Source organism: Plasmodium knowlesi (assembly GCF_000006355.2).
Source record: "Plasmodium knowlesi strain H genome assembly, chromosome: 14".
In the NCBI taxonomy this organism is placed as follows: domain Eukaryota; phylum Apicomplexa; class Aconoidasida; order Haemosporida; family Plasmodiidae; genus Plasmodium; species Plasmodium knowlesi.
In genome coordinates this window covers 1,423,599-1,705,884 of record NC_011915.2, presented here as the reverse complement: position 1 = coordinate 1,705,884, position 282,286 = coordinate 1,423,599, and the positions used below count along the sequence as shown (strand labels likewise).

The 282,286-nt window shown below is 36.1% G+C and overlaps 73 protein-coding genes and 2 non-coding genes across 75 annotated transcripts; 36 read left to right on the top strand and 39 right to left on the bottom strand.

The window, feature by feature from the left end:
* Positions 1–592: 592 nt before the first annotated feature.
* PKNH_1439500 (conserved Plasmodium protein, unknown function) lies at positions 593–9,504 on the bottom strand (the record flags this gene model as incomplete). The annotated part of the gene is made up of 5 exons (XM_039113665.1): positions 593–637; positions 776–879; positions 990–1,341; positions 1,488–8,979; positions 9,173–9,504. 5 exons carry the CDS (start codon positions 9,502–9,504, stop codon positions 593–595), a joined length of 8,325 nt encoding a protein of 2,774 aa, XP_038970035.1.
* Positions 9,505–10,617: 1,113 nt separating this feature from the next.
* On the top strand, positions 10,618–17,388 carry PKNH_1439400 (conserved Plasmodium protein, unknown function; the record flags this gene model as incomplete). The annotated part of the gene is made up of 2 exons (XM_002262236.1): positions 10,618–12,484; positions 12,584–17,388. 2 exons carry the CDS (start codon positions 10,618–10,620, stop codon positions 17,386–17,388), a joined length of 6,672 nt encoding a protein of 2,223 aa, XP_002262272.1.
* Positions 17,389–17,979: 591 nt separating this feature from the next.
* Positions 17,980–19,821, bottom strand: PKNH_1439300 (pre-mRNA-processing factor 17, putative; the record flags this gene model as incomplete). Its single annotated transcript, XM_002262235.1, has 1 exon — positions 17,980–19,821. One exon carries the CDS (start codon positions 19,819–19,821, stop codon positions 17,980–17,982), a length of 1,842 nt encoding a protein of 613 aa, XP_002262271.1.
* A 2,826-nt stretch (positions 19,822–22,647) lies between these two features.
* PKNH_1439200 (zinc finger protein, putative) lies at positions 22,648–24,144 on the top strand (the record flags this gene model as incomplete). The annotated part of the gene is made up of 1 exon (XM_002262234.1): positions 22,648–24,144. The coding sequence occupies one exon, from the start codon at positions 22,648–22,650 to the stop codon at positions 24,142–24,144; it is 1,497 nt and encodes a 498-aa protein (XP_002262270.1).
* Positions 24,145–25,625: 1,481 nt separating this feature from the next.
* PKNH_1439100 (ribulose-phosphate 3-epimerase, putative) lies at positions 25,626–26,309 on the bottom strand (the record flags this gene model as incomplete). Its single annotated transcript, XM_002262233.1, has 1 exon — positions 25,626–26,309. One exon carries the CDS (start codon positions 26,307–26,309, stop codon positions 25,626–25,628), a length of 684 nt encoding a protein of 227 aa, XP_002262269.1.
* A 1,850-nt stretch (positions 26,310–28,159) lies between these two features.
* Positions 28,160–28,321, bottom strand: PKNH_1439000 (conserved Plasmodium protein, unknown function; the record flags this gene model as incomplete). Its single annotated transcript, XM_039113664.1, has 1 exon — positions 28,160–28,321. One exon carries the CDS (start codon positions 28,319–28,321, stop codon positions 28,160–28,162), a length of 162 nt encoding a protein of 53 aa, XP_038970034.1.
* A 2,043-nt stretch (positions 28,322–30,364) lies between these two features.
* PKNH_1438900 (raf kinase inhibitor, putative) lies at positions 30,365–30,940 on the top strand (the record flags this gene model as incomplete). The annotated part of the gene is made up of 1 exon (XM_002262232.1): positions 30,365–30,940. One exon carries the CDS (start codon positions 30,365–30,367, stop codon positions 30,938–30,940), a length of 576 nt encoding a protein of 191 aa, XP_002262268.1.
* A 1,973-nt stretch (positions 30,941–32,913) lies between these two features.
* On the top strand, positions 32,914–38,910 carry PKNH_1438800 (aminophospholipid-transporting P-ATPase, putative; the record flags this gene model as incomplete). The annotated part of the gene is made up of 4 exons (XM_002262231.1): positions 32,914–32,963; positions 33,970–38,317; positions 38,487–38,561; positions 38,818–38,910. 4 exons carry the CDS (start codon positions 32,914–32,916, stop codon positions 38,908–38,910), a joined length of 4,566 nt encoding a protein of 1,521 aa, XP_002262267.1.
* Positions 38,911–40,034: 1,124 nt separating this feature from the next.
* Positions 40,035–45,791, bottom strand: PKNH_1438700 (clathrin heavy chain, putative; the record flags this gene model as incomplete). Its single annotated transcript, XM_002262230.1, has 1 exon — positions 40,035–45,791. The coding sequence occupies one exon, from the start codon at positions 45,789–45,791 to the stop codon at positions 40,035–40,037; it is 5,757 nt and encodes a 1,918-aa protein (XP_002262266.1).
* A 2,849-nt stretch (positions 45,792–48,640) lies between these two features.
* PKNH_1438600 (formin 2, putative) lies at positions 48,641–56,911 on the bottom strand (the record flags this gene model as incomplete). The annotated part of the gene is made up of 1 exon (XM_002262229.1): positions 48,641–56,911. The coding sequence occupies one exon, from the start codon at positions 56,909–56,911 to the stop codon at positions 48,641–48,643; it is 8,271 nt and encodes a 2,756-aa protein (XP_002262265.1).
* Positions 56,912–61,643: 4,732 nt separating this feature from the next.
* On the top strand, positions 61,644–63,965 carry PKNH_1438500 (WD repeat-containing protein, putative; the record flags this gene model as incomplete). The annotated part of the gene is made up of 1 exon (XM_002262228.1): positions 61,644–63,965. One exon carries the CDS (start codon positions 61,644–61,646, stop codon positions 63,963–63,965), a length of 2,322 nt encoding a protein of 773 aa, XP_002262264.1.
* A 1,284-nt stretch (positions 63,966–65,249) lies between these two features.
* Positions 65,250–67,677, top strand: PKNH_1438400 (secreted ookinete protein, putative; the record flags this gene model as incomplete). Its single annotated transcript, XM_039113663.1, has 8 exons — positions 65,250–65,424; positions 65,590–65,815; positions 65,959–66,001; positions 66,102–66,158; positions 66,485–66,533; positions 66,797–66,856; positions 67,000–67,068; positions 67,304–67,677. The coding sequence occupies 8 exons, from the start codon at positions 65,250–65,252 to the stop codon at positions 67,675–67,677; spliced, it is 1,053 nt and encodes a 350-aa protein (XP_038970033.1).
* A 561-nt stretch (positions 67,678–68,238) lies between these two features.
* Positions 68,239–69,834, top strand: PKNH_1438300 (conserved Plasmodium protein, unknown function; the record flags this gene model as incomplete). The annotated part of the gene is made up of 1 exon (XM_002262226.1): positions 68,239–69,834. The coding sequence occupies one exon, from the start codon at positions 68,239–68,241 to the stop codon at positions 69,832–69,834; it is 1,596 nt and encodes a 531-aa protein (XP_002262262.1).
* A 1,569-nt stretch (positions 69,835–71,403) lies between these two features.
* PKNH_1438200 (arginine--tRNA ligase, putative) lies at positions 71,404–74,349 on the top strand (the record flags this gene model as incomplete). The annotated part of the gene is made up of 7 exons (XM_002262225.1): positions 71,404–71,524; positions 71,727–72,887; positions 73,168–73,287; positions 73,387–73,476; positions 73,589–73,691; positions 73,902–74,028; positions 74,305–74,349. 7 exons carry the CDS (start codon positions 71,404–71,406, stop codon positions 74,347–74,349), a joined length of 1,767 nt encoding a protein of 588 aa, XP_002262261.1.
* Positions 74,350–77,009: 2,660 nt separating this feature from the next.
* On the top strand, positions 77,010–80,844 carry PKNH_1438100 (uncharacterized protein; the record flags this gene model as incomplete). The annotated part of the gene is made up of 5 exons (XM_002262224.2): positions 77,010–77,655; positions 77,798–80,053; positions 80,280–80,431; positions 80,617–80,695; positions 80,828–80,844. 5 exons carry the CDS (start codon positions 77,010–77,012, stop codon positions 80,842–80,844), a joined length of 3,150 nt encoding a protein of 1,049 aa, XP_002262260.2.
* Positions 80,845–83,670: 2,826 nt separating this feature from the next.
* On the top strand, positions 83,671–86,411 carry PKNH_1438000 (transporter, putative; the record flags this gene model as incomplete). The annotated part of the gene is made up of 10 exons (XM_039113661.1): positions 83,671–84,360; positions 84,532–84,604; positions 84,771–84,896; positions 85,034–85,071; positions 85,227–85,288; positions 85,423–85,556; positions 85,679–85,720; positions 85,876–85,986; positions 86,124–86,194; positions 86,319–86,411. The coding sequence occupies 10 exons, from the start codon at positions 83,671–83,673 to the stop codon at positions 86,409–86,411; spliced, it is 1,440 nt and encodes a 479-aa protein (XP_038970032.1).
* Positions 86,412–87,712: 1,301 nt separating this feature from the next.
* PKNH_1437900 (AP-2 complex subunit mu, putative) lies at positions 87,713–89,533 on the bottom strand (the record flags this gene model as incomplete). The annotated part of the gene is made up of 1 exon (XM_002262222.1): positions 87,713–89,533. The coding sequence occupies one exon, from the start codon at positions 89,531–89,533 to the stop codon at positions 87,713–87,715; it is 1,821 nt and encodes a 606-aa protein (XP_002262258.1).
* A 3,009-nt stretch (positions 89,534–92,542) lies between these two features.
* PKNH_1437800 (conserved Plasmodium protein, unknown function) lies at positions 92,543–99,315 on the top strand (the record flags this gene model as incomplete). Its single annotated transcript, XM_002262221.1, has 3 exons — positions 92,543–98,865; positions 99,016–99,103; positions 99,268–99,315. 3 exons carry the CDS (start codon positions 92,543–92,545, stop codon positions 99,313–99,315), a joined length of 6,459 nt encoding a protein of 2,152 aa, XP_002262257.1.
* A 737-nt stretch (positions 99,316–100,052) lies between these two features.
* On the bottom strand, positions 100,053–102,143 carry PKNH_1437700 (conserved Plasmodium protein, unknown function; the record flags this gene model as incomplete). Its single annotated transcript, XM_039113660.1, has 5 exons — positions 100,053–100,122; positions 100,237–100,312; positions 100,519–100,800; positions 100,947–101,129; positions 101,255–102,143. 5 exons carry the CDS (start codon positions 102,141–102,143, stop codon positions 100,053–100,055), a joined length of 1,500 nt encoding a protein of 499 aa, XP_038970031.1.
* Positions 102,144–104,087: 1,944 nt separating this feature from the next.
* Positions 104,088–105,110, bottom strand: PKNH_1437600 (thrombospondin-related apical membrane protein; the record flags this gene model as incomplete). The annotated part of the gene is made up of 1 exon (XM_002262219.1): positions 104,088–105,110. One exon carries the CDS (start codon positions 105,108–105,110, stop codon positions 104,088–104,090), a length of 1,023 nt encoding a protein of 340 aa, XP_002262255.1.
* A 2,152-nt stretch (positions 105,111–107,262) lies between these two features.
* Positions 107,263–108,891, bottom strand: PKNH_1437500 (PPPDE peptidase domain-containing protein, putative; the record flags this gene model as incomplete). Its single annotated transcript, XM_002262218.1, has 3 exons — positions 107,263–108,374; positions 108,542–108,633; positions 108,842–108,891. 3 exons carry the CDS (start codon positions 108,889–108,891, stop codon positions 107,263–107,265), a joined length of 1,254 nt encoding a protein of 417 aa, XP_002262254.1.
* A 1,866-nt stretch (positions 108,892–110,757) lies between these two features.
* Positions 110,758–111,012, top strand: PKNH_1437400 (diphthamide biosynthesis protein 3, putative; the record flags this gene model as incomplete). Its single annotated transcript, XM_002262217.1, has 1 exon — positions 110,758–111,012. The coding sequence occupies one exon, from the start codon at positions 110,758–110,760 to the stop codon at positions 111,010–111,012; it is 255 nt and encodes an 84-aa protein (XP_002262253.1).
* Positions 111,013–111,942: 930 nt separating this feature from the next.
* On the top strand, positions 111,943–113,400 carry PKNH_1437300 (conserved Plasmodium protein, unknown function; the record flags this gene model as incomplete). The annotated part of the gene is made up of 1 exon (XM_002262216.1): positions 111,943–113,400. One exon carries the CDS (start codon positions 111,943–111,945, stop codon positions 113,398–113,400), a length of 1,458 nt encoding a protein of 485 aa, XP_002262252.1.
* A 478-nt stretch (positions 113,401–113,878) lies between these two features.
* PKNH_1437200 (anaphase-promoting complex subunit 10, putative) lies at positions 113,879–114,877 on the bottom strand (the record flags this gene model as incomplete). The annotated part of the gene is made up of 1 exon (XM_002262215.1): positions 113,879–114,877. The coding sequence occupies one exon, from the start codon at positions 114,875–114,877 to the stop codon at positions 113,879–113,881; it is 999 nt and encodes a 332-aa protein (XP_002262251.1).
* Positions 114,878–116,977: 2,100 nt separating this feature from the next.
* PKNH_1437100 (conserved Plasmodium protein, unknown function) lies at positions 116,978–117,634 on the bottom strand (the record flags this gene model as incomplete). The annotated part of the gene is made up of 1 exon (XM_002262214.1): positions 116,978–117,634. The coding sequence occupies one exon, from the start codon at positions 117,632–117,634 to the stop codon at positions 116,978–116,980; it is 657 nt and encodes a 218-aa protein (XP_002262250.1).
* Positions 117,635–122,100: 4,466 nt separating this feature from the next.
* Positions 122,101–124,872, top strand: PKNH_1437000 (conserved protein, unknown function; the record flags this gene model as incomplete). Its single annotated transcript, XM_002262213.1, has 1 exon — positions 122,101–124,872. The coding sequence occupies one exon, from the start codon at positions 122,101–122,103 to the stop codon at positions 124,870–124,872; it is 2,772 nt and encodes a 923-aa protein (XP_002262249.1).
* A 561-nt stretch (positions 124,873–125,433) lies between these two features.
* PKNH_1436900 (GTP-binding protein EngA, putative) lies at positions 125,434–127,929 on the bottom strand (the record flags this gene model as incomplete). Its single annotated transcript, XM_002262212.1, has 1 exon — positions 125,434–127,929. One exon carries the CDS (start codon positions 127,927–127,929, stop codon positions 125,434–125,436), a length of 2,496 nt encoding a protein of 831 aa, XP_002262248.1.
* A 1,403-nt stretch (positions 127,930–129,332) lies between these two features.
* PKNH_1436800 (multiple RNA-binding domain-containing protein 1, putative) lies at positions 129,333–132,482 on the bottom strand (the record flags this gene model as incomplete). Its single annotated transcript, XM_002262211.1, has 1 exon — positions 129,333–132,482. One exon carries the CDS (start codon positions 132,480–132,482, stop codon positions 129,333–129,335), a length of 3,150 nt encoding a protein of 1,049 aa, XP_002262247.1.
* A 1,584-nt stretch (positions 132,483–134,066) lies between these two features.
* On the top strand, positions 134,067–136,169 carry PKNH_1436700 (meiotic recombination protein SPO11, putative; the record flags this gene model as incomplete). The annotated part of the gene is made up of 8 exons (XM_039113659.1): positions 134,067–134,421; positions 134,567–134,598; positions 134,888–135,056; positions 135,198–135,284; positions 135,421–135,471; positions 135,610–135,742; positions 135,885–135,944; positions 136,067–136,169. 8 exons carry the CDS (start codon positions 134,067–134,069, stop codon positions 136,167–136,169), a joined length of 990 nt encoding a protein of 329 aa, XP_038970030.1.
* A 915-nt stretch (positions 136,170–137,084) lies between these two features.
* PKNH_1436600 (conserved protein, unknown function) lies at positions 137,085–137,504 on the top strand (the record flags this gene model as incomplete). The annotated part of the gene is made up of 1 exon (XM_002262209.1): positions 137,085–137,504. One exon carries the CDS (start codon positions 137,085–137,087, stop codon positions 137,502–137,504), a length of 420 nt encoding a protein of 139 aa, XP_002262245.1.
* A 1,219-nt stretch (positions 137,505–138,723) lies between these two features.
* Positions 138,724–141,948, bottom strand: PKNH_1436500 (DNA-binding chaperone, putative; the record flags this gene model as incomplete). The annotated part of the gene is made up of 1 exon (XM_002262208.1): positions 138,724–141,948. One exon carries the CDS (start codon positions 141,946–141,948, stop codon positions 138,724–138,726), a length of 3,225 nt encoding a protein of 1,074 aa, XP_002262244.1.
* A 3,628-nt stretch (positions 141,949–145,576) lies between these two features.
* Positions 145,577–145,648, bottom strand: PKNH_1436400. The gene has a single exon. It is a non-coding gene; the product is annotated as a tRNA-Pro (tRNA).
* Positions 145,649–146,702: 1,054 nt separating this feature from the next.
* On the bottom strand, positions 146,703–150,011 carry PKNH_1436300 (perforin-like protein 2; the record flags this gene model as incomplete). The annotated part of the gene is made up of 1 exon (XM_002262207.1): positions 146,703–150,011. One exon carries the CDS (start codon positions 150,009–150,011, stop codon positions 146,703–146,705), a length of 3,309 nt encoding a protein of 1,102 aa, XP_002262243.1.
* A 2,559-nt stretch (positions 150,012–152,570) lies between these two features.
* On the top strand, positions 152,571–153,128 carry PKNH_1436200 (cell traversal protein for ookinetes and sporozoites; the record flags this gene model as incomplete). Its single annotated transcript, XM_002262206.1, has 1 exon — positions 152,571–153,128. The coding sequence occupies one exon, from the start codon at positions 152,571–152,573 to the stop codon at positions 153,126–153,128; it is 558 nt and encodes a 185-aa protein (XP_002262242.1).
* A 1,709-nt stretch (positions 153,129–154,837) lies between these two features.
* On the top strand, positions 154,838–155,584 carry PKNH_1436100 (male development gene 1, putative; the record flags this gene model as incomplete). The annotated part of the gene is made up of 1 exon (XM_002262205.1): positions 154,838–155,584. The coding sequence occupies one exon, from the start codon at positions 154,838–154,840 to the stop codon at positions 155,582–155,584; it is 747 nt and encodes a 248-aa protein (XP_002262241.1).
* A 1,314-nt stretch (positions 155,585–156,898) lies between these two features.
* PKNH_1436000 (conserved Plasmodium protein, unknown function) lies at positions 156,899–159,085 on the bottom strand (the record flags this gene model as incomplete). The annotated part of the gene is made up of 1 exon (XM_002262204.1): positions 156,899–159,085. One exon carries the CDS (start codon positions 159,083–159,085, stop codon positions 156,899–156,901), a length of 2,187 nt encoding a protein of 728 aa, XP_002262240.1.
* Positions 159,086–161,310: 2,225 nt separating this feature from the next.
* On the top strand, positions 161,311–161,724 carry PKNH_1435900 (signal recognition particle subunit SRP19, putative; the record flags this gene model as incomplete). Its single annotated transcript, XM_002262203.1, has 1 exon — positions 161,311–161,724. One exon carries the CDS (start codon positions 161,311–161,313, stop codon positions 161,722–161,724), a length of 414 nt encoding a protein of 137 aa, XP_002262239.1.
* Positions 161,725–163,657: 1,933 nt separating this feature from the next.
* PKNH_1435800 (Plasmodium exported protein (PHIST), unknown function) lies at positions 163,658–165,988 on the bottom strand (the record flags this gene model as incomplete). Its single annotated transcript, XM_002262202.1, has 2 exons — positions 163,658–164,941; positions 165,797–165,988. The coding sequence occupies 2 exons, from the start codon at positions 165,986–165,988 to the stop codon at positions 163,658–163,660; spliced, it is 1,476 nt and encodes a 491-aa protein (XP_002262238.1).
* Positions 165,989–167,826: 1,838 nt separating this feature from the next.
* On the bottom strand, positions 167,827–169,612 carry PKNH_1435700 (glycerol-3-phosphate dehydrogenase [NAD(+)], putative; the record flags this gene model as incomplete). Its single annotated transcript, XM_002262201.1, has 5 exons — positions 167,827–167,991; positions 168,117–168,419; positions 168,571–168,702; positions 168,871–169,329; positions 169,568–169,612. 5 exons carry the CDS (start codon positions 169,610–169,612, stop codon positions 167,827–167,829), a joined length of 1,104 nt encoding a protein of 367 aa, XP_002262237.1.
* Positions 169,613–170,548: 936 nt separating this feature from the next.
* On the bottom strand, positions 170,549–171,442 carry PKNH_1435600 (conserved protein, unknown function; the record flags this gene model as incomplete). Its single annotated transcript, XM_002262200.1, has 1 exon — positions 170,549–171,442. The coding sequence occupies one exon, from the start codon at positions 171,440–171,442 to the stop codon at positions 170,549–170,551; it is 894 nt and encodes a 297-aa protein (XP_002262236.1).
* Positions 171,443–172,239: 797 nt separating this feature from the next.
* PKNH_1435500 (serine--tRNA ligase, putative) lies at positions 172,240–173,904 on the bottom strand (the record flags this gene model as incomplete). Its single annotated transcript, XM_002262199.1, has 1 exon — positions 172,240–173,904. The coding sequence occupies one exon, from the start codon at positions 173,902–173,904 to the stop codon at positions 172,240–172,242; it is 1,665 nt and encodes a 554-aa protein (XP_002262235.1).
* Positions 173,905–175,287: 1,383 nt separating this feature from the next.
* On the bottom strand, positions 175,288–177,075 carry PKNH_1435400 (serpentine receptor, putative; the record flags this gene model as incomplete). Its single annotated transcript, XM_002262198.1, has 1 exon — positions 175,288–177,075. One exon carries the CDS (start codon positions 177,073–177,075, stop codon positions 175,288–175,290), a length of 1,788 nt encoding a protein of 595 aa, XP_002262234.1.
* A 1,950-nt stretch (positions 177,076–179,025) lies between these two features.
* PKNH_1435300 (radial spoke head protein 9, putative) lies at positions 179,026–180,129 on the bottom strand (the record flags this gene model as incomplete). Its single annotated transcript, XM_002262197.1, has 1 exon — positions 179,026–180,129. The coding sequence occupies one exon, from the start codon at positions 180,127–180,129 to the stop codon at positions 179,026–179,028; it is 1,104 nt and encodes a 367-aa protein (XP_002262233.1).
* An 829-nt stretch (positions 180,130–180,958) lies between these two features.
* Positions 180,959–184,711, top strand: PKNH_1435200 (conserved Plasmodium protein, unknown function; the record flags this gene model as incomplete). The annotated part of the gene is made up of 1 exon (XM_002262196.1): positions 180,959–184,711. The coding sequence occupies one exon, from the start codon at positions 180,959–180,961 to the stop codon at positions 184,709–184,711; it is 3,753 nt and encodes a 1,250-aa protein (XP_002262232.1).
* A 533-nt stretch (positions 184,712–185,244) lies between these two features.
* Positions 185,245–185,700, bottom strand: PKNH_1435100 (conserved protein, unknown function; the record flags this gene model as incomplete). Its single annotated transcript, XM_002262195.1, has 1 exon — positions 185,245–185,700. One exon carries the CDS (start codon positions 185,698–185,700, stop codon positions 185,245–185,247), a length of 456 nt encoding a protein of 151 aa, XP_002262231.1.
* A 661-nt stretch (positions 185,701–186,361) lies between these two features.
* On the top strand, positions 186,362–187,434 carry PKNH_1435000 (conserved Plasmodium protein, unknown function; the record flags this gene model as incomplete). The annotated part of the gene is made up of 3 exons (XM_039113658.1): positions 186,362–186,415; positions 186,643–186,741; positions 187,381–187,434. The coding sequence occupies 3 exons, from the start codon at positions 186,362–186,364 to the stop codon at positions 187,432–187,434; spliced, it is 207 nt and encodes a 68-aa protein (XP_038970029.1).
* A 1,203-nt stretch (positions 187,435–188,637) lies between these two features.
* PKNH_1434900 (conserved Plasmodium protein, unknown function) lies at positions 188,638–190,560 on the top strand (the record flags this gene model as incomplete). The annotated part of the gene is made up of 1 exon (XM_002262194.1): positions 188,638–190,560. One exon carries the CDS (start codon positions 188,638–188,640, stop codon positions 190,558–190,560), a length of 1,923 nt encoding a protein of 640 aa, XP_002262230.1.
* A 1,562-nt stretch (positions 190,561–192,122) lies between these two features.
* PKNH_1434800 (10 kDa chaperonin, putative) lies at positions 192,123–192,806 on the top strand (the record flags this gene model as incomplete). Its single annotated transcript, XM_002262193.1, has 3 exons — positions 192,123–192,125; positions 192,368–192,499; positions 192,630–192,806. 3 exons carry the CDS (start codon positions 192,123–192,125, stop codon positions 192,804–192,806), a joined length of 312 nt encoding a protein of 103 aa, XP_002262229.1.
* A 608-nt stretch (positions 192,807–193,414) lies between these two features.
* On the bottom strand, positions 193,415–194,245 carry PKNH_1434700 (peptidyl-prolyl cis-trans isomerase, putative; the record flags this gene model as incomplete). Its single annotated transcript, XM_002262192.1, has 1 exon — positions 193,415–194,245. The coding sequence occupies one exon, from the start codon at positions 194,243–194,245 to the stop codon at positions 193,415–193,417; it is 831 nt and encodes a 276-aa protein (XP_002262228.1).
* Positions 194,246–195,178: 933 nt separating this feature from the next.
* Positions 195,179–198,050, bottom strand: PKNH_1434600 (SUN domain-containing protein, putative; the record flags this gene model as incomplete). Its single annotated transcript, XM_002262191.1, has 2 exons — positions 195,179–195,275; positions 195,526–198,050. The coding sequence occupies 2 exons, from the start codon at positions 198,048–198,050 to the stop codon at positions 195,179–195,181; spliced, it is 2,622 nt and encodes an 873-aa protein (XP_002262227.1).
* A 1,495-nt stretch (positions 198,051–199,545) lies between these two features.
* PKNH_1434500 (thioredoxin peroxidase 2, putative) lies at positions 199,546–200,196 on the bottom strand (the record flags this gene model as incomplete). The annotated part of the gene is made up of 1 exon (XM_002262190.1): positions 199,546–200,196. One exon carries the CDS (start codon positions 200,194–200,196, stop codon positions 199,546–199,548), a length of 651 nt encoding a protein of 216 aa, XP_002262226.1.
* Positions 200,197–201,482: 1,286 nt separating this feature from the next.
* PKNH_1434400 (uncharacterized protein) lies at positions 201,483–202,941 on the bottom strand (the record flags this gene model as incomplete). Its single annotated transcript, XM_002262189.1, has 5 exons — positions 201,483–201,566; positions 201,722–201,880; positions 201,988–202,191; positions 202,359–202,472; positions 202,765–202,941. The coding sequence occupies 5 exons, from the start codon at positions 202,939–202,941 to the stop codon at positions 201,483–201,485; spliced, it is 738 nt and encodes a 245-aa protein (XP_002262225.1).
* Positions 202,942–204,714: 1,773 nt separating this feature from the next.
* On the bottom strand, positions 204,715–205,357 carry PKNH_1434300 (conserved Plasmodium protein, unknown function; the record flags this gene model as incomplete). Its single annotated transcript, XM_039113657.1, has 3 exons — positions 204,715–204,864; positions 205,030–205,080; positions 205,229–205,357. 3 exons carry the CDS (start codon positions 205,355–205,357, stop codon positions 204,715–204,717), a joined length of 330 nt encoding a protein of 109 aa, XP_038970028.1.
* Positions 205,358–206,518: 1,161 nt separating this feature from the next.
* On the bottom strand, positions 206,519–206,983 carry PKNH_1434200 (uncharacterized protein; the record flags this gene model as incomplete). Its single annotated transcript, XM_002262187.1, has 1 exon — positions 206,519–206,983. The coding sequence occupies one exon, from the start codon at positions 206,981–206,983 to the stop codon at positions 206,519–206,521; it is 465 nt and encodes a 154-aa protein (XP_002262223.1).
* Positions 206,984–208,236: 1,253 nt separating this feature from the next.
* PKNH_1434100 (adrenodoxin-type ferredoxin, putative) lies at positions 208,237–209,329 on the top strand (the record flags this gene model as incomplete). Its single annotated transcript, XM_039113656.1, has 5 exons — positions 208,237–208,246; positions 208,424–208,541; positions 208,696–208,799; positions 208,933–209,062; positions 209,215–209,329. 5 exons carry the CDS (start codon positions 208,237–208,239, stop codon positions 209,327–209,329), a joined length of 477 nt encoding a protein of 158 aa, XP_038970027.1.
* A 363-nt stretch (positions 209,330–209,692) lies between these two features.
* On the bottom strand, positions 209,693–211,108 carry PKNH_1434000 (conserved Plasmodium protein, unknown function; the record flags this gene model as incomplete). Its single annotated transcript, XM_002262185.1, has 6 exons — positions 209,693–209,723; positions 209,921–209,958; positions 210,087–210,176; positions 210,383–210,405; positions 210,574–210,729; positions 210,883–211,108. 6 exons carry the CDS (start codon positions 211,106–211,108, stop codon positions 209,693–209,695), a joined length of 564 nt encoding a protein of 187 aa, XP_002262221.1.
* A 1,500-nt stretch (positions 211,109–212,608) lies between these two features.
* On the top strand, positions 212,609–213,154 carry PKNH_1433900 (ER membrane protein complex subunit 6, putative; the record flags this gene model as incomplete). The annotated part of the gene is made up of 2 exons (XM_039113655.1): positions 212,609–212,935; positions 213,104–213,154. 2 exons carry the CDS (start codon positions 212,609–212,611, stop codon positions 213,152–213,154), a joined length of 378 nt encoding a protein of 125 aa, XP_038970026.1.
* Positions 213,155–213,322: 168 nt separating this feature from the next.
* Positions 213,323–215,080, top strand: PKNH_1433800 (geranylgeranyl transferase type-2 subunit beta, putative; the record flags this gene model as incomplete). The annotated part of the gene is made up of 2 exons (XM_002262184.2): positions 213,323–214,398; positions 214,576–215,080. The coding sequence occupies 2 exons, from the start codon at positions 213,323–213,325 to the stop codon at positions 215,078–215,080; spliced, it is 1,581 nt and encodes a 526-aa protein (XP_002262220.2).
* Positions 215,081–215,855: 775 nt separating this feature from the next.
* Positions 215,856–216,746, top strand: PKNH_1433700 (histone-lysine N-methyltransferase, putative; the record flags this gene model as incomplete). Its single annotated transcript, XM_002262183.1, has 2 exons — positions 215,856–216,341; positions 216,576–216,746. 2 exons carry the CDS (start codon positions 215,856–215,858, stop codon positions 216,744–216,746), a joined length of 657 nt encoding a protein of 218 aa, XP_002262219.1.
* Positions 216,747–217,318: 572 nt separating this feature from the next.
* Positions 217,319–221,670, bottom strand: PKNH_1433600 (GPI ethanolamine phosphate transferase 3, putative; the record flags this gene model as incomplete). The annotated part of the gene is made up of 4 exons (XM_002262182.1): positions 217,319–217,429; positions 217,664–217,736; positions 217,908–218,996; positions 219,143–221,670. The coding sequence occupies 4 exons, from the start codon at positions 221,668–221,670 to the stop codon at positions 217,319–217,321; spliced, it is 3,801 nt and encodes a 1,266-aa protein (XP_002262218.1).
* Positions 221,671–223,025: 1,355 nt separating this feature from the next.
* PKNH_1433500 (conserved protein, unknown function) lies at positions 223,026–223,794 on the top strand (the record flags this gene model as incomplete). The annotated part of the gene is made up of 2 exons (XM_002262181.1): positions 223,026–223,270; positions 223,605–223,794. The coding sequence occupies 2 exons, from the start codon at positions 223,026–223,028 to the stop codon at positions 223,792–223,794; spliced, it is 435 nt and encodes a 144-aa protein (XP_002262217.1).
* A 1,739-nt stretch (positions 223,795–225,533) lies between these two features.
* On the top strand, positions 225,534–231,744 carry PKNH_1433400 (conserved Plasmodium protein, unknown function; the record flags this gene model as incomplete). Its single annotated transcript, XM_039113654.1, has 2 exons — positions 225,534–231,418; positions 231,660–231,744. The coding sequence occupies 2 exons, from the start codon at positions 225,534–225,536 to the stop codon at positions 231,742–231,744; spliced, it is 5,970 nt and encodes a 1,989-aa protein (XP_038970025.1).
* Positions 231,745–234,344: 2,600 nt separating this feature from the next.
* PKNH_1433300 (proline--tRNA ligase, putative) lies at positions 234,345–236,492 on the top strand (the record flags this gene model as incomplete). Its single annotated transcript, XM_002262179.1, has 1 exon — positions 234,345–236,492. One exon carries the CDS (start codon positions 234,345–234,347, stop codon positions 236,490–236,492), a length of 2,148 nt encoding a protein of 715 aa, XP_002262215.1.
* A 1,452-nt stretch (positions 236,493–237,944) lies between these two features.
* PKNH_1433200 (DNA-directed RNA polymerases I, II, and III subunit RPABC3, putative) lies at positions 237,945–238,669 on the top strand (the record flags this gene model as incomplete). The annotated part of the gene is made up of 3 exons (XM_002262178.1): positions 237,945–238,103; positions 238,284–238,429; positions 238,543–238,669. The coding sequence occupies 3 exons, from the start codon at positions 237,945–237,947 to the stop codon at positions 238,667–238,669; spliced, it is 432 nt and encodes a 143-aa protein (XP_002262214.1).
* A 1,303-nt stretch (positions 238,670–239,972) lies between these two features.
* Positions 239,973–240,254, bottom strand: PKNH_1433100 (dynein light chain 1, putative; the record flags this gene model as incomplete). The annotated part of the gene is made up of 1 exon (XM_002262177.1): positions 239,973–240,254. One exon carries the CDS (start codon positions 240,252–240,254, stop codon positions 239,973–239,975), a length of 282 nt encoding a protein of 93 aa, XP_002262213.1.
* Positions 240,255–242,038: 1,784 nt separating this feature from the next.
* Positions 242,039–244,462, bottom strand: PKNH_1433000 (integral membrane protein GPR180, putative; the record flags this gene model as incomplete). Its single annotated transcript, XM_002262176.1, has 2 exons — positions 242,039–242,473; positions 242,942–244,462. 2 exons carry the CDS (start codon positions 244,460–244,462, stop codon positions 242,039–242,041), a joined length of 1,956 nt encoding a protein of 651 aa, XP_002262212.1.
* Positions 244,463–247,098: 2,636 nt separating this feature from the next.
* PKNH_1432900 (uncharacterized protein) lies at positions 247,099–248,853 on the top strand (the record flags this gene model as incomplete). The annotated part of the gene is made up of 1 exon (XM_002262175.1): positions 247,099–248,853. The coding sequence occupies one exon, from the start codon at positions 247,099–247,101 to the stop codon at positions 248,851–248,853; it is 1,755 nt and encodes a 584-aa protein (XP_002262211.1).
* An 851-nt stretch (positions 248,854–249,704) lies between these two features.
* On the top strand, positions 249,705–250,214 carry PKNH_1432800 (conserved Plasmodium protein, unknown function; the record flags this gene model as incomplete). Its single annotated transcript, XM_002262174.1, has 2 exons — positions 249,705–249,862; positions 250,016–250,214. 2 exons carry the CDS (start codon positions 249,705–249,707, stop codon positions 250,212–250,214), a joined length of 357 nt encoding a protein of 118 aa, XP_002262210.1.
* A 2,046-nt stretch (positions 250,215–252,260) lies between these two features.
* On the bottom strand, positions 252,261–254,905 carry PKNH_1432700 (KIR protein; the record flags this gene model as incomplete). Its single annotated transcript, XM_002262173.1, has 4 exons — positions 252,261–252,569; positions 252,835–253,653; positions 253,854–254,606; positions 254,891–254,905. 4 exons carry the CDS (start codon positions 254,903–254,905, stop codon positions 252,261–252,263), a joined length of 1,896 nt encoding a protein of 631 aa, XP_002262209.1.
* A 2,199-nt stretch (positions 254,906–257,104) lies between these two features.
* Positions 257,105–257,956, bottom strand: PKNH_1432600 (SICAvar, type I (fragment); the record flags this gene model as incomplete). Its single annotated transcript, XM_002262172.2, has 1 exon — positions 257,105–257,956. A coding segment is annotated over one exon (852 nt), but the record flags the coding sequence as incomplete, so codon positions are not given.
* Positions 257,957–260,281: 2,325 nt separating this feature from the next.
* PKNH_1432500 (mediator of RNA polymerase II transcription subunit 18, putative) lies at positions 260,282–261,154 on the bottom strand (the record flags this gene model as incomplete). The annotated part of the gene is made up of 1 exon (XM_002262171.1): positions 260,282–261,154. One exon carries the CDS (start codon positions 261,152–261,154, stop codon positions 260,282–260,284), a length of 873 nt encoding a protein of 290 aa, XP_002262207.1.
* A 1,280-nt stretch (positions 261,155–262,434) lies between these two features.
* PKNH_1432400 lies at positions 262,435–262,603 on the top strand. The gene has a single exon (XR_005506410.1). It is a non-coding gene; the product is annotated as a U1 spliceosomal RNA (small nuclear RNA).
* A 4,479-nt stretch (positions 262,604–267,082) lies between these two features.
* PKNH_1432300 (bromodomain protein 2, putative) lies at positions 267,083–270,334 on the top strand (the record flags this gene model as incomplete). Its single annotated transcript, XM_002262170.1, has 1 exon — positions 267,083–270,334. One exon carries the CDS (start codon positions 267,083–267,085, stop codon positions 270,332–270,334), a length of 3,252 nt encoding a protein of 1,083 aa, XP_002262206.1.
* Positions 270,335–272,809: 2,475 nt separating this feature from the next.
* PKNH_1432200 (succinate dehydrogenase [ubiquinone] iron-sulfur subunit, mitochondrial, putative) lies at positions 272,810–273,760 on the bottom strand (the record flags this gene model as incomplete). Its single annotated transcript, XM_002262169.1, has 1 exon — positions 272,810–273,760. The coding sequence occupies one exon, from the start codon at positions 273,758–273,760 to the stop codon at positions 272,810–272,812; it is 951 nt and encodes a 316-aa protein (XP_002262205.1).
* A 4,030-nt stretch (positions 273,761–277,790) lies between these two features.
* On the top strand, positions 277,791–281,642 carry PKNH_1432100 (eukaryotic translation initiation factor 3 subunit A, putative; the record flags this gene model as incomplete). Its single annotated transcript, XM_002262168.1, has 1 exon — positions 277,791–281,642. The coding sequence occupies one exon, from the start codon at positions 277,791–277,793 to the stop codon at positions 281,640–281,642; it is 3,852 nt and encodes a 1,283-aa protein (XP_002262204.1).
* Between the last annotated feature and the right edge of the window lie 644 nt (positions 281,643–282,286).

Sequence of the window (282,286 nt, the reverse complement as noted above, 5' to 3'; positions counted from 1 at the left end):
TCGACTTCCCTTTACGCGGAATGGAGGGGAAAAAATATGCCCAAGTCCGATTGCACAGAAAGGAAAATAAATCAAGCGAACAAGCGAAAAAAGGAGGAGCAACTGCTCAGTTCATCTCCGTCGCTTCAAATCGTTAACGCCAAGTAACTACGGAAATAAGGCTCGCCCCTTCATGCAATGTGAGTTGCGCCAAATGGTAAGGATTGCCAATCCATGAAAACGAAAAAATGAAAAAATAAAACAACGTATGATATATTTTAAACTTTTCACAGAGCATTAAAAAGTGTGACACAAATTAGGAACGGAAAAAATTACAAATCAGTGAAAGGACTGCGTTTTTTACCTTTTCGATTATGCATAATCTCATCACTTAAGAAAAATGAAAAAATTAATAAAGAACAGAAACAACTTTTAATTCTAAGAGAAACAATTTAAAACATGTTTAACCTAAAAAGATTGAAACATGAGTTCTTCGGAACGGTTTCCCCCAAACAGGTGAAACGTTATTCAAACTTGTGAAAAATAAAAAAAAAATTCCAAATTTGTTTAACCCGTTTAGACCTTCACTTGCGGGTAATTAAGCCGGAAGGCGTCAATTAACACTGTCCGAGTCGCTTGAATTTTTTATTAGGAAATGCTGAATGGGGAAAAGAAAAAGAAGTTTTATTGTCGTATTTTTTAACAACCACCTCGCGCATTTAAAAGATTTTTGTGCACACGTTTTGAGTAGGTAAATACACGGATACAGGAAGTTATGCATTTTTTTTTTTTTTACGTTTATGTAGGGATCATCCGTTGACTTAATCCATTTGTTGGACTCCCTTTTAGCGTTAGCTAATATGGCTTCTCGTATTTTCTCAGGAAATTGCATTACATCACCTAGAGGAAAAAAAAAAAGGGGTAGGTGGAAAAGAGAGCGATTCCCTCAAAGTGTGCAGCAGTGTAAGTGTATATGTTATGTGCCACACATCCACATGAAAAAAAATTACCTGAGGGGGTGACGAAATCCATCTTTTTGACAACAGGGGGAATTTCGTACTCTCCCATTGCAGCATTCATAATTGATAAGCTGTTTCTATTGTAACTGCAAGTAATTTTCTTTATGTTAAAGTAGGATGGTTTGAAATATTTAAACATGTAGAGGGATGGATTCAGAAGTTTTATATTATCATAAATTTCTGGTTCCTCGTAGATGATTTTTTTTTCCTTTTTTTGTTCCATTTCTCTTCTTCCGTAGTAGGAGTAAGGTAAATTCGTTTCCTTCTTTTTCTCTTTTTTATCATCACTGCTGATAATTTCGACTGCGCTGAATCCGTACAAGCAGAGGTTGTTCATTAGGACCTGCGGGATAGGGCAGCCACATGTGCAACACGCGTTCGTGTGAAAGGGTATGTACACACAGGAATGCTCGCTCATGGATGTGCATGTCGAGGGAATGGCTCAACAGAGAAAACGCGCAACAGCGTAACTGCACTCAGGGAACGTACCAAAATTTCATCCAAGTCGCAGCACACATCCATAGCTTCAACAGAATCCCACAGAGGGTCATGAACGGGGGAGGGGTTGGCAATGAATATTATTTTCCCCCTCGTGAAGGCGGCATCGACACCGTTATTTTCACTTCCTGGATGGGGGCTTGGTAAATTGTTCATCTTAGGTTTAATCCTGAATTTGTTAAAAACGTTAAAAGTATGGCTGACTACAGGGGTAGAAGTTTCTTCTCTTTTTTGGATAAGCGCAAATTGTCCCCACATGTACACGGAATGTTTAGTGTTCCCAGGCTTGGCAATGAGACAGACAAAATTATCTGAACATGCAATTTTGATTACGCTAATGTTTGGCGAAAGGAATCTCAAGGGGTAGATTGATATTTCATCGAGGTTCCTTAACTTATTTTTATTTAACCCTAAGATGCATTTGTAATTATTCCCCCAAATATATAAAGAACTTCTATCGCTCCTTAGACATACATTGTAGCTGTCATTACAAAGAATTGAGTGACACTGAGATATTAAGAACGCGGGTTCGTACACATTTTCGTGGAAATATTTCAAGTTGATAAAAAAAAAATTGCCACTCATGTACAGATCACCCTTTCTACAAATGTACGCACTATGATAAGATGCGCAGCTAATATTCTTAATTTTAATTTTGTTATTTAAAAAATGTTTTATTACTTTAGGATATCTTACTATACTTCTTTCATATTTTTGCCCACACTGCCCAAATAGGTTACATCCCCAGGAGTATACATTTCCATTTTCTGAAAGAGCTAATGTATGTTCAGACCCACAACAAATGTTTGCAATTTTATTTGTTTCACTTACCACTTTGGTGAATTCCACTATTTTCTCATTTTCCCCCTTACTATTTTTTTTATCTATTATTTGGTAATCTACAATGTCCTGCATGGACTCCCCCCCATGGGTGTTCGAAAAAAGGTTTTTATCAATTGTGAATTTACGTTTGTGCTCGAAAATTAAATGTTGAATATTTTTATTATATTTGTTGCATAGACTGTGTTCTGTGTATTTTTTCTCATTCTTCTTCTTCTTCTCTGATGGTGAAGCGCTGTTTTTTCCCCCTTGTATAGGTCTACAATTCCCATTCAGGTGAGAAGAGGCGTTTTGGTTTTCTTCTGGAGGGGGTTCCACACTGCTGAATGTACTTTCCCTTTTCGTGGTATCCCATGTTGAGCTATATTTTCTTCGACTATAATCTGAGGGGTCCATCATATCCTTCCTCCTTGCCAAGGGAAGCAGCAAGGATTTCCTTTCTCTGTGTTTACCTTCTGGCTGAATTGGGTTTGAGCACGTTGTGGAGAAGGGCTTTGTCTGACCGTTCACATGGCAATTTGCTAAGTTATCCACTGTGCTACTCGCCATGCTGCCTGCCACACTATTATGCATGTTCTCCACTGCACGGGGAGATTCCCTCGTGTGGTCTCCCGTGTGGTAGATGAAATTTTTCTCAAACAAGTTGTAATAGCCAAGCTGTCCGTAGTCATTTGAACCCAAGCTGTACACAAACTTGGCGTAGTAGTTTTTCCGATTCCCATAAGTGTTACTCTTCCGCATGGTGGTGGTAAACCCGTCTTGGCTATCACCAATAGGCTCACTGATAACACTTTGGCTGATGAGAAGAATGGTGTGTGATCCCCCAACGAATATTTGTATAGACCCAAAAACGGGAATATTAAAAATGGTATTCTCACTATTATTAGTGCATTTCTGAAACATTTGTTTCATGTGAATTATTTTTAGAATGCTGTTAATTTTGTATGCCCATGGAAGAGTATAATGATAGGAGACATTTTTATACATTTTTAAATTAAACACAATATTAAACTGATGATTTTTCTTTTGAAATTTCTTAAAATAAAAAAAGTACCATTGTTTTAGTAAAATGTGATAAGTCAAAAGTTTCAGGGCTTTTTTCTCCTTCAAGATATAATATTTGTAAAATGGAAAATTATTTTTTTGTAAAAAGTAATACTTGTTCTTGTCATACTCACTGCTATATATGTTAAACTGCACTTGTGAGAAGATGGTTTTTAATTTATAAAAATTTTTCCACCATCTCTGAATTAAAATTATACTTTTCTTCATTTTCGTATACCTCATTCTTTCTATACATGTATGTACGTAAGCCTGTGTGAAGTATATGGCTTCCATCAACATGGTGAATTGCTTCTTCACCACGTACGCCTTGTAGTTACTCTGGATTTTAATAACAGCTTCTGGAATTTTAAACTGACTCTGAATGATATTTCTACTGTATATATTTTTTATCAAGTAATGATAATTCACCTTAGTGAGGACATTAGAGTAGGACAAGTACTTTCTCTTAATTGATAAGAAGCAAATTTTTAAAAAGAGCTTTTTCTGGAAATTTGTAAGACACATGTATCTTCTAAAGTAGGACTGAATTAAAAGGGCAGATTTGTTAGGTATAATTATTTCATTTAAATTTTTTACAATTTTTACCTGAACGAGATATGTTCTTATGGCACTGTTAATATTTTCTATAGCCTTTTTTTGAAATCGTTCCCTTTTTAACTCTCTATATTTTCTTTGCTGCATTATTTTTCTATACCAGGATTGTATGTACACACTGGCTGCATGACGAATTAGCTTTTTCTCATTCTTCATGAAATTTTCCTTGCACAACTCCAGCGTCTCCTTCGTTTCGTCAAAGTTTTTATTTTTTACAATGTAACTATAAAATATTATAAATGATACGAATAAGTTTTTCCTTCTCTCCATTGTTTTCACCCTTTCGAGAAACAGGAATCGCCTCATGTAGTTTTGAATGACAATAATTTTGTCTCTAAGGAAGAATTTTATTTTCCTATTTTTGTACGATAAGTAGCAATTCTCAATTTTCCTCACGTAAGGAACTATCGATTTTACATACTTGGCTCTCAAATTTTCTAAAATAAAGTAAACATATTTACTTAACAAAATAAAATTACGGAAATAAAGCGTATTTTTTGATATGTTAAAATTGTACAAAATTATTTTGCATAAATCTTTTTTCTCCTGAAGGTTTAGGCAGTTTAAGTAGTAGAAATTTTCTGCGTTTTTCCTTGGGTTTTTTTTCTTCTTGGATACATGGCTCTGTTGGCTATTCCCTTCATCAGATGATCTGCCTCCACTGATCAGGTTCCCCTTAGTGCTTGTACTTGAGCTGTGAGCGTCATATCCACTTGGTTTTGAAGAAGCACTTCCACTTGCATTGGTAGCTACATTCCTCCTTGGATTAGTAACCACATTCAAATTTGAGCTGTGAGTTGTGTGTCTATCCGTATTAGACTCGTCATTTCCATTAGAACCTTCCTCAATACTTCCATCATCACTTGCATCTTCCTGAACGATATCACGCACATTAGTATGAGCTTCCATGTGTTCGTCTTTTTTCCCCAGATCAGCGATCGCCGCACCAGTGAGAGAGCTCTTTTCCCTCTTCTTCTTACACCTGAGCTCATAATAATTGACGAGCTTAATCAAATCCCCATCCCTGCTGACGTGGATGCAGAATAGCAAATATTTCTTAATAAAGTCCAGGCAGGTCAAACTGTGATACAGATACTTAAACTGGTAGTTAAAAATTCGTTTCAAATTTAACATGTCTATAACAGATTTTATATGTTCCTTGTTTATTTTTTTTTTCAGTTCAGAAAAATCGGTGATTTCTTCCCTTGACATGGTAGCTGATGTGAGAAAATATTTTCTTCTTGACCTTGTTATGCCGCTAAAAAATGCCTTATTTGAAGATGGAGAAAAAAGTACATCCTCCCTGAATATATTACTTCCGTGCCTACTATTGCTACTTCTACTGCTACTGCTGCGAGATTTTCTCCCACCATAATAAACATCCAAGCCTCTGTCATTTCCTCTGGCATATTTGGTCATGTACTTAGGCACTAGGAATGTATCTTGTCTTGTTTTTTCCTTCTCATTTAAGAGGAGCACGAAGAATTTCTCATATGTATTCTTTATAATATTGGAAAAAAAGCAAATTTCGTCGTATAAAAAGTTGCTCCTAGAATTCTTCAGCGGAAACGAATTTTCAAAGAATAATTTTCTTAAAAATTCCATTTTACTCTTTTCTATAATTTGTATGGTGTCATTTAGTGCACAAAAATCTTCAATATTATCTAGAATCATGTTATTGCATCGGTACGTAACCGTTTCATCGTTGTAATGTACAATACAAAATTTTCTTTTCCTCCTTCTTTCTGCCACATTGCCTCCACCTGCATGCCAGTCCTTCTTATCGCCTTTGGCGATGCCTTCCATCAGCTTTAGTAGCATTCTCTCTGCATACTCTTCATCAGCCAATTCTATTTCGCTCTTTCTCCGTTCATCCTTCTTGTAATGGATGATTCCCACGGAGTGGTCATCACGACTGTTCCTGCCACTACATTCCAGATTATCATTGCTATTGGCGCTATATCCTTGATTAAACATTCTTCTGGAATGAACCCCCTCAGTAAGACGCCTCATTACACGTGAAATTTCTGCACAGTATAGATACATCATTTTGTAATGCTCTGCTTTTATGAAGACGGATGGCCTTATGCCCTTTACCTCTTGGCAATTTTCCATGGTGTGTAAAAATTTGTATGTATATTTTTCTAGCAATTTTAAGATAGGATCCTTTCCAAATTGAGAAATGTAGCAACTCATCATACTACCTCTGCAGATATGATCACTCAATCCTTTGTACATATCCACAGTGTTTCCTATGGCAGACTCGTAATTATCGTTTTTTTCCCTCGACTCATTTAATTCTTTTATTGTATGCACGAGATAGCTATCCATGTTGAACATAGAAATTTTCAAATAATAATGGTGCAGGATTTCGTTATATATGTTGTTAATAAGGTGGGCCAAGTTGTTGTATTTTTTCTTTTCACACTCCTTTATGTTTTGTCCATGTATGTTTGCCCTCAGGCCAGTATTGCTATACACATACAAGGAGTGGACAACGGTACCATTAAAGAAGTAAGATCTAAGGTACTCATTAATTTGTTTTATTATCCTAATTTTTAATCTGAAAAAAATAGTGGAACATAAATTTTTGAGCCTTATCTGATTACTTAAAATTTTCATCATCACCTCTAAATCTACACCTAGTAAGAAAGCTATATATTCCTCCATTATATGTCCTTCGAATACTATGAAATAATTGAATTCATTTCTCTCATCATTTCTCTCACCATTTCTCTCACCATTTCTTTCACCATTTCTTCTCCTCGTATATTTGTACATGTGTTTCTCGTGTCTATTGGATTCATCACCTTTTTCCCCTTCGCTCCTTTCTCCACTGTCGTCCTTAAGAATTCTTAAATGATTTTTATTGCTCAAGTTCATATGCACGTTCCGATCGAAAGGATCGTATATGTTTCCACTTTTTAATCTGCGCACTCTGGTCGCCTTTCCTTCATCTCGCTCATTCTGCAAAATCTCCCTAATGCAACTTATGCTTACGTCTTCATTCGTAAATGAACTAAAATCGCTGCTCATGTATTTCTCATTTGTAAAATTTAAAAAACTTGAAGAACTCTGATTTGAATAATCCGATGAGGCCTTTGTCCCTCCTTTGTACATTGCTTTTGACTTCACTAATTTTTTATAGTCCTGTACATTAATCAGCTGCAGTTGCAGGAAATTTAGTGTTTTTTCCTCATTTTTATGCAGACATTTCCTTATGGTAATATATATATTGATAAAAATTAGTGCAAAATTTAACTTAATCATTGAAAGGATCTCTGTTTCTGTGAAGCCTAATTCTAGAAAATAATCAAACGTTCTGCTTATGTCGGTTTCCTTTACTTCTATGTCAGCAGGAGCCTCTACATAATTCTTATATATTTTTCTTATATCAAGTGGGTGTAATTTTAAGTGCTTATAGTATTTATTCGAGCTATCCAACAGTGTGGTTTCAAGAAGGAAAAAGAATATGTAGGGTATATTAAAAATTTCGTTTTGATTTCCTCTTCCCTTTGAGCGTCTCTCTTCTTGTTGCTCTGCACTGTCTGTCCCGTCCTCCATGTCTACAACGTTGCTATCAGATTCGTTATTCAGACTAGCAGGTAATTCTCCCCCACTTTGTGTTTTTTTTTTTTTTTTTTTTTTTTTCTTCCTGTGCTCATATTTCTTGGAAGTTTCTTGTTCTCCTCTCCCAGCTTTGCTTCCCTCATCCCCGCTAGATTTCCGGTGATCTATTTTGTGACGGTCATTCTGAATATCTGCATGGGAACTTTTATCGCCCCCCTTTTTGCCTGGCTTATCTCCCAAATTCAGGCGCTGTAGGAAGCTCCCTATTTTCGTGCAGATATTTGTCACATTACTTTGATCATTTAAGAAACATGGAAGGACATTGAAATATAGTAGTCTGTTTTTGTTACTGAAATGAATGACAAAGTTATAGCATTTGTAATTAAAAAATAAGTTAAGAACATTCATAACATTTTTGTACGCATGATATAATTCTTTGTTTTTTCCCTTCTTTATTATATGTTTGAATACATAAGTACTTACTACATTCTGATTACTGTTCTTTTCTCCACATATGAAAATTAATTTGTTCCCATATTTTGATGAGCTAAGATGTGCATCTTTCGAATCAACCAGATTTTTATATCTTCTCAAGTGGGTAGACCTGTTGAATACGTTTCTTCGTTTGTAGGCGCTCCTGTTGTTTAGGTAGCTTTGTCCCGAATTGGAAGGGACAGCGCTGTCCCGGTCAAGGCCATCGCTCTTGGTTCCCCCAATGAAGCCCTTACCAGTACCGCTAACCGTATCATTTACAATATAATTCGTAGTTCCTTTTACCGTTGCTCTAGGTTTGCCCCGGACAGAGCCTCCAAGTGAATAACTAATTGAGCGACCTACAGAACTCCTGAGGGAGTCACTAGCAGAACTGTCTATAGAAGAGCCCCGTGGGTCGGTCCTAATGTTGAACACCTCATTAAAATTCATTCTAAAATTGCCTAAAATATCCTTGTGCACTTGCGCCATTTCATCGTTGCTTTTGATATATAATTCCTGCTTCAATTCCGTTAAGTTTTTCTTCCTCCTCTTGAACTTGTCAAATTGGAAGATGTTCTTTCTCCCTAGATCCATTCTTTTTTGCCACAAGTAGCTGAACACATTTTTATCATCCTCCCTGTAATTGCTATCAGAAGAATCATGCGAATTTTCGTGCGACTCAAATTCGGATTCACCTTTTACCAATTTCTTCTGTAAGGCATAATTAATGAACCAACTAAATATATAATTATTTCTGTTCTTTCTTTTGAACACCAGTTTGTAAAAGGCGTCCACGCATTCGTGAGGGTTTATAATAATCAGCATGTTGTTAAATATACTCAAATAAATATTTTCCTTGTATCTCTTAATAATCAAATCGCAGATATCTGAATTTACCCTGTACACGTAGTAAATGTCTTGTAGATTTTCCATGTTGTAACTGCGGGGGGAAAAGAAGAAGAAGAAGAAGGCATTGATGTGTATATATGTGCATGCTTTGTTGCGTAGTGAACAAAACGTGTTTTCTGCCTTCTTCTGCGTACAGAATCACATGTTTTTCCCCTCAATGGAGAATGAAGATATGTTGATTAGTGGTAGACACCTATAAGTGATATTTTTCCTAGCCAGATTACCTCATGATGTTCCCATTTTGGATAGCAAAATTGTCGTTTTCTTTTTTAAGGAAGTAGTCATACTTGTTTGGCAAGATTAGTTCGTCATTTTTTATAGCAAAATATGGTTTCCTCATTTTCGTTTTCCGTTTAATTAAATAATCTCCATTGAAGTTCAAGTCTTTCAAGTTACATAATTTATCCCTTCCCTTCGATTTTGAGTAAACACTCTCATTCCATTTTACGTTAGAAAAGTTCGTTATATTTACATCGTTCCTGTGCCTATCAGGGATTTCGTCTTTCCTTTCATTTTCCTGATTGAAAGTGGCTACTTTTCGGCTGACTCTCGACATAACTGTTCAAGGTCGCCATGTAGTACACACCATGTGGGATGGTGCGTGCATCCAGGTGTTTAGTTGAGCTCACCCGTGTACTAACGCTTACGGTATGAGTGAGTAACCATTTGGAAAAGGGGGGGAAACACATTCCTTCGAAAATAGGTAGCAGTTTTATGAGCTCAGTGTAACAGAAAAAATGCCCTTACGCATTGTATTCATACAGACGCACACGTGAATTTTTTTTGTCCGATTTGCGGAAAATACAAAAGGAAGAAATGTGTACATATGCAAACACGCACATGTGTACAAAAAATATATATATATATTTTTACATATATATGTATGTGTACATATTTTCACCGTGCCTGGGACTGTTCTCAAGAAAATATCACTAAAATGGGTAACGCGTTTAAAATGAAAAACACCGAGCGGTACCTGGAAAAAAAGGAAAAGGAATCCTGCACATGATCTCAACTCCCGCCCACTGAGGCCAAAAATTCGGTCGTGAAATTCCAAGTGCTCAAAAAAAAAAAAAAAAAAAATGGAAACAAAAATTATTTCTTACGCGAACAAAATTGCCATATGTTTAAAATAACATGCTCGAAGAGATAACGAACTGGGAAGGAAAAACCTGCGCAAAATTTGCACACTGCGAAAAAGCCATCCAACAAAAAGAGAAAAAAAAAATTAAAGGAACAGATCAAATAAATTGATCCCATATCAGCAATTTCTCCGTAACAGTAACTACAGATAGACAGTTTCTTTTTTTAAGCTTTTCATGTACCTGCTTCGCAAAGCCTAACAAAGCATACAACGATCTAAACTGACGAAATGGAAATTTAGCCGATTAAAGGGTACACCGAATTCGTGAGAAAGTAAAACCATAAAATGGACAAAAAGAAAAGCAAGCTATGCGAACATTTCTAATGGAAAACCAAAGCACACTGAGAAACATGCCGATGAGAACAAAGAAACTGATGCTACGCGAATATACCAAACTACCAGACAAAACGCAGCCTAATAGATAACTGGATACAGAAAAAAGAAAAAAGAAAAAAGAAAAAAAGAAGAAGAAAAAAAAAAAAAAAAAAAACGTCCTATATGATGGGAAAGAAAACCCTCAGTAATATGGGTGTCCTCAAGAAGAAACAGAAACTGGATGAGGAGTTGCTCGAAATAATTATTTATAACATATTATCGCTAATCATTGTCAATGGCGAATTAAGTAAAACCTCCGCAAAAAATAGAATAATTGATTCAATCATTGTAAAAAATGTTGATTACATTATGAACAAGTGTTTTTTCCTCTCCTTAGGGAACATTCAAAAATTGCTTTTCGTGATTGACTTGATATTGAACGATGAAGTTGTGTACTACGAATTTGGCAAAGTCCGCCAAAGGGAAAATGCGGGAACTGCGAAAAATGTGGAAATTTTGAAAATTGAAGAAGCTCCTATCTGCAAAAGTAGCACAGTTGGCGCACATGGTGTGGGCACCATGGGGAGTCGTATCTCACGTGTGCCTGTAAATGATGGCGGGAAAGACAAAGCCGATTTAGGTAGAATGCAAAAGTGTGCAAGGAAAGAGCTGCGGTTAAATAGAACAGACGCTAGACGCTTTACCGATAGGTATAGTCTGAACAATTATATTAAGGACATTTTCCTGTACATAGAAGAAAAAAACATTTACCTTAGTTTATTTCATTTTAATTATATATTTAAAAATAGCGCAGATTATCAACAATTTTTTCTGCGAAGATATCAAAGTTACACGTTCGAGACGTTCTCCAGGGATATTATGAAGTTAGCAGACGGAGGAAATAGGTCCAGACGGCGAGGAGGGAAACTCACCTTGAAGCGTACTCACAAAAGTTGCGATTCCACAAACAAACGCATGAACATGGGGATAGGCAGAAGCGTGCGTGGAAACGAAAAAGGGATCGCTAATTTGTTATATATTAAAAAAAAAAAATACACAAATTTGTACGATGCTGTAATAAAATATCACAAGGAAAATTTCAATTTAATGGGAAAAGGGGATAATGGGGGCGCAGCATCATCATCATCATCATCATCCTTCTCTTCTTCTTCATTCACTTCGTTCTCCGCCTCTTCCGTACGGGACCACACAAGTAGTGTGCCAATAACAAGTAACGGTACAACCGCCATGCGTGGTGTAAAATGGACTAAAGGAGGAACAGTCATACCGGGCATGCCTAAAAAAGAAAACAATGCAAATGCTCAAAATAGTAACAATTATAAAAGCGGAAATGAGGAGGAGGGGGAAAATAAGGAATACGTTCTATATGACATTATAAGTAGAGAAAAAATAAAAAGGTTATATAAATATAAAAAGCACAAATGCAAACTGATTGAGAACAATAATTTCGTAACAAAATCATCATACATCCCCATTAATTTGTTTCCTAATAATAATTTACATGTAAATAATATAAAGTTTCAAACCCTATCATCAAGCATACGTGTAAAGATGCACTTAGTCATTTTATTCACCAACTTGATCCTAATTTTCGATTTGCTTAATTCCTCCTTGTACCCATGGGTGTACAAATTTATTTCTTTTCTTCTAAATGTACTAAACAATTTTAATTGTAAATTTTACGACTACCTGGATAATTCATCACTACTCTCCCATTTTAATAAAGAAAAATTGTTCATACTTAATAAGACTACATGGGATCACAATTTTGTAACAAAGGTTAGAGATGATGTCAATCGGGTTAGCATCTCAAGTAGTGCAAATAGCCTACCTGCAAAGGGATCCTCCATTTTAAAAAAACTTGTGCAAAAAAATGCCAAGAAGGACAACAGAATTAATCTAAATTTCCCATATACCAATTGTGGTTATATTGAAATCTACGATAGTGATAAAAATGAAAATGCGAAGAAACTTTATTTCCACCACTTCGTTTCTGTTCAAATTTTGAAATACTATTCCATTTTGTCCCTATACGAGATTGAGAACTTATATAAAGGTTATATCTTGCACTATTTTTGTTACGTAAAGCTTGTGGAGCATTGTCCTTGTGTGTAGTAACATAGTATAATTTTCCCCCACCACCACCTCCCTTCAGGCATATTATCTTGCCTGCTCGGAGATATATACAACAGGACGATCACCACTATTTGCATGTTCGAAAGGGAAGGAAGCCACTACTCCGTTTCACCCCCAAGTAGGAACAACATGCACTTTAAAAATAACTACTTAAAAAACAACAACATCGATTTGTATACCTTAATTGGGGAGTTTATCAAACTAAGATGCAACAATAAAAGTGAAGAAGTAGTTATAAATGCCCTGAGGTATCTTTATCTCTTCGTTCTATTTAATTATATTACAATTTGGGGGGATTTTTCGATCGCTTATAATTTTTTTGCGGGAAGAGACCAAGCCGATCCTTGTGCCCAGGGGGAGGAAGACAATGTGAATAATTACTCCAATAGGAAAAACGTCAATGCGGATAACTCCTGTGACGGAAAGGACACTCATAATATGTATGACTTCCGAGAGACCGTTTTTGATAGGAAAAAACTGGAGGATCCACAACGTAGCGATGTGGCCGACCTCATCAACCAAATTAACTTATTCGCAAGAGAGAATCAGGTAAGGCTAGAACTGCAAGAATTTTGCAAAAGCATCCAAGTGTCAGAGGGGGTAAGAACGAATTCACATTTCTGTGGGAGTCTAATTACATTGCCCTTTTATGTAAACGTGGGCGTCTGTCAGATGATAGGCCACGTTAGAAAAATGGAAAAATTGAATGGGGTCAGCAGTGATGAAAAGGGGTTCGCTGATAGGTTCGCTAGTTGTAATGAAGAAAACCCCCAAGATGAATACCCACCCAAGGGGGAAAAAAGGAGGCAAAAAAGGATCATCGCCATCAGGCACAAGTGCAAAAAGATAATACAAAAAAGGATAACAAAATTGTTAAGTAGATATTCCCCTTTGGTGTTCCATTTCACTCGATATGCCCCCCTTTTTGCAAGCACCTTGGCTGACATACTAAAAAAGAATAACTATTTTTTGTACCAAAATGATAGTTACCGATTTTCTGTATGTGTTAATTACCTTTACATGCTTTACGAAGAAGTGAATGAAAGTATCATTGTAGATTTTTATGAGAAAATTATCCTAGTTATAAAAAATGGGTTCTACACACATATTAGTAAAATAATCATAATATATATTTTTTCGTTTTTTTTAAAGAAAGAATTAATTTTGAATTTGTGCGAAAGGGACATTAATCAGTTCTTTCCTTCTTTTTCCGACTCGAAAGATTTAGCAATTATCAAGTATTATTTTGTTCTGAAATTTGTGCAGTATAGGCCTATACCTATTAAGTTGGAAGAGGTACACAAAAAATTGTATACCTATCACCACTATGCAGTCGTAGGAGACACTACTAATAATGGAAATCCCTGTTGTAGTGAATTTCCCCCCTGGAAGGACCACTCCTTAGGAATGATACCCTCACAAAAATATCCATTCTGCAAGTACACACATGAAGTAATAACTGATAGCGCCACATGTGGAGGAGAACAAAGTAGTAGCCATAGAAGGAATCTTCACCCCATTGTACAATCACCATATTGTAAAGAAGAAATTAGGCAAAACTCACTTTTAGAGGAAAGGTCCAGTTTGGTATACACCAATGAGTGGAAACGTGATTGCAACACGTGCGGGAAAAAATTGCAAAAGACGAGGTTGCGTTTGATGTTTGACTCCAGAGAAAGTATTTCACAGTTGGGTGTGGTTAGTAGAAAAGAAGAAGAAGAAGAAAAGAACGCTAATGGGAGAAGTGTGCAATCACATATAAATGCTCTTTACCGTAAAAGAGCAAATGTGGAACACGCCAAAGGAGCCAAATCGATTGACAAACTTTCTGAAGTGTGCGTGAAACATAGCATGTGTAGTGAAAACACATTGGAGGAAGACCACTCCGGATATCCTTTTCCGGAAAAGAACAATTTGATCTATGAGAAAAAAATATATTTTCTTATATTCGCGTACCATCTCTTAAAGTGCAATAGTCAATCTAGGCAATTGGCGCAAAGGCTGAAGGTGGAACTGCTCCATATGTTAGTATCCAACATGAACTCAATTCACATAATCTATTTTATGTTACATTATTTGCATGAGAAAAAAGATTTGCAATTATTCTGCGCTATCCAAAATGGCGTGTTAAAATGCTTAATGAAAATGAAGCCAAGTTATAAGCTCATCAATTTTTTGGCATTCTTTTTTTACCTAGTAAAAATCAAATATACAAATGTTAAGGCCATTATGAAGATGCTCAGCCAAGTGTTCAAAAAATATGAATTCAATTTGAAGGTTTATATGGTCATGTTTAAAATTATAAAAGTACTTTTACAACGTCATGAAATTTCGGACAGCTACCCATTTATTCTTTCCATTTTGAGGCATATCAAAGAAAGCGATTATGTGTATTTACACACCACGTGTATGTACTACATAAATATAATTCAAAATAAAATTTCCTTCCTAGAGTGCACTAAATTCGGAAAAAAACGTCCACATTATAGGAGCGATCTGACCGAGGCAGATGCCAACTCTCTGGGTGACGATCCAGAAAGGACCCAAAGGATCAGCAGCATAAACGTAAAATATGAAAAAAAAAATGACACATCGAATTTTATTAAATTAAAAATTCACAAATTAGACAGAAGAAAATTACTATCTCTTAAGGATAACGGATCGACAATTTTTTACGCCCAACGTGGTGCAACAAGTCCCGACATGGTACCTGACGGCACACTTTCATTCCCCTCCGACCATTACTATAATAGCAACGATTTTAGCTCAGACTCTTTTTACAGCATCTACAGGGACGACTCGTATAGCTTAAAAAATTATTGCACCTACATTGCTACTACGGAGCAGTGCATTTACTTTCCCTTCATTTTGAGGTACTCTCTCGGTGTAGAAACAACCGGGGGAAGAGACACACACCCTGGGAAGAGAAGTCACATTGGACCCAAGAATGTTATCAGAGTAGCACCCAGTAACATACTCCACAAAACCGAACGTGGCAGAAAGCAAAAAAAGAACAGCAAACGGGACACACCACGTGGAGACCCACTTTGGAACCCAAACGAAACACTATTCTGCCTAAATGTCTGCTTCGTGCACAAGGGGGATTTCGTGAACATACATAACGTGTACATTCCGTACATACAACTAAGTCACGAGTGTCCCATTAGCAAGTATCGCTGCTCAGGAAAAGAGAAAGATAACGAAGGGGTAGAGATGGATAATCGTTATGAATATACATGGGAAGAAGATGCATTGTTCAGAAGGCTACCCCGAAGAAGAAAAATTTTGTCACTGAAAAAAAAAAACTTTTCTATCGTCCGCTATAGCTGTGCACTGTACAAGGGAAAGGTAAGGTACGCGATCAGGGTGCTAATTAGAGGGTTAAAACGGGGAAGGGGATCCATGCACGAGGAACCTTCCATGTGCAAGTCGAAGGGGCACTACCCAAACGATGCAATAACCAAACCAGAAAGTCGAAAGAAGAAACACATTGCAGATAACCAAACGCATGGAACCCATTTTGCAGACCTAAAAAGAGATGTAATAAAAAAGGAAGCATATAAAATAAATTGCATGATAAAAGGAAATCCATTTTTAAAGAGAGAAAAGTGTCATGTGGGGGGGATAGATGGAAAAGTTAACCAAAGCAGAAACGAGACAGTAGAAAAAACGACCAGTTCATACAAATTGTTAATTAAAATAGGAGTGAAATTACTAATTAAGAGCAAGTTCTATGCATATATCGTATACATAAATAGGGAAAAAAAAACTTTCAAAAGATTTCTAGGAAAATATAATTTAAATTTTGCGGATTTCTTCCAACCATTTAGAGCCAACATTCAATTCTGGAAAAATATTTTTGAAGATGTGTGGAATGGGAAAATTGGGAAAATGTATAAGTCGTCGAAATATTTGAACATGACATCGGATAAAGTTCTCCAAATTATTAAGAAAAAGTTACACCCATTTGTGGTCCAAGGAAATGTTAATGTAAAAAATTGGAACGTCTATAATTTTCGCCATTATAAAATGCACGTAGGCAGAAACTACTGTCTGAATGAAAAATATTATTATGCATATGGGAGTAAAAACAGGAAAATTAATAACCCCATTTTTGATGAATTTTACATTGATAACTATCCTCTCGGTTCGAGTGAAACCGATGGGACGACTAGCACGACAACGAGTCGAATGAAAGCATATAATCTTAGGGCCAATGGAAAAACCAAAAAAAAGGAGACACATTACCTCAGATACAAACCTAATTTTATGAATACACTTTTGAATGATATTTTACGTCATTCTCTCCATGACAACCATGTGGATGTAGCAAATCTGAACAAATGCGATAAAGGAAGCGCAAAAGTGAATCGTGCCAAAAATAGGACTATCCTAAAAAGGAACAATAATGAGCGTACTACATTTTCTACTCTACGCGTAAGACGTATATTTCATCTGAATATTAATCGGATGATTAGGGGAAAGGGAAAGTGCACGAAAAGAATTAACCAAACGGATGGGGACAGCGCGGTGCGCAAAATAATTAAAAAAGGGAACCCTCAGCATGATGGCCATTCGAAATATAAAATAAATCCTTACTTCTCGGGGGAAGAACAGGGGAAAAAATGTAGGACCAGGCCTAGGACTAGGACAAACCACGACCTGATTAAAAAATTCGTGGGAATTTTTCTACCACCAAAGCATCACCTACTCATGGTCTTTCACATCCACGAGTGGTCCACCGCGGTTCAGATACGTACTGATAACTTAAACGCCCTCAACTATTTGAACTCCTTTTTCGATGAATGTACGGCTGCATTCTGAAAAAAAAAAAAAAAAAAAAAAGAAAGACGCAATGAACGCGTGGATCCGTGCACACATATATAACCACTTTAAACTGTGCACCCTTTGCCCTAACGCTACTTCTTCAAAGCGAAACAGTGAAACACTCCAGACTCCCCCCCCCATTTCCATTTTCCATTTTCCCTTTCTACAGATTTCGAGTAACACATAAGGATTAGTCTTTTTTCAGTTTTTTTTGCAAAAGTTAGATGGAACAACGCGCACATTTCTCCGGTGGACAATTGTAAACCATTATTCCCTCCCCACTTGGTCTTTCTTTGCAATTTTGTACATTTTAAGATTTTTCAAAAGAAAATGTCCCACTTTTTTCAAAAGAATAGCACAAAAGGGCTTAATTCATGTGGAGGAAAAATAAAAGCGAATGGTGCTTACGTAAACACAAAATCAGAAAATGGAAAAACGTAAATGTTGAACAAAAAAAAAAAAAAAAAAAAAAATGAGTTATGTTGAGATGTAATAACCTTAAAAAGGATTGGCTACTTCAAATGGGAGGTTAAAAAAAAAGGGGGGAAAAATATATATATATATATATTTTGTACCCTATAATTCCGTTCATTCCCACAACTTAATTGTGGAGTCCCAGCTAGCGGTTGCCAACATAGAGGTATTAAACGGGTGCCATGCACAATCTATGCAGACATTTTTATGCGCTTTCATATTTTTAAAATTTGACATTTTTTTCCAATTCCAAATGAACAGGCCTCCATTACTATCCCCACTAATAACGTACTTCCCGTCATTGCTACACGATACGTTAATTGCATAACCAATGTTGTGGTGGCCCTTAAAAGTTTTCTTCGAAAATAGTCGAAATTTTCCGGTCGCTTCATAAACAGTAATTACATTGTTCATGGATTGACATAAAAAAAAGTTGTTACTTGGGTGCACCGAAACGGCTGTTATTGAAAACATAGATGCATCTGATATATACTTGACAACGACAGGAAGGCCATACTCCCAAATAAAAATTTTTTTATCATCTGATGTACTTATCAATTTCTTATTATTTTCACATAGGGTAATAGTATTTATGGCTTGTAAATGTTCATTGTATTCTAATTCAATATTGCCTGTTCGGAAATCTATATGGCAAATTTTGTTATTGGCACCGCCAACCAAGAATGTGTTTGGATCATCATGATTTAAACATAAACAGTATGGAGTCTTTTTTTGATTATACACTCCTTTTATTTTCCCATATTCTGTATCCCAATAAATTACATTATTGTCATAACTACAGCTTAGGAAATTCGATCCATCATTATCAAAAAGTACATCTTTAATCCCTTTAAAGTGCCCTTTGTATGTCCTTACGCAATTTTTTGATTTATACACTCCCCATAATTTTAACGTATGATCTAATGAGGCAGAGAGAATATAATTTCCATATTTGGGAAAAAAACGAATCTTCTGAACCCCCAGTTTGTGTCCTTTATATGTGTGAATTTCTTTCTTTGGAGGAAAATTTTCTTCTATCATGAAATCTCTTTCTTTATATTCTGCTGGCAATTCGAACCAGGACTTATGATAATATTCATTTGATTCTTCATTTATATGTAATGTGGAGACTACCTTGTCATTATATAGGGTACTTTTCTCGTTTATCACATTTTTTTTAATTGCGTCCTCTAAATTACAAGATTCTAACTTCATAATTGCGTTTTTCTTTACTGACCTTTTAGAATCGGTTTTCTCATTATTGGCCTGTTCATTATTTATTTGGGGATCTGCCTTTGTTTCTGCGTCGTTTTCGAGTGTCTCTCCCTTTTCAGTCTTTTCCCCATGTTTGCTATTCGATGTGGTCTTATCTTCCCAAGGGCCTTTATACCTTTCCAAAGCGCCATCATCCTGCTTTTCATTTTTGACTTTTTTCTTCTTACACCTCTGATCATATGACGACTGCCCATCATTTAAGAGTTCATAATCCCTACTCCTTGCTACTATATAATTTTGGTAATTCTTCTTGTAGTAACTTTTCAGGGCTGGGTTTTCCGTTACTCCGGTTAAGTTAAACTGATTATATTGATAATCAAACATGTTTTTATTCACATTGGTTGATTCTATACACCCATTGTAATGATTCTTCGATGCATTTTTTAAAAAATTGTAATTTCCATTTATGCTGGGTCCCTGTTGAGGCTTATTTAGGACACTCAGAAAAGTTGGGTCGTTGAACATTATTTTCTTTTCCATATTTTTAAACTTCTCTTTGTAGTTTTTTATTTCCAAGTCGTATGTGTCAATGTCGGGGGCACAGTTCATTAGACTAACTGGAGTCACACTTACTATTTGACCCTTTTTTTCTTCCCCTTGGTCCTTTTGCATCCCTGCGGCGACTTCAAGGTCGTCTCCCTCCACGTCTTCACTATCTTCATACTCCTTCAACAGGTCCATATTGCTCGTTCATTCGTTCTGTAAGCATGTGCTAGCCCTCAGGCATACATAAGCGTATACATTTATGCATTCACAAAAGCGAGACCCCCAATTTCGCTACAACCTTTGTGCGCGAATTCTGCACGCCCGGTGAACTGAACAAATATGCAAGCCAAATAATGGTGATGCCTTTCACATGTTCCCGCCGTGCCCCTCTTTACAAAAAAGTAATTATAACCAGTTGAACATTCTTCTGATGCTTTAAAAAATAACCTTAATGCGTCCTTCAAAACGAACCCACGCCGATAGGCAATTTTATTACTTTAAAAGCGCTGGGCGAGATGAGTTGGCTGCCTTTATATACGCACGTAAAAGTATGCATAGGCAGGCATATATTTACATATGTACGAGTACCTATGAAGAGGAAGCAATGCTAGCTTCTCTATTTGTTTCCCCTCTCCCCCATTTGGTAAAAAATTTGAGTAAATTGATAGATCTAATTGGGGGAAAGCAAATTCATGGTTTACTCATAATGCTGTTTTTTTTTTTTTTTTTTTTTTTTTTTCCAATTTATTTTGCGAAAAAAAACGGGGCTCGCCGCAAAAAAAAAAAATGACAACGCCAATTTTTTGTACCTCATCTGATGAATAATTGCGAATTTTAGGTGGAAAAAAAAATTGGCAATTTATAAATATAAACAACAAAGCTGCAACGTGGATATAATCCTGAAAAGCATCGTGGGTTGTGATGTACCCATATGATTTGTGTCCATCTGTTTAAAGTTCAATTATCAGTGTATGCAGAGAAATGGCTTGTGTTATTCTTTCGTACATAGGCAGCAATACCTTATATCATTCGCCGGGGAACGTAAATACTTTTCCCATACACGCATGCACAACATTGTCAGAACAATAAATTAAAGAAAAAACGATTAATTTTTTCTACTTCAACTCGAAGTTGTATTTTACCGAGTGAGAGAGATTGTGTTATGTTCCCTTTTTAGTGGCTCATTTTTTCTATCATTTTGGAAGTTCCCGCTCCTGTAGTGTAGTGTGTAAAGTACGCGACGAACACAAATGAAAAAAATTTTCCTATGGGGCCATTTATTTTTAAGAACTGAAAGTAGCCTGTAAGCATTATCACCCTTCAGAAAAATTAACACACATATATTCATACATATCATATATATATTCAAAAGAATGGAAAATAACGAAGTACCCCACTTTTATTGCGGAAAAAGGGAAAACCTTCAAATTGATTTAGCGAAACTTCGCATCGTTTTTAATAAACTACGACAAAAGAACGCAGCTGAAGGAGGAAACATATAATTGCACAACGTCACTTGGTTTTTCAAAACAAAGCACGCAATTTGAAGAACGAGAAAAATGCTCACACATTTTGGTATTCAATTAAATTTAAGGCGAATAAGGTAGCGATTTATGGTTTAAGCCTATTTTTTTTCCTTTTTTGGTCATTTGAGCTAATTAAGCTTAAAGTATAAATCATTATATATTTTTCCCTGTTATAGAATAAAACCAAAGTGAGCAAATTGTGCTTGTGCAAAATATAATGGAAAAGTTACAAATCTGCGTGTGCAGCATGGTTTAAAAAAATGAATAAAAAAATAAAGAGCACTGGTTCAAATTTTCTGGATGTCATAAAATTGAGCCTTAAGCGTATCCCTGCCCCCCCCTTGGCTACCACGTGTAATATTGACATGTACTCCCGTGGACATTAATATATCGAAAAATATACACCGGTGTACGCGTTTTTTTTTTTTTCGGCCCTAATGTAGAGGAGCCATTCTGTCCTTTTTTAACAAAAAGAGGAATGTTCCTTCCACAAAAAATTATTTCGTTATGTTATTTTTTCAATTAATAACTAACCGCTCACACCTTTTACAACGAACATAAGAAATAGCTATTTCTGAATGGTTGGAAAAAAAAAAAAAAAAAAAAAAATCATAATAATAATTTTGGCTTGTTAGCTGTTTTGTAATATAACTCCGTTTTTATCAGGTCATAGACACACGTACGGAATAATTTTTTTTTTTTTTTTTAAAATGTGGTCATGGCTATAACTTTTTTTTTTTTGCAAACGCAAAATGTTGTAACTTTGAATGAAAAAAAAAAAAAAAAATTAACTCAAAATGTATGCTAACGGAATAAACATCGAAAATGCATGCTTTGTAAGAAAATTTGGAAATTTCGATCACACCATTTTTATGTTCTATTTTCCTATTTTTCCAAAGACATATTAAACTTGAAAAAAGGCAAAATTAACGAAATATACCGTTTAAAAGGTATTGCATAATTAAACCTAACAGCCTGAAACTTTTTAGTGTTAAAAAAAAAAAAAAAAAAAAAAAAAAAAACCTTTTTTCCTTATGGATAAAAAAAAAAAAAAAAAAAAAAAAAAAATACACACTAGAGAATAACGTACTGTTCTCCAAAGTTACGACATACGTCAGAAATAATGAAAGAATTGCTTACTCCCTTTTGTAGAAGTTCTCTCTGACGGTTTCGAACGTGTGTGTGCGTATGTGAGGATGGTAACTGTTGAAACAATCCCTTCCCCGTTCGCTTCCGTGGGTTACATGTTTATACGTATGTATGAGTGTGCATATCATACGTATGCGTGCATCTACATGCATTTACGCAACTTTTTCTGCTCTTTACCAAACTAATGCGTGCATTTTGCCTTAATTTGTCATCTAGCGAAACAACCCTGTAAAGGAAAAAAAAAAAAAAAAAAAAAAACAAGCGAAAAAGGGAAAAAATGAACTTAGTGACACCCGAGGAAAAATGCACATTTTCCAACAAAAATATTGAGCTAAGTTGTCATAGAATGAGCGAAGAAAAATACAACAACGCTCTTGATATATTCTTAAACCAGAAAGATACGATCTACGACTCCATGCTTCATTTGAAACAAGAGAACGAAGAAAAAATGGACTCTGCAATGAATAGCGATATCTACAGGACATTGTCCAATTACGCAGATTACTCAACCAAAAAGGTAAAATATGTTGTAAATAAAAGATTTTCAGAATTGGAAAATATCGAAGAAAATGTACAAGATATGGACTACTCCGTGTTCAAATACTTCAGGACCTTACCTCCAAAATATAGTGACGAGAATGACATAAGAAATAACATCATTTTTAATAATAACAATATATATATATACGCGGAAAATAAAAATGGAACGTTAAATGAGCAGGCTTGCATTTCCATTTCACCGGATAATAATATCATTTACTGTTCTACCAAGGGCAGAAGGTACACCATAGGGGGACACGCAGGAATACAAAAGCATATAAATAAAGAATACAACTTTTTTGAAGACACTAATATGATATCCCCACATGATAGCATTAAGACATGTGCTTTCGATGCCATTGATAGTTCTGATATTTCTAGCTCCTTCACCAAAATGAATTTAATAAAAACGAACGATGTTCTAGATGATTTCAATGGAAATAAAAATAACGCGGGAAATATATTTAATGAACATATCATTATGAATTCTTGTGACTCCAGTAACCTCAACACAACCAAGTGCTTATCAAAAAATGAGTCCGTTCAGAAATTGTTTAAATATTACAAAAAGTGTTCTCAAGATTTGGACCATGAACAAAGAGTATGTAAACCCTGTGCACATGTGTACAATGGGAATAAGTGTCTCAACGGAGATGAATGTGCCTTTTGTCACCACCCAGACCATGTCTTAATATCCGCCAAAAAGTGGAAGAAGCTCGTAAAAAACAACATGGAAAAGTTGAATATACTTTTGCACGTCCTGCGCAACCCCGATGATGTAAACGCTCAGCTGATGAATGAAATGCTGAAGCTCAATACTAAAAATTTCAAAAAGAGCAGGAAAATGAGCAACAGCAATAAGGGTATGGGGAACGCCAACGGCGTCACCCCCGGAACTAGCAGCTACGGATTCAGCAACTATAGCGCCACCAACTATGGAAATAATGGGAACCTTGCCAGTAGCGGTCTCAACGGCGTTGGCGGAATTAGCACTGTTAACAACCTCAACAACCTTGGCGGGATTAGCACTGTTAGCGGGCTTATCTCCCTTAACAATGTTAACGCCCAAAGCAACATCAGTACTGCAAACAGCGGAAATGGCAACAACAGAAGAAATAAATTCGGTAAAAATAAGCCATTCTACCTTCCCCCTCAAAATGCAGAACAAATGCCGAGATTCACTCATAGCCATTTCGAACCAAATGAAGAGACAGACATGTATAATAGCAAATTTAACGTAAGAAATTATCAGGGAAACATAGAAAAGAATTTTATCTTCCTTCCACATCATAGTGATATGTGATTGTGGTGCAGGAGAACCGTGAATGGGAGAGTAGAACCCAATGCATAGGACAAAAGGGAGAAATGAATGAAACGCCCGTATGTACACGCCGTACAGGCGGATCGACAACTGAGAAGGAATAGTAAAAACGTGCTCCATTCTATTCGTGTAGAATAGAGGCAGATTTCATTTTCTTGTAAAAAAGGGTAAGCAAATGGCTGCACCTTTTTTGAGCAGCTATGAAGAACTGGCTAATTGATAAATGTACTCATTGCATGCCGAGTGCGTAAAAACCATGGGGATAATATCGCACAGGTTAATTTTAATTGAGCCTTTCCTAAAAAAAAAAAATTTCAAAGGTGTATGCAAATATGTACAAGGAGGACACGCATAGTGCTTGTAGGGTGCACGTCAGTGTACTAGCACATGCACCTGGTTTATGTTTTTCCCCCCTTCTATCACCGCGCGTATGCACATGGGTGTTTATATGAACGCACAACCGTTCGTCCATGGGATGGGCGGCCACTCATGCGTGCATCTGTGAATACGTGCGTCTAGGTAAGTGGGCCTCAGCCCAATACCCAGACGTGTTAAAATGCATGATTTGAAGTAGTATCCCATTTTTACGTAGTGTTACTTATTTTAATAGTAATTCTTTTTTATGCAGTTCATTGATGAAAAGAAAAAAAAAAAAAAAAAAAAAAAGACGCGAAAAAGCAAAGGCTGTTGTGAATATTGTATTTTTCCCTTCCCTAGTTTATTTCGTCGTTGCGCTTTAAATTTATGTTTATGTGTAATTTTAATTTTAAGTTTTATCATTTTTCTTTTCGACTTTTATGTTAAGCTTTGTTTCAAGCTACTCCGTTGATCTTCAACGGGGTGTGTGCGTCAATTCCCAATTCTTAGTCTCTTCTATTTTTTAACGCCTCGGTGGGCGCTAATACAATACACATCGCTTATTATATACTTAGACATCTCCATTTCACCATTGTAATTGTTGAGCATATCCTTTTTTTTTTCTTTTTTTTTTTTTTTTTCAACATGACCGCGTCACGATTTTACCCTTATTACGACATTATTTTCGATACCATATATGTTGAATGCGCGGTTTACCTTTTACATTTGAATGTTCAAATTTATTTCCCTCCAAATTGTATAGCTCTAAATATACACCTACGCAAAGGAGAATAAAACATAGGAGCTCGCCGAGCACTTATTTCATGAGGCTTTGCCGAAAAATGAAGCAATGTAAGAGAAGTTGGTTCGCATTAGGGATATCGCAAATGGATGTTGGGCAAAGGACGCATAAAATGTAGAACGGAAAAAACGGAGAAGGGAGTAACCAGAAAGTGGGCCCCTAGATGATTGGCCAACTTCACCCTCAAGTTATCATTTTGCCTCTCCTAAAAAAAAAAAAAAAAAAAAAAAAAAAAACGGCTGGGCAACTAAACAAGGGAGTAATATCCCGATTAATTGTTCCCGTTCTGGGCTGAGTAAAAGCATTATTTTTGTAAATGTTTGCGCACAGATTCCCTCATCGTATCGATAACAAACTTTGGGTTATCCGCCTTAAAAATACTCGTTCCTGCAACGATAACGTTTGCCCCGTGGGATGCAGATATCTCTGTCGTTTCTATATTCAATCCTCCGTCTACTTGAATATTTAAATCTGTGTATTTTTTTCGAAGAAATGCAACCTTGCTCATCATGTCATGCATAAATGACTGTCCTCCGAAGCCTGGTTCTACCGTCATCACCAAAACGGTGTTTATCAAATTGGTGTCTAGAAGGGGAACAATTTTTTCTACATTTGTCTTTGGCTTAATGGAAACTCCGCACCATTGATTGTTGTTCCGTATTTGTTGTGCTAGTTTTACACACTTGTCTGTATCTTCATTTAGGGCTTCAAAATGGAAGGTCAATTGATCCGAAGTTTTTAGCAAATCCACGTACTTCTCGGGATTTTCCACCATCAAGTGGACATCAAAAAAAATATCCTTTGTGTATTTTTTTAAATCGTTAATGACAGGTGGGCCGAATGAAAGATTGGGGACAAAATGCATGTCCATTACGTCCAGGTGTATCCATTCTGCCCCCAGTTCTTCCATTCGCTGAGTTTCTTCCGCTAGTTTGCTTATGTTCGATGCGAGCACCGAAGGGGCGATTATGGCTTTGAGGGAGCTCATCTTTGTGTATTCCCTTGGGTCAGGTGCTCAAATGTGTCCTTACCGTGTTTGACAGGTATACCTTGGTATTCCCAATGAGATATATTGTTTTACCCCAAAATTGCACCCCTTTGAGACAATTTCTCTGAACTGAAGCGGCTATTTTTAAATTAGGGAGGATAAAGCAGAATGAGATACACAACTGGGCACCTGGAAAAATGGCACTTGCACCATTTGAAGCATTCCAAACGTTGGCAACGGTGGGGGAATATCTCAGCCACCTTTTTCACATTAAAAGGATGACTTTCTCTAAGTGTGTATTTTTTCTGGGATGATTTTCTCCGCAGGTGAATTTTTTTAGAGATGAATTTCTGTCCAGGTAAATTTCCTGCTTTACGGAGGGGAAAATTTAAATAAAAAAACGTTCACGTAATTTGTCCATTCGTATGGGGAACTCAAAGTTATAAGGGGCCCCCCGCGCCTCCAAAAACGTAAGTACATCCAAATAGAAGAAGGGTGCTTGGAGATCACGTATGAATGACTCAACATACAAGCACTCATAAAGCGAAGTTAAAAAAAAAAAAAAAAAATGGTACAAGGAAAAGAAGCTATAAATATAAATCTGCAGAATAACAGAATGCGCTCCTTCTGCACACTTAACATTATTGCCTCACCTTCTTAAATAACTCAAACTTCCTTTAAACAAATATGTTTGGTTTCGAAGAAGGCAAAGGGTAACTGGATTAGGTTGCCCCCCAAACAATTTTGACATCCTCATGTGAGGAGTGTCTGCAGGAGTTGGGGGCCTTAAAACTCGTGGTTGAAAATTACGACGTATAGATATACGCAACGTCACATCCACATAGGAATATATATAAAAGTAGGATCCAAATTGGGAAGAAAAAAAATCTCCGCTTAACTGTAGATATGGCAATTCTGTGTAATATATCCCAAACGAATTTCTTTTTTCCCCCCCAGAATCCTGTTAATGTGATGCCGTGAAGTTAAGGGATACAAAGAAAATCCTTCAACTTTTACAATTTTGTAACAAATGCCAAGCATTTTGTTCTCAATTTTAATGTGCCTTTTCTTTCCCCCCCTAAATTTATACGCATATCATTTTGTTCATTTACAAATTGAAGCGATTCTGTGCATGTACATTCTTCATCTTTTTTTTTTTTCTTTTTTCTTTTTTCTTTTTTTTTTTTTTTTTTTTTTTTGTACTTGAATTATGTCACCTTTGGGTAACTCATATTTATATGCTCTTACTGTTAATTCAATGATTTGGTTACTGGATTTAAAGATGTTTGTGGGGGGAAAAACATTATTCGCCTCGAAATGTTGCTCCTCGTGGTATGCGCTAGAACTATGCGAAATGGCTAATGGTTACAAAGCCTAAAAAAAAAGAAAATCGAGGCATTTATTTTATGTGCATTGCCTAATTTTCCACGTTGCAAATTTCCTGTTCAACTATTTTTTTTTTTTTTTTTTTTTATGACAAGACGTTTATATCCGAATGTACAAATTTGTTTAGCCACTTCCTGTCGAATGAAAATATGAGCAGAGATACCTAATCTGATTTTTGTAATTTGTGAAATAATGTCCATTGTATCCGTGGATATATCGTCATACTTTTTAGCGCGCTAATTTATTAACGTCTTTTTTTTTTTACACCCCCGAAACAATATTAAGGACCCTCTTTTAAAAGTGCATTTTTCTTAAATCATGTTATCGTAAGAAATTCCATTCACGCAGAAAAAAAAAAAAAAAATTCAAAAGAGTTATTCTTTTTGCAATTCTCGCGCAGCAAAGTCCAAATATGTCGATAGAATTAAAAATGCTCAATTAGACAGCCGGGCCACATGGTGTGGTCAAAAAACTCCTAGGAAAAATAATATAAAAAAAAAAATAAAAATCACGAAGCACACAATAAAGATGAACAAAATTTGTATTATGTATAGGCGCACATTTAAGCATTCTTCATTCTCCTCCTTGGACGGCTTACTAACTAGGGCTTCCAAATCATCATTCATTTTGGGATATGGCGAAACATATGGATTGTGTATATACGTGTACTTGTGGCGTCTGCTTGGTTCGTGGTTCCCTCCGCTCTACTGCCTACCCGCTTTTTTTTTTTTTTTTGTATGTCTACTTTTTCGGATTTTTCTAATATTTCCAATATCTGTAATTCCTGTAGCTCCACGTAAAATACACTTAAAAGACACACATTTCACGTGTGGCTTAAATGAATTCCACATTTATAAATATTAACTAACTGGGGGAAAGTAAATTTTAAAATGGGTAGCTGTCCTTCAAGTATTAATTTTTTTCCACGTACATGTTAGGACGATTACATGTGCACATGTTTTTTTTTCTTCTTGTGAAGGATTATCGGGGGAGGAGAGAAATAAAACTAAATTAAACTTACAAATCAAGTAAGAATAATAAACGAAATTGCACAATTAGTTATTTGTATAACTGCTTTCTAAAAGAAAAAATATGTTTTGTATTTCTTGAATATTCATAAATTATATGTGTGTATATGTACGTATGTGCTTTAAAAAGGGAATGAAATTATTTTCTGTTTTAAAAGGATTACAGGTTGTAAGGGGACAAAATATTATAGCTTCTGTGCGCCCTTAAGCAATAGGTTCCAGGTTAGAATCGGCCATCATATGGGATAGCTAAGCGTTACGAAGAAAGATGCCATTCGGCAAGTGAGAAATAGACAACTGTCTCCTATTATACATGTATAGAAGTGTGAGTGTGCATTATAACTCTAGCGATAAGTGTACACCTTTAGAAAACTGCTACTCCTCAAGAGCAACCAAAAAAGGGGGTTGACGTGAGGAAAGATTTTCACAAAAAAGGAGGGCCATATATGTGCATATATACTTACACATGTATATGTTTGCACTTAGACAAGCGAACGTCTGTCGATGCAGGTGACTATTTCACGCTTCTACATATATTCACGCGCACGAACAGGTATTACACCAAATATATGTGTACTTCTAGCATAAGTCAAATGTACCATCAGCAATAAACTTGACGGAAGTTGAAGAGAAAAATTGTAAATAAAAAATTATAACTTGAAAAAAAAAATTAACAATATATAACGCATGCAAAAATATAATGAAGGGAAAAAAAAAAAAAAAAAAAAAAAAAAAAAAAAAAAAATAGCTTTTTTCTATATGGTGAGTTAGTCACAAGAATGTGAAAAAAAATGACTACTCAGAAGAAACGTTTTTATGCGTGTGTGGGTGAATAATAATGCCATGTTAAAGAACACACAAATTGGTGCTTAAGAAACGTCTACAGGTGGGAATAAGAAAATTAAGATTGTTGCAATCTGCTTATTACGTTTTGTATAAACTCATGTAGCAACATATATAGCGATATGCAAATTTATTTAAAGGGCATTTTTATGTACTGCTGATACACCGCCGTTTTTTGGAGGGGTTCATACACGTGTCCTTTTAAGCTCCATAAAAACTTGAGCAGTAGAACGATAAAAAAATAAAATGAATAAATAGGTGTTACGTGCACACAACGGAGTTCATCCGCCGATGTCTTGCCGCTAGGTCTTTTTATTTTTTTTTTTTTTCCCATCATGTCTGAATAACAACAAATGTTATGGGAAAAAATGAAATAAGAATAAAGTCAAAATTTCCCTTATCCTTTTCTTGCGTAATTTTTACACACAGCACAGGTTTTGTAAATAAAAAAAATGTGTATATATGTGTGTATTTATATATGAGCGCACATCACGCTCTTTTGAACTTTTACAATTCGTGATGCAAAGTGATATACTTTAACCCCCTTCGCAGACGCACACACAGCACAGTGGCCTAATAATTAGAGGCACTTAGCCATTTTGCAATTCCATGCGCATTTGTGAATGTGTATCACATAATCGCCCAGCAGTGGTGAGTACACCAAGGCAGGAGTGGAAAAGGGCGTTCCCCCCCCAGACACATAAACATACACACGTACGTACATACGTGTCCAAGGTTCTGCACGTATTTATAAGATAAAAGAAAGCACACAAAGGACGATACCGGCGAGAAGCGAAGATGGGAATGCCGCCCACCATAGAGGAACTGAAAAGGGAAAAAATTATCCCTCATGTCTTTCCGGACGAAAATGTAAACTTGACTGTAGACATGTACATAAGTTTTAAATCAGGAAAGGAAGTAAATCATGGGAATATATTAGATTTGGCTGGGACAGGAAGTGTTCCTAGGAATATAAAATTTTCAGAAGCACCCCCAGATGATTATTGCTATATTTTGTTCATGATCGATCCTGATTTCCCTTCTAGAAGAAGACCCGATGGAAGAGATTATGTTCATTGGGCTGTGTCCGGGATCAAATCCAAGGAGCTAATAAAGGGGACGGATAAAAACTGTATTACCTTATTGCCCTATGTAGGTCCTTCCATTAAGAAAGGAACCGGGTTGCACAGAATTTCTTTTATTCTTTCGTTAATGAAGGAAGAAAACAAGGGCAACATTAACGGGGTGCCTCTTTACCGAGGCGAAAATTACATTACCAGAGTTAAGTTTAACAACTTCCAGACTGCTTATAACGTTATACAAATGAATGAAATGAAAATTGTGGGTTTTAACTGGTGCCAGATAGAGGCATAACGGGTGCTACGTGGAGGTATCACTAGTGTCCTTCAACCGTCTCTACATCTTTTCGCCATCAGCCATATGTACACCACGTGCGTGTCTACGAACTTAAATTTAGCCCTTCATTCTGGTGGTAAAAGGTGAACATGTAAATTTTTCTTTTTTTTCTTTTTTTTAATATTAAGCGTATGATGCACATTTACACTAATTTTGCTTTTCCCCCCGCATGTGCAGCTGCTGAGTAACATGCTTCTTCTTGTTGTTGTTATTGTTGCCTTTGTTATAGTTGCCGTTGTTGTTACTATCTCTCTCTTTTTCCCTCAAAATTGTTGCATTTTTACAGAATTGTTTTCTCCACTGCGGTTGTGTGAGCATACATATAACAGTAAGTGTGCACCCCAAACTCCAGCTCCCCTTTTAATAACAACTAAAGTTTAGAGCTATGTAAGTATTATTTTTTTTGGACTCACAATTTATAATTCGTGGGAATGACATGCTCCCAGTTCTTCATTTTTACGTCCCGCAGTTGTGGGCTTTAGAAAATGGCGAATGCACACCCCCTTGGAGAATTTTTACAGACGCATATTTGTGTACATTTTGCTTCAAAGGGGTGAAGTTAAACGGAGAAACAACTAAAAGGGGGTTATTACGCAGGTATGCACAGTGTGTCCGCTTATTTAGTGCGGTTGTAACACAGTTCAAAGGTGTACGTGTCACCCTGTTTGTGATGGCGGTGGGATTATTTAAGATGCTTCATTTTATTCAGTTTCTTACGGGTACAGTCACTCTCACCAAGCCTTCTACACCCCACAGGGGTATTAACATGTCATTTAATTATTTTTTTTTAATTTCAAAAGAAAAAGAAAGTTCTTATCCTACGCTACCATTACGATAGTTACCTTTTTCACGTAGGCTTTTACCTTGCCCGATGTTTTCCTTCCTACAACATTTGATGTAGTGTATTTTTTTTTTTTTTTTTTTTTTTCAGCATTAATCGTTCGTGTAATTTTCTTATTACCAGTAAGGAGCACATATTTTGGGGATTCTCTTCCAAGTGTTTAATATACATATAAAAAAGTGGTGACAATATATTGGAAGATTTTTTCAGTTCACCCACTTATGGAAGAAATAGGTTATCTTTTTTGAATATGCTTATGTATAAACCCCCCATCACCCATTTTTTTTCATTTTGCACGGACGGAAGTTTAATACTCGACTGAAAAAAGATGAATGGTTAATTTCTGGAAAGTAAGCTGTCTAAGCTTAATTGAGCAATACATATGGAATTTGCTTGAACGCGTTTTTTTTTTTCTTTCTTTTTTTTTTTTTTTTCTGTTTTTATTTTTCTGTTTTTACTTTTTCTTTTTTTCTTTTTCATTTTTTTCATTTTTTCACCCTGTTTTTCATCTTCCAATTGCCCCAATCTCGTTTCTTTTTTTTTTCCAATTGAATACATTGCGAAATCGCCTTATTCCATGCACTTGTTGGAATTTCTCATGCACTCGCTTATTTGAACACACGTAAATTACACGCGCGAACATATGCATACGCTTAAACGCAGCATTATATATTTTTTCTTTTTGTACTTTTGTTTTCACCCGTACGTAGTATATACGTAAACACAGAACATAAGTGTACAGGATGTGATAACCTCACGCCTGCAGCAGTATGTACGCATAAATGAAACACATTTTCATCTTTAAGCATTTTTCCTACCCATTTCTGAAGTTTCGTTAATTTTTACTATTTACTAACACTTCACAGTTGAGATCATTTTACAGTAATTAAGTATTAAATCATACTTTTCGGCCGATTTAGGAAATATATATATATATTTTTATCACCACGCCCAATTCTGTACTTTTTATATAAATTAAAAAAAAAAAAAAAAAGTTAAAAATGCCTTGCCACTTTCACCTTTTGTATATAATATATGCTAAAACTTGATTAACTAAACCGTGAAGAGAAGAAGAAACGAAGAAGCAATAATGTCCTTACTTTATAAGAAAACCCTGGATTTATTAAAAGGAAATAACAAGTAAGATGCATACACAGCGTATGTACCACTATGACACATACAAATATATGTCTGAATACATTCTTATATCTATTGGGTGATGTATACTTCTTCCCCGCCTTGCCCATGCACGCAAGTAACGCATATATCTGCGTATTTATGTAGAACTCCTTGAGGGCCACATGTGAAAAAAACATCTGTTATAGTGAGATTTTTTTCGTGTGTATGCGCATAGAGGTGTACCATGCATGTGTGGTCTCTCCTGTGCCTGTCTCTGTGTTCCATTGTGGGTGCATCTGTGGTCGACAGGAGCAGCACGGATTGCAGTAAGCACTATCGTGGTGACTCTAATGAATACCTGCAGATGAAGGTGAGGTGCATACACATGTAGGTATCCATGCAAGCGATTTCAATCGGTTGGCGTTTTTCTCCAATCGTTTCGCAAAATGAACAAAAATTTCTCGCCCATGATTGGTTAAGAAGGAAGCGGGAAAAACTAAAATAGGATAAACAAAGGGCCTGAATATTTTACATCATCCTAACTAATAAAACGTCGATAAGCAGATATGTAGAGAGCGGCCAGTGGGAGATTTCCCCTTGTGCAGAAAATTTACATATGTTAGGACTCCCTATTTTTTGTGCCACGTGAAATGATTTACTACACAAAGAGTGGCATTAAAATTGGATCCCTCTTGTGCTAACTTGTGCATATGTGCTTGGGAGCTTTTTGCTAACTTTCATCAGAACCAATGAAGCGATTTCGCAACGTTATATGTACAACTGTGTGTGCGCATATGCGTTTGTATAAGGATGGAGAAAAAATTTCCCTTTAAGATTCCAAACATTTGCGTATTTTATTAGTATATTTATATTACCTCGATCGTGTGTTGTGGCGCAACGTGCGGATAAACTCGCACCTGAATTGCTGGGGGGGGGATATTTCACATTTGAACGCAACCTCATTTGTACCATATTTGCACCAAAATTCGTGTACTTATTTTGCACTATATTTTTCACCACCTCGCAGTGACGCCAACGGAATACGAATAAACATAAACAGCCAGAATAAGAGAGGACACAACAACTCTGTGATCACGTCCAAGTATACCATCTGGAACTTCATTTTCCTGAACGCATATGAGCAATTTCACAAGATATCGAACATTTACTTTTTGATCATCGGGATTCTGCAGTTAGTACCAGAGTTCACTGCAACGAATAGATTACCGACTATTTTATTTCCACTAACCATTGTACTAGTGGCGAATGCAATCAAAGATGCATATGAAGATTGGAATAGACACAAGACGGACAAAATTGAGAACAATCGAATGTGCTACGTTGTGGCAGATACGGAGATCAATGAGGAAGAAGAGAGCACATCCTTTTTTAAAAGTATATTTAGAAAGATAAGGAAATTTTTAATCCGCAAAAAAAAAATATGTAGTATGGATAACTCCTTTGATGAAGAAATATACGTTGACGAAATTACGGACGTGGATACTTTTATGAGCAGTTTTGAAGGCAATTTAGGACACGTCGAAGGTACTGTTAAAAAAAGGTGGAAGGATGTAAATGCAGGAGATATAATTCTCTGTAGAAGGTCTGAATTTTTCTGTGCTGACATTTTACTACTAAGTACAAGTGACAAAAATGGAATTGCATTTGTAGAAACATCTAGCTTGGATGGAGAAACCAACTTAAAAGTTAAAGAAGCGAACGGATTCGTATTCAATATTCTTACCTCAGACAGAAGTGAAGCAATTGATAAGGTAAAAAATTTGAAGGGATTTATAATCAGTGAAAAACCTAATAAAGATTTGACGACCATGTATGGTACAATATATTTCGAAAAGGATGAAACAACGGATCTAAAATTTAATGACGACTTGTCAGAAATCTTAAAAGGAACAACAGAGTTGGTAGAATATAGACGTAGGAGAGTATCAAGTGCAGATTTTAGTAGAAATAGTAGCAGCATTGGAAATACACAGGAGGAGTGGATAGGTGAACTAAATGATTACAATGAAGACAAACATGTAAGAATTCCATTTGATGAAAAACACTTCGTTTTAAGGGGTTGTAAGTTAAAAAATACGGACTGGGTTATTGGCATAGTTATATACATTGGGAAGGAGACGAAAATACAAATGAATTCTACTAAACCGATTATTAAGACGAGTAAATTAGAAATATTAACGAATAAACTAACCATCATCGTTTGGCTGATTCAGATGATTATTTGTTTTATATCAGCTTACTACAATGCAGTAATTGTAAGCATGTCCAAAAAAAGTAAATTTAAGTACTTGCCTTTTAATTTAGAAGAATCCAAGAAGCCTTTTATCGTCGGAGTTATTTCCTTCTTCTCCTGGGTTGTCATCACAGCGAATTTTATTCCCATCAGTTTGATTGTCACCATGAGTTTTGTAAAAGTTGTTCAGGCGTATTTCATTTCCTGTGACAAAAATATGATACATAAAGTTGTGGCCGATATTCCCACCTTTGGCATGCAGAAGGAAACTGCAAGTTTGCGAGATGAAAATTCAGTGGAGTTGGACATCAAGGAATGGGGAGGAAAACTCCAAGCAGATAGCACTCACACCGACAAGTCGAAAATTAATTTGGCGCCACAAGAAAACACTGAAAGCAGCGAAGCAACAAATGGGAAGTTTCACACTGGCGGTAAAAAGAACAACAACGCCAGCCAAACCAACGGAAATAGTAGCTCCAATGATAATGCCACCGTGAATGCTACCTCGGATGAACCGAAAAAAACGCTCACTAGAGTTATCACGTTTAAGGACGTAAAGGAAAAAAACTACATATATTTCAATGCCGTACCTAGAACATCCAGCCTCATAGAAGAGCTAGGACAAATCGAATATATTTTCTCCGACAAAACTGGAACGCTAACATGCAATGTGATGGAGTTCAGAAAATGTGCCATTAACGGGATTTCCTATGGAAATGGTCTGACTGAAATTAAGAAGCACATTTTAAAAAAAAGAAATATGGCCATTCCAGAAGAACCTGTACTAAAATCAACGGAGAGAACGCCAAATGTAAATATAGTAGATGAGGATTTGGTAAAGCATCTGCACGATGTGACACATTTTAACCATGCAGCTGTGATAGGTTTCTTCGTACATTTGGCCATTAATCATTCAGTGATATGTGATTATGGAAAGGAGCCCACGACGACTTACTCGTCCAGTAGCCCAGATGAGGAAGCCCTAGTATATGCTGCAAAGCACTTTGGAATCACCTTCTTGTACAGAAGGGATGGTAAGTACGGAATTAGCATATTCGGCACGGTTTACGAAATTGAAACGTTGGCAATTGTTGAATTTACAAGCAAGAGGAAAATGAGTAGCGTTATTTGTAGAATACCCGTTAGAGCTACACACACAGATGGAGCTGGAAGTAATGGTGCTTATGGTGAAGTAGGTAGGGGCAAAGGCGGAACGGGCACTACCAGAGGCACTAATGATCAGGCAAGCGGAAAAGACCCAAAGGTAGAGGAACACTCTGCATTAGTTAGAAACGAAATGATCACCTCCTCCCCATTGAAGAATAATCCTCTGGATGAAAACATCGCTCATGGAGGTAAGAAATTAAAAAAGGGAAATAAACAAAATCAAAAAGATGAGATAATAACTTGTAAAAATTGCAAGGAGTCCAAAATTATGCTTTTCTGCAAAGGAGCTGGAAGTGTGATTTTAAATAAATTAGCAAACAAGACAGAAATAGATGACATCACGATTGAACATATGGAAACGTACGCTGACGAAGGGTTAAGAACACTATGTATCGCACAAAGGGAATTAACAGAAGAAGAATTCGCAGAATGGTATAGACTGTACAAAGAAGCCACTGTAAGTCTAAAAGACAGAGAAGAAAATTTAGAAAACGTAGCAGAATTTATTGAAAATAATTTAACCTTGCAAGGAGTAACCGGTATAGAGGATAAATTACAAGAAGGGGTCAGTTCTACTATAGAAGATCTAAGACTAGCAGGTATTCACATATGGATGCTAACTGGAGATAAAATAGAGACTGCAATGAACATTGGAATTGCTGCAAATTTAATTGATAATTATTCGGAGCAGTTTATCTACACTGCAGATTTAATATCTTGTGAAGAAGCACTGATGAATAAAATTGACGAGGACATTATCAATATTGAGAAAACGTTAAATTTACCTCACTACGATTTTAATGCCAAATTTAATGATAAGAACCCTGGTTTTTTGAGGAGATGTTTTACTGTAAAGGAAGAAAGTAACTTATCGTTAAGTCCGGATAATTACAAAAAGATAATTAGCTCATTTAACCATGTGCTAGTGGTAGACGGAGGGTTGCTAGACACTTTGTTGAGCAAAAAATTTGAAAGGAAATTTTTTTACCTGGCAGATAAATGCTCCTCTGTGATATGTGGACGAGTGAGTCCCTACCAAAAAGGAGCAATTGTTTCTTCAGCCAATAGATTGTTGAAAAAAATTACTTTAGCTATAGGCGATGGAGCTAACGATCGTAACATGATCAACACAGCTAACATAGGAGTTGGAATTAGAGGGCAAGAAGGGGTGCAGGCATTTAACTCCTCAGATTATGGTATCAGTCAATTTAGGTTCTTAAAAAATTTGTTACTAGTGCATGGTAGATTGTCCTACGCCAGAATAAGCAAATTGGTGGTATACATGTTTTACAAAAATATTGTTTTAATTTTCCCTTTGTTCATGTTCGGATCGATTTCTTTATATTCTGGGCAAAAAATATACTACGAATTTTTACTGCACCTTTATAATATTGTGTTTACGTCTATTCCGGTTGTAGCCCATGCCATATTAGACAAGGACGTAAGCTTAAAGACAGCATTAGTAACCCCGAGCTTGTACAAATTAGGAATCTATCATTACTATTTTAACATTAGTACATTTGTGTCTTGGGTTATTAACAGTCTTTTTCATGGTCTAGTTGTTTTTTTATTACCGTTATACTTTTTATCCTATTATAATATTCCTAGTGCTGATGGGACACCTTTCGATATGTGGACAGTTGGAAGTGTCACTTATTTTCTCACCGTTTTAGTTGTCAATTTCAAAGTGCTTCTCGAGACCTACTGCTTGAATGTCCTCCCGCTGACAGCTGTGTTTATGAGCATTTTGTCTTTCGTCATTCTTGTGTCGTCCTGCTCCTTCATGTGCTTTGGCACTAATAACTTCTTAGGTACAGCTGTCATTTTAGCAAAGTCGTTACGATTTTGGCTAGTTGTTTTGTTAGGCTTATTTACCACCCTGTCCAGGGACTTCATTTTTAAGGTTTTCAAGAGGAACTTCAACCCTGAAGTGTACCACTTCTTGCTCGACCAGGTAGCGCTAACAGAGAATGTGAACAGATGGGAGATCAACCGGGAGATAGAATAGGACAGTCGAGCTAACAGGAAGAGATGAGAAAACGAGTTACACCCCACCCCACCCCCTTTACCTCAACATGCAATCCACACATTCGTTCATTCTTCTTTTACCGTGTGTATTTCAGGAGGACAAACCGAAGGGAAAAAACAACGTTATAAATCCGCTAAGTTCTGATACCCATAAGAAGGATGAAGAAATTGTACGCACTAAAATGGGAAGCCTTAAAGGGGAGGAAAAAACAGGCCTCCTGATTTATAGGCACCTCCCTTTTGAGCAATAATTGCATTTAACGTGGTTACGCCGTTGCAACATTTTTTTGGCGGGTGCACTGTCCACGTTACTGCGTTTGGCGAGGACTCTCACACCAATTCTAAAGAGCCTATGCGAAAGTACATATAGTTCTCCATTTTGTTTCATGTTTTTCTCCATTTTCCTTCTTTTCCCCCCCCTCGTAGAAAATCGAAAAGTGCAAATCCCTCGGATATGCATTCAGCGAAGTAGACCCCGCGTGCGTGAAGTTGATTAGAAAGCAGGACAAAATGATTTAAAAATTACCCCTTCCGTGTTCGTACTGTTTCCAGCTTATTTGTGATTAAATTCAATTGAAAAACTTTGGAGTTCCTTATCTGTGTACACACGTATATATGTATATGCTCGTGTGTGGAAAGGTGCGTAACTGTGCAAGGAGGCATATGTGGTCCCACCATTTTTTATGCAGCCCACTCGTTTCTGCGGGGACACGCCCATGCGCAATAATGCATGTAGCTTTTTTTTTATGTTTTTGTGCTGACATAACGGTGTTCTAACTGGTGCACGCTTACGCTGGCACTCACAAAAATTTATTACCGAAGTAGTAGCACCAGTCCACTCAATTTTTGTCTACACCTTGTGCGCATATGTGATATTTTATGTGTGCCTTTCCCTTACCGCTTATTCCATGTCAAAATTTGAATTTGTTATTAATGTCAACTCTTTTGAATAAAATTTTAATAACCGCTGTTTTTGCAAAGTTGATTACCCTTTCGTTACATTTTGGAAAAGGCGCTAAGGTGGACCCCACAAAAAATTTCACCTTCTTGCAGTTAACAATATAACGTGGGGTGGAGGAAGAAATCCGCTCCACATGCTTTGGTTTAGTAAGGTACTTTTTTTCAAGTTAGCTTATAACAAAAAAGTGATCCCTTTGAGAAGTTTAATAATATAAGAAAGGAAGCGACATGAAAAAAAGAAAAAAAAAAAAAAAGAAAAATTTGAGCGCTCACCGAAACAGGGTGCTCAAGGTGGCCTTATATATTCATTCCGCCTAGGATAAGAAATCATAAGAATGCACACATATATTGCCATGTAAAAATATCCAAGTTATCCTTTTTTTCCCCGTGCATCTTAACCGTTTTGGGGGGAATCTCTCCATTTGTCTGGTCTACGTAATGTTTGGAATGCATATGGTAGTGGTTGTAAAGAGGCGCGGATGGGCACAAATGTTGTTGCGCCTGAATTAGCACGATGGTTGATTTAAAATGAGAAAAAAAAAATTAAGTGATTGTTGATGTGAAAGGTGTTCATAAAAGTGGGGTGGCGACCTCGCTGTAGAATACCCTTGACGGTAATGTGGCACGTACTTCCTAACATCACGCCGCTACATCTGCGCAAAAATTTACGGGGAAGCGCTCTCTCAAAAGTGCGAATTGTTGTTAAACATGTCATATTTGTCATATTTGTCGTACTGGGAACTGCTGGACATGTAGGTATTCTGAGGAGGCATGATGGACAAGTGGTTATTCAGCGAGTAGTTGAATTGCCCAGGCATGGAGTTGGCCGCAAAATCGTTCGGCGCAGATTTATTCATCTTCTTCTCCTTCTGCATGTCTTCGATTTGTTTCTTCATCACATCTATCTGATTGGTATAATCGCTGATAACTTGAATGAAGTATAACATGGCTTGGTCCTTATATCCACTCATCCAGACAATTTCTAATATATAGTCCGGCTTGAGTATATCATAACAAACGATGAGGCACGCGCACAAGGCTTCTTTATTTTTAATTTCGATGAAAAAGTTTATTAAATCTTCAACGTAGGAATTATTCTTGGACACTCTTGCAATTTCGATTGCGTCCTTATACTGTTCCTCTTTTTTCGAAAGATTAATAGCTTCTTTATATTTTTTATTTTTCTTATAAAGCAGAGCTGCAATTCTTCTCATTTCTGGAAGTTTGTGATTTTCCAATTTATTGATTAAATTGGTTTGGTTAAAATTATCATATTCATCAATTGAGTTCCTCAAACTTATGTAATCATCATTTTGTAAATAAATTTCGTTTAGCGTTTCATTTACAGCAGTTATATTTTGACCTTGTATATCTTCCAGATATTTTTGTATGAGAGGTAAATTGTTCGATTTCTTTAAGGTTTGTACTAATCTATTGTTATCAATTTTGTTTTCCAATATTTTTAACAAATTATATAAATTTAATGGGTGCTCTTCTATATAGAAATCAATTACTTTGTGTATGATATCGCTGTTGGTGACTTTATGAATGACCTGCATGAAGGTGTCCGGTGTGTAGGCTGTAGGAGAATGCTTTATAATGGTATCTACCGCTAAGTTGTATTCATCGTATGATATGTACAAATAAACAGCCTCTTTTAATAGGTATTCATTTTGGCAAACATCAATTAATTTTCTTGTGTTCATTTTATTTGAATAATTTCTTATGTACTCCATTAATTTCTCCGGTTTGTACTTGGCATAGAGGATACCTAACTCAGTGTAAATTCCTACGTGTGCTCTTTCATTGTTTAGTCCATTTTCCAGTAAACTCATTAACTCGTTTATGTATTTTTTTTTTTCATAAATCTTGATAATTTCGTCCAGGTGATCCGCATGCATAATTAATTGGAGCCCTGCCGTGTGTGCATGCTTCAACTGCTTGTACTTAACACAAATAAAGTTTACTTCTTTCCACGTTTTCAGACTCTTCGCCTTCTTCGCTGCTTCTATGGCTAGCGAGTATTCCTTGAGCTTCAAATAACAGAAGGTTAGCTTCTGATTGTTCGGTATGTTACTGTACAATATTTTGGCTACTTCATACTCTTGTTCTTTAAATAATCTATCCCCTATTAGTTGCAAGTTTGCTGAATTGGTACAGCCAATAAATTTAGTCATTTCGGTTGTTTTCTTCAATTTCGCATAGGCATATAGTAGTTCCGAATCTACCAACACGTCCTTTAGCAAATTTTGATCCCTCAGTGTGTTCAGATACGTAATTAAATGCTCGTAAAAATTATTCTCCTTGCACTTTGTTATAACTTCTTTGTACGCTTCTGGGTTGTTCGATTTTACGAAACTGTCAATAGCGTCAATAATTTTGTTTATTTTTAGTTGCGCTTTTCCTAGAATGAACCACACATCATTGTTATTGCACTTTTGTGCGTACTCAATAGCTCTGTTTAGGTCATCCTCGTAGAGTTTCGCATCTAGGAGAAATTCCTGCGCGTCGTGGGAATCAGACTCACCGAGCGAGCCGCTCACATCGTTACTGCCGCTGAACAAATTGTCCGCTCGATCTTGATAGCCGTAGCTTCCTCCCTCTCCCAACTGCTTTACATAATCATCACTATCGTTGTACACAGAAGAACTCGCTCCGGAAAATTCACATGGATAGGCGCTTTTATGATTCACATGTAGGATTTTATCTAACAACACGGAGATGGCTAACTTGTAGTAATTGAACTTTTTATAAATAACAAATGCTTCTTCCCTCAGCTTATATTGATATGCAACGGATGCAATTTGCGGAGCAGAAAAGTTATCAAGTCGGTTTATATACTCCATGACTTTCTTTGAATCCGATTTAATGGCAGTCAAAATTAGTAAGTTTTGCAAATTCTTATTATCACTAAATTCGCTGTTATGTAAAACGATTTTTTCTAACAACTCAATTAATTCACTGCTTAGTTTTTTCTCAATAAAGGCTTTAACCGTTACGGTAATTTCTTCTGCGTTGTTAGATTCGATCAGGGTCGAACCAATGACCTGATCAATTACGTTCTTTCTGTACTTGTTAGATTCGTCCAAAACCTTTATCCACAATTCCATGGATTGTCTAGATACTAAATATTTGGCTTGCAGTTTGAATAAGCCATTTTTGCTAGTTATATGGATTAACTCCTCGTCGCACTCTCCGTTGGATTTTTCGTACACAGTATAGGCTAAATGCGGGTCCAGATCTTCACAATATTTTCCTATCAATTTTTTATCATAGAAATTGTTATTCTTCAGAAAATTCTCTGGATCCTTATTTAAGTCTATGTATATTTTGGCCAAAGCGTTATGTAGTTCAATATTTTCATATCCCTCATTGGATCTGCTTTCCAGCCATGGTAATAATAATTTTAGCCTATTCCTCTTTTCTGCTATTTCGATTAGATTTCCTATATTGGAAATATTTTTTATATTGTTCAACAGATTTAGGAGGAAGTCTTCCGATGCGTCCAAGTCCAGGAGTACACCGATCACCTTGTGAGCATTATTTGGATTAACCTTAATCACATACACTTCTATATATTTTAATAAGCTATTTTTATATAAATATTCGGCCAGTTCTTCAATATAATTATGTATATCACATACGTATATCAGTGGACGGGGGTCGGATAATTTACAGTCCTTTAAGAAGTTTTTAATTTGTTCTGGATTGTACATTGCATTTTTGTCTTTACAAATTCTGTCTAACTCTTGGATGTTGTTTATCTTGACACACGCCTCAATATATTTAAACATGATAAAATGAACATCTTCGATTTTCAGGTTGGATGAATTTTCTGCGTTGCTGTACTGTGATCCGATGTCAGATGCCAAGAGGATGGACGACGCATCATCGTTCATGTTTCCATAGGATAGGTGGTCCGTCGATTTGCTAGTTAAGTTCGGTAAGTGAGTCAGGATAGAACTAACGAAGTAGAAAATTCCTTCGTAGTTCTTGTTTTCCTCAAATTTGTTGATAATTTTCTTAATACCTATTTTGTTATAATACTGGACGCAAATCGAAATGACGACCTCCATATTTATTTTATTCCCCTTCATGAAATCAAACAGTATATCTTGGCACACAGAGTCGCTTAACGTAGAAAAGTACTTCTTAATCCAGTCGATGGAAATAGCTCTATTGGGGAGAGAATCCTCCATGTTGTGATTCATATTTGTGTTCTTTTGAAAGCAAGATGATTTGGTGATGACCCTTTTTATGTCATTCAAATTGGTGTAGTTTTCCAAGGCCCTCTGATATAACCCTTTCTCTTCACACAAATAGGCTATTCTGTTTTTATCATAGTAGGTAAAAATATCCATTTGGAATAGAGTTTCTGCTACTTGTACATTATTGTAAAGATTAAATTCAAACAATTTGGTTTGTAAATTTTTATGTTCCGGTTTATTGTCTTTGAGAAAATCTAACAGTATGGAGGTGGCTTCTTGTAACTTCTTCTTACTCAGCAGATAATCAATAATATTGTTGATATCAAATGGGATGTTATTTTCACAGAGAAATTTTACATACTGCACAGCCACTTCGTTGTTGCTACCTTTTCCCTGTCTGCTATCGTTTGTACTATTACTGCTATCGTTGAAGAAATCCATCGCTTCGTTCTTCGAGGAGCCACTTATATCAGTCATGGTGGAACTTCCGTCTTTCTCGTTACTGTACTGAGATTCGTAATTCACAATAACAATGAATATGCTGACAAAGTCGAAGGAGAAGTTCTTAAAATTATTCAAATAGCTTAGGACATTATTAAACATGTTCAAAAGACAGTAGGTGGAAATTATTTTATTGTGCGCTCCACAGCGCAGGTAAATATTCAACGCTAATCGCAAATCTAATACTTTGACTAAATCTCCCAATTCTTCTGAACATGTTAACTTGTCATCCTTTATCCATTTTTCCAGGTACTCCTTTTTTTTTTGCAAAACGACAGGTTTCACCAACTCGACCGATTCGTATGTGTTCAATTTGTCATATTCGAGGAGCACTGAAAAGTACAGAAGAAGAGGGGATAATTGTCCCGATGCATTCTTCATCGACTTGAAGCTATTCAAAACTTGTTGTGTTCTTAAAGGAGGAATAATTCTAATGTCTACATTCTTTCTGGTCATAATCAAAACAGCTTCGGCAATTGAGCTGGAATACTCCTCATACATTTTGGTGTTCTTCAACAAGCATATAAGTTTCGAGGCCTTTTTAAAATCCATTTCGTTAATACATTTTTTATAAGAACTTATGTAGTCGCACCCTGGGTATCCATATTTTACGCATAAATTTTGTATAATTTTATCCTTACTTTCAAAGTTGGATAATTTTATATGGTTTATTAAATTGACGTAATTAATGGTGATGTAATAAATTTTTCCTTTTTTGTTTACAGCGTATATACCTTCCCCGTTTTTTCTATCACAGCAGATGAAAATGTTATCTTCGCTAATTTTTTCCTTCACAAGTTGGGTTAGTGTGCCTTCATCAAATATGTACACATAGCTGCACTTTGTCACAATATATATTACCCCTTGCAGAGTATTTAGGCTCATATAAATTGGAAAATCACTAATGTGCTCATTTATCAGATTAATTTCCTTGACAATTTTGTATGGCATGGTACCGGTCTCCGTTTTGTTAGTGTATATATCCATCAAGTGGATTCTCGATATGCTTGAATTCTTCTTCTTTTCGACGAAACAAAAGAGCGGTTTCATTTCCCAATTATCAAATATAAATGATCCAAAACATCCTATAAATCCTTCAATCGTTTGGTGCAACTTCTTATCACAAGAATAAAGTTGCATATACCCATCTATGCTTTTCCCTTGATCCTGCGTAGATATCCCACACAAAATGCACCATTTCATATCCTTATCTGTGCCATAATATAAAATTTGAGAATTGTTGTCAATGAAAACTTGTGCCTTCTCGAAAACTTTCGTCAACGTGTAATTCTCCTTATGCTTCTTACTATTGTGAATGTCTATGTTCCAGTGGTATACATTTTTCTCACAGACAATGGCAATTGTATCATTATTTATCCACTTCCAGTAATTCATATACTCATTTAAATTTAGGGAGCATATTTTTTCCTTCGTTTCTATATTAAAAACTTGTAAGAATATCGTGTTTACATTTTTTATCGTGCCTCTCAATGCTAATATGGGGTCATTGGGGTGAATAATGACACTCTCTGCTTTCATATACTTGCGCGTGCTTATCTTATTTTGCAAGTTTATAACCACCACTTGGGTGTTCTCGTTCACATTTTCTTTAACGCATATATATTTGTCTCCTTCGATGGATACATTGCCTAGACGAAACGACTCATTCTGGATGTCATAAGCGGACAGACTATCTGCCACTGCGACAGATAAGGGATTGTTGGGATTCATTCTTTCGACAAATTCGGGGGTCCTTTCGTTTCTGTATATCCCACGTTTTTAGGCATGTATTCACGCGCAAAGAGATCCTTCAGGGTTAGAGAATGTTGCGTTGATGAGGATCACGGAGAAACTGAAAAGGGAGGACCTCTCCCCGGGGTGCGAACAGTCGCAGAACTGGGAAAGGTGTGAAATCGCGTAAACACAGTGAACCAGGTAAGCAATCTGAACTTGGAAAACGCTAAAAGATTCGCATTCGGGAAAACGCTAGGAATATTATCACTATCAAGATATACAAAAAAAAAAAAAAAAAGAAAACACAAAATATGCATATATCGTATACATATACACGTAATGCATATGGGGCCACTGGCTTCTTTTTCCTTCTCCTTCTGGAATGCCTACGGAGATAAACTTCATGAGGAGAAAAAATGAAAAAAAAAAAAAAAAATTTACGAAAAACGCAACACGTAAAAAGTACACATATACTTCCATCCCATATTTATATAACTCGTTTTGAAGTTCTGCGCACGAAAAAAGGTCGGGGGAAAAATGGCACCGTGCAACTCAGAAAAAGGGGTGGGCTTTTTTCAATTTTATCCAATTCGAAAAATTTTCCGTTTGGCGATATTATATCAATAATTGAAGCGTCATTTTATCGTCCCCTTTTCGGTTTTTTTTCTTTGCTCATGGGCGTATTAAATTGGTAAAAAGAAATAACCTACTCTTTTAGTAACCCTTTGCAATGGTGTTTAATTCCGTACATTTTATTCATGACTCATTCTTCTTTGTTAACTTTTATTTTTATTTTTTGGCATATGATATAAAATGGGAAAAATAAAAAGAACGAAACAAGGATATGTACACCTTTTTACCAATTTTAGCGAAATACAAAATAAGGAACAAGTTTTTTACTCTTTTCCGTAAAAAGAATGAAAGCTTTAAAGCCCCTTTAAAATGCACCACGTTTAAATTGTTCAAATGGTGTACTAGCGCGGGGTTCCGTGCGAACATATGCATATACACATATACGTTATGCATAAATGTGTATTAAGCTTGACCAAATGGTGTGCTTACCCGCGTGTACTCTTTACCTTTCCTTGAAAGCAATACCTTTATATCCTGTTGAGTGTGCCAACTTTGTCATTAAATTCGACGGAACAGAAGAAATTTTAAAAAAGTGTTAAGGGGCGCACAACCAAATAGGCGCATGACATGTGTGCATACTTCTCCTAAGAGGATATATTTACCCCTTCCGTCATTGTACGTACATGCTATTTTAAAAAAAATAGCAACACGTGGCGGAAAAATGAAACGAATTTAAGAGCGAAAAATGTGACCAACGAAAAGGGAAAAAAATCAGTTTTATGCTTCCAAGTATGCCCCTAAAAATAATTAACAACGCAAGTACCAATATGCGCTTTAAATGAGAACTGCTGTAAGTACCCATTAATATCAGTACTTATATAGACACCCCTTAAAAAAACAACCTCTTGAAAATGCATAAAAGGGAGAAATAAAAACGCCACATAAAAAGAAGTTATCCACTTCCACCCCACAGCTTTATTGCGAGTAGGTTTTCCATTTTGTCTCTCCACAGGTATGTATATACCTGAGTATGTACAAATGTTTCTATGTGTGTATATTAATCGTTCATATATTATCAGCCGAATTACACAACCCTAAGCGCGTGAAAATGAAAAAAAATTCCTTTAACGAGGAACCTTTCTAACTTAGCCAAAATTGTAATGGGGTCATAACATCTTTAAAAAGGGGACCAGAACTACTAGGTGGTTAAACACAATAGTCACGACAGTAGTCATGGCCACGTTGCGGCAAACAAAACTTTAGCAATTTTAAAGAAGTTCTTCAATTCTTTGAAAAAAAAAAAAAAAAAAAGTTGTAAAAATTCAAAATGAGCGATACACGTCCATCGGAAAGGTGTGCACAATCAAAATGACACAGACGAAGAGGAAAAGTGAGCTACAGGTATACACACGTAAGAACAGGTAAACATATACCTATGCACATTACGAATTACGGTTTTCTCTTTTCTTATTAAAAATGCAACTTATGCAACAAATTAAAAGATTAATAGAGTTAATTTTAAAATGAAAAAATTAATTTACCGTGCATCCTAATTCTTTTAAAACACACAGTTTCAATTATGCTTCTGCTTCCCCCCTCTTTATTCGGACCCATGCAACAAAGACATAAACAGTAGGAAGACATGAACTTTGACAACCATGTTCCTCAACAGAAACGCGGTTGTACTCGTCAATGTGCACCTTCTTACATCTCTGTGTCGTAGGTCAATTTATGCGTAAAAAGAAATACCTCCCCTTCCCAAATTAATAAGACAAACATACAATTCATCGCACGCCATTTTTTATATGATCCCCTTAATTGTTTTAAAAAAAAGGGAAAACAGACAAATATTTCCAGCCCAGTGTAAGATGCTAATTTCTTGAAACACATCAATTGTGCCTCCATAAAATATACATTCATCTTACACTGTATAAATATACTGCCATAGAAACAAATGGAAAATTTTATTACACTTTACAGAAAAAAATGTCCGCTTCCTTCAACACTCCTATGTCAACATTTTAATATATATATATACACGTTTGTAAATCGTGAAATCTTTAAGTACGCCTTCTTGATTTGTTTAAAAAAAAAAAAAAAAAAAAAAAAAAAGGAAAAAAACGGTTAAGATGTGCAATAGGAAGAATTAAACAGTGTCTCACGTTTGTCCTACAGCCTTTTGTTTAAAAAAAAAAAAAAATTCATAATAATATCCTGAGAGCAAATTCGAAATAATTTCACCTGGCCTAGTTATTCAATATTGCTTCCCTTTTTCATTCTACCATTGGGTCTTTCCCCCCCAATCCACCTATCTCATCGTTTATTTTGTCCTCAATTTTGTTATTGACGTTGGGTTTGCTTTCGATTTTTTGACCCCCTGTCAGGTTAACCTCAGGGATAATATCTCCATTCGGCTTTTCATCACAATTTACTCCCTCTTTTAACGACATCTCCCTGTTTGCATTTTCAATGGGGCTTTCCCTCTTTTTTAAATCTCCCCCCAAGGCGCACCCATGCGGCACATTCCCCCCCTTTGCATCGACGCCATTCTCATTTTCATTTAAACCTTCTGCGTTCTTTATCACCCCGTCATTTCCCCCTAATCCGATATTCGGGATCAGCGTATTATTATCGTTACACAGAGGGATCGTTGGTTCACATTGCAATTTGCCCCCATCCGAGTTGGTCCTTTTGATGAAAGCCCTATTCTGTATGTCCTGCATTAATTTATTCCTCAGCTGAAACATGGAGCTCTTGGCGTTATCATTTTTTCTGACTATACCAATGCAGCTTTTGAGTCTGTTAATTCGCATCTTTCCAATTTCTTTGTCACTCTCTTTTGTTGCACCTTGTTCTTTGGCTACTGTTTCTTTGCTTGTTGGTGTATATTTTTTAGAGATCGGTAGATTTTTATTTTTTTTTTTCCCAAAAAAGGTGTAATATTCATCTAGTAAATTTTCATCATTTAGCATTATGGAAAACTTTTTGGGATTGGCCAAGATATCTTTGTAGCATTTGGTAAAATTATCCACGATAGAGGATAATATAATAAATATGCTTTCGAGGTTGGCACCTTTTGACATATCTTCACCCAGGTACGTACCCAACTGTTGCACAGATTTTTTCGTTTCTTCGTATCTCTTTTGTGCATTCGCATACTTCATTTCGCTATCTTGTAGAATAGTTTTCATTTTTTCTTTAAAAACTTCTTCATAGGTACATTTCAACTGTTCTCTGATATAATTTATTTCTTTATCAAGTGAAGATAGAAGAATATCTACCGTTTCGGACGACATTTTGGATGCAGCTGAAACAGAATTTAGATCATTTTCTAAAAGGTTCATATTTAAATTTCGTAAATATGTACAAAGACTAACAGTGATATAGTGCAATGAGGTGATGGTACTATCTATGGAAGATTTAAATTCGGTTAGCTTCAAAACTGATGAGAGAGTAAAACCTAGTGCGACTAAATCTTCATTTTCATTAACACCATAGTTGACATAATTGCCCCATTTGAGAACAGCATTGAGCAAAGATCTCAACCGTATGCTTGATCGCACTTCATTTACAGCTTTTTCATAGATATCCAAATCTCTGCTTATTTCATTTATCATTTTTTCATATTTTAAGGAAAATAAGCAAATTTCAATCTTACATTGACATTTGTCCATATGAACAAATGGAATTAATTTTCTTTCAACATCTCTAAAATTTTCCTCTTTCACATTTTCATTTTTCAGTTTTTGTAAAATGCCATCGCTTTCTTCTTTCGTTGGTAAAATGTGCAATATCTTTTGCAAAAATTCTGTATTCATATTTTCAAGGTCGAATACGTTTATCTTTTCTACAATTTCTTGGGTACTCATTGGAAATCGTAACAAAATTCCAATGTTTTGCGCTCTTGTTCTATCCAAAACGGTTATTAATTTTTCTTCATTGCTTTTTTTCTTCTCTTCCGTGACCTTTTTTACAATTTTTTTTTCTCCTTTTACACGAGCAAATAATTTGTGAACAGCTTTTGTGTCGATCAGATTATACTTTGATTCTTGACTCTTTATTTCGTTAAAGACAGTTCCTTCTATTTTGTGCGTTGGTAATAATTGCCAGTGTAGTTTAATTCCTAGGGGTCTTTTTTCTTCGATTTTTGCGAATTTCTTCGGTGCAAAATTCATTGGGCATTTTTTCATTCCCATTTTAGCTTTTTCTCCCATTTTTCCTTTACTTAACAGAAATGCGGGGAGGGGAGGAGGAGGGCCTGCCATTTTCTTCCCCATTTTTTTGGGCATCCCTGGCTTTGCGCTACTTTCCTTTTTTGTATCCCCTCCTGGTTCCTTCCCCTCCGTCGTCGCTTTGGGCGAGGGTCTTTTTTGTAGCGCGGATGGCAGCGGGGGTGGAGGTCTTTTTTCCTTCGCTTTCTTGAGAATAGCCTCCACGGCCTTTGCTTTCGTTTGAACCTCTCCCGCCGGTTGCTCGGGCAATTGCTTGGACAATTGCTTTGGCGTTCCCTTCACTCCTAGCTGGGGGGGTTTCACTACCACGCCTTGGTCTATTTTGGCTTCAATTTTTTGATCAATTTTTTGATCAATTTTTTGATCAATTTTTTGATCAATTTTTTGATCAATTTTTTGATCAATTTTTTGATCAATTTTTTGATCCATTTTTTCTGCCATTTTGATCTCCATTTTCTGACCCAATTTTACTTCCGCATTTTCACCCACTTTGACCTCCAGTTTTTCCCCCGCCGGCACCTCCACTTTCGAAGTTGAAACCAGGGGAGGCCCTGCAACAGACGTGGAATACCTAGACACAGTGGATCTATCACTTTCGACACTCAGCGTGGACTCAAGGCTGCTCTTCTTCATAATCACTTGGTCATACATCTTCTCCAAATCGTTTATTAGGCAATCTTTACTAGCTGCCTTGTCCACAGCAGCATTTTCATTTTTATGAGATTCCTCCTTCACATTTAAGCCACTCACTGCACGTGTAAGATGTACTGAATCATCGACAGGTTCAACCAAGAGAAGAGGCATGCTTTCGTATGTACCTACCTCGTTCGTGTCCTTTACTTTTAATTTTACCAATTCTCCACTGGGCAATTTTGCGTAAAAAAAACTACTTTCTTCTATTTTTTTTAATACATCACTTTTTTTATTAGTCTTTTCTATCACTTTTGATGGCCCATCTTTTTCCACCATGCTTTTCAGAAAACTTTCATTGTCCTCTATAATTTTTTCTTTATCTGTCTGGACCTCTTCCTTTTCGTTTTTTCTGATATCTGCTTGTTCTTTCGATTCTGCCAGATTTATTTCTTCCCTCATTTGGTAGTATGTCTTGTTGATTTCCAGCTTAGCAATTTTTATTCCGTTTATGTTTGTAATCACTTCAGAGCTGTCCTCGATTTTCACATTGTTCGTCGTGGGGTCCTTGGATTTGGCCTTACAGGGGGCATCATTTCGTTCGCCTCGTGTAACTTCATTTTGTGTACCAATTTTCACTTCACTTGGTTCTTCCCTTTTTTCCTCACTCGACGTCTTCACCATCTCGCTCTCCCTGTAGGGATGCAGTTCCTTAAGGTGCACGAGTTTCTCAGGTTCCTTAGTCCATTCTGACGCCACCTCCAAGCGATGTAGCGAACTCACCCTTCTACAAGTTTCTCCCGAAAGTATCACTTCTTTTACTTCCTCATACGCCTCTACCTGTTCATGTCCCATAAGCAAATTTCCACCGTCCTCCAATTTTTCATATACTTCCTCATTAGTACAACTGACATTTGTACTGTCTCCATAATCTACATGCCTTGCTAATTCTGTTGGTATTTTTATGCCTACCTCATGCGGGACGATTTTTTTAAATTCTTCTCTAAATTCTGGGAGCTCGTTCAATGTTGAGGAGTACCTAATGGAACTTTTTTTTTTTAAAATATGAATTCCCCATATGGAGACGATAAATGTCAAAGATTTACTTAAATCATTGTTGCATAACTTTAGGGAAAAATAAATTTTCAAATTGGACAAATGAGTTATTTTTTTTAAATACTGTACCAAAGGAATGTTCACCTTCAAAACATGATTCTTCACAAAATTGTACATACTCTCTGTGGGGTTGGTAATTACTTCATATTGTCTCTGTATATAATCCTTTAAGGAAATTAAATTTGAAAACGATCTTTTGGATGACAATAAAGAACATACGTTTTGTTTGTTTGTTAAGGAATATTTGTCTTCTCTATTTTTAAAACCGAAGAGAGATGTTAAGAGTTGCGTTATGTTCGTAGCGTTGTATTTTATTTTGGGTTCCTTTTCGGTGAAAATTGAGTAACCAGTATAATTTATCCTCGAATGTAAATCCATTTGTTTGATATTGTTATTGTTTAACTTGTTCCTGAATTCCCTCTGCTCTGGTGACGGGTAACGCTCGTTTTCTCTACGTTGCTGTAATTTCCGTTTTGTTTTTCTCCTGTGATAAGTGGGCTCATTCGTCTTGTCCATCTTATCACTGTGCTCTTCGCTCCCCTGTTCTATGCACTCTTCCTTCTCATCGGTTTCATCGTTCTCCTCCGCTTCTTCCTCGTCATTATCCTTTTCTTCCTCCCTTCTGCATTTCATCACATTATGACCGCTCCTTCCCTTCCACCATTTGGCTTTTCCCTCCTCCTCTTCTTCATCTGAATCTTCTTCTCTTCCTCCTTGTGGTTCACTCCTTCTTCCCTTTCCCCTCACGCCTGCCTCTCCCCCATTGTGATTTACCACATCGGAGGCTGAAATGGCAGTACGTCTTCCTCGAAGACCATACACAGCAAGCTCCGAATCATTCGACTCGAAGGATTTATTTTTTTCGAAATTTTTCAACGATCGTAAATCTTCCATTTTGTTGTGACTCTTTAAATTCCTTTTGTACGCTTTCATGCAGTCTCTTTTGCTAGCAGACTCCAAAATGATAGACAGCTTCATGCCATCCGGAATGTAGCTTTGATAATTGCTGTTAATGTCCATGTCTTCTTTCCTTATGTGCAAAATTTCGGATGAGGCCTTTTTTAAAAAACCAGTATGGAAAGAATAAGAACTTGAAAATCCTTTATGAAATTTTTCTATATTTTTGTGTCCAATTAATATGAGAATATCTCCACATATTATGTGTTCCTTGGGATTCCCTTCAGAATCATGTGTGAAATCGATTGTCACATATTTTTTTTTGTTTTTCTCGTACGATGACACTACGTTGTAACTTAGGTTGTTACATTTTAAAAAGTATTCATATCCTGATTTGGCACAAGATGCTCCTTTATTTTGATCTTCTCCTTTTTTCTGTTTTTTTTTTCTATTTCTCCTTAAAAAATCGTAAATTTTTTTTTCCTTCCATTTGCTGCCTTTTTTATGCTCCGCTTCTTCCATTTTCGACGCATCGTAAATGGGTTTCTTCATCAAGGGGGAGAGCGATTCATTCGATTTGATCGAGCTCGTATTCTTCTTTTGCGAAAGAGATGTGCACGACTTCGTCTTCATCTTCGCGTTGGTCTTCACTTCCCCGTTGGCAATTATCTTCCCGTTGGTAATTATCCTCCCGTTGGTAATTATCTTCCCTTTGGACATTCCCCTTTGAATATTGTCACTGTCTGGAATGCCCTCATTTTTGTATCTGTACATGTCATCTACCGATGTTGGTTCGGGCGAAACTGAACTAAGTGATCTGGCAGAATAGTACTTCCCCCCATGTTGTCTTATTCTGTGCGTGACTGGGCCCTTTCCGCTGCGAAGGTCGAATGGACGTTGCTCCACTTCTCCTTCTCCCTCACTTTGTTTGACCTCCACACTTCGTTCATTAATTGGCGCACTAGACGAATTGGCCGAGTTGGATCGATCAGATCGATTGTCCGTATCAAATGATGCTCTCTCGCAGCTGTCACTGCACCCATTTGAGCCCTTCCTTAATTTGTAATCAGAAGATTTCTTCCTCAATTTATTTGTCACGCATGTAGTTGGTTCATAGGTCCTATTTATAAAAATATTGTTCGCGCCGAGATCATCCTTCTGTATGCTTAATCTTCTAGGTCCTTCACTTTCTCCGTATGGAATTTTATTCTTGCTTGATTTTCTACCCACGGGTTTACATACTTCGCAGATATTACCATTCCTGTTTTTCACGCTACCTGCCGAGTAGATCACCTCGTTGGAGTAATCACTAGTACCCCTTCCTTTCAAGATATCATTCGAATCGCGCTCATTTGGAGTTCCTCGTTTTAACTTTCCCTTGAGGGAGGGGTCTTTGTAAAATGTTTCATCCTGATGAAGACCTCCTCCTTTTGATTCTTCACTTTCCGTGTAGTCCTCATTCGACTCATCAACCTCGGAACATTCGTTAGGGTTCCTCCATTGGTCATCACGTTGGTTTTCACTTCTCCTACGAACTTCCTTATCACTTCGCTCACTACCTGATTTGCCGCTTACACTTTCATCCTCGCTTGTTCCTTCACCTGTGGATCCCTCCCCCCCATCGCTGTCGCAGCAGCAATCGGACAGAACCTCCAGGTGAAATTCATGATTATCTTTGTAAATAATTTCATACACCTCTACTGAAACGGAGCACATTACGTAGTCGCTAAAAATAATGCTCTTCAACTTAAAAGGAACATTTTCGACTTTCTTATTTTTATTTTTCATTAATTCATAAACGTAAAAAAAATATCTTTTGTGAGAAGATTTCCAGTAGTCAAATGGTATCCAAAAATGGTGGTCCTTCACTTTATTATTACTTTTGTAATTTTCTCTGTTTGTTAGATCAAATCCCCAGGAGTTTGAACATTTGGTCTTCTTCCTATCCTGTGAATTTGCAACGTCATTATCGTATTCTACACTTTTCTCCCCCAAATTTAATGTATGGTATTGCATTTTGTTAAAATCACTGATGGCGTTACGCGATTTATATTCGTCCGTGGCGAGCGTCATATTGCCTCCGTTGAAATGGTTGTCATATGTGCGGTAATCTTCCTTGTCACCGTTCCTAAAATTGTAGATATGCACAAAATCAGAGGTTTCTCTTTTGTTCCTACAAGTATCTTTCTCGAGGAACTTATCATTATAACTATTGTTGCGAAGGGAGGTGTCTTCCTCATTATCATATGTGCTTCCAAATCTCCTCTCATATTTGTCTCTTTGCAGATTTGTCGTTCTATTATTAGGCAAGATGGGAGGATGACCCCCCATTTGAACCTTTGCTCTCTCTAACATGTTACACGTGTCGTCCGATTTTTCTTCGTTAGAATAGGTCTCATATTTGTTTCCAAAATAGTTTGAAGAAATATTCGCGTTGATGTTATCCTCCTCATCCTCCTTATCACTGTTACTTATTTTTGACGACTTGTAAAGGATCTCTTGAATTTGAGAAAAGGTTAGTGTGTTATCTACGACTAGCATGACACAAGAGAAAATTAACAAAATGAAGGAGCTAATTTTATGGTAATTAATAATGGCAAAGTTGTCCTTCTTATTAAAGTTCAGCCAAAATAAAACTGAGCTACAGATACTTAAAATGTATTTCAAATTTGGGTATTCCTTTTCTCCAAAGTTATAATCCATAATTTGTGAGTCAAAAAAATTTTCATATTCCTGTTCTAAGGTTAAGCTACTCCCATGAATATCCCATATGACATACGATTGATAAAGCATAGCACTGGGGGATTTTCCAAAGGTACTTAAATCGTAGTAACATTCATTTATTTTAATTAAATTTTTGTATTCAAAATTCTTGGGATTTTTTTTTATGTCTACCTTCTTTAACAAATAATCTATATTTGCAAAAACATTCTTGTTATACAGCTCTAATCCTTTGTAGTAATAATTAATAGGAGGCTCATTCAGGTATTCACTGGAAATTCTCTCTAACACCTTTATGTAATTGGACAAATGGTATACATTGTTGATTTGTAGCTCTACATTCTTTGGTAATCTCCACGGTTTTTTCATCACTAGCAATCTTTTGGATATTTGGAACAAGTATGTTTTTGTGTACTTGTGTCTGATCTCATCGGGCACAAGCATATAATTCGTTAAATTCAGCCCCCTTATTGGATTGTGCTCCTTGTTTCGAGGAGGATTACGAATCCTACCCGTGTTGTTGAGACTGACCATCTTTTGGTGTCTACTGTCACTTTTGTTTTCGCTTCCGTCCCAGCTTCCACTGTAACTTCTCATCTCCCATCTGTTCTCCTCTCTTTTTCCATTTCCAAAATGGTCGAACACGATGTCGCCACTCTCGTTCACGTTATCATCTGATAGGTCCTTCTGGACGAAGTTCCTGAAGCATATCACGTTCTCATCGTTCTCTTCGGAATTTTCAATGTTCCAAAGTGTTTCCTTTTCAACTTTTTTTTTTCTGCTAAAGGATTTAATTCGTCGGGTATCCATTTTGCCAAAAGGTTGATGATAAACTGTGTTCATTCCATATCCTGTCTCCTCTTCCTCCTTCTCTTTTTCATTTGCTCTGCGCTTATGATCTTTCTTTTCTGTTGTTCCTTTTACGTTTCCTTCGAGGTGATTTCTCATGCTAAATGCTTTTCACGTGATTTTCTTTCTTTTTCTTTTTCTTTGGCATGGAAAATTGTCATCATAAGAGTTCTTGCAGGGGGGGTTTACTGGACGCATTGAACCTTGATTGGTCCGCAATTTGGTCGTTACACTACACAACTGCTACTCTGCTTCGTTTTGCAACTTTCCTCACCTCGTTTGTGCTATGCATTATTGGCTTTAAATAATGGTAGTCAACATTGTTTTCTCTTGCCCTTTTGTCAAGCGCTTCCTTTTGCACAGTTTCTTTCGTGTATATATTTCTTCCTTTATTTGCTTTAATGTCCCCTTTTCTGTGCGACAGTTGGGTAATATAAAGCGCTTCTCCTTATTTGCTTTTGTGATATTACACCGTTATCGATTTGTATTTTAATATTTCAGTTTGAATGGCTTTCAACGAAAAAAAAAAAAAAAAAAAAAAAGGGTTTTATGATCCTCTGACTACTTCGATTGGATAGGATAGTCGCTTACCATATGATACAGCAAGATTGTTTGTTCGAACTGGAAGGAGTTGATACATTCGTGACTTCGTACACATGAATACATAAATGTATGTATTATTTTGGAGAAAAAAAAAAAAAAAAATTTTTTTTTTTTTTTTTTTAGTCCAAAAAATTTGCCATATATTTGAATAGTTTACCGGCGTAACTGTTCAAGCAAGTATTTTTTTATTTTCAATTTTGATAAAATGTGTTTTGCTTTAGGACATGTACACCGTGGGGTAGTTCAAGGATGTGAACAGCGGATGGTTGGTGAGTGACAGAATAGGAAAGGGAAAGCAAGGAAAAAAAAAAAAAAGAAGTAACTTTTAAAATAATGGATACAGAGAAATAGTAAACAAAATTGTAAATATTCCTTAGCGTAGTGAATTAAGCTGTGACATATCCATATAAGCACTAAAACACATTGCCGAAACGGACGAATGAATAGGGGGAAAAAGAAAAAAAAGACCACATAACGGAGGTGCAAATTTTAATAAGCATTAAAACACAAACGACAAAAACGGAAATATTGTTGTGAAGGTATTTTTTCCATTGCTTTCCCATAATTTGTGATTAATGGCAAGAATAATATAGGAGGACAAATGTATAAAAATCGTGAAGCTCATTTGTCAGAAGAAAATTGCGACGCTGTTGCAGCAGGTTTTCCCGTCCACCGGAAAAAAAAAAAATAAAGTGACATTCCCTACGCAACAAACGAGCAAGGGAGCAAAACAGTCAACAAACAAACATGTTAATCAGATTAAACAGATTAAAAGATCATAAACAAACAGCCGCGCAAACAAAACGAACAAATTTTGAACATTGTGGTCGTGCCAAAATGTCTCTGAACAGAAAAAAAAAAAAAAAAAATGGCAACCTTGTGTACATTTGGTAACAGAAATTTTACAAAGTTGTCAAGCACAAAGGCAAGGATAAATGACGATGCGTACACGTATGAAAAACATGTATGTATCGCTACGTATGTAAATGTGCATATTTATACGTACAAAATGTGTGCCATTTCGAGGTTACTTGAAATTTTGAATTAACTTCAATATTGTGGCTATCTCTTCGAGTTGTTAAAAGGTACATACTTTATTCCAGTAAAAATGTAACATTTTGACGATTTCACGTATTTATTTTATTTTTATTTTTTTAAACAAATGAGGTGGAAAAAAGACGGACGCACAGGAGGGCCATGTACGCTTATTTCTCTGCGCCCTTTTTGCGCGTCCTTTAAATTTGTTCCCAAAAAAGTTCTGAGGATGCAAAAATTGGCATAAACGAAAAAAAAAAAAATAAAATAAAAACGAACGAAACTGAACGAAACAAAACGAAAAGAAGCAAAATGCCAAGTAGAATTTAAGTCACAAAACTTTGACCATTCTGCATTTTTTTTTTTTTTTTTTTTCGTATGTGAAATGTTTTAAATTATGGCAAAAATTAATGCTACCAAGCCCGCCAATATTTAAAAGCGACATGACAAGCAGCCAAACTGAGTAACAGTGTAAAAAAAAAAAAAAAAAATGCTTTTTCCCTTTTACACGTAAATGCCTATTATACACATATACCCATCCATAAAAAAGGCATAGCGCGTAGCACTTTCAGAGAAAAAAAAAAAAAAAAAAAAAAGGAATTATAAATCATAAATAGGTATAAGCCAATGTGAAGTAAAATTTTACGTCCTCTTGGTCACTAGTCATGGTTTGGCTCGTCCATTTTTTCATTTTTCATTTTTTTTTTTTTTTTTTATTCTCATAGAGAAATGTGATTTGGGCCAGAAATAAATGTGCATAATTATGCAAACTGATTTCAGTTTTGCGCGTAGAGCGTTAGCAAAAAACTTGTTACTTCATTTGCTCCTCCTGCTCATTTCATGTGATATACTTTTTTCATTTTATATTTTTTAACGAATAAAATTGCACACCGATGCAACGTTGGCAATGGTGAGAACTTTCGCTATCCCACTTCACATCCTCAATATGAAGCAAAACATGCTTATTGATGCCCATCGTATCGAGCGGGTGTGTAGGGAAGAGAAAAATAATTTATTTGTTTTTAATTTGTAAAATGCTAAACGGAAAACAAGCAAAAAAAAAAAAAAAAAAAAAAAAAAAAACCTTTCCACATAGACTACACTGAGGGTTACACCTGCCTGATGTTTTGTGTCCCCCCTTTTATTTCTAATATTATCAGTCGAGCTGCCTGCAAAAAGATGTTGTACGTATAGAAGGTTGCCTACAAAAGAACGAACTGTTTGCATAACATTTCCTTCTATGTATGCTTAGGTGAATACGAAGATTGCTCACATTTTCACTTGTTTTCTTTATCCCCCTACAATGGGAAAAGGAGAAAACTCCATTCATAGGCTATTAGTATTAATTTAAAGGGAGAGCATGGCACAAATGTGCAGGTTCCCTAAGCCGTGGAAACTTTCATGTGAAGAAATTTTACTTATTTCTTTTTGCCAAATTTCTTTTCTTTCTTGCCAGAATATAATGTATTACCTTTTAAAAGTGTTAACTCTGTTCCAAAGCACTTCAAAGAATGGAATGTTCCAAAGAGGTCGAAATGACTCAGTGGAACACGAAAAAATGGAAAAGAGGCCATCACCCCAATTTTCCAAGTACACCCTAAATGTGTTTATAAAAACTGATAAACTATTTAGACTCTTCTCTTAAATGGGCATCCCCCCTCTTGTTATTTGAATGCAATTCGTACGTAAACCACTCTCCTCGTGTAAGTAGTATATGCTTTAAGAGCGCATACAAATCCATAGAACGCTTCTTTCAAATAACACTTTTTGGTTACCCTTCGCATTTAAAACCGTTTTCAGTTTTAAGCTAGCCATTTTAGGAAAGCAGTTCCGAGTAAGTGGAAACAGCTCCTCCCAATAACAAAAATCATATGTTGATTTTCCTTTACGAATATTGTCATATGTGCATTTATCATACTTCTTTCCGTTGTTTGTAAGTATTACAAAAAGGTCTCCCCGTTTTTCTCACCGTTGGCGGAAAATTTTTTTTAGAGTGTTTCCTATAGCCGATTGCGTCATATTCCTTACATCTTAATGATTTGGAGAAATACAACGTGTTCCTGGCAGTTTTTCAACGCATAAGGAGAAAAAAAAAAAAAATATATATATATAGATATGTAATTTATATGTATATGCAATGTTGGTACAAATGTATGTGGCGCCCCCGATCCGCTTGCAAACATTTGTGCCAACCCGTCCTGCGTCATAAATTTAAAAAATAGAACCTGAAACGAATCGATATAAAAAGTAAACCTCGTGGAATATTTTATGTTAATTTTCAAAAAATATATATAAATAAAATAAAGCTATCCTTCGTGGGGTAAGCGAAGAGTATCTCATTGTATATGGTAGAGCAAGCCCAAAACGATTTCTGATTTCTGATAAAATTTTATTACCCCATTTGGGATACCCTGAAATGCTATTTAAATAACATTTTCCGTTTTGTGTTGCCACCAAACTCTATTAGCATGTGTTCTGTAGTGCCAATTTGACAGAGCAAAGGCGTGAACAGGAGAAGCACGAACATATAACGAATGCAATAAAAATTTCATTGACCATTACCACCAAACGGAAATATAATTCGCTTCTCCCATTAGTAGCACAGGCCGGTGCCAAGAGTGGAAGTAAGGACATACAACAAGGCAAGCAGGGAGGAAGAGCTTGAAGGAAAAGGTACGAACACGGACTGAAGTCTATAAAAACATATCTAAACACATTTAAGCGACCGGAAGTAGGCCCATATAAAAGTGCGGAGATGGATGCAGACCGTGTTCGACGTGGATGAGGCTCGTCTGAAATTTTTTCTTTCCGCCTTTCTTTTTTTTTATTTTCTACATATTCGAACAGTTGTCGCAAGAATAAAGCTACTGTGGTGTCATCGTCAATAGCTTACCTTTGAATTTATGGCATAAAAAGGGAAGGCTAATAATTTTTGCAAAATACTTGTAATAAGATAGAAGAGGTTGCTGCAGCACATCTGCATGTGAAGAAGCGGTCGAAGGTAATTTGGCTCGAATTCCGCAGCGGCAGCAAATAGGCACTTTTTATGGACTGCTAAAAAGAGATTGTATTCCCCTGGCCACTAAAACCACACCAAGGGGAAGAAGGCACAAGTAAAAAGAGGACAAAACATTTGATAGGGGAACAGCTCACGTACTGCAAGTACCCCCATAAGGATTACGAAGATACAAAAATGAAAAAAGAGTTTAAGGAATACAATGAAAAGAACTTCCGGAACATTCAATTTATTTACGATTTTTTGGATAAGACTGGAATGAAAAATAGTGTGGAGGCATTGAAGAACGAGAGCAAAATAAATTACGTAAGGGATTATGACAAGTATTTTTTAGAGAATGGCAGCAAGTATGAAGCGGACGAGTATACGAACAATCCAGATGAGAAAGTAGCAGATAATTCAAGCAATGTTCCAAGTGATAACAGAAGTGACAGTCTCAGTGACAATTTGAGCGACGACTTTGAAATTGATCGCGACTTTTTTATCCACACGATTGAGAAAATGAAGAATACAGCTTTGTGTAAAGCTATAGACATATTCGAATGCGCATTAAAAAGTAGTAACAGCAGTTGTAAGGATGCCAAGGAAAAGGAGAAAAAAAAAATGGACAGTGCAGAAAAGGGGAACTGTTTCCAAAACGGCGAGACCTTTCCCGACTATAAAAATTTTTTCACAGAATCTTCAGGTGATAATTTCGTAGGGATGAAAAAAGAGCACAACGCATATAGTCAGGATAACGTGCAAAATGACTGTACAAATATTGGTGAATATATAGGAATTTCTGACAAAATAGAAAACCAGACCAAAGGCGACATGGATAATCATAGCAGAAAAGCTAAAGATGGATGCATACTAAAAAAGCTGGCCGAAAATTTGAAGGACATATCTTCGTTATCGAAAAACCATTTGAAGTTTCCCTCATCAATAGATGGGAAGTTACGAGCGGGGGTAAGCAGCAAACATGACTTAACCCCTACAGGAAAACCGAACGATGAAGTGGATGAAAATACGTCCAAATACGAGGCGATGTTGGACCAAGAAAAAAGCAGCATTGGCAATTTCCCCTACATGTTTGAAAGCGTTGAGGGTGCATATTCGTCCTGCGAGAAGGGAAAAAATTACTACTTGAGTGGGAAAAAGAGCAAAAGTATGAATGGGGAAGGCGGCAGAACGGTACCTAACAACGCAGGAACGGACAGCCATAACGCAAGGGACGTGCAGAACTGGGACAGCTTCTTCACGTACGAAAGGGAAATCTGCAGAGAGTTGAAAGTAAAATACAGCGGCGGTGCAAAAGGCAAAAACGAAAACAACAACGGGGATGACAACTACATCGGATCGACGTCCAACATTTTAGTTGTAAAATATGTGGACATATATAACCTGGACACATGTCAAAATATGAGATTCGAGAATATAATTTTTTTCAAACATTTTTTCCCAATCCTGCTGCTGGTAGGGTACGCAGATGGCAACGTGAAACTTCTTTTAATACTCTACGAGAAAAGCGACAATGAAAATAATGCAGAGGAATGCATTCACATAATCAAAGAGTTGGACCATCTATCCCTAAGCTCACCCATAATGTTTATCGATATAAACTACAAGGATAATATATTTATCGTGTCCACAATGAATGGAGATATATTTATATGCAAGATAAATATGAGCAATCTATCCATTTTAACAGAAAATGTTGAATTAAATCACTCCATTGATGATATAAAGAAGAATGTGAGAACGGACGAAAGATATATTAGCATTATAAGAAATTTAACGTATCATAATAAGTACTCCATCAAGTGTGTATTTAATCAGGATTATTCACTTTTCTGTTCCATAGCAAATGATAAAAATTTAATTATTTACGAAAAAATTACGAGTGAAAATGATATGTCCGTAATTTATGAAAAAAAAAAAGTTATAGGATTGCCTCAAGTACCAACAAGTGTTCTGTGGGTCAAGGAAAATAACAACAAAGAAATGATAATCACCAGCATGCTAAGTAGCAATCATGTACTTTGTATAAACAGCAAGACCTACAACGTAGTGGATAAAATTTACCTATTTGAAGAAACAGACAAATATAATATCCTCAATTTAGAATATAATAAAAATAAAAACATTTTGGTGATATGCACGGATACGTCTATCATTTTTGTCTACTCCTTTATTAGCAAATCGATTATTAGAAAAATTTATGGATGTGTTTTAAATTCCCTTTCTTTTCCAACAATTGAGGTAGACATAAACGGAAATAACATTTATATCACGTCAGACGATAAAGCGAATGGTACCCACATTTTAATTTTTGACATAAAAAGCGGAAACATCATTGATGCTATTAATAATGGCTATAAAATCAGATGCTTTCAATTGTTAAAAAGTTATATTTGCCCATTTTCCAGTGAAACCAATTCGAATAACATTGAAGAAAATAAGAAATCCTTGCTTATCTTGGGATCCTTTGACAAGAAAATACATTTTTACTCTAACTAAAAAGGGGAATTACAAATTTTTGCATTTCCCCAAAGTGTCATGTGTGCTGCTAATTTGTGACAAGTTTAATAGCTCATTATGGTGTACCTTCCTCCACACATGTATACCAAACCAGTGCACCCTCTTCTTCATTCAAAACCAAGGCAACTGAGTAGTAGAGATGTGGTTACTCTCCGTTTGAAGTTATCCACACCGAGAGAAACCACTACGCTGTTCTACCTACGTGATGACCTTATTTACACACCATCGTGTACCACTCTCCTGCGAGACAGTGCCTTTTTATTCTATTTTTAGTATGCCCTCATTTCTGCCAGACAGATTTGCGCCCGTCGAACACATTTCGAATGTGGACATATCAGTTTCCTGCTTCTTCTTCTTCTTTTTTTTTTTTTTTTTTGTGATCCCTTGGACAGTCCAAAAATTCTTTTTTTTTTAGTTTTCATGGCAAAAAAAAAAATTTCCAATGTGTAAAGAAAAAAAAAAAAAAAAACTTACAATTTTGTCCGTACTACATCGGACGAATGTAACAATTTGAACCGTGATTATTAATCAAACCATGTATCTAAAATATGTCCCTTCCCTTAAATGCATCATTTCAATCCTTTTAATTCGTTGTATAAAAGGGGAATGATAATTTTTCATAAAGAGGTTAATTGTGTCACGCTTCACAAAGCGCAAATATAATCATTTTTTGCATGTTCTGGTGTTTTTTTTTTTTTTTTTTTTTTTTTTTTTTTTCAGTTAGTAGCATGTTCTTCCAATCGTGCCATTATGTGTATGTACAATATTTGGAGAAGAAAAATATTACAAACAGGGTGACCTAGAAAAATGTGTAGACGCGTGAATCATGGGAGAGGCCAATTAAGAACAACCACACGAAGATGAGAAGTATGTACAGAATTGGCAAATGTGTTCCAAAGGTAATGATAGGAAAAAAAAAAAAAAAAAAAAAAAAAAAAAAAATACGGAGAATTGTACGAATGTGAAAACATAGCAACATCGAAATTTATAAAAATACAAATTTCAAGTTAAGACGCTCCAGTTTTGTTTCCCCCTTCTGTTTGTAAATTCGCCTTTTCGCGCGCTGTCATTTTATTTGATCTATTTTTTTTCTCTCTTTTGAATCTGTTAGTATGTTTCGACACTTTGGGCTTGTTCACTCTGTTTATTAAGCACATTCTTTTGATTGAGCACACCTGTTCCAATCACTATAAACGCCTTGTATTCCCACTGACCTCGCCACTGGAACCATCAAATCGAATTTCTAACGCATACACTAATAAAATGTCATTTCACTTTTTCAAAGCATGGTGTCTAATATTCCTGTATTCTTATTTTAAAATACAAATTGAGTGTCATGTGGATGATCCAAAATTACCAGAATGTGATGTCTCCATCGACACGGCAATTTGTATTAATAACGGGCAAAAAATCCTGTTGCCCGAGGCAAAGCCATATGGTGAGTATATCCCCTGAATAGTTGCTCCTTTTTTTTTTTTTTTTCTGAAAAATTGGCCATGCATTTTTACCTTTCCGAGATAAAAATGCATACACATCAAAATCACATGTAGATATATATATATTGCGTGCCTCAATCTGTAACAACTCCAACTTTTCTCCATAGGCATCTCCGCTCACATAAACTTTGACAACATATCTGCAGTGGACGCAAGTGGCAACAGAAACCATGCCGTGGGAAATTTCTTCGCCTCCACTGGCTTTGGCGGTATCGGGAACTCTTCTTTGTTCAGAAAAAATTACATTTACATTCCCCATTCAGACGAATATTTCAAAACGGTCGATTTTTCCTACACCTTTTTTATCTACCTTCTGGAGGATGAACAGTCCATGTAGGAAAAAGAAATAAACTGAGGCGCTTCACACAGGGGTTGCTTGTCACCCGAGAGCAAATCACTCGTACATGAGTATGTAAATGCATATAGGGGGTGCAACATACACGCATGAACTAATTTCTATGTCCTTCCATTTGAAGAAAGAACAACGTAGAAGAAATGTTTTGCCCCGTCATACACAAGGTATGCCCCTTCGCCTATTTTGGCTCTCCATTCTTTTTGAAATTAGTTTCTCTACACTAATTAAGAATACTCTTTTCCTTCATCTCCCTACCACCTGCAGGGGATCGTAAAAGACAAGATACAGGAATCCTCCCCGGCTATATTAATAAATGCAAAGGTATTAGAGAAAAAAAAAAAAAAAAAAAAAAGGAATCACAATTAAGAAATGACAAAATGTTAGAAAGAGAGTATGTTGTGCTTTTACAGCCCTATTTGTGAGTACCCCCTTTCTTAATTCGAGGGGCCTTCAATCGTGCAATCGCCGTCCTCACAAAGCATTTCGGTTTATTTTCCCACGTACACGTGGGTATATACCCATACGTACATGCATCTGCATGTATAAGTAGTCGCCTACACGCACGCATCAAACACTAACAACTTCATGCGCTCCCATATGCCCCCTGAACGCACAAAACTATCACTTGTATTGCCCCTTTTCCACAGATCGGACGAATTAAAATCGTTTTGAGCACTTCTTCTAGCACGAACTCGGGTGACTGAAAAAAAAATGAAATAGTTAAACAGTTCTAAACTGATATTACGTCGGTCCATTTTGCTTTGTTTTTCGAAATTATTATGAATCGCTTAACCCACCCCCACCCCCACCCCCATGTGATATATGCAAAAATATGTGTCTAACTTGCGACACCCTTGTGCATATACCTAAAATGCTCATGCGAAAAAAAAAAAAAAAAAAGTGTATGCAGAGCTAAGCATGGTCATATGAGCACCCCCAAATAACATTTTCCTGAACAGCGGGAGAAGAATTTTTGAGCAATTTCAGATTAAGGCATCACCAATGGTATCACATTGCAGGTATGGTTCGCAGAAGTAGGCGCTACGGATTGGTGGAGCCTGCTCGTTCAGGCTTAAATGTGTGTACATATAAATATATAAATATATACATATGTGTATATATATATGTGTGTATTTTTTCTTCTGCCCTTGCGCTGCAACAGTCGTCAGACACATAAACCACGTAAGACTCTTCGTGAACGGAATCCTGGACTCAAGTTTTCTAACCGAAGGTCGTGCATACATGCGTGCATACGCGTGTACATCTCCACAAGTGCATGAATGAGCAAATTGGGACATTCCCCATTTGTTCAATTTCACAACCAATGTATATGCATTGCGGCGTAATTATATACGCCCCATTTGTCTATCAGCCTTCCTTCCATGGACATTTCGTGCAATGATTGTTCACTACTGCGTCGAAAAAAATTTGTGCAATCACGTATGTATCTTCCAATTTCACTTTAGGGATAACAAAAACGAACGACTTCCCGATATACATAGGAGGAGCACCATATTCAGTAGAGTCTTGTGATTTCCCATTTCTACTGGACGAATTAAAAGTTTATAATTTGAGTATCGGAGTGGACCACATTCAGAGTGAAGCAGCAACAACTCTAAACGGAATAGAACCATCATTCATCTACTTTGGTTGTTTTCATTGCGATATTAACAGTGCTATTCTGTCTTGTCCGAATAATTATCATTTATGCAATAAGGTGGAATTATACATCGGGGTTTACAATGTGATGAGGAAGTTCTCCCTAAATATAAATAACCTGATTTTGCCCTTCTCCCCCGAGAACCACATGGGCATAGGTGTGTGTTGTGCCGATATATGAGGCTCATTGGAGAAAACATCATTCGGTAGAGCCTCATTTGGGGGGTAATAATTTGCCCTGCGGAAACAACTGTCTATCTTTTTTTCGCCCCACCCTTTTGTATACATGTTAATACATTGAAAGGAAAGACGTAGATATATGTACATGTGGGAAAAAAAAAAAAAAAAAAAAAATACATGTACAATTCTACACTTTCCGTTCCTTCCATGCCGAGCTCACTCAAATTAAAATTGTAAAGTTTTTCTTTTCATTTCTGTTTCTCCTTTCCCGAAGTTGATGGCATCCACATATATACATGTGCGTGTGTGTAATTTTTTCCCGCTGTTCATCCTGCCGAGTCATTGCGTGTAGCTGTTTTTCCTTTCCTTGCTCCTTTTGTCCATATATAAATGCGCAGCTCTTTTCAGTTCCCCATTTTGAGAATAATTAAAACTTATTCCTCGTAAAAATTATAAAGAGACATTTCTTTCCGTCTATTACTTAAACGTTGAAGAAAGAAAAAAAAAAACTCTCCCGTTCATAGACCTACTACTTGCTCATTCTGTGTCGCAAAAAAAAAGAATGAATATAAATAAAAAGAAAAATACATATGCCACAATACGAAAGAAGCTCCAAGAACGATCTCAGGAGGGGCGAAGAAATGACAGCAAAATACACAACCAAGTGCACAAGTTGATAAATAAAGAAATAATAATCGACTATGACACTAATGAAAAGGTGAATGCAAAAATTATTTTGAATAAATATTTAAATATAATTACCCATTTGACCAAGGAAAATATAAATTTAAAAAAAATCATAGAAAAAATAAAACTGCAAAATGACAAAAATGAAAGTATACTCACTAAATACGAACATGAGTTGAAAACAAAAAATGACATCATCGCCAAAATAACCAATAAGCATGGCATACATATTTTAGGGGAAAATCTTAATGGGTGTAATATCCCTGATGAAGAAGAACAAGGAAGACACCCTATCATTCAAGAAGACATGTCCATGCTGAAAGAAGATGATAGCAACTTGCCAAATCGAGGAAGAACAAATTGTTTCCCCCATGATGGGGAACATATTCAAACGATAAATTCCCCAACCTCTTGTAATGTCATCGGCGCCGGGGCTAATACACAGTGGGAAGACAAACTTGGGAGAACCACGACGGGGATCCCGCCATCCTGTCGTAAGATGAACCTCCAGAGTGACCATGAAGAAGGGGTAAACCGGAACAGAAAAATGACAGTTTCAAACATGTGTCAAGAGAAAACCATTCCGCATGAAGACGAAAATAGGATTCCGGTTCGCGAAAAAGGAGGGTTAACAAATTGGATCAACTACAGGCATAAATTCACATGGCATGAAAAAACCATAAAAAATGAAATACCACTTTTTAATGCAAAAAATTCAAATTTGTACTTACATGGACAGAGCAAATTACAAGAAAATGATAAATGTCTTGATGAACTCAATTGCCTAATAAATAACTCCCCCAGTGCTGCTGACCTTAGCGACGTTAAAATTGTTCCACATGGAGGAAGACGCCTCGAAGAAATTGAAAGGTACCATAAAAAATGCGAGGAAGAGTATAAAAATATACATACCCCAAATAATTTTGTCGATAAAACAAACAGTTTAATCACCGTTCGCACAGAAAGGAATATATCTCAATGTGCCACCCAGGGGAAAAAAGTAATTGAAAATACATCATCATTCTTATATGACGATTTGTCAAAAATGAGAAATTTCCCTAGGCTGAGAAACGATGATAATGAGGGAGAAAGCTCCGAAGATAAATATAATAAAAGAGATGAGTTATTTTGGAGCGGGAAGGAAAAACAAGCTACCTATACGGATAGACCGGTGGACGTGCATGCGGGTCGTATGTCTGTTGACAGTCCCGACAACAACACGTCTATAGTGAATAAAATGGCCACTGTGGTTATGCAAAAAGATAGCGGGGGGGAGGCAAACTATCACACGACCCAGACCCATATCGATGCGGAAGTTGCGGAGGGGGGACGCGAAAATTATGAAGCGGAGAATTCGAGTCCATCTGATAAGAAAAATGTGCAGGACGATCTGGAGGATGATAATTATGAGGACTTGGAAAATATTATGTTTACAATATTGAAGCTGAGGCAAAAAGGGGTATCTAAATAGGGTACTTAAATAGGGTACTTAAATAGGGTACTTAAATAGGGTACTTAAATAGGGTACTTAAATAGGGTACTTAAATAGGGCACCTAAATAGGGTACTTAAATAGGGCACCTAAATAGGGTAGTTTATGAGGACAGCTACATATGGGCAGGAAAGTCCGCTTTCCAGCTTGCGCGTCGGTCTCTTTGTCATACATATATACATATCTATGAACGTATAAGCACATATTTTTAATTCCCTCATGGAACTTTCACAGCCATGTTGCCTTTCACGCATTATTTGGTGCACCGTTCTGTGAACCACAATGAGGAGGCGCAGGGGGAGGAGACCCTGTTTGTGGACCAAACGCCGCGCCATCAAATAACCACATTTCCCTGCAAAGCATTTTATGCATAAAAGGCAGAAGCGAGAAACAGTCATCCGTTGGCCTAATTTGCCCGTTAACGGCACATTTTGGGTGCAAGTTACATATGAAAAAAAAAAAATAATAAATCATTCCGATGTGATGTGAACCATACATGCCAATTTATGTACAATCCCATTTAAACCACATGAGGATGTGGATTTGTTTTGCGTGGAACCTTTTTCCAGCATGCACATTTTTCTGTGAAATTAAGCTTATTTTGTGATTTATGAGAAAAATGCTTTTTTCTTTAAATATTTTTTCAATCAAGTGTTTATTAAGTTTCTCCCGAACGGTATATTCATGAATGTTATTTCTTAACACGCAAGTGATTGTGATTTATGCCCATCCCTAATTCCTTTTTTCTTCTTCTTTTTTTTTTTTTTTTTCGTACCCTCTTTTTCTCTTTTTCTCTTTTTCTCTTTTTTTCTTATTTTCTTATTTTCCTGCCCCCCCCTTTACACAATTAATTAGCAGGCAATGTTGTTTTTCCATAACCTAGGAACCCTTATGTCACACACCCTTACCTTTTCGTTCCTATACCCTTACACCCTTCGACCGCCCACCTACAATCTTCCACCTACCTATCACCATTTGCCCACTTACCACCTTCCTCTTATCCTAACACTACCATAACAACTCTTTACAACAATATTTTACTTCCATCTACCATTTTTCCATTGCACCTTAACAAATCTGGGTTAATCTCCATATACAACTCATCAAACATTCCTAATGAGTGCACCATCCAGCACACTTTCCCTCTTTTTTTTTTTTTTTTTTTTTTTTTTTTTCCTTTATTAAATTTCTCTTTCTCCTTTTTCTTTTTTTTTCCCGTTCTTTGCTTTCTTTTCCCCATTTTTTGTTTTCTTCCCTCCGTTTTTTGCTTTTTTCGCAACATCTTTCTATTCTTTTTTTTTTTTTTTTTTTTTCCTTTTCTTATTTCTGGTCCGTTTTTTCGACAATTACTGCCCCCACCGCCTATATATCTAAACGCAAAATGAACATATACGTAAGTAGATTTGCCGCAATATCGAATTGCTAATCCTACGTGTACTCCTACATATACCTTTATGTTAAAAGCGCGTTCGTATGCATTTGGACTTGAAGAACATTTGTTCGTTTTCCCAACATTTGATTGAATACACACGTTTCTTCTATTGGAAAAATGGATTGCTTAATAAAAAAGATCAAAGAGGTGTTTCAGCATTCCATCCAGAAATGCTTTCCCTCAATTAGCGAAGAAGTCGTCGTTACCTACGCAAACGCGAAATTTGGCCATTTCCAATGTAAGAGAGCAAGTGCCTACATCACATATGCGTCTTCATCACATATACTTATCCAACCGTCCACGTGTGTGTGATGGAAGCTTTTCCCCTTTGCAACTGTCAAATATGGGAATGTCGTTACGCCGATTGGCTGGTTGTGTTGATTGTGTTGGTGGTAGGTTGACTGCTTTGCTCTCATTTCCCGCTCCCCCGACCTCCTCAGGTAACAACGCCTTCAACATATTCAAAAAGTACGGAAAGGAATTGAACGTGGAAAATGCGCAGAAGCTCTCTCAACTGATAATAGAAAACATCAGCGAGAATTTTTTTGAGGAAATTAAATCATCGCCGCAAGGATTCATAACGGTCAAATTGTCCAAGCAATACATAGAAAAGTCGCTACTCAAATTGTATAAAAATAACAAAATTGAAATAAGCGTGAATATAGATGAAGTAAAAAGTGGAAACGATGGAGATTACAAAAGAGTTTTGGTCGATTTCTCTTCCCCAAATATTGCCAAAGAAATGCATGTAGGACATTTAAGATCAACCATATTAGGAGATAGCATATGCAACATTTTCGAGTTTCTAAATGTACAAACGATTAGGGTTAATCATATTGGCGACTGGGGTACACAATTTGGAATGATTATTAATTATATAGTTACCAATTATCCGAATTTTAAGGAGAACATGCCAGAATTAACGAACCTTACGAGCTTATACCAAGAGGCTAAGAAAATTTACGACGTAGATAAAGAATTCGAAAAAAACTCCAAAAATTATGCAATAAAATTGCAAAATAATGATGAAGATTCCTTATTTATATGGAAAAAAATATGCGAAAGTAGCAAAAAAGAATTCAATAAAATATATAAAATATTAGACATAAAGTTAGACTATGTTGGAGAATCACATTACATCAATATGATTCCATCAACCTTGAAAATATTAAAGGATCAAGAATTATTGACAAATGTTGGAGACGCTATCTGTTATCATTCGGAAAATTTTAAGGTCCCATTATTTTTACAAAAATCCAATGGTGGCTATGGATACGATTCTACAGATGTTGCCGCCCTTCATTATAGATTAAAAGAATTAAATGCAGATTGTGTTATTTATGTTACGGATAATGGACAGCTATCCCATTTTGAAACTATATTTGAGGTAGCCAGAAGGGCACAATGGGCAAATGAGAAAACCAAGTTAATTCACGTTGGGTTTGGTCTTGTACTAAATGCAGATAATAAAAAATTCAAAACGAGAAGTGGCACCACCATAAAACTCATTAATCTCATCAACGAGGGAACTGAGCGAGCCAAGAAGGACCTCCTCGAAAGGATTCAATTGAAGAGCGAAGAGGAAATAAGCTACTTTGAAGGTACGCGCAGGAAAGATACTTAATACAACAGCGAGCGTGGTGAAATTGTTGTGACGCTAAATGCTGCTCTCATCCCTATATGCGATGCGTCCAACGAGGAATTACATTTTACGTGTTCCTCTTCATATTCCCCCTCACTATCGTGCATTGTATGATGGCACTGTATGATGACATTACGTGGGCTGCAGAAGCGCTTCTACGATTATAGAACATATTAATGTATATTTATTTTTCATTAAATTATGCCTCTTGTTTCTTTACCCCAATTTCCCCCCTGAAGGCGTAGACATAGACAAGCTGAGCGAAGAACTGTGTGTGAGTGCCATCAAGTATTTCGACATCAAGCAGAACAGAAACACCGACTACAAATTTTCGTATGATAATATGCTGAACGTGAAAGGTATACGCGAGGGATGAAATAGAATTACGCACCTAATTAGTACCCTTCACATGTCCTCATTTTTTTTTGCTACATTTTTATCCCATCCATCTATTGCAGGAAACACGGGACTATACATTATATACGCCTACTCAAGGATGTGCTCCATATTTAGAAAATGCAACATAGACATGGACCAACTGTCGAAAGGTGGGAGGCTTGCATAGTAAACGAATGGACTCCGTTCAGCGATGCTTGTGTCAGTGCTTTTTTAAAAAAAAATTTTTTTTTTTTTTTTTTTTTCTTCTCCCCTCATTGACAGACGAGCTGAACCTAGTTAGCCCTTACGAAGTGAACCTAGGATTGCACATTTTAAAATTTCCTGACGTCTTTTATTTTATTTTAAAAAATATGCTAATTCACAAGTAAACATTGAAATGAAAGAAAGAGCTTGAAACGCTTACCCACATTTGAGGGGAAAAAAAAAAAAAAAAAAATGGCGCATGCATGTGTTAAGAGTACTGCGCAGATGTGAACAGCACTATATGATGATTTCATTCTCCTTCCCTCATTTTAAGCAACATTACATTATTTATATATATATATGTGTCCATCCCTCCCCGCAATTAACGTAGATTGGCAGAGTACACTTACGACTTAACGACCATATTCACGGCATTCTACGAAAACTGCAAAGTTATAAACAGCGAAAACGAGAAATCAAGACTAATTCTGTGTGCCATATCAAAGTCCTTATTACAGGTAAATGCGAAAAGGAAACGCACACGCAGTCCGATGTGCATAAATGTGGGCATATATTTGTGTATCTATTTGAAGCAGCCTTCTTTTCTATATAAACACATAGAAGGCTGAACTGTTTGACGGAACATACATTCCTTCGCATTGCACATAGGCATATTGGAAAATATGATTGAATCAATGCGCATACCATAGTGTGTGTTCAGTTAACCTGTGCTATACATGTGTTTTAATGCCCAACCGCTCATCTATTTGCATCCCTTTTCTTACGACGTGCAGATTTGTCTGAAACTCCTGGGCTTGAAAGCCATAGAAAAATTGTGAGAGAAAAAAGGAAAGAACATAATTCAAAACCAAGCTGGTAATAAAAGATGAAGAACGAATTTATGCTCCTTCAACTATATAAACGACATATCAGGATCTCCTGATAGTGTTAACAGAATTTGCGTAACACCTTTTTACCCCTTTAACTGTAAATTACCATTTTTTACTGCTAAACTGATGAATAAGAATTTTTTTTTTTTTTCAATTATGTAAAAATGGAATTCCTATTTTTACCAAATGATGATATGCCCATCCTGTTGGTCAAGCCTACTTTTGATTTCCCACGAAATTTTCGCACATTGAGGGAAATTAAAACATCACGAAAGTACAGAGGGGATAAAAAAGAAAATAAATAAGTAAATAAAATAAAATAAACTTTATCAAAATGTATGTTTGTCGAATGGGCAGTACAATGTGAAGTTCATTTTGTACGTGTGAGTGTTGTATTATATTAAATTTTTTTTTTTTTTTTTTTTTTTTTTTGTAATAGTAACATTGTTGTAAACTGTAAAGGACTTTAAAAATAACGCTTTCTTTAGAAAATTATTATAAAGCTTGAACATCTCTTGATGAATTTTCACAAAACACCTTAAGGAATTAGCCCTTTAATTTGCTCTGGTGGGGCTTGACACTTGATGGGGAAAAGAAATTGCCACGAACAGTTCCCCGGCAGGTTTCAATAATTAGTGAATATACGGTTAATAAAAGGCGAAAATAGGATCACCAATGTATCTTTATCCCATTTGTGCTTTACTACCCAAAGAGAAGCACGTCGTTGTGATGTCAGCTATTCGATGTGGTCTCCACGTTTACGCTATTAACTCGCCGCGACCGATCTCCATCATGAGCAAGCACATAAATGTACACATGTAGACATAATAAAGTTAAACAAGTGGACGCTCCCTTTATCTGCGACATAGTGTGCATGTAAGGAGAGGGACACTTTTCGCATATTTCAAAAAACTTTTGCCCGGATGAAGGAGAATTAGACGAAGAAGAGATCCAGTGCTTTCTTCGTCAATTTAGAACACAACATATTTTGCACCTAGCTGATAAAAGAATCATCTTGCGTTTTTTAAAAGACATCTTTGTAGGGCTCTTTTTCGTGCCATCATTTCATCATTTAATCGCTTTCCATAAAGTACTTTATAAAAATAGCTGCATTTTTAGAACCATTTAAATGTTCGTGAAATATCGCTTTTCAATTTTTTCTCTAAATACTAAAAAAGAAAAAGAAAATAAAGTTAGCAAATTCGAAAAGTTATTTTTATCACCATCGCTATCATTGCCCCCATTTTCTGTTCCTACTTTATTGATAATTTTTTTCTTACAATTTATAGGAAAAAACTATAAACCTTCTTTTCATTGCAGTGCGGTGAAATAGTGAAAAAATATTTTAATTTTTTCCTAAAAAATAAGATTAAAAAAAAAAGAAAAGCTTATTTCTAATGTAACCTTTCCCTGACATGTATTATATATGGTAATATGTTGCAATAGTAAAAATATGCAAAGTGCGCGCGGGAAAAAAAAAAAAAAAAAAAAAAAAAAAAAAACGGTACGCTTACATTTACATGCGTTCGAGGGTTTTCATAAATATATTATAGGTGTTACAATTTATGTATGTTTTTTTTTGTACATACCTGCTATGCTGCGCTATGCTATGATAAAGGGAAGGAAACGTGTTCATGCGCTTTTTAACCCACCATTTATGAGTAATGAGCGGAGCGGAGAAATTTTAAACATGTACAAGTGATGAAAAATAATTTGCAATTTTGTCCGTATATATTTTTTTACTTTGAAAAATTATTGCCATTGCATGTTACCATATTCTATGTCAGTGCGCGTTTAGTTATAACGTTCGTTTGACGCTCATGTAGCGTTCATCCTGCTGCGGTCATTTTACTAGGCATCTCTCGCCCATTTCAGTGCGCCAAGTAGGACGTGCCGTATAGGAAGAAGTTGCATGTTGCGCAGAATAGTATTTTTCTACTGCGTATTTTATTTTAGCCGCATTTATGTATATTTCCCCTCGCTGCGTTTGCGCAGTCGTACAGGCGCGCAGCGGTGGAACCATCTCGCAGTAGACCACCAGATCAATAGAACGGTAGACCCGTCATTTTTCCTTTTGCGCTTGGGGCACGACTTTTCAGCACAATTTCTAAATCATGCCCATAGGGCAAAATTGTTATGTGTTGGGAAGTTTTGCCTACATGCCCTCCTACAAGTTATTTTTTGTTATATATAGATTTGTTCGTTCAAATTTTAAATAAATTTTTAACACTCATTTTGAACTATAAAAAAGGGAGCTCATGTATATGTGGTTTCCGCGACTGTAGTTGTCCAGTTTGCGGATATAACAACACCCCCTTTTGCGGACAATACACCCCATTTGCACTACCCTTTCAAAGTTAGCAAATTATAGCGGTAGGTGGGGAGGTATATACCACAAATAACACACTAAACCGCAACGCTAACGCTTTCCTTTATGTGTGTGTACATATGCGTGTCGTATGTACATTCTTGAGCCTTAAGGAACATCCCCTTTTTGTTGCTTTCACCTTTGGGTAGAGTGTAGCACCCTTTTTTTTTTTTTTTTTTTTTTTTTTTTTTTTTTCGTGCCTCATTGGCTATCCCCCCCATTTGTTGTCAAAAATAAAAAAATGGAGTACGGAAATGGAGGGGACAAAATTTTCGACTTGAATTCAATCAGTCGAGAAAAGTTGGAGTTGGTGGAAGTATTCTATGATAAAATGAAGGACACAACAAATGCAAATGCCTTGTACTTGTACGCCCTGCAAATCTTTAAAATCTGTAACATCCATAATGAATTACCTCGTTTAGTGGTATTTGGCCAACAGTCTATGGGTAAAACGACACTTTTAGATTTTATTATGGGTGGACCCATGGGCTATACGAGTTCAGACACTGGAACCAAGCAGCCAATTGTCATCATACTAAAGCCTAGTGACACAAATAAAATAGAATGTTATTTGAATAAGAAGAAAGTAAGCATTGATGATTTGCATGAGAAAATGAAAGCCATTATGGTTAACCTGAATGAGTCAATTATTCCTAAAGAGCTAGAAGTAGAAATTTCCATCCCAGGTGGCATCTACGCTACATTTGTCGATTTACCAGGAATAAAGGATGATTCCAAGGCGGGGTCTGAGCTGACGCGAAAAATTGTTCGTAATTATGTGCAGAATTTCCCGAACGATATTTACATTTTAGTGAAGAAGGCGTCAGACGATCCGGCCAACTGGCCCTACCATTTGAGGGAGTTTTTTATGAAGCCCAAACCCATGGGTGAGTTTTCGTGTGAATTGTGTACATGACGTGAGGGTGTGTTGATCACCAATTACACACATGTTTAATGTGCTCCTTTTTGCATACTTAATTCTACGCCCTTCCTTCTGAACATCATATTTTCCCATTATCAACGCCACAGGTCTTGGTCTGCAAAATAAACAGTGCATCGTCGTGGGGACAAGGGCCCTGGAATTCCTGAACAATGAACTGAGCACAATAAAAACACTGACGGAGCTATACGACAGGGTGAAGAAAAGAGGAATCATGGACCATAATGATAATATTCTATCACTCTATTTGTTGGAACTGTTTTCCATTCCGATAGAGCAGAAGGAAAAAAATGACTTTCTAACGAATAGAATTTCTATGTACTCTAAGATACTGAACGGAAGAAAAAACGTGCTAGACTTGCTTCTGAACAAATTTGAAAACGATTGTAACGACTCCATTAAGAAGGAGTTACTGGACTGTTTCGATGTAGAGAAATTCAAACAAGAAGTGAATAGCAAATTTATGAACATCCTAATACAGCAGTTACGTAAGGTAGAAGTGAAGTTAGAAAAAAAAAAATCAAAGATGGAATTTTATAATAAAAAATTAGAAGAGCTATATAACAAGGGAAATATCCTAAGCATAAGAGAGCAAGTTAAATTGTACATACGAGAATTGGTTAATATTGTATCTAATTTGTTGACAGGAAATTATCCCATTTTAAATTTACCAAATAATGGAGAAGACTTTTTAAAAAAATATGGTGGAACATTAATGGAAAATTTAAAAGACGGAAATGAACTAGCCGTGGAGTTATTTGAAAAACAGGGATTGTACGACGAAAATTTTCTAAACTATTTAAATGAGTATTTATGCAAATATGCAAGTGAAAATGATATAAATCAGTCGATTTCTTCGGAGAGCAACTACGACATCAATAATATCTTAAACAACAAAGATCTCCACAATAACAACGGCAATAATAATAACAGTAGTAATAAGAGGGCGGATGCGTACGACACGCTAAATGATATGGAAAAAAAAAAACTTAACAGTGTACCTGCTCTGGTAGAAGGACAACCTGTAAGATTCATTCTAGCTAAGGAGGAAAGCAGCATGTTCGGCGTTGTCCAAAATACACCTACAGATGCGAAAAGTAAAAACATATTAGTGAGTTTTTACTTCAGAAATAGTAACACAGAGGAGCAAGTGCAAATAAAATCCGTTGAGAAAGACAGATTAACAGTTATCAAGGCAGTGGAAACGTTGAATGGTGATCCTTCGTTTTTGAATGGACTACAAGTTTGGTATAAAATGATAAGAGATGATGGATGGGTTGGATTCGATAAAGCAGAAATTATTAAAGTGTTTAACAACAATAGCAAAATTAAAGACGTTCTTATCAGAAATTTGTCGAAAAATGATGAAGTAATATCCATAAAAATTAACGACCTCTACATGGATTACGTAATTGATGAAAATAAAGAAAATGAGGAAAATGAAGAAAACGAAGAAATGAAAGAAAATGATGATGACATACTTAAAAGAATTGCAGGAGCACACACGGATTTGAAAATTCTCAATCAACTAGCCATTACATATATTTGCAAATGGCTCAAATACAATATTGCAAAAATTGAACCCGAAAAAGATTTCTCAGATGAAGTGCTACTACAAATGATGAGAAGCATTCACAACATCGTCGATCAGAGTGACTGGAAACCATTAGTTGTTGATCTTCTTCAAGCCAACATAAGTGGAAATATTTTACATCTGACCAAATTAGCTAGCTGTTCTGCTGCAGTAGCATTAAATAGAGTATTCAAAGCAGGCTTAGGTGAAATTAACAGAAAAATTAAAAATAATTACATGGATGAAAATATATATCTGTTAAGCACAAATCCCAAATTCCTCGACGAATTGAATCAGGCCTTGCATAATTTCTGCAAGGAAAGAGCCATTACCTGTGCTAGCGAAATGAAAGACATTGTCTTTGAGCAAACCTATGCTGTACATTTCGAGATCATCGAAGAAATTTTCGATGGCTGCAAACTCTTTGAAGATAACTTTCTCACGCCTAGTGGTGTTAAGCCCACCATGTCCATTATTACCAAAAATGTGAAGCAAAATTTGGCATACAGAAACCATCAGTTATCCCTAACTGATATTAAGATTAACAAAAAGTCAAAGTCCAAGGAACTCATACAGGAGGAGGTCAAGTTACAGTTCTGGGCCATTAAGATGCTTATATCTGTCCCCTTCGCAACGAAGATTTATGCCCATTTTCTGAACAATATTTTGCCTAAGAATAAGCACTTGGCCAATGTCCTGGACTACTCGATTGACTGTGAGAGCACGTTGGAAAAGTACATCCAGAGCAAACTGCTAAACCGGGAGGTGAACGGTATGTGGTTAAACGGAGACGTGACAACACATCGGCAGAAGAGAACACCCTTGTGCGCATAGCAACGAGCCATCGTTATTCGTTGTGCATCCCATTTTCCTCCTCTTATGCGCCTACACATGTGTTGTGTGCGTTATGTACACTTCTCCACTGTTCCGATTTGCACAAATAGTGCCACGCTTACAACGAATTCTTCGTCCTCCTTATTTTCCCCTCATACACCCAGGTGTCATGGTTCCCATTGATGACAAGGAGCTGATGTCACACTACAACATCATCGACAATAGAGACAACCTTTTGAGAAAGCTGGAAAACCAGAAGAGGCTCAACCAGTACTTTACCATCGTTTCAAATTCGATCAAGCTTCTGAAAAATAATGTAATACGAAATAGGACAAATAGAACTGTGCACATTTCTGTTATGTGCGAAATTGAAATTATTCTTTCGCCATTTTTTTTTTTTTTAGCTCAGCATTTTTTCTTCCATGTTAATTTCCTGAAATGTACCAAAATTTTCAATTTTCACTGCGTGCCCATTTGCCTAATTTTCCTTCCTATTTTTAGTTATCCAAGGAGAGTACACTTGATTTTGTAACCAAGTTGGATTTTGGCCAAGAAAATAAAAAAAATTGGCATCGATTGGGTACGTAAAGGGAAAATATTACCATTTTGAATTTTCATATTTCCTCTGCCCCCCTGGCGACAACATAAAGAACAACATAAATTTGCATAACCTCTCTCATTTTGCTCCATTTTTTATTTTTTTTCCCTTCAGATTCCTATGAAGACTGACGCCCTCGTCGCTATTTCAGCAAGCGGATTTCTTTTTTTTTTTTTTTTTTTTTTTTGTCGTTCTTATCTGTTGCTTGGTTTTAGTACCTATGCAAGATATATGATTATTACATATATATATCATATGTATATGTATATATTTTTTTCTTTCTTTTTTTTGTTTGCGTTAATTTATTAAAATTCGCCGCAAGAGCATGTAGAAGTCTTTCTACGCGTGTTACATGCTTTTGTGTACGCTACTTCCGATTTGTTACATTTATTTGTGTACCTGTGAGCATATGCCGCAGTTCATTACATGTGCGTGCATGTCCATTACGTTGATATGCCGCCCCCTATATTTTAAACTTTCTCCCCCCTAAATTTTAATACTCCCGAAAGGATAAAATTTAACTTGCTTATTAATTCCGCATTTGCCATATTTTTCCACAGATGATGGTGCTTATGTCTTTTCGCGGTTTTCCCTGTTCCATAGAATAAATGTTCGTATATTTATATTCATTTCTTTCCACTTATGTGGAATATATATATATATTTTTTTTTCCATGGGTACTCCCTCCATGAATAAGCGTTTTATAAATGTCCTGCTATGGGAGTTACACATGCATATATATACACATTTCAGCGTATATTCGTACGCTGTGATGGATTACATGTAGGTATTTTCATCCTCGTGTCTCCTCCGCTTTTTAATTAAAAACCATTACATGTCTGCATCACTGAAGGGTGTAGTTCACATACGCGAATGTGAAATGGGCACATTTCAAATTTGTTCACTCGTACATAAAACATTAATTTACCACTAAAGTAAAAAGCAGAAAAAGGAAATTGTTTTTTCGCGCTCTTTTTATGTTACAATTCTGCGCAAAAGGGTGTTACATTAACAATGTTTATAAAACTGATTTTTCCATATTTGCAACCTGCTTCCTCCATTTTTCTGTTTTTCTTTACTTTCCACACCACTATAACTCGAAGACGGGAGGAAAAATAACCATCTATCATTCAGCCAAATGATGAGGGAAAAAAAAAAAATACAATAATTTTTTCAAAAAAAATGCGAACAAATTACATTGAACATTTCCTTTTCCTTCACTAGCGTTAAAAAAATGTTATTCAGCACAATGTGCGTAACATGGCTTTTTTCCTGTTTTCCTTTTTTTCCTTTTTTTTCTTTTTTTTTTTGTCCTATTTCTCCATTTGGTCTTTCTCATGCATTGTTTGGAAAGAAAAGCGCTTTACCATCGTTACGTAAGTTTTACGTAGGACATAATATACATGCCAATGAATGCCTCATTTCTGGACATGCTTCGCAGCTGAAACCTTTTTCCATCATAAGCATAAGAGCTTGAGAAAAAACGCACAAATTATATCTCGTCATATATGCGTGTACAAGCGCAATTGCCTAACCAAAAAAAAAAAAAAAAAAAAGAAAGGAAAAAAATTGCATGGGCCATGAAACAAATGAAGCCTTCTTAATTTTACCAATTTAAACGCCTATACAGTTGACACAAAACATGGATTTTTTCTCGCATGTGCCAACGCCTGTTTTTTTTTTTTTTTTTTTTTTTTTTTTTTGTGACAAATGGGGGACATTCATTGCCCTCTAAATTTATGATGCAAATGCAACGAAAGAAGGAAACTTTCAATTTTTACTCATCTTTTTTCTTTATAATTTTTTTATTATTTTTCTTTTGCCTGCTTAAACACGCATCATGTGTAATATATATATATATAACTGCTTTTCCATTTAAGCCGCTCATTTATTCGTTAGAGCCTTTTATGCACTAGGCCCAGTAACTCATCGCAAAATGATATATACATATAATAAACGTATTTATGTATGTACCTATTCATTTACCCTTTCACGCGCAGCGGCGATTTTCATTCATGCATTCGCAAACTTTTCCTTTACGCATCCCTAGGTTTGTGTATTCACTAGGAACTTCTCATTTACCCTCTTATGTATTTATATGCCCTTTCATCAATTCACAGCCTGCCAGCGAACCAGCACAACCATTGATCCAACTAATCCGCTGACAAATATACTATTTGATTCATTTTCTTTTTTTTTTTTTTTTTTTTTTTTTTTGTTCCTACCTTACCGGTAGAATGAAGTAACCCTAAACCAAATGGATTACCACTTCGCTTCTTACATACGCATAAACACATGCATATGTATTCTCACCTGAATACTTGGAATATATACGCATACATTTCGTGATTTCACAAAATGTGGGCTTTTTGAATAATTTTTTAAGATATTTTTTTCCTTTTTTTCATGTTCTCCTCCCTTTAAGTTAAACCTTATTTTGTGGAACGTTTTTCCCCTGATGCCACAAGCATTGTAATAGTATGCCGACTCGGCATTAGTACATACTTATTGTTTCGCTTTTGCTCATATGCGAAAACGTGTCCCTATGTACACACATACGTGCTACATACATTTATGCGTGTAAATATGTTTATCTAGGGAGAGGTCCCCCCCCCTACTCACACACACACACACCCTTGTATCGAGAAAATTTAGAACATATTAGATAACACCTTTTCATTTTTCATTTTTTTCTGTGTATTTTTATTCGTACTTTATATTTTTATTTTCCTCGCAAGGGTCGCCTTAACAAAGGGGGAAAATAATACTGACGTCCTGACGGTTCATACATTTGCATCGCCATGCTATACTATTTCCCCAGTACACATTAACATTGGCAAGAATATACGCTTAAGTGTTCTTACGTTAGCGCTCGGTCGGTACAATAACGACTTTCCTGACGAGGCGTAACAGACAGACGGACAGACACAGACACAGACACACAAGGGCCAATTATGATGAAGGCCCTTAATCCGTATAGCAAGAAAGAGGAAGAAGTACAAAATCATGATGACATGAACACACAAAATTCAACTGTTAATGGCATCAATATAAACGATATAAACATAAACGATATAGAAGAAAATATAAGTGATCACGAAAATGAACGGAAAGTTAAAAAAAAAGGGAAAGCCATCGAATATCATTTGTTCGATGTAGAGGCATACAACACCACCAACAACAGCACGATAGAAAGTTTCGTTGATTTAAGTTCTATAAGATCAAGTTATTTATCAGAAAACAAGAAGAAAAAAGCCAAGAAAAAAAGAATCAGCTATTTAAAGAAACAGCTAAAAATTTACAAAAAGAAATATAAAATATTGCCTGAACATACCATTGACCAAGATACTAGCTACGAAGAATCTGTGAAAAATGAAAATAAAGACTATAGAGTATACGACCTCAGGGAGGTAAAAACGGATAAAGGAACCAATGATTTTTTGCCACAAATACGAAAGGACACCATCGGTGTGAAGAAGGATGTCTTTGTAAATGTAATAAAATTTATCATCCTCATTTCCTCCATTTTCTCGTTCGGTACGTTGAGTACAGCCATAACTAAGTACATCATTTTTGTGAAGAAATTTACTTATACGCAAATTATCACACTTTTGGAATTTTTCATTATGTATCTGATTCTGAAACTGGTAAGGAAAGGATATTACAGACAGGGTGGGGAATACGCCTCCTGGAGACGTTCTCCCTCGTTTATATTTTTATGTGAAACATGCTAGTACTCTTCATGTAGCTATTACACTGTACCATATTTTGAACCCCATATACACGTAAATACCCTTTGACAATTCATTCACAATTAGGTAACCTTCTGTGGGAAAATGAAAAGTTCGACAAACTTGACGAGGAAGGAATATATCAAATATATCATTTCGAGTAAAGCTTTTTTTTTTTTTTTTTTGTTGTTGTCTTGTCTAGGCAACGCTCGCCGATCCGCAGGGATACTTATATGTACACATGCAAATATATGTTGATATATGTATGTTATATTTGTTCACGAATGCTTCCTCACGTGGTTCCTCTTCTTTTCCACCTCCCGCAGTTTCGGCACTATTAGGACTTAGCGTTGTGACAGGCAATAGCGCCTACTCCTACTTAGAGATTCCCGTGATTTCTGTCATTAAATCGAGTTCGCTAATATTGATATATTTTTTATCCATCAAATTTGGTAACCTCCCTTTTTTTGTAAAAATATTGGCAGATTTGTTCTAAGGGGAATGTTTTCCTCGCCTAACAGCGTGTACGTGTTAACATGTATGAATATATGTGAATACTTTTTTTTTTTTTTTTTTTCTATTGTGACAGGTTTGAAGGAATTCAAGTGTTCCTTGTTCTGTTCGATTGTAAGTGAATGAAGAAGACACACGCACGCATAACGCCCTATAGGATAATACGTGCATGCGTTTCGGGTTGTATACATGTGCACATATGTTATGCGTGGGAAAAAAGAAGTTTCCATGCGTCATTGCAATAATCTTCCCTATCTCCCCTTCCGCAGCTTACAATACTGATGGGGGTAATTATGAGCGTTATCACGCTGAAAATAGACAGCTTGTTTGGGTAAAAAAAAATAAATAAATAAAATAAACGAATAAAATAGAAACGGTCGAAGTGAACATGGAAGAAGTGCATCATCCATTTGTGTTGTCCTTACTTTATTCATCACACATTTCCCTTTCCACCTCATTTTTTAGAATATTCCTGTTGGTAATATCCGTCATTGCGTCATCCCTTAAGTGGGTTTTTACCAATGTTTTGTTAAGATCAACATCGATGAAGCCTCACATAATTTTGTTGCACATATACCAAATGGCCATGCTTATCATATGTAAGGATCTGCATGAAAACGTGAAGTGCTTTCGCGCGAAGTTGGATTTGCTGCGCGGGTGCGTGTATTTTTTGTCAAAATGCCCACATGATAAAAATTATTCTCCCCTACCCTCTTTGTAGTTATCCCCACACTTCTTATCGATTTGACCTGTGTTATTAAAGGTGAGTGTAGCGAAAACACACTCGAGCTATTTTTCCTTCCTGCAAGGAATACGTATTATATGATACTTTAACGCTATGTGAATATCCCCCTACTTGTTATATGTACACAAATGTACATTTAAGGATTTCCCACCCTTGACTTTTTTTTTTTTCAGATTATAGCAACAACGTTTTAACGGTTGACCAGATATTTTCAGCATTGATTTTAGTTTCCATTGGCGCACTGAGCAGCATTTTTTTAATTTTAGCTGAATTCTCATTAATATGTAAAATGCTAGAAAAAGATATACACATTCGTGATGGTCCAAGAAAGGGCACAATTTCGATGCGCATACATGTAGCAGTGTCTTGGGCGTACAACACTATTAAGAACATTTTTTTTTTCTTCGCCTTTTTCTCGCAGCGTACACCTCATCCGTTACCCTGAGTATAGTCTTTATAGGGAGGGAGGCAATCCTTTTGATTATTGGATCGGTGAGTTAACGCCGAGTGTGCGCCAAGAGCAGTTGTGTTTTGTCCTTTGTTCGCACAGTACCTACACACATATATGTATATATATGTATTCACGTGTGTGCCATTCCCCCCCAATACCCTTCAGCTATTTTTTGGTGAAAACATCGATTTTAGTTCATCCATTGGCATAGCAATTTCGATGATTGGTACCATCCTCTATGGTTATGCATCAAAGTGATGGCCCTGATTCAAGCGGGCCACAGTTGCGGCTGATACAAGACAACGTATATGCACACATAGTACATACGTAAGCATCCCGCGAATATGCCTAATCCACTTTTTTTTCCAACTTTTTTTTCAATTCGAGTATATATTGTTTTTGTAATTTGTGCCCATCGTGTCTGCACACGAAACAAAGTGCAGTCATAAAAATGTTTACGCCGCACCTGAAGGATATATACACCCATCAAAAAAAAAAAAAAAAAAAAAAAACATTACCAAAATGTTAAGGGTTTTTTTTTTTTTTTTTTTTTTTTTAATGGGTGTATCAAATTTTTATACATTTTCCTTTTTTTTTGTGTGTTAATTTTTTTTTAACTGAAATGTTATTATTAAAAAAATTAAAAAATGTCTTAAGAAAATTTATCAAAAACAAATTTTATAAATATCATAATCAACGTTTTTATTTTTACATAAACGTTGTTACGCGTATCCATTTATATGTTAATATATATAACGTATCAATGTGTACACTGCTTAACGCGAAATGAACAACCTTCGCCCAATTTTCATATCCATTTCCTACAAGAGCATTTATGTACGTATGTGCTTATACTGACATACGCGTATCTACGTGCAAACGGTGGGATGAAAAAAGAGGGGAGGCACGACTGTCACCCCCCCCCAAAATGGATATATGCCCACAATTTGAGCTTCGAAATCGGGAAATCGCTCAGCCCATCAGCATGGGATTTGGATCACATAAATCATAAATACACTTCGCATTGAGCAAGAAATAATTAATCACATTAAAAAGTGTAAAAACAAATGGGTAAAAAAAAGACATGTGCAGAAACGTGGAAATATATTACACATGTATAAAAATACACACATAATGCATAAGCACATATGTATGCACAAAGGTATAGATAGACAAACATATGTAGTTATGTGCCACTGGGGAGAGAGGGGCGACATTTGAAAAATCCAAAATATGCTAAAAAGGGCATATGCTCACGGGGAGTAATACACGAAAGTCCCATTCAGGGGTAACCAAAGTGGGGACTTGAAACATGTAACAGGCGGATCACACCCTACAAAATGAGGAAGCCAGGTTGCGTAACTAAAACTTGGGTACATGGCCCATACGTATGGGGTATAGGATATATGTACACATATAAGTCTCTATGCATTCCCCATACGTTGTGCTGGACTTCGTCTCCCTTGGAGTGGATCCGTGCCAATAAACACACACCCATTTGTATCCATACGCATGGGGCGTGTGCACTTTAAAAAAAAAAAAAAAATTACAAACTGGTTTCACTTGTACTGGTATATACCAGACTCAGTTAAGTATTTAATCCACTTAATAATTTTGTAATTGGATTTTTCGAAAACTTTAAGATATTTGATATACACGCCACTGGAGGTAAACATGGGGATTTTAAAGCTTAGCGTGATAGGCATTTTGTACGTATTTAAAAACTTAACGGTATTCATATTCTTAACTTTGTGGACTTGTAAAACAACCTTGGACAAGTCGTCCACCTTTTGAGTGTTGTTCATGTTGGAGTAAATTTGGTTTTGATTTTCAAGCGTTAAATATATCCTAATGCTATGTTCACTTGAGCTCGAAAATTTTTTAATTCTCCAGGTAACGATTCCCTCAATGTTGTTAAATTCAGTTTTTCCAATCGACTTGTATTTCACTTCAACATTTTCAGAGAATTTATAAATCGGAATCTTAATGACAACGTCGGTAGCATACATACTGCCCTTATAATTGGATTTAATGGTAACAGCGTATTCGTATCTGTTTGTGTTTTTATAGTCCCCATAGGTACTTTTACTATTATTTGTGAGTTTTTTAAGAGAAAATCTTTTCTCCAACGATTTGGAGTACTGTAGTATGGGGTTGTATATTGCTATAATGTGAAACGGTATCTGTATATTTTTGGTAATAGTGTATTTCATCAGTTCGAATGTACCATCCGGGGGGGTGAAGGTAATGAGTTTACTATTTTCATATTTGGAGAGTGTCACACAATGGTGAAAAATGCAGTTGTCGATAATGATATCTTCCGTTTCCTTTTCTTCACTTGTGTTTTTCCTCTTGCTATTGCTTTGATTGGATTTTCCTTTTAAGGCATTTTTTGAGTTACTATTTGCACAACCCGCATTGTTCACCTGATTATTACCGCTAGAGCCGTTACTCGCATTGTTAAGGAGATTAAACATATTGTTTGTGCTCAGTTCACATATAGGCATTCCTGAAAGGAAACATTTCAGTGTGACTTTTCCATTGATGTGGGCATATATTAAATTGTTGCTATTTATTGTAACATTCAAAATTTCTAGTATATCAATGTATATTTCATTTTTCTTATAATAAATATTGTTGTTTCTCCAAGTGCAATTTCCGGTTATGTAATTAAAATTATTGGATGGTTTGTTATTGTTAATTATTTTATTTTTAATTCGGTTCAGCGTTTCTTTCCCTATATATTTTAGTTTATTTTTTTCATTCAATTCATAACTATTTGAATTCTTTAAGCTATTCTTTTTTTTATATGAATCTTTACTATTTCCATTATAATATTTCATGTGCAACCCTTCATTTTGGTTTTGTATATTCGTGTCATGTACAATATCTTCAATCACACAGTTGGGATTCCTTAACTCATTTGAAAGCTTCTGAAAATATTTAGAAGTTCTACTGTAATATTTCACCTTATTCAGGAGACTATTCTTTAAAATATTTACTTCCAGCGTTTGTGGATATCCATAGTCAATTATTTCATCACATATTTCGTAAATAAGTACAAAGTTGTTAACTATATTTATTCCTGATATTTCCTTATTAAGGAAAAAATTTAATATTTCTATAAATTTATATATAAAGTTGAAGATAAGGCAGATATTTGAGTTGCTTCTAGTCAGAACCGTTATGACAATTTCGTTTATACTCACATTTAGGAAGAAAACATTATTTATTTCGACTATTGGGTGCTCGAAGAATCTCTTGGTTTTTATATATTTGTTTATGTAGTGGCTGAGGTCATTCTTTCTCGTGACGTTTCGGTAGTTCCTCTGTATTAGCAATTGCCCGTTTATGAAAAAAATGTACAGGGCGTCTATCATCTTGGGTTCGCATATTCTTCGGTACTGCTCTTGGCGTCGTTGCTACGTTGCTACAACGACGCGGTCACCACCAGCCCCAGTTGGCTGCTATTCTCATTAACTCGAGTGAAGAGGGTGGACATCCAAAACCCGCCTCCTTCACACACCTTCACCGAGGTTTATGCTTCGAGTAGCACCTATATATGCTCACGTGGGCATACGTTGATTCGGTCACGCGATAATGCGGCCATTCACCCCTGTGATTGTGCAGCTATCCACGCATATGTACAAATGTGCAACCTCAAGCAGACATAAGCGTAAACATAAACACAAGCATAAGCACACACAATAGGTGAAAAGTTCACATTTAGCATACGACACAGATAATGGCGCGCAAAGGGCTTGCTCGATAAAATTGTAAATTAGGACAGAAAAAAAAAAAAAAGAAATGTAAAAAAAAATTACGCGGAAGAGAAGGAAATGAAATACGCCACGTGCAAGCTAAAAACAAAAGTCTTCGATGAATTTTCAACGTTAAAGCAGCTGATCCGTTCACGTTGTACAAATGGACGAATGGACGAATGGCCTTTCGAGGGTCAAGTAGTACACCGCAAAAGTCCCCTTCTCTCCATCCCTATTCCTAACTTGGGCCAGTCACTTGAATGGCTCTACACGAGCAGAATGTTATGGGCGATGTATATATATATATATGTATGTATATTTTGATGCTTGTCCGACACCTAGCGCTTTCTCCCCCTCGTGCATGTTATTTCTTAATGGCGCTAGGAGCACATATGTATATTTTATACGTATAAACGCTTTTCCGGAGTGGCCTTCCCAAACTGTGCATGGCTGTGCAGGAAAACTTGTCAAAATGAGCGCTTCTCCCTATACGATAAGCAAAACGAACGTAACTACCATTTCGAAAAGATGGTGAAAGGGCTACCCATACTTAAAGAAATTTTCTGATATCTGCTAAAATTTGCAAAAAAATGTTAAGTCTGTTTTAATACGCTAAATGCATATTTATGTATACATTTATGCATGCATAAGTTTACGGCTAATTTGTCGCATAGTAAACGTTGGCATATACTTTTGTATCGTTTTATCTGGGCATTCGTACATTTTGCTCTTTTTATTCATCAGCGCCAGAACGCTCGACCATTTCTATTCGGACTACCACTACTAGTTTGCTAAAACCTTTCTCATTAAATTAGGAACACTGGTTTCCATTGCTCTGGTTGATAAATTATCATATCGTTATATTCCTGGCATACAAGTACATATGGATGTATATGTAATATGGGCACGTGAATAAACATGCAATAGTTTCTTTTCTTTTCTTTTTTTTTTTTTTAAATGGCGATGATGACTACCACTTGAAAAGTTGGTACATCTCCAAATTCTGTTTCTCTTCCGTGAGGTAAGTGCTATTATAAACGGGTAGCGTATTCACCATTAAGGTGGCATTAAAGTTTTAGGGGATGTTACAAATTTTTTTTTTTTTTAATGACAAAAAATGTGAAATTGAAAAAGGGAAAAAGAATAAAACGTCCTTCGTTTTGACCGCACGTTTAGATTGTTTTTTTTTTTTTTTTTTACTTTTTCCGCCCCTCCCATTTGGTTTATTTTTCACTGAATTTTCTACAAAAGAAGATAGGAACAATTTTTTAACTTTATTTTTCCCCTCCTTTCGTATAAATGCGCACGTGGATGGCAAATAAGAATCGTGCTTACTATACGTTAATGTTAAATAAATATATGTGCCATTATTGCACATAATAAAAAAGCGAGGGGACAAATTCTTATCACACCTGTGCCATTTGCTACAGCGCCCTTCTCATTTGCCATGTATAATGACATGTACAGCGTGTATACAAAGCATAACAACACGACACGGGGATTTTACAGTCCAATGTTGGCACGTTTTGCTATGGCCTCTTCTCCCTTGTCATAAAATTAATAAGCAAAAAGGAAAAGGGGGAAAAATCCCATAAGGTTTGCAAAAATGGTGAATGGTCGTCTCTAAAAATTTGAGCATATATTTTGTACGTATATAAACATACCATTACATATAATGCGTGATAATTAAATTAAAAAATGTTACAATTTTAAAATTTTCGAATTGGGTTCACCCGTCATCCATTTGTCCATATTAAGAGGTAATAAAAAAAAAAAAAAAAAAAAAAAAAAGGGAAGCCGCGTATAACATTAATTTAATATGCATTTGTCATCACAGCATGGCATTGAATGATGCAAATAAAATGCCACGGAATACTACTTATTCGTTAGAAAAAATTGTAAAAACGGAAATGTAAGACTTTTTTTATTTTTATTTTTTTTATTTTGGCTCTCCCCGCATTTATTCCTTTTCAATTGTTGCGCATACCATACCTTCTTGCATGAGCAATGGTTGGAATTTGAGTAACAACGAGAAAATGGTAACTCCCGTTTTCTACAGGCGTGTAACTCTTGAGAAATGCGCTGACTCAGTTGTTTGTGCGTTATGCACCTGAACGTGGCGTGTATATGCAACACACCTATATACGTGTAAGCTCCCATTTGTACGCCCCTATTTGCGCAGGGCATTCCCCCCAAACACACACACGCCTGCACGTATGAACGACAGGTACCAAGTGAAACTTTTGCACGTGGATGGAATGCACACCTACAGGTGATTGCCAACCAATTTAACACAACATAAATCATGCACATATCTCCTTTCTGCAAAATTGCCAGTCGCTATAATATTTCAAACGCGAGGTCGCTTTATACAACATCGCATATGTAAAAAAAACACAGGAAGTGGAAACGTTAAATTGAAAAAGCACAAACTCGGCACTGATTGCTCAATTTTGGGCACTCTGTATGAGTGGAAAACAAAACATGAAGATTCATAGGTAGGCACATAAATATGCTTACACGAATGTGATTATAACTTACACGAAGCAACGACACACATACGCACAGTATATACACACTACTCTTTCCAATAAGTACACCCCCCCACACACACACACCCCTAACTAAATGGTACAAAACGGAAAAAAGAAAAAAAAATGTCGTATCCAGAAAATCATTCAGTTACTCGAAAACAACGAAGAAGACGAGCAAAGCCTAATCCCGCACATCATCGAAATAGAGCAAATATTCTTCGAATGTTTTAACAATGAAAATAAGAAAAATCGAAGGATAATTAACACATACGTCATTCCGTATGTAAACCTACTTCTAGATCGAGTAGATAAGGGGGATGCAAAAATTAATTTCCCCTTTAAGGAAAAATTGCTAACAAGAACATTAACCTTCCTCTCATCTGTCCTACGGATTAACAGAAATTATGCACACTTAGTTGTCTCCTACTTTGTAAACCTAATTGAACAAAAGTATTATGTTGTAAAAATTGTTGAGCATTTAAAAAAAATTATCATCCCTTTATTGAAAGGTCTTATATTTTGGAAAGGCTATTTACACGACTGTGCAGATACTTCCATCTACGATAATGATGAAGAAAGGGAGGAAGAAAAAAAGAACGAATTGAATAATATCAAACAAGGCTTCCACAATTATGCCATACTCAAAAGCAAAATTTTTAACATCCTAACGAACTTCCACTTCGATAAAGGTATAACGGAAAACCCATACAAATATGAATTAATAAAAAACTTGATGCTAATTTTGACCAAGGAAATTTTATTTTTTTTTCACATTTTAAAAAATAAAAAAAATATATTTAAAGAAATATTATGTGAGCAGAAAAAAGTGCACCATGTCATTAACCAAGTCTTCGACATAGCATACCTCGATGTTGTTACAGACAAAGTTAATATGAACAGTTATGATGAAATTATTATGATATGGCTCGAGCAGGACATTCAACTCTTAAACGATTTGATTCTTTTTAACCTTAGTAAAAGTGGAAATAATATTAATGATATTTCCAAGAATGAATTATCTCTGCAAAAAGTAAAGGAAGAGTTGGGGGGAAAATCATCCCGCGATGGTTCCATCCAGGCGGTTGCAAAAAAAAGGGGGAGAAAGAAAAAATTAAAATCTGAGCAAAATGTGAAAACGGAATGCATAATTAAGCGCGAAGACGATGGGGAAGAAACGGCTATAAAGGAAGAACATAATAGCTGGGATGAGGAGGTACCCAAGTTGGAAATTTTTAACAAATTGATAGCCCAATTTAATGGAGGGTATACACCCCACGGGGGAAAAAACGAAAACGCAGATGACGGGAAATATGTAACGTGCGAAAATGCACACGAAAGTGTATTCGAAAATATGTACGAATGGGCTTACCAATACGGGGTCGAAGGTGCGCAAGGAACTTGCCCTTCTGATACTCTCCCTGAGGAAGAAGCGATAGAGGATTTTCACCAACTAGCGAAAAAGTATATCATAAGTACAGACTGTCTAATATGCACTATTGATGAAATCACAACAGACAACATCGTTTTCCTTACACATTTGATGAGAAATGTGTTCTACCTAATCCGTGAAGTCCCTTTTGTATTCAATTTTTTCCTTAAGAATATATTCATAATGGTGAGTGAATTGATGCAAATACAAGGAAGTGCAGCGAAGGGGGAAAAGCGCATCGACGGTTGTGAAGAGGATGCCTTTACGGAGGATGATCAGATTGCCGCCTCGCACGACGAAACAGGGCTAAGCAGTTACAAGAAGAAACTCTTTAACTGCATGATTCAGTACATAAAAAACGAACTGTATTTGCTAATATGCACAAGTAGCGTAAATTTCCCCTTCTTTTACGCATACGTTACGAGCTTGCTAAACTTATTGGGGGAAAAAGGCAGTACAGAGGAATTAGTAAGAAAAAAAAAGGCATCCATAAAGAGCACCCTGTTAGAGGATGAAAAGGAAAAAAAGAGGAAGATGCACGAAAATAATTTGAACTACAATTGTGAATATTTAAAAACAAATGTTTTGAGGAAGGATTTCTATGGGTATAAAAAATTAAAAAACGAGCAGGTGGACATCATGTCCTACCTAAAGGTAAAAATGGACGAAAGCGAAAATGAGCAGGAAAACGTGAGCGAAAATAAGAGGGACGATTTTATTAAAAAAGAGGAAAAGGAAAATATATTTATAAATCAAATTGTGAAAAAATTATATCTCACAAATTTTAAACTGGACAAGGAGTATTATGAAAGGTTCGACTGTTCCAGAAGGAGCAACGTGAAGGATCTGTTTTGTCAGAGAAGGAAGGGACCAAACAAGAGTACAACAGATCTTTGCGATTTTTATGCCTACGATCCGGATGTGTCGCAGAAGGATGAGATGTACATCGACAACAATGTTCTGAGGAACACGGAGACGGTTTGTGAGGCGAAGCCTTCTATAGACGAAAACTCTGTTGGTCAAAACGTTAGCAACGATGCAGGTGCAGGTGCAGGTGCAGGTGCAGATGCAGATGCATACGCAGGGGAAATCTCCAACGGAGGAAACGCAAACCACATTATGCCACATAGCGCAGACACGAACATAGTATCAAACGGGAATGAGAAAAATACCCAAGCTCACATTCTCGGAAGAAACTACAAAGGTATGTACGCCAACTTTTTAAAGGACGATCTGAAATATTACAACAATGTTAAATCGAATGACAGCATCTTGGGCACACTGGAATTGTATTACTTTCTCATTTTTTCACAAATCCTCAACAATAACTTGGAAAATAATGTTCCAGTGTTGGGTGAAAATATCTTCATCAAAAGGATTAATAATTTAAAAGTTATAAATAACGTAATTAAGAGGATAATTTTAAATGACATGATGAAGGAAAAGCTGAAATTTTATTTTCTCATTTTGTACTTGGTGAAGATTAACACCGTGTGTATATTCAAGGGAAAGGACCCCAGCGATATTTTCCTAAATTATTCCGCCATATTTAAAATTTTTAACAATTTATTGTTTTTTTCATACATCCAGGATGAAAAAAAAAAAAAAAAAAAAAAACAGATAAAAGAGGCAGATCAGCACAAACGCCGAGCAGATTCCGCATACCAAACGCATGACCACCGTCATTGTGATCATACGTTAGGTTACACAACATTCTGCTATAATTATTTGGATAAATTAAAAAATAAAATAAAAACAAAAGGATACGCTTACAGACAAGAACTACAGAAGAGCAAATTCAAATCCAAATGCAAATATGATGAAATCTTAAATATCATGATTTTTTTTTTACATAATGATAAATTATTAGCTAACCATCGAGATCAGTATATTAAAACTTTCATTGAACAAATCCTGGAGACCCCTAAGTTGACCTTCTCCTTTTTTATCTACCTAATAATATGGCTCAATAATATAGATGTGCATATAGATTACACTGGCTACATTAACAATTCAAATAGTGGCCATATATCCCTTACCGAAGGGGGCGTGAATAAAGGGGAAATAATGAACCAAGTAGTAGGGGAGGCTCATGGGAAAATGGGAGAGATACCCTGCGAAGGAGAAAATGCCAACATGAGTCAGACAAAGCAATTCAGAAGTAATAAAAACGAAGATGAACACAACACAGTAGCAAATGAAGGGGGGGGATATCACACGTCGAATGGTTGTGACCCCCACTCTGTAATTTCTTACGATGGGAAAAAAGTTAAACAAGATAAGAACTACCCGTTTGATGAGCACACCTGCAGCGTGTCGTCAGATGGATCTGTCTCTCACTTCGATGTTGAATTAAGTGAAAGTGATGACACAGAGAATTATGAAAATGAAGAAAATAAAATGGACACATTCAATGCGGAGGAGAAGAACAAAACGATGGACAACAGCCAAAGTGATGATTCACACAAAAGTTTTATTTCCCATGAAAGTGAAAGTTTACAAAATGGTGATACCATCGTAGGGGTACTACCGAGAGGAAATCTTGCCAATGTATCAATCTGCACTAAAGAAATGAACCAGGAAAATAACACTGGAGAAGCAAATATATATAATGATATTATTTCCAGTGGGGAGGAAATGCAGAAACAAAGTGGCGCGTATAAAATTGCCACAACGAAGAATTCTCATAAGAAGAAGGAAAAAAATGATGATGCCTGTGTCATCACAAATAAGGAAAATGAAGTGAACGAACATATTTTTAACATCAATTATTATATTAAGTACTCCCCCAAGGTGCAAAGCGCTTCAAATTATTACATTTTTTGCTTTTCCCTAATTTCCAATTTGTTGAAGAAAAATCAAAACATAAGAGCGAAGAAAACTATTTTAGCTATCTATATAAACACTCTATTTAAATCTAGCAACGAAATTAGGAATCTTTTAAAAAAACTCATAACTGCAGCCAAGGGAATTTACAACAATGCGTTAAGCTTTTTTGTTTATACTAAAAGAGTATACAGATTTTATCACCAAGTTTTTATTTTATTTTTACTATATATTTGTAATATGTACATGCCCCATTTGAAAAATGACATTCATTTTTTCTCTCACTTTGCCTTTTATCTCTGGCCAATGGAATTAATTAATTTTGTTCATAATTTTTTATTAACCAATTTTTCCTTCTTCTATAATGATATTTTGTGCATATTTGTGAATTATCAAAATATCCCATCCTATGAAAAACGAATGCGGTCTTTAAAAAACTATGAGTTTGTTAAGCAGAAATTAAGTGAATATGTGAAGGGTCTCGATCGCCCAGATATTTTCCAATCAGTGGAATCCTTCCTAAAGCAGACGAATTTCTTCAACACGGGTAAGGCGAATGATCAGGGGGACACAGCTCCAAGTGCGGGATACTCCGAAGGGGCGCAATTGCCCATGGAAGACGAGAATAATTCTGACGATTCAAAAAACGAGGGTGACTACAAACACGGAGAAGACACCGACGAGGAGGCCCAGGAGTGCCTGCAGAAGAACGAAATATCACAAAAAATATTGCTCGAAGAAATTTTCGTTCGACTCTTCATGCAAGCAGTAGATTTACTGGAAGATAACAAAATGGTCACCAAAATGAAAAAGGGAAACGTCTTCCTAAATTTTGTGAGTATCCATTACGTGAATTCCTTGTGCAATTTTGTTATTACGAAGGTAGAAAAGGTGTACCAAAAAAATAGAGAACAATTCTGGGCCAATTTCTCCACACTCCTGAACGAATCACCAGAAGAGGAAAAAAAAAAAATGACAGATCAGGAGGAGACAACTGTAGAATTGCGATACATTTTACACTTTTTCCTCAACGCAATTGATAATTTCCTAAGTATCTGCATCAGATCTTCGATATTTTTTCATCTATACTTAAACACATATGCCAATTGTGTAAAAAAAGAAGTGAGGACAATATTGTTGACAAAATTTGTAGCCTCCCTTCCCTTGTTAAAATCCCTTTTCCATGAGGAATTTTTTAGGATTTTGAAATATAATAATAACAAGTGGAATAACCAGAATGTGCAAAAGGGAAAAGAAGATGAGGAGAAGAAGCAAGAAGACGGTGCTGATTCGGAAACAAATGTCATGCGAAATAGTGTGGAAGAGGCTGAGCAGGGAAAAGACATGGAAAAAGAAAAGAAAAATGAACAGAAAAATGATGGTACAAAAGGGGAAGAAAGAGACGATAATATCGAAAACAGCTCCTTCCAAGTTAATATAGAAATTATAAAATACATAAGCAGAAATTTGAGTGAATACACAAGCGCATCGTCTGTCCCCTCGTGGGAAAATCGCACAAATTTTTTTAATTTCTGCTACAATTTGTACTTGGAAAATAACAACATATATTTTATTATCGAATTAGTTGCCTTCCTGAAGAAGGAGCAAACTGTGCATATATTTAATGAAATAATTAAAAGTGATCTGGAAGAAAATACAAAAGTGGACCTCCTCAAATTCTGCATCAACAAAATTGTAAAGTTGCCATATTTTTACATTGCTGAAAAGCAAAATGAAAATGAAAATGAATCCTACTACATCACCAATATTGAAATTTTTTACTTTTATTACAATTTGAATAAAAATAAAAATATCCAAAAAATTATGCTAGACTATTTTGTTACCAAAGTCAACTTACACACTGTTGATGATCAGGAAAACAAAATGTTCAACGATATTACAATAAAAGATTTGGCAAATATAATTCAGCAGATTGCGGAAAATAGTAATGCCATATTCCCCATTTATGGAAGATTCCTATGTCAAATTAGCAAAAATATTAACATTTTACGCGAATTTATAAGTAGTATTATTATCCCCCTATTAATACAAAAAAAAATTTGGAACAACAAGGTTATATGGAAGGGCTGCTTGATGTGCATATCCATGCTGTGGCCCGACTTCAAGCACTCCCTTTTTTACGTTTTTTTTATGTTGCCTGCGTAAGTTTTTAAGAGCAAAGAGGAGGGGCACGTTTTCCGCGCCCATGGCTGTGGGGGAAGTGCCATTAATTAGACAACCGATTAATTGGCTAGATATTTGTTTGCTAATTCATTTTTTTTTTTTTTTTTTTTTTTTTTTTCCTCTCGAAGGGACGAATGCGCCACGCTGTTCAACGCCCTACAGCAGAAGTATCCCCTAGCCAGTGACCTCATCGAGCTAATATCACCCAACGACCAAGTAAGTGTAGAAGACCCGCACGAAATATTTGCGTGTTCTTCATATTGTTTTGTTTTGTTCTGTTCTGTTCTATTTTCCTTTACGGTGGTTAGTAACTCTCCCCGTAGCAAGTGCTGCGCATCATGGTTAATCACCCCTATTTTACCCTTCGACTATTTGTGCAGGCGAAGCGTATGTGCCCGGAACATTTGAAGAATCTGCTAAACAGCTGATGCGGTTACGCGCACCAAGTTTTGAAGAAGAGAGAAAAGGGAAAACTGACGCAAGAATGTGCGTCTCACATGTTGCCGGGGCAAATCCTACTTGAAAGAAACCCCGCTGTCATTTAGTTAAACGTTATGTAAATAAAAAGACAGTTGATTTCTGGAAACCGCATTTTCACCCCTTTTTTTTTTTTTTTTTTTTTTTTTTTTACCCACATAGATGGAATACATTTCACACAGTTCATACTGTACCAATTCACATCCCATGTTTGCAATTTTTACAATTTTGAAATGGAGCACTTTTGCAACCACAACATATGCGTGTGCGCATGATTGTGCAAAGTACCAAATAGCTCCTTTCCCCCTACTTATCCGCATAACGTTAAAGTATAAAAATTTTCCAGGGGAATATTTTAAAAGAATGTTCTTTCTGTAAAATATATTGTTGTAAACATTTCCTTTGTTTCGTAAAAACGGGAAAATGCGACAAGGAAGGAGAAAGAGCCAAGAGAGCGAAAGAGAACAAAGAAAAGGAAAGAAAAAAAAAAAAATAGGTTAAGCAAATTGTACGTTAATTATGGACCTCAAAGCAGATCAAAATTAAACGATGTGGAATGAATGAAAGGGAATAAACGGGGCACCACAAAATCCGCCTATCACCCCTTCCTGCCTTCAAAAGGTTTTAACGCAGTTAAGCATCATCTTTAAAAAATTAAAAAAAAAGTTAAAAAAAAAATTTTTTAATTTTAATTGACTGCCTGAGCTCTGTACTTTGACACACAATATTCTTCATCCTTATGAAAGCCTAGACTGGAGCTGAAAAGAGGAAGAAGAAAAAGAAAAAAAAAAAAAAAAAAAAAAAAAAAAAACTCCAAATTTCTCTTTTTTGGAAAATTGAAAAAATTGAAAAAGTAAAAAAAATAATGTTACCTTACATAGCAATATATGCATCCGAAAATTATAGCTCCCAGTAAAAATAATACTAATCCTAGGGCCATTTTTTTATCTGCAAGTTTAAGTGGAAAGGAGAAGTAAAAAAAAAAAATGTCAGAAAATGCAAATGTATACTTGTATAGACGTATATTATACACTCTTGTGCACATTATTGTCGCCTTGTCTATCATTAAGCATGATTCTACATCGATGTTGCTCGAGCTTGTGCGCTCATATGCCATGTGCAATGTGGCATGTGCATTTTTGTCGTATTTTTACTATTCATTATCCACATAAAGAAATTCACTTTCTTTTCCTTTCGTCGCCTGAATTTGAGTGCGTCTAAATAATCTTCGTCAGCCGCCGCATGCATTTCCACCTCTACTTCTTTGTTTTCCGCTTCGTTCGCCGCAACATCAGCAGCTGCGGTGCCTATGGCCGAAACGGCATCAACACCGACATCAACACTGGCTTCAACCTTTTGATCTTTTACTTCCTCAGCCTTGCCATCTTCCTTCTCACGTTCCTGGACATCTTCCTTTGGGACTTCATTAATTTTTTCTAAATAAAAATTGAAGGTAGGAAAATAAAAATGTGAGACATTTAAACATATATTTTAAGGAGGCCTCTAATTTTACTTCTCGTGTCATGGTTTTTCCTCACTGTATGAAGCGATTTTTTTTTTTTTTTTCTCCTTTTTTTCGCACCTTTTAACAACACTTGGCAAGCGGCCGATTCGCATTTCCGAAATTTGAGGTTATAATATCTATCGCAAAAGTCTGCATCTTCCTCCATGCATTTATTCCGCCTGCAACTGTATGAAAAATCGTCGCTGCACACGCTGTAGCATGGAGACCAGTCCTCCCATTGAGAATGCCTCTCTTTCAGTGCTGCGAAGTGATATAACAGAGTAACGGTGTAGTGGTGTACTGATGGACGTGGTGGATGAAGCAAGTCAGAACGGTGGATCCCTCCCTTCCCCCCCCCCCCCCCCTACTCCCACCGCGTGTCTCACCTTTCTTGAGCTTCACAATATTTCTCATATTTTTATAATTATGCAAAAACTGCGGATCCTTCATTTGTGGTGAAAACAAAATTATATCACTCAACTCATGAGAAGTAAGAAGAACAAATTCGACGCTCTTCCCAATTAGGTAGTTGTCCACATTATCACTCGGATTGCCCTCCGCCGAATTGTTAGCCTTGCTGTGATTTTCTTTCTGACATATGGAATACTGGATGACATGGGTAATATCAATTTTTATGTAGTCATTTTCTAGTGTACCTTTGGAAATAGAATATTTATCCCCCATAAATGAAGCAATGGATTTATTTAAATCATAGCCATCAGGTAATGTTACGAATATAAAAACGCCTTTTTCTAACTTGGTCTTGATTTCTTCAAAACTTACCTTCTTTAAATAGTTAATATGAAGAATGTAATTATTAAAGGAGTTAAATTCACAAATTTCCTGATTTATGGGTACCTTAAATGTTAGTGCAATGTTAGACAGTTGGTAGTTTCCATCCCGTAGAAGATTATTTGTGTAGCCATAAATGTTTCTTTTATTACCTACCTGTATGACTTGCGTTTCATTTTCTAACTCTAACATCTTTTCCATAGGTGCGTTTAAGTTCTTATTATTTCGAATTGCGTTTATACAAATATTGTCCTCATGGCTTACCTTTTTGACCATGTAATTTTCGAATATGTTTGTCTCTTCCGAAAAGTAAGGAACTACTTTCCCAATCGGTATGTCATTATCGTCATTTTGGTGCATGATGAATCTAATTTTTTCTACATTTTTTCTTACACTAATGGCACAAATATTGATTAACAAAAAGGACACCACAAATTTTACAACTGCAAAACTTATGTGTTTAGTGTCACGGTGCCCTTTCATTTCTTGCTTCGACAATCTTCGAACTCTTTGGCGAGGTGCACAACTTCACGCGTGCTTACTTGCATCGACAGAATCTGCCCCTGATGGATATTTGGGTGGTGTCCCTGTCAACACGTATGTGCAAAAAGGAGGGAGGTACAGACAAACGGGGGCGCGTAATTGACAAGTAGCAGAGCGTGTACGCCTCTACCTATATTTACACCAACCACCTTGTGACAAAAAAAAGGTGAAACCAAAAATGGGCATAGCGCGTTTAACCTTTGGTAGCCAACTTGTAGTTCAAAATATATTCCCACACGTATTCACAAAATGACGCGATAAATAGTCTACACGAGTAAGCCGTCAGAAAAAAAAAAAAAAAAAAAAAAAAAAAAAAAAAAAAATTCACAAAATGTAGTATACAGAGAGTGTCTTTTTTTTTTGTGGTTAAAAAATTACACAAGTTAATGCGTTAAAATTGTTAGCACATAAATATACCCATTCATGAACAAAAAATTAAGAAAACAGAAGTAGACTGGTACTATCCTTACTCTACATGTTTATAATGTACATGTATGTATGTGTCTCCATATTTGCACATTTGGTTGCGCCCACCGCCTCTTAGTTATGGCACCTATTTTACCCATTTTTTTATGTCACCAAAAATTTGATCTATTTACGCCTTAACCTCCCTCCGATTGTGCTCGAAGGAGAATCTCTTATATTATTTTTTATGCATATTGAACAGGACGAAGTAATTCGCGGCGCTCCCCCCAAGGCCTTTCGTTGCATGCAGAATTGTCCAACAAACAGATCTGATCGAATCAAATGGAGTAATATGAAATTCTAATTAAGATCATCTTTTTCTCTCAAATAAACGACATGTATTTGGAGATACATATTTTTTAGTCTCTTTCTTGAGACCTCCTCATGTGCATGCAAAGTGGGAAGGTCCAAATAGTATCCTCGATTTTTTCGCTTGTGTTCTTTGGGCCTTTTAGATTAAGTACATGTAATAATAAATCTTGAAACGAAGTCAACTCAACATTTTCAACTCTATAATTTTTTTTTTTTTTTTTTTTTTTTTTTTTTTTTTCCTATATAGTTGCGAATGGTTGTGAAGCTGATCCCATGTGTCCTTTGTCCGCTTAAGGATCATCACATGCGCGAATTTATTTTTGTGTGCACTTCTACATGTGGAGAGTAAGGCGAAGGAAATATGCCCCTATCAGGTGTATTTTTTTTTTTCTTTTCTTCTAAATAGCATCATGCGGATCTGTGCACGCAAAAAAAAAAAAATTGGCGGAATGGGAAAAATTGCATGACGCTTAAGTTCTACTTTGAGGAAGAAAATAAAACATCTGAAGTTGCATAGCCTTTTGGTGCAATATTGCTACCTCTACCACTGCGCATTTTTGTGAAGAGCTGTGGAACCAAAGAGATGCCGCGTGAAGCAGGTCATTACAGGTTTGGTTAATTAATTAGTTTTCTCTTTTTGGTGTCACTTTGAATGATGCAAACAGGGGAAAACCAACAAGACAAAACTAGTTCAACAAATGAGCCCAAAGGAGCTAATGCATAAACTAAAAAATTGAGCGCAACAAAAAATTACAGCCTGGTCGGGAAGGGATTTTGCAAAAAACGAAAAGAGGTAACCCCCAGGGAGAAAAATATTACACGCAAAAAGGTTTGTAAAAGGAACGCATTTTGTTAGGATTTCCCTTCAGTATGGTAATGTGCAGCTAGGTAAAGTAACAAAGAATAACATACAAGGGAAAACTAAATCAGAAAAATAATTTTACTCCCAGTTGGTGTTATCAACAAGTGGAATTATCGACTCGACTGCGTTGTTTATCACTACCATGTTATTAAACAGGTGGGTATATACAAAGGTATACCCACTTTTAGTGCAAAGATGGGGGATACACCACTTCGCACTTGGAGGGCTTCGATATCTCACTCCTCTTAATCGTACATAAATCTACCAGCCACATTTTCGTACAACTCCTTCTCAGCTCCTTTTTTTTTATAAAATATGTGATATAGGATTCCCATTACACAAATGATAAGTATTATGGGTAAAAGAATGATGGCAATTTTAAACGTCGAAGATTCTTTAAGCTCAAAAAGGGAATTACAAGGTGGTAGAGGTACTTGACATGGTCTGGTTTCTTTTAGGTCTCCTTTAAAACAATCCCCAGATGTGTTGGCACATTTTCTTTCCCGTATTTGTACATTATCAGGATGATCACATTCCATAGAGCATTTAGACCATTCTCCCCATTCTGTGTAGAACATATTTTTCTTTTCAATTATTAAAGATGGCTTATTTAATTTATTTTCCAACACAGTATAGCAATTATCCTCTGATTTCAGTAAGAACGTAAGTCTGTCCTTTACGAAAGCTCTCCATGTACCATCTAGGAAAAAGTTGTTTATGTTTATTCTGAAACTTCCAGTTGTTTTGCTTATGCTAAATTTGATGGGTTCAGACAGAATTTCTAATTCTGATGGATTCCTTACATCTGCAGATTTTAACAAAAACATATTATAATTATTAATCTTACAAGTGCTCTTCTTATTTCCTGCCATTAGGCTCAAAATCAAATTTACTTCATATGGAGAATTGCTACCAACGGAGAAATTAAAGTCCCCTATGTAGAAAATTAATACTAAATGGCTTTTAGCATTTTCTTCCTTCGATGAGTATATTTCTAATAATTGGTCATTTGTAAATTGTGAATTCTTGATTACCATGTAGTTGTGAAGTAAGAACTCTTTTCTGTTAACATCGGATTGTTGTGGTGCTTGCCCCAGTTGGTTACCTACCCCTACGGTGCACTCCGGTTCTAATGTCACGATTTTGTAATTCCCATTTTTCTGGAGTAACTCCAAAAAGTAGTTGGTATTTTGCCTTTTAAAATTATCTGAAATGACTTGGTAGCAAATGGTGCATAGCAGCACGGCTATGAAGGTGAAGCTCCGCATCTTGCATCAAAAAAGGAGGGGCAAATGTGTGCACAGAGAGGGGTGGTGGAAGTAGAATCTGAAATACACACACGCGCGGTGAATCCAATTCACGTGCCAGTTGGGAAAAAAAAAAAAAAAAAAAAAGCAATCAATTAAGCAGTTAAGAAGTTAAGCAATACAACCACTAAACTTTTAAAACGAAAAATGAATTAGGAACGCGCCTATACCATGGGGGTAGGGAAACAGAACATGCAAAAGAGCAAGCGTGATATCACTGAATGGCCACGTTAACCAGTTTACGTTTTAGCAAAAATGTAAGCAGCGAGCAACGACATGTCATGAAATTCACTTATGTGCCTAATGGTGAGCGATTGCTATGAACAGAAGACACATGGAATGCGTAAAACCGTTCGATATTTCAACAAAGTTATATATTGCTTGCCGATGTTTCGCTAAATTGGCTTGTCTTTACAATTGGCCAATCACGCTTATTCTTCTTTTCTTCTCCTTTACATCCTCCGTCCGTGCCCTTTGTTGAGGCATTTCCCCCCTCCCCCCTATACGCTGAACACCCTTTTGTGATATCTTCCGTACAATTTTGGTTGTTCTCCTATTTTCATTTTACTTCAAGTTTGTTTATCGCCTCCTTAATGGTGAAATATTACATATTCGTAGCGGTAAAGCGGCGGCCTTACGTTGCAAAAGAAAAAAAAAAAAAAAAACGCACTCCGCGTTTAGGCGCATGTGCAGCTATAACACTAAGAAAAAAAAAAAAAAAAAAAAAAAAAAAAAAAGAGGTGAGCAGGACGAACCTATCGAAAAGCAGAAAAAGAATTAATTTTCAGTTTTTCTATGTTATAATTCAAGTTTTTCCCGAAGGGCTAATTCACAGTGACCACATATTTATTTTTCGCGGGTAGATTTACACGTAATAGATAAATGCACATACAGATGCGCATTAAAAAAATTGAACTGCGCAGGAACTTGAACCCATAACAGATTAATTCTGAATGTGTTAGCGGAAAAAAGTACATTCGCACGTGAAAAAAAAAAAAAAAAATATATATATATACACATATAAACAAACACAAAACAATGTGGAAGTAATTTCACTTTAATGTCTAACAAAAACTCAAAGGCATTAAAAATTGATAAAATAAAAATGCAAATTCGTCATGAAAATTTTTTTCTTTTTTTAGGCCTGTTTCATTTAATAGTAAAAAAAAAAAAAAAAAAAAAAAAAAAAGCGGCTGATTCATGTTTAAATTGGAGCAACAAATGTATACAACGCAACATGCATTTTTTTTTTTTTTTTTTTTTTTTTTTTTTTTTTCCTTTTCACTATTTTACATTTGCAAAAACTGCTTACGAAAAAAAGAAGTATAATAAGGAAAAAAAAAAAAAAAAAAAATTTATATACTATTACACAGCGTTATTCTTTTCTTAATTCTTCAGATTTATCCTTATGGCAATTTTGCGATGCAACAGCTCATGTGTGGTTAATAAGTTTTCATTATACCTACTACAACGTGCGGAGCCAGATGGGTAAATATAAGCCTCCCCTTGCGCTTGTACGGATAAATATACAGATACGCATGAACACATGCAACATGGTGGAATGGTAAAAAAAAAAATCACATTTTCAAGGTGGTGTAAATTCCCTCGGGGATCAATGATTTCTCTGTGTCCTTCTTTCTGGGGGGTAAAAGAAAAGCTCGTTTCTCTTTACCATCGCGTGTATGAAAATGTGCAGATAAAAATTACGGAGTTATTTTCTTCCTCAAAATAGTACACAATTTTTTAAGTACCTTCCGCGCACAACATAATTGTTAAGCCAATCGTTTTCGCTTCGTTCGCGTAGTTCTCCACTCTTTTTTTTTTTTTTTTTTTTTTTTTCTCTCTCCCTCCGAATGAAAAAAAAAATTGTGGGTTAAAGCATAACACCTGTGTAATTTTATCTCCTCTGTGTCCCTTTTTTTTTTTTTTTTTTTTATAGCGCATATATAGACAGGACAGTCTCACCAAATGGTTAGTCTCTCTTCCAATGCTGTGTCTGTGATAAAGTTTATTCGAAACAGTCAAGTTGGCTTTTCCCCGACTTAACCCACTAACCCCTAAGGTTGTCTGCCCCGTCACCATTCCCACTTAATGGCCCCATGATGGGCACCTTTCACTCAGATGAGTGCAACTCATTTATGCGTCCTTCGAGAAGATCCGATGTGCTCGACAAGAATTCCCTTTCCACCTTGGGGTCAGCACATATACCAGCCTTCACTTTATTGAAATGGCTAAGGTCATTTTTCTCATTGGTGACATCAAAATGATTTGTTAAAAAAGCTTCAGATATAAAAATAAGCACATCATTCGAGTTGCTTTTTTTTTTATCACGATAAGCAGCATATTCACACATGTCCTTAAAATTCAAAGTTTCCATTTTGAAAATGGCTTTATCTGGATTCTTTAAAAAAACATTCTTGTTTAAAAATAAATCTAAATGTTCTGTAAAGGCGTGCATTTTATTATACTTGGGATCGACAAAAATAGTAAACTTTTGCAAATTATTTATTTCATCATTTTCTATATATCCTTGGAAAAAATTCAAGGACGACAAAATCTTATTATATTCACTACTTCCGTCTTCGTTCTGGAACTTAGGAAAATTTGTAACATGCACATAACGGTTTTTTAAAATATCTGGATTTGTGCTTACGTTATCTAGAAGGTTTTTCAGAAAACTTAGAAAATCTTTTTTTTCATTCACATCATATTTTTCATTTTTTATATATTCATCCAATAAATTTTCTATTTTATTTTCGTTAAAAAAATTATCTAATGACACACTTGGAACTTTGGGGAGTTCATTAACTTCCGGTTCCTTGCTGCATGTCGCTCTGTTATTTGCACCTTTACTTTCCTCATTACTTCCATTGTTTAATAAAGATGAATTCGTTTCAAACCCGGGGGCGATGTTAGTTTGGTACGACTGCATCATGTCTAAAATTAATTTTCCTTTAGTTGTCGACATGACTTCCTTCGGGGTGTCCAAAATGTATTGAGGTATATTTTTTCCAACCAGAAAATTGCATATTTCGTTTGTAAAATTGTTACAATTCCAGTTAACCAGGTTGTACTTGTCTTCTGTAAAATTTGGCTGAATGCCGTTTAGATATTCGTGAAAGTGCGATTGTTGCAGTTCGGTTATTCCCATGTCAACAACGTTCACAGGCTGGATATCATAATAAGACTCGAACTCGCTTGGAGCCAGACACATGATTCCTCCACCTGGATGGAGAAGAGTGTGCGTGCGTGCATGCGTGTGCTTTTGTGTGTGTGTAATTGATAACATCGCTAATAATGTGTACCACTGAACCGTAGAAGACATGCACGTACATACATACGCGCAAGAACTGATACGCTCGCTAAGGTGGAGAACACCCCACATCACTTACCGTAGAAGTACTCCATGTCATAGACCCAAACGGCAGTGTGCCACACGCCATTTATTTGTTTTCCAATCAAGAAGGGGGACCACAACTTTACCCTACAATGTGAAAGAGTTTAGAGAAGGGAAGGAAGTGAAAATTTATTTTTCATTATTTGTATATTCGAGTTCATGCACATGAATGGGCTACAGAAAGAACAGATGTAAAATAGTACGTGCCCTCCTCTCACAGATATGCAAGGCATAGCATGCCTCTTAATCTTTGCATTTTTTTTTTTTTTTTTTTTTTTTTTTTTTAAATGATTACATTCCCCTGGACAAATCGTATATCTTCAGCTTGACATTGAAGGACGACATGATAACTTCGGTGCGTTCGAATGATGTTCACCTGGTTGAAAACATGTTATCGTTGGAATTTCTCCTTCTGTATGCAGTAAATGCAACAGCTGTTGGTTGTGTTGATCGGTGGAAAGCAAAAATTTCTTTTTCGCTATATTGTACAATCTACTAAACACGAAAACGAATTTACAAAATTTTGATCATTCTAATAAGGATTCACTCCTTTCGGAATTTTCTTCAACAATGCGGCATAACACTCATAATATACGGGAAAAAAAATAAGAAAAAAGAAAAAGGAGCCTTCTGTTGTGAGCCTTATATGTAACGTACAAACGAATCGAATATGTATACAGACACACAGGGCTTCAACACGGTTATCTATGCCGCACAATTAATGTATACCTCTCGTTAATTTTAACAAAAACAAAAATAGTTATAAAAACAAAAGGGGGTATATCATATAGTTGTGCTGTTTGGTTGGGCCTTTATTTTGTATTATTTTATTTTATTTCATTCTCCCTTATCTTTATTTCTTTTTCTTCACCGTTTTGTGAACCATTTATGAGGAGTGTGGCCATGAAATTGACGGGAATAATTTTTCGGTCTTTCCCCCTTTCGCCAATTACGACTGTCTGTTCATCACAAAATTTGCACCACGTTTGGATGATTACACGTCTACCATATGCGTATCCATAATTATAAATGTATACCCTTGCGTGGGGAGAAAGCTGCTGCGCAATTTTCCACTCGAATTCGTCTCGTGTATAACACGCACGCATGAAAAAAAAAAAAAAAATGAATGAAAAAATCGGGAAAAAGGACGGCGAAATAAACGTTAAATAAACATAAACGGCGATGAAGCATAATCGGGCGGGTCTATATATAGTTAATTTTCTGTTTCCTCAACTTTTTAATTTTTTTCTACAATAATTTACCGACAAAAAAAAAATAAAAAAACAATTTCTTTTGCGTTCCGGAAAAATGGCAGAATTTTGCGTTCGCCTCGTTTGACAGTGCTAATTTGGACCATACGCAAGATGGCGTGCATTTAAAAATATATTACATATATATATATGTATACTATGCGTGCGCAATGCATGCATATGCGCAAGATAATTTAATAGTTCGCTTTTCACGCTTTATGCAAGTAGTAAATTTATGCAGCAAAAACGCTGATGCATACGAACAAATCGCATAGCCGATTGTACTACGCAATTTTATTTTTTCTTCCCTTTTCTGGCATATTCGCAGCGGGCGTAGCAGCCGTCAGTGCCATTCCCTGCGTTGGTTATTTCATGTCACAATGCAGGCGAAGCGGAAAAAAAAAAAGAAAAGAAAAAAAATATATTTCTGTTCCTTTTTTTTTTTGAATAAGCGTAAAAAGGACAACAAAAGTGGAAGGAAGAAAAATGCAAAAAAAAAAAAAAAAAAAAAGCATTAAAACCTGTTAACAATTATTGGCTCGCATAACATCCTCCGCATAGACGTAACTGCTCCTTATTTCTTCTACACCTATCATCGTATGGGAGCAATTCCTGTCTGCATGTTTTGATGGAAGAGCCCGCAAAGGATTAAAGGTCTCGCTTTCAAAAAAAAAAAGAAAAAAAAAATCCTTCCGGAGAAACCAAAACTGCAACATGAACATTTTTATGTAAAAAAAAAATTTATCCATTCACGTAAGGACGCTTTGTTTGGAAAGAAAAAGAATTTCACCTTTTAATATTTTCAACTTATTCAGAAGAACAGATATACGCGTCGAATAAATACTGAAACGAGCGTTGAACAATTCCAAACTGCCTGAAAATCGGCATAATATTCCTCCTCCGGCACAAAGGCATTTTTCGTATACTTTAGGAAAAACATTTAAAATAAAAATTTCGAAAGATGATAGTTGAAAATAACCATCAAGAAATTAATGAGGCATATGACGTTATATATGAAGAAGTAAAATTGGAAGATTTTGAATTTGACGAAACGATTAAAACATTTTTTTATCCGTGCCCCTGCGGAGATATTTTTGAAGTAACTCTGGAAGGTATTTTAAAGGGCGAAGATGTTTTAAGATGCCCAAGCTGCTCATTAACCATTAAAATAATATACAGCCCGAACGACTTAAAGAAGTATGCTTCGGATGCCTAATCTGATCGGATCTGTCAGCTTAGCGGAGAAGCCACACTACGCAAGAAATTTATTCACTCATATTTTGAGGAAACAGAAATTAATACATGTACATATTTTTATAGCGTTCCTTTTTGTCCCACCAATGTATGTGTAAATGGAAGGAATGAGGAGGTGCAGGCTACGAAGCAGCTGCTCCTGAAATTTTCGAAGGGGTGCCTACATCCAGAACTGTTCCACAGGGTGGTCAAAATTTCACAAAATTGTTACTTAAAATGTATAATGCGATTTTACAGAAAATAGAAGCTACTCTATATCTCCATCTGTTCCTACATATGTGCAGATTTATACGTGCATTTATATATCGTTCAATTGCCTTTTCCTTGGAGTAGTTCTAGCATACACTATAGTAGCTTTTCTTTTCTCATTCCCCCCCCCGTCGCCTTTATCATTTTAATTGCTCACCATTTTTGAGTATTTCCCCTCGCCTCACCCAAATTGATATAAACAATTATGTGTGTCATTCGTTCAATTGTTAATCCGTTTGGTCGTGCAGTCTTTCGTATAACGCGGGCTCGAATCTTAAGTCGTTAGAGTAATTGCGCCAACGGAAATGCACATCGTATGAGCATCGTGTGTACATTTGCATAGATACAAAGGTGCCCACGAATATAAGCAGATAAAAGCGTATACTGATACAACGAATAGGACCCTCCGGAAAGTGCAACCAAGGCAATCATAACACTTTTGCGCATTTGCTGTAGGAATATACCTGGCCGAGAAGTAACACCGCCCCCCCCAGCGTACCAAATGTTAACTTAACGTTTTGGGCATTTCCAAATAAAGATATAACGAACAGCTTTGCGAAAAGCTGGAAGAATGCACAGAGAAGCTGAGGCATGAGAACCTTTTCGTTTTTTCCCCCCCACTTTTGATTAGAGGTTAATAAAAATGTATAAGGACATCGAAAAGGAGGACACCGAAAAAACAGGTGAGGGAAAAAACGAAAAGGTTATAATCAGGGTGAAAAGAAAAGTTGATGAAATGATCATTCCGTCAATTTACGTGAAAAGGTCCAATAAAAGAGTATGTAATGGTATATTTTATAAACACTTCGATACGGCAATTCCGGAGGTAGACATAGAGAAAGAAAACATCGAATGTGTTAACTTGTTACGAAAGCATGAACAGTGCCACAACAGTTCCAGTGACTTGTCATCCCTTATCGAAAAAAAGAGAAAATTCAACTCCCTTAAGGGGTATGAAAAGGATTTAAAGGAAGCCATAAATAATTTAAAAAGGTACAGAATAGTGAACGAAAATATTCAATACGTCAATTTGGATGCGCAAAAAAAGGAAATTTACAAAATTATCGATGTGAATTTGTTGCAAGAATGCGGATATGCTAATGTGGGGGCCGATGCGGGTGCGAATACTGGTGGTGCCCAAAAGGATGAGACGAAATGGGAGTGCGCACGGAGGCAGACGGAGAAAGACGCACACAACAAGGCGGAGCAGGAATATGAATACGATTTATACATTGTAGATGATCAGAAAATAGAGGTAAACGATTATATGGACTATATGTACCACATAAAAAATAATAATGTGGATTCAGCTGAGGTTATTGTGTTGGAGGATGTGTATGGTAACAACACCAATGAGTATGACTCCAAGTCTTTCTCCTCGTCCAGCTCAGATCATGACACAGTGAAGGAAATGTCGGATTACCCCGACGAGAGTTCCAGCAATGGTGATGGTTCCAGCGGTGTATGCAGTGTTGATGGTTCTAGTGACTCTCCTGTGCGTAGCGGCAGCTACGACCGAAGCGTGGCAAATGACCACCACCACGGAAATAATATACACAACGACTGTTACGGTGGGAGTTTGGCAAGCGACTATCACCTCGAAAATAATTTGCACGTGGCCTCTTCACAGGAGAACAGCTTCCCCAGCGACTTCTACGATGAAAATTATGTGGATCAGCTTAGCAACTGTAGTGAAGACAACCTCTTCGGAGAAGACTTAAAAAATATTGGGCATGAAGACAACCTGTTTGGAAGTAGGCGGTGTGCTATGAACAATTGGGAGAGCTCCATAAAGGTAGAGTCACCGCAAGGCGGTTACAATAATCACAGCGGTTACCTTGACCAAAGGGGTGTTAGCCACCACAACGCCATCAGTAGCAGCGCCCTCAGTAGGTTTTTTCCCCAAAAGAGTACCCCCAAGAAAAACGAAAGAAAAATCCACACGCACAATAAAAAAATGAACTCCTTAATGTTTGAAGAGGAAATAAAGGACGAGTTAGAAAAAAGGTTAAAAAAAAAAAATGAAAATATGCTAAACGTAACGTTATCGGAGAAGCTAAAAATTCTAGAGCAGATGGAAAACGAGTACTATGATAAGTAGAGTAAGCAATGGAATTAAAAATTTGCAGAAAAACGGTGCTGTCTATGGTGATGAAATAGGCAACAGGGGAGAAGGTGCTTTCCCCTCCCCGTCAGATGAATCAGATGACGGATTTCACATAGCGAAAAGTTGTGCGTCGTTAATCTGCTAAACAAGAATACTTATGCACTGCATACATGGAAGGAAGATTTATTTGTCTGTTGTTACTCTATTTGTAGTTTACCCCCCTTTCTCTTTGTATCTTCCTGAATGTATAAAAGTTTTTTTTTTTTTTTTTTTTTTTTTAAGTGTTACTTTTTTTGTATGCCATTTTTCCCAGCGCGGTGTGGAAAAAAAACAGGGCATTTTTTTTTTTCTTTTTACCAAAAGTTCCAGCATTTGTTTTTTTCTTCTTTCAACGGCTACTCCAATTTGTCACCACAGATGAATTTCTGCTAACCATTTATTCGTATATAATTTTCTACTTCGCAATAAGGCCTCACAAAATGAGAGCTTTATCATGCTTATAAAAAGGATAGGTGGGACCGAAAATTTTTACTTGTCGCATGCGAGTATCACGCCCGTAGTGCTGACTAGACATGACACAAATTTGTATGCAACGACAGTATATAAAATTCATACGCTTGAAGGGGTTCATATTGTAATTATAAAGGTATGAGTGCAGTTGAAAATTTGCCAAGTCAATAATAAACCAAAAAGGATGGTCCACAGGGTGTTTGTTCACATCGCAAAACGTGGTACATAAAACATCAAGACGATTTTCATCGTTTCCTACTTTGATAGATATTTCGTAAGGTGTGTAAGATTCGTCTAATAAATAATTAAAGAGTAAATATATTTTCGAAATTTTTGTAAGTTTAAAAAATTGTATTGTGATTGTGTGGGGTCCTAAGCCGGAGGACTGCCAATATGTGTTCACATTATTGTCTTTTAATTTTTTTGTGTCAGATATACTTTTACTGCTTGACAATTTCCAAGTACCGAGGCACCCCACATCAACATATTTTTTACTTAAGCGAATTTGGGGTATATTGTGTACGACCTGTTCAGCATGTTTGTCTCCACCCCTTAAGCGCACTGCTCGACTTTTTTCCCCCCCGTTCAACGCGCTGATCACACTCCATAGGAAGTCTCCTTCCACGACTTGCGTGTTACTTTCACATTTTACATTTGTCATGTTTTCCATGTTATCCTCATTTTCCATTGAATTGGTAGTAGTACAACTTGAGTGAGATTCTTTATACCCTTCTTCATCATTCGCTTTACCTCTTCGCTCGTTCGTCTCCTCCCTTCTGGAGTCTGCACTTGGGTCCCATTTGTCTTTTCTTCCAACTTCATAACTTTCATCCCCTTCGTCTTCTTCACTTTCGTGCGACTGCCCTCCCTCCAGGCCGCCACCTAAAATGTGCTTTTCCCATTCAAGAATACATTTGAAATTTCTATTCTTGTCTATTTTATTTGTTCTAAAAAAAGCCATACTATGTCAAAATTGAAGCATTTTAAAGAAAAAAAAAAAAAAAAATAAATAACAAGTTTGTTGGTATTAAAAAAGGGACAATTGAGGAAAAGGAGTTCATAGGACTTTATCCCTACATAGATATTTATATATGTGCGTTGAACTGAATAACCATTTATGCTTCTGGGATGATTTTTCGCCCTAAACACCTTGAATAATACGCGAAGGGGAAGTAGACAACGTGCACTAAAAAAGAAAAATCTTTCCTATTCGTCTCTCCCTATTCGTATGAATAAAATTGGAACCTTCGCGAAGAACTTTACGGAATAGCTGCAAAAAAGCAGGAAACCCAAAATCATCCAACAGATTTAACTGTCTTTATAGACTAATTATAATGTGTGTCCAAGACATGACCAAAGGGAAGGGGAAAAGGAAAAAAAAAAAAAAAAAAAAAAAAAAAAACCTTGCCTACGAGGGTGAATACTCCTTCAGTAAACTTTTATCATGTTTTTCGTATTTCACTCAAGGAATAGAAAATGCTTAAGGTGCGCGGTATATATATATATAGTGCGTTCGCGACGTGGCCCAACTGTGGAAAGATTCTCTTCTTTTAGATGAACCCCAAACAAAAAGAAGCCTTTACGCTAAGTGTTTATTTTTTCTCCTTTCTGAGGGGGGCGAACCCTATCATTCCTATGTGTATTGTGTGTATTTATAATACGCCTTACCACCACACACAAATGGGGGGGGCAAATGTGCCAAGCTAATCCTCTGAGGCTTCCACACCTGGGCACTATGTGCCCTGCCCGACGGTGGCCTACTTCTTGAAGATTTGCACACCACATCGAGGCCACGCATTGTTTAATTCGCCACTTAACGGCAATAACACATTGGAAGGTGAAGACAGAGGAACACGTCATGCGATATGGCATAAGGTTTAAGGCTTAAAAGCAACCAAGAACGTATGGAACGCGTATAGACTATTAAAAAAGCTTATTTGAAATTCCAGTTAGCACTATAAAAAAAAAAATTTATATGAGCTATATATATACTTTATTATTATGCTTTAAAGCGTTTAACATAATAATAAGAAAAAAAAAAAATGAATCAATGAAATAAATATATTATAAAGCTATCTATTATATACAATAATAAAATATTATGTAATAAAATATAATAATGATATTACGTAATAAAATATTATGTAGTTAAATATAATAGGATATTATATAATATATGTGAAAACAGCTGGAATGGAAAAAGACCTGAGAAAAAAATTGAAGTAATATACTCATAAAAAAAATATATATAATAAAACATATTTTTTTTTTTGTTAAAAATAAAAAATTAATTATATTAAAAGAATTTATAAAGAAATTTAAAAAAATATACTTTACATTTAAAAAAAAAACATGAAAAAAAAAAACCTACTACTACTACTACTACTACCACTATTTTGGTTTATTCAACTTAAACACTATATTTATACACAATTTACAACATATATTTTTTCTTATAGTAATATTCAAATGTAAGATGATAAGAAAGAGAAAAGGGGAAAGTGGAAGTAAAACAAATTGCAAAATATAAAAATATTGAAGCATTAAAACATAAAAAAAAAATATATAGAAGAAAAATAACTGCAGTTCTAAAAAAAAAAAGGTAAATGTTCTTTCTAAGTTTTAATAGCTACTTTTATATTTTGCAAAAAGAAATGAGCTCGAGTAAAATGGCCGATCATGGTGGGGGCTTGGATGGGGTGTCTATTATTCTTCTCACATCATCATAAAAATGTATCATCGGTGAGGGTTGAAGGTTGATGGCATAATACAAAACTGCTCATATATATAAATATGTATATAATATAGTGCAAACGTCAATTTTTTTAATATATAGAAATGGATTCTTCTGCCTCAGTTGAGTGATATGCAAACGGTGTTACAATATGTCACTCTCATTGAGGGTCTCTATCTCCATCTATTTTTATTTTCCTTTTTTTCTTTTTTTCTCTATTTCTTTTTTTTTTTTTTTTTTTTTGTTTCATTTTATTTTATCTTGCCCCATTCTGTTCCATTGGTCATTCCATTTCACTTCACTCCGCGTCCGACAACTCGGATGGATTCAGAAGATCCACGCTGAGAAGCCCCTTATCCCATTCACAGTCGTGTTTATAACGCAGTTTTTGTTGTTCTTAGATGAGCTATCCAATTTGTTGTTCTTATTGGCTTCTTTATAATTTGAGCACACCGACTCATTCAGGTATTTCAGGCTTTCATCCATGGCGTAGTCTTTTTTTTTCTTCTTTCTCAATCGGAACCATTTCGTCTTTTTGTTTTTCTTTTCGAAGCAGGACTTGTAATCATTTAAACTTTTATTCTTATAATAAAAAAATTTATTGCTTCTCTCATCTCCATTGTTCACAAGATCTTCTATGTCGGTTAAAGAACAGAAAGTCTGATCCCTCTCATAGTCATACTTATCTAGCTTCTTCTTATCATATGGATAGTAAATGTCTATTTTGTTGTTACTGTGCTTGTACAGCCTAAATCGGTGACACGTCCTCATCAAATTGCTATCTATAAATTCGTCGCTATCATCACTTATGACCTCATTTTTGATTAATGCTGTCTTTATGTTAATTTTACTGTCCCTATTATCTTCGCCGTAGTTATTCCTTCTCCTGGTAAACCTTTTAAAATTCAGTCTGCAATTATATTTTCTTTTATTTTTTTGATTATGCACTTTTTGCTCATTCAAGTTATCTAATGTAATAGTCATTATTTTTATAGTTCAAAATATATATTATTTTTTGCATAATATAAAAGGGAAAGGGTATGCTTATTTTATTCTTATATTATTTTTTTAATAAGAAATTTATAAGCAAGAAATGGTAAAGCGTGTGCGTGGGGCGAGCGGCTCAATCAGACATAAAGATGTATTCTTCAGCACCCGCACAGAATGCACGTATATGGAAATATTTACTGCTAGCTATATATAATATGGCGAAATGGAATCGCGCAAATAGGTAAGAAAAAAAAAAAAAAAAAAAAAAAAGAAATAGAGAAAAGACGTACAATTATACACAATGTACACTATTACCGCAACATAAAAAAAACGTTTTCTAAAAGCGACACGTGGTTTTGCAAGCAAAATGGTGCTTTCGTTTGTGCGTAATTCGCGAAATGCGCTGCACTTTTAAAGCCTGCTCCTTCTCTGCAGAGTTATGTACACGTCAATTTCGCACACAATATATGCAACAGGCCTTGGACCTCACGAGAAAAATTGTCTTCGTACGCAGTCAGTGTGCCGTGATATTGTCTGAGCACTTCGCGGCGAACTGTTCACACGTATATTTGTATATACATACGTATGTACATATACATGTATACATTTCACGAAGGGCAATCAATCAGTCGCATATAAATTTTGCCCCAATGGTAATCTTTACGATAAAAGCTCTTCAATACGCCCCCAATTATACTTTGTATATATAATTTATTTTACGCTTTTTCGAATATCTTTTTTTCTTAAAAAAAAAAAAAAAGATACGGTGGTATTATATACACGTATAATCAACCGAAAAAAAAGAAACAGCTAAAAAAAAAAAAAAAAATACGCATATGAAAACAAAATTCTTTTTGAAATTTCTGTAAAAGAATTTTAACATTTGCGATTTATTGAAATTCCGGGAGAAAAATATATACATATTATGCGCGCGTAAATATGTATAAATATATATATAAAAGCTTCTTAAGCAAATATATATGTTATACATACGGCTACGTATGTTTTTTATATATGTATATATTTATTCTTTCCAATGCACATCTCACTTATAATATATTTATAAGTGATACGGAAACTGCTTTTCCAGCGAACGTTATCTAATGTACGTATAAATATTTGTTAACTTTATTCCTATATAATATTCAAAAATATTATATATAAAAACAAAGTAAAAGTCAAAATTAGTTTTAATTAACTTGATTAATTAAAACAAGAAAAGCGAAGATATTAAAAAATCCAGTTTTTAAAGATAAAAAAACTTGTTTATAAGAAATATATGTTTTGGCGTTCTTTGTAATTTAAATTAAAAAAATTTTAATTAAAATAAAAAAATATATTTATTTTTTATATTATTTTATATTTTTTTTTCTTTGCGTATTCATATGCGTATATATGCATATGAATAAAATTTTTATTTGAAGAAAGTTGACCCGTTCAACCGATTGATAATATGAATAATTGACGAATGAGAAAATATATGTTTACTTATTTTTATGCGTAACGTAGGTACAATACGTATTATTTATATATTATTTCTTTTTTATTTAATTTTCATTCTATTCTACTTGACCCTTTATTTTATTTTTTTTTTTATTTTATTTTTATTTTCGTTCCTTTTTCCCAATGATTTAAAAAAAAAATTGCAAAACTGCCCTGCATTTTATATGAACCTTTTGATTGGCGTAATAGCACCATAGTGCTTAGAGGCGACAATGAAAATAAAAGAAATTGGAAAACGAAATATAAATGCGACAAATCCATAGGTGGTAAGCCAAAGGATGAGATTCCCGTGAACCTTCTAAAAAAAATAAAACATCTGCAATGCACCTGTGGCACATTATATATGTAGGCGGGCCGTATTTTTGTATGCTCGCGTAAAAAAGAATAAATAAATTAAATAAGTAGAGGGGTTCATTTCCCCCGTAAATAAAGAATTAAGCTAACATGAAAATCACGTACAATATAGAAAAGAAGTTAGAGCCAAATCGGGTGATGTTCAAATATAATACCTGTCAAATTGTTACATTCAAATGATTTGAACCAATTTCGTTAAAGTTCTTCCTTTTGCGGGCATATGCGCGCGAGTAATCCCGCGGCTCTGTTTCTCGTGCCTTTCCCTCCATATTTTTGACCCAACAATATTTTGAGCTGACACAAACCTGGATCCATAAGGCATGGCATAAAGAATAAATTATGATGTACAGAATAAGTAGCCTTCTGAGTTGCAAAGCTGGGTGTGACGGCGTACTCAAGCGAATTGGGTAAACGCTATTTTCCACTTAGCCTTGTGCGTGTTTCCTATCCGATATAATATAATATGCATTCTTACATATATGAAAGAATAAGGGCAGTTAAAATATAGGCTATTAATGATAAGCGTTTCTGTCAGACGTTACACAACATCCTTTGCATTACCCCTGAGGCTCACATGATCCTCCTATATTCATACCTACAACTCGAGGTGACTCAAAAAAATATATTTCTTTTTTTTTTTTTTTTTATGTTTTGTTCTTCCCGACGCGAGCAAACATCGTGCAAATTTGACGATTGGAAAGGTCGTTAATCATTTTGCATATTTGATAAAAAATGGGGCCTCTACTACTAATGTGCGTGTTATGTAGAAAAAAGGCATTTTAGTAAAAATATAAATTTATTTAAATCTGTATCCATCACGCTAGGCATGGTTATACGTACGCCATTGTGAATACAAAATATATGTATTTATTTGTATGCGTGATTTTATGATTGAGCCTTTTATGGCGTATTATGAAAATTGCAGGAAACGCCTTTTATCATTTTAGCAGGATGGAAGGGATGATTGCATTTTAAAATTTGTTCCTTCTCGTTCTTAAAAATTTGAAGAAACGCACGGTAAGAAAAGTGCAACCCTCTGAAGTTAAAGGGAGAGAACATTAATTTCTTGTTAATTATGTCTGTATGAGCATGCTGGTCCATGTGCCCTTTGGTTTTTATTTTCTGTGGAAAATTGAAATAGCAAATAAAATTTCCCCCGTGTGATTTAAAAGGGCATCCTACTGTAGGAAAACAAAGAATATTCATTTATGTTAGAAAAGAATATATTTATGCAAATACATATCCAGTAGGAGAAATGATTAGTTGCACTTGTCCTGTACCATAGTGTACCATTTCAATTGGGGTGAAATTGTGTTACAGTTATGACAAAAAATCTCCACCCATTAAAAGGCATTTGATGTGATCAGTGTTTTTTGCCAGACATTTTTGCATTTCCGTCTCGCTTCAATTTTGCGTTCTTTTTTGCATCCCTTTCTTTCTTCATTTTTTTTTTTTTTTTTTTTTTTTTTTTCTTCATTAGTTCATTTGTTCATTTGTTCATTTGTTCGTTTGTTCACTTTTTTTTTTTTTTTTTTTTCCATTGGTTTGCTTTTTTGCCCAGTGGAAGGGCAGCTTCTAGCCAAAATGAAGGAATTCCCCCGCTCATTCATTAAGGTTCATTTGAAAGGAGAGGAGAAAAAAAACGCTCAAATTTACATTGAATTCTTTTCCATATCTGTGGGAACGTTGGTTTGGACGTGAAAATATGTGTAAAGGTGTGTACCCCTGAAAAAAATTTTTTTTTAATTTCTTCCAGAAGAGGTTGGTTAAGGTCAAGTAAATAACGCCTTCAATTTATGTGTGTTGATTTAGAGACTTTTTTTTTTTTTTTTTTTTTTTAAATGACCGATGTTGACAAATTGGGAAAATTTTAACCTCACCTTTTTTAAAAAAAAAAAAAAAAAATTAAAACAGCTACAAAAAAAAAAAAAAAAAAAAAAAAAAAAAAAGTACATTCGTGTATGTATTTACATCAATTAAATGACAAATTACAATAAAAAAGTGTAACAAATTCTATATTTGTTCAAAAGGGTGAAAAAGGCAAAATTTTTGTGTTTAGTTATATATGATTATATGTAGGGGTAAACAAACAAGTGCGCACACATGTTTGACACAAAGAAAAAAAAAAAAAAAAAAAAAAAAAAACATCGAAAAGGTTATACCAAAATGTAGGTTAAAAATGCACAACTTGTAAATTTATTCTATCGTACATTTTTTTTAATTAGCTAAAAATGAAGAAAAAATAGGCCTATATTTTTTGACAAATGTGTAAAAGTTCCATTGGAATAAGAGCAACCATTTTTTTAACTATTTTTTTTGGATCGCCTTTTTCATTTCGATTTGGTTACATTCGGTCTATTCCATTCTTACCAAATTTTGTGGTGTGTATTTGAAGCGCATTGGACGAGCATTTTCGGAGTTCATTTTTTTCGCACTTTCATTGCAGTCAGCTTGCCCTTCTTTCTGATCCCCATTGTATAAAATTTCCAACGCCGAATAAACCCATCATAGGGCTCCTTTCCAATTCGTAACGAATGGATGGAAAATAAAAAAAAAAAAAAAAATGATTAATTTTGAGCCGAGTAACAATACTGAAAAGAGAAATGAAAAAAAAAAAACATGAATTCAGCTACATAAATTCGGATGAAGAAAAAAGAGAAGAAATAAATGATATGTTAAAAAATTTAAAAAATGAAGAGAGAGATTTGTGCTTTCCTCTGTTAGACTTTTACTTTCTCAATAAGAAATTTAAGTACCATAATTTGAGGGAAAGTCTAGAGATAAATAACAATGTCAATGAGTACATCAATTTGAGGCTTCTGCGGAAGGAAATTGTCCCCAAGGATGTATCCTTCAAAACGGAGCAAAAAAATAGAGAAATGGTGGTTCACAACAAATTGAAGAATCAAATGGAGGAAGCCTGCCTGAAGGATAGGGATGGCGACCTCAGGAGGGACAGCCAAAGCGGCAACCGTGTTAGTAACCACTACTCCATAGGGGGGGATATAAAAGCAGAAGCCGCTATCGTAGAAAACATGAATTTGCCACATGACATTCCCACAATGTGGAAGAAAAACGATATCATAGGAACATTTAACCCAGTCTATAATGCGAGAGATCAAGTCCTAAATGATAACTCTATTGACTCCATTCCCACGATTGATATTTTTTACAACTCCTCAAAATTGCTTACCATACAGACAGTGTTTGAGCCAATCAGTAATTATATATACCTGTTACGGCTACTACCCAAGTTCTGTCTACCTCTGTACGATTCAGGAATTTTGCAATACGCATGTGAAGACCCAATTTTAAATCCTAAATTAAGAGGCTTGGAGATATCTTACAGATTGCTAGTGCACGATATTTTATTTTATGCCTTTTTTTCCTATTTGTCAGATTTGCCATTTTGGGCCAAGCCCCCGATTGAGCTTCTGCGAATTTATAATTACGAAAGTTTATACTCCTTCAATGATTACGAATCTGAACATACAGAAAGGTTAGTCTTTCATAATATAAAAAATATTTTGTACAATTTTTCAGACACGTTAAATAAAATTGAATTGCTGTATCCAAAAAATTATTACATCACGATATTTCCCAACATTTATTTTAAGAACATCATCGAATTTTTAAAAAGTGAAAAATTCAAGTTAAAAAAAATTGTAGTTGTTTTGAAGGGAAAAAATTTCATTGATGAAAAAATGATACACCACATCAAAAGCAACCTTGAGAATTTCAGAGGCATGACAACGGAAAATGTGAAAAAAGAAATAAATCACAAATATTGCCCCACCAATAATGGCAGAAACAAAAGTGAGGCAGTAAAATACGACACAAAAAGTGTAATAGATGCCATAAAAAGGTGTCACAATTGTGATGAGGATTTTTTCTCTCTTGCCGAAGGGAAAAGTGTATCCACCACAAAGGACAGAACTAGACGGAAGTCAAATTGGAAGGAAAAAATGGACATGTCATCAAGGATTGACCAAATGGGAGAGGGAAAAAATCATCAAAGTGATAAACCTAATAGTTTGCCTGAACCCATTCAGAGAGACGGCCAATTATGTAGCACCTCCCCGGAGGATACTTATCCAAGTGAAAATAACAATCATGTAGATAAAGAGAGAGCAACCTGTAGTAATAACATCCCGCAGGAGGAAGGAAAACCAATAAATATTTCGGGGGAAGGCATCCCCAGTGGGTTCGAGAAGTCATGGGACATCTCCAACAATGGAGAAAGCAGCATCCGAAGCAGTTGGAGGGACTTCCCCTTCGAGGACGTGGACAAAAAGGATGAAAGAGATCAACAAAGGAGCCATTCTGACGAATCCGATGGTAAGAAAAATGGTGAACAAGGGGATCAGTTAAGCACTATTGAACAATATAGCGAGGAAGACAACTCCCTTAGGAAAAAGAACCCAATCGATATGTCAGACAATTACAACATAGACAAGTCCGTGTACAATATGTACTACCAGCAGGAGAACAATGACCGAGAGGAAGAGGCCTCTATGATGGAGAGTAAAAAATTCCAAAATAGTAGAAGGTCCAGCAACTCGTCCGAATCGTCATGCAGTGAAGATGATGAAACGGACGATGAAAACATTGATGGGTTTTTTAAAACAAAAAAATTAAAAAGTACAGTGTATGATAAGGACAACTTTTCCTTTTCCAAATTTATGAACAAAATTATAAATTACGAAAAGATCATTGACTACCTGAACAATGACCCGCAACGTCAGGAAAACGAAGACTCCAAGATCAAGTTTTATATTAAATTGTTGTTGTTCGAGAAAGCTAATTCTCCATATGATTTGAATGGATGGACAAACGTGGATGGAAGAGAAAATGTCAGTGATGAAGATCAAGTTAGAAGCACTACGTTTGCGTCGGACAATGGGCAAATCGACGGAGCATCACCCCAGGGGGGAGAAGACTCCTCCATTCGTGCCGATGGTACAGTATCACCTACAGATGACGACGATAATCTCTCGGGGGTGTATCAGCGGACGCGAAGAGAAGGGGGCACCTCGTCTAGCGCTACAATTTCTGTTTCTGTTCCGAACGATACTATGATGGGAAGAAATAATAGCAACGCAGCGGACAGCAGTCAGACCTCTCTATTCGTAAACAACCAAAACGAGAACGAAACGCGTACAGATGAAGAAGAAACAGTTCTCAACGTAACCGAGGATGACCATGTGGTGATTTCATCAGATTATATCAGTAACATGATAAGGAACTTACGCGAAACTTACGGGGTGTCCAATTTCCTATCCTTCAGCAGCAACGAAGGGGAGATGCACGAGGGCACTTTCAATTTAGACGATGTGCAGGATTCGCAAACAAGGTTGACCTTTAATTTTAATTAAAAACGGGGGGGTATGGTGATTTGCAGAGGGGAGATTTAATTTGGTGAAGGAGTAAGGCCATGTGTGGGCGGGGGCGTAAATATTTGTCTGCTATATGTCTAAACATTAATGAAGGTCCATTTCCTTTTTTTTTTTTTTTCTTCCTTGGCGATTTGTTTGTTAATCCTCCATTACGGATTATTCCTTCCGCTTCTTTTAATTTTTTTTTTTTTTTTTTTTTTTTTTCCCTCGTGGTGTGTACTCTACATGTACAAGTACAAATTTTAGCATAAACACAGGGGCATTTTTTTTTTTTTTTTTTAAATATTTGTTCGAGTTTATGAACTTTTTTTTAAGAATATTTTTCCTTGTGCATACGCATAACAAAATTTGATGTTATATTTGGAAAAGCATCATGCGAGCGAATGTGCACGTGTTAGCATGATGGGCGCCTCTCTATGCCTTGCGACAGCGCAGATTAAGTAACCCTTGTGCAGTTTAACTGAGCGTATCACCTATTGATTGAGTGTACCATCGCTTGAGTGTGCCATCGCTTGATTGTACCATCGCTTGAGTTGGGTTTCACCCCTGGGATTTCTGGCCACTTTGCGTCTTTAGAAAGTCCCTCTGTATGGCCTCAATGTCCAGGTTGTACTTGTCCGGGTTCTTGACCTTCTTAATAAGGTATCTTTTTTTCTTCTGCTTGTAGTAAATTCTAATAGGAGTGCCCCGTATGTTGAAGCTCTCCCTTATTCTGCTTTCCAGATATTTTGTGTAATTTTCGTAAGCACACTTTCTAGAATTACAAAAAAAAACAAAACCTGGGGGTTTAATATGGGCCTGAAAGGCGTAGTAAATGTTTAGCGACTTGTTCCTAATTGGAATTGGAGGTCTAAGAAGCAGAGCTTCCTTTATAACGTCATTCAAACTGTTCGTGTTTATTTTCCTTGTGTATTGTTTATACGTCTCTTCAGCATTATCAAATATGTTAAGCAACCTTTGCGATGTCTTCGCAGATATGAATAAAATGTTAGCAAAATCAACTGGCTTTAAAAGATTAAGAACATAATTTTTGGTGTCATTAAAAATATCATTTTTGTTATATATGAGATCCCATTTGTTGCAACAAATTATACAGCTTTTATTTTCCTGCACAATTTTCCTTGCAATATTTATATCATGCGAGCTGATTCCATTAAAAGAGTCAATAACAAGGATGCAGACATCACTACGTTTGATAGCCTTCTCAGTTCTATTAAATAGTAAGTATTCATATTTCGTTTTTTCGCTAAAAGGAATATTTTTTTTCCTTTTTTGTATTCCAGCAGTGTCAATCAGTCTGTAAATTCTATCACTGTCTTTAATCTTTACTAAAACGTCAATTGAATCAACAGTAGTTCCTGCTATTGGAGAAACGATGAAACGATTGCAATTTAAGATTTTATTTAATATACTTGATTTCCCTGTGTTTGGTTTTCCAATGAAGCTAATGTTTATGGTATTTTCTTCATTTCTTTCTTCTTCCAATTCGTTTATCTCCACTTTTTCTATATACTTAATGCACTCGTCTAAAATTTCAGTCAGCCCATTTCCATGGATCCCACTGCAGGGATAGGGCGTCCCGAACCCTAATTCCCAGAAGTTCTGTGCCTTCACATTTCCATCTTTGTACGACTCGCATTTGTTCACGCACACGATTACTTTTAGCATCGCTCTCTTCTGGTCATCATTTTCCTCTTTTTCTTCAGGGCTACTTGTCTCCTTTTCTGTGCTGTTCCTCATGTCAGCATCATTGTCAGATTTTCGGGACGTTATATCCGTTTGAGTGTTGTCCACTGCGAACCTTTCAGACGTGCCACTCGATGTGTTGCTACTTTTCGATGCATCTTCCGCTGAGTGTTCTGCAACCTCATCATGGTTAACCTGGCCGGTTCGCTTCTTCCGAATAGCCATTTTACTAATGTACTCATTTTTAATATACTTCCTGAGGAACCTGCATATCTCGAGGTCCACAGGGTGGACGCCCTTTATCCCATCAACGACGAACAACACAACTGAGGATTCCTTAAGTGCTAACATAATTTGATCTCGTATTTGCTTGCAAAATTTTTCATCTTCGAATATCAAGCCACCTGTATCCACCACCTCAAATTTGTAGCCATCCCAATCCACTTCTCCATAAATTTTATCTCTTGTACTGCTTTCCCCTAAGACGATGCTTCCCTCTTGGAACTTCCTCGTCAGTCGGTTGAATATGGTCGACTTTCCAACATTCGGTCTGCCTATAATAGATATAAGGGGTAGGTTCCTTATAATTTTTAGGTCGACGTCTTTCTTTTTTCCCTTGCGTTCGCGCAACGATTCGTCATGAAAATTTTTTTTTTTTCCTCCATATGCCTGGGTACTTTCTTCGCCTTGCAATGCCTTTTCTTCGCTTCCCATTTGGCCTTCATAATTTTCTCCCTTTTCGCAAAAATCTCCTTTTCCTTCCTCCTCGGATGAAATTTCTCCCATATGACGTTCACAATTCTGTGTCCACCCTTCGTATCCATCGGGAGGGACGGATGCACACCCTGGGGAGTCACCATTCGAAAGAGTTCCTCCCTCATGGGTCATATCACTCAGAAAATGGACACCCTTTTGGTATCCTTTTTCCCTCTCTTCATCTTCGCGTCGGTCTGCGCTTCCATGTTGATTGTCCACCTCTTCAAGCGTTGTCTCCTTATCGTAGTATTTTTCTTCACCTCCCTCGAGTTCTTTGTCTGTTTGACCGTCTATCTTGGTTCCTTCATGTGTAGGCCGCCCATTTTTACATCCAGAATTATTTCTTAAATTTCCATTCTTGACGAATAGTTCAAAACGGTAAACTTTCTTTCTCAATTCATTGTTTTCATTTAAAAAGGGGGGGATGTGAGAGGAATAACCCAAAGGGCCAAGATTCTTCTTCTTTTGCACCTTATTATGGGGAAATAAATTATTTACACCAGGATGATGAAAAAATTTAATCATGTAACTATTGCAAAATTGTACGAGGGGAAAAGTAAAAATTGTTAAGAGGAAGGAAACTTTTAATTTCATAATAAAAATTATTTACTATGATTTTTTCCAACGGTTGGATTTTATGTGTGCGCGTTGTACTCTTGTGAATGTTGGCGCCTGAGTTATGGAGCTACTCATCTGTGTAAGCAAATACATTCTGTGGAAAACTACTTCTCCCATATGACGTTGGCATAAGGCATACGTTTCCACATAGTTCAATCTCCTCCATTTCAGCCAGGAAGAAAATAACCTTTATACGTACAATGCCTTTTTAAGGGGATGAGATTAGGGAGGATGAAACCCTCTCGAAATTACCACATGGGCAATGTGTTAAAGCTAAGCATTGTGTCAAATGTGTTGCATGTTCTGTTGCAGTACATTTCACAGTAATGAGAAGATGTGGATCAGGATGATACGCGAAAAGTATGTTACAAAAGAGGAATAACCAAATGAGAGGGCGTGCGAAAACATACCATAATAAAAAATTATGAACAGTATGGTTTAACCATGACAACCTCTGCGTACATAAATTGGATGGAGCAGCACGGAGAATGAAAACTCACTCGCTATTTACCTCACCTTTAAAAATCTCTAATCGTGCAAAATAGGATTGCTTAATAAAATGGCAATTTTAAGTTACAGAAGTGCAGACGCCGTTTTGCCGAAGGTTCAAAAAAAAATTGTAGGCATGATTAAACGCAGAAAACCTTCCATTATATATGCGTAGGCACGTGAAAGCATTTTTTTTTTTTTTAAGGTTTCAAAAAATGTCCCGAACATTCGTTCACTATTTTGACCATAAAAAAAAGAATTTGCCTATTTATACTATTAGGTTAAGTTTCGAATTTTTTTTTTTCACTTAAAAAAAAATAAAAAAGTGCAAATATAGATCAAATGGGAGAGCAAATTTTTTAATGTTGCAAAAATGTGCGCAAGGGAACTTACGCAGGTTGCGGGAAATCCGAAGAGGGCGGAGTATGTATAGCAAAATGATGGTCAGCTACTTCATTGAAATGCACTGCGTACTGAACGAGAGAGGCACATCCTCTACAGTATATACACACAAGGAGCTGACAGGTGTATATTTCAATGAGTGTGCAAAAAGGGGGGTGTTATCTAAAGGGGTTTCCAAAAAGGGCCAAGGGTCTACCCTCTGCGCATCATTTTGGAAATTCCCCAACTGTTACAAAGAGGCGTTTCTAACATGATGGTATAAAACCCCATCGTATGTTCTTCACCTTTCCATTTCAAGTTAAAATGGAGGAACGTCTTCTTTTTTTTTTTTTTTTTCTTTTTCTTTTTTTTTCCCCTCCTGATTGGGACATTTTTTTTCCACTGGAACGGATATACATATCTATATAAGTATACTAACATGCTTGTCAACACATTTACAGAGAAAAAGACTGCTCCCCATTAGGGTACTCCCTTCCCCAAATGAAGTATCAAATATCCTGCATGTTATTCATCACTTTCCTTCTTTTCGATTCAGTCACTTGGTTTTTCTTCTCCTTCTCATAGGTAGCTTTTCTCTTGGCTTGTTCTGACGTAATGCACTTTTCTTTTTTACCGCCATTATTGTTATTAACACCCTCCTCTTTCATTTTGTCAAATTCGTTCACATTTTTATCAAAAATAAAATCATCGGCAAAATCGATGATAAGATGTCTTCCATACAAATGGGTATGTTGTAATGACTCAATCGCAGTGAGGCATTCATTTTTTGACATGAACTCAACAAATGCATATCCTCTACTTCTGTTATATGCATTTTTGGGTATTCTGACACTTTTGATATTTCCAAATGCAGAAAATAATTTCCTTAATTCTTCTTTCGTTACTTGAAAAGCTAAATTTTTTACTAGCAACTTTTTGGTAATTTTTTTTTTTTCCTTAACTACCTCTTTTTCTTCATTATTTTTATTTTTTTTTTTTTTAACTCTGTTACGAGAAAGACTCAGCTCCAGTACATGCCCATCCAAAGTTGTGGCGGTCAACTTTTTGATAGCCTCAAGAGCTAGCTCCTTACTTTTAAATTCCACAAAACCGTATCCCTGAGACAACAATTTCTGTTCTGGCTCTTTTCCCTTTTCATCATTCTTCTTCGATATGGCCTTCTTACTCTTCACAATATTACAGGTTATAAATCCTTCCAACTTTTCGAATAACTTCTTTAGGTCTTCTTCCTTTGTATTGAAGTTGAGGTTCTTGACGTAGATACTCGCATGTGTAATTTCTTCATCACTGGACTCGCTTTCGCTATAGTGTTGTTCCTCCTTCGGGGCCCCCTCCTGTTCAGATTTTTTCACTGCTTCTTTCGCGGGTATTTCTCCACTCTTCGTCTCCCCCTTGTTACTACTTCCGTCGCCATCCTGATTTTCCTTCTTCTGGAACAGATTCATGGGGGCCCATTCCAAATAGAGAGGAAGCTTCTTATACCGTATGTATGAGTTCGATATGAAGGCCTTCTTCGCATTTTCCGCTTTCTCGAATTGTAATATGGCTATATTATTATAGGGGGAAAAACTAACTTTGCTCAAAACACCATACTTCTTAAAAAGGCTTATTACTTCCTTTTGATTTGTTTGAATGGACAAATTTTTTACAATTATGGTATCATCACTGCGTTTGTACTTGACGACGTGGTTCGTGTGGCTGGGCTCCTCCCCGGGGGGATTATCTCCGTCCGTTTTTCCATCCGTCTCTCCACTCGGTTCTCCCCCCTCGTCCCTCTTCCTATATATCTGCTCGAAGGCCTCCAAGTAGATCCCCTCCTTCTTTATCCACTCCTTCATTTTGTTAATTATGTATGTCTCCGTCAGCGAAACATTAACGGCAATATTTCTGTCCTTTATATTTAGTATAGAATTCGGGCTACATTTATTTTCCTTGCAGAAACTGTGAATGCTTGAGTTAATGTCTGTGTAGAGAATATTCCAGATGTTTTCATTTTGGCAATTCCTTTTTTTTTGAATTTCCAATATTTTCTTATATGATGTTTTTGAATCATGAGATAATTTAATGAACACATTATTTTTTTCTTTCTCTGTATATTCGTAGTCTCCAATTTTTTCTTTAGCATATTTAACGCTTAACACTTTGCCCCTAAAAATGGCATGATTTAAAAATTGCTTGGCTCGCTCGCAGGCGCTGGGGAACATAAAATTGACGAAGGCATATACCTTTACATTTGTAAGGTCACTATTAAGGATAGACTCATTTTTGTTGCTTCTGTTTTTATTTTTCCAATCTTCGGCCTCCCCATCACCTATCACTCTGTCATTCATTTTCTCCACACCGCTGTCATCTTCGTCCACCTTTTTTTTTTTTTTTTTTTTTTCTTTTACCTTTTCGTTTGCAAAGGAGTCGTGGTTTTCCTTCAACAGTTTTATAAAAAAGTCGTCACTCGATTTGTTGTTTTTTTTCTCATTTAAATTTAGAACTACTGCTCCTTTTTTTACGTTCCTAAAGACCTTCACATCGACGACGGGACCAAAACGTTCACACAGATTCTTTACGTCCTGCTCGCTTACAGGGGGCAGGTTAAAGATGATAATTTTTCCTGTGTTCATATTTTCACAATTCTCATCATCCATGCCATTGTCCTCTTTTTTTTTCACTTCCTTTTCGTCGCTTGACAGATTACTCGCTGTGCTCATTTCGTCTTCGAATAGACGATTCCTTTGCGCACCTTTATCGTTCTGGTCATTCTTATCACTGTGGTTATTTATCTCACTTTCCTCCCTTTTGGAGATTTTTTTCAGCCAATCTAGGGCTCCTTCCTCCTCGGCCTCCTCATTTTCTGCATTACTTTTTGCGTCATCCCCTGTATCAGCATGTGCAGCATCATCCCTGTTGCCTTCCTCATCTACCTCCTCCTTAGCACCATTTGTGCGTGTCTTCTCCGCTGGGTCCAACCGTTCGCTGGGGTTATCCCCCTCCATTTTGATCTTCTTCTTTTCCTTTTTTTTTTTTTTTTTCTTCTTCTTCTTCTTCTCTTCCTCCTTCACCTCGCCCTGAACCGGTTGATCATCTAAAAATATCATGTGGCTCCTGGTCGTGCTCATCCCCGCTTTGGTTTTCTTGATGGGAATCGTTTTGTTGACAAAATTATTGCTCTTCACAATTTTCACAGACTTGTCTTTCTTCATTTTTTGTATATCCCCTATACGTTTAAGGGCATAGGAAGTGGCGTTTCTGCTCTGCTGTGCATTTTTGGAAATAAGTGGAGAAAAAGCATCTTCAATGACAATTTTACTAGTATTAATATAGGTGTTATTAAAAGATTTTTTAAAATTTTCACAATCTGTATTGTTAATAAAACCTATGAAGCAAATTTTCCTCGACTCAAAAATTTCTTTATTCTTGACAATTTTTTTTCTCTTCATAATTTTTATATCTGTTATTTTAAATTCATAATTCCCTTTCATTTTAAAAAAGTGTTTCTTTAAATCCATTTCGTTCATATATTTTGGGATATTTTTTATGATCAATCTTGTTTTGTCAAAGTTGGATTCATTTTGGAAGGGTCTACTGTTACAGTTGCTATCAGCCGTGTCCATGTTGCTCAGGCTGGCCGCCGCGTTGTCCATCATTGTGGCATGCTGTGAATAAAAACTTGCTTAGTATAGAGCCTCCACGTTAGAATAAAATAAGTACTAAAAATTAATATAAGGCATATATTTACGTGTTTTTTCAGTTCAAGAGTATATTTAAATCTTCTTCAGAAATGTCCCACTGGTTAGTCCATTCCTACCATTGGGGCGTACTGATAATTCGTACGATGTATAACTTTGAAATGGTTCTTTATTTGATTTTCCTTCGGCCACTGCTTCCTTCGGAATTTTCATCTTTTTTTCTCTTCTTCACTAAAAAATCGATACTCTCAATGGTGGTACATTTGAAAACTTTGGTTAGAAGTACAGCCTTCTTTTTAACAAAATAGGCCCCCCTCGCATAAAAATTGGTTCATACTTTTAAATGGGGGTCTTCACTTAAAATTCAAAATAGGCATGGTACACGTATAATATATTCTTGCTTCGGAAAAAATATGCCCCATTGGAACTGCTTGAAAAATATATGCAATCCACAATGAGTTCATATACAAGAAAAAAAAAAAAAAAAAGTTACAAAACAGAGTTAAATTTACATATTCAAATATGCTAAAGGAATTAATGTCCCTTAAATATGCAACATCGACCTCATTTTTTTTTCCTTCATAAGCTTGCGCGAAACTTTTTGGTTGCTTAAAAATTGAGAATCTTACAATGCTGTATATGTGGTAATCCTACGGGGCGGAAACTAAAAAATCCGCTTTAATTTTTTTTTTTTTTTTTTTTTTTTTTTTTTTTTTTCACCGCGTTAAGAGCATATGTTATTTTATGTGACAACGTGATGCGAGTTGTTCGAAATAGGTTTCACGTAAAATTATTATCGCCTTCTTCGCTTTCACGTTCTTCATCTCCACAAATCAGTATCCCTTATTGAATAAGAATAAATATTGTCACTGTAGGTATAGGAATCTTAATGCAACAGCGATTTGACTGGACAAATTTGTGGTTGTACAGGAAATGACAAAATAAACGAAAATGAACAGGTCGGATTTTCCCCTCCTCCCTTATGCACGAAAAAGGGGGAAATAGGAATATAGCATTATTGTACTCGGACAAATGCACCAAAAAAGGGTGCCATTTTTTTTTACGCACATATATGGGAGGAAAAGTATATTCACCTAGTGACGCAAAAATTGCCCTCCTTTTTATTTTCCCCGCATAAACGTATACTAGTGTATGCACTGTATCCCCCCCCCTTAAAAAAAAAAAAAAAATTAACAAATGGTTTACAAAGACTGGCTAAGATAGGTTCTTCAAAAGTCTAAATTTTCAGCGCAATGCCTGATCAATCTTTCGCAATTTATCCATGTGTTGACTCATTTTTCGTCTTTACGAATTTGTCCTATTGAGACGGCTACAACATCGTTCATGCGTAGCGATGAGGTTACCCCATTTGCTTGCACAATGTGGATGTCCTGTACTTAGCGCATTCAGCGCGTTCTCCCACATTTATTCAGCGATTCCTTTATGTGTGAGTGTATCTATTCGCTCGTCCGCCTGTCCACTTCCCCATTCCTGCGCCTGCTTCACTTCACTTCACCTTTTGCTAACAAATGGGCGCTCAAAATGCGGGGCAACGTGGACGTGACAAGTTTGCTGGAAAAATGCACTCTGAATTTTCTTACATCCCTTCTGGACAAAAAGAAAAAAAAAAAAGTTTTGTCAAAAGGAAAAATTCTTGAAATGGCAAGACTGTTCTGCATCATCGAAATAGTTTCGAAAAACTTAAAAACCAATACGCATTCCACATTGAGACAAATATTTTACACAAACCCACACTTGTTCATGTCGCAAAATGTTTCAAATGTAGCCATTGGAAAGTTAACAAAAATTATAAAAATTCCGAGAGAGTTGCTAAACATTTATAATTCCCCCAAAGGAATAATCAGAGGAAATATTTTCCTCCGGGAAAAAAAATCAAGTGAATATAAAACTGCGCAAAAAGATGGTTTTATGTTTCACCATTCTTATCTACACAAATGGCACGTTATAAGTGTTCATGTACATATGCGCATGCCCGCACAGAAATATTCAACTAAAATACTTCCAACTCGTTTTCGCTTTAGGTCCATGGGTTGATTGCATGAGTATTTTTGAAGTTCGTCAAAGGGGCCATAGCACAAGGCCGTTGTTGTATATGGCCATACCGACTAAACGCACACAACGCATGTCTACACATATATAGTTACGCATTTAATTAATATCAAGTTTATTTCGCATATATTATATGTCACTCAACACATTATATACAGTTGCTCATTTTGAATGCACATTTTATCCTATGCTTTACCCCCGTTGTAGCGTATGGTTTATGCCATTTGTTCATGCGCAAACAGTACCCCCTGCTGCACACGTTTTTTTTTTTTTTTTTTTTTTTTTTTTTTCAGACGAGAGGGCATTTGATATGCCCCTTTGGAATCTCCGATATAAAAATTTCGCCTGATGTGAAATACGTCCTAATAGTGGAAAAGGAGACGATTTTTTTTAGGCTACTTCAATCTGATTTCATTTCGAATTATGGACCCTGCATTTTAATAACGGCTAGAGGGTTCCCAGGTTGGCACTCTCGTGAATGATAATCCGGAGGAGGGGGGTGCACAGATATGTGGGAATACCTGCATATATATACATATGTACATATAATCGTATATATATGAACATATATGTAAACCCTTCCGCATGGCCTCCCTTTTACAGACATTAACACTAGGCAACTACTTTACGAAATCCGTAGATACAACAAAGGCTTGAAGGTTTTCTGCATCACCGATTACGATGCTTATGGTTATCTCGAGATGGATGCATAGAGAAATGGCCGTGAGGACAATGTCATTTCGCTCTTTTTCGCATCGTTCCACCGTAAGCGCTGCAATGCATACGTTGATTCAAGCGCGAATATTTTCCCCTTGCCCTCACGAAGGTCTAAGCATAGCGTTCACATATACCTCGAAGATGGAGTCAAAAGTTTACTGTTAAGCAAAATGTTGAAAAACGAAAAAAAAAAAAAAAAAAAAAAATCTTCCTTTATTTATTATTTTTTTCTTTTTTTTTCAAAAGATACAAAGAAGAATATTCCTTTTCCTCCTCATCCCATTCTTAATAAATATAGACGTAGAAGACGTATCCATTGATAATTTATTTTGGCTGAATTTGTTTTCCCCGGAGGAAGGACTTCAAAAACATGTTTTAAAAGATATTGATATAAGTAAACTGACCTTAAGGGACATCCGAATGTTGGACAAGTGGGGATTTGGATAAGTTGCATCTTCTCTTACACATGAAGAGAGTGCATAGACTGACACGAGTGGAAAATAGCAACGAGTTATGCAAAGTATGTGTTCCTATTTTTCACTTTTCCCTTTCCCCCTCTTTTATCTCTTGTAGCATTTGCGAGACAGTAAAAAGTAGCCGCAAATTCTGCTCCTCTGAAATTATTGCGTGGACGTAAGGGGGAAAAAAACGAAAAGAAAAATGCACATGCTGATAACTTGGAGAGGGTTGTAAAATGCTCTTCTGTTAATGTCCCCCATTGCATTTCTCCTTTTTACGTTTTTTTCCCTTTGAAGAGAACATGCTAACCACATGAAAACATCAGGCATGAAATACGAAGTAGATGCAATTCAGGATATTGAAAAGTATTTGAGCATAAGAATTGAGGAACTCCTTTGATTCGGATGATGAAAAGCATTGCACCTCCCCCCCGGTGAGATACAGATTTATGAGCAGGAGGGAATTCTCAACACATGCTTACATGTACATCCGTGTGTCCACCGTTTGGTTTCATTTTTTTTTTTTTTTTTTGTTTGTTTTCTCCACAAAGGGGCATGAATAAAAGGGTGCCATTTGTTCGTTACTTAACACAAAGTTTGGGGTCTGCCAATTAGGGGTCTCACTTATTTGTGTCCTCGCAATAATAAGCACCCCGCTGATTTACACAAAAACACGCCACATCTACAACTTTGAATTGATCACCGAAGAAATGCGCCCGTGTATCATTCCAAGTGTCAAAAAAATGATAAAAAAAAAAAAAATAAATTAAAAAAAAATATATATATATCATAGTTACACGCATATGCCCCCGCACATATATCAGAAGCAGTCAACCGATAAATTAAAGAACGAAATTTTAACTTGCAAATTGAAGGATAGAAAAATATCGATGGCAGAAATTCCCAAAAGAAAGGGGCCCCAATACATTATTTAAAATATTAACCACCCCCCCTTATGATTTCTTCTTGTACGTTGAACTCTCCATAAAAGGTTGATATTCCATCTCAGCAAAAGTTTCAAATGCCTCTCACTAGTGGTCTTCACCATGTGAACTAAAGCAAGATATTTCGGTGACATCTAGTTAGAAGAAAAAAAGTGAAATGACAGATAGTCATAAGTACACATACGGGCTTAGCTACGCGCAAGTATATTTACCCACACGGGGGCGCAGCACGTATCGGAAAGAAGGAACACAGGGACACATGTAAAAAACTAAAAGGATGGTATACAGAACTACGGAAAGAAGGAAACTCCTTTTTTTTTTTTTTTTTTTCTTTTTCTGCTTTTTTTTTCTATTCATTTGCGGTTTATACTATGTTGAAAAACTGCTTCGAAAAGCTAGTCAGATTTTCTCACCAATGCGTAAGACATTATTGCAAAAATAAGAATGAAGTGCTACTAATAAAAAGATTCTCCTTTGCCACGAACACGATTTGTATGAGAACCCACAGAAATAGTATTTTGAGTGGCTTTTATCTCCCTTTTTTAAAATCCCATTTTAACTTTGTATTAAAGAAGCAAATAAGCACAAAGCGTAGAAGGTACTTTAAAATTAGAAAACATCAGAAAAAAAAATACAAAAAAAAAAGAATGGGTCTGTCTACCATTCCTTGGATCCCAACGAAAGAGAAAGTGAGGACATATAAATTACCTAGGCAAAGCAGACTTATAAATAAAAGGTTCATGAGGGATAAGAAGGGTGGTCGCAGGTATCGCTTGAAGAAGCAGCGATGAAAGGAGGTGGCTTCTCCATGCATGCACCTCTCAAGGGATGGATGATTATTTGTTTTGCTTATCCTTTTTTGAGTAACTGGGACACAGTTTTGTCCTATCCCGTTTCATATTTTATTTCGTTTTTTTTTTTTTTTCTGTGCAAGCAACATAGGAAGGATATTTTCTTTTTTTCCGCGTTGAACGAAGAAATATAAAATGTTGATTCACCCACGCGTGTTTTTCTATAGCGCCCAACGTCCACCGTGCTTTGCTATGCTCCTACGCATTTTCTCTGCCCCTCCTCACCTGTGTGACACATTTAAATAGTCAAATTAAACTTAAAACTGAAAAAACAATGTTGCAAAGTTGTGTCTAATAAGATTTGTGGAAAAATCCTACTACTATATAAAAGACATTTATAAAAAAAAAAAATAAAATAAAATAACGACTGACAACTTTAATTATAAACAGGTGAAGGAATAAAAACAAAATTATTTCAGAGGAGGGGGTGGTACATGGAAAAGGGAAAATGGACGGGCAAAGGCTAATGCGAAATCGCATCGGCGAAATGCAAAAGCGGCGACCCAAATGTGAGCATGCATAAAAGCAAGGAAAAAAAAAAAAAAAAAAAAAATTAAAAGTTAAACGCTAGTGCAAATGCGAATGCAAAAAAGTCATAAAATAAAACTTAACAAAAAGTTTAAACAATGCAATTCATAACGAAAAGGGGAAGTAACGAATTTTTTTCATTCATATATCTTTTGGATATAATGAATATAAACTGAAAACATACGTTCCTACAAATATGCACAACAGATTATTTCATGTGTACAGAAGTACATAGATCTCTGTGCTTAATTAATAAGGAAAATAAAATGGAGGTATTCACCCGCGGGTTTTGTTGAACGATGCCATTTTGGCAGTGTGTATTCCGTTTTTACATTAGTGTCCAAACAGAATGCTGCATTTCACATTACACTATTTTCGTTTATCCTCTGATGCGATGTGATAATTGCACTGATACGATCTTCTCCCCTCTCCCTGGAGAAATTATTTTTCACCGTTTTCCCGATGGACGGGTATACTGGAACAGCACATGTACATGTCAAAAGTGAAGTGGCCCGCACATTACACTTTTCTTTAACAGCCAAAGGGGCCTCGCTCTGTACATACTGAAAAAGGTACACTTGCACGCGTATTCCGCGAATTGGTCATTCGCCTAACGGTATGTGCCTATACTTTACTTTGCCGCCTTCTTGGCTAATATCTGTGCCCTCAGAGTCTTCATTCTGAGGATAACTTCCTCTAGCGTTCTTGTCTTTATCTCAGAAGCCACTAACTGAAGCCTCTCTTTTTTCGGTAAAGATGCAGGGTGCTTCATCAGCGCTTGCTCCAACAAATGCTGCTCCTGATGCGTCCATGGCCGCTTCACCTCCGCGTGGCCATTTAAATTATTCGTTAAATTATTTGTCAAATTATCTGCCGAGTTATTTGTTAAGTTTTCTTCCCCATCGGTTGTCATTTTTACATCCCTCTTATCCAAATTGTCATCAATTTTTTTCATCACTCCTTTATTTTGATTTTTAAAATTATCAAAAGCAGTTTCCTCAAAGTTTCTGCTTAAATTTTTTAGGGTTTCATTTTCGAACATTTCTTTCGTCTTCTTTATAACTTCTTTCACACTTTTCGTTTTTATAAAATTGGAAATCTGTTCCCATCTATTTCTGGTCCCCCCTGGGTAGGACTTCAATGCCTTCGCAAGTAGGGATACTTCCTGGGCAGTCCACTTCCCGCATGTATTACTAGATTCTTCATTCTTCTTTTTGTCATTTTCAGAAACGTGACCACTTCCAAGTTCATTCATTAGCTTTACATTATCGCTAACTTGTTCTTGCACAGGGGATGGGCTTCTATTTATGGTTTCCTCTTCTGTTATCTGTGCACCTTTTTCATTTTTGTTTTTTGTATTCGCGGTTTCCTCCAAGTTCTTCGTTTGTTCTTTTTCCACAACAAGGGTAAATTGGTTAATGTATTTTTTAAATATCAGTATTAGCAGCTCGATTTCCTTTTCTGCCAGTTCTATATTCTTCAGGTGGCCTATAAACCCGGTGGTTCTGTTTCCCCCACTGTCCTTGATGTTCTGTGTTTGACTGGCCATTTGACCCACCACCTGCTTGACCGTTTGGTTAACCACCTGATTGCGTGTCGTGCTACTCGCTGTGCTACACGTCGTACTGCTCATGGTGTTATTCCGCATGTCCATGTTTTCTGAGGGGCTTCTCTTGGAATCGTCACCGTCAGATACTTTTGGCTCTCCTGAATTCACTCCGTTTGTTACCTTCTCCGCATTTACTAATTTTTTCTCATTCTGTTCATCTTCTCTTTTGTTACCAGTTGTATACACTTCCACTTGTGGATCATTTTCTCCTGTTTCTATTTTGCTGTGGTGAAGATGATTATTTTCAGAAGGTGGTCTTTCAAAGGAGGTTTTGCTATTCATCACTTGGTTTTGTTTGTCCTTGTCTACAGAAAAGTTATCCTTATGGTCATCGTTGCTAATCTTAGCGATATGCCCATTTAATGTGTTGTTCTCCTCCTTCTTGGTCTTATAATTTTTGTCATTTGTGTAACCCGCGGAGTGTTTGGACGAACCTGAATTGGCGTGTTCACGGGGGTCCTTCTTCACTATGTTATTTGAGTCCTGCTTGGCAATTCCATTCATCCCTACCAAACTACTGGACCCATTTTCATAAACACTATTCGTGTTAATTAGGGCACTGCTATCACTCTTGCCGTGTGCAATGTGTGTTACATCTTTCCCCCCTTGTGATTGCTTAATAACCTGGTTATCGTTGGAGACATTCGTCTTTTCTACAGAAAGGGAATTCCCCTTTTGCAGGTTAAAATTGAGAAATACATAAATGTCATCTATAAATTCACACAAGGTTTCAAAGGGCATAAGGGATAATCTTTCCTGCACCAAATCCGAGTCTACATATTTAGCTAACTTGGTTACGCAGAGCGATTTAATATGGTGTCTCCAAATTTTTACAGCTGCTTTGTTGTCCTTATTTTTTTTATCATTGCTCTGTTGATTGGTGGTGCTCTCCTTTTCCATTTCGTTCGTGGCCCCATCAATTTTTTTCTGTTTCTCCAATATGGACAATTCTTTTTTCCTTTGTTTCTCCAATTTGACTCTCTTATTTTCTGCAATAATTCTGGGGTCGTTATTGTACGCTAAATCTACCAATTTTATAATTCTTAAATTTTCAGCTTTGGAAGCCTTTTTCTGAATTTTTTTATTTTCTCTTTCCATCCATCTCCTCTCCTCTCGACACTCTGCTTCTTCATAGTTATACTCATTTTGATACGAGAAATCTCTCCAATTGATAAAATTATACCAAAAGTCGTAAAAATATTTTACATTTTTTATATCTGTATGTTCATCTCCTATATCTGGCACTGGTTTCTTAGCTGACCACTTGGCATTTCTTTTAAAAACTGGTCTCAAAAATTCATAAAAATTCGGGGCTTCCTCCAGTTCAGTTAACGTTGGAATGTATTCATCAAATGGAATGGAACTGTCATACTGTTTTCGAAGTGTTTTGTCTGACAGAACAGCGTAAGAATCTTGAATTTTTAGGAACATTATTTTTTTTTCTTCTGGAGTTAATTTTTCTATATTATATTTTTCCATGTAATACATAAAGTCCTTTTGGGTTTCCTGGCTGCCATGTTGGCCTTTTGCCTTAGCATTATCATCGTTTCTGTTACCGTCTTTGCCCTTCTCCCTTTCCTTCTTCCTTTTTCTTTCCTTTTCTTTTTGATTTAAAAAGGTCGTTCCTTTGTTTTTATCAGGATGAAATAACAATATAAGTTTTTTGTACGACGCTTTTATGGTCTCTAAATCATCTGCCTCCTCCACACTTAAAACTTCATAAACATTTATGTTATTGTTTATGCATTTTTTCACTAAATTCGAGCTCTTCTTATTGTTTGCCTTTTCCTGTTTCTTTTTATTGCTACTGTCCATGTTGTTCGTATCATCATAATCATCTTCGTAATTTTTGTCTTTGTTATTTTTCGTAGACTTTTCTTTGTTGTAGTCACCACCATGGTCCCCCTCACTGTGAGGTTCCTCTTCCCCTTGATTCTTTCCTTTAAGTTCATTCAAGTAATCTATTTTTTCTTTATAAAGAAATATCTCCTCTATCGGAATTTGTTTACCTTCCTTTGTCTTTTTCTTTTTCCCTTTTAGCAAAGCAATTTCGTATTTTACATAAAACATAAACCCCGCTGGTTCGACTTTTTTCTTTCTTATACTTACACCATGATGGGTGGAGATGTAGGGTAGGCTGCTAAGTTGACTAGCGTAATCCTCTTCATTTTTTGCTTTAATGTCCTGTAGGCAAAATTGTTCTTCGCTCTGTGTGCACGCATTTTTTGGTAATATAATATCTTTCATTTTGTTAATTCGGAGGGGGTAAAACCGATAGGTAGAATATGGTGTGTGGAGTAATAAATTAGTTCGGTCTGTGGACTGTCGGAAGGATTGGAATGTAATTCGTCGGAAGGTTTCTCTGTTGAATTGCTGTTCAAGCCACTAGCGCGGAAGTGGAGGCCACGTGGGGGCTTATAAATTCTTCTAAATTATAAATGGCTACCCCAGGATTTCTCACACACGGGGGCACATATACATACACCTGCCAACATACATGTGCAATTACATGTGCAATTACATGTGCAATTACATGTGCAATTACATGTGCAATTACATGTACACATACATGCATACATACATGCATACATACAGCTGCGCAAATGCGACTAGCTCCAAGCGGCTGGCGGCAACACAGGTCGGTTCATTTGTAGAGTCCTCCCTTTTCCCACAAATAACTGTTCACGTGGATGTGCACACAAAACCCCCCCTATTTTCCCTCTCACCCTGGAAGACCAACTTTCACTGATTTAAATGAAAACGTAGGGTCGCGCATGGAAGGGCTGAACGTCTTCAATTCTTTCATGCCGATTTTGAGTGTCAAAATGTTGGCCATCCGCCGAACTCTCTCACAATTACGCTGACAAGTATTTCGCGCACATGTACCTGCACATATACCTGCACATATACCTGCACATATACGTATATATATATATATATATATATATATATATATATATATATACCTTGAATATGTGTAAATTTATATAGATGGGCTAATTTACATCTGTTCACACACATCTGCGCCATGCATTTCAGCATATGCGAATGCGCACATGGGGGTTGCCACTCGTGAGTTCATAAAACGTTCCCTTCATCTGTATATCAAAAAGGAAGTGTTCTGTAGGGGAGGTAGCATAACTACACGGGCGCGCACGGACAATAGGCATAAGTATATATATAAATTTATATGTGTATATGTACATATACGATACATATGTCCGTACGTACGCACGTATGTGCTTGCATTTGACTGTAGACTACTAAATGACGCTTGCGCGGCGGTTGGTGATTCCATTCATGCGCATAAATTGAAAGGGCACATGTTTACTGAGTTATTATATGCATAGTTACAAAATTACAAAAAAAAAAAAAAAAAAAAAAAATGCTGAAGGGGTAATTCCTCTTATTTTTCAAATTAAAAAATTTATAAAAGAAAAAGAAATCCCACTGAGGTATACACGTAAACCCACGCATGCATTTACGAATGGGAGATAAGTCATTATTCCTTGCATAATTATATTTCCATGGGAAAAACTCTTCACTTGAAAATTGTGATATATGTGACTGAATAAACCTCATATATAATGGGAAAGAAATGAACAACGTGAAAGTTAAAAGGACGAATGCGTTCCTACGCACGAACAAATATATGTATGGTATGTATATTCATGTATACGTATATGTATATGTACATGGGTGTTTAACATGTATATGATCCTTAGAAGGTTTTTTTTCCTCTCGCGTGAAAAAAAAAAAAGAAAATGGATTTAAAGAGCAAGTGAACGTCATGCGACATGACAGAATGGGGAAAGTGAACCATATACAAGTGCAGTTTTTTTCCTTTTTTTTTTTTTTTTTTTTTTTTTTTTTTTTTTTTCTTCCTCCTTCTCATTTCTATTCTTTTGCTTTATTTCCGTTTTTCGTTTAACATAAGAACATTTTAGGATGGTGGTGGGCCAGAGAGGAGGCAAATCGTTTTACAATTTGCCCCTATGTTCTTCAAGCACCTAATGCGTATTACAATATATGTGAATGCGGCATGTCGGTCATACGTTAAAAATAAATATATATGCATAATATGGAAGATCCACTTTGTTTTTTTTTTTTTTTTTTTTTTTTTTTTTTTTTTTGCTCCAGTCGCTGTTTGTAATTTTTGCTTATGAGAAGAAGCATTTGCCAGCAGGCCGTTATATTTTTTCCTTTTCTTTTTTTTCACATGCTCATTTTTGGCCTTGCGCGGATTTTATGGTTTTTCCTGCTTAACAGGGTTTTCCATTGTTTAATTTTATTTGTTTATTTTCCCTTCATCTTTTTGCATCCATTTTATGTAAATAAAAATTGTTCCCGTAAAATTGCGAGTTGTATGTTTGCATAATTTTTATGTCTTAAAAAGGAAAAAAAAAAAAAAAAAAAAAAAAAAAAAAACGTATCAGAACACACGGAAAAATTGACGCTTTTCCAGCAGCATATAAGTGATTGTTTGAGAGGAGGAACATTTTCCATTTTAGCCAAATGCATATTGAGTAATTTTTGTAATATAGAGTTGGGGGTTCTTTTATAATTTTATTTTATGCGGCTTCTATATGGGGAAAAGTTCAAAGACATTATTTCTCCCCCCCCCCAGCATCATGGGATTCTTATTTAAACATGTTGAGAATTCTACAAATGTATACACCTGCACGCAGCAATAAAGGAAATATGTACACAACAGGGTAAATTATTGTCTTTACACTTTAACCAAGTGGAACAATGCCCCTTATGTTACAATATGGGAGATACGCCTTTTCCTTTTTCATACGAAATGTTCTCCATATTTATGTCATTTGTCCCTTTCGACAGACACATTAATGTCTTCCCCCAAATGATGGACACTCATCACGTGGAGGCACAGTTTTAACTATGTTCATGTAAATGATAAAGAGATGGGAAAAAAAAAAAGGAGTTATAAAAATTGGCATGTAATAGTTACTGTGTTTTTTTCGTCTCTCCCTCCGTCGATTTGATCCTCTCTACGTCCAGGGTGTCCCTCGTCAGATGGTCGAAAGAAGGCAGGGACATATTTTATCAAGTGAAGGGGAATGCTCCTAATGGAATGAAACTCCTGCGGCCATATTCTAAACATCAAAAAAGGTGTATCCCATTTTCGGGGTCATAAGAACAAAACATGGCTCTTTCCAGATATGAAATATGCACAACCTTTTTCTTTTTTTTTTCCGTTCAATTTTACATCTCTTTTCCGCTTGTTACTCATTACGCTTTAAAAATTGTTTTCTAAGCACTGTGTAGGTGCTCTTTAACCTTTGAGGTACTATATTTTGCCCCCCATTTTTGGAGTAAATTCGTTCACAAATGGGTTACATGTGTATCTTAAAGAATGTTTAAACATGAGTCCTACGTAACTCTGCACGCGAAACATGATGAACCTTTACCTCCTTACACCTGAAAAGAATTATATTTTGTATAAAGGTTACGTAGCGTTTGTCCCCATTTCTGGCCGCGTCGCAGAGCCCCTTTAAAATTTTGTAATTTTAACTAAATCACTAATGGAAAGTACCACGCAGTTACGAATTATTCGGAAGTTATTTTATTAAAAAGAATAACCTTAATTTAATTGCAAATTTAAATAAGCAGATAATTTATGTACTGAAATAAAGAAAAGAAAAAGAAAAATGTTTTCTTTACTAAGAAAATTTCAATCAATAAAGAAATTCCATTAACACAAGAAGCGAACCTTCTCTCCTCTTCTATTTAAATATGCTTTGTATTTTTCATGTACTATTTTGATAACAAAACAATTGGGGAGTTAATTGTTTATAATATAATGAAACACATTAATTAATTAATTTTATCACTTCTTTCTAATTTTTTTTTATGGCTACTCCGGGAATCGAACCCGGGACCTCTTGCACCCGAAGCAAGAATCATACCACTAGATCAAGTAGCCTAACAAGCCAAAATGTACAAAAGCAGGCAAGGTACAATAAGAAAGACTGTTACAAAATTTCCAAGGTTACTAAGCTAAAGTTAAAGTACTTCTTCTTCGCTTATAAGTTATGCACTTCGGGAGGGGTAAAACAACGAAATCTACATGTGAGTGTATATTTATATGACAAAATAATGACCGATTCGAAGGAATATCTCTACATTACATTCCCAAGTAGCAACATTTAGCCGTATGTACGACGAATTTCCCCTGTACATAAAATTAATAAAATTGTTCCTTTACTCTCTTACACCTACACCTACCTAACTTTTCACCACCTGTATGAGGCAGACTTATGTCGAAATCAATTCTTTTTTTTTTTTTTTTTTTTTATATATGTTGTACACGTGGGGGCAGAAGCTATTTTGCACTTATGAGTGCATTAACTAGTGTGATAAACGGGGGAAAATATTCAGATGGTGAATCGTTTTTTTTTCATTTTCATTGAACACGTGAAATGCAACTTTCTTAATGCAGTCCATATATGTGTAGAGGCTCATGGGTATGCATAAATGGGGGAATACGTGTGTGTATGCATGTATGTATTATAAACAAAGATACACGTTTTACGCGGAAATGCGCAAAATAAAAAAAAATAAAAAAAACATCAGCCTAACAATGAAGTGGAGAAGTGGCAAAATTAATAAGGTGGAGTAAGAGAAGATCCACCTTGATAACTTTATATTGAGGCGATTATTTCCCTCATTCTTAAAAGCAATAACAAGTGGATGATGAATCCTCGATGTGTCGAAAGATAGAATGCCGGATGAGACGCACATCGGGGGCATTCTGCACAAATGTGTTTAAGCGTATATTTATGCGTAGGACGCAGTGATGAGGGCTAAAAGAATGGTTACTCAATTGCATAACTACGGAGGAAAGGATTATGCTACTAAAAAAAAAGTACAAGTTGGTTACAAGTCGGTTACAAGGTTAGTGACAAAATGATCCAAAAATGGCCATAAAATAATACGAAAGGTAAACATTGGTGATGGGGGGAATGGCACCCTGTCCCTCACGCGCGTAGGGACAACTCCCGGCGAGTGGAACAGACTGCCACTATAGCTAGCGAATACTTGTCTGGCTTAAAAAAGCCAAGCTTCGTATTAATGCGAGTCCCACTAATATGACAGGTGTTAGAGGCCTTAGAACACCCCGTAAAATTATTCCTCGTCTTTGAAAAGTTCGTATGAAATTCTAGGGAAAAACCAAATATCAAGGAGCTATTTTTTGGACAAGCAAAACTAAGCGACGTATCATTTTCATCCTTATCTGAATTTACATAACCCATATTTTTTACCTTACTGTATGTTTGAATATTTCCTAATCCATTCGTGGATTTATCGACACAAGCAATATATATCATGCTCTGCTTAATTTTGTTGTTCTGTAAAACCGCAGAGCAGCTGCTTTGGCCGGTTCGACATGGATATATATCCACCTTGTTTGCAGAGGATGAACCTTTACCTTTCATTAGAGCAAACCCAAAAAGGATAACTAAATTACCAGGACAAGAAGCAGTTATTTTGGGGGACTCCCCTTGTTGCACAACTTGTGTTATAAAGTCCAATGGCTTTTCAGAGCATAATCCCCATATTCTTATATCTGAATACTTTTTACCGAAGCCATTACCACTACAGGATTCTTTCATCTGTTCACAGCTAGCCATACCATTAGTGCTGCTTAAGTCTTTATTTTTATAAAAATCTAAATTTAGAGAAAATCCCATGAGGAGGCTACTTCCCAATGGGCATGTTAATAATCCTGGAGGAGGGCCCGCGTACAATTTTTGTGTGCACTTTTCAAGATATTCACCTATAGATAATACCACATGGCTATATTTTTCATGATCAAATATTTGAACCCCATAAGTGAGGCCATAAAACGTTAAGGCGTCTTTATACGCTTGTATCATGTAAGGATCGTCCATAAAAAAGCTGAAGGGTAACAACTTGGTTCTTATAGGCATGGAATTCTTATTAATTGAATTTACCCACTTTTCAAAGAAAGTGGAATTTTCTATATTTAGTCCTGGGTTTCCTCCAAGAATAGATATATCTTCTGAGGTTCTAAATTTCTTCACCAATTTTTGTGTGTGTTTGCTGTATCCTCCAGATAACCCCATTTTGTGAAAGTACAAATTGAAAAACGTTTTTATGCTTATATTGTTATCTTTCAATTTGTTGTATTCGTCTTTTTCCATATTCATTTTTATTATTATTTTTCCACCCAAGTATATTTCATGGGCTACATGCGTACCATGAAGTCTGAAAAACATCATCCACTTGTTCACATTTTCTTCACATTCGGGAGTATGTATCTTATTGATGTAGTATTCATACGAACATTGACTATCTTCCTTTAGGCCGTCAAAAGTTCGGGGGAGCTTCTTCAAGGCGTTTCTAAAATTGTCTGTGAACCTCCAACTAGTTGTAGTTGGTATTCCAGTATAATAACGTAGGCAATAAATTTTCATCATAAATATGACATTATTTTGCACCTTTAATTTCTTTATCGCATTTTTATACTCTGCCGATGCGGAGAAGGAGTATGGGAAAATGGACGGTGTGCTGACCTTAACATCGGACAATAATTCCATTTTGTATTGCTCCAAATTTTGTATTTCTTCTACATTTTTGGATTGGCTACACGAATGCTCAGGGATCACCCACGGTGTTAGTTTTGTCTTGTGCTCCTCTATGGTGTAGTCCCCCATGAGTGTGGACTCTCTGTATGGGAGGCCTCCTCCACGAATATCGCTACCGTAAAGAGAAGTAGTACCATTCAAATCACCACTGATATCCTTATTCACGCGCATTTCTTCTATATTTATTTGAAGCACAGGTCCCCTGAATCCCGGGTCGACATTTATCGTGGGATCTCCTTCCGGGTTACCCATAATGATGTCGTAGCCTAACCCTAGGTACTTTAACGACAAATCGATATCTGGGTTGTGTACCTTATCATATGTGGCGTGGTTCTCTCCATAATTAGGATTATGATTATGCGTTAGCACATTATTTTTATTTTTCATAATTTGTGTGCCGCCACCAAGTGGTTGAGTATTCGTTATGCTTCCGGTTTCACCCATTAGAGTGTCTCTTAAGTCGAAATCTTTATACTGTTTATTCCCCCTTTCTGAATTTATCTGCTTCAAATCTTCCATTTCGTTTTTGATGAAAAAACTATCTCTTCCAAGGATGTACGGAGTTTTGAATATGCCTATTAGGTTACCTTCCCCCAGTTTGGAATTTACAATATTTTTATTTCTGTTCTCAGTATTGTCTGCTTCTCCTTCCTTGTTCGTAAATTCTGCAAAATTTGCATCTGAATTGTTCCTAGGTGCCTGATGCTTGTGGAGCTTCTTCATGATCTGCTTCTCGTTGTCCATCTCTTGATTCTGTTCGGCAACTTCACGGCTGATCTTTATTGGGAATTTTATGTTGATGAATTTTTCCTTTTCGAAGTAGTTTCCTCCAGAGTAGCCAATGCTATCATTATATGGAGGAAGCATTACCATGTTATCTCGTCCATTTTTAGACCGTTCATTTGGGGGTAGTTCATTTTGCTTGGAGTTACCATGAATTCTGATTTGTTTTTCTTCTCGCTTTGGATTTTTCTTCATATTAGAGGGAGAAGCTGTGTCCCTCTCAGAATGAGTAAAGCTTTGAATGTCACTTGGTTCCGTGTGAACATTTTTTTTTTTCTCCTTGGAATAACCTTCGGGAAAACCATGCGGCATGTGCTGCTTATTAAGTTCTCTCGTGAGGTCCACCAGGTTGGAGTTATAATTGTGCTTATTTATGGTGACAGCTTGCTCCATTTTTTCCTCACCAATGGGAATTTTTTTACAGTTTCTTCCCTCCCTTTGCAGGTTACACAATGTGTGATTTTTTTCATTTTTCTTCACGGTGTGTCTAGCTGGGAGATGTGCTTTTATAAGCATGAAACTGGAACAGGTATCTCCATTGCATTTCGCAGGTTCGTTTTTTACATTTAATTTTGCAGACCGATCCTTATTTACGACATTTTGGCCATATTGGCCATTTCGCCTCAGTGCATACTTGTTGAAGCAACCATATAAAGGATTGCCTGCAAATATGCCGTTGTCATTTTGCAGTCTTTTCCTTTTGCCCACCGAGTTCACATCTGCAATGTATGACTTTTCTTCATTTAAAAAATCGGAGGAGTTAAATTTTTCTAAATTGAAATCGTCATACTTTTCGTGCATCAAGAAATATCTGCTTATTTCGCACTTTACATTGTGTGCTGAAAGGTACACGAGAAGTAAATGAGCTAAAACACGTTCTACAGTTGTTCTCATTAATTACGCTTGTGCATATATACGTACAAATGCTTGCGTTGTGCTGGATATTTGTTACTTGAACGTCCATGCTTTTTTCCCTTATCTTTTTAGGAACGAGTTCTATTAAAGAATGGCTCCAATTTTGAATGATACCGTTAAAGAGTGAAAGGCGCAAAGACGTAAAAATTTTCCTGGCATTTAAAAGAAATATACGTTTCGATATGATCGGACGAAAAGGCGCTTTTTATTAATGATAAAAAAAAAAAAAAAAAAAAAGTAAATCTCACTTTTTACCACAGAGGAAAAGCACACATGCAAGTTTAAGGGAAGGCCATACGCCTCATTTTTGACGCATCCAAAACTGAGGAGGTATGCGTGTCCTTTGTCCTGTGAAGCAGCCGAGACGAACATTTGCTTATATTTGTCTTATGCGAATTTATCATTACACCTTTACTTAGTAAGAGAAAAAGGTACACATATTTTACTATCCACTTTGTGTGCTCACAAAAATTGTCGTTTTGTGTATCTACATATTTTTTTTTTTTTTTTTTTTTTTTTAAACCCAAGAGACTTTTAACTTCACAAAGAAAACAAGGGAAAATAAGAGCTTACCAAAATTTTATTTTTCATAAATAAATTTGTTTAAAAATTTGCACATTATGTGTGAATATTGTTTATCTTTATTTAATATATTTTTTTTAATTTCTATGGAACACTACAATGAGGTTTTAACATACGGAAAAATGCACAGGTCTTAGCTTAGGAAATGGTAACATTTTACTTCTTAAAACAGCAAAATACTTCTTCCCATTTTTTTTCTTCATTGTATCCCACATTTAAACGAAATTACGAACAACGTTCCGCTCATCCAGGTTAACCATTTTGAGCGCCAGATTGACTGCACTGATTTGGATAATTTCTCCTTCAGTAGTAAAAAGGTGAATCGAGGCGCGTTTTCTACTACGCCCGTTTGACGCATGTACATTAAAGTGTGCAAGGTTAAAGAAACGGCAAATGCGCACAGATTGCATTGGTCAATAAGTGTGATATACGGAGTCAAGGGTTTTCACCTTTTTACATGCCAAACTTTATATGCACATTAAGGGGGACACCAAGATGGAACGCAAAAAGCTTTCTCGAAAATTTTACGTCATGCTTAGGGAAAACCATCACGTTTTTTTAATTGTAGACTTCAGGAACGTTTTCACAAAAATGATGAGAAAATTTTAACTACTTCGTATGTGACCCCTCTTATTTCCCTGTTCTTACCATATAATGATCACATGCGAAAAATTACACTACATAGAGGTATTTTTAAAATTTTAACAAATTCCAAAGTGTCACAATTTGTGATGCTATCTAGCGAAAGTATAACGCAGCTTTTTTTTTAAAACACACATGGTTAGTAAATGAGGAATTGTTGTAACTGTGGGGTAAAAAAAAAAAAAAAAAAAAAAGTCACCTACATGTGCTCGCGTAAGTGCTTATGTAGGCATATACACATGCCAAAAGGTTGTGCTGAAAATGAAATCTTTCACACAGTTGCAAGACAGTATATTAAGCCTTGTCTGGACCCCCATTTTAACTAGTGGTCTTGATCACGAATATATAGAGAAAATATGATATAATTATCTTAATCAGAAGAATGGTAAGAACTTAATGGAAAAACCAATGTGTGCACAACTTCATTAACAAACTATTGCAACATTGGCCATTTTTTTTTTTTTTTTTTTTTTTTTTTACGCATGCGAAAACGTTGTATTACGCTACATGCTAAAAATAAAAAAGTGAACATATCATAAGAAAAAAATCATGCAGAAAAAAAAAAAAAAAATATATGAACAATGTGTGTTTACATGATTAAAAGGTTCTACGAAACACTATTTTTTTTTTTTTTTTTTTTTTTTTCTTAATTTGGCTAGTTCTTATTTTATTGAATGTTTGAACCAAATGTAACACAACTGAATACAACAGTCACTTGGAGAGTATAAAAATCTGGACAAGACACTCAATTTTACCTGAACATGCTACAAGAAAAAAAAAAAAAAAAAACTCCAGATAGCTATTTAATGTGTAAAATAAAAAAAAATAAAAAAATGATCTTTAAGAAACATTTTGTTAAATGTCTGATCACTGAAGTTGTGCATGTACGTATAGCTTTAATCTTTAATTTTAAATTATAATCTTTTTTTTTTTTTTTTATTTGCAAATATATTTTTACACCATTTATTTTAAACAAACATGAGAAAGTAAAAAAGAAAAAAAAAGGACACACACAATAAATCATATAAAATTATAACATGCTTACATTTATTTTGTCAAAAACAATTTTGTTAAAACATTCAATTTCAATTCGTGTAACATTTAAATAAACACCTTTCACTTACCTGTCTTTTTATGCTTCCTTTTTCCAATTTATATTACCCCTTTGTTTGTTTTAATAACTCCCATAAAACATATCTTTTTAAACACGTACTTTGAAGTTTGGGCATCCCATTGTACAAGCACATATGTAAACACAAATATAAACACATATATATATATATTCATTTATTTAACAAAAAAGAAAAAGGCAAAATGAACAAAGTAAATCGAGTCTCGATTATTTGTGCTTTCTTAGCACTTTTTTGCTTCGTAAATGTGTTGTCCTTGAGGGGAAAGAGCGGATTGACTGCTTCGTCTTCTCTTGAAGGAGGAAGCGAATTTTCCGAGCGCATAGGGAACACCTTATCGTCGTTCCTTTCAGAATCGGCGTCCTTGGAAGTAATTGGAAATGAATTGGCCGACAACATCGCCAACGAAATTGTTGGCTCCCTGCAAAACGATTCAGCATCCTTTTTACAAAGTGAGTTTGACGTAAAAGCCCAGTTAAAAGCTACTGCCAAGAAGGTCTTAACGGAAGCATTAAAAGCAGCGTTAGAGCCAACGGAAAAAATTGTTGCCTCTACGATTAAGCCACCACGTATCAAGGAAGATATCTACTTTTTATTGAGCCCGGTCGTAAGGTCTCTCTTTAACAAAGTTGAGGACGTTTTACATAAGCCAGTATCTGATGACATTTGGAATTACGAATCAAGGGGTTCCTCCTCCGAGGAAGAAGATGAAGTTGATTCAGATGAAGATTTCTTAGATTAAACATAAAATAGACACATTTTTTTTGAGAAAAAATTATATGCATAAACAAATGGTAAGTAGGCAAAGAGGCTGTATGAAAATAGAGATGGATAAACAGTCATGCAACCACACCCCCTTCTCATATGGAATCCGACGTTTCGAAGGGGCCATGATCATATTGTTGCTAAATACGAAGTAAACAAAATGGGATCAACCTTGTGATATGCCCAATGAGAATTGATGTATTATATAACATTTTATCTTTTTTTTTTTTTTTTTTTGTTTTCCCTTTAAGTTTTGCATTTTTTCTTTCTTGTGCTTTTTAGCCTACTCATCTTCGTTTATGATTTATGGCGTTATCGCTTATGGCTCATTCGTTTTTTCGTTTTTTTGGGTGTTTTTTGATTTTTTCCATTTTAACGCACACTGACACAAACATAAAAACATTGATAGTCCACATTTTATGATTCCCCTTGCGACATGACATGTTCACTCATCATATGTGTATACGTACGCACGCTCATATGGTAACACGTTCCTATATGTATATGCGCGTATACATATATTCTTTTTTTGCCAATATGTTTTTTTTTTTTTTTTTTCCCGGTTAAGTATATAAACATTAAGTGAAATTCGTACCATTTTAAAACACGTCAACATTGTTGTGAGGCAAATAATTGTTTTACCAGAGTGAGCAGGAGAATTCTGCCTAAATTGTGATCAAACTTGACATAAATGGTTATAGAATTCTGCTTATCTTCTGATTACGCATCAGATGCTGTGTCAATTAGGATGGAAAATTGGGCAGAAAAGGCAACAGATAACTGTCCCATGTGCCGTTTCGGTGCATCAGACAAAAGGGTACATATATAAATATGTATATGTACACATGCAGGAATAAGCACCTTATTCGCGTTGCATACGTTTTGTGTGTTATGTGGAATACATGGCGTTATGGTAGGTGGGAAACTTCTCAAGGTAATTGCGCAACGAGGTGTAGAAGCACGAGCACATGTTCATACGTATGTACAGCTGAAAGTCCTCTTCATTTTGAGAAAAAAAAAAAAAAAGCACACTGTAAGGCGAACACGTGAAGGCGCACACGCACATCTAGCTATCCGGTTAGCGCGCGAAAAAAAAAAAAAAAAAAAAAAGGGTTTTCAAGGTCTTTCCATATGTACATATATGTTTGCACATGCATGTATATTTACATTTTCGCTCAGACACCCCTGACTTCTTTCCAAATGTACCTATGTGTGACAAACAGTACTTATGGAATAAAGAGGTCCAAGGATCATAATATGCGACACAAAATGGATCATCAAGGTTCATTGATTAAGCAGTAGGTTTTCGCTAAAATGCCAGGGGAACATAATTTTTGTACGTCTATTTTAAAAAAAGAAAAAAAAAAAAATGATAACTTTTTTACTATACATCGCTTCCAAACGAGGACACAATTTCGACTTAAAATTTTCTGAGAATTATAATGCTTATTTAAAACTATCTCCTCCTGCGTGTTTATAAAAACGAGACATTTCCCTTAATACTATAAGGTCCCTATTTTAATGAAGCACTTGAAATTATATATACATAAGAAATAAGAAAAATATATATATATATAGGAACGAACGAGTAAAGCATTTTCATGCGAACACATAGAATACACATAGATATTAAGAACTGCTAATCGGTACTGCCCTTTTGCAATAATTACAGCCAATTGATCGAAAATGAAGAACGTTGCATTTTCTATATTACACATTTCGAGCCTATTTATCCTGTACTTGAGTTCGCAAAGCGGCCTGTACAGTTGCAAGAACACAGGGAAAACAGCAAGTAAAGGGAATCATAGTAACCCCAATTCCGCTGTTAATAGTAATAGCCTTTCGACTGAATGGAGCGAAAAGGGCTATAATTTCATGGATCTAGTGAAAAATGGCTACTTAAAAAATAAGGGAGATTTAGATGAAGTGAAGGATTACCTAGCTGATGAGTTGGCTGGAAAAATAAAAGACAAATTAAATGGCATTTTAAAAGACGAAAATATTTTTTATGATTTAGAGAACATGGACGAGGAAGATATAAGCGACTTTAAAAATTACTTGAAAGACATGTCGGAATATATTGGCTTGAAGGCTGCCGATATATTAAACAGCAATTTAGAGGATTCCCTTAAGTCCTTTTTGCCCAAAGGTTCCTTTGCCAATTTGAAAGAGGCCATGGGAAGTAGCAGTCCTGTTAATTTAAATTTTGACGACGAGGATGGTGAGACGAAGAAGGGGAAGTCAAAGAAGGGAAAGTACAAGAAGGGATATTCCAATGATGAAAATGCAAATGACGAAAATGCCAATGACGAAGACGTGGATGAAACAACCGAAGATTTCATTAACGAGCTGGTAGACGCATATGAAGAAAAGCATCACAAGGACTTGGAAAACTACGCGCAAGAAATAAAAAATCATAACAATCTAGATTAGCGTGATCAGGGGGACAGAGCAGAAGAAGGCAACTCCCACCGTGAGGCGCCTTTTATATTTTTCCATTTCTGCAAGTATTTCTCCAAGGAGCAAATGCATACATTTTTCGTAAAAAGGAAAAAAAATGCATTAATGAAAAAAAAAAAAAAATTCTTCTTATTAATTTCATGTTTTTCCTTTTACAGCGTCAGTCCTTCATTTTGGAGAAAATTTCGATGCTGTAGAATTTTCCACTTTTTTTTTTTTTTTTTTTTTTTTTTTTTCATTTACTCTTTAAATTAATTTGATGCAATTTTTTATATTTTTCCATTTCTTACATATTATTGTTCTTGTTCTACGTGAAGTTAGTATGCCCACTTTTATTATCCCTTTCTGCGTGGATGTGAAAATCCAAGTCACTACATCAGTGTGATAACGCTAAAATAAAATCCGTGTGCATTTATGACACCTTTCCAGTGGGGTGTTTTTCATCAGTATACACTTACGCACGTGTGGTTTATTTAGCTGGTCATTTTGTACGCTTCGACGCCATTTATTTTTCGTATTAGTTATGAGTGGGAGTTTTACCCAAGGGCAAAATGGTGTGCCTGTAAAAATTTCCCCACGCAAACTTATATAGGTAAAAAGGGCGACTCACTCCACTTGAACGACGATGCGCAGGACTTCGCGAACACTGAAGGGTGGGAGGGAATTCGCTCCAGGTCTACATGTGCACATGTAGCAGATGAAGGGGCTATTATGAAAAGAGAAGAACCGCAGTTGTGTAAATCTCTTTATAAAAAAAAAGAACAGTTCACTCCAAATGTGCAGCGCAGACGTTACGTAAACCTTAACGGTAGGGAATGTCGCTCCCAAGTGAAAAAAAAAAAAAAAAAAAGCTTCTTTTAAACGCGCCAGATATTAAACAGGATTGCTTACCACTTTGACCATATTCTTCCTAAATATGCAGACACTTTATATTTATATTTATATAATGTGGAGTGAAATTCCTTTTATACACTCATAGAGTCATAAAGGGGAAAAATTTACCTTAAGGATTCTACCTCCACGCCTTAACAGCTTCACATGGCTGCTTAAAAGAAAAAATCGTCTTTTAATTTGAGAAACAAGTTTTGTTAAATTTTAATATCCATACGGTGAACAACAACAAAAAAAAAAATAAAAATAAAAAAGCGTAAAGTTGCATAAGAACGAAATTAGGAGATATGTTATAGGAAAAAAAAAAAAAAAAAAAAAAAAAAAAAAAAAAAAAGGCAAAAATGCAGGGAAGCTGCAAAACAATAAACAAAAGGAAGCAGATGAAAAGAGAAGCAATTAACTCTTGACCTGAATGACATTAAAAATATATTTAAGAATTGTTTGGACAGATATCGTAATTATAATTTTGTATAAATTGTAAAAAGGCAAACACTTGAAAAAGGCATGGTTTACAGTGGCCGAGGCAATGTTGTAAAAGAAAAAATAACATATGAAGTAAATCTTGTTATGTATTGAATTTTTTTCTTCTAAACATTTGAGAGATCCAAATATTGGGAAAATAAAAAAGAAATAAGCAAAATATATTTTAAGGATAAAGGACGGGAAAATTAAAAGGATAAGCTGCGGCATGTATAGTAAAAGGTTAATGAAAATTTTTATATAAAATGGCACCTGAACACTTTCAACCACATTTTCCATAATAACTGACTTGAGACACGTAAGGCTGAATTTAACTGTTTCGTTTAACTTCAATTTATCCTTTACTATTTTTGATAGATTAATTAGTAAATTGCTTCTCTCGTTATTTTGCATATCTTGTTCTACGCTTTTATTCCCTTTCTTTCCTTCGTTTTCCAGTCTGACGTTGAATAAGGTGTACAAGACAAAATCGACTGTGCTCACTAACACACTCTTCAAAATGCGAACCAGGATAGACGATTTGTAATCTTTTAGGAAGACAAATTCGTGCAACTTTTCGCTAACGTTCAGGCATATTACGAACAAGGTAAAATATTCAAACATGAACGAGGTTTTGCTATAATTGCGGAAAAAGAAAAAAAAATTTAAAAATTTTAAAATGTTTATAAAGAGCCAATATTCTAGCAAAATGGGTACATCGTAGTGTGAGTCCCTGTTCTCTCCCTCCCCTTTGGGTTCTCCTACAGATTCACAAATGCTGCTTTGTTTTCGTTTGCTTGCGGGGGGGTCTGCCATTTCCCCCTCATCCTGATTCTCGTTTTCGGTCACTTTTCCGCTTCGGTCCTTCTTTCTGGATTTAAAGACAAAATTTTCTAGGCTGATGAGAGAGAATTTTTTCTTCTTTGAGCCGCTGGGATGGTTATCCTTAAGCTCATCTGTTTTCAGCTCAGTTTCTGTGTGATCATTTTCTTTTTCCACTTCATCCGCTTTTTCAACACCATTCACTTTTTCTTCTCCATTGGCCTTTTCTTCCTCGATCACTTTTTCTTCTCCATTGGCCTTTTCTGCCTCAATCGCTTTTTCTCCTCCATTCGCCTTTTCAACTTCATTCGTTTCTCCACCTTCGCCTGCCTTCTCTACTTGGTCTTCTTCCACCAATTCGCCATCCCTCAGGATGACATACTGACTCATAGCATTAACATACTTGGAAGAATTCAACTTCTCTGTAACGCTGTCAGCAAGGTACTCGCTAATTTTGGACGGGTATACATATTTCAAAATAATAATAACAGAGTAGATGGAAGGCAGGGGAAAAAAGATCGAATAGATAAAGAACGAAATGAACGACATCGGTAGGGTCTTTACCAAAGTGACGTACAATAGGGAGCTTAACAAATATGGTAATATATTGAACAAAAATTTATTAATTCTGAACACTTTCCTAAGCAAATATATGTAAAACTTGGAAATCTTATTTAAAATATATTTTATAACTCCAGAATGAATCAAATAAAGAACACTTAAAAAAGTGCACAGCATGGTCACAACGTACTTCTTCGTTTTTTGGTCCAAATTTACATACATTATTTTTAGTTTCAGAAGGAGCCACTGCATATATGGCTCTAGAATTATATACCATAGGAAGAGAATTTTAAGGAAAGATATTAACAGTATTCCGTAGGCATAAAGCATATGATAACTTGAGCGCAAGAAGACTGTTAAAAAAACTTTCGAATTTTCAAAGAACTCTAAAAATAAAGAAATGATATGCTTGCTATTCTTTTTACATTTCATTTCTTTGAAGAAGGGTTGGAAAATTTGCTTGAATCCTTTCTTTACTTTGTTAATTCGTGTGCCCTTGTAATGTACAATTTTGTATTCATCTTGTTCGGTACCAATATCGCTGTAATCCATGGTGCAAATTTCTCCACTCAAGCTACACTCATGCGCTCCCCCCCATGGAGACCTGCCTCCTGCGCCACCGATATTTCCTCCCACATTATAGTACTCCCCGTTCACGCTTTCATGCTTTACTCTCTTGTATACAACTAGGGCTATACTAAATATGGATATTACCAAAAATATCAAAGATCTCTTGAACATTTTTTCCTACAGTGTGTGTTATTTTGATTTATTTCTGGAGGGACCTAAGTGTGTGGCATGCTCTTAACCCTTAACATTTCTTTTTTTTTTGAAGGATACGAGTTTCAGATATATTATGCATGTAAATATATCGCGATATCCTTCTCGTATGTATATTCTTTCCCTCCTTTTTTTTTTTTTATCTTCATTTTTGTTATTTTTAGTATTGCTGTTGTTTCCGTTGGGTACACGCGGGTGTCATTCTACAGCGGGTGCTTCCTCTTTATGTCACAAAAGTGTATCTCCCATGAGAGTTCCGTTTGTCTTTGCTCCTTCCCTCCTCCGGACAGAGCGCGGGAAGCAGTCCTGCACACCAGGTATAGTTTTACTAGCACCTTCAGAATGCTTCTTCCTGAGTGCCCCTTAAGTGATCACTTCTTCGGAAGGCTTCTATATCCCGTGTTTCCACTTCAGGTGTCTCACAATTCAAACAAGTTTGTGCAGGTGAACATGAAAACACGTTGGGGCACGAATGCTCGGAAAATGTAATTTGCACACAATTGGGAAGAAAAAAAAATAAAAATACATCCACAGTTCAAGCCGTATACATGGTGATGGCACATATGTACATGTACACGTCATGCCTTTATTCCCCTCCCAGATTGGGGCTTAATTGGTAAGTTTTTGAAAAGCAGGATGCTTGAATTGGCAAAATATGCTGAAATACGTGCTTGTGAGTATTTTTTTTTTTTTTTTGAACGAGCGCGCCGCAAATGTGAAAATTCCCATACTTCCTTTGTAAGAACTGAGCTTCTCCAAGTGTACACGTTAATTATACATATGTATGTTTGTACGGAAAATTTTTTATTTTTTAATTTTTTCCCCTATTTCTTACCTTTGGCTATAACATACAATATCCTTACACGAAATGGCGTTATAATCCCTCATAAGCGCGGAAGGAACTTCAAATGGCAAAGCCCCTTCCACAAGATACAGAAGGTTTATAGGTTAAGGTTGGGTAAGCTGCGGCAGCGGTTGAAAAAAATAATACATACAACAGAAACAATATCTGAAACATGTACAAAATGTTCCGAACATATACCTTAACTTGTTTGCAAAATGAAGGGGCGGTTGGGGAACCATGCATTGTCAGCCCTTTAATATAATGTTTTTTCGTACTTAAAAAAAAACGAAAACAAATTCGTAATGTATGCGTACTATATATTTCGACATGTTTTTTTTTTTTTTTTTTTTTTTTTTTTTTCTATTTATTTACAGAATTGTTAAATATTTCTTATACGTAAAAAGATATCTAAGTTTTTCCTTTCATTCTGCTTCCATTTCCTTTCTTCCTTCCTTTCTTTCTTTTTTTTTTTTTTTAAGCCATTTGCCAGTTTTTTTTTTTTTTTCAATTCCGAAAAATTATTTGGAAAGCATACATTTGAATGTAAACATGCACATTTCTGTTTTCGTAATTACGAGTTACACGTATATATGTACATTTGCGCTCTTAAGGGTTTTTTCAACTGCGAGGCGAATGCTGATCTCCCACCCTGCTTAGCAGCTTATACATGCGCGTTAGTGAGGAACTCAGCAAGAAGAAGTGGCCGAACGGAAGGTTATAGGAATCATGTGCTTGAAAAAGTTACTTCAGGAATAGGAGGAACCGAACATAGGTCACCCCTTATGTGGTAAGCAAAAATAACATGAAACCGTTTGTCTTTTGAAATGACATGTTTTTTTTTTCGTTATAAATGAGGAGGGGAAAATAAGCACATGTTATAAAATGTAAAAATATATTTTTTCGCAGTCCTTTTTTGTTTTTCCACATAAGGGAAAGCAAAGCTTGTCGATACACCTGACACTTGACGGTTTTGCCATGTTTTCCTGTTGTTCATTCTGACCATGGAGATTTTTCATTTTTCAAAAATTTTTATCCTTCGCCCATCCACCATTACGTTCACCTTTGCGGGAGTTTCCGTAAACTGTTTTCACAACGATGCCATATAATTTTTCCCCGTTTTGAAATTACAGAGTTTTGAGTCTCACAATTTTTTACATCTTCTCACAATTATAGGCTTCGCTAATCGTCCCCCACTCAGTGGAACGTTTGTATTTCACACGTGTAAAACGGTACGCGTGCAAAAGAAAAAAAAAAAAAAAAAGTCAGAAGTTTAAATTAAAAAGGGAAAGAAATAATTGGTGCATGCACAAACACATATTTTTCACACACAGCGAAAGAGAAAATGATGAATCCTCATGTAATCAACGCGAACGATGACAGTAAGGACTACTCTCGATGGAAAATTATATATCCGAATTATTTAAATAGGAAGAAAAAAGTGAAAGAGGGGAGAAAAATAAACCTCGATTATTGTGTAGCGGACCCATCCGTTGACGAAATTGCATTAGCGTGTAAAGAATTGCAAGTCCAATATGTTGTGGAAAAAAATAAATACTATCCAAGGGATTGGCTCGTGGAAGGTAGGATACGTATAAAAATGCCGGATTCCGGGAGCAGCAACATATATAGTAAATTTGCCTTAATGAAACAAATTGGTTTAAAATTGCAAACCATAAAGGCGAATGTGGGACCTACTACTACGGTTAATGCTAACAGTGCAACTAAAAAAAAAAAGAAAAAAAAAAACAAAGATTAAGTTTGACATGCATGAAGCAACATAGGAAATTCGATTCATTCGACCTACAAATAACTTAGTTCCCTTTGTATATCAACCCCACATTAGGGGCATATGTTTGGTCAGGTCATTAACCCAAGATTCAATGCTGAATCGGCTAATTTGGATATTTTCCTTTTCACCCATTGCTTGCAAATTTTTTCAGTGAACAATACACCACGTACCCATCCAGGGGATCCTCCAATTTGTTCCCTCTTGCGGCAGATATCGCATCCGCGTGGGTGTGTAGTTCAAAATTTTCGACGCAGGCCCTCACGTATGTTCTGCACTGCAAATACACCAGCTAACTTGTTTTTACTTGTACATGACAAACCCTACATATTTTCAACATTTGATTGTTAATTTTTTTCAGACTTTTCTTTTTTTCTACACAACAAAAGTAAACTTCCCTTAGGAAGCTAAATAACAGGACATATATTATCGTCTCTACACTTTAAAACCTGAAAACTTAAACGCGAAATAATATTCCTATACCCACAAATTATATTCCTACATATTTAAAAGCTTAAACTCTCAACCCTCAAAACCTGCACCCTAAACCCTAAACCCTAAACCCTGAACCCCTAAACCCTGAACCCCTAAACCCTGAACCCCTAAACCCTGAACCCCTAAACCCTGAACCCCTAAACCCTGAACCCCTAAACCCTAAACCCTAAACCCTAAACCCTAAACCCTGAACCCTAAACCCTAAACACTGAACCCTAAACCCTGAACCCTAAACCCTGAACCCTAAACCCTGAACCCTAAACCCTAAACCCTGAACCCTAAACCCTAAACCCTGAACCCTAAACCCTAAACCCTGAACCCTAAACCCTGAACCCTAAACCCTGAACCCTAAACCCTGAACCCTAAACCCTAAACCCTTAACCCTAAACCCTGAACCCTAAACCCTAAACCCTAAACCCTGAACCCTAAACCCTGAACCCTAAACCCTAAACCCTTAACCCTAAACCCTGAACCCTAAACCCTAAACCCTGAACCCTAAACCCTAAACCCTTAACCCTAAACCCTGAACCCTAAACCCTAAACCCTGAACCCTAAACCCTGAACCCTGAACCCTAAACCTAAACCCTAAACCCTAAACCCTAAACCCTGAACCCTAAACCCTTAACCCTAAACCCTAAACCTTGAACGAATGAAGAAATAATGAAATAATGCGTACATAAAATCGCTGTATTATTTGAAACGGGGAAAGAATAAAATTGCGAATTTATGTTTCCATGTTGCGCAATAACACATATATCATAAAAAATTCTGGAAAAAAATTTTTCTATAATATACGATAATTGAATTTCTTGGTTATGAGAGAGAATTGGGGAATTCGTTTTGATCTCCCCTATGACCAATATTCCACTTATATGTTCTTTTTTTTTCATTTTTGTTGAGTTTTCTCGAAAAAAAAAAAAAAAACGGAAGAAGTATTTACATAAGGTGTATATCATAATGTACATATATACTTACATAACATGTATATTATATTACACATCTGTTCTTATGCAACGTGTGATGCGTATATGCGTGGCATAAACTTCAACAACAAGCATTTCACACATAATTATTAAATTTGTCCATGCACTTTTTATGTATCACCTTTTGGAGATATTATGCACGTATGTATATATATGTACGTATATATATATGTATATATATACATATATGATTATGTGTATCACATAGCATCGCGTCATAACAAGGGACAAGTTCCTCTTTTTTCACTATTCTTAAATCAGTGGAAATATTTCGGGATGATAAAAATTAATTTTTTTTTTTTTCTTTCGATGTCCTTTACCATTTCCGTTCTTACAATTCAATATACAGCACACATTTCTTCATATTTATTTGAGGGAAACGAGCATTTTGAATTTTTTTTTTTTTTCCCGAATAAATCAAAACTTTAGGAGCTCACTTCGGGGCTGCTCATACGTGTAACTTTAAAATATCCGTGTCCATAATAAGGGTCATAATCAAGGATTTTGACATCCGGGACAATTGGTTCTTCCAAAAGAGCTGCACATTCTTGCGTCACCTTAAGGGTCAACTCTTTCCATGAATCCCTAACGTGGCCCAAAATCTCTTTAAATTCATCTTTGCTCAAATTTTCCTTTGTCATATGTGAATAAAATACATCATTAACATATTCGCGTTGTTCTTTAAAGTTAGTACCAACTATTTTACTACATTTTTTCCATTTATTATTACATTTTCCCATAGTATCGAAATTTTGTTTTTTTTTTAATTCTAAAAATTTTTTGAACAGACGTTTGTTAGCATTAATATATTTGCGCTTTTCATTCATGAATGATTGCCAGTAAAGAGAAACTAATTCGCATTTTTTAGGCATTTCTTCCATTTCATTTAATTCTTTATTTATTTCATAATCGTTCAATCTATCCTCAAAACATAACACTTCGTAGTGAGAAGAAGGGATGGTATGCGTTCCATAATTTTCCCATTTTTTAAATTCCCCAAATAACAGTTCATTCATTTCTTCCTCATCATCTATATGTTCTTCCTCGTCATATCGTAAAGATCTTTTGCGTTTCTCTGATATTTGTTCTAAATAATTATCATCATTTTCTACCACTACTTTTTTGTCCATTCCCCATTTTTCTATTTTTTCGTATTCCTCACGCTCTTTATTTTTCCTTCGTTCTTCCTTGTCATATCTTAAAGATCTTTTACGTTCTTCTTCCAGTTCATCTTCATATTTCTCTAAGGCAGCGAGTGGACCACTGTAGACTTTTGTGTTTCCTATACTTAGCTTATTCTGACTTTTTTCCTTTTCCTTCAGAAGTGCCTCTTCCTTCTTTTTTTCTTCTTCTATTTCTTTTTTTCCTTTCTTTTTTTTCTTATTATCATTAAATGAATTCTTACAGAGACTCTCAAAGATGGCATAATTACCTGAATCACCATCTGTGATATAATTGGTCCTCTCCCCAAATAGTGGCGCTTCCTGTTCTGCCGGTTTTTGAACGTCTTGTCTTACATTAGGATATTCCATTTCCCCTACTGCAGGAGAAGCTTGTCTTCCTCCTTCAGAATGATCTTCCGTCTGTCCCAATCTGTGGTCATTTGGTCCTGATGGAGTTGCTTCTTCTTTGCTTGATAAATTTCTACCTACTTTATTATGTACTTGTAATGAAGCATTCACACCCTGTCTTCGAGCATCATCCTGGTGCTAAAAAGGGGGAAGGGAATGGTATGAGAAGGGATGAAAAGGGTTCAGGGTTTAGTGTTTAGGGTTTATTGTTTAGGGTTTAGTGTTTAGGGTTTAGGGTTTCAGGGTTTAGGGTTCCGGGTTTAGGGTTCCGGGTTTAGGAGTAGGGTTCAGAGGTTTAGGGTTTAGGGTTCGTGGTTTAGGGTTCAGGGTTCAGGGTTTAGGGTTCAGGGTTTAGGGTTTAGGGGTTCAGGGTTTAGGGTTCAGGGTTTAGGGTTTAGTGTTTAGGGTTTCAGGGTTTAGTGTTTAGGGTTTATTGTTTAGGGTTTAGTGTTTAGGGTTTATTGTTTAGGGTTTAGGGTTTAGGGTTTAGGTTTCCAGGGTTTAGTGTTTAGGGTTTATTGTTTAGGGTTTCAGGGTTTAGGGTTTCAGGGTTTAGGGTTTCAGGGTTTGCGGTTTAGGGTTTAGGGTTTAGGGTTCAGGGTTACGGATGTAGGAGTACAGTTTTTGATGTATAGAATTCACGTTTCAGTGGTATAGGAGTAGAGTTTCTGCTGTATAGAATTCAGGTTTCAGGGGTATATGAATAAGATTTTAAGGGGTATTAGAATAAAGGTTGTGGGGGTATAGGTGTAAAGGTTTTAGGGTTTAGGAGTAAGGTTCCAGGGTTAGCATTAGTTGCTTTGGGCGGATCGAAGATGGAATAAAAATAAAAGGGGAAGGAGAAGAAAGAAAGTGAAGGAAGAGAAGGTGCTTATTATATTTCATAAGCTCCATACAATGTGTATATCGTATTTGCATCATACTGCCCATCTGTATCTATATTTTAGATAATAGGCTTTCTTTTTTTGTTGTTTTATATGGAAAATGACTCACCTTTAAAAAGATGCAAGCAACAACAAAAAACAACATAGCAGTTCTTTTAGTGAAAAAGGACGATCGTTGTGTACTTTTTCTTTCGTCCATTTTTCTTTCTTGCCTAGCTGTTACAATTTGGTAATTACCACATTGGGATTGCATCGACCTTGATGATGCGCCGTTGATGATTATTTCATTTGTATGTGCCATGTTGGTTTATTAATTTCTGTTTTTTTATTTAATAAAATTATAGGAAGGTATGAGGAAAAAAAAAAAAAAAAAAAAATTTATTCCGTAATAAAATAGAGAACAAAAAATTACAGTACAAATTAAAAAAAAAAATTATATGTGAAGGAACAATACAAATTTATATTCGACGCTTTGGCTTCTCTTCTTCTTCCTTTCTCTTAAATATATTTTTTATTGTCGTCATAATTAAAAAAAGAAAAATATATATAATTTTCCAACAAAATTAAATTAAATAAAATGGTAAACAATTAAATATATTACATATTGAAGATAAAAAGTAAAGAAGAAAAAAGGAGAGCTGGAAGGGGAAAAAGGAAAGAATGATAAGAAAGGAGGATAGGAATAAAAGAAGAGAAAGAATATATAAGAGAAGATGAGGACATACTTGGTATGTATCCAACGAGTGTAGAACTAAATAATACGAACATAATTCATGGAACATGTGAATTATATATTCATGAATATTTTTACTTTTATAATAAATTTACGATAATTTTTACGTTCAATTTAGATTATGTTAAGAGTAATTTATAAAGTATAGAAGTAAAATTTATCATATGTAATATATGTTCTATTAAAGTTGTCAGGAAAATTAAAGGAGGAAATTATTGCAACAGCTCCGTTAATAATTCTATTTGTTTAAGTGGGCAGATACAATTTTCTTCTTCAGTATTTTCTCCTTTTTCTTACTACATGCACGAGATGTAATATTAGTCTCTTTGCTTTATTACAATAAATTAGAGAAAGAAACATTCTTTGAATTCTAATCTCAAGATGGAATTGCCTAGAAGACTCAGTTCTCTTTCCCTCTATGTCCGACGAATAGAGAAATGATTCGGGGCAGAAAATTTCCACATATAAAATTATGCATATAAAAACTATTACATATATCCATGTATATTTAATTTGAAAATACTTGACGCTACATAAAACTCAAGTAAAACATTCAAAAAGAAAAAAAAAAAAAAAAAAAAGGTAGAGGACATCTTTCATGAGAACATGTACTTAACAGAATATTTTGCTCCAAGGGCCGATACGGCAGTAACTCCCACGGCAGCGCTATTGCAATACACTTTCATCCTGAACCATTCATCCTAATACTAGTACACTCTTCCACCGTAAGGTCCCTTCCGCCTAAAACGCACGTATCATGATCCATCCTACTATCCAAATCCTAATTCCTTTTCTCATTCCATTTCTTCCTTCCCTTTCTTCTAACAGCTACTCTCTTCGATATTTCCCAAGAAAATGGGAAATTCGAACAGCACAAAACGTGCATAAAGTGCTAATAATGCACATAGTTCAGTTTAATTATTGTAGTGTACATAAGAGGAGGATAGGTTCATATTCAAAGAGTTCGTTCTTTTAAAAAAAAAAGAGGTAATAATGATGAGACATATGATAAAAAACTAATGGCACATGTTACAAGGAAAAAGGAGCAGTTCTGAAAAGTATTCTTACATATTGCCAATGGTAAATTATGAAAAAGAAAAAAAAAAGAAAAAAAGCCATACTAATTATTAAGTACGTTCAAAATTCAGAAAAGCGGTACAATTCTACATTACCAGGAAAATGGAACAAAAACATCGTTACAAATGTTGAACAAAATTTGGTGTTCATATTATTCCTACGCAACCAATCTCATCGGTAAATATATGCTACGGACCCATTTGCTCGAGGGTTAAAATATGCAAACACGACACATAGGAACATTCTGTCTGAGCGTACACATGACTTTTACACACATGCCCGAACGTTCAAACTCACGTTTGAGCTGACCTCGGAGGTTCCCCCACTCTCTACGTCGCTATTCCCGAAACTGTATTGTTCATAAATATGTTCAACAGTTCTCGGGGGTCCCCATTTTCAAACGATATTTTGTGGAGAATCGTGAAAAGAGGAAATTCGTGGGTTAAGTCATTCTTCTTGATCATTTGGTAAACGTACTTCAAAGTCACAATTCCCTGCGAAAAAAAAAAAAAAAAATTACAAAGTGAGGTAACAACCATTCCATCCAACGGAATGCCAACACACTGCCATCGGATTGTGTATGTACAAATATTTCTCTCCATATTAAAAATTTACTTACCTGCAATTTCTGCCCCTTGAGGATTTCACTCTCCAGCTGTTCCCACGTCTTCTTTGGCTTACACTTTACAAACTCCGCAGAGCACTTTGCGTTCCTACCGCTCAGGAAGGATGTGATGATATCAGCCAAGCCACAGCTCTCAAAAAATATGCTTACATCAGAATAGTTAAAAAATGTTTTCCCAAAAAGGAAGGATTCCTTAACTCCAATTCGGATAATCGCCGATTTGGAATTGGTGGAAGCATTGAGTCCGTCGCAAAATCCAGCTGCTAATGTTATGATATTTTTTAACGCACCGAAAATCTGCACACCGTGGGGAAGGAGAACGTGTGAACAAAAAATTTGCGCCACACATAATTATGCAATGAGTAAATGGATTAAAAAAAAAATACATGTTTGCATATCAATATGGCAACGGGGCGTCATATTTTATTATTCATATTGGAAACCCTACCTCAACGCCCACAGTTTCATTAACGCAGTTTATTTTAAAATAGGGCAAGTCAAAAACCCGTTGCCAAATTAGAAGCGTTTCATTTTCATTTCCTCCTATAGTGGCTTCAGAGAATTCTTCCATGGCTACGTCCTGTTAAAAGGGCACGTTAAAATGCACACAAAAATATACGAATGGAGTGAAAATCTTTTGAATGTCTCAAAAGTGCACACATTACATGTGTGTATGTGAGCCTAGATGAACATATATACTCTTCACGGTGCTTCCTCCTCGTAGAGGCGCTGACACACGTACACTTACCATGGCTATGTTTGCACCCGACAAGGCAGAACAAGGAATTCCCAGAAGGTTGCTAATGTACTTGGAGCACAGATACATCTCATTATTTTTAATGATAAATCCTTTAGTTAAGGAAATAGCCCTTGTGTGCTTCCCTATATTAATGGATTGGTTTTCTTTTATTAACTTTAATGCGTTTTCTAAATATTGAGATGGGATTATAAATATTAACAGGTCAGCAGAATTAATCACTTTGGATAAATCTGAATAGGCAACAATGTTGTGCGGTAAGGACACCCCCTTTAAGTATTTTACATTTTCATGCTTCTTGTTAATTATATCCACTATACTTTCTCCATTTACCCGTTCGTCTCGTACCCACATTTTCACTTCATTCTCAAATAAATAATTATTCTTTGCATTCGTTCCCACGACTTTGCTGATTGCGCTCGCCCAGTTCCCGCTGCCCAGGATGGATATCTGTTCGTGGCGGTGCAAAAAAAAAAAAATAAAATAAAATAAAAAAAATAAAAAATAACACATACATGTGCACACTCGACTGACTCCTACACTAGCACAGTTGTAACGCTGTGGCATGGGATGGATAGGCGAAGTGTGTTCGCGGATGGGTATGCACATATATATTTATATATTCCCCTGTGCACATTCGCATGTATTACTCAGCCAGGTTGTTTCCTCCCCTCCCTTCGGGTGTTACCTTTAGTGGGCCTTCCTTAAGCTTATCGAACAGGCTCTTGTACATTTTTTGCCTTGTAAAAATGGCACAGTTGCTATTTGGAAGGAGAAATAAATATATGTACTATGCAAACCCTATAATATGTGGTAACTTTTTCGTTTTAATTCTTCACTTTTAATGTGAATAGTGTGCCCCCAGGGATGACATGCCCTTCTCGTTGATATACTTTTCAGCAATTCTGCGTTCTCCTTAGTGCTGTTCCTTTGCGTTCGTTACTATGGGGGCGTTATATGCATGCGCATATGTAATCCCCACATGTACATTTTCTCCTTCGCTTTTTCGTGACTCTCTCCTGATATATGTGCTCCTCCGTCGAATGACCCTATTTCTCTTTTCTCAAATATAAAAAATTATTCACGTTTATTTTTGCACAAATTAGGGGAAAATAAAAAAAAAAAAATATATATAGCAGCGAAAAGAAGTTATGGGATACCTTTAAGTGAAATATATTTTTTTTGTCGATAAAACTTTCCGACAGTTTAAAAAATGTGTTCGCATGTTACCCATGTGAAATGTGTGCGCGCATATATTTTCGCTGTATGTAAAATAAGTGTATATATATGGTTACATGTGTCCGTATATATTTTCGCAAAGACTTTATGATGTCGACTGTGGAACTTCTTTTTTGATTCGCTTCGAAAACCATTTCATTCCTAAAAGTGCGCAAAAATTGTTTTACGTTTTGCGGATGGCGGTGTTTCCTTTGTTTGTTCCTTTTTAAAATGAATTGCGAATGTGTGCAAATGTTTATACGTACACATGTTTATACATATATTTTTTTTTCTCTCTTTTCCTTGCTGCATTTTTTTTGTGGAGTTCCTTGGAGCTTTACTTCCCAGTTGTACACATTTTTACTGTATACCTATCTTTTTCCACAATGACCAATTTTTTTCCACAGCACACTTTTTTCTTCTTCGCGAAAAAGGCCTCCCTCTTTTCTGATTAGTCATCAACCTGGATGGAAACCTTCCTGCCCCTGTAAATCTGTGCCTCGCTTATTAACAACAAAACCAAATTAAATAAAACGAAGCAAACTAAAAGCTTGCACTGTCGGAACAACCATGCCGGAACTAAGCACTTGTTGTGTAGTAGGTAATAATTCAACAACAGTGATGTGTACGATAGCATTAAAAGTAAAATGCTATCTTTGGGAAAACTCTCACATAACGACGATGTTATTAAACCAAAAAATAATGGAATTATGGACGAAATCAAACGTAGGCTGTTGTACAATCCTTTGTACTTTCTCTTCGGAGGTACTCCATATTGAATTAATTGAAGCAATGAATTAAACCCTCCGTGGAACACTAAAATGGATGAACAGCAATAAATTTCGAAGGAATAAATGTCTCGTATGTAATTTTCCTTGCCTACTTCTGGAAGTATATGAATTAGTAACACTCCACTAGAAAGGGCCAATAAAAAAAGGCACTGACATATTTTGAAACCTTTTGGAACTTTATTCGTTCTCCCTTCCATGGGCAGAAATTCGAACAAGGATTCGTTGTGGCTGTTTTTTATCATTATGTCTGCTACTTTCTTTTCGATAATTTTGTTCTTAAAATATATGTCTCGGGGATCCTCCTCACTTGTGGCCGTATCCGGCTCTACACTCGCGGGAAAGGTCGGTCTTCCTTTTCTCTCTGTATTCACACGTGGGTTCACTTTTTCTCCCCAGTTCTCAATCTTGACGTCTCTCCGCCCGATCTTACCACCGCTTGCCTTCCCACTGGTGAATTCCCGCCTTAAGTTATAGCACTTCTTAATGTGCAGTTCCCTCTTTCTGTAACGAGCATTAATCAAATTGGTGGATTTTTTCCGAAATAAACTTATCATCGTGAAGTGGAATAAAAAAAAAAAAAAATCCTTAACACTGTGTAGGTTCAGCTTGCGGGGTTTCACTGTGATGTAGCGTACAAATAGGGTATACTCATACGTACACTCAAGCGTCGCTTTACATACACAGCTCTACATTTTTATCCTGCCTTCGTACCACATTGTTATGCTAAGAGGGGGATACTTAATTAACGCAGTTTTTTCCCTTTGGATGGAACAACTTGAGTTGGTACTAACAGGAGTTAGAAAAAAAAAACAAAATTAACTTGTTCATGTCGTAGCTATTTAAATGTAGCAAGGGAGAAAGAAATACACACAAGTCATCGATCAGGCGAAAATGAACATTTAAGAAGCGTGAAAATTAAAAAAAAAAAAAAAAAAAACAGAATAAAAAAAAAACCTCCTGATGGTGATGAAATTGCAATATCGCCTGCTAAAGATGCGCAATTATGTAACACGTAAAACTGTTAGCGTGAACGACGTACTTTACATGCCCCCCTCGGAGTGCACATAATTTGAGTGATCCCAAGATGGGAAAAAAATAATTCGCACATGTGCGTTAAAAAATGGCTTCATTATTGACAAATTATAGTTTGCCCTCTGTGCACTTATTCTTTTTTTTGTTTTCCCTGAGGAAATGGTAAATGTGTTAGAGGGCACTTCATGTGGGTGTAACAAAAATTGGGAGGCCAGTCACATAGCGAGGTGCTCTGTAGGAGTCTACCACACGTGGTGTCCCAATAGGCTCACCTATTCCTGCAAAGGGAATGCGTTAAAATAATACAGCAGCATACCTGCTACAAACTAATGATTGACGCGTTCATAAACTTCCGCAAGGGCTTCGGAATTATGAGCTCCTTTTTTTCATTTGGGGAGTTCCCCCCTATTTGGTACTGTTCTAGGATGATTGCCAAGACACGCCCTACGGCCAAACCGGATCCATTAATAGTATGGCAGAAAAAGTTACTGTCCTTTTTTTTATATTTTAAATTTAGTTTTCTTGCCTGGAAATCTAAGCAATTGGAACAGGAAGAAACTTCAATAAATCGTTGCTGGCTTGGTAACCAGGCTTCTAAATCATAACAGATGGATGCAGAAAATGGAGTTTCAAAGGAATTTAGAAGAACTACTCTGTATGGAATTTTTAATTTCTTTAAAATATATTCACTATGTTTAATTAAATCTTTGTAAAACACATGAGAACTCCTCCTATCGGTGATGTTAACTAATTCTACTTTTTCGAAAATGTGTTCACGCAACAATCCCTTGGATGTTTTTCCATAGGTAAAGTTTTTTTCTATCCTAAAACATGAAGAATGGCTGACTAATCTAATAGGTAAATTTTCAAAATTTAGGTGGGCATTTCTAAATAGGTTTAATAGAGAAACTTCGCTAGTAGGAATTAGAAAAGCTTCTTCATTAAGAATTTTATAATTGTCATTAATTTTAAATAAATCGTTTTCGAATTTTGGTAATTGTCCAGTGTTTGTTAAGGCCGATCTGGCAACTATTACTGGCGTTTTCACATACGTGTAATGAAATTTATTTACATGTGTATTAATCATGAAGTTAATTAATGCCCTTTCCAATTTTGCAATATTATTTACTAGTATGTTATAGCCAAAGCCAATTTTGTTTGTTATGTTTGCAAAAATGTGTTGATTCCTGTCGAATCTTTTTAAAATTTCTTCATGCGGTTCTATGGAGGTGTTATCTTTGTCCGTTTGTATGTTCTTCCTTTTATACATTTTGATTATTTTGTTCTTGTTGTTTTTTTTCCCCTCCGGTACTTTGTTCAGTAGAAGGTTGGGGAGTCTACTGAAATGGTCCTCTATTTTGTATCTCAAATGGGTTATCTTCGTTTCGTTAATATTAATCTGCTCGTTTATCTGGTTAATTTGTTCTTTCACTCGTTCGACATTGTATTCTTCAAAAGGGGTATCCTCTAGTGGATTGTGTCCTTCCGTTTCCACTTTACTCCTATCAATGTAGAGTGGTGTTTCGTCTGACATTCTCCCCTGAGTTGCACTTTCATCAGTGGCATTTTCAGCAAACATTAAATTTCTCACCCGATCGGATAGAACTTTTCTCATATTTCGGAGATTATTTCTTAACACTTCGAGTTTATTTTTTTCCTCTATTAAATCTTTTAAGATTTTAACATTGTCAATATTTTTATCCATTCCCCTTTTTTTTAAATTTTCAATTACCTTATTTTCATTTTCTTTTAAAATGTTAAGACTCATACCACATTCGGTTTGTTCGTCTTCTCTCCATTGGTCACCAGTGCATTTGTTCTTGCACACTAAGGGGGTGCGTTTTTTCACTGCCCGTAGGTCTCTCCATTGGGGGTCCCCGTAACATGGGTTTATGTAGTACTTGATCCCATGTCTGTTCCGCCTTCCAAGTGCCCAATGTACGCATAGCAGTATGCAGAGTAGGGAAAGGTTTCTCATATGCATGCTACATATTGGGCCCTCTAGCTATGCTACTGTGTTGTTTGCCTTTGCGTGTCTCTGCACCTACACGCATAGGCGTCTTCTCAAAGTGGTTATCGTCAAAATGCCTGTGTATCTCCCATTGGTGCATTTAAACTTGGCCTATGTATGGAGGCATTTTCCCTTCCTCTCTGCGCACATCCAGAGCTCGCCAAAGGCACGCTTATGGTCAGAGATGTGGTCTATAAGTGGGTACCCCTACGTTGTTACGGGACAACATAGAATGCATCGTAAATGGGAAAAATTGCTTAAACGCACAGGAACGAAGTGGAAGGGAGGGGGGAATCATGCGAGGGCAAGGCGCAGAGGCTGTATCGATAAAACATCTAGCGATGCTACAGAAATACAGGAGCGTTTATTTATGCCAACTTGGAAAAAAAAAAAAAAAAAAAAAAATCATATGGGAGCGTTCCACTTTCGCAGGTGATACCTTCTAAAAATTTACAAAAGGGGTTTTTAAAGGGGAAGTATATTCAAAGCTGGGAAGCGGTTTGGTGTTTCCGCATGATGAAGGTACACGCATACACGTATATGCGTGTGCGTATATTTGCATAATAATATAGGTAAAATTATATATGCACTTAATAAGGCATAAAATGTTGTAGCGAAAACAGGGGGGGCGATAAAGCTAAAAAAAAAAAAGGAAGCACCCATTCGGTAATAATAATAGAGGGCACTTTTTTATATGGAAAAGGGGACAGTGGCAGTTATAGAATTTCTTTTAATGAAATTAAACACATATGGCATGTGCTACATGCAAGAATGCCACCTAGATGGAAGCGAATAGTGATGTGCTCTGTTGACCCATTTTGCACTGACGCACACAGTGTTCAAGTGACACGAGGAAAAAAATTGAATTCGATCTTCATACCAACATGAAGGAGACACATATGATATAAGTTTTGTACGTAATGTTGTTTTTTTTTTTTTTTTTTCTCTTTTTTTGCTTATGTTTTATATGAAAACAAATTAATAAATTATTTATAAGAGGGGGAAATTATAACGCAAACGAACTATAAAAAAAATGAAAAAATCAGATGATCTTTTACTTTTGTGAGGGTATTTGTGTGCACATGTATGCGACCCTATACAAACAGGGCATATTGGGCGCAAAAAAAAAATATGTGACCAATGGGAAATATGCTTGGATAGAAAAAATGCTACGCATAAGCGCATCGCTAACAATTGTGTTTTCTCTATGTCGTTCCTGGGGGCAGACACCAATTTGGTAAAACATGGTTGTTTCTATCACAATGCTGAATGATAAGTGGTTTGAGCAGGAGTGAACATGTCAAGACCACTGCGCTGCACAAAGGGCTAACCGTTGTAATAGACTAAGGGGGAAAACTACGAAATGTCTTCGATGGAGCCCTTGAATTGTGAAAAGTCCTCCATCTCATCCATGTCGCCAATCTCCGTAAAGTGCGAAATTCTCTTGAGTCTATCCGAGGGCCTAAACAACATGAACATGGCTGTGATGATGATCAAAAACAAGCAACTGATAATTCCCTCGCTAATGTAGCACTTCAAACTCCATATGGTATTATCCACAAAAAGCATAACGACTATATCTATAACAAAAGAAATGACTGAAAAAATAAGTGAAAAAATTAATACGTTAAAAAACTTCTTAAACATGTTCAACTTTTCGTACTGTTTATCTTCATTTAACTGAATGATAATTTTGCTAGCTGATGTAAATACCCACAAGTAAATTATAGAATAAATAATGGTTACTGGAATTATGCAGAAGAGGAAATAAACTGCGTTAACTTCTGCATCGGTTAAGTGCATGTCCAAAAATTGTTTTATGAAGTCAAAAATGATAAAAAAGAAAAAGAGCACTTTTATCTTAATAAACGTTTTCTTATCCAATGTTGGGATGACTAATCCCCAGCCTAGAGAGCCCAGTAAAATTAAAAGATAGGAACATACATTCTTTAATATACTTGAACATACTGAAAGGAAGAGCAAATTGCTATTCACTCTTGCGCGTAAGTTGTAAACCAAAAAGTACAGAAAGAGGAAGACATTTTCCATCAGGTAGAGAAACGTGCATACCAGTATCCATATCTGAATTTTGATAACGAACTGTTTGTTCCTTATTAGTAAATATATCCAGGTAAACAAATAAATCGCATAAATAAGCATACACACAACGTACAAATTTAGCTTTGGTATTTTATCCCCTGGTAGATAGCCATACTTATTCAAAATGTGTATATTACCATGTAGCTCTAATTCATACTTTTTACTATCTGAACAATTTGATAAAAATAATGCGTACACATCCGTATCGTCTATGTTGTATATATGTTTATTTTGAATTTTTTTTAAAAAATTCTCATGATTTACTTCATTCTCTAGAGGAGATATTTCATCGTCGTTCGATATTCTATCATTCAAAAAATAAACTGGTAATTTTAATGAATACATACTCGACTCCTCTACGTACCTTTTTAGGTACCCCCTTCCTGGACACGTATATGAATCATTTCCATCCATACCATTTTCTTCCATGTGACAACATACGTTCGTATCTTTTGGTAAATAAAACTTATTGAAATCGCTTTCCTTCATTATAATTACTTCCAAAAACAAGTTACCTGCGTCTAGCACTTCGTCATCTTCGTGCTTGTGCATATACTCCTTTTTTTTTCTTAAGTAAGGATTATCCTTATACAGGTTGATTTTAAATTTATCCTTTTTATCCTTCTCATCATCGTCGTCGTCATCCCCATCACTGCTATGATTCATCTCCGAGGTGGGGTGCTCGTCCGACTTGTTTTCCTCATCAGATTCGTTATTCTCCTGGCCATTCGTTCTGCTTTCCTCTATGTCGAAGCTGAAATATTTCGTGTTTTTATTGTCTGTGGTACTGATTCCTATGTTTTCAAAAATTGCATGCGGCCCCTTCGTTGCCATGTCCTTCTTCTCCCCCAACAAGACGTATGGAGTGTCATTTTTCCCGAATATGTATAGACCCTTAAGAACGTATAGAATGTAGTTGGTGCTTATTTTTTGTCCATCCAATTTTATCAATTGGCTGTTCGTTATGCTTGCAAACAGGACAAGAAACACTACGATCAGGAACTCGGTTTTGCATTTAACTTTCTGAGTAGACTTCCATATCATCCTGCTATATTTTATGTACGACGTGGGGTTGGCTGGGGGGGGTTCTTCCTTCACTTGGGTATCAGCGCCTTTACGCGAGTACTGAGTACGTAAATACGCGACTGTTTTATGCGACTGCTCAATGCGTTTACGCAGCTTCTTTGACCAACCTTACGGTTAAAATTATCTACGATTTCTTGCCTTATATGTATGCTAAACATACATACGGAGGTCGTGGCGAGCGCAAAAATGGTAATAATGCGCGTGTATCTCAAACAAATGAATGGAAAAACAAAAAAAAAAAAAGGAAACTAAGTCAAATGGGGGTACATCAAATGGGAGAAATCCATTGAGGCGAAGTCAAATGGAGTGAAGTCAAATGGGGAGAAGTCAAATGGGGGGAAGTCAAATGGAGTGGACTGAAATCGAGGCAAAAAAGAAAAAAAAAAAAAAAAAAAAACGATAAGAAGCTACGCAACGCTGTGTCAGTTTATAGTTATTCCAATTTCGCAAAATTATTTCTTTTCTTTTTAACGAATACTGCATTTATTATCAAAAAATAGGGCGTGGAAAAAAAAAAAAAAAAAAAAAAAAAAAAAAAAAATTGAAACGAAACGAAGCAGGGCCACAATTTCCAGATTTGTAACGGCAAAGCTTAGTCCAACGCAGAAAAGTTGTTCGAATGTTTACGTGTATTTTCACATATCAACTCTTCTTTCCCCCATATGCATAGCGAATGCATATTTTAAATTCCGTTAGTTCCCTACCCTTCCGTGTGTACCAAAGCCGCACAGCTTTTTAAGTATTTCCGAAGCAAATGCATTTGTAATTCAACTCGCGGGTCATTCGTCTGTGAAATTCCCCATACATACTTTCCGGGTATATACTGCCGTAAGAATGTTTCTCGCAGGTATATTGCATACAACGTAGAGCATGAATTACGTGTGATACACACTCAATGCGTATGCCCAAGAAGGTTTGTTTTCCACCCCCCTTTCATTAACACAGTGAGAAATTATTTTCCTGAATTTTCCTCCAACTGTCCACATCGTATAATTTGCTCGGAATAGCAAGTTTGATCCATTTTCCGCTTCGATTTTTTCAGCCCACAGGTTGCAAAATCGATGCGGTGCGATCTGCCCACAGAGGAGGCTAACCCTCTTTAGCGTGTAGCAGGTGCTGGCACATACGTGAAGTAGGCCAAGTGGATAACTGCGCAGACGCGTGAAGATTACCAGAATAACGGCAAAGAATAATGATAAAAAAAAATGGTAAAATAAAATAACTTTTTTTTTTTTTTTTTTTTCCTAACGTGTTATGTATCTTATCACGCTACACGAGGCAGGAGAACGTAATAAAATTATGTGTCTCTATTTCAACTCATAACAATGAAAAAGGAGAAAATTCCTCCTGGAAAACGCAAGCTCATGATTAGCACACCCTGTAAAGGGGAAACCAGTTACGGTAACGCCAAAATGGGGATAGCATAGGAATGATTGCATCAAATGGGTTTTTCGGCGGGAAGGACACACGTTCACCAGTAGCTTCTATGGAGAGCAAATCGTATTTGTAATTGTTTGTTACCTGTGTGGGTAGAATCAAGCAATTCTTTTGCATGACCACTCCCCTCTGACAGTAATGTGGACCGTGGATAATCATGCGACCATCATTTTTAAGGGGACAACTTTTACATTTTTACTAAATTTGTCGAGGCGTATGAATTAATACCCGATTATCCAGGGCATCGCTCAAACCAGAGAGGAAAAGAAAGAACAAAAGTGTTACACTTAATTGGCTCACGGGGTGCAAGCCATATGCATGTAGTTCATTTATGTATGCGTATTCAAACGTAGTTGCATCTACAAGTTGTAGAAGCAGCGAAATAACGCAGGTCTTTTTTTTTTTTTTTCTCCTCCCTTCCCCCCCCTCCAAATGAGCAGTTCCTCACCACCAGCCGCAGAACAATCTGCGCTAAGGCAACAAAAACGGGAGGTCATAATTGGGAATGCCATTGCCTATATACACAGAAGCATAAAAAGGGGTGTTCAAAAGATGATAAAAAACATAACCAGGGTAGAAACAATTCATTATGGAAATTTTACTTAACTGGTTATTAACCTTTACATTCCACATGCTTGTAGGAATATCTGATTTAATTGAATCGAGAAAATTATTCAAAAAAAATGTATTGTAACTCTTAATTTTATCGTACGTTAAATTTTTAGGGTATCTAAAGTGAACCCACGATGTTAATTTTAATGCTTCTATCATATTGAATCCAGTGAAGTTGGCAAATTTCATTTCTAAGTTATTTGTTATTTTTACAGAATTGTAAGGTACAATAAATGCTTCTTCGTCGATTTTTCTTATAACATAGGATAGTCTTTCAAGCTCCGTGATATCGCTCTGTCTTTCTTTCTGTTTATTTTTTTCCACTATTTTTTTTTTTTCTTTTTTGGGGGTTCCTCCTTCTATTTCGCTTTCACTGCTTTGTGCGCCTTCCTTTTGGTGTCTTCCCTGGGTGTCCTCACTATTTTGATGTTCACTTTTGGAGTTGTCACTATTTTCGCTATTACTCTGTGCGGAGCTACTCTGCTCGGAACTACTCTGTACGGTGCTACTTTTTTCGCTGTCACTTAGAGAGGCCTCACTACTGTCACTTCCGGCGCATTGACCTTGGATCCCATCGCTGTGACTTCCATCTTGCCCCCCCTTCGACTTGCGACCTTCAGAATATAAACTGCCAGGCACCCCTGTGAAAAGGGTGAATGGCGTCTTCTTCTCCACTTTCTCTATCAACTTATCATTCCCTTTCGTTACTTCCTTAAATTCGTAATCATCATTACAGTAGTAAAATTTCTTTTTTGGAAAAAATTTATCTTGATTGAGGTAGTAGACTATGTAATAGTCATTTTGTATGCCCTCTATTTTCCCCCACAAATAAATCTGCTTGTTTAATTTTTCCTCCAAATTGGTCATGCCGTATAACAACCCCAGTTTTTCTTCATCGTTGAAGCATCTGTTGGATTCGCCTAAATTTTCCAAATGGAAATCTAAATTCTTTAACTCTATCATTTCGGCTGATGTGGAAAGGGTGTCGCGTTTTTGTGTGTATGCGTATTGTGTGTGTGTGCTTCTATCTGGTGCACTCATTCGTGGGGGGATGCAACGCCGCAAAGCTTTGTTTGATACCGGCGTAAGGCTACTCCGTGAATAGCGCGAAATGAGCAACTTGCATTTCCCCCCCCTGCCCGCAATGTGCCTTTTTCTCTCTTTGCTTAGAAAGGTACGATTCTCCCTTTTAGTGAATACCTACCTCCGAATTTACAAGAAAAACAAGTTATCATAGGACAAATTGAGGTCTTCCCTTACAACAGCCCAGTCACGGATGGAATGTATTTCTGCCCCCTCTGATTTAAAACTCACTGAAGGCATAAATAACATGAGAAACTAAATTTAATGACAATTACCTGCGCGTGATCAGTATATTTTGTGGCGCATCGGGGTTAGACAGTTTGCTCTCAGCAAGACATAAGAAAAAAAAAAAAAAAAAAAAAAAAAAAAACATAAATACATACATGCATACATACATACATAGATATAAAAATGATGCATTTGCGTGGATATAACCATCTGCACATGCGTAGGAAGTGACTCCCTTAACAAATCTGCATTTTTGTCACTATGAAAAAAAAAAATGTATAGCTGTAGAACCCATGCTTCCTTTTATTTTGCTCCCCTTCTGAGCTATTACTTTTTCGAAAATATGCCAAACATTTGCACTCTTTTCAAAAAAAAAGGGGGGGAGGGAAAAAATCGCGCTCGCATATTGTCAGAAATTAGTGGGCGCTGAAGCAAGAGTTTAAGATAGACATACTTTTCTCCCTCGTATTTCTCAGACAAAATGCATTATTTTAGGAAAAAGAAAAATGAGCCTGTCAATAAAAGAGAGGCCTTTATAGCAAACAGTAAATATACGAAACAAAATAGAACGCTCAAAAGTGATGATGTATTCAATGGTGTAGATGCATTTGAGGAAAAACCAAAACAAAATGGAAAAAAAATATCCCATATGAATGATACGCACAATTTGGAAACGAGCAGGAACTCTTTCCTAGATGGGAGTTTCAAGGAAGAGGTAGGAATTACCTCCAACAAAGGTGCATTATCTAATCAAAATGAAAAATTTAATAGCGGTTCCAGTTTTGAAGAAAAAAAAAATCTCGACAATTCCAGCAGTGAATATGGCATGGAGAGCTACAACGAAGACTTGGCAAAGGAGTATAGTCAAAAGGGAGATATTCCAAACAGTGGGCTAAAGCATTCAGCAAAAAATAAGGAAGAGAATAATGTTTCAAATAGTAGTGAACCCAGTAACAGTAATGTTTATAACCACACAGAAGGAACGAACTTTAAGAACCCCTCCCCGTATAATAGTGTACGGGACAAAATTATTCCAAAAAATGTAGACAGGGATATACAACATCTGCGAAACAGTAAAATGGACGGAGAATTTAAACAATTTGTAGGGAGCCCAAAAAATAACAAACAGAATTCATCACTACTGAGCAATCAGGGGAAAACAAACGACTTCCCCCAAAGTGACAGACCGGTAAATGAAAATATACCCCCCAATAGCAGCTACATTTCGAGTAAATCGTTTAACAAAACTACAGGCACTGGTCAAAGCGGTACTGGCCACATGAAGGGGGACCACACTGATCATTTTTATGATAACACGAAAGCAGTAAGCATACCCCCCCAGTTAAGTGCAAATAACAGTGTGTCTGTAACCAGTGGGGATATAAGAAACATGGAGACAAATCTAAATTCCACAGAAAGGAATTGGACATTGCAGAAAAATGAACGTGCGCAACAAGGCATGCACCATCGTTCTCCTGACAATTATGGGGAAAACGCGGAGGAGTCCACAAATGGGGGGCAGATAATTTACAAGGGACAACATTATCATAATTCCAACTTGCTGGAACAAAGCGACAGAGTGGACAGTAGTGCGCACGATAGAAGTGGTAATTTCTATGCAGGGATAGACGGAAATGATCCGACTGGAGATAGCTTAAATTCGCTACAACATTCGCAAAGGTATATTGATATAGGTGAATCTGGTGACAGACAAAATGTACAGAATGAGGAAAATGTGAGAACCCGAAATAGGGATAATTTCGATGAAAGCTTTTTAAAAAATAATAATTCTTCCACAAAAAATGAGGAGTTTTATAAAATGTTAAACAGTAATATGAGGGAAGGGAAGGAAAAAATCAGTGGGGAGAAATTTAAAGAAAGCGTAGATGCTGAGTTGGAGCAGAAAACGAGGGGTAATAGAAGGCACGTTCATTCCAGTAGGTCTTTCACACAGCCAATACATGTGCAGGAGGAGTTGGGGGGACATCTAATCGAGTCGACAGGTCACCAGAATGAGCAATTCCTCAAGTACAACACAGCTATAAATTCTATCCAATCGCAACCCAGCCGTCTATCCACCAGGAAAGACTTATCCAAATCTATAAATGCCAAAGACATATCAGCAGAGAATGTATCAGGGAGACAGAGTGGCCAAATAGAGAAGGTATACAAGAGGGATGAATCAAATAGCAGACACATAGAATCGAGGAGAAGTTATATGCATGTAGAAAATGTACAAATAGAATCAAGGAGATATTCCATATCATCCAAAAATAGTTATAATAACAGATCGCGGGAAAATTTTGAGGAACACAAAAATAATATGATCCTATCTGAAAAGAGGACTATGAGAATGCCCGAGAGTTTAATAGAATTAAATTTTAACCTGAACAGCTCCGTGTGTAGCATTTCAGAATCAACAAATGAAATGAACATGGAAAATGGTTCGTTAAAATGTGAGAGCGGACAAGAGCATTTAATGAACACCTCGGAAGAATCAGCAGATAACCGCATGAAGGTAGCTAGCCAAATGGAATATAGAAACAGCGTAAGCAAACATAGCAGAAAAATGGAATCAAAAAGACAACATGAAGATCCATCTAATATGATGATAGAATCCCAATATGGAGAAGACACAGACCATTTGATGGACTCACAATTTGAACAATCCTCCAATCATCTAATCGAATCGCAATATGATATTGAAAAATGTAATGACAATATGTCAGACATTAATAGTAGTTCCACGAGCTTAAATAAGAGTCAACACCAAATGAGCAATGATATTTCTGACGAACGTAGCAATTTTATCAAACCGGGAAATTACACACACAAATCGCAGTATGGCAATGTCAACTCAGGGATAGTGCACACAGAATCGAGAAGAAGTCCAATCAATTTGAGCCATAGTGAGATGCAATTACGAAGTATTTCTCCATGTCCAAATAATAACCTTATCAACCAAAATAAGGTTTACAAAGAATCGAATGGCACTTTGACAGAATCTCGGAACGGCCTCATGAATTCGCAAAGTCAGCATAACGAAATGTGGAAAACTTTGACAGAGACAAATGATACGTTTGGCAATTCTAAATATAGTCACAGCGTATCTGGGTCGAGGCGCAGCCACACGGAAAGCGCTAGCAGTGGAAGCATGAACAATGGCCATCACGACCCGGACAACTTGAAAAAGTATGCCGATCATCCGAAGGGCTACGCAGACCATCCGAAGGGCTACGCGGACCATCCGAATGATAACTTGGAAGAGAGACCACCTGAACCATCCCACTCATTTCAACAAAACAGAAAATATATAAATGAAATGAACCACTACTATGATAACAGATCAAACAGGCCCCATTTGAACAGAAGTGAATATGTCCCTAGGAAGAACATCCCACATAATTATAAAAAATTCAATACGTGTGTCCGCGATGATGACCAGAAGGCTGATTTGTTGCAAGCCTTCCAAAAGGGTATTAAAACCAAGTGGGGCATGAACAATTCACAAATCCAGGGTGTAAACGAAATGGGCAAATCAAGAAACGCTCTGGAAAATAGACAAACAAATCACACAATCCATACGTCCGAAAATTACAATTTAAAGAAACAACAAAGTAGGAATTATTTCTCCACGGGTGACAGCAAGGGTAATGTGCCGCAATTTTCCCGTAGGTCTAGAATATCTCATGCACCTCTCGTGCATAATGAGGATGATGAACAAAAACCTGGAGGTAAAATGCACTACAACGATTTAGAGAACACTTTTGAGAATTTCGAAAAGGAAGGGCATAAGGACGGTAGCGATCTGGAGTTTTCCTTCGATCAGGAAAATGAAATCTGCAAAAATATGTCCAAGGATTTCTCAACATCTATTACGAATTCGCAACTTTTAATGAGCGGCTCTCATAATATTATGCACCACTCAGGTATAAATAGTTCTAACCATTTTGAGTTAGAAATGTCGAATAAATCAAACAAAACTTCAGACATGGATAAGTTCGCTATGGAAAATAATTTCGATTTGAATGTCAATTCGAATTATATCAAACGGCTAACTATGAATGACAATTTCGTCAACACAAATTTGCAGATTTCCTACATGGAAAATGAAATCCAAAATAAAATAAAAGATCTTGACAACTTTTGGGGGGAGAATTTTGAGAACAAATGCAATTCTGTCCTCAACAGAATTGAGAAGCTCCTTTCTTCCGATTTTTTCAGCGAGTCGTAGTTTCCTTCGGCTTAGTTTTGCCCTTTTATTGTTTGTTTGCCCCTCTGTGTGTGTTGTCCGTGTACGTCTCGATGTATGTCTTTTCGCATGTCTGTATTTACTTTTTTGCGTATTTTTGTATTCCCATGTACATGCCTTTCATCCTACCCGTCTAGGGGGTGCCCACCAACACTGCGTCCAATACTACTTCTACCCCCTTGCCATCACTTTCGATTGTTTCTTCACCAAAAAAATGACTCCCTCCAAAGGTGTGTCATAATTCACAGTTATAAAAAATTCCCCCTCTTTTTTTATTCGTCCTACTTTTGAAAGAGTCACACTAAAAAAAAATGGAGCAACTCGCAAAATTCCATCAACCTATGAATCTCTACTAATTTGAAGCGTTAATATGTTTGATCAGCTCAATGTCAGTACTTTGCTATTCAATTATTCGTGCCTGGCAAATTTGGGCATCGTGTAAAATCTCTCATATGATGGAAGTAAATATATTATGCGCATACATATTAGCCCAATCGTAGTAGGGATGGTGGAGCCTAAAAATCTGTGACTCTGCAATTGTGGGCCCAATCACCAAACATGGTTGGTTCGTGCTTTTCATATTTGTATCCAAATTCTTGTAATGAATCATCTGTCGAGATTATCTCCTTGTGATTTTCCTCCATAGTTCCATTATTAACTTCGTCCCTATTGTCTGCTTCGTTTATTTCCCCCTGCTTCTTTCCACTTGTCGTCAAGGAATGACGCATGTTCCTATTATCCTCTTGGTTTCTACTTGCACCTTCAGCCGGGTTATTATTCCTTTCTAGGGTTGAGAAATTCTCATAATAAAATGGATGTATTGTTTCTGCACATGTGCGTCTTATAAAATGATGGCAAAGGCTTTGTAGAGACATCGCCCCTTTTGTTGTTCCATAATTGTAGTACTGCTTACGGTTTTGAAGAAAAAAATTATTTCCCTTCAAGTAAGTTAAAGCGTGTAATTTTGTCATTATAATAGAGTAGGTGCCCTAAGTGTGAGTGTGGTACATTTAGTGTGAATTTTTTTTTTTTTTTTTTTTTACTTCTTTGAATATGCGTTTGGGAACTATTTTTAGGATATCCTTCTGTTATATGCTGAGGCAAGACGGAGCTCTAACGCACCCTGCACACGTGTGTACCCTTTCTCCGCAATTGAAAATGTTAACCTTTGTCTTTTCGCATGAACACGAATAGGTGGTGTTATTTAAAAAAAAAAAAATGGCATTTTAAACGTTCCCAATTTGCATAGGAGCACATTTTAAATGTCCTCATGTGGACCATTAAAAGGTGAAACGCAGTGATGTCGTATGCTCGCTCACATGTTGGGGCACCTTTTCCGTTTCTTCGACAATTTAATAGTGCACAAATGCAAACGTTCAATAGTGCTAGCGACGTATAATCTAACTAGGAAGTTTCGCTTTTTAAAATATGCTTCACTGAGTAATTTGCTTCTCCTACCTTGTATAAATAGTAGGGCGAAAAGTAAAAGCGTGAAAGTGTGAAAAAAAAAAAAAGCACGATAAGGTACATTCACCGGCTCTGTGCCACACTTATGCATTTCTTCATTTACGCGTTTTAAAGGAGATACGCGCCAACGAAGTAGCCCCCTCCACAGTGTATACTTAAATAAAAATGGAAGAGAAGGATCTCAATTTGATTGATAAGGATAACCTTGACGTTGAGACCGTACGAATATATATGCAAAAAACAGAGCCCGTGTGAATTGAATTAATTCCCTATTAGAGGTGTCCTGCATAGGAACACCTTGCGCATATTTTCCCACATGCACAAGCTCGTTCACCGCATTCGCAAGGAAAAAAAAAAAAAATATACACATTATATGTGCCTACATGGGCGCGCTCACATCAATACCTACATACTCGTACACACATTTTGGCTATTTGTAACACCAGGGCAACTTAAAAAGCGAAAACGCCAAGTACATGGAGACACACCCAGAACTGCGAGACTTGTTGAATGACTTCATATCCTCCGTTCTGTTGCATACACCGGTAAGGATGAACAAAATAGTGACACGTTGTTCATTTGAATTGTGATTATGGGAGTATAAAAAAAAACGGAAAAAAGGGCACTAAAAGGACACCCAAAAATGATAAAAATGAATAAATAAAACCAAGTGAAAATTCAACGCAAATTCGTTGATAAAAACACAAAGCATGGTCTTCAAAAAAAAGCATTTATGTGCCATGCTTTTCCAAAAACGTTCGTTATTATAGAGTTGTTTAAATGCGTAAAAAAAAATGCTAAATGGATGAAAATGTGAAGAAATCGCGGGAAAAATAAGAGCAAAAATAGGGGGACAAATAGGATGAAAAAGTGAAAGGAAAAAATGGCACCGCGCGTATGCATATATGCGTCACCATGTTCTCCTTATTTCCCTGCTAGTGGCCCATATCTTTTTTTGTTGCTCTTTGGTTCCTTTTTTTTTTTTTTTTTCGCGCTCGTTAATTTCGTGAAAACGTTTTCCTCACTATTTCTTCTTAACTAATTTTTGTTAAACAGAGCGCCCGCTACGCAGTTATCGCCACTTTATGGTGTAATTGCCGTATAATTTTCCTTTTCATTTTTTTATATAAAATTTCATTGTACGTATGTTTATATATATGTACTCGTTTGACATACCAATTCAGGAAGATATTTTTAAATACGCAAATGAATATTTTTCTTACTTTAAAAAAAAGTAATTCACTTTTTTGAAGGCATAAAACAAAGTAAGGAAGAACTTTAAGCGCCATTTCTTGCATACGTGTATAGCAGTGTTGTCCATTGAAGAGTGCCTTTTTTGGTAAATTTCCTTTGGGGGAAAATCTCCATAAATACATTTCACTGAGCGTGTGAGTTGTTTGTCCGTGCCTTTCCGTTTGCTATCCCCAGCGGAGTTAGCCGAATCTGTGCAAATATCGACGTGCTGGACACCTCCCCCCCCTTTGCAGAGCAAACGAAGTTACAAAGACGTGCGTTGTGATTATGTACCTGCGCAAGTGCTACTAAAGAAAAGACGAACCAAAAGGGTGCAAAGGAAATATAAAAATTATTAGGCGTGAAAAGTAGCCCCCGTTTTGGCAAAAGAAAAAAAAAAAAAAAAAAAATCAGATCTTTTTTTTTTTTTTTTTTTTTGTGAACAGAAAATATTTGTTTAAAAAGTAACTTTTATAATGCCATCACAGTTAGCGTTTTTGTAAAGGAGGAAAATCCCTTTTGGACACACTATTTATTGATGCCTATGTTCTTTTGATTTATTTGAACTTTAAACATGCATCGTCCGTAGACGCCTGTTATCGTGAGAGGCCGGGGTTGACACAAACGTGTGTGTAAAACTTGCTGATGTTATCACGCTGTTGGCGTGACATCACATGGACACACTTATTCCCGCTCTCCACTTTTATCAGACCTCCACCTGTGTCATTAGATCCGTTTCCCCGAGGAGCCCCTCTCTCCTTTTTTATTTCATTTTTTCCCTGTTTGTAGACTCCCAATCCACGTTATGCATACCCACATGGCACATTCTTTTAAAGCGTATCCTCAACTGTGGGCGTGCACACCAGCGGCTCGTGGAATGTGAGTCTCCCTCCTCGCAACCCTACGTGAATAAATATGCGTACATATTGAGATAGAAAAAATATTATGAGAATTTTAAAAATATCCATGTGAATAAAAGTACGAAACACGGAGAAGGACATCCAAGTCATGTGCATTAGCGACGTGTAGGAGTTTGTGTCGTGTGTTCTATGTATTGAAGTACAGGCACATTCCTATACATGTGATAGCTTTTTCCGTTTCTCACCTCGCATTGTCACCGTTGCATGCGAGTATACTTATCGATTGATCTGCTAGTTAAGTTGTCACCACGGATTAAAAACCATTATTTCATACTACGTCGAAAAAAAATGGAAGGAGAAAGCAAAGTGAAAGATCATGAGTCCAAGGAAGAACAAACGAGGATTTATAAAATTCTGCTCCTAACCTATGCAAGAAGATTGTCGAAATATCAGGACCAAATAAAAAATATTTATTTTCACCATAACATCATTTCAGCCATAAAGGATGAAACGGGAGATTATTACCTAAACGAGAATGTCACTTCCCAACATCATTTTATCGACACATTAATTAAATCAAATGAGAACCAGGAATTTTTAAAAAGCATACAGTTGATTGAGAGCAAGGGGGATAAAGGCGAACATACGGTGAATGGTGATCTCAATGGGGACCCCCCCAGCGGAAATAGAGAAAGTAGCAATAATGGTAGTAATAACAACAGGGAAAGTAACAACGACGGGGTGAATAACGAAGCAAATGGTACCAACCAAACGAACCAAAGGTCCCATTTTAATAACTACATTATGGATATCATGGAAAGGTTTCACTTATTCCTTCTGTTGAAAATATTATTTGTTTTATTTTTATTTGAAGCAAGTTTAAAAATGTATTTTATCGTTTCTGGATTGTTTATACTGTACAACAGAGGCTTTTTCGACCTCCTAATTAGCAATTTTAGTTTTATGTCAAGTAACGAATCTATAGAACAGGTTCTAAGACGCATGAGAGAATCGAGAAATATGAATAATATTCTGGTTAACGAACACACAGAACAAATGAGTAATTTGAATGGAGGAGCGCACCACATTAATCAACAAGAGGGGGATATTATGGAGCACAACAACAGTCAAGACCTCGCATGCGATTTGCAATTTATGCAAGATGGAAGAGAAGCCGAAGAAGAGTTAGACAACGGAACGGTGGGTCAGGGAGAAGAAAACACACATAATAATAAAACGAACAAACGGGAAGAAGTATCATCAACTGCTTTGCATCCTATGAATTCCATGAATGATGAAACAGATCCCGTTCATGCTACAGGGAATGAGGGAGATCCTGTAGATGGAGAAGATAACCAATTTGTAAGTGAGTTATGTGACGAATTTAATTATCAACTTAATGATGATAATTCGAAAGAGATACATGGAATCGGGCATAGTGCCAGTGCAACATGTGGAGAAAAAAATAAAAAAAGAAGTTTATTTTTTTTTAAAAAAAAAAAGATCGATCAGAAGACACACGGAACTGAATTAAGCGTAAAAAATAGTTCCCATGAGGAATTTAACTCGTCCATAAAATTAAACGAAAATTTAAACCAAAATTTGGACGAAAATTTAAATGAAAATTTAAACGAAAATTTAGACAAAAATTTAAATGAAAATTTAAATGAAAATTTAAACGAAAATTTAGACAAAAATTTAAATGAAAAATTAAATGAAAATTTAAATGAAAATTTAAATGAAAAGGGGGATAGCAGCTATTTGGACGATGCTACGGATGAGTTTTTTCGCGAAATGGGTACCGCGAACAGTGGCGACGCTGAGAATCTCCTCTGCGCTGGTGTGAGAAGACGAAAATATATTACCAGCGGTGATCAGAAGAGCGGCAACAATGATGATCTTAATGGCGACAGTAGCAATGCGCGTAATGATAGCGCAAGCAACACGCGCAATAACAACAAGATGTATTTCCACGACAGCTCTACGACATTTAACAATCTGTTAAATAACAGTACCAGTGAATTTGTCAACTCCGATTGTGACGATTCGGAGAATAACATAGACAGTGGACAATCCTACTGCAGTAATTCTTCCGCATTGAAGAAGAAAAACCCACCTCACAACATGCCAGAGGAGGGGGATAATAACACCACCATTAATGTGAGACGAAAGCCAACCAAGTTCGAAAAATATATTTACCAGTCGGTTGTCATGTTTTTTATGACTCTGCTACCCTGGTGGGTGCCAGATGTTGCCTATCTGGAGGATTGAAAAGTATCTCCATAGGGGAAAGGGCGTTATAAAATTAGAATAAAAAAAAAAGGAAAAATTCGGATAGTGCGCGATTGGAGGGTGTTATAGAACATCTCCTTTCCTCTCGCAGGGGTGCCATGCGACAAGTGGATGCATAAATGGGTATAAATATGTATGCATGTATATGTATGCTTTTATATATATGTGTGTGCTCGCGCGTGAGAGTAATAAGCAGAAGTTATAAAACGCTTGTTCATACCAATTCCGAAAAAACCACAAGTGTTAAATTATTTCCACCATTTTTTTTTTTTTTTTTTTTTTTGTGTGCACACTTAATTTTACTCATAATGTGTAAATTATTTTTAGAAAAAAAAAACAAATCAGGTTTTTTTTTTTTTTTTCTATGCATATTTTACATTTTATGTTGTGCCTTCCTTATTTTTTGTGTGTTTTCTTTTTTTTTTTTTTTAAATTAAAAATTTACGTAACTCCAGCATTTCAGCTATCAAGTGAATGTTAAGAGTAAAAACGATTAAGTAAATATGAACCGTTTTTATATAAATGATGAACCAGATTTGGGCAGTTACATGACTTATTTTTGTGGTTATTTTCTAGTGTTCATCAATAGTAGATGTAAAGGGCAACAAGGTGTGGAGCGAAGTAGTCCTTTCCCTCTTTTTAAGAGTGTGACTAACATGAAGTAGGGTATGTACACATATAATGCATACGTAATATTTACCCCCACGGGGAAAACATGATATGCGATGAAAATAATCTGACAGGGGGTTCTTTTGCGCAACCCATACAGTTGCATGAAGAAAAAAGGTGTCAATTATGCGAGAACATTAACACCTAAGGCTGGAAAAAAAAAAAAAAAATGAAAGAGGTAAAAGAATTTTTCCTGGCAGCGCTTCAGCTTTCTATACTTGCTGCTTAACGTTTTTTTTTTTTTTTTTCTTAGGTGCTCTACAATTTTAACAGAAACAGTCAGTTATATCTATGTCCCTAAACAGATTCGTGCGCATGGCTCCGATGGGATCATGTGCGTTTAATATATATATTATACATTTATGTGCGTATTCAGAGACCATATTTGAAGAAGGTATTTTTCAGGCCCTCCTATATAGTAAAAAAAATAAATACATAAAAAAGGTCACCTGCGAAATACATATATAATTATATTTTACTATAGAAAGTGCGAGCAAAAAGTACAAAAAGAAGAATCGAAATTTTTTATATACCTAAATTTACACAATGCATGTTGCCCGTTATAAAAATGTATCCTTAAGCAGGCGATAAAAATGTTTGAATTATATCCTTAAAGTAACGTACATATATTTCTCTCTATATTTTTTTTTTATCAACCAAAAAAAGGAAACATTTAATCAGTTTTATAAGCACAAATGTATGCGAACCATTTATATGTAAACAGGAGCTGAGGCAAAACAAACATAAAACTTCTTTCTTTAAAACGCCATTTGTTAATTACCTAGAAGGAATTTAAAGCACATTTTATATACCAAAGAATTGCCAACACAAATTTTATCATTCTCTATACATATTTTACACAGGAGTTAAAAATGGTAATTTTGCAGCAAAAAGGAAATAACATGCACAGTTGTGTATGCCGAGGGAAGCCTGCTCATTTTTGTGCAGCATAATGAACCGCATTTATGTTGTATATATACATATCAAAAATGTATATATTACCCACTTTCTGTTAATAAGAGGAATTCTCCAAATGTCGAACGTGCACGTTTATTCCCAGTTTGTCCCATGCAAGAAATTTATACATATAGTAAAAAAAAAAAAAACCCTTTTGCAGAGTTCCACGATAGCTAAAAAGTTTATTCCCCTGATGGACAGAATCTTGATAAGTAAAATCGTTCCCAAGACTACGACCAAGTCTGGCCTCTTTCTGCCTGAAAGTGCAACGGAACCATCCTTCACGGGAAAGGTAGTCTCCCCGTACAATGTTATGCAAACTTAAACATAGTGCGCAATCTTTCTTTCATTTTCCCCTTATATGTGTAACATTGCTTGAATTTTATTTAACCCATTCATGTGCTTTATGCCGCTTTTTACAGGTTTTGGCCGTTGGTCCAGGAAGGATAACAAGTAATGGAAGCAAAGTCCCCCCTAGTGTGAAAGAAGGCGACGTGGTTGTTTTGCCGGAATATGGCGGTTCTTCCTTAAAAATCGATGGGGAAGAATTTTTTGTCTACAGGGATGATGACATAGTTGGCATTATCAAAGACCAGTAAGAATAAGTCGCATGAGCAAAACATTACAGCGGCTCTACTTGTAATGGACCCCTTTCTGCAACGCTAGCAAGTGTGCATATTACATATTTAAGTGTAACAATTTTGAATATCCCCCATTTAGCATTTTTAACGTTGATTATGTTTGTGGATACCTGCATTTTTCTTTTTCGAACTGTTCGCTTTCGTAAAAGTTGTAAAAATGGGAACACGCACAATTGATAAAATGTGGAAAGTTAATCATACGTAATTTTTTCCGAACTCGGCTAGCCAAGGGGTGACTCAAACATAGCATAAAAAAAAAAAAAAAAATCGTAAATTTAGTAGAAATATGATTAAACTAGCTAATATACACCAAAAAAAAAAAAAAAAAAAAAAAAAAGGAAAATAAAATTAACCAAAATTGTAAAAAAAATAGCTAGCTAAAAAATACACAAAAAAAAAAAACTCCCAAGGGATACAAAAAAAAAGGTTCAAATATTTGCCCCATATTCCAAAGGAGCTACAAAATAGGTTATCATAAATAATGTTAATTTGCGCATTCGGAGGGGCATACACTGAGAACAGGAATCGTTCATCCTTTGGAAAGACTAACTACTGCGCTTCGGACCTCATCTCTGTTTTTCCGATTTGCCAATTTCTTCCATTAAGGACTGTCTCTGCTGTTCAGACAAATTTTCAAACTCCTTTTTGGAAATAATATTTTTGTTGCCCTTGTCCGAGATGTGCAGCATGTTGAAAAAAGGAGGCCCATCCTGTTCCAAGCTTCTGTACAAACCACAGTTAATAATTTTTACGTTATACATGGGATTTCCTAACTTAGTTCCCACATTTTCAATCATCCGAATTATATCCATCCCTTTCAAAACAGTGCCAATAACTACATTGTGCTTGTGTAATATGGGCATTGGGGAAAAGGTTATAATAAACTGAGAGGAGTTACTATGAGGGCCTTCATTAAACAACGCCACGTCACCATCTTGTACAAATTCCATGTCGAAATTTTCATCAGGGAATTTCTTTCCATAAATACTTAGGCCTTCCTTATCGTTTAACACATTCCCTCCTACTAGCCCAATTCCTGGGTAAATTTTATGAATGAAGGTGTTTCTGTATCCAATATATTTGTCTTTAACTTTGTACCCCTCTGCAAGTTGAATAAAATTTTCAACTGATAGGGGTACTTGGTCAGAGTACAACCCTATCAAGACTCTTCCTACATATTTATTTTCTATAGCTATGTCAAAAAACACGTAATCTTTTATCGATTTGTTATAGTACACCTGTTTTTCTCTTGCCTTTCTTCTTTCATTGTAATTCCAGAGGGGTGGAAAGAGAACTGAAAAACCGATTGCGAATTTCCACGACGTGTTCAGATTATCCCACCACTGGAAACACCTCTTCCCTATTATTTTCGTTGCCGTGAAGCCTTTTTTAAGCATGTTCGAAGGGCAGAAATTGGAACAAGCTGGGGAGGGCCTACTTCTAACGCATGTCCCGTTTCAACTACTTTTATTGCGATGTGCGGTGGACGCTGAGAGGGATGGGGAAATGTCAACTTGAATGACGGCCTAAACACACAAGGGGAAATCGTGTATAATTCTATTTATAACATTCACCCTGTGGAAGGTTCTAAACCTTTTCTTCATCTGTTCTTTGACCTTGCGTGTATGAAGTGCTTACAATTCGAGTCGCACTTTTTGTTCGTCGTTAAAGTTGGGGTATCGCAAGTTTAGCATTACTTCACGTACGTTAATTGTGAAGCATTCTTTTTTTTTTTTTTTTTTTTTTTTTTTTTTGTTCTTTTGGCGAGCAAATACGTGGCTTAGGCGCTTTACATAGAGAATAACAAGTGGCATGAAGGGGAAAAAAATAAAACAATAGCAATAGGTAACTGCAGTAGCAGTAACCGTTGCGGTGGCGGAATTGTGCGGGGAAAAAATTGTAGCTCTAAGAACGAATTGGATAACACTGTTGAATCAAAAATTTAACAAAACTGTGAACGACATGTGGAAATGTCGACGGGTTAAAATTTCATAATTTATGACATGATCAAATTGGTGGATGGAATCTCACACGAAAAAAAAAAAAAAATAAAATAAAATAAAAAATAATGAAAGAAAGAAAGAAAGGGGAGAACAGAAGCGAACAACACAAGGAGTGAAGTGTAAAATTCAACTGTTTCCAGTTTGCTACCCTCAATTTGCACAAACCCACGAAGGCAGCGACATAACACGAAGCTCCTTAGGGGACCATAAGACTGGTGCACACAATAGTGGGCCAAACATCGCATACCCCATCGGTGGGATAAATCCTAAAGTGCCATACTAGCAGGACTAACATAAAAAAAGGTTTACAGGGTGTCCCCGCCTATGCTACTTGAATTTCCGGATGCATCTTTTTCCATGTACCTTCAGTCTGTAGACGCATGTGTAAGGAGCGCCATAGTTTTCGGTGAACTCAAAAATTATTCTGTAAATGGGGGGGGGAGGAAAAAAAATTGTAAAAATGGAAAATAATGTCAGTGTGCACCCAGCTGGTTACAGCACCAATCGAATGTGGCGCGTTGAAGCGTCAGCATATGCGTTAGGGAGTTAATTTCTTTTTCGGAAATGGGGGAATTCTGCATGTACGCTTTGGGGTTATCTGTTCGTTTTTTTTTTCCCCCCTCTGGCTCTTTTGCCGAATTCCATATTCCCCCTTTGCCACTGCTCCGCCATACCGCTTCATCGGGAAACAGTGCTTCGTTGGGTAGGTGGAAATTCGTTTCTTTCGGTCGAAGTAGAAATCGCCGAGGTGCAGGAGGCCAGGGTTCTTGTTGCCTTTGAGCCACTTGTCTAGAATTTCCTTAGGTTGCAAATTCCCATAAACGGAATGGAGGCAGGAGTAGAGGGAGCTGTTTTTAAAGTCATCGTAGTTAATATCCTGTGATTCAAAATGCTCAGGCCAGTTTGAATCCACAACCCCGTAAACTGAAAAATACTTGGGAGTAGCATTAGAGTTGTTACTAATATTTTCGTGCACGTGTTGTATGGAAATGGATGAGACATCAATAGTGGCTGGTAAGTGAATTGTTATTTTTCCTTTACTTCCATTGAAGGAGAAACAATCACCTGGGAAATTTGAAGGCTTTAAAATGATAGACGGATCTTTCCCCATCGGTTTGATCATTCCATATATTTCTTCCGATGGTAAGTAGGAAGCAATTTGATTTAGAAACTTCTCGATGAAGTCATTTCGATTCAGAGGCGAACTTGTCATTTTGTAAACGATTCTGGCTCCTAAAGATTCTAAAGCCCAATCGATTTCGTTATAATCTAAGATGAATTCATTGTACAGTTCGTCTACTTTTTTTTGTAGCATATCTAAGATGTCATAATTGACTTTGGCACTTTTAACTGGATACTCATTGTCCATTTTTATTTGCTTCTGATCTACCATGGTATGCAGGGATTTATTCAAATCATCTTTTATAATTTTCGTTTGTGCCTTTATTTGACTACTAATAGTTTTTAACAACTCGGATTGCATTTTTTCTTGCTTCAGTGTTATGGTTTTATATTTCTCTTCATTATATATTACTTTCGATTCGGTGATTTCGTTTATGATATCCTTTTTGTACATTTCTAGATAGTATTTAATTTTGCTTTCTACATTTTTTAATATTTTATGTTCAAATGAAGGCAAGACGTCATCCAAAAAGTTCGTCGATTTTTTTGCACTCTCTTTTAGTAGATTTAGTTCTTTCTGTATATCCTGTATGAGGTCTACATGTTCTTCGTTCCACGTGGCTATGCGTTGCTCGATTTGTCTTTCGCGCGCCTCTGCTTGGTCATTTTCATGCATCAACCCTCCCTGTGCTGGATTATCCAACTGCAAGGGGTCATGCGAATTCGATGCATGGAAGGCGAGCTTAGACTCAATCCACTTTATTTTCTTTTGTAGCTCGCTGATGGTGTTGAGCAAGCCCCTTTTCTCATTCTCCACTCGATCAGACACGTCTTTCTTAATATCCATTTGACTTTTGTTCATTTTTTTTTCCACATCATTAAGGAGGGAATTCTTTTTATGAATATCCTTCTTAATAGTGTCGACCGTTTTAACGTAATCCTTAAGTTTGTTTTGAAAAGACTGGTAATTTTCTTGCAATATTTTTTTAAAATTTTCTACCTCTTTCTTAGAATGAATTTTAAAGTAGTCAATATCTTTTGTATTAAGGAGCAGTTTTTTTTCCAACTCTTTTAATTTATTTTCCATGTTAGCATTTAATTCGTATAATGCATGGTTCTCCTTTTTGTTAATCAATATGGTGTTCATATTTTCATTCATATTTTGGTTCATACTAGTTTTGAATTCTTCCAGCAGTTGATACAGTCGTAAAAACTCACTCCGATTGTTCTCTTCATTTCCCAATTTTATGTAATTCATAAATTTATTTATATCATCATAATTATTTTTCGTTGTGTGTAAATTGAAATTATTTTTTTCTCCTGTTTTATTGTTAAACAGGGTCATCACTCCTGAAATGCAGGTAATCAGCACAGACAGAATAATCATCAAAATGGCTATGTAGGTTATTCCTTTTTTATCATTTATGATATCATTTATTAGGACATTTAAATAATGTGTTACTATATCAATGATTGATTTATTTTTTGAACTTTCTAACTTTAAGTCGTATTCTGGGTCGTCGTTGTTTTCTATTTCATTCCACATGGCTGCTCTGCTCGTTAGGAAATTCGAGCTATGCGCTTTATCCTTCCTCTTAGAAGCACTAATGGAATATGCGTTATTATCTGCGTTTCCATTGGGTTCACTTTCGTCCAGCCGTATATCACTGATGGTAAATAACTTGACAATCGACTTTCTCATTTTGCTTAATTGAGATTCCCTTTTTCTGTACGGGTTTACCTTCCCGTAGTTCATATTTTTCTTCTGGAAGTCTTCATAACTGTGTAGCACATGTATTAGCGTGTTCCTCTCGTCATTGTCGATTGTGCTGTTGTTATCATCTGAGCGATCTGTGGCCGGCAGGCCGACTTCCGAGATTTCGCTCTCCACTAAGCCTTTGTGGCTCGGCGGGTTCAATCCATGCAGGGTGTTTTGGGCGTTTCCGTTATTTGCGCTATTACCGCTGTTTGCTACACTGGAGGCATTTTGGGCAATGTGGTTATTTTTGGAGAGTTTACTCCCTCTGCCACCCCTCCCCCTGGGGTTCCCGCTTGTGTTGCTCGCCCCTGCGGACATGATGTTGCCTCTGCTTTCCTTCTCCCACTACCTGTGCGTATATGCTGATTTGACGATGGGTCTGCGAACACACAAGTATACATAGCCAGAGGGCCACAAGTGGATGGCCCAATTTGTGTTTGCATCTATATTCAACATAAAAATTGGTATCCCATTTGGTTAAAATATGCCCTCATATGGTTCGATATCCTGTTGGTATGTGCACAAAATGGGGGAGGTACATTTTCTCAAAAGAAAAAAAAAAAAAAAAAAAAAAAATTGCAAAAGAGATGTATTTCGTTAAATAACTTTTTCACGGATGATTTATAGATTTTTTTTTTTTTTTTTTTTTTTTTTTTTTCTCCAATGATTGGTCATTACCTTGAATGAGAAAAAGTTTGAATCCTTTAGGTTTTCGTTTCTTTTTTTCTTACGTGATGGCGATCTTTTGGAGAATGCCCAATTCCTGGTATGCTCTCGAAAGGGCTGCTTCGTGTAGACCGTTCTTATGACAAAAGGTAGAAATAGCTTTTAGAAAAAAGTTTCTTCTTTTAGGAAATTACACGATGTTATGTCCTACGATGTATCATCTTCATTTTGTTAACCTTTTGTAGATACCCCAAATGTCCACCAGCATGTTTGTCGTCCGAAGAAGTGCCATTTTTTTTTTTTTCTTTTACCTTACACACAGGGGAATTTTTTTTTTTTTTTTTTAAGAAATCGTTATGAAGCATAAATGTGAATTCCCTGTAGTTTAAAAAAAAAAAAAAAAAAAAAATGCACTTGCAGGGGGGTACATGCGCATATATTCAATAACTTATATATATATATATATATATATATATTTTTTCGCCCTACATATTCGTATGAATATGGAATTTTTCCCATGCATCATCACTCCTATGGACGTAAAAAGTTCAGTTTCTTCTTTTTTCCTACTTTTACTTTTCCATAATTTTTTCTTACTGATAATTCTGTCAGAGGTTAGACAGCGTAAGTGTTCTTTCCCAAGAAATTTCCATCTATTGCGTAGTTATCACGTGAAGATTTATGTATAAATAGGGGGAGCATAGTTTAGGCGTGAAAATGAAAAGGAATGGCACAACGACTGGTACAGATAACTGTGTAGGCGACTAAATGGATAAACAGCTGCGACTTCTAAAACGGGGAAGCAACAAAATTTGCAGGAATTCACAAAACCGTTATAACCCCTTTCTTGGGGATGATAAAACGAAATGGAATACATACAACATTTTTCGAATTCGCAAAAAAAAAAAAAAAAATTGCTTTCGCGTTGTGAGTACATCTACATGCAGGTGCTTCCCCCTTCGAGGTTCTTCACCTGACATGGGATCTTATTAGGGGTAGTTCATTTTGAGAATATTTTGCTTTTTTGTTTTTTTGATTTTTTGTTTCCTTTTCCACCCCCCCTTTTTAAAGTACCTCTTTTAGGGGTTCATAATGTATAATCCGTTATGTGCATAACCGGTGTGTACAACTGATCCGTTTTTCGTCGTTATTCCTTCTTCACCTCTGTGTTTAAATAATTCAGGAGAGAATCATTTGTTGGCTGAAATGACTTGGCTCCCTTTTTCCAGTTAATTGGACACACATCACCAGTCTTATCTACATGAATAATCGAATCTATTGTCCTTAAAACTTCATCCACACTTCTTCCAAGAGGTAAATCATTAACAGTTTGATGTCTAACCTTACCTTGTAAGTCGATTATAAATAACCCTCTCAATGCGAAAGAATTCTCGTACAGCACATTATACATTTTTGATATTTCTTTATTTAGATCTGACACTAGTGTAAAGTTGACATTGCCTATTCCTCCTTTTTCAATGGGCATATTTTTCCATGCCAAATGGCTGTATACGGAATCTACTGATATTCCTAACAGTTCCACATTTTTCTCTTCAAAAGATTTTACATGCTTATTAAATTCTATTATTTCCGTTGGGCATACGAAGGTGTAATTTAAGGGGTAAAACAGCAGGCAGCAATACTTCTTCCCAATGTACGAGGATAACTGCACATTTATAATTTCGTTATTTTTGTTCAACCCCTGGGCCGTAAAATCATGTGCTTGCTTCGTCACCAGGGAGAAGCTTCTTCTAGCCGTTTGGAACACGTTCTTTCCCAATTTGTGTAAAATTCTCATTTTTTATTACTCTATGATAAAAATAGTGGGGGTAGGGGCAAGGGTTAAAAAAAAAAAAAAAGAAAATTCCCACAGAGTGGTATAGGCAAAAGGAGAATCGACTCACTCAAGTGATGTTATAATTTGGTTACAAACGTTTGTACATGTAAATATGTATGTGTTCCTGTATAACTTCCTAATGGATAAGGGGAAGATATTTTCCTTTTGATCTCTTAATTTAATTCCACTAAATACTAGTTCACACAGTTTTATTGCGTGTAAAAAAAATGTACTTCACCTCGTAGGGTCAAAAAAATAACAAAAATAAAATTTAAAAATGGAACACTGGTTAAGCTGCGCCATATAAACCTTCTCCCATAGGTGCATATGGGGCATAAATACACCGCTTCCGACGTATGTAATGAAAACTCAAAATGAGTTAATCCACTCGGGTGCAAAATTAACTGCGCTGTAAAAAAAAATGCATGCAGGAGTGAATAGTGAGATGCTTATTTTATATGTCCCTCTCTTTCTTCATCTGTTTTTACCCCCTTCTTTTTCCACACCTGTTAAGTGATTATAAGAAGATATAGGTTCTTCTGAGAGGCAGTTTCGTTGGTGTCCTTAATACGGTTTATGAGGTATTCAAAAAAAGTTGGGTGGAAATCTCGGAAAGTAAAAAAGAGGGGATTCCTCCCCCACCACTTCACACTGCTAAGGACGGAACAACGAACACACACACACGGAATCTGTAAAACCGACCATTCATTTTTAAACAACGTGGACATAACACTTATGAAGGGGCTTACTTTCCTTTCCTTCCCTTTTTTTTCCCTTTAATTTTATCTTTTTTTTTAAGTACAAATATTCGTTAAAACAAAGTCATGGGAGAAGAAGCTTCCCTTTTTACTTTTGCAAATCTAAACATTTTATGATTTACAGATAAGTCAAAATAACATATGTGACAAGTAGTAATAAATAAAAAAAATGAATCACACACATAAGAAGCGAAATGAACAAAAACAAAAAAAAAAAAAAGTGATGAATGGGAAAGGGGGGGATAGAAAAAGAAAAAAAAAAAAAAAAAAAAAAAAGGACGAAGTGTTGTGTATGAACCAAATAAAGATCCTTTTTTTTTTTTTTTTTTTTTTCCCACTTTGTTCACTTAAAATTTGGCATTTTCGTTTTAATTATTCTCTCCATTTTTAAATTTAGACGAGAAAAAAAAAAAAAAAAGAAGAAGAAGGAAAATATAACAAGGACAAAAAAAAAAAAATAAAATAAAATAAGAAAAAATAGTATGTCTTTCAAACTTCATCATCAAATTCGGTAACATTTTCAATTTTGTAGGCTTCGCTCTGTTGCCTGAAAACTTCATTACCAAACCCGGCCTATGTGCGTTCAAAAGGGGGCAAAAAAAAAAAAAAAAAAAAAATGAACGCACAGTTAAAATGATGCATGCAAAAATAGTGTAATGGAATAAATGCAACACACAGATGTGCCCATAGAGTCGGGTAATCATTGCGTCATATTCACGTGATCTTACTATTCCTCCTAGAACAGCTCCCAGGGGAAAGCAACAATTTTCCGCCTTCATCAAGGCCAAGCGAATGTGGTGGGAGGATTCATCTTCTACGTCCAGCAAACCAAAAATGAACCCGAATATCGCTCCCATTGTTATTGTAAACGATAGAATCAGGTACACCTGAGAAAGTGACGCATGGGGAAAGTGTGCACCGTTTCATATTAGGACAGTGTATGTGAAGGAGCGCTCTTCACATTTATGAATCTGTTCCCACTCTCGCCGCTTACCTGTGCTACGGACTCAATCAGCGGCCTCGTTATGGAACCCTGGATAAACCCGATGAGGTAGTTTATCAAATCTATTAAGCTGAATGTCAATGCGAAAGAAATGCTAATTCCGAGAATACAATAAATGGGGACTTTGGATAAGGGAGACAGGGAAAACAGCCAGGAACGGTCGAAGAAGAGGCACAGAATTCCTGAAAGAACAATCTGCAAAGGTGAAATATGGCGTGCATGTACAAATACATGATGGTGTCTTTGCATTTTTAATCACCCAACGTACTCATATGTAGATATGTATATCCTCTCCTTTGTGCACGTTCGTAAAAACGGAAAGTCTTGTTTCCGTCGTATCTACGCGAAATTTGCATTCATACCAGTCCCGCCAAGATCATAAGTTGGTTTCTTCTATTTTCTGCTTCATCCGTTACATTGGCGTGCAACCTCCAGAAAATTATTAGTCCAACTACGATAAATAATATACCGAAGTACTGCGGGGTGGGGGTGACAAAATATGGGAATGTCATAACGATGCAGTGGGGGAGTGGGACATTGGATTGGTGTACCAATTAAATAGTGCAACCAAGTCGGTGAGAGGGTTCGGTTGCTCCTCCTCACGCATGTGTAAAATTGTAGGCATCTCTACAACCCATGTGTTGTATGTTGGGGGGTCCATAGAGCCCTCCTCGCAGCGCAAAAAAAAAAAAAAAAAAAAATGAACACATGAATGTGCATGTTAAAAATATATACATAGCGCGCATACAATGCAGTGCGCAACTTTACCATGGAAAAAAACTTCGACAGGGAAACCTCAACTAACGTGCAATTGACTATGAGCGAGCACATAATCCCCAGTATCATCCCCACGACCGCACTTATGCTTCCCTTAACGACCAAATCCTTCGTGCAGTTAATTCTAAATCCAGAGAACTTATCGAAATCTTTGATTTCCATATCCATTGTTTCTGCTCCAGTGATATGATGGCCAAAGGGTTGACGGCACAGGATGGTATACTACGCCTTCGACAAACAGATACGCACGTATGCATAAGATTACATAAGCATGTACATATGTATATATGTATGTACATATATATGTATATATCTACGTATGTACAGCACGTATGGCGCATATACAATGCTTATACTTCCGCAGCCACAGTACTACAAAAAAAATTGAAGATGCGCTACACTTTCGAAGGGTAATTTTTCTGTTCTCGCTTCTTTCTCCCTTGGGTGTTTTTTTATGCTGTACTTAACCGGAAAAGATGTGCAGAAACGACCCTCGACACTTGGCATATATCACGGGGGGGAATTGCAGGCATGTGGTATACTATGCTATACCACTACCTTTGCGCATACACTTGGGGGCAGGTCATTAACCTAATTTATCTCAAGCTACTCCTTTCATGCGTCCTTCAAAGTGCATTTTCACTGGAAAAAAATAAAAAAAAAAAAAAAAAAAACAAGAAAAATAAATGAGTCCTCCACTGTTCTTTAAAAATACAGCTTAAAAAAAAAAAAAAAAAAAAAAAAAAAAATGAAATTTCGCTAATTTCGTCCTTCACATATATATACACCCAAAAGTAAAAAAGAAAAAAAAAAAAAACATTTTGCTTATTCCGCAAAGACGGGTAAATGCTACGTTATGCATACAGAAATGTAAAATCAAAACGTACGTATCATTATATGTTCACTTGTTCGCACATCGCATATGTGGCATTCCTGCAAATGCGTTGGTATACGATTTGTCCACGATGATAATATGCACTCTGATCACATATTGGTCCAAGGATATATATATATTTTTTTTTTTGTCAATTCAGAAAATATGCACAGAATGCTGTGTTGTTTTGTTTTCCGAGCCGTCTTCACCTTTTCGTAGCCCCTCTTTTAACCGTTCCTTTTTTTTTTTTTTTCCTCAGTGGATAAGACCCCCAATGGTTAATTTTAAATCCAAAAAATTGCGAACGTCGTTTAGATAAAAAAAAACCTCAGTTGTTTTGCAATTCTTATGAACGGAAAAAAAAAAAAAAAAAAAAAAAGGAAAAAAAAAGAAAAAGGAAAAAGGAAAAAAAAGAAAAAAGGAAAAAAAATGGCATAAGAAACACACGTAATTTCTAACACTCTGTTGTGTAGGGTACCACTTTTGCAATCGGATAAAGGTGAAATATAAATGAAGAAATGCACGGTCGATTTTTATATGTGTATACGCGTAAGTGTGTAGAACTGTATGCTACATATATATGTACACCGTGCTGTTGCAGATGCGCAAGTGATGCAGAACGGTAGATCGGCCTCTTCAATCACACGTCACGCGTTCCAAGCTCTGTCTTAAATGCAGACCTTTTATTCCCCCATTTTTCAGAATTCGTAGGGTGAGTTGCTTCTCCGCATAATTTTTTGCAGGGGTAAATTTTCGAAGCTTTTTATTTTCTTCTCTTGAATGATCCCCGTTCTACATAAATGGAAATTGAGTTAATCCACATAATAAGTAGGTAACGTGTGGTGTCTAAGTGTAGCTTCTTGTGAGGAGGAGTGTTGCATGCAGATAGACACACAGGTGTGTGTCCGCTATCTGCATTTACAAATGTTAAAAGTGAGGATAAATTCCCGTTGATGTGCGAATTTTACAATTTGGGAAAATTGCTCTTCATCCACTTTGTTAAGCGTTTTTGTTTTGCTTCATTTGGGGAATATATACTTACCATTTTTCAAGCCCTCCACGTGGTGCTATTCCTCAAAAAGGTACTCTTTAAACTCTTCCAACTCCTTAAACGGGTACGTCATGGAATAAATTAAGATGCTTTTTATTTTCTCCGTGTTGTAGTACGGTGTTTTGTGCGTTATGTAAATGGTCCAATCGCTTATGTCAATGTTCATCTACGAGGATGGAAATAAAAATTTTCGCAAAGGGATTAGCTCCATTTTTTAGATCAAAATGTTGCAGCCAAAACACGCATAAGCTAAGAACATATTAAAGGGAGTCTTGCACACTTGGGCATATTGCCACCCCTTTTTCAATGCGCCATGAGATAAGTGTTCTACCTGGTCAGGCGCGGCAGATTTAGCCCTCGATCGAATTTGGTGGAAGTTGGTCTGGCGAGGAAATGTGCGAAAAAGAAGAAAGGAATGGGAAAAAAAATGTGAAAAGAAAAATCAATAAAAACAAGTAAAATTATATGCATTGATATATGCACAAAAAGGCTATCTAAAATAAGCAGAAAGGTAAGCATTTTACACCTACCGGTTTTATGTCTTTAAAGCCCTGCGATAAAATTTGCAAGTTATTAATATCTTTTAATCTTCTATAGGCAAATATCGAATTGATAAATAGCATGGCCGCCAAAACATAAATACCACAGCGAATCCTCATTTTTGCTTTATTCTGTCAAAGTGGCACATAAGAGAATTTTTCTATCGATTTGTTTTTTCCACTTTTTTTAGCTTCTTGTTTTTTTTTTAATGTAGGCGTTTCCGTTGCTCTGAAATTTGGTGACTTGCGATGTAGAGGAAAGTATGCAGAATAAAAATGAAAAAAAAAAAAAAAAAAAAAAAAAAGTAGTTATAAAATAACATGTCTTATAAATTTCATAAAATTGTTTCATTTCATTTTTTTCCTATTTCACAAATTTCCAATTCTTCTTTTTATAATACGGGGTCCAAATTTTACAAACTGGTGATGCATTGGGATGAGAGGTCATTGTGTATGTACAACATTGTAGGGAAAAATGGCTCAGGTGTGCATAGGAGTATATACACATGAATACACACCCCGACGTGGATAATCTGGATGTCATTTCAACGAACTGGATGTCACGTTAGATCAAATTGGGAATGCTCAATTGGTGAGAAAATGCGCCATGTATTTTTTCCCCTCCTCTATATGATCGTTGGGGGGGGTACATGGATAAGAAGAGGCCCAGGTGTACACACACATATTTCCATACAGATTACAATTTTAAAAATATTTCGAGCTCTTTTGTATAATGTCACGGAGGTTTAGGCACTTTCCATTGTTCCATAAAAGTAGCAGTTACTAAGTTCTGCTCGGGGCAGAAAGGCGTATGCCCGTGAACGCATAAACTGGGTTATGTGCCTACAGGCAAATGAACACACGCATATGGGAAAATAAAAAATGGTTAAACAAAATTAAACAAATAGTAGACAAGGAAAATTATAAAAATGGTGGGAAAAAAAAATAAAAATAAATATATTTCGCGCAGAAAGTTATTTGGTAAAAATTTACACAAAAATAATAAGTCATCATGAAATGACCAAAAGGGAAGTCCCCGTTCAAAAAAAGAAACTTCCAGAGGACCTTCTTGTCAATGTATTTGTAGAGTATAAAAAATGTTCATCGGGAAAGTTGAAAAAGGGTTTCCAAAAAAAGTACAAAGAAATGTTTGCATTTTTTTCATGAACGTTTTGCCATAAAAATGTCAAAAAAAAAAGAAAAAAGAAAAAAAAAAAAAAAAAAAAAGAAAAAAAGAAGCAACGTATCTCAATCTGGCCAATGGCAAGCTATCAGCCCCCATCAAAAGGGAGGCAAGTAGTCCGAGTCATCGACAACTATCCTGTACAAGAAGGAATTATAATTGGTGTAATTTTGTATGTTGTTGATCAAAATTTGTCCGTACATCCTATTACACGCCAAGAGATAATTCTCACTCTTTAACCAAGTAGAAAGAACAATGTATCTGCTTAAATTGTTGATATTATTTTTCCTTTTAATTATTTTTGTATATAAATAACCAGGCTGCTTCTGATAAAACCTGCATAAGTCCTTAAGTTTTTCTTCAAATACGTTTCCATGTTTTTCATTGACTTCAAGAAATGTCAAGTATGCATATTTGTTTTGCTTAAAAATTGGGAAAAATTCATACACGGTATCCATGTCCGGGTTTGCAAAACTGTAGGAGAAGGCTCCCCCAATGACGAAGCACACCAGCCGGTTATATGTACGTATTCGAAATGCGTTGTCAAATATTTTGCCTATCATATTTTGATTACTGCATGTTTGTGTGTCTAGGGGAGGTTCCTTGCGGGGCGCATGGAGTCGACGCTTAGTTGACCCTTTCCGAGCTTTCCGCGCTTTCTGCGTTATCTGGTTTATTCGATTTGTCTGCTTTATTTTTATTGGTCAGAATTTCACCACTCCGTGTTACTCCCTTTTAGCTTTTTTCCCATTAAAACATTATGTAGCCAACTATGGCCTCGTCCCCTAAGACAGTATGATGATCTATTGGCTTTCCCCTTTCAGCGTCGCTGCTTCCTCATTTGGTAGTTCTCCTCCTTTTGCTCCTTCTTTGTAACACATGCCGTGCTATAATTATAAGAATCTCACAGCGTGGATACGCCGACCAACGCAAGATTTCACCCTTGATGCTTGTGTGCGTTTATGAATGCACCTACAGGGTATGTAACCTACACAAATGTGCAGTTAACCCGTTCCAATGAACTGTTTGCATATGAAGGGGGAATAAAAAAGGAAATGACTTGTTATATGAAATCAGAAGTAGATTTAAAGGTTCACATCTTAATGCTGTGAGAAAAAAAAAATGCACAAAAATGGAGTAAGTCAAATATGCGAACAACATGAAAAAAAAAAAAAAAAACGTCATATATGGTTAATTCTTATGGCGCATTTTGGCTTACAAGTTTATATGAATCTGAGCTTATAAATGTTGTAAAAAAAATTGTAAAAGGTAAAAAAGTGTAAATGGTATCAATCTCAAAAAAGGAGAGAGAAAAAAAAAAAAGAAAAAAAAAAAAAAAACGACCCTTTCAAATTGGGCAACATGCATATCGTAGCATATGCCTCATTTTTTTTTTTTTTTTTTTTTTTTTTAATTTTAATTCCCCTGACTGTAGTACGCAAGGAAGAAAATGGTTCCTTAATTTATTTTGCTTTTCTCCTTTTCGAATTAAACCCATACGAATGTTCCGATGAGATTATGCCATTTCTCCATTTTGTTCCATATTGTTGTATAAGCGTGCTGCCGAATTTTTTTTTATTACGCTTTGAAGCACCACTGGATGGAACTGTGAATAGATCCCCCTCCTATTTTGGCACAATTTTGTACGGACCATTTTGGCACTCCAGCTGAACATTGCACTGCATGAAAGCTAAACAAGCGCAACCACATGGACCACCTTTACAGCAGAAAAAGTGTCAACAGAACGTGTTCGATTATACATATGTACGCAACTTGTGAACAACCTTCACAAAATAAATGACGGAGGACGGGGAAAATGATTACAAGTAAGAGGAAAGGAAAAAAAAAAAAGAAAAAAAAAGAGCGAAAGACAAACCTGTCCACGGTTATGTGAACAGATAAAAATTTCTCTTGCCCGATTGGGTATATCTACATAGACGCTTCTACACACGCATGTACTTACAACACGAACGCAACTTGTGTCTGTTCTCACTCATTCGCAGAATTTAGCTTCTTCAGTAGAAACAATACATTCAAAAGGGCTCTATTGAACAAGATAAAAAATAAGTGTATTTATTTTAATTATATCAGAGCGTTCACGACCCAGAGTCAGGAAGAAATGTGAGTTCTCCATCCCTGAGATGCTCGCCTGCGCACGCACATAATTGGGCGAACTTACATAAGCTTGCATACTCTGCGTGAACGCGGCAGTGCAATTTTGTACCACGTAGAACCCCCCTTTAACTAATGGTTAACTTTTTTTTTTCCTTCCCAGTGATGTCACATTCGTAAATCAAGATAATTATGAAAAAACAGTTAAAGCAAAAGTAGGAGATAGCATATTAAAAGTTGCCCATGAAAATAGCATAAACATAGAAGGTACAAGCATGAAGGGAAAACACCATTAGTTAGTTTTATCACTTGGTGATTAATTAGTGGGAATACATATCTTGTATCAATTAATCCGATATGGTGTTTTTACATCCCATTTTTCTCCCTTTTTTTGTGTTAGGAGCGTGTGATGGTTTCTGTGCCTGTTCCACATGCCACGTGATAATTGACGAAAAATATTACAACCTTCTGCCCGAAGCACTAGACAATGAAATTGATATGTTGGAACTGGCTCCATGCATAACTGAAACGTAAGGCAGACGGTGTGTGTGCAGGAATAAGCGCAGTCATTTGCAACACCTCGTTTTGCCTGGCTGAGGGGGTGCGCCCCAAGGATGCCCCCGCGTGTAATCCATCTCGTGCTTACACTGCGACACATTGAGAAACCTTTTCCCCTTTGCAGTTCGAGACTAGGATGCCAGGTGAAACTCAGAAAGGATCTAGACGGAATGAAGATAAAGTTGCCCCCCATGACGAGAAATTTTTATGTAGACGGTTATGTGCCTACGCCGCATTAAATTTTTTTTTTTTTTTTTTTTATTGTTTTAAAAAATAATTAACTCGTTTGTTTTTTGTTAAACTCATTTGTAAAGGAAGCACACATGACTGTGAAGATGTGCATTCATGTATTCACATAAATACACATGCCTCTGTAAACAATTTTTTTCTTTTTTTTTGTGAATCCCTCGCCGTTTAGCCTTCATTTTGCCATTAATGTGAAAAAACACAAAATAAAAAAGACAAACAGAAAAAAAAAAGGAAAAGAAAACTAAACAAATATATCTGCATTGTTTAAAAATATGCAGAATATGCCTGAGTTATACATCATCTCGGGGACTCATTTTTTAGATTCCTTATTTGGCGTGCATCGCATGATAACTTCATCGTAGGTATTTCTTCAAATTGAATTTCCTTCAGTATGATGATAAAATGTTGACATGAAAATAAGTGAGGTGGAAAAGGGAAAATTAAAGTGACAATCGGTTAAGCAGGAAAAAGGTGTGTATTTTAAATTGTGTATACACAGCCATGTTGCGCATGTGTAGAAGTGTGACAATATTATATTTGCGCTTTTTCTCTTTTTTTTTTTTTTCGTATTTAGCCCTGACCTCTTCTCCTCCGAAAAGCGCTTCTGTTGTTCTTCAAGCTGGTGGTGCATAAAAAGCGGAAGTCGCCATATGCCCATGTGTAGGTATATGTGCATGAGCAAATATGCCGATATATTATGTACACGCAAGCAAAAATGCCTATACGCGCTTAACCCTCAATGATTACGTCACTTATTCTTGAGAGAGCCATATCTATCTGTTCTTCGTTCGTCAGTTCCCTATTTTCCGAGTCTTCTATCCGTCGCGGGGATTTATTCTGAAGGGAAACGTATCAATCATTGAGTGGAGAATTTGTGTACCAAAGGAAATCACGTAACTCAGTTTCAGAAGCAACAACATTAAGAAATAGGAATGATTTATTCCACAAATATGTTGTAGTGGTTTTGCACTCATCTTAGCCATTGTTATGGGACATTTTTTTTTTTTTTTTTTTTTTTTTTTTTTTTTTTTTTTTTTCCTTACTAGTATGGACTTTTCGAAGTCGTCTGCACGTGTTCATAAAAAGAGGGGTAAAGTTACATGAAGGATGAGCGATTATTTCTTCCATTCATTTGGAGTGTCACAATGCAACGATGTAAGGATGCTATGTTTTTTGCACAAAAGGAATAACTAAAAGGATCCAGTCATATAGGACAATTAAAATAAATTATAACCATCGTCCATCCTGCTAATGATGATGTATGGAACGGGTTCACCAAAGTTGCTTTCATTTTCATATTCCTCGTCCGGATATAAGTATGACAAATCCTCTTGATCTTTACTATTAGGAAATTTTATTTCAAGATTTAGCGATTTATCATGCTCTTGTTCTGTAAAAGCGGTGGAGCGGGAAAGTGGTGATGTGTGGAAGCGTAGACGCATGATCATTCCGTTTTAGTGATCTATGCAGATATGTTTACTTAGGACTGCACCTCGAGGAGTAGCCCTCTTTGGAGGAGCACATTTTGTGTAGAAAGACCAACCTGACTGATGTGCATTTTTCTCATCCCGCACATCGTACAAAATGCTTTCCAGCTCCGCCAAGATAAATTTAGAATTGTCATAAATATTTGATAATTTATCGTAAGAACAGAAGACGGTGGAACAGTTATGAAGGCCACTTCCGCCGTAGACGCCTGTCGTAAAACATTTTATGTTTGACAGGAGGAACGAAATGGCTATTACACACGCGGGGATTATTCTGCTCATTTTTACATCAACACGGGATGTGATCGAAATATACAGTTTGTTTACAACAAGGTGGGTACATAAATGGGCATGCACTTACACACATAAATATGGCCTCCTTATGGGGAGAGACAATTTTACGATGGGGGGAAAAAGTGAGAGGTGATAACAAAACGGTGAAAATTAAATCAGGAGTGTAAGTGCCAACATAGAGTTAACAAAAAGCGAGGGAGGAAACTGAAGATAAGTCGACTGGTAATATCAGGGACGACAGAGAGGAGATTTCCATCTGTTCAAATTTAACCATCTACACAAACATGAGTTATATGCACTTTTTACGCGCAGATTGAGTCTTTCTCAAAAGTTCGTAAATGGAAGACACTAACTCTCATCATGGTAGTGGTACACACATGAAGCACCTCAACGAAATGATTAAATGGGTGTATGTACACTCCTCAATAGGGGAAGGGGGGGAGGAAATGCCGCCTATTTGAATTTATGCCTTTTTTTTAACCATGAAACATTGTCCTGGAGAAGTGGTGTAACATCGCCATATTTAACCTGAAATGGGGGACTGTAACATGGTATTATTATTTTATTTATTATTATTATTATTATTATTATTATTTTTTTTTTTTTTTTTTTTTTCATGCTTCATCAGACTTCAAAAAGGAACAGTAAGTTTTTGGCCCAACCAGTAAGAAATATTTTTAGGGGGCAAACATTAGGCTTATGCGTTTTTCCTTCTTTTTACAAATTGTGAGATTTCGAGATGCCCGGTCTGCAACATTGCTTCCTGAAATCATGGACGGGGGAAATGGAAAAAAAGGGGGAAAAAGAAGAAAAAAAGAAAGAAAAAGACCCCTTCCCCTCAAATACTCCTGATGTGCTACTTACTCCTTTTAAGAAGGAATGATTATTCCTCATTTTGCAAGCCAGTTTAAAATTGTAAGGTATACAAGTGCATGCATTTTGAATTTTTTTTTTTTTTTTTTTTTTTTTCCTTTCCAAGGGGGAATAACTTCCGTTTTTCGACCATTTTGGAAACGCGGAATGCACTTTTTTTCCAACCTGCCTAATTTACTCTTTTGGCCTTTTTTAAGCTGCGTCACAGAAAAAAAAAAAAATAAATAAGTTTCACCACGAACAAGTAATTTTTTCCGAACTTATAATTTATACATAAAGTGTTTTACTAAAATATGAACGCGTAACGACATTTTATATACACGTGTTTATGTATTCCAGTTTTATGAGGCCATAATTTTTTTTTTTTTTCAACTTCTGCGAAATACGCATATTTATTTTTTTCTCTTTTTTGGTGTAATATTCGTGTGCTTGTTAAGATCGTTTAGTTAGGAGTCTTCCACGGGGGTGGGTTTACTTTCCTGCTTTGCATGATCAGCACAGTTCGTGTAGAGTTGGCGTAGGTGAAGCGCGTCTCGCAACTAGCATAACGATCTCCCTTTTGAGATTTTTGTCACCATCAGCTACCCACCATATTTGTCCCCTTCCAAATCAATAATGGAAACGAAGCCAACCCCACCAAAGCAAAATGTAGCCATACAGAAGAATATCTTAGACGTAAAACTATACAAGGATAGCCAGAATAATGAGAGAAAAATCAAGCACAACAAAAATTCACTTATTTTGAGTAAACAATTTTATGGAATAATTGGAGGAATTACAGTTGGAATTTTAGGAATCCAAGGTACTTACGGTTTTTTATTCTTTTCCTTATTTACTGTAATAGGAACATTAATGACTTTTTCTCATATCAGAAATGACTTTAAATCATATTTTATGAAACCATCTGACATTTTCTGCCGAGACTTTTTTAGTGGATTAATAGTAAGTCTAAATGGGAATACACCCTCTGTGTGTGGAATCCATCAATACCGTTTATTTAGGATTATTTCATTTGGGTGTATATCTATATATCCGTGTAAACTTATGTTATTCTCCTTCTCATACTTGCACTACCTCTCATGTGTGCAAATATTTATTCCCTCTTTTTAGTCTTTTATTTTATTCTGGACCTTATCCTACGATCTAATATACATTTTTTAAAAAAAGTCTTTTTTTTTTTTTGAACCCCCCATACATTGATGAGCCCAAGTTGTGAAGAAATAAAATTATAGCTCGATCGTGTCTCCCATACCCGTTTTCCTACTGCCTGTATGGTCGGAGCACCCAAATCATGTTTCTCTGCTTCACCCTCTGCACACCGTCAGAAGTATGGACTTGGACCTAAACCTACATGAGAAATACTTCCTAAATACCATAAAAGAAAAATTAGCAAAAAACACTCCTGACACCAGCGTATCTAGTAAATATGAATCCATTTTTATCAGTGGCATTTTTTGGGTCCTAAGCGGGCTCACAATAGTAAGGAAGAACAGGAAGAGCCTCGATGAGGTGCTCGACAGGAAAGTAATAGATACCCTCTACTCCCTAGTAATGGAATGTTTGGAGAAAAAAAAAATTAAAAAAAAATACATTTACAAGTTAAAAAAGGAAAAGTACTTTTTATCAAATGAGGACATTGATCAAATAATTGGTGAGTCACAAAGTGGTCCTAGCGGTTTGTACGCGGTGACTTGTTCCAGGGGGGAAGACAGAGGATTACCAACCCGGTGCAAAAATGTTCCCACGGGTCATAAAAAGATGTGTGACGAAAAGGCAATTTTAACGGAAGAAAGGAATGCGGAATTTATAGCTAGCCCAGAATGTTCAAACCGAGTGGAAGGGGAAGAGTCTAACAAAATGGTGAAGATGACAAGTGTGGGCAAAAGGAAAAAAAAGAGATTTCACTTATGTGGATTCAGTCCATGCAAGAAAAGCAACCTATATGAGGCGAATGTAATATCCACCTTAAGCGCCATACAAGTATTGTTTCTGTTGAATAAAATAAGTGAAGAAGATATAAGCACTAAAATGATTCTGGAGATGTACAATTTTGTATACTTCCTTTTTGATGAAAAGAAAGGTTTCTACCACTTCTCACTGAACAATGCAAAGTTTCAATTCGATGGCGATATTCGTTTCATGTTCTGTGCCTTGTCAGTTTTACATTTTTTATCCCTCTTATTGAAAAAAAGGAATGTTCATATTAGTTTGTATAACAATGATGAGAGATGTGCCCACTGGATATTAACCTGTTTGAACTTGGATGGAGGTTTTTCGAATGTCCCAGGGTCAGAGTCACATGCAGGCACGACCTTCTGTGCGATAAATTCATTAAAGTTGTTGAGGCTCAGGGGCGGTGAAAACTACTTGTCAAATAATGGCCTCTTACGGGGAAAACTAATTAGGTATAAACAATATGCGAGCGGCTAATGCGATTGTGCGGAGGACCAAGTTTGAGGAGGTCTGAGGGGAGAGCAAACTTCTCGTTCCCACATTCATACTGAGAGATATGCACATCTGCATGTGCCCATTTAATTCTATGCACAGCTGCTTACATTTGTATACATACCCTCCTCCCTCAGATGGCTCTGCGATAGATATGACAACTTTGGCATTAATGGACGAATCGGAAAGGATCACGATGTCTGTTACGCGTGGTGGGTTTTGGGAAGTTTAGTTGCCCTGAAAACAAATTTAACTGAACTTTTTAATGTAAAAATTTTAATTACTTTCATTCTGATGTGTCAAGATAAAGAGAAGGGAGGTTTTTCAAGAACGGCAATTAAAAACAATGTAAGTGGAAATAAGCCCTTTAATTTTTATGATAGGGAAAATTTATCCCACCAAGAAGCGGACCTCTTTCATACCTTCTTCGCCCTATGTGCTATCTCACTCATATATCACAATTTTTGCCATTATAAAAAGAAGAACAGAAAAAGGTTTCAGCTGTTTGGTGGAGATGTAATTCCACAACAGTTAGAGTCCACTCTCGCCCAGATGGTCAACGTGCATGTGTCCTTTGCGATGCCCCTTCGTATGACATACAGTGCTCCCTTTCCCGTAGCCGATTGCGTGTGTGATAGGTGAAGCAGAAAAAAAAAAAAAAAAAAAAAAAAAAAAAAAAAAAAAACGTTAACTTTTGTTCATTACGTGGAGCTGCAAACTTGTGTGTGCCTTTCCGATTGGCACAGCGTGCCCCACAACTTTTTGTTCACATGATATTTGCAAATTTGTGATTCGATGATGTCGCTTCGGATCCGCGTCAAGCAGGTCGAACAATTGCTTAAAAAAAAGGGTCGCATTTTTCATGATTGGGAATCCCCAAGTTAGGATTCACAAGGTTCGTACAAAAAAAGATGGGAAAACAATTTGTGCACTTTGACATGTACATATATGTTTTGTGTGTACGTTGATTCACGTTTTAACGCATAATTTTCTGTTTTTCCCTCCTTCAATAACTGTTCATCCGCAAGTCTCTACCACTAAGTCGACCTGAGCAAAACATGCCATATATTTTTGGTGGAAGGTAGAAAAAAAGTTTATCATTTATAAGAGGAGGGGGTAAAGAACAGAAATGTTAAAACTGACGTAGGGAATGGGATTCATAAATGTATGCTCTACTTCACATGCCCTAAGCGACAGCTTGAAAAACACTTCCTTCTTCTAATTTAAGACGACACGTAAGGTACAATAACGAGCAAAATGTATTCCACTGAACGGAACTGACCAAGTAACAACCCCCTTCCAACGTCAGGGTGTGCCACTTAATTTCGTTAACCATCCCGTTGGTAAAATTTTCCCATTCATTCGTTACTAAGCTTACTTAACCAATTTTGCTCTCCACCCCCCGAATTGATTAATTATGACATATATAAGGCATCCCGCGGCGGAAAAAATGGTTAAATTGGTAATGACCAGAAGAAGGTTTCACAATTACTTTGCAAAAGATACGCTAAGACAAATTTTAAAAAATGAACAAATAAATTTTAACGAGCTTCACAACAGAGTGTACGTTGGAAGTTCACCTCTTAACGGGGTTGGTATGTTCTCATTTAACGAAATAAAAAAAAATGAAATCATTGAAATATGCCCGACGATCAAAATGAAAAATGAAGATATCCCAGAAAAGTTGGTTAATTATTTATTCGAAAGCAAAAAAGAAAACATGAACACACAAGTAGTACGAATTGTCACGAAAAGGAGAGACACTATCAATTATAAACTTCTACCCCTGGGCTACGGAATTTTATATAATCATTCAGATTCTCCAAATGCCTTTGTTCATATAGTGTCGTTGAGGGAAGAGAAGGAAAAAAAGCTTGACGATCTTAACAAGGATGAGAAAAATGTCAAAAAAAATTTTTTTTTTTTTTTTTTTTTTTTTTCAAACCTGTGTGTATTTGTAACGGCGAATGAATATCCCCCCATTTGCTCATCCGTCCACACATTACATCATATCAAATAGTATATCCTGTTTTATTTACCTTTTCTACACACCATGTTGTTGTGCCATACCATCCGTCGTGAAATGTACCCATTTTATAACTCCACATCCCCCCCCCCCCCTTTGTTCACCCCACAGGAGACAATAACATCCGACCAAATAATGATTTTTCGCGCACAAAGGGATATCCAAAAGAACGAGGAAGTTTTCATTTCGTATGGGCTCTCGTGGTGGAAGGTAATCTACGGACGAAATGGCTCACTAGTTGAAAAAACTCAAAAAGGATTAAAAAATGACATATTAAAATGAATGAGTTTTTTCACGGGTGCACACCCACGGGCACATGTGTACACACACTCCACTTATATATGTACGCATCCATGTATATGCGGAGCAATGGTAAATCTTCTGTTAAATATGCGAAGATATGCTATTAAGTGTCATACTGTGCCCGTCACTTACATGCGAATTCGTCCTTAAAAGGAGAATTCTCGCAGGAAAAATGGAAAAAAAAAAAAAATACTAAAAAACTTCTCGAAATGTGCACGTGATGTCAAAAATGAAAAATGAAGTATTCCTTCCTTTGGTCCTGCACAAAGGGGTGGTACTTCCTACCGTACATTCACGCATTACACGTGGAGGCGCTTTTTACGACAAAACGGAAATGAAAAAAAGGCACCGAATTTGTAACATCAAAAAGGGTATCAATCATTCACACCAAAAAATGCGCTTTTTTTTTTTTTTTTTTTTTTTTTTTTTATACCACATTTTTGTGCTCCATTTTCTACGCCCCCTTTTTGAAATAGGACAGGGACTGGGCGCCTCTCCAACGGGAAGACACTATGAGGAAAATATTTTATCCGACAAAACAAGAAAAATAATCATCTTAAAAATATGTACTTCGTCAGGGATAGCATTAAAATGGAAGAAACGATGAACACAAGATTGATTGATGTGAGGAAAAGGAAATTTGGCAGGAAGTAGTCGTAGAGCTGAAAAGGGGAATACCAAAGGGTGTATGGGGGGTACACGCAAATGTGTGTGTGTGTATATACATATATTGTTGTATGTTTGTTTGTGTGTGCGCTGGGGACATGCCAAGGTGGTAGAGCGTGCACTGATCCTATGCGGTGCCACATACAGTTGGGCGCACATTTCCCCGCTCTTAACGATACGCATGCATTCTCTCTCCGATTCGGACAATTCTGCCAGCGCGATGTGCTTACCATGAGGTGGAGCTCCAGGTAGAAAGCCACCCACAGGGCCGTGAGACACTTGCAGCAGAATAAGAAAATGCTCCTAAGGAGGCGGGGGAAAAATCGAAAAATCAAAATGAACAAAATAATTCAGTAGAGGGGGGTCATAACAAAAATAAATTTCGTTGTCGCAGTGACCTACGGGCAGAGGTATGTTCTGTGTGCAACCCCGCCGGGCACCACAACCTTGCTTCTGCACAAAGCTCCGACTTACTTGAAGAAAAAGTTAATCAATGGATAGAAGTAGAAATTGTAAATATCCACCCCCTTAAAATACATCAGCATTTTTATCTTCCTCATATTGAAAACATAAAGAATGAAGAGAAGCGAAAATAACATCGGGAAAAAAATGTGAATAAAGATATAAACCTGACTTATGGGCCAAACATATTTATTAAAACCAATGTATGCTGATGTCAGGGGTAAGCTATTTACAACAAATTTTTGGCCAGTTAAAAAGAAGGTGTATTTTATAAGTATAGCTGCGAGTAAATAAAAATCGGTATCACTGAGAGAAAAAAATGGAAGATTTTTTATTAATTTGTAAATTTGAATTTGCGTGGCATCTGTTTCCTCCAGACATTTGCACTTATCTAGCAAGGTACATTTCTGGTGCACAAGTTTGAGGTCAAATTTCTCCTTCACCCATGTATTCACATTTCTTATTTCAACCGTTTTTTTTTCGTCGTCCAAATTGCTAAACATATGCACCTGTTTATTTTCTTCAATCCATTTTATTTTAATGTTATTCATATCTTTATTTTCTTCCAAATTATTCGTACTCAGAAAAAAAAAGTAAAAACAAAATAACGTTGTGTAGAAGAACACCAAAACACTCAGGTTTGTGTTGCTATACGCGATGAGCGATAACTGAAGGGAAGAAAACAGTATCAGGAAGAGAGTTATACAAACTTCCTGTACCTTCTGGAGTGGTTCCTGTACTTTTTCCTCTTGTATTAGGCTGCTTTTTCTGAATATGATGAACAGGTACAACAAAAATGTCGTCAAGTAAACACCTAGTGGATTCCAAAATATCACTTGCTCGTTTATTTTAAGAAAATACAAAAGTACTAAAGCGAACTGCACTGTCCATCCTAGTAACGTGATAATTTTTATTTCCCTTTTCAGTAGTTTGTTAGAACCGCAATTTATAAATAAGGTACTAAAAAAATATAGAGAAATGGGTAACGCCATTTGCAGCATGGATTTCTTCAGGTACAACTTTTCCATGTCATGCTCGAAATATCCCGGCGTGAAGCTGAACGCTGTGTTAACGACTAGGACGGTGAGGAGGGCCAGTCCGCTGCGAAGGGGGGGGGGTGGGTAGACGCATGAGGGACATACACATTACGACGATTTCTTTGATACGTGTGTGTGGGGGGGGGCATACATACTACAGAGATGTGTACGATTTGGGAGCGTATGAACACATATTCCCCTTCTGCTTACCGCAAAAGGTGCAGGGAGAAGAAGGACTCGCACTTGAACAGAGAAAGCACCACGTAAACAATTAGCAGGAAGTGGATGCAATGCCTCTCCTTAAATATGTAGTAGAAGGACAATTCACATGAACTCCAAATGAAGACAAAAAAGAAGTAGTTATTATTCATTAGATATTTAAATATCTTCTTTTTTACAGTGAAAATGCATTTCGTAATGTTAAATATATATGGTAAAACTATATTTATGCTTAGTGCGATACTCCTTCTGATTATGATATAAAGACATTTAAAAAAAAGGAAGCTTTTTCGAAGAAAATTGTTCTTGGTATGATCCCCCAGTTTGGAATATTGAGTTTTCTCCTGATAAGTGGAGTGCTTATCCCCCGGTTGTATAGCTGTGTATTTCTTCAAGTTTGCGTCTGGAAGGTTGCTACATACCAAAGACACCTTGACATAGCTAATGAATCGGAAAAAATCTGTGTACTTATTTCTGGAGAAGAAAATTCCAACGACAATAAGTATGAACAGGAATGGCAGAACGAGTAGGTGGAGGCACTTATTATACATATCGAGTGGAAGAAGGACAATGAAAAAAATAGTGAGGAGAAGAATGAAAGTACCAGTTGAAATGGACTTGTAGTAGCAATTCAATTTTGAGTTTAGATAAAATATATTAAATATCATCAAAAAGAATATATTCACTATGAAGCAAAGGACAATAAAGGATGGTTTTTTTGCAGCAAAAATTACGTAAAAATATTTCTGGGTAACGTCCATAAGATTTCTCATTTTGTTTATATATTTTATGTAGTCTTCCTTTTCACTTGTTAGAATTTCTTCTATGTCTAGGAATTTTTTATTTGGTTGAAAAAATCGCACCATTTCTTCTTCTATATGTTTCCAGTTATTTTTAATAAAAAAATAATCTTCATTCTTTATCACCCTATAGTGTGTTTCGTACTCCTTTAGGTATCTATTTATCTGCCACAAGTTTGCGTAGTTCAGTTCTGCGATGTAATGCAAATTTAGCACTTCGTGGTATAATTTGGAGTAGTTTTCATCATCTCCGTTCCGTGGTACATTGGGTTTACTTTTCTCCGAGGACTTATCTTCTCCCAGGGGGTCCCCACTGGAAGAGTTGCTTTCACTTTCGTTTCCTTCCTCTCCATAGTTAGAAGTTCTAAAAGACGCAGGGGCAGATGGAGCATCATCCTTGTACGCCTTCGGGATAAAATCCATAATAACATTTCCCACATTGCAAAAGGGGATAGTGGATCCAATCAGAAACGACAACGTACTCACCAAGTTTATTTGCTTGGTGAACCTAACATCGTAGAAGTAAGTTCTGTCCTTGTTCAAATCGTTCAAATAGGAATGGTAATTTTTATAGCTTTCTACAAAGCACTGATCCTTGTCAGATCCACAGGTACTAAATTCATAGAGAGAATCAGAGTTGGTTCTGTCCAGATTATCCTTATCGTATAGAATAAAGGACTTATTATTTATGTTTTTATCTAGAGGCATAAATTTCAATGGGGAATAGATAAACAGAGAGCTATCCGTCTCATCTGCACTGAACCCACTGTGATCCCCTGTGCGTGTTTGTCCATGGTCACCAAACAGTACGAAAAGAGTTTTCTTCTTCTCTTCCGATTTAACCTTCTGTATTATATCGTTTACAAAAATATCGAAATCTTTTAGTACACTTTTCATCTTCCTAGAATTAGGTTTTCCTACATGGCCTACGTGATCTACCCCCAAAACGTGTACATACAAAAGATCCCAATAATCCAAAGGATACTCTTCATAAAAGTGATTCTTCGATTTGTTGTCTAGTTCATACAAATCGAAGATGTTAAAACTTTCGTATACTAATTTCCTGGATACATTCTTTGTCAATTTCACGAGTGTGTCATCCCCGATAGCTGTAACTGTTTTTCTATTATAGTAAAGTTGCTCTATAAAATTATCTTGTATATCATCACTTGGACTGAAGTTTTCATTTAAATCTAGGTAATTTGGTATGGACCCAATGACCATGGATTTTAATCTAGACGTGGTAACTGTAGGTGCATCTGCTTGGAATAGAAATAGCATTGTTTTGTCTTTTTCTGTCTTCAACATATGGTGTAAATTCATCATATTATTTTGGAAAAATCTCACCTCCTTTGAAGTCTTTTCTTCTTCATCTACCGATTCATCATTTTCCAGCTCCTTCTTATAATTAGGATCGTACAGTGTAAAATCAAACCTCAGGGCATCTATCAGTAGAACCACTATTCTATCATACGGCGGATTCACAATGGAGTGGACATCTTTTTTATTCTTCTGTGATTCTATGTACTCATCGCCAAACACCTTCCTGCTAAACGTTTCCAAGTCTTCCGACTTGTTCGTGATTCCTTCTCTCGGGAATAGGAAGCCATTGATGAAGGAGATAAATATCAGCAGGTTCAACAGAAAAATCAGGAAGAATATTAACACATGATTGGATAGGAAATTACCGAAACGGTTGTATTTCACCTTATCCTTCATTCTGGTCCTGTCCAATTGGTATACTATCTAGAGGGGGAGTGACAATTGGTCTGGCTTTCTCTTCGTCCACCAGTACGCGCGTGGGCTGCTACATACGTGCGTTGCTACGTAGTTGGGGGATAGGTGAACACAGGTCTACCTACTCGTGCGGCTGTTTTCATGCACACGCTGGAACACCCATGTATGGGTCACAGGCGTCACACAGATGAGTTAAAACAAATGAGGAGCGGAATTACAACAAACAGAAAAAAAAAAAAAAAAAAAAAAAGAACGAGGGGGGATATACGCCCATGGGTGGCACAATTTCAAATGGTTTACTTCTGCGTGTGCGCGGATTCTTCCTATCAATGAACACTTAAGTCGCACACATGTGACTGTCCCATGTGAACGAGTACATACAGTCACACCCCATGTGCATGCCGTTTTGTGAACTAATGATCCATTCGTCGCTTACTTTGGCAATACATGGGCAAAACAATACCAAATGGCGCGGCCGCCCGGGGAGCAAACGGGCTAATATACACATGTGCTCGCGGACATAATGCGTGCGATCATCCGTTCATGCATGGCAGAGAATGAATAATCATAAATGTTACTTAAAAAGGGGGAAAGGCGGGCATACACATTTTACACGTACGTACATATATGCGCATATTTGTACACAAATATAAATTATCATTAACTAATAATGCGCCAAAAAAAAAAAAAAAAAAAAAAAAAAAATCAAATTTAAAATAGAAATTACGCATACTTCGGGGAAGAAATGCCCTTCGAGTAATGAACGACTTTTCACAACACTTAGGGGAGGGGTAAAAAAAAAAAAAAAAAAAAAAAAAAAAAAAAATTATAATAAAATTTCACTTCCATATTTTCTCCTGCATTTTAAAACGCTTCCGAATTTTTCGAATGAAAAAATAACGACAAATACATAAGCTCAATTTTTTTTAAATCACAAAAACCTTTACAACGAAGGTGACAAACATAAATGTACATTTTGTATGTCCGAGTTCAAATGTTTATACGATGAAGGTATAGGTAGTCGTTTACACGATTGCGCATTTTGAGATACCTGCTTTGTATGAATTTAGGAGTCTCCTCAGGAGGGGGGGTACAGAACAAGCAGTGGTTGCCAATCATGCGGTCGCATTTCTATTTATACGAAGTACATGGTATGTATTTCCCAATGTGCATACAGGCTTAGCGCCGAAATAGGCACGTTCCGCCAAATAGTAAAAGGTAACAGAAAGGCGTAAGAGATATCCTACAATTAACGTTCTTTTTTTTTTTTTTTTGCACAGCTGTTGAGGCTTTGCATAACGTATAAATAGTATAAGCAATAAGGACGATTAAAGAGAATGTTCAGATTTCAGCAACTCAGAACGGGGTGGAATGAACTGGGTAGGACGGCAAAAGTAGTGTACGGGTGCTTTTTCTTCAACATCATTTTGCTCATGGGCATAACCACTAGAAGACACATGGCTAACAAAAGGGCGGTTGATTTTTATACAAACAAAATCATAGATTCCAACAGCGAAAACAACGACTGGAATTGTTACAACTCCGCAAAGCAGTATCGCTACGAGTGCGCGTATTTGAGCGAGTAAGCAGGCGTAAATCGGAAAAAGGAGAAAAAAAGAATGCACTAAAATGCGGTGACAAAGGACTAGTCACCCCCGTCAGAACACAGCTAACGGGAACAGATGTCCAATGTGTGCACAAATGTTCACCCTATGTGTTTTCCTTCATGTGTATATTGAATGGACACCACTGACATGCATGAATGAAGGATGAGTACAGTGGTTATTGTTGTCATGTACATTTGGCCATCGTTATGTACGCATTGAAAATGAGACATCTTGGTTAGTACACACTGGTTGCACGCGTAATATAATTCTATTTTTTTTTTTTTTTTTTTTCTTTTTTTTCCTATTTAGGGAAGAAATGGAACATCTGGGCATATGTCAGAAGCTGCATTTAGAACTGGAGCACTGCCGAAACGATCTGTACAAACATATAAGGGAAGACACTCCCGCCATGAAAAAAACTCCGTACATTTTAAACAAGCCAACGTGGATCAGAGATCCAGTTTGGTTTCAAAATATGCAAAGCGGAAAGAGTGAATAATTTTAAAATTTGCAGAGGGCGAGGAGGTGTTTACAATTTTATCAAGTTCTCCCGACAGCGTAAAATAAATATCATCATAGGATGCGCGAATCGCATGACACAATATATACCCTTTCCAGATGAGGATATGTTACTTTGGTTCGCCCCTTCTTCTGAAAGTGTGCTTTATCTGCGCTGTTGTCATTTCGTTTTTCCTTGTTTATTTTACCCTGTCATTTATCCTTTTCACACAAATGGATAGTCGCAACTTTTTAAGGATCTCCCCTTACTGGGTGTTCTTAAAAGGAGTCATTCACAGCGTTATGTTTAAACGCCCCAATATTTTGCAGACACCAAATGTATATATGTGGAAATTCATTTTTTTTTTTTTTTTTTTTCCTTTTTAAATCTTTTTCAATTCATTAAAACGGTGTAATTAAATTTTTTTTTTTTTTTTTTTTTATTTCTCCACAAATTATCAACTGTCCTTCGTTTTCGTGCATCCGTTTATGCGGGTCAAATTAAAAGACTCCCCTTATAACTATGCTACTCTCATATGTTCCTTTATTTATCTATATTTTCCTTGCGCAATACACCTATGGTAATATTTATTGTTGCACTGTGCTAATATCATGAGCAACGCCGAAACTTATGCGTTGAGAATAGGCCACATGGGCTGGGCGTTGTTTTGGCGTTTATTTTGCTTAATTATTCACAACGTAAGCAAGCTTATACGTTTATGCGCGTGTACACTGATAAAAATACACCTGCATAATTTATACATAGGAGGAGACTGCTCAAATTCGCCTGCTTCAGTCAACGTATAATTTTTTTTTAAAGGTTTGCCTAATTTCTTTTTAACCTTTTTACACGCTGTATCATTTTATGTTTTGTTTTAATTTTTTTTTTTTTTTAAAACGTGGTGATAACGAATAACACTAAATTTGTCGAGTCACTTGGGAGCTAAAATTTTAGCCCCCTTTTCAACGGTACAAATTCAATTGTTCCTTTGAGTTGCATTAAAAAGAGGATTTTTTCTTTTTCCTCGCCCCATAGGTTTCCTTAAATTTTTTCAGAAAAGGAAAAGCCCCCCCCCCTCCCCCGTTTCTTTTTTTTTTTTTTTTTCGAAATTTCCTCTCCGCCTTCTTTTTTAAATACATAAAATATATATGCATATATGAAGAAATACATTTTTTTGCGTTCATTTGAACAAACCACTAGCAATACACCACACCCACAGCAAATACTTGGATAAATGTTCCCATTTTTCTCTTCTGTTAAAAACAACAGAGCCATTTTTGCAAAAGGTAAGCCCGCCCCCTTTTTGCTAATATTTTTTACAAATGTCAATTAAAAAAAATAAAGTGGAACTCCTTTACGGCAAAGTGAACATTTTCTGCAGTATTATGCCAGGGGGGATTTTGTTAGCCAATCAGCCAAGCCAACAGGCACTCATCCCGCATAGGAAGAGGAGGTGTTGCTCCTGTGGAAGCTCCACGTAAGTCTTGCGGCGGCCATAGTGATATATATCCGCCATTGGGGAAAGCAGGAAAAAGGTGCCTAAATTGCACAAGTAGTGAGAAAAGCACCAAGAGCTGCTCATAGAAACAGACCAAATATCGACCAAGAAGACCGAATCGTGGGGTACAGGGCAGGAATACAAAAAGGAAGGGGCGCGAGAGGGGGCACACCTAGGATAAACTCTCGCATTCCAACGTTTAAAAATTTTGAGGAGACCAAAAAAAAAAAAAAAAAAAAAAATGAAAAAGGGAACAGATTTTAACCTCCTATATGACGAGGAAAAAAAAAACCTCGTGGGGTTGCTAATCGAAAATAATTTCGACGAAATATACGAACCGATAACCACAGAAAGTCTCAGGTTTTTTGTGCCCCTCAACGGAGTATGCCTAATTGATTATCAATTACACTTCTTCAAGCAGAATAATATTAAAAAAATTTACGTAGTGGTGACTCATCACGAGAAGGAATTGCAGCATTACATAGAGAAATTTCAGAAAAGCAAAAGAAGGTACAATGATTTAGACATTGAAATAATTAAATTAAGTAAAAAGGTAAAAACCTTAGGTGACGCATTAAGGGACTTTAAAAAATGTGTGGAGATTTATCAAGACACATTATTGCTGCTGTCCGATACAATTCCAATTGCAAATATAAAAGAAATTATAAAAGCTCATTTTGTTAATAAGGAAAAATGTAAAAATCAAATTATGACACTTATCTTGTCCCATTGTATTGATGAAAATAAATCCCACGATGACGATTTTGTCATTGCTTATGATAATTTTTCCTTCAAGCTTCTCCTGTATGAACCGCTAAAAAATAAAAATTATTTAATATTAACTAGCGAAATATTTGATAATGTAAAACCTAGGGATGGTAAGAAGGGAGGAAGCGGGGCAAATGCCGGCGGAGTAAATACCCATGGGAAGAAGGAACAAAAGTATTCTCTATCCAATGTAGGAGGAAATAAAGAATACCATACACCAACCATCAATTTTAGTACCTCTACCAACTCGATAATCATCTCATATGACCTTGTAATGCCAAACATTTTTATTATCACTCCGCAAGTTTTCAAGTTGTTTGAAGAGAATTTTGACTATCAGTGCATGAAAAAAGATTTCATTTACAATATTCTGAAGCAGGAAATTAAGATAGAAGAAATATACGTCCATGCATTGAACAACGATTATAACTATACAGAATGTAACCAAATAATTACAACCTTGACAGATTTTCGTATTTATTTTAAATTTTTTAAAACATTAATTGAGAGAAATGTTCACCCTTTTCTAGCCAACTCTTCACACCTTTTGCCTGACCTACCCAAATTTACTTTCTGCGAACCGGGACTGTATAAAGCCAAAAATGCCATCATTGATGATTCCTGTAAGTTTCTAAAAATTGTCTTGGTGGAAAATTACACGGAAATTTCAGAAAACACAGTTATAGAAAATTCCGTCATTTGTAAAAATTGCAAAATTGGAAAAAATGTAAAAATTGTAAACAGCATCATAGGCAAAAATTCTATTGTAAAAGACAACGTAACGATTATCAGTTCCTTTATCAGTGAGAATAATTCCATTAATCAGGGCGTATACATTGACGAATGTTGTGTGGTGGGAAAGAATATGAATATCCCTGCGGGTACCAAAATAGCAAAATATACCAGATTAAGTGCCTTTAAACATTTAAAGGGGCAATTGAAGGTGCACAGAAGAAGCAAAGAACAGGACCACCATTTTGCCGAGGAAACGGAGAAGAAGGACTCTATTCCGGACGGGAACGGCGAAGAGGCGCCTCCTAACCTGCAGTTCGAGCAGGAGGTCGTCACCAAAGAGAATGAGGAAAACACCTTCAATGGGAATGCGCCCAAGGAGTTCGAAGAGGAACCACACCGGGAGAAGCAGGCCAATGTAGTGACTGAGGAGGTTAATATAGTGAACGAGGAGGTTAATATAGTGAACGAGGAGGTTAATATAGTGGACGAGGAGGTTAATATAGTGGATGAGGAGGTTAATATAGTGGATGAGGAGGTGGTGGAAGAAGAAGAAGTAAAGGAGGATTTAATGAATGATGTTAAGGAGGAAGTAATGAATGATGTTAAGGAGGAAGTGAAAGAAGAAGTGAACGAAGAAGTAAAGGAGGATATAATGAATGATGTTAAGGAAGAAGTAAAGGAGGATATAATGAATGATGTTAAGGAAGAAGTAAAGGAGGATATAATGAATGATGTTAAGGAAGAAGTAAAGGAGGAAGTAAAGGAGGATGTTAAGGAGGATGTTAAGGAGGAAGTAAAGGAGGATGTTAAGGAGGAAGTAAAGGAGTATGTAAAGGAAGATGTAATGGATGATGTTAAGGAGGAAGTGAAAGAAGAAGTAAATGAGGAAGTGAAAGAAGAAGTAAAGGAGGATGTTAAGGAGGAAGTAAAGGAGGAAGTAAAGGAGGAAGTGAAAGAAGAAGTAAATGAGGAAGTGAAAGAAGAAGTAAATGAGGAAGTGAAAGAAGAAGTAAAGGAGGAAGTGAAAGACGAAGTAAAGGAGGAAGTGAAAGAAGAAGTAAATAAGGAAGTGAAAGAAGAAGTAAAGGAGGAAGTGAAAGACGAAGTAAAGGAGGAAGTGAAAGAAGAAGTAAATAAGGAAGTGAAAGAAGAAGTAAAGGAGGATGTGAAAGACGAAGTAAATGAGGAAGTGAAAGACGAAGTAAAGGAGGAAGTGAAAGACGAAGTAAAGGAGGAAGTGAAAGAAGAAGTAAATGAGGAAGTGAAAGAAGAAGTAAAGGAGGATGTGAAAGACGAAGTAAAGGATGAAGTGAAAGAAGAAGTAAAGGAGGAAGTGAAAGACGAAGTAAAGGAGGAAGTGAAAGACGAAGTAAAGGAGGAAGTGAAAGAAGAAGTAAATGAGAAAGTGAAAGAAGAAGTAAAGGAGGATGTGAAAGACGAAGTAAAGGAGGAAGTGAAAGAAGAAGTAAAGGAGGATGTGAAAGACGAAGTAAAGGAGGAAGTGAAAGAAGAAGTAAAGGAGGAAGTGAAAGACGAAGTAAAGGAGGAAGTGAAAGAAGAAGTAAATGAGGAAGTGAAAGAAGAAGTAAATGAGGAAGTGAAAGAAGAAGTAAAGGAGGAAGTAAAAGAAGAAGTAAAGGAGGATGTGAAAGAAGAAGTAAATGAGGAAGTGAAAGATGACGTAAAGGATGATGTAATGGATGATGTTAAGGAGGAAGTAAAAGATGAAGTTAAAGAAGAAGCCGAAAAGGAAATAAAAGGGGAAGTGAACGAGAAAATGAACGAGGAAGAAATAAAGGAGGAAGTGAAGGATGAAGTAAAGCAAGAAGTGAAGGATGAAGTAAAGCAAGAAGTGAAGGATGAAATAAAGAAAGTAGTGAACGATGAAATAAAGAAAGTAATGAACGATGAAATAAAGCAAGAAGGGAAGGATGAAGTAATGCAAGAAGTGAAGGAAGTAAAGGATGAAGCGAAGAAAGAAGTAAAAAAGGGAATAAGAGGCATATGGAGCATGTGGAAGAAATATAGAAAACAAACAAAGGAGCAAGTAAAGGATGAAGTGAAAAACGAAGTGAAGGAGGAAGTAAAGGAAGGAATAAAGAAAGAAGTAAAGGAGGATTTTAAAGAAGACGTGAAGGGGGGTGCTAAGGAGGATGTAAAGGAAGAAGTAAAAGACAATGTAATGAATGATGCTAAGGAAGAAATGAAGGAGGAGGTGAAAGGAGACGCAAAAGAAGACGAAAAGGAAAATGTAGTGGATGATGTTAAGGAGGAAATGAAAGAAGAAATAAAGGATGATATACTGGACGATGTTAAGGAGGAAGTACAAAATGATGTAATGGTTGACGTTAAGGAGGAAATCAAGGAGGATATACTGCACGATGTTAAGGAGGAAGTGAAAGAGGAAGTAAAGGAGGAAGTAAAAGATGATATATTGTGTGATGTTAAGGAGGAAGTAATGAATGATGTTAAGGAGGAAGTGAAAGAAGAAGTGAACGAAGAAGTAAAGGAGGATATAATGAATGATGTTAAGGAGGAAGTGAAAGAAGAAGTGAACGAAGAAGTAAAGGAGGATATAATGAATGATGTTAAGGAAGAAGTAAAGGAGGATATAATGAATGATGTTAAGGAGGAAGTGAAAGAAGAAGTGAACGAAGAAGTAAAGGAGGATATAATGAATGATGTTAAGGAAGAAGTAAAGGAGGATATAATGAATGATGTTAAGGAGGAAGTGAAAGAGGAAGTAAAGGAGGAAGTAAAAGATGATATATTGTGTGATGTTAAGGAGGAAGTAAAGGATGATATAATGGACGATGTTAAGGACGAAGCAAAGGAGGAAGTGAAAGAAGTAAATGAGGAAGTGAAAGAAGTAAATGAGGAAGTGAAAGAAGTAAATGAGGAAGTGAAAGAAGAAGTAAAGGAGGAAGTAAAGGAGTATGTAAAGGAGGAAGTGAAAGAAGAAATGAAGGAGGAAGTAAAGGAGGATATAATGAATGATGCTAAGGAGGAAATGAAAGAAGAAGTAAAGGAAGAAATGAAAGAAGAAGTAAAGGAAGAAATGAAAGAAGAAGTAAAGGAAGAAATGAAAGAAGAAGTAAAGGAAGAAATGAAAGATGACGTAAAGGGAGATGTAATGGATGATGCTAAGGAGGAAATAAAGGAGGAACTAAAAGATGATGTAGTAGAGGAAGTGAAGGAGGAAATGAAAGAGGAACTAAAAGATGATGTAGTAGAGGAAGTGAAGGAGGAAATGAAAGAGGACGTAAAAGGTGATGTAAAAGATGATGTAATAGATGAAGGGAAGGAAGAATTAAAGGAGGAAATAAAAGATGATATATTGTGTGATGTTAAGGAGGAAGTAAAGGATGATATAATGGACGATGTTAAGGACGAAGCAAAGGAGGAAGTGAAAGAAGTAAATGAGGAAGTGAAAGAAGTAAATGAGGAAGTGAAAGAAGTAAATGAGGAAGTGAAAGAAGAAGTAAAGGAGGAAGTGAAAGAAGAAGTAAATGAGGAAGTGAAAGAAGAAGTAAAGGAGGAAGTGAAAGAAGAAGTAAAGGAGGAAGTGAAAGAAGAAGTAAATGAGGAAGTGAAAGAAGAAGTAAAGGAGGATGTGAAAGACGAAGTAAATGAGGAAGTGAAAGACGAAGTAAATGAGGAAGTGAAAGACGAAGTAAATGAGGAAGTGAAAGAAGAAGTAAAGGAGGAAGTGAAAGACGAAGTAAAGGAGGAAGTGAAAGAAGAAGTAAAGGAGGATGTGAAAGACGAAGTAAATGAGGAAGTGAAAGAAGAAGTAAAGGAGGATGTGATGGAAGAATTAAATGACGATGTGAATGACGAAAAGGAAGAAATGGAAAACGGCAACATGGAAGTCGCAGCGGAAGAATCATCCGAACAGAACATGCTGCAGGAAGAGGCCTTTGATCTGAACAACTACATCGTAAAGACCAAGTACTCTGAGGACCAGCTACGTTTTTTCTCTCTAATTGGTGATGCAGAAAACTATGGCAAACCGAAAATGACAATTTTTTCAGAGTACGATTCGGAAGAAGAAAGTGATGAGGATTCTGTATACTCGACATCGAAAAATTACAGCACGTTAAGTGATACGAACGTAAGTGATAAAGACGATGAATCCGTTTGTAATAGGAGTGAAAACATGAGTGATATAAATAACCACTTTGACAAAATAAATTTAGAAAATGAAAAAAATTCTTTTGTAAAAGAAATATCATTATTGTGCAAAGAAGCAATTGAAAAACCACAACATATGAGTTACAAAATTTTGGAAATGAAAAGTTTCAGACTTTCGCTAAATTTCACTGACTTGGATGTTATCATTTCATTTTTTCCAATTTTTTGGGACTTTATAAACAGCATGGAATTTGATAAAGACACATGGGTGGAAAATTTTGACAATGCCAAATTGGACTTGTTATTTTCGTCTTTTCTTCTGGACGATCAGTTATATTATGAGACCATCTACGGGTTGATTTTAGACTTTTCCAAAAAGGAGTTCCTCACGAATGATGTTAAAAATAATGTGTACGGCTCGGACAAGTTGTGCGCGGCGTTCGAGTACATTTACCATTCGGATATTTTTGAGTTCAACTATTTTAATGAGTAAGCAGAAAAATGGAACTGAACAAATTAAAACAAAACAACACAAAATAAAATAAAGTGATATCATAGCGGAGCCATTTTAGTAAAGGCTCCCTTACAGCCATGTTGTGTGGGTGAATTGCCTATCAATAAAGTGAACCGCTCGTTTTTATGTTCCTATCCGCGTGAATATCACCCTTTTTTTCGGTACCATGCATAGTCTTACCACTGCTGATTTTTCCTTTTCCCCCCCTCTCTGCAGATGGATTAGCAAAAACAAAGAAGACGAGTACTTGGCGAATAACAAACGGCTCAAGGCTTTCGCGGAGTGGCTCGCACAGGAGTAGTATACGTCGCTAAAATATGGAACACCTTGCTTTCTTGCACCCGTGGTAACTGCGTTATTACGCCAATATGTTTTCTTTAAATATATATATATATATATATATATATATATATATATATTTTTTTTTTCATGCATTGCTACTACATTGTTACGTATGTTTGAACACAACTATGCATGCTAATTCGAATACCGGTGCTGTGCTTGTATGCCTCAATTTGTGGGGTTCTTTTAAGCAGTAGAGTAATATTTACATCCTCGCTCTATGCATGCATTTGGCTCACATGCACCCTGAACACCCCCTCTTTCCATCCTCGATTTGTTGCCATATGAGTTGTTCATTCTTAACATATGCATAATTCGGATGAATTCATTATTTTTTCTTTTCTTTTTTTTTTTTTTTTGTCACATAAAGAATATAAGTTTTTTTTTTTTTTTTCTAACACCTTTGGTGATGCTTCTCCATTTGTTACAGCAAAGAGTGCGTAACTTTAGAGAAGAGCGAAGAGATTACATCGAATAATTTGGCGCGTTATATACAGACGTGCATGCACGTGGATGCTTATGAGTACATAGACATTTGTGAACAGGTACATGTACCTCTACATATGTGATCTTACTTTAGCAGTGGTACATGTGCAGGTGACTACATAACTATATAGCACCCTATCAAACTGACGAACGCGAACACGGTTGCGGTGACCTACGTGGTGTTAGATTCGTCCTGTCAATACATTTTTACAAAATTGTGGCACCACACCACGATCCCATTATACATGTATATCCATTTTGTAAACATTGCTGATGCAAAGTGCGCAAGGAAAAGACAGCTCACCAGAACTCACCGACCATCCTCTTATAATTCTCCTCCTGGGTCATAGCACTTGTGGTATTTTTCCCTGCACGATATATGTCAACGGCGTGTGCTTATTTTATAGGCCTTTATGTAATATCTATGAAGATGCATAAATCCTTGCATACGTGGTTACCCATAACCCTGGATAAAATTTTATGATCATTTTTTTTTTTTTTTGAAAACTTTTTGATAGGAATTTTTTACAAAAATGAAAAAAAACAAAAAAATGTGCAATTGGTAAAAAAAAGGGTGTTTCTGGATGCTACATTTTGTTAAGAGCTCTTCTTCACATACTATTATCAGACGACAAAAAAAAAAAAAAAAAAAAAACCGGGTGTAAGTATAATATTTGTATAACTGCCTCAACGATGTTGTCAACACTGAATGACCATTTAACCGTGTAACATATACATTTTAACAAATAGAAAAAAGGCCACATATGGCATTTGCTCTATACATGTGAAGCAAAAATAATGACAAATAGATTAGTAATGGATGGTACTGTTCACCAGTTGGGTATGCTTTTAATTCGTTAACCTCATCTCAAGTGGCTTCATTTATTTTTCATTTTACCCCATTACACGCCTGAGTGGCACAAGAAAAAAAGAAAAAAAAAAATTGCATACGAATGAACAATATACAGATTTAAACATTTCTGCCTATCTCCTATCACTGTTTTTGTGAAAACATTTTTGTGATATTTTTTCTTCACTCAGTTGTGAATGCATAAATTTAAACAAAACATTTTGGAGAAAAAAAAAAAAAAAAAAAAAACTACACTTCACTTCTGTAAGTTAGTTTCGTATTATGCCACGTTTTCACATTATGTTCCAGTAAAATGACATAACTTTTTTTTTTTTTTTTTTTTTAATTTTTTCTTTATTCGAACTCACGAAAGATTCTCGAATATTACCATTATCCCTTTCTCATAGTAGCCAATTATGTTCCTAAGCACAACAACCCTTGCCACTCTCCCCTGCATCATTTGTGTATTTCTACTGAATTGCTTCTCTTTATATGTGGCTTGAGGCAAATATGTATGTACTTGTGCATTCTCATAGGGTATCGTTATCATCCCCGTTTTATATTTCTATTCCTGTGCCCTCGCGTTGAAGAGCAATTCGAGCGCGATCGTATAATAAGGTCACCCGCTCCGTGCACGTATATTCACATACGTATATATACATATATAAATACATATGTACATATACATATTTATGCAAATCTTAACGGTCGATTTGTGTTAATTTTAGCGCCATCCCGCACTACTGTATCCTTCTTTCTCCACGTCCATCCCCCCACGCGCATAACTGCGTTGCTAATTTGATGATCTGCTGTTCGGAGCTCGAACAAAGGTGAAGCCAAGCCAGTCGTGTTCACTCAGCTTACATTCGTAATTTCGGTTTGAGGATATCCGTCCTGCTCCGTATCCTGTCGAAGGTTGCATCGTCTGCACAATTTTGTTCTACATGTGAGGTTCTAACAATTTGAACTTCCGCCAACTTATCACAAAAGTGAGAAAAAAAAAAAAAAAAAAATTGAAGACTAAACGAGGGCAACTGAATAATAAACACGCATCAATAAACAGAATTCAGAATTCTATCACCACACCGCGACGACCCCTGTGACGGTATCATGACAAGTTCATGAGATTTCTAAAACTCCTTTTAGATACCTCATTAAAAGGCTCCAATTGCAGCAACCATTACGTTAACACATTTATAAGGAGAAGTTCCATTTTGAACAAGATGAGTAGCCCCAATTGTGAAGAGAAGGTGCCAGAGGAGGAATTGAAGAAGGCTGAAATATTGTGCAGAGAGTTAGACGAACTAAAAATTCAATACAAAGAAGTGAAGCACGCAAAGGCAAACTCGATTAAGGATCTGCTAGATATGAATTTAGAGAACTCAAAAAATATTATAAAAAATTTATTCCTCAAAGATAAAAAAAAAAATTATTTCTTCCTATGTACAGTAAACTGGAAAACAGTCGACTTAAAATATTTATCCACCATTTTTAAAACGTCCAATTTAAGATTCGTTGATGAAGGAAATTTAAAAAGCATGCTTAATTTGTTGCCAGGCTGTTTAACCCCTCTTGCTTTAAAATGTGATCAAGAAAATCTTGTGAAATTATATTTTGATGAGGAATTGAAGAACATGGAAAATATAATTGTCCATCCAATGCACAACTACAGCAGCTTGTACATGAAGCAGGAAGACGTGGTCAAATTTTGTGAGTTACATAACCATGCCCCGGAGTACATCCACATTGAGGAGGGGCAGAACAAAATGAAGAAGGAGGACATGCATCTGGAGGAGCAGAAAATGGAAAAGCAAAAGGGGACCAATGCTGGAGGAAGCGGCGGGAACGCTGGAAAGGATGACAATGCGAAGGATGCCAACATACTAGGTATCGTAGCTAAGAAAACGGTGAACTTCTCTGAATGGTACACACAGGTGATCGTAAAAAGCGAGCTGATAGAATACTACGACATTTCCGGGTGTTATATCCTCAGACCTGCTTCGTACTATATATGGGAATGCCTGCAAACCTTTTTCAACAAGGAAATAAAAAAGTTGGATGTGGAGAATTCCTATTTCCCCCTCTTTGTAACGAAGAATAAATTGGAGAAGGAAAAAAATCACATAGAAGGTTTTAGCCCAGAAGTTGCATGGGTAACAAAATATGGAGATTCTACACTTCCTGAAGAAATAGCCATTAGGCCGACAAGCGAAACGATTATGTATTCAGTTTTCTCCAAGTGGATAAGATCACACAGAGATTTGCCCCTTAAATTGAATCAGTGGAACACAGTCGTCAGATGGGAATTTAAACAACCTACCCCTTTTATCAGGACAAGAGAGTTCCTATGGCAAGAAGGACATACGGCACATAAAAATGAAGAAGAAGCTGTGAAAATGGTTTTCGACATACTGGATTTGTATAGAAGATGGTACGAGGAATGTCTAGCTGTTCCAATTATTAAAGGAATAAAAAGTGAAGGGGAAAAATTTGGAGGAGCCAATTTTACGTCCACTGCAGAAGCCTTTATAAGTGAAAATGGACGAGCCATCCAAGCAGCCACTTCACATTACCTCGGTACCAATTTTGCAAAGATGTTTAAAATCGAATTTGAGGATGAAAATGAAAAAAAACAATATGTACATCAAACCTCCTGGGGGTGCACCACCAGATCTATTGGAATTATGATCATGACCCATGGGGATGACAAAGGATTAGTTTTACCACCCAAGGTTGCCAAATTTAAAGTGGTCATTGTTCCAATTTTATACAAAAATACAGATGAAAATGTTATCTTCAATTATTGCAAGGATATCGAGAAGGTATTGAAGAATGCCCAAATAAACTGTATCCTTGATGACAGGGAATTGTACTCTCCTGGATACAAATTTAACCACTGGGAATTGAGGGGAGTGCCCATAAGGATTGAAGTGGGGCCCAAGGATATTCAAAATAATTCTTGCCTTTTCGTAAGGAGAGATACAAATGAAAAGTTCAATGTGAAGAAAGAGTCTGTTCTGCTGGAAACACAACAAATGCTTGTAGATATTCATAAGAAGCTTTTCCTAAAAGCGAAAAAGAAATTAGATGAATCCATTGTTCAAGTGACTAGCTTCAGCGAAGTTATGGATGCACTTAATAGGAAGAAAATGGTCTTAGCGCCATGGTGTGAGGATATATCAACAGAGGATGAAATAAAGAAAGAGACACAGAGATTATCTCAGAACCAGGCTAACACGGAGACGTCTCTCTCCGGCGCTATGAAGCCTTTATGTATTCCACTAGATCAACCTCCACTACCACCCAATACTAAATGTTTCTGGTCAGGTAAGCCTGCCAAGAGGTGGTGCCTATTCGGAAGAAGTTACTAACCATTGGCCTTTCATTCCTTCGTCTTTTCTTTCTTTCTTCCTTTTTTTTTTTTTTTTTTCTTTTTTTCTCCAAACCGATTGGCAATCCACTTGTGGTATTCTCAAAATGCAAATTACGTTAACATAGGGTGTACGTTTTAACCATTTTTATGTACATGTTTATCCCTGTAAAAACGATTTATTATGTGACGGTCTAGTTTACCTTTTAATATGCCACAGTCTTGGATAATCGGATAGCTAACTTTGGCCTTGTTTAAAGGGAGATGCGATCGAATATATCGGGTGCATTTTCCTTATCTCATCACTTCCTTTTTTTTTTTTTTTTTTTTTTTTTTTGTATCATATTCATTATAATGATACAAAAATCACCAACAATGGGAAATGTATAAAAATTTTGTACAAGCCTTCGACAAATGGGGTTAAGAGAGTGCGTGAAGCGAAATTAGACCCATTCGTTTTTTCATGGTTGTAAATAATACTTCCCTTTTTTTTTTTTTCGAGCTCCCTTTTTTAAATTCCTAGTTGTAAAAAATGTGCAAAGTGGTTCCTCACCCCTTTTCCAAACCAACTGTATGTACAACATTGTACCTTAAAGAATATTAGAATAGCTTATACCAGGTTATGTGTAACAATCGGAGCTGGCAACTGGGGTGATAATTTACACCACGAATAGGGGAAGTCCCATCCTCATATTCAACATATAATAACTCTCCGTTGTGTTGTCCCCCACGAACATTTATAGAATTGCCCTACATTTCAAAAAGCGAATTTTGCATTTTTCCCAGTGGACCAAATATTATTATCTCAGTTGTCACTTCGAGTGTTGTTTCGAATATAGGCATTGTGCTAATCTTCTTTGGGTTGTAAAATGGGTTTATGCTACCACCCCCCACCCCCAAATGTGTAAAATTCCCTTTTTTGCGCCTCTACCAGAATATGGCAACTGTCCCAACGAATGGCCAGTTACTCGTCATTCTTTAAATAGGTGTATATGGACTCCTCTTAAACGAATAAAAATTAACGTTATTTTTATCAGTTAGGAAAAGGGAAATCCTTTTTTTTTTTTTTTTTTTTTTTTTTCTCAAATGGAAATGCTAAAAATAGCGCTTATATTCTTCATTAATATAATTGGAAGTGACCCATGTATTTTCTTGAGGGGTATTTTCCTTGCACTTTTCTATAGGTAACGCACTGCTTATAAATCGGTTTAAAATTTTTTCGCATTTGTGGTTAATGGGGGAGGGGGTAGCGCCACATATGCAATATAAATAGGAATCTAAATACATGTAGCAATTTTTCTTGGTGATCATTTTTTTTTTTTTTTTTTTCCATTTCCCAATTGTCGTTCATCCCCATTTTTTGAAACCCATAATATAGAATAACGCGCATTATTGGGAACAAAATTTTCATCCCCATATGTAACATATAAAGGAGGAAAAAAGGCTTAAAACCATGGCGTCAAATGTTTTGTTCGAAGATCGCTTTGTGATAAGCAGTGTAGATAATTCCAAGTTTGAAAAAGTCAGTAGAATTAAAGCGAAAAGTACAGGTTATGACGCGGAATTAATTCTTGATGTCCATTCGGAGTTGTTTAAAGTGGAGGAAAAGAAGGTAAAACAATCGTGGAATGAGTTATTTTTTATTTTATTTATTTATTATTTTTTTTTTTTCCCCTCTCCCCAGCGTTCATGTTTTGCATTCCATTGTGATGATGCTCTTTCAGCTTCATCGTATGGACGTGGCGTATATATGAACACACCGTATTCGCTCACCTTGCACCACCTTTGATAGGCTATTTACTTGGCTCTACAGGACAAAATTTTGAACAAAAATGATGATAAAATATGGGAACAGAGCGAAAACATTGCTTTGAATAACATAGAGTACATTATGAGTGGCAGAATTTTTAAGTTTGAAGAGTTGTCTTCGGAAAGGAGGTAGGTTTCGCAGACGCGACCACGAACATTCGGGATGTTGCACCAAGTGTTATAATTCCCTTTTAGTATGCAATCCGGTATGCGTACTCACATAAATGCTTCCCCTTTCCTAGGACCGTTTACGCCTCCTTCGGCGGACTCATGATGGCCCTGACAACTGACAAGCAGTTCATCGGAGACCTAGAAATTGACATGAAAATTTATCTGCTCACGAAAAATGTGGACATTGAAAGGACGTGAAAATACTCAACGATCGCAAATTACCAGTGCAAATAAGAGAAAGTACACCTCAAAATAGAAAATGATGAACCTTAACAAAAAAAAAAAAAGGAGGAGCACTGAATAGGGAAAGAAAACTACTTCGCAGATTGTGCTTCCATGCCAGTTTCTTCATCCATGTGAATTATTATTAACCCTCTTGGAGCCAAAGTTTTGTTTTCCCTTCATTTTTTCAGTTTTAAAAGAATCGACCAAGTCACGCCTTTGTCCGATTTTATTACTTTAAATTCGGCTGACTCAGCCATTTAAAATTTTTTTTTTTTTGTCCACAAGTGTAACCATTTTAAATTTAGCGAATATTTCCTAGCACGTGCCACGTTCAAGAAGGCACCAACCCCTTTAGGTATTCACCACCATTGCAGGAGAACGTAAAATACATATCTGTTTGTACGTGTGTTTACATACACGTATGTGTACGCACACTTAATTCCCCCTTTTTTTTTTTTTTTTTTTTTTTTTTTTTTTTTTGAATTACCTGTCAATATATTATAAAAAAAAAAAAAAAAGCACTACAAATTACTGCAGTTATTAATTTTTGTTAATTATATGTTCGTTGCTATTCACGCGTATATTATTATACGAAAATTAGTAGTACATTAATTTTCTTTAAATGAAAAGTGGAAGTGACCATTTGGCTTTCTTCGCTATGAAGCATTCATACTTTATTAAAAAAAGGAAGAAATTTTTGTCCAAGTGAAATGCAAATTTTCAAATTGATGTAGCATCCAAGGCACACATAAAAGGTGTGAATGGGAGGAAATGCGCAAAAAAAAAATGAGAAGCAAGTGACCCTGCGATGAGGCAAAATAGGAAATTATGTAAACAAAGAAGACAGAAGTAGTCATATGTGATCACCAAGGTGGAAATGGCAACGCACAGTGCAAGCATATATGTACATGTACATATATATGCCTGTGCTTAACTGAAAAAGTGTGTAAAATAAAAAGGAGCAATAAGTTCAGTTATAAAGAACTATTCTGCCGTCGTTTTTCACGCATAAAAATGTTCCCCTCCTTCATTCCATGCACACCTTTTGTGTGAGGCTTTTTCCTTTGTGTAAGGAATATACCCGTTTGTATGCGTAATTTTATGGGTCTTCATCCGTTGAAAGGATTTTTTTTCAACACTAGTTCATTTGATCCAATCCCACCTTGCATCATTTTACATAATCGCCCTCTGAATTATTCTTGTCAAATGTGGATGAGAAAAGAAAAAATAAAATAATTAAAGACAAAGGAAATCACACACTTGGAAATGTATCATGTTAGCCCGACTTAAACAGCAGTATAGCTACTTGTCCAATGTAAAAATAAATAAAATTCTTAGTTTCGTGTGTAACATATGACCCGAAGTTTCTGCCCACTACGCAATGCCATGTTGGGTCATATTTTCTGTCAAATTCTTTTTTTATATGGGCTGCAATATCCTTTTCGACATTATATTTTTGTAAGGCCTGATTGGCACAATCGATAGCATCAATTTGCATTTCTTCCGTCATATCTACATTCTTGACAACGGCATTTTTGTTTGATTTTCTATCCGCCATTCTGTTCGATTGATTATGTATATAAGAGGGGAAAAAAAAAAAAATTCTCTTTCCTGTGAAAAACTTTTTATTTCCAACTTGGTAACGTATATGTTTAAATATAAGTGTGTGAAGATTTGCTTTTGTTGTCACGCCGGAAATATGTATGGGGAGGTTCTCTATATATCATTACGTGTTCTTAAAAGATGCTAATACAGTTAGTATGCTCATATTACAATCCTCAAATATGATAGCACAAAAAACTTTCGTGTGGAGTGTGCTCCTTCGTGATGGAATAAATGGGAACAAAGTGATCCACTTTTTTTTTTTTTTTTTTTTTTTTTTTTTCTCTCTCTCTATCTTTTCTTCTTTTCCTTCTGTCGTTTACAAAAGTGTTTCCAAATGAATTGTATGCGTTTCTTCTGAATGATGAAGAGATGAACAATAGAGCGGAAAATAAGGAAAGAAAAGTGTGGCCAAGGTGAGGTAAACTTGAGGGGAAAATAACAAAAAATTGACGAAAAAACGAAGCAAGCATCGAGTGTACATTTGCCTACCTATGCCAATCCGCTGCTATTTTTTAGCAATATCATGTTCACCTCTTTTTGTAGTGCCGTAATGTGCAATACAGAGAGTCCTATATTTTCGCTAATTTTACACAATCGAGTAAGCGGCTTTATACGTATATACAAAAGAAAATATAAAATTGCGAGCATGAGTGTGTGCGTGCATATATGCATATTTTCACATGGACGTAGCTGGTGACACGACATTCATGCAAGGCATTTGCAGCGGTGGAAATCGGTGAATCGCCACTCCCATGCGTCTAAAACGTACTCATATGGTTCTTCATAAAGAAGATCGCTTGATGGTTAAATTATCCCGCAAGGAGGAATTTAATTATCCCATGTGTGTATGTTTGTGCTTGTGGCATGAGTACAAAACTCGCGTGGCTGAAGGGAAAACTTGTGTGTATGTAAATATATATACGTATAATTTATTCATTTTGTAGCATGCTTATGCATACGCTCCATGAAAATACTGGGCACACAAGAGCAATCCAGCGTTCCTTTTGCATGACGCTAATAACTAATTAACAGTGTGCAATGTGATGAATTATGTTATTGCGAAGAAAGTAAACTGCGAAAAATGCTGTGCAATTTTTTTTTTTTTTTTTTTATTTCACGTGCACATATGGCTTAAATTGCATTGAGGCGTAAAATTAGTGGCATATGCATATGCGGGGATCTCCCAAGGCAAGCCAAATTTTTTAAATGAAGAAGAAAAACGTGCCAGATTTGATTTTGTATATATTCATCCCTTTCTGCTAGGTACTAATTTCGCCATATATGCTTCGTTGACATGTGTGTCCATCCCTTTTGTGCGTTGGCTTCTTTTGTTTTCGTGTTTCGACCTTCTTCCCACCTTTTCATTTCCCCCCCCTCGTTCTTACGCCACTGGTGAACCGTACCGAATTAACGAAAAGTTAATTAAACTGTTGAATAAAAGACAAAAAAAAAGAACAAAAATGGGAAAACCTATTTAAGCGAAAAAAATGCACACACACGCTCGCGTGCGCTATGTATATAATACACATTTACACATTATGTTTATGTATGTTCGCCCCAAGCGAGTTATAGGGAATGATCACCACGTACATAACAATAACGGAAAAACAAAAAAAAATAATAAAATGAGCATGGGATGTAACGAATTAGCAAATTAATGAAGCTGTACACTTGATTTTTCTTCATTTCTCTAATGCTTTATTCATTTTTCACTTTTCTTTTTTTTCCTCTCCCTTTTCAATATGTGTGTATTTTCTGATTGAACCAACTTGAGGTTGCTCCAGGGAGATCGCTTGCTGACATATCTGAAACTTTAAAGTACTCTGAATTGGTTAAGAACATTTTCGTGATAAAGTACGTCGAAACATACTGTAAAAACGCTGTCCCAAATAACATAAATCGCTGTCTCCAATATGTATCAAAAATGTAGCAAACCATAAAAATTATGGGGAAGGAAAATATGTAAAACAGTCCACATATGTACATCTTTTTTAAAAAATTACGAATGGTAGGAACCTTTGCCACTAAAAATAAATTGTTTATATTGACGTGGTATACAATAGCTAGTAGTACTCTTAAGGCTAGTATTATGTATCCCGTAATGTTATCATTGTCGAAGAATTTGGATGACGACTCCATGATGTATGTATTATCCAGGATGACTAACACGACCTGCGAAGAGGGGGGAATGGCAAAAATTGTGCTCAGCGCCGACGGGTGCAAGGGTAGCAGAAAAGGCTACAACGTCCAATATAGAACGCCGCAGTGTGTACACGTGGAGGGGGAAAGAAATATATACATATATGTATATGTATATGCATACATTTATATCTTTTTTCGCGAGCACTAATGTGGTAAAAAAAAAAAAAAAAAAAAAAAAGCAGAACGATATCATGCCGCTTTAACATTGAGCGCCATTCTACAATTCAAAAAAATGCACAATCTCATTGAAATGCCCACTGATGCGCTATACACCCGACTCGTGCATCACTTTTAGAAAAAGAGACAAACTAAGCAATGAATTCGCTGAACACCTTAATTTTGGCATCGCACAGGTCGCAGCATTCTGCATGGTGTACGAGCTCAAGCATGTATGAACATTTATATATGCCGCCCGCTCACCGCGGCTGCGCCCCTTACGTGAAAAAAGGTAATGACGGCAAATATCACCTTGATCCTTGCAAAAATGTCGAAGGAGGCCTCGAAAATTGTCAAGCCGTAACTCAGCGAAAGCAACATGGTACACATTATAATTTGAGCCAAAAAATTCAATAGGTTGAAAGAAATTTTAAAAAGCTCAATTCCAATTCCGTTTTTTGAATATACCAACAAATGAATAAGTAGCAAAGAGTTGGATACTAGCTGCACCAAAATTACAGAAGCAACACACACGACCATTGTATGCTTGTGCTCCTTCGACATGATGTTCTGCATTATTTTGCTACCATATTGTAAAATTAAAAAGATGTATAGAATTGTTAAAATAAAAGTGAGAAGGGGAGAGTATAACAGCTCGTAAGAAAAATGTGAATTGTTTGTCTGGAATATATTAACCTCATATTCTATCTTGAACCCATCATTTTCGTATATGTAATCTATCACTTTTTCGTATAACCCATTTTTATACAAATTATTGTACATGTTGGTAAAATTCTTCATATTTTTAAAGTTGTAATATTTGAGGAAGAAGGATATATCTTCTATCTCCCCCTTTGTAAAATTGTTTTCGAAAAAGAGGAGTCTCTTAGGATTTTTCAAAAGCGTATTCTTATCAAAATTGTATGATTTGTAGAATTTGGAATTGTCGCTATTATCGTCATCATCATCCGAATTGTCATTGTTGATGATGTCCTCATCCCACGCGGCAGACGCTAGACTCGAAATGTTCTTCTTCTTTGCGGCATTTAAGAAATATTCCCAGTAAGCTATTTTAGCCTTTATATTTAGCTTCAAATTACGGATAAAACTGTGGTAACAATCGTCAAACATTAAAAACCATACGTGTACACGGTGTGTCGTTTTCGCACTAATGTTTACATAATCGTAATTAAAATCCTTTTCATTTGTAGCAGAAGCGTGACTAGATAACTCCGATTGCAACACCTTGTTGTTTTTTAATTCACTGTGAACTGTATTGAATGATATGGAATATTTATTACTCATAAAATTATTTATGTTGTAAGTTTTGCTGTTAACTAGATCAGAGTATTTAAAGTGAAAAGGTATCTTTAGCCTATGGACACTTCTTAAATTTCCCAAGGCTAGACACTTTTCCCCTTGATTTACGTAATTCTGTTCAATATCCAGCATTAGCGTTACTCTCTGGGATATGCCATGCAGGTCATTGTTTGTCAATACATGGTATGCATTATCATAATCCATGTGAAACAACTTTTCCATATGGTCTCCCCCATCAGTGGATGATTTACTGCTCATTTTGTAGTAGTAATAAAGCAACTTTGCAATAATGTTATCCTTAAGCTTCATTTTTATATTAAATTGGCAAGTCCCTATGCTGCAGCTGAATTTTGTCAAGTAGTGTATTTTTTCATTTTTCCTAATATTGAAGCTTCCATGGAACACTTTGCCTTGCACTTGGAGGAGGGTTGTAAGCAAGGTAAGAATCCAGAAAAGGAGCACGTACAAATTTTTTTTCGCCATTTTATGGTCCTCTTTACGTCACTATGTGTTGCTTCTATTCGGCCAAAATTTCCCTATACAACTACGTTGATTGCTTTTTTTCTTTTATGCAGCACATGTAGTTCGCAAGAATGTCATAGTCGACTTGTCAAGGCAATTTCAAGAGAAAAGAATATGCTGCGTCTTCGCGTGTAGAAATATTGCTTCGTAAGAAACCATATATGTGCTACTACGCCTGTCGTGGTGCATATGAACCTTATCATACGTGTGTGCTGAAAATCACGTCCTAAAATGACACACAAACATTTTCCACACTATAGGGCGAGGAAGAGGCAACCGAACAAAATATTCCTTTTCTGACTAAATGTTAACACATGATGTGAATTATCTAGCATTATTAAAAGAAGAAAAAAAAAAAAAAATGTACGTACAACTTAAAAGAAAGGACTGATGCAAAAAAAAAAAAAAAAAAAAAAAAAAAAAAAAATATAGCAACATGAAACAGGAATGCACCACTGAAACAACAGCAAAAGGGAATAACAATAAAATGCAACAAAAATAAGACAAGCAAAAAGCGAGCAAGCAAAAACCACCAGGAAACTAGAACTGGACAAAGTACATTTCTATAATGTTTTAAATATAAAATTGTGAACTGACTCACAATAGGTCATGGATTTCGTAAATAATGAACGTTTAAGTTCATTTAACAACATATGTTTTTTTTTTTTTTTTACCTTCCGCGGGTTAATATTACATCATAAGGATTGTCTATGAAGAATAGTGACGCCTATTTAAATGCGTGAAGGCAACTAGGCTGGTATAGAACATGCCCCCCCCAAAAAAAAACACACACACAAAAAAAAAAAAATAAATAAATGGATAGGGAGGTATACAGGGACAAAACTAAAATAAAAAAAAAAAAAAAAAAAAATTCTCTAAGGTTTTTCAGAAAGGAACATTATAGTATACCCACTTGTGGTTACACTTCTTCTTCTACTTTTTTTTTTTTTTTTTTTTACTCCGAATGAACACAGTTAAGTGTTCCCAAAATAAACCCGAATTGTTCGCACGGAACTTTTTTTTGTGGGGGACACGCTACTTAAAGTATGTTCTGCATGTTTATGCAAAAGTGTAGATATGCATATACATATATGTATACATTGTTTCCTGCATTACCATTTTAATTAAGCATTTTGATTACGGACATTTCTTTTTTTTGAGACAGATTAAACCTATTTGCCACACCGTGTTATAATATTTTCCATTATACTGACAAGATGAGCTGTCTTACATTTATGTTGACATGCAAAGGAATAAAATAGAGAGTTCCAAAAAATGAACCACGTCCAAGATTCATATTTTAAATGTAATTCAAGCTTTAACAACTCAACCTCTTAACAACTAAAAGTGATTTTTTATATTTTAAATGAATACATTTCTTTTCATTTTTCTGTCTTTGTACAGTTTCACGTGGGAGAAAGGATATGCCTAAATTTGCTCGCGTGACTTTTCCACACGTCTACATAATGATTCAGTTGTACGGTGCTTATTAAGGCTCAATATTGATTATTAGAGTATATAATAGGTACTTGTCCCCTTTTTTTTTTTTTTTTTATACAAATTTGGTGCTTATTCAAAATGTAGAGATTTTTTCTCAAAATAAAAAGCGTAAGAATGAGGTTTTCACAAATGCCCCATGTGAATGTACATTTTTAAACATTTTCACGTGACTTCATCTTATTCGAATATATATGTTGTTAATACAAAAAATTAAAACAGGAGGGGAGAAAAAAAAAAAAAAAAAAAAAAAAAAAAAAACTTTGAAATGTGTGTAAAAAGCTAGCTGTTGTGTGCGAAATGGCTTTTCTTTTTTTTTTATTTTATATATATATTTTTCCTACCATATATGTATGAATAAATATTTGCATGGTTAAAAAATGCTTCTTATTAAAATGACGCTTTCGTTTTTATTCTCAATTAATGTGTGTAACATTTTTTCGTAATTATGTGATGTTAGTGAAGAGTTTTTTTCTTTTTTTATGTGAGCTTTTTTAAGTGTTGTAAAATTTGTTGTCTTTTATATTTTTTCGTAAAAGTTTTCATATATGGGCAAATATATATATGTGCTTATTGAATGCCTATTGACGCCCCTCATTTGTGCCGAAATATTATTTTTTGTTCATGTTCCATTTTTCTTTGTACGTTTGTTTGTCTTCCCTTTCATTTTTAAACGGTATCACAGTAGCGAAGTTGTTTTAAAAAAAAAATGTTTCGTCTTATTGATCGCCCAATATTTCTCCTACAAATTCAACACTAGCATTAAATACGCAAGTTGGAAAAAACGCGATAAATGCGTAGACATGCCTGAGTACGTACATATGAACGATCAAAAGCAGAAGAGAAGGCAACACCGAACATGTCGAATTTGCTTCTCACGAGCTGCAGCTAAATCTCGTGTTAGGAGCCTCTTAGTGGGTGAATTTCTTTAACGACACAAGGTTCTCTTCCATTCACCTTCAGAATATAGAATAAAAAGACCAATAGTACCGTTTTTTTCGGAAAGAACTACTGGAGCGTTCTTGATCAATCGTCGTACCAATAGTAACGAAGTAGAAACACGAACTGCAACCATATCACGCCCCCCCCCAATGAGCAAAATGTCGGATATATCAGACTTTTCCGAAACTGAAGAGTTTTCTGAAAATGAGAAGCAAAAGAAATTATTCCAAAAGGACAAGTCCAGAAACTCCACTCTCTCACAGAATTATACAACAGACAAATCACAGATGTTCAGCAAAAACAGCAGCATGCGAAGCGTTGACAGTAATTTGGAAGTGAATGGAAAATTATCTATTCAAAAATCAGGAACATTCGCATCAACACAAAATGCCGTAACGAAAAAGGGGTCTCAAGATGATCATATGCTAGTTGGAAACGAATCCAAATCGTTTAAAAATTTATATAGTACCTCTAAGCTGAATGAAGAAGGGAAACCCAGTCCGACTCCCAGCCCCAATTCAAGAGTAACGGATTGTGTCATGTCCCCACCAAAATTTTTTCTGTCGCATATTTATCATGATAATAAAGTGTTTACAAAAAAGTATGGCCACTCAATAGTAGAATACGAAAATGAGTTTTTCATATACGGGGGAATCAATTCGAAAAATGAATATTTGGACGAGTTTCTAACATTTACTTATGGCCTCAACACATTTACATCTAAAAAGTTGAGTGTTAATCCAGGGAAAAGAGCCTATTCGTCTATGACTTTAACTTACAATATCAATAACAACCCATCCTTATTGCTATTTGGAGGATTATGTGGGCCAAACGTACTGGCAAAAGATTGCTACATGTATGATTTTATGGAAGACACATGGTCCAAGTATACCTACAAATTAGAGTCCATTCCAGGCACGAGATATGGGCATTCTTACACCTTCTGCTCTAGAACATATACGACCGTTATTTGGGGAGGACTAAATAGAAATAACGAATTGCTAAATACAGGTCATAAATTTATTAATGGAGAATGGTCAGAAATAAAGCATAAAGGGATATGCCCATCGGGAAGAGTCTTTTCTTCCATGGTTTGGCTAGATAGAGTTACAAAGGAAAATGTCAATTACAGTTTTCTCTATCTATTTGGGGGTGACACGACAAATAAGGGGACACCAACAGATGAGTTATGGGTATATAATTTCAACCATGAGAACTGGACAATGGTGAAGAATTCCTCTGGGGAAACCCCTTGTCCTAGGTGGAAACATGGAGCTGTTATTATTGATAAGAATATGTGGATCAGTGGTGGGTTATGTTCCGGTTGGTTTTCAAATTATTCCATCCCTGACTTGTACGTATATGATATACCTTCCAATTGTTGGTTTAACTGCCAGATAGCATCCAAACAAATTCATAATTGTTACGATTATGGTACGTTGAATTTGCATTCAGAGACAAGGGCTTTCTTCCTGTTCGGAGGAAAAAATGCTAACAACGACCCCACATCAAATGTGTGTAGATTTGCACCTCTGTGCACCAATGTATCTATTGTAACTATGAGAAATGAGATCAAGAGATTTTCCAACTATGTCCTTGAAGTAAGAAAGGAGTCCGAAGAAACGGCAAATAATGTGTCGGAAATGCAGAAAATTATTCACACCTTCAGCCTAGATATAAAGGATTTCAAGATATTATTTGAGGCTCTCACGCGAAGTATACAAATGCTTAAGGAAAACATAGAGAACGTGGATAGAGAAGTGGCCCTCCTGAAGCAACAGATTCCTGTAGTTGAAAAGAAGGAGGAGAATACTAAGAAGGAACCCGCAGTGGGCGCTGAGGCCTCAGCCAAGGAGCCAGTTGCTGACGCAGAAGTTAAGGCAAATGAAGTAGTAAAAGCGGAGGGGCAATGACATGCCGATCGGGCGGGGAGATCCTAAGCAGAGTGGCATGCGGCGAACTTCATCTAATGCAATTCGTGCGGTTGTTTGAATTACATCACTATTGTATCGGTTTCGTTTTCACTGTTCCGTTTGTCCATAACTTCGCCCTTGGACCTATACGCTGAGCGATTTCTAATTCATCCTTTTGAGTAGCACTTGTTGGATTTATAATCCCGGGTTTGTTCCATGTGGTATCTGCTTTGTGTGGACCTGCTCCGTTGCATTGGTCTCTCACTCGCATTTCATTTGAATTTCATTCACCTTTTTTTTTTTTACTTTTCCGCGTTTTTCGTCTTTTTCATATTTTTCCCATTTTTAAGACTTTTCTGAGCCCCCACATGTTTCACCTCTCTGAAACGGCTTAATTTGGCTATCTCTCACATTTATCATTTTAATTTAATTCATGCACAAGCGGGGGATTTATGTCTACGGTGCGTTCAAAATGGAAAGACGGTGCGCCTCCACGGGAAGGGGGGGAGGGAGTTTCCCTTTCACCGCGACGTTCCAGATGTGCAAATGGGTTCACTAGGCGAATAAAATCATTGACACAATCTTTTAATATAAAAAAAAAATTAACGCAAAGTATGAGAGTGAAAAAAATGCGGTGTGATTATCACATTTTCAAACACTACGAGTATAAAAAAGAAATTCACCAGGCTACTGCAATTCCTGCGCTTAGCCTGTTTTCACGTGTGTGCAAACTCCAATTGGTAAAAGCCGAAGCTGAGTATATCTCACAAAATCACTAGGGGAAACATTTTACCCCGGGGATTGCTTAGCTTGAATTTTTTTGGTGTACGTAAACCGCAGGGGCCCATACCATGCATTTAAGGAAAAGGGAGTTCCCAAAAAATGACGCCTTCGTAAAGTCGAGCGAGATGGGAGAAACTTCCATGTGCGTGGAAGATGAAATTTTCTCCAATTCCACCTTGTCTGATGCTGAAAGTTGCTATAAGTTTTGGAAAAACGCCGACAGGGGGTATGTCCACTTACGCAAAAATACAGCAAGTTATAGCACACACAAAATGCGTTAGCAAATCGTGAAAAATGTGCAGATCACGTTAACTGCGCATATCAAAAGAGGAACAATTTACATGGCATGATGCATTTTTATATGTACCTCCTGAATCAGGGACATTTTTGAAATATGCGAAGAGTTCGAAAGTTCGGAAGATGAAAGTGTTGTAAAGGACATGGCACAAAATTTAGGCGCACTCAAATTGTACTCCAGTGTAGAGACTAACACGGTGCCGGTTAATATGGATACAACGGTGGAGGATGACACATGTGTAAAGGACGAAGTGGAGAATCCCCCATCACGTGGAAATTAAGCGAAAGGGGCACATAACCTCATCCTAGTGGGTGCCATCTGGGGGATGGAAACACCAATCAGTGATCCCTTACACGCAAGTTGTTGTACACAAGCAAGTGGTATGATAAAGAGCCAACTGAGCTGGGATTTATAAAGAAGATAAGCACGGAAAAAAAAAAAAATGCTGCGGAATAACGGTTAAATAGATCAGGAGGCACGTTTCCTTCCTTTACAGATATACATTCCATGCATACGCAGGTCAACGAGTAAAACAGTGCGAGGGGGATTACAGACAAAGTAATTTCCTACCAATAAATCTGCATGCAGGGCTAACGATTTGGGGGAGACGTGTATATATACGTGTGTATACATGTATGTTTTTTTTTTTTTTTTTTCCTTTTTATTTGTTCTTGAAAAAAAAAAAAAAAAAAAAAAGAATCTTCCCGTAATACATCTAAATACCAGGCCATAATTGTTGTTCTTATACCTTAAAACATGGAAACTTGAACCCTGAATCCTAAACCTTTTCATTCCTTTTCTTTCCCTCTTTTTTTTTTTTTTTCTTTCATTTTTTTTCTTCTTTTTCACTTAAATTTTTTTTTTTTGTTTGCACTCTTGTGTAAAGTTGCCCCCAATAGGTGTTATATCTTGTTCTCGTAAAAAAAATGTATGGGACATCCGCGCGCTAACACTATATTACGATTTCCGCGCAAAAAAAATGTGGAAGAAGACCACCTCTTTCGAGAACACCTTCGCACAAATACGGAGCAGCACTTTTTTCAAATAGTCCATAATTCGACCTTAGAGAAAGAGGACCATAGAATTATTGAAAATATAAAAAATTATGAAGATTTAAAAAAAAATTACAAAAAATAGAAACTCCTGGAAAAATTTAATGAACATATTTAGATCCTCACTAAAATGAAATTACCCAACATATCAAAATAAAATGGGAAAAAAATTTTTTTTTTTTTTTTTTTTTTTTTTTCTTTCTTTTCTTCTTTCCTTTCTTCTTTTTTCCCTAATAATGTTTTAGTTGCTTTATTTTGTCCTGATGGAGTTCCTTCGTCTTTGTTTGCTAAATTTCTACCAACATGATTATCTACTTGTAATGAAGCATTCACATCCTGTCTTGGAACATTTTTCTGGTGCTGCAAGGTAAAAGGGAATGAGAGGGGAAGGAAATAAATCAGGGAAAGGAAAAAAAAGAAAAAAAAAAAAAAAAAGGAAGGAAAGGAAAGAAAAAAAAAAAAAAAAAGGGAAGGAAAGGAAAGGAAAGGAAAGGAAAGGAAAGGAAAGGAAAGGAAAGGAAAGGAAAGGAAAGGAAAGGAAAGGAAAGGAAAGGAAAGGAAAGGAAAGGAAAGGAAAGGAAAGGAAAGGAAAGGAAAGAAAAGGAAAAGGGAAGAGAACGAAAGAAAATCATTCCTTCTCAATCCAACTTCTTTCTGCCTTTCCTTTCCTTTTCTTTCCTTATCTTATTTTTTATGTATGTTGTCTTTTGTAATAATAAATATGTATATATGTGCCAAAATTCTTTCAATAGCACAAATATTCTTCATCTTACATAGTTGGGATGTTGCCACATGTAAAGTACAAAAGCTAATAGTGAAAGTTTGGTAAAAGAAAAGGGTGCCATTTTTTCTTCTTCTCTTTCAAATGTTTTTTTTCTTTATTTGTTCTTTTTAAGGGTAAAAAAAAACAAATAAAAAAAAGAGGTTTCTTAAAAAATTAGGATGTTACCTTTTTCTTTTTTTTGTTTGTTTCTGTAAATACTTAAAATATGCGATAATTCTACTTTTTCTTTTTTCCTTTTAAAATGAAGTCTTATTCATTTTTTTTTTTTTTTTTTTTAAATATATTTTTTTGTATCCTTGTCATAAGTGGAAAAAAAAAAAAAAATTATATATATAATTTACAAAAAAAAATTAAATAAAATGGTAAACAAATTTAAGATGCTATATACTCAAGAAGAAAAAAGAAAAAAAAAAAGAATTAAAAGAAAAGAAAAAGAAAAGGAAAGAAAGGGAATGAAAGGGAAGAAAAGGAAAAAAAAGGAAAAGGAACATTATGTGGCATAATAACGTATATTCCCTGGTCTTCTATTATTTATTCCTGTCCGTGTTCTTCCGGTTGGTCGACGTCGTCCATCATCATAGATGGTAGAAATATCGGTGGAGCTACCACCTAAGGTGGACGATTCCCCACCCAGGGTTGTGGAACCATCACCACCTAAGGTAGAAGAATCGTTCCCTGTGAATGTGTCCTCAAAGTGTTGTCGTCCAATGGTAGATCTTCTTCCCCTATTCCTATTACTGCTTCTATTATTGAGTTCACCAAAGAGGGATTTTTTTATTCCATCAAATACATCAGTATACTGAAAAAAAAAAAAAAAAAAAAAAGAAGAAAGGAAAGAACATATGCATACACATATACATACATACATACATACATACATACATACATACATACATACATACATACATACATACATACATACATACATACATACATATATACATATATATACATATATACATATACATATATACATATACATATATACATACATACATACATATACATATGTGTATATGTACATATATATGTATATATATGTATGTATATTGTAATGTACTTACTTTGTATAAAAAGAAACCGATGGTTGGTATTCCTATGGTGGCAATGGTACCACCAGCTACAGCACCAGGTGTGACAGAATTGGTGTCGTTAGCAGTAGAGGAAGATGTAGTGTCCAGTGTGTCCGGTTTGGAGTCCTCAGTACAGGATTTTGTCGATTCCCTTGCCACCCAACATTGTGATTTTCCATCAACCCCACCTCCATTACTACAATCTTTGTACATTTCGTGAAATTTCTTACACCATTCATTTGTTCCCTTCGTATCTTCCTTTGGACATTTTTTGTGCATAATCTCATAAGCTTTACGTGCTGCCACAAAGTACTCATAATAAGCATCATTACAACCAATTTCCTCCTCACTATCAAAGTTCAAGTGTGACTTCATATCATCTTTGTCTTTGTAATAATCGAATAAAAGTTTACTAGAGAGGAAAGAATTTAACCCTTTAGTTTTAAAGCGGAAAGAACAGCCATGATCAGAAGTACTGTTCCCTACTGCATCCTTAATTTGATCCATAATTCCTTTGAAAGTTCTTTTACGTGAATTATTCCAAAATATATCCCCCACCCAAAAGTAGTAAAAATCGCAATACTCCTCAGGGAGCTTATTAGATGGGGTGTCTTTCCCCTTTTTCTCATATGCATGGCACAATGCTTTCGCAATCTCCTCTGCATGTTCCCCAATATTCTCATCACCTTCCAATGCAGCCTTGATTTGATTGGGCCAAGACCAGTCTTCCCGATCACATTTGCTCATGCCCTCATCAAAGAATTTGTAGTAGTCTTTCCTGGAAGGTAATGTACTCAAAGGTCCGTCTACCTAAAAAATTTGGATAATTAAGGAACAATGTGCAATAAAGATTTGCTCAATATATATATATATTTGTTCTTTATACATGTCCACCATTAAAGAAAGGAAAGGAAAAGAAAATAAGGGGGGAAGGAATAAAAAAAAAAGGGAAAAAAAAGAAGAGGCTGTTATCCCCCCCCCTTACGTCTATTTTTTTCTATATTCCTTACCTGATCGAGGTCTTGGAATTCTTTCGGAAAAAGTTCGTCGTCGAAGTCGTCGTCGTCGTCATCGTCAGGGTCTTCGTCGACCTCAGATGTTGTTGTAGTGCATGTCCATTTTGGTTTGTTATTATCGAAATATTTATTATATTCACTCGTAAGTTCACGACAGAATCTATCCGAAGTAGCGCTCCCACATGCTCCAATTGCACTTGAGTAGGCTTGTTCAACTTCCTTCACATATGTGGCACATTCTGAACTGCATAAAAATTTATTCTTCACTTCGCTCTTACTTTCTAAACTCTTATAATTATAAGCGTAATCGAAAATTTTCTTATAGAGGACGAATACACTTTTACTAATACCAGGATATAAATTCTCACATTTATGACTAAAGCCACCCCTAAATTTGAATCCCCCCAATTTTGCATAGACGACTTCCATGACTTGATGGAGTTCACGCCTTTCAGGCAATTTTCCCTTAATTAAATCCCCTAGCCAATAATAAAAGAAATGGCATAGATCATAGTAATTCGTGAGGACCGCCCTCGTCTGAGTGTTCGCATGACAATACGCTTCCACAATTCGTTTGGCATCACTTTTATCATTATTCGTCAGCCACAATTCTAATGGTCCCCCCACATCCTCTACTATATTTCCATTCTTGGTTTGATCTTCATAAGTTTTACTGCAGTTCACCCTTGCACCCAGCAGGGCATACTCCCCCCCAGCAGGTAACTTCCCTGAACATTCGTCCGTTTCCTATAAATGTACGGATTTAATGAGGAAAAGCAAAGGAATATATATATATATGTTCCCCCATTAGTGTATTCTATTATTTATAAAATGATTGGTATATATATATTCAATTATTAATGTTGAATAGACGAAGCTCTAAGTAAGGGAAGGGGAAAAGAAAAGGGAAGAAGGGCAAGGTTCCCCTTCCCATTCCCCTTCTATATTCCCTTCACACTCATAAAAGTCTATCCCCCTCCATTTTGGGGGTTCCTCCATTTCCTTTTTTCTTTTTTTTTCTTATTCCTTACTTTTCCTCCTGACATTTTTCCCTTTAATACATTTCTTCTTATTATATTTTTCTTTCTTCCTTTTAAAAGTTCTTTTTTCTTTTCTTCCACCTTCACTCCTTTTCTTCTATTCTATTTCCTTATTTCTTACATTTCTTTTCTTTCCTTTTCCTTTTCTAATTCGATCTTGCCCCTCCCCCCCCGTCTCTTTTTTAAAAAATAACGACATTCAATCTCAAACTTATATACCTATATGTATATTTATATACATATCCCATATATATATGGGATATGTATGTGTTCTATATATATGTACATATACAACATATACATATATGGGATATGTATCTGTTCTACATATGTAACTATATATAGGTATATGTACATATAAATATTATTTATTTTTTTTCTTTTGGGGGGGTGGGGTAGGGGGTTATACATATGTTATATATATATACTTCCCATATATATGTATATATATGTATATGCATCATACATGTATACATATATAAGTATCTATGTATGTTATACATATATGTATGCAAAAAAAAAAAAAAGAGAAAAAAGAACAATTTAAAGCATGGAAAGAGCATGGAATAATGATCGAACGTTATTCTAATACTACCCCCCCTAGAAATAACAAAAATAAACATCAAAAGTTATCCCAACAGAACAAGATAATGAAAAACTATAGGGGGAAAGGAAAGGAAAAGAAAAGGGGGGAAGGAAAAGGAATAGAATGTAGGTGGGGGGAAAGAAAAAGAGAAGGAAGCGGAAGGGAAAAAGAATGGAATACAAGGAAGAGGAAAAGGAAGGAATAAGAAGAAAAGGAAGGAAAAGAGAGGGAAAGGAAAGAAAAGGAAAAGGGGGGAAGGAAAAGGAATAAAAATAAAAAGAGAAGGAATAAAAAGAAAAGGAATAAAAAATGAAAAAAAAGAGAAGGAAAGAAAGAACTAAAAGATACAATGGAAAGAATAAATAAGAAATAATACCACAGTTCCTTCACCCCCCCTCTCTCAGCTTCTCATTTTTTCCTTTCTTTTCATTTATTATTTTATTCTATTCCTTCCTCCTCATGGGCGATTCCATTAGTAATACTACCCCAATCTCCTACTACGTGCGTCCCCCACTTCTTCTCCTTTTAAAAACCTACTTCTTATGGAACCATTATTTATTATCCTATAATTTTATACAATTATGTTCGAAGAAAAAAAACATTCTCCATAATTACTTATTTATCATATGACTATGTGAGAATACCCTATATCCACATTTCATATATATAGAGAAATAAAAAAGAATATATATATATATATATATATATATATACATGAACTGATATATTATTACACATATATTGTATATGCATCTATATACATATATATATGTTACATATATATGTATATACATGTAGGTATATATAAAATATACTCCTACATGCCTATATATATACATATAGCATATGCATATACATGTATATATATGTATATGTATATATATAGGCATATGTATATATACGTATGTATACATATATATTTAGAACCATTATCAATTATTCTTTTCCGCTGCTTCCAGAATACATAATAATGAGTTCTATATTCCATGTAACGAACTATAACAGAATTATTCCATGTTAACTACCATTCTCCATATTTCTCTCACATTAAAATCGACCTCGAAAAAAAATTCTAGAAATATCATTCACATATACTAAGGCCATATTACATTGAACCTAATGCCCCATAGTACAAACGGAATAAAAAAGAGTAGGAAAGAAATTCCTCCTTAGACCCCTTTCCCCCACCAACACTAAATAGTTCTCCTTACCCCCAATCCTACATTCCCTTACCCCCAATCCTACATCCCCTTACCCCCCTCCTACATTCCCTTACCTCCATCCTACACTCCCTTACCCCCATTCTACATTCCATTTCCCTTACTTCCATCCTACATTTCCTTGCCTCCATTCTAAATTCCCTTACCCCCAATCCTACATTTCCTTACCCCCCAATCCTACATTTCCTTACCCCCATCCTACATTTCCTTACTCCCATCTTCCTACATTCGCGCAAACAAACCTTCCTTCCTTAGACCCTTTCCCTTTCCACTTCTCATACATTCTTTTCCCTTAGACACACCCTCCCCCCTCACAGTGATGGTGAACTATAGTGAACGGCTATGAAGTGTTGTGAAATGTTGTGAATTTCCCTTCCCCTTCCCCCCTCCTTGAAATATTTAAGCTCCCTCCCCCCCCATATACTTACCTGTTTTTTCTTCAGTTGACTTCGTTAACTTCTGCGTCAAGGAATTTACGTCAAATTTATCACCTTCCTTCAGTGCTGATTGAAGAACGGCGTCCAATTTATCCTGCTTCAAAAGGAACTGATCTCCTGTCAGTACGTCCGCTATAGACACACTACCAATATTATTTTGAGTGTTTCCGTTGTTCAGTCCCATGAACTGCGTCAGTTTCTCTTTATTCTTTTCCCTTGCTTCCTTCTTTGCTAATTCCTCCTCCTTTTTTACCGGTGGACACACCTGTTTCCAATAGGTCCACGGACTCCTTACCCTCGCGGGACCCTTCCCCCCCCTATTTACTGCTGCCCACTCCTTGATTCTACCATGGAGAAGTGATTTACCGACCATTAAGGCGGGGAGGTCCACTCCTTTACATTTATCGAACATTGATCCAACCCTATGCGTCCCCGTTAATTTGTCATTCATTCCATTTTCAATCTTCTCTATGACGACCTTCAGTCCACAATGATCTCCATAAATTTCAGTTAAAGCCACTGATCCGACTATGCATCGCCTAAATATTTCCTCAGCTGCCATATTCTCCGTAATTCTCGCTGCATGATCCAAAGGAAACCCCTGTCCGACCCTTTCTATTTCCACACCATTTATGAAGTATCCTATTTCGACAACTCCCTTACACATTTCCTTCACACCTATCGCCGCCCCCGTGTACCCCGTCCACGGCCACGTCACGCCCCCGCAGAGGTCCGCTATTTCCTTGGACTCCCATCTCATAAGCCATTTCTTCAAATTCTCCCATGTTTTCTCCAAATCCTTACGCAAATCATTCTACAACGAATGAAGAAAAAAGAATGGAGAATGGAAAAAATATTCTGCAAAATAATTCATATATGCAATTGGAACTGTACATACACACATATATATGGATGTATTAATAATTCATCCTTTAACCAAACATTTTCCCCAACATTTCCACTTCTCTTTTTTTTCCTCCTTCTTTCTCTGTGTGTTCGTGTTAGGTTGGTCGCGTAGTATCCGGTTAGTGTAGTATCCGATTGGTGTAGTATCCGTTTGGTGTAGTATCCGGTTAGTGTAGTATCCGGTTGGTGTAGTATCCGGTTGTTGTAGTATCCGGTTGTTGTAGTATCCGGTTGTTGTAGTATACGGTTGTTGTAGTATCCGGTTGTTGTAGTATCCGGTTGTTGTAGTATCCGGTTGTTGTAGTATCCGGTTGTTGTAGTAACCGGTTGTTGTAGTATCCGGTTGTTGTAGTATCCTGTTGTTGTAGTATCCGGTTGTTGTAGTATCCGGTTGTTGTATTATCCGGTTGTTTTAGTATCCGATTGTTGTAGTATCCGGTTGTTGTAGTATCCGGTTGTTGTAGTATCCGGTTGTTGTAGTAACCGGTTGTTGTAGTATCCGGTTGTTGTAGTATCCGGTTGTTGTAGTATCCGGTTGTTGTAGTATCCGGTTGTTTTAGTATCCGATTGGTGTAGTATCCGGTTGGTGTAGTATCCGGTTGGTGTAGTATCCGGTGGGTGTAGTATCCGATTGGTGTAGTATCCGATTGGTGTAGTATCCGGTTGGTGTAGTATCAGGTTAGTGTAGTATCCGGTTGGTGTAGTATCCAGTTCGTGTGCCATCCGGTTGGCGTATAGTATCCGGTTGGTGTAGTATCCGGTTGTTGTATTATCCGGTTGTTTTAGTATCCGGTTGTTGTAGTATCCGGTTGTTGTAGTATCCGGTTGTTTTAGTATCCGATTGGTGTAGTATCCGGTTGGTGTAGTATCCGGTGGGTGTAGTATCCGATTGGTGTAGTATCCGATTGGTGTAGTATCCGGTTGGTGTAGTATCCGGTTAGTGTAGTATCCGGTTGGTGTAGTATCCGGTTGGTGTAGTATCCGGTGGGTGTAGTATCCGATTGGTGTAGTATCCGATTGGTGTAGTATCCGGTTGGTGTAGTATCCGGTTAGTGTAGTATCCGGTTGGTGTAGTATCCGGTTGGTGTAGTATCCAGTTCGTGTGCCATCCGGTTGGCGTATAGTATCCGGTTGGTGTAGTATCCGGTTGGTGTATTATCCGGTTCCTGTCTGCGAGGAATCTTTCCTGTCCCCCTTACTCAACTAAAGCTAACCCCGAAACCTTACTCCTATACTCCTAAAACCTTATTATAATACCCCTACAACCTTATTCTAACACCCCAACCACCTTATTCTAACACCCATACAACCTTCATTCCAATAACCCTAAAACCTTACTCCAATAACCCTAAAACCTTACTCCAACACCCCTACAACCTTATTCTAACACCCCTACAACCTTATTCTAACACCACTAACCACCTTATTCTAACACCCCTACAACCTTCATCTTATACCCTGGAACCTTACTTCTCTCCCTTTTTTCCTTTTTTCTTTTCTTTCCTTTTCTTTCCTTCTCTTTCCTTCTCTTTCTTTCTCTTTCCTTCCCTTTCCTTCCCTTTCTTTCCTTCTTTCCTTCCCCCCCTTCTGATGAGTATGATAATTATACAATAAAATTGGGCTCATTATGGAGAATCTTTAGCAGGTAGGAGGGTGGGGGATGTACTCCCTAATATTCCCTAATACATTAGTAATAGAAAGGGTGGTGATGTGGGTCATGCATTCCTTACATATAATGGATGAATAGGTACAACGTTCATATATTCATTATACGTAATAGTATACGCGTTCTGCAATCTATAAGTAATATTTTTTGCTCGCCATACAATTATTATACACAGAAGACCCCGTTTATGTGTGCTGCAGCATCTATGTTTAATGTTTCCGAATGGGAAAGCCACATATATACAAACTACTACCTTACCTATCAACGAAGATGTATGCTCCTATTAATACGCTGTTGTATGTATTGGAGGAAATTGTAGTGCATTAGTTGTACAATGTCGTGGTAGTAGTTATTTTAATTAGAGATTGCCCACATGTGGAGCATGGAAGGAGTGGAGCACACGGAACACACAAAATGCACGCCATCTATTCCCGCAAGCACATGCAAACACTATATATACATACACATATATATGTACATAATATAATGGGGACGAAAACATATTTTTTCCCAATAATAAGTACATCCTGCAAGGGAAGAAATTATGAGGAGGGGAGGGGGTTCATTTTAAAAGGCGCCGTAATACCTGTCCTTAATCTGTTCCACGAAGTGGCTATCCACTTTTCTGAGTTTGATATACGGCTTGAAAATCTCTGCGTAATTTAGCAAATTTTTCTGTATCATATCGGAGTATTTATTATCATTTACATAGGATTTTATTTGAACAAATGCCCTGTCTGGAAAAAGAGGATGGAGAAAATTTTCATCTCTGTAATGTCGCATGACTAGTATAATTATGTGATCACTGTTTCCATATTTACTGTGAAAAATATGCGCTTGTGTAAAAATCCTATGACTCAATTTAAAATCTAGTGCCTTCATTATTTGCCTGTAACTATCGTGTACAATATACTCAGACACTATTTTAGCATCCACTTTATTTTTTTCCGGCGTTTTGGAAATAGCTGCTTGCTCATATTTCCGTAGTAGGCAAATATTTTTTAACTGATTTGGTTGTATATATTTCCTAAACACAAAATCTTTGTCCTGTGATTGTGGTGTTAATATATTCACTTCTTCCTTTACTTCACATTTGAAATAATCATCCACCCATTTATATTCGTTATTAGCATCCGATGCTTTCGTTATTATATTTATAAACGTTTCATATTGGGGATCTTCCTCCAAAGGAATTTGATTATCTGACATGTAAAGACTACTTAATGAATATTCTGTATATTTGAAAAAGTTCTTCTTCTCTTCTAATTCTTTTCCTAATTTTTTCCCTATATCGTCATGGAACAAGTTGGATCCGCTCTGTCCGAGAATATGTGGGATGTTCTCCTCATTCGCTTGGTCATTATCATCACGATATCCCTTGCGTATGTTTTTTCCTCCGGATAAAAAATCCTCCAGTATTTGCGCGAAGTCTCTATTCATTTTCAGCAGGCGTGCTTCTTACCATATGTGTGTACTTCTACATTTGGAGCAGAAAATTTTGCTACAATATGTGTAAAAAGGTCTAAATTTGAAATAGAAAATTCTGCTATATATATATAGTCAGTTCTAAATTTGGAGTAAACAATTTTTTGCTACCCGTCGCGTTCCTCTCCTTAGCGCATAACTCCACGCTAAGAACACAAAATTTTGCATAATGGTGGTAGGCTACAGTATGGGAAACCTGCCGCTTCCTTGGAGTAAATAAAAAAAGGACATACGAGGGGCAGGAGGAGTGAGCATGGTCAGATTGCCAGGATATGACATATCTGTCATCTAAGACAAATTTTGTGCAGAAAAGATTCCTTCTCCCCAAGGAGGAAAAAATGTACAAAAAAAAAAAAAATAAATAATAATGAAATATAGCTACCTTTCGCATGTGAACCTTGCAGGTGAAAAAAAAAAAAAAAATTTACGATCCACTTCCTGTCCTCGAAAGATTCATTTTTATAGCACACTTTCTCCTCTGCCTCCTTTTTCACAGCGGTTGCAAGCAGAATTGTACACGAATTAAGAAAGGAGAGGAAGGTGCCTTCGTTCAAATCTTCCACTTTACCTTACTTGGAACGGTAATAAAAACGTACTAGACTAGTCATAACAGCATGAGAACATACAAAAAAAAAAATTACACGTAAAAGCCTTACGCAAATGTAGAATGCGTGAACAGAAGACGGAGGCGACAGTTTGCCTAAACGCACAACCCTCATGGAGATTCACCCCCCCACACCCTTTTTCCACTTAGCGCCTACTCATCTTACACCCCAGCTACAACTGCGGATATGATAACACTTGTCAAAATTCATCCTCCTTTCGACTCAAACTACTTTTCCGCATTTCTCTTATATGTAACAAAATGACCCAACGGTTAGCCCTTTCCATATGTAAAAAAAAAAAAAAAAAGAAGGTGTATTCCTTCAAAGTAGTGTAACGAAATAAAAAAGAAAAAGGCCAACATGAGAAACTGGGAGCGCAGGAGCACTGCAGAAGTGTGCTCAATACGCGTACTCTTTTACGACAAAAAAGTAAAAGAAAATGAAATTAGCGAGTGAGAGAAGAATACTATTTCCTAGTAGGAATAAAAAATTATTTAAGAAAAATACCAAAATGCTGATCCTTTTTACCTGAAAAAAAAAAGGCACGAAAAAGTGCACTTTCCCGATGCGATCCGATGAAGTACAATTTCAGCAGGGAAAAAAGAACACAGTGAAAAATAGCCCCAGTAAAAATTCAACTTACCTGGCTGTCGTTTGGGGTAGCTCACGAATTACCCTGGCGTAGTTCGGAGCAGAGCATTGCACTCAGCTGACTGTGATGAGCTATAGACTTTCCACATGGAAGGTGCTAACAGCAAAATTTTTGCCCGTGGCATATTTCATCTTATGAGTATGCCATTCTCCAACAAAAATAACGAATCAAATTTTTGCATCCTTTTTAAAGGCGGCCGGCCGGTGCCTTAAAACTATGTTCAATAAAAATTTTATACGTGTCATTTACTGCGCAATAATATTTTCCACTGCTTTCTTTCTCTTTCCTTATCCCCTCTTTTTCCGTCAACGTCGCAGGAAAAAAAAAAAAATTAATAAATTAATTTATCCTTGCGCTATATAAGTTGGCGTAATAAGGTTAAAGGCATTTTGTCAAAATAAATTTTATCCTTCTTATTTCTTTTATCGTTCAATTAAAATTCAGCTATATCTCCTTATGGAAAAAAAATGTATAGCAAGGGAAATTCTGAGTTAAGCACATTACAGTTATTTCTGAGGTATTCTTTTCTTTTCCTTATTCATCTCTATTACGCTCCTCTTTCAATGTATGATGGTTTCATACACCTCGGAATTGGTAAAATAATGTAATAGGGGGCAATGGCGATTAATGTTTTTTGTACGATTGTTATTGTTTTTATGTACGGTACCCACATATGCTTTTTTTGCATAGATTAATTGAGCTTACATTCTGCCATTCCCCGTGTCAAATTGTTAGGAAAAGGGTGTGAGAGATTTTCACGTATTATATTATTCCTTGTATTTGGGAAGTGGGCCGTACATATTTTCCTTTTCATATATTTAAGAAACATATTTTATATTTTCCAGGCACACCTAAGCTTTTGCGATTGGTACCAGCGGCCCATCGCCCCCATCTTTATTATGATTTAGACGAAGGGGAACTTATAATAAGTGTGTTACATATATTATGCATCTAAACTAATTACGCATGGCTTAGGCTATTATGCACACGCAGGAATTTTGTGGCTCACATCCCACATGACGCCTTTCATTTTTTTTTTTCCGATTTAATGATTTCCCCAATCACCTCGATTAGTACCCAATATAAGGAAAATAGGGTTAGAGCATATTTGACTAGGCTGTTTATGCATCGTAATTTACTTTTTCTCTCCTAGTGGATTTTTTTCCTGATTTTCCTTTTTGCTCCATATACATTTTGACACAATAATTCCCAAAAAGAAAAACTCCTCAAATGAACCGATATAAATGGTAGGAGTCGTTTATAAGTTCGCTTGTTCGATTGCCCTATATATAATTCCCACATGGGGGAATTCATACTGTGCTTTGTCCGTTGCACTCCTATACTGCGTGGAGAGCAAACGGGGAGAGCCTATTGTAAACCCTTCACATATACATGAACAGCGGCAAGATGCTCATCCCATAAACTTGCATTCTTTCCTTAGTGCAAAAATGGTATGTCAGGTGGCTGCAAATTTTGCCACAATTGTGGGCACTGTCGTTGAGCACTTCCATTGAGAATTATTTTAAATGGTCTAAATACTTACACATTCACAGCTTCCACTTTGCGCCCGATATTGTAATCTTAAAAGAAAGAGACACATTATAGGCATGCGTATTTGTACGTACTAAAGTACTAACATATACATACAAACGGAGATGCGTGTGGCCATTTCGAGTACTCATCATTTTCAACGGAAGAATGGATTCCAATTTACCCCCCAATTGCCCAAGTTGGGAATAATAATTCATTCGCTCAACTATTTGCCAATTTTTTGAATTGCAAAGAGGGAGCAAAAAAAAAAGGGGAAAAAAAAAAAAAGAAACAGCTCACTTTGTATTATTTTGTTGCGTCCACTCTTGGTTATATGAAAAATTAAATTAATTCATTTTGCCCCTCTTCCACCTGGGTAAAAGAGCAAAGAACGTACAAGGGCACCAATTATTATATATTAATAATCTCTTTTCTCATCATATGGCACTTATTTTATGCGTATAGGGAAAAGGCCAAGAGGCGCAATTATAATTTATTCGTACATTGATAAAAAAAAAATTACTAAAAATTGTTGCCCCCTAGTGCTAACTCATATGTAAGCAAAGGTACGCTGCAAATGTTACATATATAATATATATATATATGCGCCATTGTGACTGTACTGACCAAAGGACCAATTATTTATGTGCCTTCTTTCTTATGCCCCTGCTGCTAAACACGTATGGCATTGCAAAATGTTAAATAACCTCTGCAAGCGCGAGAACATACAATTAATATTTAGCCCTCAGAAAAAGCCCCCCAAACTCCCAAAAAAAAAAAAAAAAAACGTTAACAATATTTATGCAATATTTTATATAGTACATATATAAGTACAGCATTATTAAAAAAAAAAAAAAAAAAAAAAATGGCCTATAAATTTTATTTTTTAAATTGCATGTTTAGGGCATTTTTTATTTATTTCTTTTTTTGAAAAAAAAAATAAAAAAAATATAAGATATATTTATAATATAATATATACGCAATAATAATAGTCGTATGTACGAAATGCATATTTGGAATCCTTATAGCGGGATACATATGGCGAAATGAATACTATTTGCGCGCATATTACTATATATATTACTACGTATATGCGCATACGTGAAAAAAAAAAAAAGAAATTTCAGAGAAGAAAATATACCGAAATTGAAAAAAAAATTAAAAAAAAAAAAAAACAAACAAATTTAAAAAAAATATATATTTTTAAATAAAAAAAATATAACAATATTTACTACATTTTGTGATCATACGTTAATAGAGTAAAAAAAAAAAAATTAACAAAACGAAGTTATATTTTATGCCCTTTATTTATACATATAAGTGCGCTTTTTTTGTTTTGAAAACAAAAAAAAAAAAAAAAATTAAATACAAACATACTATTCTCATATATCCTTAAAACTTTGCATTTTATTTATTTATTTATTTTTTTTTTTTGGTATGTATGAGAAAGGGGGCCATGTTATGTATTTTCTCGAGGGCGGATCGCCTTTGCATATTGTGAAAATACGCGATATATACTTTTATGTATATATATATATATGGCTTGCTTTTTCATATAATATATATCTTATATAACATTATGCATGATTATATATGCAACTATATGTGCTGTACCCATATGTACAAGTATGTGCCATGTTTAACTATACCTTGTACGTACCAGCATTATATATATATACACTTGTGTACTGCATAAATGAGCGCGTATACAGACGTATATATACCTACACTGTGACGCAAGCAAATACGTGTACTTATATATAAGTAAATATAAATGCATTAAACCGTGCCTTTAGCGAGGCAGAAAGCAAATTAGAACATTTCCATCATCTCCCTTCTCTGCGCGAAGGCGAAGGGAAAGATGTTTACGTCAATATAAAAAAGTGCAACAAAATTAAAAAAGCTGTATGAGTTAGTAGTATGCACATAGGAGCATTTGCCCACCTGCATACTATTACATTCATATGTAAGCGGATGGTGTAAATAAACATACGCTTTATGTGCGCTCGTACATATTTTGGTACATCCAGTAATACTTGTATATTTGTATGAATATAACCAAAATATATCCTCGCACTTCTTATGTACATTTTTCTATCCCCTTACGTCTTGTGTGATCATAATACCATCTTATAATAACACGAAGTTGTTTTTATTTTTCGTCGATAGAAGGTCATACATGTGTGAAAAGTACTGATATCGGCGAAAGAATGAAATGTACAGGCTTTATTATAACCTGTTATATACAATTTTTAAACTGCCCATTAAATATTTCCCGAAATCATCAAAGTTAAAAAGTTAACAATACAAAACGGTGATATAGTATAAAAGTTAAAAAAAAAGGAGGAAGAAGCAGCGAAAATTAAGTAACAAACAGCAACCATTACATCACGTCAGGCCCATTGAAAAAAAAAAAATAAAAACTTTAAGAACGATATATATAGAGCAATCACACAACGTAAATAATTCAACTCACATATATATATAACGTGTTGCAAGGACACTGGTTGGCAGTGTGTAACAGTATTGGCGAAACACGCCTAGCGGAACAAGCAAACACAACGTAGTGTGGTAGCATAGCAAAAAAGAATCCATTCCAGTTTATGCTATACAATTTACACCCAGGAAACAATGATTTTAAATCTGCATACAAAGGAAATAAGGCAAAGCGACAAACGTGAATAATAAAAGTGAAATTAGCTATAAGGAAATTCTGAAGGTGCAAAGCATTTTTGAATTTTTAAAAATATAGATATTCTGGACATATGTAATAATAATGCTACTTCTGGTATACCGGCACGAACTAAGTGACGGCGACATTCTCGATCCAACTATAGCGTTATCTGTAGTAGAATAGTTTACACGTTCATATGGTGAGAGATATATACATATATATCATGTCACTATTGGGGCGCTCACTTATTCTATTATAACAACGCAAATAGAAAACGCAAAGTAACAATATATTGTAAACAATTGAAACTTGCTGAGCAAAAAAAGGGAGGTAAGAGAAGCCAGTCGCTAAATGATTCATAGACGGTACAGGAAAGTGACACAAAGTAGCATACATAGTGGTGTAGCAACTGGAATAAGAAGATGAATACAAATAATGACGAAATGAGTAATGTGTCGAATGATAGCAATATTGGTATTAGTAATAATATAGACGACATTAACAACATTAGCAAGAACCATCTTGGCCATGTTGGAAGTGTTGACAGTATTAAGAATGCTATCATAAGTGCGAACCATTTTAACAGTACAAATAATATTGTAGACTCAGAGAATGAAAATAGTAATGATCATATAGAGTTGAAAAATGTGCATATGAATAATAAGAATATGAATAACTACAGATCCCTTTCTAATGAAAACACAATTGATGATAATGGAAATGATATGAATTTCCTTAACGATGATGATAATGATAATTGCAATGAGAGCAATGAAAACAACCTCAGTGGAAACATGGCAATTACCATCGAAGGCTCGAACGATAGTGGAAATTATGACAAAGCCCAATCTAGCGACATTCCTAATAATGTAGGGGATGAACATAATGGTGGCAACGATATTGCTAGCAGTGGCATGAACAATACGGGGACAACGCTCAGCGCAGAGGATGCCCAATTGAATAATGATAAAACGATTGTACCTAATGGGAATTATAAAAATGCGTTCTTCAAGAATGTAGACGACGTGAGGAGTTTCGAAAGGGGTATTCTCTACCTGACGGATGAAGAATTCAATTATATATCAAATACAGTTAACTTGTTGGGATTTCGATTTTTTGAAATTCCATCAGAAAAAAGCAAGAGCGATAAAAGAAATACCTATAGTGCAATATCGAAGAGACATTTAAATGAAATTAAGAACCTACGTTGCTCCTTGTCGAACAATATATACGATGCGGGTAAAAGAAAGTCGAAAAAATCCTTTGATCCATATTATTCAAAAGATGAGACGAGTAGTACAACTACCAAGGATAATAATGACACGCAAAGAGAAATTACCCGCAAAAGGGGAGGAACATACAACAATTACGAGGATGATAATAGGAGCTCCCTCAATGATGATGATAACAAGTACGCTAATATGAGTAATAATCACGTTGGCAGCAACGGCACGGCTGCTTTAGGTTCATCCGTGTATAGAGGAGGCGGGGCCTATAATAACAAAGTTGGCAGCAGTAGTGGCTCAGGAGTTAACACCAAAATGAGCGAAAGTGATAAAATGGCACAAGGGAGGAATAGCAGTATGGTCAAAAAGGGGTCTATTACTAAAGGTGAAATGGATAGCAGTAGTGTGAGTAAAAATGCCTATGGAGCATTTCCCAACGTTGGAAAAGGAAAATCATCCAAATCGGTTGGAAGTAGTAGTAGTAAAAATAATGCAGCGATGCATCACACTAATTATAAGCACGGAGGGGCAGGTTCCACAGGGACGGTTGCAAGTGGAAAGGAAACATTAAAAAAAAGGCAACGAAGTAGCAACAATAGTATACCAGAGGATGATACAGTTGACGAATACGAACAACACAAAAGGACGTACAAGAAGAGAATATACAAGGGTGGTAACCCTTGGAAAAATTGGTGTTTCAAAATATTACATAAATTGAAGAAGAAAGAAATATGTTGCTGGTTCTTAAAACCAGTAAACCCAGAATTGGATGGAATACCAAATTATTTTAATGTTATTAAGAACCCCATGGATTTTGAGACGATAGAAAATAAGCTACTAACGAACAAATACAATAATCCATTTGAGTGGCAACAAGATGTACGACAAATATTTTTTAATGCGTTCACCTATCATAAGGTGAAAAACTGCGTTTGGAATGATGCCTACAAGCTAGCCAAAGAATTCGATAAGTTAGTCAAACAACACACAGAAATGAAGAATATTCTCAACGAATGTACGAAAGGTTCTAATTCTGTGTATCTAGATATGAACAAATATAATAAAATTTTGGAAGAGAAATATGAATATGATGAAAATTTTCATCACAGTAGTAGTAGTAGCTACGCTGGAAGTTCCAGTGAGGAAGTAAGTTCCGATGAATACCGTAGTAACAAAAGGTACAATAGGAACAACAGTGCCAGTAATGCCTACACAGTTAGGAAGAAAAATATGATGATGCATGGAGGAGGGGGTGCAGGAGGGAACCATGCAACTTATCACAATATGGACGCATCGACTCACATGTACGGGGTGCCAAATCGTAAGGGATCAGGCGCGGCAGGCGATAATCGGTTTAATAAAATGAATAAGCAAATGTCGGGCATGCCATCAAAGAATGCAAGAGACAAATTTATAAATAACAAGAAGGATAATTGCTACGGTGTTGGAAATAATAACAGTAGCAGTGGAAATATGCACATGAATAGCAATAATAATAGTATAGAATTTGAGCCGCCTAGCATGGGAACGATACCTGAACCACCAGGTATTCAAAAGATTGGGGCCAATGATAAAGGGTTAAATAATTATCAAGTGAATTTACTTTTTAAGAATTTAAGAAGATTAGCGCCAAACCAAAGAAGAGCAGCATTAGAAATTATACAAGATGATTTGGGCATACTGGCGGAGAATCACATGTTCGATAGATTTTTCACATTTGACACAGATTTGTTGTCCATCGAAAAGCAGAAAAGAATATTTCTTTACATTAATCACATGGGTAGAATAAATTTGGAGCAGTATAAAGCTTCTCTCATTCCATCAGATCAAAGGGGCCCTTGTACTATACCCAAGGGTAAAATGCCTATGAAAAATATGAACAACAAAAATTATCTCAAAAGCACCAACAGTCTAGGTAACAACAGTAACAATAGTAATAATCTTCATTTTGATAAGAGAAGAACAAATAGGTATCTATCCTCGTCTTCTAATTCGTCCGATTCGTCTTCGTCAAACTCCTCCGATTCTTCAACCTATTCGACGTCCAGTGAGGAGAGCGAATCAGAGGAGGATAGTGACTCCGATATGGACTCAGATTCCTATGGAAAGAAGAAAGTAAAGAGGCAGTTATCTTCCAATGAGCGAAAAAAAGAAGTAATGACAAACAAATATTTGGACAACAAGAGGAAATCATTACCGCAGTATAAACCCATTGATGAGAATAAGAAAAACTTACAGTTAAGGGATGATGTTATGGGAAGGCATGCTGATTTTTTAGTATCCATGGATGGACCAAAGAACGGCAAGAAGGATCCCAAGAGTTCTGGCTCAGCTTGGCCGGAGTGGAAGGGGCAGGTTATTCAACAGGCCATCTTGACGCAACACCAGTCCAGCGTGCCCCTAAACAAGAAGGAGTTGATAGCGGAAGGTTATGACGCGAAAATTTAGCTGTGTTTCTGTGTTAATTGGGGAGAAAATTCGCGGCATATATATAAGATTTAGAATTTTCCTAAATGGAAAAGGAGGGGATACGAGCGTCGTTGGGAAAATATATGTTCTCCAAACTGGGCAGAAGCCGCACTTATTATATATATATATATATATATATATATCCCCAATGGGAGATGCACCACATAACACTCAGGAAGAGTTGTTATTCGAGTAAATTTATACAACGTTGTAGTAGCGTCATGCGTACATATGGACCTGAGCGGGTCATCCCAGATTTGCACAAGATATAGTAAGGCGGTATGGACTTCTCCTGCATAATCGAAATTGAGATTGTAAAGAATGTAGCTAAGAGTGAAACAAGGAAAAGAGGAACATGAATCAAGCCAGTAGTATATTGTAACGTTCCACGGAAAGGAAAACATAATTCGTAAAAACCTACTGATAAGTACTAAGAAAAAAAAAAAAAAAAAAAAATACAAGCATGCCAACGCCATTCATTTTTTTTTTTTTTTTCTCTATTCATACCGCAATATGTATGCACCATCTGCATATATTTGAGGTTGAAGACAGTTACCGATTTGGAGAAAAAAGCACACTAGCTTATCTAGACAATTTTACTTTTTTTTCCCCCCCCCATAAAAATCAAGTCACTTCTGGGATTGAGGAGCGGATGTTCCGATGATAAAATGATGTCTGTGTAATTATTTCCATGCCGAAATAATGCACAAAAAATTGTTTCCCCCCAAAAAAAGGTTGTAATAGCATATTGTTAAAAAGCTAGCTTTATCCGTACCACTGTACAAAATAGTATAGAACGAAGAACCAACATGTTTGGTGAATGTTTAGTTAAAAGTGAAGGGATAATTACGCAAGTTATTTTTTCAGTTCAAATGTTTTTCTTGTTCAATTGTATGTACAATGCATCAGTGTTGCGTATATATGCCCAGTTGTGCTGGAACAACTTTGGTGAACATATGCACGCGCGTCGAACTGTTTTGCGTTCTCATGTATCAGTTGCATGGGTCAACACGGAACTGCACACAGAGGGGAAGAGGATCATGCACATGAAGAGAAATTACTTTTTTCTCTCACATTTCATTAAGTGAAATGAGTAGGAAAGAGGATTAAGGAGTGCAAGGAAGCAAGTCTTTTTTTTTGCACCCGTTGTAAGTTTACGTATATATATATATATAAGTATTTTGACAAAATATGAAGAATATGTGTGCAAGTGCAGGGGGAAGCACATATCTGTTGACGAAAGGGAAGAAGTTTATTTTGTCAGTGTGGGTATATATACCCTATATATATGTGTGTAGACACGCTTGTACATATACACATATAGGAGCACCATTCTATGCATTTATTTATTTTATTGGAGGCAATTTTTTTATGCCAATAATTTCACCTCCACGTTAATCATTTTTCCATGTTTAATTCAACAATTTTGTACTTTTCTACGGTTCGTAAAAGTGAGGAATTGAACCTTCCCATTTTTGCTCACCCTTTTTTACCCCTTTTTTTACCCCCTTTTTTATCCCATTTTTTTTTAAGTAACAATATTATATGCATAGAGTAAGAATGCGCATGCGCATTAAATTCTTACCTGTGTAAATATTTCACCAGCATATGCACTTATAGATAATACACTTTACGTTGTTTTATCTTTTGTCCTTTCTCTCCTTATAAAGGGAAGAAAAGGGAAAGAAAATTAGCGAACAAAAGGAACATAGCAAAAATAGTAACTTACATATAAGGTATGAAATAAATATAAATTGTTGAGGTGCAAAGAAAAAACTCTATTTCTTCGGAGTTATACACCCTTTTTCCATATGGTAAATCGGTTTGAGAGGAAAAAGCGGCTAAAGGTGTTGACTCCTCCCTGATCATCTGCCGCCCGTATCCACTTTAAAATATTAGGGGAGTGAAATGAACATATATATTGCAGCCCAATTCCCCCATGCAATGTCCACAAGCTTATGCCGCTTTACCCTTTGGAGCAAAAAAAGGGGGAGTTGAGAAAAATGGGGTCGTAAAATATTGACCCTGTTATATAATTTGGTAACATAGAAAAGTTATATTTTGCTGATAAACAAAAAAAAAAAGGAAAAAAAGAAAAAATGTGGCTTCGCTAGGATAGGCAACAAACGTGTTTATATAAATACATTCTTTAGTATACCTAAATATGGCGTACACAAAAAAAGAACCATATGGATGTGACAAAATAGGAAGCATGTCTGGTTATTTTATCTTAGGAAAAAATGTACATATATAAAAAAAAAAAAAAAAAAAGATAAATAAGCACGCGTATCATTGTATGCTTAAAGATGCGCAAAAATCCGCTAGCTTAAGTAGGATGTACAAATTAGAATTTACAGTTTCGACTTAACATTCTACAATAGGAACAAGATGCACCGAAATTCCTTTCCATCCCCCTTTTTATGTCTTTTCCCAGTTGTCCCATCTCACCTGTGTTTACTTCGTTTTCTCCATCTTTTCTTTCACATAATTTGCGTGCGATTTTATGCTTTCCTTGGAAAAATTCTCCTGCACCAACTCTTTCATATTTCTGATGGCTTTGGCTGGGTCCAGGCCTTTCGGGCAGCAAAGGGTACAATTCATGATACCATGGCATCTGTACAACTTCATAGTGTCATTAACTTCCATTAGACGTTCTTTTGTATATTCGTCCCTACTGTCGACAATCCATCGATAGGCTTGCATTAACGTTGCAGGACCTAAATAATATTCGGGGTTCCACCAATAAGACGGACAGGAAGTGGAGCAAGATGCACACATAATGCATTCATATAGGCCATCTAATTTTTTCCTATCCTCAATGGATTGGTAAAATTCTTTCTGCCCTTTTTCTTTTTTCGTTTTTCTTTTTAACCAAGGATCAATAGATTTATACTGATTATAAAAATTTGTTAAATCTGGAACTAGGTCTTTTATAATATACAAATTGGGTAGAGGGTGAATTTCGGTGATTTCCTTTTTATCTTTATTTACTTCAGTTAAACATGCTAACCCGTTTTTTCCATTTATGTTCATGGCACAACTACCACAGATACCTTCACGACAACTCCTCCTGAAAGATAACGTAGAATCTATTTCATCTTTTATTTTAATGAGGACATCTAAAACCATGGGTCCACAGTTATCTATATCTACTTCAAATGTTTCCATTTTGGGTCTTTTACTATTCTGTGGGTTGTATCGAAATATGGAAAATTTCTTCAGTTCATTTTGTTGCATGCTATTTTTAGCATGGTCGAACTTTTCTTTTACAGATTCGTCTTTCCCTGTGGTTTGGTTCATACCTGTGTTTTGTGCTGTTGATAAAAATCGTCTGTTGTTTAAGATTGTCCACTCTTTGTAGTTGTGTTGGTCGTCTGTTGCAACCTTTGCAGCGCTCCTCCCCATGGTCCCAATGGTTCCCATTGCTCTCGTCATGCGTATCATCCTTGTCATGTTCGCCACACGAGGCAAGCGAGCCACCGTGGCCATTTTCATTTTCCTTTCCTTTTTTCACTTGAAGCGGATGAAACACAAATGTGCGACGGGGAGGGGTGGCCACATAAATTCAAACGCCCAAACACATACATGTGCCGATTTGAAAAAAATGCTACCCCTTTGGTAAGCGTTATTTGCGCATACTTATCCACGCATGTTTTTCCTCATAATGGGAAAAAAAAAAAATAAAATAAAAATAAAATAATAAAAAAAAAAAAGATTGCACAGGAGGAAGAAGAAGAAGGGCACTCGAGTTACGCGCCTGACACGATTATCTCTCAACTTTAAAGGGGCAGTCATTTAAAGAAAAAAAAAATGACATACGGAATTGCTATTTTTAAAGTGGCAAACCAAAAAAATGGTTGAGGAAAATAAGGCAAATAAGATGGTAAAGCAAAAAGGCTAACAAAAACGGAAGGGGGGAAAATAAATAAATGAGTGAATGAGAATAAGCTAAACAGCTGTGTGCTGCATGATAAATGAAAAGGCGTTTTTTATTTTTGCAATTCCTTTCTCGCGAAATTTGTTATACAACGAATATACACATCACAGAGTTAACGACTTCTAAAGATTTAGTTACTAAACGTGGAAATAAATTTACGCTGAGTTTGTCATTTGGTTAAAATGTTTACGATCTGCGCACAAATGATTTCGCATTTCATTTATTTTATTTATTTTTTTTATTTTCCCCTATGCTTGTTCGTGGCTGAACTTCTCACGTCGCGAAAAAAAAAAAAAAATATATATATATAATGCGTACTACCTACAAATAATTAATCATACAGACAAGTTGGCACTTTGCAGAATTGCACCTTTTTTTACGCATCCGAATGGACACTTAGCAAAAATGACATTGAACATACAACCGCGATGTGTTTTATTCCAGTTTTTAATAAACCCAAACAGCAGGTTAAAAAAGCTGGTGAATTGCTTTGTGAGCTTTAAAATGGTATGGTTAAACACATCATGTTGAAGAAGGAATGGGTTTCCATTTTACCATGGTCTTTACCTTTTTATCTCAAAATGTACGTGACGCAAGTGTGTACTACAGGGAAATGGCGTGAGAAATGTAAACCGTTGCACAGCCAAAAGAAATACACCCTTCACCGTTTAATTCATTTTTCCTTTATAACAAAAATGTGTAAACTAATTTTACGTAACCGTCTTAATCTTTTTCAGAAGAATTAAAAAAAAAAAAAAAAAAGGATAAAAAGTAGGAAAAAAATTGTGCGTAAAACAACGTATAATGTAATACCAAAATTTTGTAAACACTCCTGCAGAAACTAGCATTCGTGGGCACCAAATATATATCTATATATATGTGGTTGGTCATTCTTTCTGCTCTGCCATTCGTGTGTTAAAGAAATGTAAAAAAGGGGAAAAGGGTATCAATCACAAGATTGGAAGTAATTCAAATGCGGACATGTTCAGGTCATACGGGGGGTTCCCAATTACATGCAGCGAATAACTCCTAAAATGGAAACGTATTTATATGTATTTTCCTGTAAAAAAAATGCCAAGTTACCTGGCCCGTCGGAAGGTATAGCACTTTTTTCCCTGAAGTGATAACATAATATAGTAAAGAAAGAGGCAAATATTGAGTTGCCCAATTTACTTGTGTAATCCTGGTAGAAGCGCGTAAATTATTTTTCCCTTGTGAATTCTTTACCCCCCGCAAGAAGCATGCTTATTTTCCGGTAGTTCTACCACAATATATATTATACCTTCATATGAATTGAGTAGAGATACTCGTAGTGCAATCATTTGGAAAGCAAGTATGCCGACATAAATACTACGTGTATATAGTTATTATAGATAGGCACATGTCATATATAACTGCATAATATTACTTATGCTAAGGGGGATATATAATACACTGTGCATTTTTGCCTCCTTTTACGGCAATATTTTATGAATAAACGGGAGTTCCTAAAAACGCTGCCCCCCGTACGAAGTACTTTCTTTTACCTGTCGGCGTTAATATAATATATTTTATTTTTTTTTTTTTCCCTTACCCGAAATATACAGTCACGCATATATAATAATACCAAATTTATATGGGTGTGATGATGTACATTTTTTTTTTTTTTTTTTTTTTTTTGCACAACGGGGGCGTGAGTTCTCTTGCCGTATTAAATTATAATTACGGCATACCCATTTTCTGTGCATACTTTTATTATAGCCTCGAATTATTCTTCACAATTGCCGCAGATTCTTGGCTTCATCGCGAGCACCCTTTTTTTTCTTGGTGCAAAAAGGGAAAATAAAAAAAGTTGCCGTATATATTATATATACGTGCGTATGCATACTCTAGCATAAAATGCATAATATGTCGCCAACATGACCGTTATGTAATAAATGTGACAATGATACGTTATGCAGTTCAAAAAAAAAAGAAGGCAAAATTCTGCTTCCGCTTCTATATGAATGAACGCCCCAGGTTACTGTGCGGACTGCGCCCCATAAATGGTCCCATATATGTGACAGGTGCCCCTGTTCACGCAAATGTTACCATACCGTATGGTAGCTTCATAGAGTTTACAATAATAACGATACATTTTTAAGCCTAGCAAAAAAGTCACTTGGAAAAAAAATGCTTGAACTGGAACGGGAAGTATATAATATATAAAAAATATACATTTGTATATGCATTCCATAACGTACGACGAAGTGGTTAAAAAAAAAAATATATATATATTATCCGTGCCACATTGGTTACATTTTTACAGTTCATATGTTTTTGCATTATATTTCCACTTTCGTTAAAATTGTGAATTCACATTTTTTTTATTTTTTTATTTTTATTTATTTATTTTTTTTCCATTTAACGAGTGATCACAGTTTATATATGCTGAAACATCATTTCCACGAGTACATATATATTTATGTACCCTTTTCATATGCATATTTTACATATTATATTACAGTGATCATTATGCCAAGTTACGAGCTGTATTAGAGAATGAAAAAAAAAAAAAAAAAAAAAAAAAACGCAAAAACAGGAAAGCATAAAAATAAATCTATCGCATTTACCCGAATATATACATTCATGTGAATAGGAAAATGTACATTTTGTTACGCACAGAAAGCGTTTGAAATGTTTATTAACAATTATTCTATTCATATGCCTAGGGGAAAAGTGGCGCAGTTTTTTTTCTCAGTACACAAACCACGTCCAGGTGTTTTTATCTAGCCACGCATTTTGCATATGGTTACTGCCTATACCTATGCTACAGGTTATGCTTGCTAGATAGGCCCAATCGCATGAATGCTTAAATGCCGATGTCGGATTGAAAAGAAAGAAGTAGGCTGGGGACGCCCCTACAACACCGTACACGAGTGCCCAGTTTTATTCGAAAACGTTCATGTGCGCCTTACATATGTAAGTATATATGTACTCCTATGCGCGCTACATAGTTATGACATGCCATAGAACTCTGATAACGCTAACAACTCTAGTTTTCGTTATAAAGAGAAAAATGCATGCATGTACAGAAGCGAACGCAAGTATGTAGATGTGAAGTATATACATATGAATGTATCACATTGCTGCGTGATCTCTCGTGGGTAATTTTTTTTTTTTTTTTTTTCTCTTTCCCTCACACCCAAACATATTGCATGCATTATTTCGTTGCGGTGTATACTATATCATTATATAGTGGGAGATTGAAGGAGAAAACTAAATACGGAAGGCAGTTGTAGTGCACACTGTTTTTGGCAACTCCCCCCTTTTGTTTTCTTTTTTTTTTTTTTTTTTTTTTTTTTTTTTGGGTACATTTGAAAACTCCACAGAGGGAGGAAATAAATGAAGTACAGATCAAAAAAAAAACAAGCTCAGAATTAATGTGTAGAAAAAGTATAAACACATTTTTGTTGATTTGTAAAAGGAGATAATAACTCGTGTGCACACATACGTGGATATTTGTATGCGTAGTAAAATATGCAGACATTCCAAAAACCGGAAAACGCTCTGAAGAGAGCAGAAGAACTGCAGTTCATTGGACAAAATGAAGATGCCCTCCAAATTCTCCACGCAGCCATTGGGCACAGAACATTTCGACTACAGGGATGGCACATACTGCAAGAACAAATTATGCTGAGGTATATCGAATTCTGTCTATATCTAGAGAAGTTAAGCTTAGTAAAAGATGGCCTACACCAGTATAGAATCATTTGTCAGCATGGAAACATTGCGTCCTTGGGGAAAGTGATCACTGATTTTAGGGACAAAGCTGAGGAGAAAGTTCGATTGGCCAAGGAAAATGTGAACCTAAATAAAGAAAAAATAGAACAAGATGAAAGCAATGTTGATTTTACAGAAAAAATTTTAATATCCTCCTTGGACATTGAAATAGCGGGTAAATACGAAAGAAAGTTGCAAAATGCATTTAGGATATGTATGGAAACGTATAAGATGATTTTGGAAATATTAAGGGCCACCCCCAAGTTAGAGAAGGCTTACCATGAGACTGCAAAAAAGGCTCTCATTTTCTGTAAAGAAAATAAAAGATTGACAGAATTTAAAAAGCTAAGTGATTTGTTAAGGAATCACTACAATTTAATTTTAAGGGGAAAACACAAACCAGAGTATCAATCTTTACTTAAAATTGAATACCACCTAGAAACGAAAATAATTCAGTTGGAAACTGCGTGCGAACTGGGTATGTGGAAGGAGGCATCGAACATTGCAGAAGATATATACAATTTGAATATGCATGACTATTTTTATCGAACACTGAGGGCTAACCTCGTAGAGTCGGAAGCCTCTGGCGCTGGCGAAAGTTCTACGCGTAAGGCAGACAAAGAGAAGGGACAGTTAAAAAGCGATGGTAAGGAAAGTAGCAAAAAGGGAAAGGATGAAAGCAAACAGGGGGAAGACGTGGAGGAGGATTCTTCCAAGGTAGAAAAGAAGGATGGAACAATGGAAGAAACTGAAAAGGATGGAGCCAACGAGACGAAAGATAATAAGGTGGAAGGCGCACACACAGTTATACATGTAAATGAAAGTAGCGGGAATGTAAATTACGCATTAGCCAAATCGAGGGATAATTTAAAGAACTGGGTTGGAACGTTTTACCAAAGAATGGCAGAAATCCTTTTTGTATACGAAAGTGAACTGTTTCATGGCCTGGCCTGGTTAAAGTACTGTTTTCACATTTTGAATTACAGTAAAAACATTCCAGAAAAGGAGAAAACCTTCATATGCACGAAGGCCGTCTTAGCTGTGATATCCATTCCGCTAGTTGGAAATAAAAAGAAAAACGAAGACTATGCCAAGATATTCGAAGCACATAAGAAAATGTCCCAATTGTTAGGCCACACGAGCGTACCAATAAAGGAGTCTTTAAAGAATGGATTAAAAGTAAGGAACATTTTAAATTATGCAGATGAAAATGCGCAAAAGTTGTATTCCCTGATGGAGAATCAGTTCACTCCGTTAAGTTTATGTTTAGAGTGCGATGTTCTACTGAAGGAGTTGGAGGCTACAGAACATAGCGTGTACATAAGCAAAATTAAGGAAGTGATTTTCCACAAGTTAATTTTGCAACTGTCCAAGGTGTACAGCCATATTTCCATTGATTATTTTATCGAGAATATATGCCCTGAATCTTTCATCTCATGGAATGAGGCAGAAACCATGTTAGTCGACTTGGTTTATCAAAAGGAGTTAGAAATGAGAATCGACCTAATTAAAAGAGCCATTTATTTTGGAGATAAGGAAAATACCAATAGCAGCAAACTAATCAAAGAGTCATTGACAAATTTGTACTATGAATTACAAACCGGTTTGAAAATAATGAACGAAACCATTTCCATCGAAAATGAAGTGGAACATCTACACATGAAAAAACTCACATATGAAAAAGAATTTGATATGCTAGATAGAGCACACCATAAAATAATGAATTATGAAACAGCCAACATTGAAGACGTAATCGAAAATGAAGTTTTTGAGGATAAACCAATTGAAGATGAAAAAATGCTGAAAAAGATTTACGACAAAATTGACGAAGAACATCACAAGTTCCAACTGCTAAGTGAAGAAAACAGCAGAAAGAGAAAGGAGCTACTGAGGAAGCAAAAAGAACTTGAACAAGCACAATTAAAATTAAAAATGGAGAAAAAATTACTAGAGGAGAAATTGGAAAAGGAAAAAAGAGAAGAACTAGCGAAGAAAGGAGAAAAGCTAAGAATTAAAGAAGAGAAAACGAAGAAGAAATCAGAAGCAGCTGAACAAATGTTAAAGGAAATTAAGAAATTGTGCACTAATAATACAGGCAAAATTTTAATGAAAGGAAAATACCTTGACGAAATTACCATCGAAGATATACTTAACGGTTATGTAGATTTTGAAGATATTGAAGAGGCACAAGAAAAGTTAAGACTAAATGAAAGGAATGAAATTATCAAAGTTAGAAAAATGGAATATAAAAAGGTGGATCATTATTTTAGAGCTTTAAGGCAAGTTGAACTGAGCCATATGAACAAATGGATAGCCCTCGTTTTTCAGGAGGACACGGAAATTTTGCTACAGGAACAGAAAGCAGCGGAGGAGGAACAGAAAGCTGACTTCGAAGCCGCACTCAAGGAGAAAGAAGAGTACGTCAAATTCTCCAACGATATTGAAGAGTTTACCAAGAGCGAAATGAAAGATAGAATTGTGGAGTTTGAAAAAAATCTGAAAGACCAAAAGGATCGTCTCCATCAATTACTAAAAGATGAAAAGATTCAAAGGGCAAAGGAGAGGAGAGAACAACACTTAAGGAAACTCAAAGCGGAAGAAGAAAGGAAAAGAAGAGAGGAAGAAGAGGAAAGATTAATGAAGGAAGAAATGGAAAGGAAAAAGAAAGAAGAAGCCCATAGGAAAAAACTTGACGAAATTAGCAGGATTCAAAGGGAAAGAGACCTAGAAATTGAACAACAACTTTTAAAGCGAAAAGAAGAATCCAGGATCGGAGATAAATATTACAGAAAACCTTCCTACGAAGATGATTTTTCATGGAAGAGGGGTGATAAGGCGGGCTCTCAACATGACGAAGATAGTAATTATAAACGACTCGACGATGCACAGGATAGTTCCTACATAGATAGGTCGGACAGACGTGAAAGGAGAGATTGGCCAGGTAGGGACAGGGAAAGAGAACGGGATCGTGAACGAGATAGGGACAGAGAAAGGGAGCGCGAACGAGATAGAGACAGAATATTCAGAAAGGATAGGGACTACAGGAGAGACAGGTCGAAAGACAGAGAGAGGGAGAGGTCTAGGGACAGAGATAGAGAATACAGAAAGGAAAGGGATTACAGGGGAGACAGAGACAGAGAATATAGAAGTTATCGAGATAAGGAAAGAGACAGGGACAGAGACTACAGAAGAGACCGAGATAGGGACTACAGAAGGGACGATGACTACAGAAGAGATAGAGATTATAAAAACGACAGAGATGATAAACTAGATAGGGATTATAGAAAGGTCGAAAGAAGTGGCAAAGGAGAACACGAAAGGAGAAGAGACAGGGATGAAGAAGAATATGAAAGGAACGACCTGGATGTAAAAAAAAACCATAATATACATGATGAAGATGATAGTGTAAGGGTGGAGAAAGGCAAAGAAGGACACTCAGGTAATGATTCTGATGGAGCCAACCATCATCATCTGAAGGAGAAAGAAAAAATGACCAACGGGAAAGATATAACAAAAAACGAGCAGGCGAAGCATGAAGAGGCTTCCGATGGAGGTGGGGACTTCACTGTATTCAAGAAGAAAAAAAGAGGTTTTATGAAATTCTTTTGAAAGGCTTAATAAGGTGATGTAGCTACAGAGGTGTATCGGAAGCGTCCTATGCGAACGACCACCTCCTTCTCTGCATGAACTTTGTGCACAACATTGTATGTACTTATATGTATGTACGTGTGTATATATGGCCTACCTATGCATGAGCACATGCGAAACCGGCGATTTTTTACCCCCCGTGCGCTTCCCTCCCAACCCGTTCGTATTGTGTGCCCCCGAATGTTGACCCATTCGTATGCGAAGGCACAAAAGAAGATGTATAAAAAGAATGCAAACAATCTGATGCATCTAATGCATGTCACACAACTAGAAGGCGCTAACACACCCACATAGGAGTAGGGCAATTTTCCCCATCTTGGAAGCCGAAGGAAAGAACGTGTCCACAATCCGTTTAGCAGATTTATATATATCATCTCCGTTCGATCAAATTATTAGTCCCTCGAAAGTTTTAACCTATATAGTACGCTTACATGTACGCGTATATAAATGCACAAATAGCTCGTGGGTATATCCCCACATGCATATAGGCCACTTCCTGCCACTTTATTTTAATCAGTTTATATAAAGGAAAGCGAGCTAAATAGAGAACAAAAAAAAGACGACGCACGGGCGAGTTTTCCTTGTTCATCTCTTTTTTCTTCAGT